The 269,347-nt window shown below is 38.9% G+C and overlaps 1 protein-coding gene and 1 long non-coding RNA gene across 3 annotated transcripts; both read right to left on the bottom strand.

The window, feature by feature from the left end:
* Window positions 1–41,201: 41,201 nt before the first annotated feature.
* Window positions 41,202–264,293, bottom strand: LOC135745137 (NLR family CARD domain-containing protein 3-like). 2 transcript variants are annotated; one of them, XM_065263505.2, is made up of 14 exons: window positions 263,917–264,293; window positions 261,916–261,997; window positions 238,364–238,495; window positions 141,972–142,067; window positions 141,693–141,750; window positions 141,347–141,554; window positions 137,394–139,167; window positions 78,499–78,672; window positions 75,437–75,610; window positions 56,824–56,997; window positions 55,762–55,935; window positions 52,912–53,085; window positions 42,877–43,050; window positions 41,202–42,569 (listed from the first exon to the last, which is right to left on the bottom strand). In XM_065263505.2, exons 2-14 carry the CDS (start codon window positions 261,972–261,974, stop codon window positions 42,548–42,550), a joined length of 3,393 nt encoding a protein of 1,130 aa, XP_065119577.2. In that variant the 5' UTR covers window positions 261,975–261,997; window positions 263,917–264,293; the 3' UTR covers window positions 41,202–42,547. The 2 variants fall into 2 exon arrangements, with proteins under 2 accessions (XP_065119577.2, XP_065119578.2); XM_065263506.2 differs by having other exon boundaries at window positions 238,364–238,432.
* On the bottom strand, window positions 178,027–191,024 carry LOC141282927 (uncharacterized). The gene is made up of 3 exons (XR_012337839.1): window positions 191,009–191,024; window positions 185,561–185,653; window positions 178,027–178,782 (listed from the first exon to the last, which is right to left on the bottom strand). It is a non-coding gene; the product is annotated as an uncharacterized lncRNA (long non-coding RNA).
* Window positions 264,294–269,347: the final 5,054 nt, after the last annotated feature.

The raw sequence follows: 269,347 nt of genomic DNA, 5'->3' as shown, positions 1-269,347 counted from the left end.
TGTTGGCAGTACACATTAAAACATGCCGAGGTAAATTGTCTTCAGATGAGGATCCTGGGTATGCTGATGATCCTGAGGATCAGGTGAGAACAATTAAAGTAACATCTGCACTTAATCTTGTGCCAGTGCAGAGTAACGGTGGTGCATCTTTGGCTCCATTTACACTTGGGCAGCTATTTTCATAAATGGACATTTCAAGCTCTCTGGTTTCAAAAATAATATTGTGCACACATGTCAGTTTTCAGAAAAGTGTTCATTTACACCTACCCGTGCATATGCCATCAAGAGAAGCTCAAGCCCACGTAAGCCAATCACCGGCGGCGCTGGTGGGGACGCGGACTGGTTCTTTGTGTTGGAGGGAGGAGTTGTTGCAATAGGTGTTCGATGACGTCAAAGTACAGCGAGAGCGATTCGAAATTAGACCTCTACGTGTGATTTCTCAACTCGCTCTCCCAGTACATTGACATCATCTGCCGGTCAGTTCTTGCAGCGCCGCATGAAGTCGAACACGCGTAAAATTGCTGACCTCCGAGCACTCGTCTTTGCTCCTTGACATAATGGAGCAGCTGTATTTGCAAATACAAACACACAAAACGAGTTTGCACGAACATAAATGTGATCATGGAAGAGTTCAGAGTAGCAGTCACATGTAAAGATAGGTCGCACTTTTGACGCAGGTGCGAGCTCTGGCGCTTGCTGTGACGTTGGTCGCCTTATCATCCGTTTGTCTCAGTTTACATGCAAGCGTGCCAACGAAGGTTTTGAAAATATCCACTTTGGCCGGAGTTTTTAGAAATAATTGGTTTCAGAGGCGAAATCCACGTTTACGTAGGGCGCAAACGAAGGTAAATGTCTCAGTTTTTCAAAATAACCATGTATGTGTAAACGTAGCCTTTGTTGCTATATATAATTTTATCAGCTATGTTCTCTCCTTTTTTTCAACTATTATTCTGTCAGTCATACTCCACCCACATATCACTTTATCCATCTGCCTTTCCCCATTTATTACTTTTTCAGTCAAACTATCATTTACACTTTGCATTAGAAATGGGCTTGGCACACAAAAATATGATTAGTTAAATGAATGTGAATGGAAGCAAAGGAGTTTTGACATGGTTACCACTACCTTTTTAGAACGCAGATACCCATCAAGTTATAAGTATTGTCTTTAAAGCAACACCAAAGAGTTTTGGCTCTTTGCTCCCCCTACAGGTTAGAAGCGTAATTGTCCATTACCCACTGTCATAAATACTGAGGCATAGCTGGCTCTGATTGGATTGTAGGTCTGCCGTAAAGCAAGTTTTTGTAGTATTCACTCGGACTACAGGACCACTACCCGACATTTGGAAACTTCTTTAGTGCGGTTTTGGCCGATAGAGGGCTGCAAAGCGAATTTGAAAGTGCTGTTCACCCTGTTTAGAGTGGATGAACGACTGAAACTGTTTTGGAAGCGTTATTTTAAGGTAAAAAAACTCTTTGGTGTTGCTTTAAACCCTAAAGACCTCTGAAGATGTATGGATAGTGGAGGACAAGGGTAATTTAAGCCTAGCACATTAATAATAATATCAAAGATGATGAAAGATTCTCTCTTTGGGCCACTGTTCAAGTTTGTTATTTTAAAATATTACTTTCTTATGGTGAAAAATGTAGGTGGCTTGTCCAATATGCTACAAAGAATTTTTAAAAGATAATATCACAATTCATGCCAGTGTCTGTGGAGACACGTAATTTGTATTATGTTTTTTTCTACATATGTCTTTTATTTAAATTTGTTTGCAATTGCATTCTTGTGTTTGAATCCATGTAATGCATGTGGAGTTGCAGCTTTATCAACTTGCAGTGATAAAGATTTTACTGCTTACAACCCTGCATGTACACCCAAAAGGTAAATGGTTTCAAAGTCTCCTTTAAACAAAATTGTTAGCTGCAAACCCAACCTCCAATGGCTCAGTGAGGAATGTTGGGACAGAAGAATGAATGTGGGAAGACTAAGAGAGAAAATATTTTGCTTATAGTTTAATAAAATAGTGTACAATAAAATGCAAAAGAATTAAGACTTTATTTTGTCAATGCTAAAAAAAATGAATGAACATACTGGACTACATAAAACACAGAGGTCAGTACTAAAAAGTGCATGTATGCAACCTAGTGCAAACAGTGCCAAACAGTTTCTGAATATACAAATGAACATCAGATGACTGGCATGTCCAAAGTCTTTATACAAGCAATGCTAAGAAACTTACATAAACGTAATGTGGTTAATGTTTCCATATAACGTTACATAATATAACGTTACATAAAGTGAAACGTTTATGTACACTGCAAAAAATGACTTTCTTACTTAGTATTTTTGTTTTGTTTTCAGTAAAAATATCTAAACATTTTTTTAATTAAGATGCTTTTTCTTGATGAGCAAAATGACCTAAGAAAATAAGTCTAGTTTTTAGAGAAAAAAAAAAAAAAAATTTTAATAAAATTGTTATTGTGAATGTACACAAATTAAAGAAGACCACAGTTTTGAATGATCTCGTGTTTTACTAGAGTAAACATTTCTCTGCTTATTTACTTACTTTTAGTTAAGTACCGAGTTGCTGTTAGGTAGGAAATGTGTATCACAATGCCCTACTGCTCATTATATTGTGATTAAACCAAAGATATGTGAAAAGCTTAATCACAAGTACAAACGTTGCAATTGATATCTTTCTTGATTTAATGTAAAGGTGAATATTGAGCTATAAAAAAATATTTCACGTAGTTTTACGGGACCCAACTATTTCCAATATGCAAGTCACAGACAAAATCAGGATCAGATGTTTTAATTTTTTCTCTCTTCTCATACAGGTGCACTGGATGGTGCTGCTGCAAGCATACAGTAATTGGAAGATGAAATCAAGAAGCTGACAACAGCTGTCACAGCTGAAAGTGGGTCAAGTGCATTTTCACTGATTTTGTCATCCTTTTGTACACACAATTCACGTCAAGAGATGTTTTTTGTGACTTCTGGGAGGCTATTCAACCATCTACCTCCATGTTGGTTTATTAGTCGAAAGCTCAGAAAAATGGACACACATTTGAACAAACATTTGAACCCATTTCTCCCAGTCCAACGCGTAGACTGCAATTGGTTGATAAGTTTCTTCTATTCTGCTATCAAGGTGCCACAGGCCTGTAAGAGAAGGTACTGGCTGACATGTTTCAGGTCAGTGTGTCCACTGTCTCCCTTGTTGTTATAATGTGGGCCAACTACCTTTAACTGATCCTTGGCTCCCTTCCCATCTGGATTAGGAAACAGCAAGTCAAGAACACCATGTCAAGCAAAATTGTGCATGAGTAATCATCGACTGCACCGAGGTGTTATAGTAAGAGGTTTTCTCATCATACAAAAACAAAACAAACTTTAAGGGATTAATTGGGATTGTCCCATGTAGTGCTGTGACTTTTGTTTCTTCACCGGCTCCATCTCTGACCAGAGCTGACTGAACGAAGTGGACTGTTTGACTTACTGGAGCCAGGAGATGGCTGCATGGCAGACAAGGGATTTACCATTGAGAAGCTGCTATCTGACTGTGGGGCAACACTGATCTTCAAGATGACAGGTAGGCATGAAAGGAATAAACATTTCAATATATTTATTTTACAAAATATTCCACTAAATTAATACAGCAACAGAACAATATTTTGTAGTTATTGTGAACGTAAATAAATTAAATTAGACCTAATACATTTTTAAATTAAGCCTTTGAGATCTGTAACTAGGGCTGCAGCTATCTATTCTTTTTGTAATCGAGTAATCTAGCACTGAATCGATCGAGTAATCGGATAAAAATTTTGTGTGTGTTTTTAAACAACCAAAACAAATAATGCATAAGGAAAATGACGTGGCTGTAAAATGTTCAAGCATTTGGCTTTTATTTCTAAAAAACAGAGTTATTGACATTTGGCTCCAAAAAATAAGCCTATTTATTTACATTTTTACCCATTTAGTGTTTATAAGTGCCAGTGCCAACAATTAAGCAGTGCACTTTAATTTATTAATATGCACAAAAGGTTTCATGCTGTAATCTAGCCCTGACAACAAAGTAAATATCTGGTTTATGAACATTTCTACACCTGCAGCATTTACCATTAGGCTACTAACAATTAATATATAATTTCTGGGGTGAGCCTATTTGCTATGGTAACAACCTGTGTGTGTGCGCGCACACATGCACCTGTGTTTATGTGTGCACATGCGTGCTGTGCGTGAGGAAGAGTGACACCCCAGTCATACGTTCAGTTGCTTCATTGCAGTTTGGTTTCAGCAGAAATACATACATTCATTTTCAAAAGAACGCTGCATTTGGTTTGCGTCACTTGCATTGCGGTGCATTTTAGGTTAAGAATCCGTTCGAAAAATCACAACATCACGTCCCGCTGTATACAGTGAATGTATGCGGCAGAAATTATTGTTGCGTGGCTACATAAAAGTTTAAGCATATGTGATGCATTGCACGTGCATGTGTGTGTGTAAAGGGGTTCTTTTTTAAGCTATTCTCTCTTGGAATTGAACGTGAATACGTTTACTACTTAAAAACATCAAAGCTAAACATCATATCTAGTCAAACCGCATAACGACATCGCTACAAATACAGTATGGAATTAAAATCAGCGAAACCTACGTTACCTTGTTTCATTGACGGTTGGTGAAACAGCAGTGGATCAGATGCTGAATGTAATGTAATGATAATGTAATGATCCCAAACTTTAGACATTCTCTCTCTGCCGTTTATGGACATATTCACTCTCCGCCATCGCGCCAACTAAATTTAAAATGTATCACGCTGAAATGTGAGGCAAAGCTGAGCGGTCAACACTGTTTGAGCACTTGAGTTAGGTTCCAGAAGATTATTTATATTTGAATAACTAATGGTCTGGTAACTTAATGATATTAGTGCAGTGATTACTAAAGCATGTCAATTCACGAGTTCACACTTACAAATAAGTTGGATAGATTAAATTAGTAAACGTTTTTAACGTGCTGTACGGGGAGAGGGCTCTGAGCTCGGAAATGGGCCCGAACGCAGAGTATTCCCCAAAAAAGCAAAATTAACTTGTTCGGACAGTAGCTGGGAACTGTACCCCCCAAAAATAAAAATGATGAGGCTGATGTTTGCTGTGTTTGCTATGCATCCGATGGGATTTCAATACTCGCTGCGATCAGAACCGTCTGACGGAAGTTCAATACTCACTGTGATTGGACAGGAAAGCCTCTGCTGAAAATTATGTGGACGGTTTATATTTGGAGGGCTTTTTGCGTCCTCCAACAGGAGTTCAATACTCTCTGAAATCGGAGCCGTCCGACGGGAGTTCAATACTCGCTGCGATCGGACGGGTAAGCCCCCGCTGATGATGGGGTGGATGAATTATATTGTGAGGGTCTTGCGGCATCCGACGGGAGTTCAATACTCACTGTGATAGGAACTGTCCGATGGGAGTTCAATACTTGGTGCGATCGGATGGGTAAGCCCGCGCTGATGATGGGGTTGGGGATTTATATCGGGAGGGCTTTGCGGCATCCGACTGAAGTTCAGTACTCGCTGTGATCAGAACCTAATACTACCACGGGAATTCAATACTAACTGGGATCGGATGGGTAAGCCCCCCCGTTGGCGGTGAGGTGGACAATTTATTTGGAAGGGGTTTGCGGCATCTGACAGAAATTAAATACTTGCTGTGATCGGATGGGTCAGCCTCTGCAGACGATTAGGTGGGCGTTTGGTTATTATTTGGGGGGGGTCCGACGGGGGTTCAATACTCATTGCAATCAGATGAGTAAGCCTAATGTAGCTTTTGAAAGCTTTGGATGACCAACGGCCAAGAGCTTGGATCTGTTGCTGGGAGAGTCCTTTTTGGGCGGCTGTGGTTGTGGTGCCTATGCGAAAAGAGTTTCCTTAAAAGTGTTCAGCTGGGATGTCTGATTGTGTCAGGGTTAATTTTAAATGTTTTTGAAACCAAAAATGCGAGACTGGTTGGTTTGCATTGTTTATAAAAAGTGGATCTGAAGGGTCTTTACTGGTTGATTTTCTGAAATGAAGGTAGGATGCAAGGGTTTAGCAAGGTTGGATAGGTGAATGAAGGAATGGCCTTTTTTGTATTGGTCTGTCTTACACTGTTTGATAAAGTAGGAGATAGTTTCGTCATCCAGTAAGGATAAGTCTGAAATTGTGGGATGAATTTTTGGGTTAAAATTTGAGGTAGTGGTGAGTTCGGAGGATCTAAGAAACCCGAAAAAAGCCAAAGTAAACATTGCGTCCAATGTGCCAACTGTGTTAATAGAATGGTAGCCTAGGCGGAGGGTGCGGATACATTTGGCGAGTAGGTATATCGTTATGGGTTGTCTAGAATCTGGGCAAGTGGGATAAGTTTTTTTGATTCCTTTAACTCTTTCCCCGCTATTGACGAGATATCTCGTCAATTAAGAGAAAACGCTTCCCCGCCAATGACGAGATTTTCCGTCTTTCCGCAATACCGCTATTATCCACCAGGTGGCGCCCTTCCGCAACTTTTTAAAACCGGAAGTATTGCCCTATGGCAAGCTGCTGCATGTCCGTGTCTGTTTTAAAGATTGCTCTGAATCGGATCTCTATGAAAAGTCCGTCATAAAAATGGAATTATCTCTGCTTTTTGCTCAAAATATGGTGTTTTTGCAAAAACCTACCCATATTCAAAAGCTGATTGCAAAAGAACCACTAAAGGTAGGATGAAACGGTTTTTTTTGTTTGAAAGCAGAGGGTCTGTTCTTTCATTTGGTATATTGTATGTTTATATATTTAAAGAAGAACATTTTCTGGAAGGCATTAAACTTTGGTGAAAATCATGAAAAACGCTGGCGCTGGCTGGCAACTTTTTTTAAAAACGCTGGCGGTAAAAGAGTTAATGAGCAGTGATGTCTGTGAGTTTGTTAAAGCCGAGGAGGGAGAGCCGAAAACTAATTTGTGAAAAAATTGGATTCCGCTTAAATAGCCTTTAATGGAATCTGCTTGGAGGTTTTTGGCTTTGTTGAGGTAGGAGACAAACAACGCAACTGTGAGCAGAGAAAAATCTGGGAAGGGTAGGTTATAATTTAAATGGAAGGTTTTGAAACATCTCCAAGCTGTTAAATATGATTGGAGAGTTCTGGGGGAAAAGGCTTGGAAAATTGTATCGAGAGAAGCGTCGAGGAATGGTCTCAAGGAGTGGTTTATGGGAAGATTAATTCTGAATAGTGAGGTACTGGCGTTGGGTTGGGGTCCGCTTCTGGAGCCAGCTGTCTGTATTTCTGAAAGGCAAATTTGAGAGTTTTGATCCTGGTACATGTTAAGCTGTTATAATGAATTGGTCGCAAGCTGCAATCTGAATAAGACATCTTAATCATTGCGGGTGCGTGAGAGCGGGTTTTATTAATACAATGCACGGTTGCTTCATTGTCGCAGTAAACGGATGATGTTATTTGTGGACCATTCATTACCCCAAAGAAATGCTGCTGCAATGAGAGGATAAGAGTTCAAACAATGCTGAAGAGGCTGAGAAATGGGTTTTGTCTAGAAGCTGTGGTGGCCAGGTGGATACGAACCAACGACCTTGGTAAAAAAACCCAAAGCCAATGCAGGGGGCAGCGTCAGTGTAGAGTTGGATATCAGTTGGAAGGGAAACTAAAGTTTTGTAAAAGAAAGATAATCCATTCCATTGTTTAAGGAAGGTTATCCATCATTTTAACTCCTCACAGCATTGATTAGTTAGAGATATTTGGTCTTCTAAACTGGGAACGGAGGAGGCGAGGGAGAGCAGATGTGAGATGAAAGGGCGGCCTTGCGGGATTATGCGCATTGCGAAGTTTAGATGGCCGAGCAGCAAAGGAAGTTCTCGCTTAGAGCAATTTGGGCTGTCTAAATGCGTTGATGAGACCAGAATTATTTGGTCGATTTTCTCTTTGGGTAAGGAAGCCTGGAATTTTATGGTGTCCAGATTGATGCCTTGGTATTCGATGGACGTGTCTGGGCTGCTGGTTTTTTCCTGTGTGACTGGAACACCTAGCGTCTAAAAAACTTTTTGGACTGTAATGAGATGCGCTGCTGGGATGGCATCAGGAGGCGAAATGATTAACAAATTATATAAGGAATTGTATAATTGTTGGGAAAAAACAGGAAATTGCTTCTGATAGCATGTCGAAAATCTTGGGGCTGCTTTTGTATCTGAAGGTTAAACGGACAGTGAAGTAATATTTTTTGTGCCGTCGGACGGCAAATAGATGGCACCAATCTGGATGCATGGGCATGACTTTGAAAGCCGAAGTAATGTCAACTGTGGCGAGCCATGTGCTGCGGCTACGGTTTTTTATTAATGAAATTGCTTGGTCAATGTCGTGGTAGTGAAGAGAAAATTCATCTAGCGGGATGAGGAATTATGCGGGGCAGAGAGGTCGATTATTAAGTGTTTTTTACAAAAAAAAATATTGTAGCCACTCCAATAGGGCTGATGCGAAAGTGTTCGAAAGGGGGGGTATTGAAAGGTCCGATCATGAAGCCTGAAATATCTCCTTTATTAATCAGGTTGTCTACTGCGTCTGGTGGATTGGAGATTATCACAAATCATATTTTGTGAGGGGATGCTTTCGAGACCTGGTTCAAAACCATGCTCAAGGCCAGACAGCAAATATTTAGTACATTCAGGATCTGGGTGCTGAGAAAATTCTATTGACCAATGATGTAAAATATTCACAGGGGTCGACAAGTTATTATTCTACAATTATTTGAATTTTTATTGTTACTTTTCTTTACAGGGCATATGGTGCGGGCGTGAGCACCGCTGCAGTAATTGCAAATATGGAGAAAATCGGCAGCGTTGTCTTGAGCATGTATTAAAGTGGTTGCAGACCTGATGACTTTGGAAAATGCTGAGGCTCTTCCGGTGGAGTTGAAGTTTGCGGAACTGAAATTGGTGGAATGGATGGATTTACCTGCGGGCATGATGTGGTGGAATGAGCGAGTGACCTACAAACTGCGCAAGAAATATTTCGAATGCCCAAGAAAATTCTGTTATGGAGATCTGTGTGTAGTGCTTCCGAATATGAGCATTGGTTCCACTGAGTTAATCGGGCAGCGCATTTAGCTGCGAACAGCTTGTGATAAGTGTAAAAATGCGATCCCCCATAGGATAAAGCGAGCTCAGCCACTATCGCAGGATTTTCATTGAGCTTGTGCCTCCCATGGGGAAAACAGGGCAGATTATTTCTGTGTATCTAGCGAATGCTATGCTAAATTCTGTGAATGACAGAATTCGGGATGATGGGGTGTTTTGGTTTTTTAAAGTGACTGAAAAATCGCCGCAATCGATCTGCCGATCCGAATCGGATGGGGGTAGAAGAGAAAGTAGAGATGATAAATAAATATCTTCACCTGATAACATCCGCGCTCTGGTATTGATGGCTACGGGGGGTGGTTCTGAAGCAATGGCGTTTGGAGGTTTGGGCATCTGGGTAGCTGTAAACGGGGGAGAAAGGAGATTTTGCCTTGGAAATCGTGTTTTGGGGAAGATAATCCAGTGTTGAAAACTGATGTGGTCTTGTGCCTGTTACAGCTTTTGGAACTTGGGAGGTGATCAGGAAGGAAAGAGAGTGCTGAGGTGAAAAATGGGTTGACTAGGTCGGCGCCGCTAGCGGAGGCGTCCTCGCGCTAGGGTTTGCTGAAGGCCATGGCTGAGGAGAAGGGTTAGAGAGAGGCTGAGGAGCAGGGTTCTAAATTAACACCCGCCAACCCGCCAAATGCGGGTTAAAATTCATTTTGGCGGGTGTTAATAAAAACTTACTAGCCAGTTTGGCCGGTGATGCATGAGGCATTGCATGCAAGATACATAAAGCTCCGTTCTCGGTCATTTATCCCTCTGGCAGTACTTCCTACATTTCCCATGAACACTGTGCCGTAATGCTACGTGATGATGTTTAATACACTAATTGGCTGCGCGCAGTTTGCAGCGAAACCAGCGCGAGAAACCATGGAAACGAACTGAGCGTGTCCACCAGAAAACTAATGGAAGAAGGAGAACGAACGGGCAGAGCAGGGAGGATAGACTAAAAGACAGCTAACGCCACACCCCTTTACTGGGGCATGTGCTCCAGTGTAAATCTTTCGTGCCCAGGTGTAAATCTCAAGTTTAAATTTTAGCAGTTAACTAGTGTGTTCCTTTACAAAGATAATAGCGGCAAAAACAGATATATATGCAATGTAGTTACCCAATTTATGCTTGTAAAGGGACGAAGCAGTCGCACTGACGCGTGCAAGCAGTGCCGGTCCTAGATGCTGGGGGGCCCTAAGCAAAGCTTTGTGAGGGGCCCTCTGTCAGTGCATTCAGACCCTTATAGCATAGCACACATACATCTCGGAGACGTCTATTTGATGTCTGCGTTTACATCTGCAAGATGTTTTATTTAAATTGTTTTCTCATCTGCAATACGTCTGTGAGACGTCTCCTAAAAGATGTCATATAGACATACTGTATTGAAGATGTCTGCAAGACGTTTTTGATTTAGAATGTATGTAAACCAGCTCTTTTCCTTTATAAGATGTTTTTACACACCAGATGTATTCCAGATCTCCAGATCTTTACCAGACATCTCACAGACGTACCTGTGCTATCTGGGTAAAACCCAGTCAATGTTGCTGTTAGTTAGTTGTTAACTAACCACATAGTGTATTATCTTATAGCTGTATAATATTCCCATATGCACATTACTTTGAAACCCTGACTGATAAACTTGCTGATTATAACATGAAACATGTATTTGCTGATAAGTTGTTTTGATTTAAAATGTGTTGTGAGAAGCACTAAAAAATTAACCTGATCTAAATGAATGTAATGAATCAAATTAAATTACATATAAATACATACTGTTAATACACAGGGGTTAAATTGGGATTTGTTATGTGGGGGGGGGGGGCTCTGTGGGGAGGGGTACTTCGAGGGGTAACATGTTTAATACTGATGACAGCAAAGCCACTGGTGTGTTTCAATGACATTCTGGACCTCTGATAGGATTTGATAAGTTTCAGCTTTAAAAGAGCATTTCACCCGTAGAAACATTAATCTTTATTGAAAGTGTTATATTTGTAGTCGAAATGTAACATACATTTAGAATTTGGTGCCTATTTTACAGAGAAAAGGGGTGTTTGTAGTCTCATTCCCTCAACAAAGACATTGCACTTCCTTCTTTCAATGATGCAAAATGATGATTTTTACATCATTGAAAGAAGGATGTGCAACACTGAAATCTGTATTTCTCCAGTCTCAGCGGCAACTGAGGAAATGATGCATGACCATTCAAAAACATGACTGGAGTTCTAACTATACAAAGCTTAATGCAAATGGGTGAAGTGTCCCTTTAAAGCTGTCACAGAGGTTGACCCCAAATATTTTAAAAATAGTGTCTGATTTTAAATATTGCAAATCTATGAGTTTGACACCCTATATCCATTTGTTGCACATGTCATTATGCACAACTGATCAAACTTTAAAGGAAGTTAAAAGAATCAATCTCCTTGAATAATTCTAGGCATAAGATGCCCAAAAAGACTCAATTAACAAGATAAGGTACAACACACAGTACTGTATCAGCAACATGTCTTAGAAATTAGCCATAGAGATTCCCTATGCTGGTCAGCAGCTACAATCATATAGTTAGGTTTGATTTGTGTAATCAAAATACATTATTTTATTATCTATACTACTAATGAGTTATATCCAGTGTTATCCAGTTACATACTGTAATTAAACGAGTGACATATACTTTAATCCTTTACAAATTTCAAGTCTTCTATTAAGTTTTCTCGACGTGGGCACCATTCTTACCTCTCTCTCTCTCTCTCTCTCTCTCTCTCTCTCTCTCGTCAAATTATCCTGCACGAGAGCGCGTTCTTGAAGTTCAAAGGAAAAAGCGCGTGTTTTCGCGGCAATTGCGTCACCCAATTCGCGTCATTTGAATCGCCCCATGCTAGGACGCGTGTCTTTACATTGACTTAATCTGCTCGCGCAAATCCTTTATCTTGTTCCCTTGCTTCACGTTTTTTTCCCTTTATTCTGCTCCAGACGGATAGCTTTGTCTTTGTTTTAAATCAATGGTGGGCATATAATATGCGCATCGTTACCAAATCACTCTTCTGCGTCATGCACGCGGCCGTTTCTAAATTTGAAGGCTGCAACCTCCGGATCATGTCGCATATGCGCGCTGCATACGTCATCAAGCCTGATTTATTTAAGTTAAATAAGCATTTCATTTGCAAGTCATAAGCATAATATAACAATTAACCATTAACTAAGAATAATAGTCAACATTATAATTGTTAATATTCTAAAATACGTTTTTGACGCATATGCAGCCTACAAATGTGACCTCTGAAGGCTGCAGCCTTCGGATTGAGAAACTGCCTGCATGTTGTCCGAGTACATATCAGTGATTTAAGAAATCATTAAGTATTTTTAAAAACCCGCACAAATTCGGAAGTTTGCAAATTATTTAAATTATAGCGTCTTGTTTTCATTAAACATAATAATAATTTTTCTTTGATATAATGGTTTTAAATAATTCTGAGATCAAGGGGGCCCTCTAGTGGTGCGGGGCCCTATGCAAATTGCGTACTTTGCGTATAGGAAAGACCGGCACTGCGTGCAAGCATATATCCATGTCCACGCGCGTCTTTGCCTTTATCCGCGCGCGCAACTGCATCCAAAAGGGGACGCAACGCGAATGAGTAATGATGAAAACATGACGAGAAGTAAGTTTCTAAATAATAATGCTAATCTTACTTTGACTATATCATTATTGGCTTCTGTAGATGGACATCAGAAATGTTTTGTGCAAAGCAGGGCAAGGGAAGCAGAAAGGAGAGATGATGAGTTTAAGGGAGTTAAGACATCCTCAGCCTGTCAGGTCTCAAACATTAGAGGAAAAATCTCAGGAAAACCTTTTGTCAAGTCTATAGGATTGCATTGTTGCTTAGAAAATCAACAGATGTATGTGTTATACTGTTCTGTATTTTCAGATATGAAATTAATATTTAGTTTACTACTATTTAACACTAGGACACTACATAAACAGTTAGCAGTAACTATGACTGAGATTATTTAGTATAGCAGTCATAAAATATTAAAATATTCTTGTAAAAATAAGTTATTAACAATTGCTATCATTGTATATTGTAGAAAATATTTCTCTGCTGTCATTATTACCAAACATTTTATGCTATGTGTGCCTCCAAACATGTTAATAATGTTAGGTATGATGAAGATTACATTTAAATATTTTTAAATACATATTTATTAGGGATGCACCGATACCACTTTTTTGGAATACGAGTACGAGTACGACTACTTGCATTTAAGTACTTGCCGATACGGATACAGAGTACTTAAAGTCGCAATGAAATTGAAATGAAAAACTATATATGTATTTTTAATAGTGTGGTATTATTAACAAATGACTTATCTGTGAGCTTCATTATTTTTTAAAAATTCGTGTGTGCTCATAATCTTTAATCAAAAATGCAAATCTCCTCCCCTCCTCAAAACGATCTCTCTTCACTTCCGGTCAAAAGTATGGCAGGTGGGCGGGGTCCGGGAGAAGATCGCAGTGATTAGCAATTAGCAACACGACCCAACTTCAAACGATCCAATCAGATCTCGATGGACAAATTCAAATCCAGCCCTGCCTTATTTCATCTCAAAAGCCGTTTCATTCGGATATACGTCACCACGGGGAAAATAAGGCAATCGCTACTTCCGTTTCATGGCGACTTTAATAAAAAAACATGATATAAATTTACAGGTAACATCTTTAGTCATATAATTTAACAAAAAAACAAAGGGCTATTTTTCCAGTTTGTTGTAAACTCTGCCTCTTTGGACAACACAAGAGGCATTAACCCCTTACACGCCGCTCAAACATAGACATTTCTCAGACCGTGGTATCGATTCCAGGTATCGGGGGACTTTTAACGAGTACGAGTACTTTAGAAAATGTGGTATCGAGGCCGATACCCGATACCAGTATCGGTATCGGTGCATCCCTAATATTTATCTTTCGCAGTACCTGTTGCACTGTAGAATAGTGGGTTAAGCAAAGGGCATTGTATAGAAGTGTTGCACACTTCTTGCACACAGCAGGCTTTCAAAAAATGGGGGGCCTGTGCCCCAGTAAAGCTTTATGTCTATCAACAGAGAAATTAAGAAAGCTTATGTTTCATCACAAAAATGTTGTCATGTTTTGTCAGGATTGTCGCATGCACGCGAAAGAAAAAACGAATCATTGTTGCATTCAGTGGCACTCATAATTTATCTTATTTTCACCAGAAAAAATTTGGCTAGTGGAAATGCTGTTTGGCTGGTAACTTTAGAAAGTTACCAGCCACTTTGGCTGGTGGTCAAAAAAGTTAATTTATAACCCTGCTGAGGAGAAAGACCAGGGAAAATTGTCTGGGCTCGCGGCTTTTGCGAAGGCAGCCTCACGTCAGGAGCCGCGGGACAGGAACCATGAATGTTAGCAACAGGTTGCGCCTCCCCTGCCAGCGGAGGCAGCCTCACGCTAGAGGGGAGATGGTCACCGTTGCTGGCTGATGGATCCGAAGGGGTAGCTTGGGTAGGAGGATTTAGGAAAAAAGTCCGGGCCCGCAGCTCAGGTGGAGGCAGCCTCCCGACAGGAGCTGCAGGCCACGAACGATGGGTATTATCAATGGGTTGTGTCTCCCCCGTTAGCGGAGGCAGCCTTACACTAGAGGGAAGACGGTTGCTGCTGTTGGCTGGTAGATCCGAGCGGGGGACAAAACTGGAAAACCATGCTGAATGATGCTGGGCAGGAGGTTGTGGTGTAGCGGCAATGACATCTGGAGACCGCCCCAGGCTTGCTGAAGGCGCATTGTCCTTACCACTTGGTCGACGAAGGGCTGGTCTTGCTGTGGATGGAACCTATATTATGGAGGTAGGTGTTTTTTTACCTTTATTGGTTTTGCTAGTTTTGAACTTTCGATGGAGATGGTGGTTTAAAGGGGGCGCATGTTGACTGAAGGTTTGTGTATAGGTCATATAGTTGTGCTTTGTTCATTCGTCTGTGGTAGTTGATGTCAGCGCTGGTTAATGCTTGTTTTAGACCTTGCACTGTCCATTTCTGTATTGCTGGAATGGTTGGCTGGGCCAGTGAGTAAGAAGATGATGATGATGATGAAGCAGACGGGGATGAAGATTTGCTTCTCGTTGGTGGGGGTGAGCACTGTCTTTTTTGTTTTTGAGTGAGGGTGCCGGATTGGATTGGCTGGCGACCGCATGCTGAAGACTCAGTGGCACTGCCTGCTGGTGTAACCGCACTCATTGGGGTGGCAGGCATAGATGAAGCATCCTGCGAGTAAAGAGATTCGACATGATGGCTTTCTATTAAACAAGACCTGGAAAGTTAAACTGTGACTTATATATGGCTTGCCTTTGTGCTGATTGGGTAGATATGATGATTACTGATTTTAGACAGCTGGTGGTACTGGAGTATTTGAAGAGCTCTTTTCCCAAACGCTATAAATCCATTTCAATAGTTTTCAGAAAAAGAACATTTGTGACAAGTCACGGAAAGTAGTGACACAAGTCGGATCTGGGGCATTTTGAGTTATTCACATATTCTGAAAGTGCAGTTTCTAAGCTTTCCAACGATGTGTAACACATGGAAATCTGATAAGATTTAGAGAAGTTGTGGCCATTTTAAAATTTGAGATAGAAGAATTAACACTTTTCCCTGGCTGGAGAGACAATATGGCTCATTTACATCTCATTTAGCTAAGCCATACCCCCTGTAAAGCCGTTTTGAGTTACAGATGTTCTAGCATCATATGTAGTATTTTAAAGGTGACATAGAATGATTGAACGGGGTATTTATCCTTGTTCTGTGATGTGACATGTAGACAAAAATGTTTTTGTTTGGGTCTGTAATGCCTTAGAAGCTTCCTAAAAACCTCTCTCAGATAGCTCTATTAGGGTGGGAGATTTTAAACAAGTGGTTTTGCACCTATTTGGCTCCCCCTACTGGCTTAACTTGAAATCTCATTACTGATTGGCTGACTTTGCTGCCACACTAAAAATGTAGCCAATTATTTTAAAGTGGATGGGGCAGTGAGATGCCTGTGATGTCATAAGCATCAGTTTTTCAGATTGGGACATTTCTAAAAGAGGAATTTCTATGAGACTGAGATGTTTAGCATGTTTAGGACTTTTTGTATGTTTGTGAATGCGGGTAGACTTCAATTATTCAACAAAGACAAGGTAAAAATGGTTTTTCATTCTCTGTCCCCTTTAATGCAGAAGTCCGGATGAAAAATAAACAGAACTTTTAACCTTTGTGGGGATCACAAGTCAAATCCAGTCTGTTTCAAATGTGTCAATAATCCAATGACAATTTTTGTCCACAAGTCGTATAATCCGTGAAATATAGATATATAATCTATTGTTTACATAGGATTTCGCATGACCGTATTTTTGGCCGAACTATCCTTATTTAGTAGTCACGCTGTTCCCTTTGGGGGCGAAAACACAAGCTTATAAAGTATGTAAATATACACACAGACAATGACGCCCCCCGCTGCACGCTTGAATCTCCGAAAAAAACAAGCCTATTTCAACCGCAAAATGTACGCTTTTAAATATACAAAAACTGCTATCTCAAACATGGAGAGGCTTCTTCGTGATCTCAATTAACAAATTCTGCAATAAAACGAAAATCACACATTTTGAAAAAAAAAACTTTGTTTCTCATGTTCTCAAAACTTGTGCTGCCGACTTGTGTCACTGGTTTCCGTGACGGGTTAAAATTTTTTACTGATGCTGCGTTTACATTAACCGCGGTAGAGGCATGAAGCATGAGTGATTTCAATGTTAAGTCACTGTGAAGACGCGTTGACGAGCGTCAGGAGGTCCCGCGGCACGGAAGAGGCGTTTGGCGCGGCGCGGAAGACGCATTTCCGCCTCTTTCGCGCGTGAAGGGCATCAACATCAGTCATTTTGCAAACAGACAACCGCATAGTACTTACCCCTCCCACAAGAAGCGGAGTTTGCCTCTGGCGCGTCAAATGTTTGCTTTTTCCGCGTGTCTACTCCGCTCTACACGAACGCGAATGCATCCAAATTGTTCAAGCGGCAAACCACGTGCGGTAGACGCGATTTTGACGCCCGAAACGCGGTTGGTGTAAACTCAGCATTAGACCCACACATTTTGTGAATATTCAATTTATTCTGTTAATTTTTTTTTGCTCAGTCTGAACATGTTGAATAATGATTATTAAGTCAACAACAATATTGTTGATTATAAGTTTTTTTTTTACGCTATAAATCCATCAATTTTTTCCATAAATTGATGTTTTTTCTTTAAAAAACAAAAAACACAAATAAGAGATCATGCAACATAAACTCAGTGACTCTTCATACTATAAATGAATGAATAAATTATTCAGATTGTGATATACATTGGAGCCAGTATGAAATAAACAGAATTACACATAACTAACTTGCTATTACTCCCTCCACCATTTCAGTTTTCTCCTTAGCAGGGCATTAGGAACCTCTTTTGCTTAACATATTTCACATCTCTCTCACTCTCTCGTCTACACACAGTTTGTATTAACCTTATACGCACACATAGCGAGCTCCCCTCGATCTGCTCTCAATGACATACCATGTAACAACGCGCTCATAATGTCCAATCCAAAAAGCACAACTTTACAGATTACGTTACTTTTCATGTTACGTTAGCATGCTTCTTCACAGGAAAAAAACTTTATCGCGAAGGAGAAACGTACAAAACGGTATTAACCGAGCCAGTTCTGAAACAAAAGTTGTACATACCAAACACTTTATTGAAGATCGCCTTGCAAACGGGTACCTTCTCCGGGTGATGTATTAACATGACATTAATCCTCATTTTGATGAATGAATGAACATAAACAATCATCTGTTCAGAGCGCTGCCGTTGGATTGCGTCAAACGCTCATCGAATTCTGATTGGTCAAGAGGATAAATTGGGTTTAGGCTAAAAATAGGCTGCGGCGCTTATCGCGTTTTGGAAAAGAACGGCATCTTGTACCTACATTTTAACAAAGAAATGTAGTGATTTGGCATGAAACGTTCATGGAGCAGTGAATAGGTTTAGTACACAGCCAAATGACATGACAAACTCATTTTTTTTAAATGCCGTTTATCGCGTTTTGGAAAAGAGCACCTCATTTATTGATTACTGATTATAGACAGCTGGAAGTCCTTAAGTGGTTTATTTGACGTGCTCCTCCTAAACTACGTTAACTCTTAAACAGGTAAGAGTGGAAAACGTTGAGCAAAAAATCATTTTATGACATTTTTTATATCACCTGGACTTGTGTTAAAGATAATCATTGGAATTTTAAAAATATTTGATATATTCAGGATTTTATAAGTTGTATCTCTAAGATACATTGCCCTATTAAGGTATAAAAAAAGGATTAAGTCATCAAAATAAATTTTTTATTTGCAGCAAAATTATGTTATTCTGACTTCCTCTCTTGCTCTAAAACATGCCATACATATTTTTTCATCCAGTTTAAAAAGTGTAAACAACAGGTTTACTATTAACAATGCATGTAAATAACACAACTGTCAGGGTTTTAGTTCTGTTTAGTTTGTTTTCATTGTTGTTCATCATTGCTCTTTGTGTTAGTTACCTTTAATTAGTCTCACCTGTGTTAGTTGCCGTATTTTCCGCACTATAAGGCGCACTGGATTATAAGGCGCACCTTCAATTAATTACCTATTTTAGAACTGTTTTCATATATAAGGCGCATCGGATTATAAGGCGCATAGAATAGAAGATACTGCAGTCAAACGTTTGACTGGGTTTGCGTTATGCAACCACTAGATGGAGCTGTGCTAAAGAGAATGTCACCAAAACAGTCAAATAAAGTCAAACTTTATTTAGCGCTCTGACAACTCCATTCACTCCCATGGTAACGTTGTTTAAACGTTGTTGTGCATATTAAAAATTCCTTAACTCAGTAAACACGTAGTAAACGTAACAGTCTGATACCACAAAATCAAACATTAGTGCAAATGCTCACTTTTCAGTTCATTTCGAATTCTTCTCCCAAATGCGGAGGGGAACTTTTTCCAAAATTCATTAAACATGTAGTAAAAGAAACAGTCTGATACCACAAAATCAAACATTAGTGCAAAACTCAACATTGTTCAGTTACGTAAAACACGTAAAACTCGCTGTTCAGTTCGTTGCTCATCTCCCAAACGTAAACATGTAGTAAAAGAAACAGTCTGATACCACAAAATCAAACATTAGTGCATAACTCAATATTGTTCAGTTACGTATAACACGTAAAGCTCACTTTTTCAATTCATTCCCCATTCACGAATCCCTCGAATTCTTCTTCTTCAGTGTCCGAATTAAACAGTTGGGCGATTACGGCATCCAAACTGCCCGGCTCCCTCTCGTCATCATCCGAGTCGGTGTCGCTGCTGTTGCCTGGCAGTTCAGCGATTATTCCTGCCTTCGTGAAAGCTCGGGTCACAGTTTGGGCTGATATATCAGCCCAGGCATCCACGATCCATTGGCAAATAGTAGCGTAAGTCGTCCGGCGCTGTCTCCCCGTCTTGGTAAACGTGTGTTCACCTTCTGTCATCCACTGCTCCCACGCAACTCACAGTTTAGCTTTGAACGCCCTGTTGACACCAATATCTAGCGGCTGGAGTTCTTTAGTTAATCCACCCGGAATGACGGCAAGCTCCGAATTAGTATGCTTCACTTGTTTTTTGATAGCATCGGTGATATGGGCGCGCATGGAGTCGTAGATCAATAGGGATGGAGCTGTGTGGAAAAAGCCATCCTGTCTCTTGACGTAAATTTCTCTCAGCCACTCACTCATCTTTTCCTCATCCATCCATCCCTTCGGGTTAGCTTTGATGACGACACCGGCCGGAAAGTTTTCTTTTGGCAAGGTCTTCCTCTTAAAAATAATCATGGGTGGAAGTTTCTGGCCATTAGCCTGGCAGGCGAGAACTACAGTGAAGGACGACTTCTCATTCCCTGTGGTGCGTACAGACACCGTACTGGTCCCTGTTTCTCCACAGTGCGGTTCACGGGAATATCAAAGGTGAGTGGAACCTCGTCCATGTTGATGATGTGCTCCCTTCTACTTGCCGCTCTCTGTTCAACAACCCACTGTTCGAGTTTGTCTTCTAACTTTGGCCATCTCGCTTTGTTCCCTCTGAAACTCTGTTTAGTCTTTTTTACTTGGCGCAGGTCATCTTCTTGCTTCCTCCACTTACGTACCATTAATTCATTAATGTTGAATTCTCTCGCTGCTGCTCTATTCCCATGTTCTACTGCGTAACAGACAGCCTTGAGCTTAAACTCTGCGTCGTAAGCGTGTCTCTTAAAAGGTGCCATTTTGTGGTCTTTATACACACACAAGTGAGAAAGCACAGTAGTGTTTACGGACTACGGTAGCCGTAATGCTGCACGCGCTGCATTTTTTCATACTACAAATTTCTGACAGCATGCCGTGATCCGTATATAAGGCGCTCCGAATTATAAGGCGCACTGTCATTTTTTGAGAAAATTAAAGGCTTTTAAGTGCGCCTTATAGTGCGGAAAATACGGTAATCACTCATCATTAGTTTCAGCTGTTTGTCATTATCACTCACACTTTATAGTTTGCCCTCCTGTTCCTGTCCATTGTCTGATCTCGTCTGAATGTACCGTTGTCATCATGTTTTGCTGTCTTACGTGATTAAAGTCCTGTTAGTTTTATATTCCTGCCTGTTTGTCATCTTTAAGTTAAGAGAACTGTGACAACAACTAAATGTAAGTAGGCCTAACTAAGAATGAGCAGTTTTTGAATGTCTTCATTGGCTTCATTGGTGCTTTTTCTGCTCCACCTACAAAATATATATTTTTTAGATAATAATAGTTTGGTAAATTTATTTAAGAATTGATTAATTTTGCATACTACCTGAACTACCCCTCAATGTTAACTATATGTGTCTATATGTGTTTCATGCAGAGGCCTCTTATTGGCTGTAATTTAGAGGAATGCATGCCTGGCATGAGGAAAATTACCTAAATTTCTTGGTTCTAATACACCACTGCACTGTCAAGGGTTAAAGGGGCGGTGAAAATTACCTAAATTTCTTGGTTCTAATACACCACTGCACTGTCAAGGGTTAAAGGGGCGGTGAATTTGTCGATTTTATTGTTTTATACTGTTGTCTGATGTCTACTTATGATGTTCACGTGGTTTTTACATTCAAAAACATCAAAAGCAATAAGTAATAGGCTATTTTGTAACATGGATGAGTGGCTCTCTGGAGAAAAGCTTTGTTTGAAGGGGCGGGCCGCATTGAAAACCTGGACGTAAATGCCAACTGCTATGATTGCATAGCTTCATTCCCCGTCATTACATGTGGGGAAATGTTTTAAAAACATTAATTAAAAATTGCAGCCTAACTGCAGCGAACTGGAACTTCTTCAAAAACAACCTTTAACCACGCATTCCTAATGTTGTGTTCTGAGCCTCCGTTATCCAGCGTCTGTGTTCTTCCCATAGACTGTTCTTCCACAACCAAAAACTGCGTTTCCATGGTTACTCTACCATAACAGATCAAAGCGTCAAAATAAAAGTCTCTCAGAAAAAAATTATTTAAAAGTCATTTTGGTTGCATTTGGCAATCTTAAAAGACATGTTTACTGATTGTTGAGACACGTGTCGCACGAAGCTGTGGGCGGGGATACAAAAGTGGTCGTTGTGTTTGGCTTTGGGGAGGTGCTTCAATTGTACTTTGACGTCATATTTCTCAGAATTCCTCACTCGGTCGTTAAACTGGCTTGGTGCCAAAAACTGTTATATTTCAGTAGCACAGACGTTTTCAGTTCTGAAACTTGCAGGATGTTCATTTAAGTATGATGACCTCTTATATAACAAATTATCAAGTTTAAATTGAGTTTTTGATTCACCGCTCTTTTAATAAAACATCATAAAACTCAAGTCATATGTTAAGTAAAAAAGTTTTTACTGTTTTTAAAATCATGTATGCTTCAGTGTTTTATATGTTGGGTAAGAGCAACACCTAGTGAATAATAGCGGAAATATGGATTGCCATAAAAACTTGTCATTGGCAGGAAAGTGCTTTCTCTTAATTGACGAGATAACTTGTCAATGGTGCAGAAAGAGTTAATAAAAACATGATGTGGTTTTTGGCAAATCTGTTTTCTGTTTTTGACCTGTATTTACCTGTTACATTAAGCCTGTTATAGGACTCTGAGGTGTGTTCAGGAATTATATGAATTACAGTAGAAAAATGTTCAGCTTGATGGGCAAACAGACAAACTGTTACCCCATCCTCACTGCAACAAGAAATGCAACAAGTGGTTGACTGTCTGCTGAGTTTTCAATTACACCCTTTCCTAAAGATCTTCAGGCTACACTGCAAAAAAATTATTTTATGATTTTGTGCATAGAACAAGCAAAAAAATCTTCCAATGGGGTAAGCAGATGAATTTTTCTTGAATTTAGTGTTTAAGAAAAATGTTCAAGATTTTTTTGCTTAACCCATTGGCAGATTATTTAGCTTGTTTTATGCACAAAATCACTTAAATTTTTGATCTAAAAACTAGACTTATTTTCTTCGTGTCGTTTTGCTCATCAAGAAAAAGCATTTTTATTTAAGAATTTTTAGATATTTTTACTGAAAACAAGACAAAAATACTAAGATTTTTTTCCTTGAAAAATACATCACTAACTTTTAAGACAAGTCGGTTATGTAGCCGACAACTAATCAATATACTTTTCCCCTCATGTGTTAGCACACTTGGCACCAGTCCCTCAAACGGAAATTAAAAGCTCAGTGTGCACCTCTGGTCCATAATGATTAGGTAAAAAAAAAAGTAAGGACAAGTTTGGGTGCAAAAGACTGAGGCCCAATCTTCACCAGCTTGTCACAGATCTAATTATGGGGTGAATTCACTTGTAGTTTAACAAGTTTATTAGTTAAGGGCCACAAATATTTGACATAGGCTATGGGTATATAAAAAACTAAAGACATTTTCACCTGATGACTTAAATAGCTAAATTAATCTTTCTAAATGTCATGAGATATAATTTTGTTTGGGATTGCATTTTCTTAACCATTTTCTTTTTGTTCATAAATATTTATAGATTGATGTGTTATAAATGTAAATTTGTATTACTGTTATATAATTATGTGCATTTTATTTGGTTTTATCAGGTGATTGTTGTCATTGGTGAGGATGCAATACAGTACATCAAGATGCAACCAGACACCTTTGTGAATGCAGCAACTTTTGCATGGCGAAGAAGGGAGATAAGAGATGGAATGACTGCCAAAAGTGCTACAGCCCTTCAAACAAAATGCTCCACTTGCCAAAATCTACAAAGAAGCAAGAGATGAGATGCTTGAAGAAGATCTACCAGGTACTGATATAAAACAAAGCAATTTTGTTAAAATTGTTTTTTACTGTCTAATGCTCATCAAGACCACATATCCTTTTTAAATAGGGTTGGAAATTACAAACAAATTTTGCAATTTGATACTTTTGTTTGTGATTTCGATTTAATGTCAATTCAGAGACAGGAGAGAGAGAGGCTGGCAAAGCCAGGTTAGCAAAAGACAGGTTACCCAAGACAGAGAGACAGGCAAACTCGGGTATGGCCATCTTGGGCCAGGCAGAGAGTTCATAGTTGGCCATCTTAGACAGGGCAAAGAGTCTGTGGAAGTCATGCAAGGGCAGAGCGTCTTTGGAGCTTGGGAGAGACCATGTTGGCTGAACTACATGACACAGGAAATTCAGAAACAGGCCTTATGGTCAGTACAGCAAATTCAGTAAACTTCGTTAACTTGGTCAAAACAGAAAGCATAGGTGACTCAATTTCAAACTTTCATCCAAAACAGAAAGTACAGAGGATCCAGGTTCAATCCTTCCAGCCGCAACAGAAAGTGCAGTGGACTCACTTGAGCCTGGTGACTCTGACTCTGGCAATTCACGTGACTCTGGCGATTCAGCCTTGACAGAAAGATCTGTCTGATCTCAATCTGAGTTGACATCATTCGCATGACATCATTTTCGTCATCTGGAGGGATAGAGGTCGTCCATGCGCACCATCTGCGTGCAGCCCAAAATTTAAGACCGCACGGACAGTACACGTACAACAGCGCATGTGCAATGGAGAGTGCAGACGACAAATACAAATAAGCCCATTGAAGGAACTGGAGATGTATGTACATTTACAAAAACATGGATGCAGCATTTGCACAAAGTCAAGCTGTGATTTCAGTTTTAATTGTACACTTTTTAATTCAGTTGCAATAAATAGAAGAAAAAAGTTGCACAATTTGTTTTTTTTATGAGAATTTACAAACATTATATTTACCTTTCATTTTATAGTTGCAGGTTACCAGGAAGACCACTGTCTGGAATGCTGAAGTCCCTATTCTTGATTTTGCTCTGAAATATGGCCCTAAAGTATTAGACATCTCATTCTGGCAAGACCAGGCCATGACAGAACTCCGCCTTAATAAGAGGATAAAGATCACTCACCTCTCTTGGGGGGATGGCTACTGTAAATTGAACTCAACTTCCCACACGACCATTGAGGTAAATAACATGCAAAATAATGAACCTAAATAAGGCCAAAACTTTAGGATGTACTTGGTGCAAAGTCTCACATTGTAAATTGTGCTCTATGTTCTTTTTAACTTTTTGTTGAAATTTAGGTCCTTGATCAAGGAAGGACCTCTAGTTGAGGACATCATGGTTATTGCAATCTTTGTGGTCAATGAAGAAGTGTTCATGCTGACAGAGGACTTAAGTAACTTTACTTAACCTGCTTCACTTCTTGCAAGGAGTGTGGAAGACCTTCAGTAACTTCTTATCAATTTTAGAATTGCACACAACAACAAAAATTTACAAGAACTGCATTACTTGGAAATGAATGAAATCTAATGTACACTGCCTACATGTGATTTTATTAATTTCCAAGTAATGCAGTAAGTATAATTGGTTTAGAGGTTTCAAAATTGTACACAGCAAACTGTTTTAGTGTTAAGTGTTTAATTTTCTTTAAAACTAAAAAAAAATGCAGAAATGTATGTGTGAAGGTTAAATTTAGGGTTAAATGATAAAATATATTGTTTGAACATTAAAAGTTATTATGTCTATATGGAAAGACCTCACAATGTATAGAAACCTAACGTGTGTGTGTGTGTGTGTGTGTGTGTGTGTGTGTGTGTGTGTGTGTGTGTGTGTGTGTGTGTGTGCGCGTGCGTGTCAGAGGTTGCTTTAACAAAAATAATTTGACAGAATATTTTTTTAACAGGAAAAAGAAGAAATGTGAATGCCATTTTGATATATTGCACTTACAACTTGATGTAATTTAATGTAAATAAGATTAGATTGCACTTTTTAAGTGTAAGTCATATGGAAAGTCTGACGCAGTATGTATTCTCCATTATACAAACGCAATCTGCGTAAGATCCACATTCACATATGACCACATTTATTTTAATTTTCCTTTAGAAAAACCAGCAATACTAGATGTGATTTACAATAAAAAATATTTCAAAAGTTTCTTTTGAATCAACTTATCTCTAATTTTATTTCTATCTTATGGTTATCAAGTACAATGTCATGCATGTAAGTTTTGCTTAGTAATTTGTATCTACTGTATTCTATCTTAAAACCTCTGTCACTGCATGAAAAGAGGTGTATCCGTACTAGGAAACTCCTGCAAACACCACTGATTTTCGGAAGTATCTACTAGTTCCAATGAGGGTAAACTTCTAATTCCACCAAGTTAGGAAATTCCCGTAATGATACCAATTCGGATGTATCTTGCTGAGGGGATATTCCTGTGGTATATGCAGCAATTTGTTGCCATAGCAAATAATCCCATTGAAGATTTTGGCTATGTTTACATTAATGCGTTTATGCTTTAAAACGCGTTACTTTTGCTACGTTTACGCCTTTCATCTACACTACATCACCGTTTTCGACCTTTTTGTCAATATCGCACACCCCTAGGCTGCATAAACGTGCAAAGGTAAGCTATTATTAGAGTCATAAGTTATTTTACACTTTTATGCGCATGCCCAGTTACGTGATTGGTCATGTTTCATGCGTTTATGGTGGTGTATAGTGTGGATGAAGATTCTTTTTAAAATGCCAGTATAAACGAGGATCGTTTTCATTTTAAAATGCCGTTTTAAAACGCAAATGCTCTAATGTAAACATGGCCTTTGTCAGGGGACATTTTCACACCTACAGAGGTACTGGGATTTCACACCTTTGCACAATTCTAGTGTCCCTATTGGTGTTTAATCTCAACACTGATTGGTTGCTTTTTAAACCCCTTCTCAAAACTCTGACAACAATTGGGACACTACTTTCCAGTTGAGATGATTTGATTGTCTGTAATGTAATCTAACCAATCGCTATCACTTTGTTTATGTAAATGAGGAAGAGTCATATCACTCCCTGGTTAAATACGGTGTACCGCAGGGATCAGTTTTAGGTCCTATCCTGTTCTCGTTATACATGTTACCCCTAGGAGACATTATCAGGAAACATAACATAAGTTTTCACTGCTATGCGGAGGATACCCAGCTTTACATCTCCTCGCATCCCAGCGAAACACACGTTTTCTAAGCTAAAAGACTGCATTAGCGATGTTAGTGACTGGATGGCACATAACTTTCTTAAGCTCAACTCCAATAAGACAGAGGTACTTATTATTGAACCAAATCGCTACAAACATAATATGTCAGATTACAAATTGCACATAGATGGCTGTACTGTGGTGCCATCTTCCACGGTTAGGAACTTAGGTGTAATGTTCGACAGCAACTTATCCTTTGATAGTCATATCGCCAACGTCTGCCGCACAGCATTCTTCCATCTTAGAAATATCTCAAAAATACGCCATATACTGTCTACATCTGACGCAGAGAAGCTTATTCATGCTTTTATGACCTCTAGAATAGACTATTGTAACTCGCTACTCGGGGGATGCCATTCAAATCAGATCAACAAGCTTCAGCTAGTTCAAAACGCTTCTGCAAGGGTACTTACTCGATCTAAGAAGTATGACCACATAAGCCCAATTCTGGCATCTTTACACTGGCTACCAGTTAAATATCGCATCCAATTTAAAATATCACTAATCACCTACAAAGCTTTAAATGGCTTAGCACCCTCATATCTTAGAGAATTACTATCAGAATACAATCCATCACGCACACTACGGTCGCAAAATTCTGGCCTATTGATTATCCCTAGACTATCAAAAGTGTCTAAAAGTGAAAGATCCTTTTCCTACTTAGCCCCTAAGCTCTGGAATGATTTACCAACCGATGTCCGAGAATCAGACACAGTCGATCATTTTAAATCTAGACTTAAAACTTTTCTCTTCAACAAAGCATTCGCATAATTTGTCTAGTAAAGGTTCTTAACTCGCAATAGTTATTTTCACGGAACAAAGCACTCACGGTCATAACACAGACCAACCAAATAAATAAATAAAAACCTTTTCTGCATGAACACTTAAAATGAATTGCATTAAATAGTTTGCCACCGTTTGCCACTGAACCTGCATTAACGACGACAGTGGGGCCTCCAGCCTTAGTCAAACGGGTTGGCACGTATGGTCGGGTTGCGATTTTGGCGCTATCGTAAGTCTTATGAATAGTATGCCATACAGACCCGTTTGCCACTGAACCTGCATTAACGACGACAGTGGGGCCTCCAGCCTTAGTCAAACGGGTTGGCACGTATGGTCGGGTTGCGATTTTGGCGCTATCGTAAGTCTTATGAATAGTATGCCATACAGACCCGTTTGCCACTGAACCTGCATTAACGACGACAGTGGGGCTTCCGGCCTTAGTCAAACGGGTTAACACGTATGGTCGGGTTGCGATGTTTTTTTGGCGTTTTCTCCTGGTCCTGTAAATGGTATACAATATAGACCTGTTTGCCACTGAACCTGCATTAACGACGACAGTGGGGCTTTAGGCCTTAGTCAAACGGGTCGTCAGGTTTCATTTTCTCTTAAAGATCGGAAGGTGACCCTTATTTACCATATATACCCTCGCATTGGGCCCCCAATTTGCTAAATCCTCAACTGTGGATAACATAATTATGCCACAATATTTAGTCTGTCTGGAACTAAGCTGAGTTAAACCACATCACTGTGTGACACCTCAATACATATGAACGGCCGCTACGCTAATACGATTTTGTTTTTCTCTCCCTGTCGAGGACGAGACAAACAGACCCAGTCCCGGTAGATGTGAAAGTCGGCACACCTCTGATCTACTGGCTGTCCTTCAACGTTATGCCCAGCTGATACCTGACCAACAATCACCGGCAGAACCGCTTAATCTCCGCTAAATCTCCATTTCCGTTCTCCCAAGGGTTTTTCCCTCCTAGGACTTATTTTTCCTCGGATAAAAGCCCGGGGGTTTTTTTTCTCCTAGGGGGTTTTTCACCCCGGGGAGGCAGCCTTTTTGGGCTTTACCTAGCTTCCACTTCTATACGTTGCTTTAGTAATACGTGCAATTATAATATTGAGTCATAGCCGCAGCAAATTTAACTGCTCATGCGATCATGTATTTTGTTGTGCTATCTGTCGTTTTCTGTGCTTTTCACTGCTTCTATTTATGTAAAGCTGCTTTGAAACAATTGACTTTTGTGAAAAGCGCTATATAAATAAAATTGAATTGAATTGATTGGTTACACTTTGTATTAAGCCCAACCCAAGCCCTCATAGCTTAGTGACTTGATTGGTTATTTGCCTGCTATGCAGATAGACTACAATCCCCCCCACACTATATATTACTATACACCCCTAAAAAAATAAAAACTTGAATTGAGTTTGAAATGTTTATTTAATAAAAAACTGAACAATCCACAATTGGCACAATCACAAAACAATATTATACACAAATATTAAAAGTTGCATACATAAACAATACTATTTAAACTCATAAATATACAGACAGAGAAAACAATATAAGAGGAAAATAAAACAAAATAAAAGCAACAATGAAAACTACATTCAAAGCAGTACAATGTAATGTAGCAGTGCCCCCCCCATGACTGCTCATCCAATGGGTGCAAATTCAAAATAAGTGTTCGGAGTGTCATGTGTATTGCTTTCGTTTTTCAAAATGTGTTTGTTGTGTCATGTAAACCATGTGCATCACGTGTTTTGTCATACACGCACTCGACATGCAGAACACATTTTTAAATAGGAAACCACACAAATGAAGTCACCAGCTGCCAATGTAATGTAGTACATGATCTAAATAAAATGAACAACAACTATATTGATATTGTTTAAGAAATCAGTCCTACACTGCAATAAATGACTTTCTTACTTAGGGCCCTATTTTAACGATCTGAAACGCAAGTGCGAAGCGCAACGCGCAAGTGAGTTTGTGGGCGGATCTTGGGCACTGTTGCTATTTTCCCGGCATGAGAAATAACTCATGCGCCGGGCGCAAATCAATAAGGGGTTGGTCTGAAGTAGGTTCCTTATTCATAGGTGGGGTTTGGGCGTAACGTCAAATAAACCAATCAGAACGCTATCCAACATTCCCTTTAAACGCAAGGGCGCAAGTTCCATGGCGGGTTGCTATTATTATAACGGATTTACCAGGCACACGCCAGGAGCGGTTCACAGCCGAGGAGACCGACGTTCTTGTAAATCCCAAGTTTGCCAGCATAAATCGGGCACGCCGTGTAACGGGAGGTGGATCTGCCTACACATGACCTGACGCCAGCAGAGGACATCGCTGCATCCACCCTCACCCCTGAAAGGGTTTGGGGGCTTTGAAATCGGACCCAAGAAACGCAAGCAAGGTCCAACCCCAAAGTACTCTTACAAATCAAGTTCATATACATTAAGGTTTCTTATGAAAACATTTTAACTATTATTTACCTAAAATAAACGTAATACAGCCACACAACAAAGTTATGAAAATATTTTTCTCGTTATTTGCATGAGAATAAATAAAAACTATCACCACAATGCTCACCACTATGATTCCCCTTATCTCGTGTATTAATATTTTTAAGTGTAGCAATTTATGATTTGCAAAAATAACTGTTGCATCTGTGTAGATTAGATAAGCAAAGTGTATGCGCGTTGTGCACGCTATACATTATGGTCAAGCATGCGCCCTTAAAATAGCATAATGAACCACGCGCAACGCGCCACTGACTTTAGACTAGTTTTTTTTGGTTAGTAGCGCAATTGTTTTTTGAAACTGCAAAATAGCATAAGAGATGGTTTGCGCCGCAACACGCCTCCTTTTTGCGCTGAACCGCCCAGGGAGCGCAAGTTCATTCCCTAGTTTGCTGACGTGCATCTGTGGAGGGAAAAACCCCGCTGTGCGCCGGCGCAAAATACGAATGATACATGCGTCACTGACAAAGTCAATTGCGCTGGGTGCAAGATAGAGCCCTTAGTGTTTTTGTCTTGTTTTAAAATTAAAATGCTTTTTCTTGATGGACAAAATGACCTAAGAAAATAAGTCTCGTTTTTAGACAAAGACATATAAAATTTAAGTGAATTTGTGCTTAAAAAAAGCTAGAATATCTGCCAATGGTGTGAGAAAAAATCTTAAAATAAATGTTCTTTTTTTCTTAAAAACTTAATTCAAGCTGAATTTTTTCACCCCATTGTCAAATACTTTTGCTTGTTTTAGGCACAAACTTACTTATATTGTATATTTTTGTCTATAAACTAGACATATTGTCTTAGGTAATTTTGCTCATTCAAGAAAATACATCTTGATTTAAGAATTTTTAGTTTTTCAACTGAAAACAAGATAAAAATAATAAGTTAAAAGGTGATTTTTTTGCAGTGTAGATTCAAATGCAGAGCTCTGTCCTGGTATAATTCAAACATTTCTAAAGCATATACTTGTCAGCAAATGTCACATTGATGCACCCTCATCTGGACAGACATCTCTTTGGAGCCCTTTGGAAATATAAAAAGTACATATAAGTATTTGGCATAATAGACACACGCACACACACACACGCACACAAACAACAAATCAAATGACATAATAATTTGATTATAAGTTGTACATTTTAGAAAATTTACATTAAACTGTACAGATACAAGAACATATGATCTTCTTACTTCATTTTCTGTGTTGATGTCCTCAGAGTCTCTGTGTCGTTCTGCAGCTTCATTACAGTAGGCTACTTCATTATAGTTGTCTATCAAACACAGAATAAAAATATATAATCACATACATCATAACACATCTATTTACTATTTAATCTGTTGGATTTAAAAATTGTATTATTAAACTAACATTAAATCCTATCAAATTTAAATGAATTTTTATGAATTTTTAAATGAAAAGGACTTACCATCTGTTGTCTTAAAATCTCAGGCTTCCCATGTTTTTAAAAAATTTAGAGTAAACATATTTAGAGTTGTGTAGATTGTGCCTTTTTTTCTTAGCTCATAAGCTCGTAATAGAGTTATCAATTCTGCAGCTTGTGCTGAGTTGTAATTAAGAGCAAAGGCTTCAATAACCTCACCAGTATCCGACACCACAGCATAACCACACAGGTAGACACTGTCCGATGGCTTTGCACATGAGCCATCCATATAGATCTGACCCCCCCATTAAAAAATTCAGTTATGTTTTAGATCGTGCTCAGTCATGTCTACCAGTCCCAAAAATTAATGTTAAAAGTGGGCTGGATCGTTACATTTTTGATTGCCAACAGTGTAGCCTCAATACCCAGATCGCCTCTGTGCCGTCCTGTGTTGTGTAAAAATGCACCTACTTGATATAATGTGTAGAGTCATTGACTGTGACTAGGGGTGTAACGATATTACGAACCGAACCGAACGATCGCGATACACCACCCACGATACGAATCGCAAACCTCCCGTGTCGTGTCGCGGTACTCTCACGCCTCCTGCTGCCCATTGTTGAGGTTAATGTCACTTATCTCTGACTAACTAATCTATTTATTAAAAAATATATTTGCATATATTTGATTAAAGTGTATTAGTAACGACTAATAAGAGCTTTTTAAATGCTGTTCTAAATAGTAAATTCCAAAGTTACTGTTTTCCAAGTGCATGTCATGTCATGTCACGTGACTTGGGAGTGAGCGCAGGTCACAGGATGGCTGCTCCGCCTGAGATTGCGGATCCCCCCGACACATTTAAGTCTCTTGTGTGGGAGCATTTTGGGTTTCCAGTGGAGTACAGGAATGGAATTCGTGTCGTAGACAAATCACACACAATTTGTCGTAACTGTGTGCGTGTGCTTGCGTTCGCGCGCGTGTGTGCTTGCGTGTCAGATCGGGTTAACCGAAGTGAAATAGAAGAGCGCGAGATCATTCTTCAGAACAAAAGTAAAATCTAACAAGACGTCGTCTGTCTGAGGTAAAAACACGGGGTTTACACGTTTGTTGCCATTTTAATCGCAACGGAGATTTGATTTGTTTATTTTTGCCTGTTCAGCACAAGTTCGCGTGTTTAATTGCCTCCGCTGTCACTGTGAGAAAAAAATCATTAATTCATCTGTTTCATGATGTTAAACATGTAAAGTGATACATGGTCTCTGTTCATCTGTTCTCTTCTTCACAAATAATTAAACACATTTTAACTTGAATGCTCGTTTTGTAAGTCCATGATTAAAAATGAACATGTAAACAAAAAAAGTATTATCATTAAAGCATGAAATGACGAATAATAAGTGATAGTGATGGCAGAATTTTTAAAAGTGAAAGTCTAACGCGACCTCTGGTGTGTGTGTGTGTGTGTGTGTGTGTGTGATGATTACCTTGATGAGTTCATTACTGATAATAAACCCACATTATACTCAGATTTACAGATTCATAGTACATTTATTTCATGCATTAGTTGACTTCAACAGTAACATTTTCAGCCTTTTAGCTAAGGAATGATATTCATCACCTGATAAACAGCTAATTACAGTCCTGCATTACTAAAGTTAAAGTTTGATTTTAAGTGAATAAAGAAAACATCAAGTTATTTTTGTTGTTGTTATTAAGTTAAGTTAATCTATTGTTCCTTAGCATTGCTGGTAAAATGACAGGAACCCTACACCCACAGCAAACCGAATCGGACCGAACCGTGGCTCCAAAACCGTAAACCGAGCCGAACCGTGCAATTGGTGTATCGTTACACCCCTAACTGTGACAGCCTCGTTCTCTCAGCCACCTGTACAGACAGAACATCAGCAGCCACTGCATAAAGACATTTCAGGCATACCTGTGACTACATTATCTAGTTTTCTAAACAGATATGCCACTGGCCTATAAGTGCAACCTTGTTGTTGCCAAAGGATACCCAGAGCCACACCCTTCGCCTCTCGCTTATGCAGGTGAAAGGTTCTTGCATAGTTCGGATGGCCCAGAGCTGGAGCCGTAGTAATGGCGTGTTTCAGTGCCATGAAATGAGTCTCTGCTTTATCAGTCCAGCATATCAGTGATGCAGGCGATGCCTTGTGATCAATCATACTCCGCAAATGTCTGTCATGGGCAGCACACTCAGGTTTCCTTGAGTGACAAAAGTTTATGAACCCCAGAAAACTTTGGAGCTGTTACACATTTTGTGGGAATTTCATCTTCCGGATCAGTTCAATCTGATCTGTGGAGATTTTTTTTTTTTCGAAGACCTGGCATTATGACGTGACCCAGGTACGAGAACTTTTGCTTGACCCACTGGAGCTTTTCTTTTGATGCTTTGAAACCAGCGTTCCCCAGAATATTGCAGACGATAATGGAGGCTTTCTCACAGTTCTTTTCAGTCAGAGCAGAGACCATGATGTCATCAGCAAGTCGATCTTTTTTTTCAATGTCTTTTTTCTCCGCAGCGGAGAGGACGGATGGTGATTTAGCACAGTGGTTTTCAAACTTTTTTAGGAGCGACCCTAATTTAAAAAAAATAAAAATTATGCGACCCACACTCTACCCCCCCTTAGTAGCATGAAGCAGGGCGGGGCCGAAAGCCGTCATAGTGGAGTGAGCCCGGTGAAACGTGCACGCGCGCATCTGTATGTATTACCTAATGAGCAGACCCGACGCCAGACACAAATTCACGGATGGGCATTTCATTTTTTCAGGGGGCACAAATGAGATGAACCTCACTGCAATTCATAATATCATTAATTATGAAAATGGGCAAAAAACGAGGAAGAACTGACATACGCAACACAACGGAGGAGTCTTAAAGATTGGACCTAGCTTATACTAAAGCAGTCTTAAAACACGTCGCAGGGCTCGACATCAATGCTTGTCCGCTTATCAGGGACAAGTAACGTTAGATTAAAACGCCAATAACAATCACCAAAACACGCTAATGATTCTGCATCCTTTAGTCTCAATGACAACCGAAAGTGCATAATGTAATAACGCTAAGTTAAACAAATAAGTGCATCAAACATAAAAGTGAGTAAACACTGACAAAGTGGGTTAAACATACTGCGGTAAAAATGTGAAGTTTTTAATAACATGATACAGTTAAGCAGCATCACATCACGGTTGAAAATGTGACAGATTTCATGACAGTTCACTAAACAAGTAATTAATATTAAGCCACTTACATTTTAGACGCAATGTTGACTGTTTTTGTGGTTTCAGCAGCGAAAATAGTTCAAAGATAACAGCAGAACCATAACGTGTCAGTCTTACTGCAAAACTCAACCGTGTCGTAACGGTGGCGCTTTGCTTAGCAAACAACTAAACATTTCCGCGCTCACTTTCGACAAACCAATCAAATACATTAAAAATATATATTTTGTTAAATCAGACCAAACACATTTTTATTTTTATTTAGGAGTTTTTATTTCCCCTTGCATCATTTAAAAAATGGCTGTGACCCCGTGCGCAATTTAATCTGCTGTCTATGAATTTAATACAGTAAGCTGCACGCACATGGGTCATGTGACACAGTGGTGGAGTATTTTTTTATTTAGTGTATTTAAAAGATATTTTACTGTGCTTTTATTCAAGTGTGTTATAATTATTATAGTTTTTATAATAAAATAAATAAATTATTTTAGTAACATTTTTTTGAAATCTTTCTGGCGAGTGGCGACCCAGTTTTTAATTTCCGCGACCCACCAGAGGGTCGCGACCCAGGGTTTGAAAACCACTGATTTAGCATACCCTTCTTAGTATTTGCGCCCCCTATCCTATAAGGCTAGCAGTGGCTGCGCGTCTGGATGCACTGGAACAGAGAGACAAGAGCAGCGCACAAATCAATGACAGAAATATGATGTGTGCATGGTATAAAATTTATGACAGTCGGCACATCTGGAACAATTGGAGACAGAGGAATTATCAGTTTATTGATTGCTCTTAATTCTTGTGTAAGACTTCATGTCTTTCCATCAGCATTCACCACCGGGTTAATCGGTGTGTTGTTTGGCGTGTAAGTATGAAGACACCCTGTTAAACAAAATTGTAAATAATAGGTTTTATGCCATCTTCCTTTTATTTTGACAAAGGATATTGTGTAATGGACACAAGTTTAAGTTTAACTTTGTATGGTTTCATATCAATGAAACCTGTATCATTGTTTGACTGAGACTATAGGCATGGGTTAATCAAAGTGTCTACATCCTGTGGTATGCGGGCGGTTACTGGGTCTTGGTCGGCCTTCTCACTTCCACCCCCCATAGGCAGAGGATCAATGTATGTCTGTAAACATGACATAAAAGAGTAAACAACATGAGAATCATGAAATTTGATGTTCCATATTTAAGTTATGCATTATGTCTCGCCCGAGCAAATTAAGACAACCATCTGGTATGATGTGAAATTTGTGAAAAAATGGCTTGACACCTGGAGCTCTTACCTCCAGAGGTGGTGTAATGGGACAGAACATTTCAGTTTCTGGACTACCCAAAGAGCAAATTTATCAGTAGTTGGTCCCTCATATTCAGGTGAACATTAATAATACTTCAACCCCAGTATCCAAAAGAAATATATGCTATTTACCATTAAATTTAAGTAAAGTTAACTTTCATTATTAATAGGGTTAGCATAGATAAATGTGGTCTTCTTCAGTATGTTTTGTTATGCCAGTTTGTCTGGTAATTACTGTCAGATATTTTCTGATGCACTTGCTGTGGCTGTTGCATTGACTGTCTATGTGATGGCGCTCTTGGATTAAAATTGCGCCCCCCCTTGGAACGACAGTCACATTGTATGTGGCCCCTTTGTCCACATACTAACACAGTATATCAAATCTCAGTTTCCTTTCCGGTGCTTGAGCAAGCTGTTTCCCGTTTGATGAGACATGCCCTGAAAACATAGCATGTTCAGTTTAAACAGAAAAAGTCACCGGATGCATCAGACTCACAAATCCGTCTACTCACATTTATATCCAACAGATTAGTGGTTGTAACCTTATGATTTACGCTTGCCTAGGATTCATGTTTTTCAACATATTTGTAACAAAGCACTCAGACTTTGGTAGTCTAGAACAGTGGTTCCCAACCTTTTTTGCCCCAAGTACCCCCACAGCCCTATCAGTAAGGCTCAAGTACCCCTTCATCGAAACTAAACCTAAGTTGTGTTTTAAAGATAAATAATTAGTAATATTTATTAATTTTAAACATTAAAGTAAAAAGCACTGACTGATGTAGCATGTTTATTTCAACAAACCACTATCATTGTGATCAGTGTTTGCATTTTATCAGCTCATTTGCATTTTAAAAGACACACCCAAAAACGGCACATTTTACTCAGCCCTACAAAATGGCAATTTTGACATGCTATAATTAATTATCTGTTGGGTGTTTTGAGATAAAACTTCACATATGGGTTCTGGGTACGCCAAAGACTTATTTTACAAATTAAAAAAATTTAATCATATGACCCCTTTAAGGGCCTTTTACAGCTTGCGCAAACCATCATTTTGGCGTTAAATAACGACTGAACTTACTAAAGACACGCAGTAGATATTTAGCTCTGAAAATGTGTTATTTTTGCGACCTTATTGCATTTGCATTTGTGGGAGTTTTCCTTTTAGAAGCAACATTAATGCGAGGAGAGTATTAAATTTTGCCAGAGGAACATACTTTAAAAAATATATAGTTTGCCAAGCCATGCTATGTTTAATTTGCTGAAGAAAAGAGGAGGAGAAGTCACGAGGAGAAGTCAAATCAGGTATTTCAAACTTCTTTTACCGTTCATCTTTCGTCCTCCGGTTCTTACTTTCACTTAGCTGGAATTTCACCGTCCGCAATCCGCATTTTCATTGCGATGTCCTGCCGAGGTCTCTTATTTGCGACCCTGTACTAATTTGCGCTGCTCTAATAGATTGCAATGGTCATTATAGAAATGTGCTTATGTCATTATTGTGCCTGTGTATTTTATTTGCGCCTTTGTAGTAAATCACACGCAAATTATCCACTCCGGCGCTTATTTGGAATTGAGCTCTAACATCCTTTTTAGTAAATGCCCTAAATTTACTACAATCTCAATTTAAGTTACTGATAATTAAAGTGTGCAAATAAGTTAAATTATTCAGTTAAATATTAAGAGAAACAAAATGTGTTAAGACATTCTATAAATACAAAAGACATCATCTGGGACAATATATGTTAGCCAAAAACAATGCAAAAGTTTTTTTTGCATAATTTGAAAATGTAATGGCAGCGGGAATGAATATTATAGCATTATTTGAACATTATTTATAGTTAATAAACTTTGTGTCTTTAGAAACTATTCAGGTTCATTGAAAATAGTCAGATCTTTCTTGAGTTGGACATCGCTATTGCGTTTTGGATCATGCAGCGCATTTACTCTTGACGCCTAATTATATTAATGATAAGATTAAAATTACAAAGTTGTCCTTTTTACAATGCTTTCCTCACAAATATCAATCTTAGGTAAATGACTGGACAAACGAAAGACATTTTTATTAAAAGTAAATGAGATCAAAGTAAAATGTAAATCTTTTCGCGTACCCCCTGGAAACTCTTCACGTACCCCCTGGGGTACGCGTACCCCCGGTTGGGAATCACTGGTCTAGAATAAACTCATACTGCTTCAAAACGTGTGCAAAATTTAGAGGCAGTTTCATTTGGTTTTATCTTTCTGTTTAATGCAAACGATAAATACTGGCAAATGCCAAACCGTTTATTTAGAAAAACGCGCAGCTGATCAAAAAGCATATCATGATATTCATGATCTTCCCATGTGAGTGGATGACGAGACGCTGCAGTCCCCTCGCTTCCAGTCACATGGTTTTCCCGAATCAGACAGCGGCACGTATCAATTATGTTTTTTGTTACATCGCTCTCCAATGTTTTCAACAAAATAGCACAAATCTGCCCCTGTGACGTGTGCATACCTCGTGTGAGATTTGTAAAACATTCAGGTATTTTACAGTGATTTGTGGCCACAGTAAACTTAGGCTGGTAGCCTAGTATTTGACATAAAATATGGCGGCGCATCTTGTGTTGGGTTTTTTTTGATGAAAAGTTATTAAATTACTAACCACTAACTTACTGACGTACAGTTCAATATAAAAACCTCTATTATTAGTATACATAAAATCATCAGGCTTTTGCCTGGCCGTGGCAGAATCCCCCATCTTCAACACAATGTAAACAAATAATAGCAGCAACAATATTAAACAAACAGCAATAAGCACAAAGCAATAGACAGACACCCGGGTTTTCTGTGCTCCTCCGCTCAGCCTTAATTAGTGTCCGTACCGTATTAGGAATAGAATTTGGACATTACTTTTGTAAACTATGTCAAATATGCAAAAATCCGATTTCAATATATTCAGTAAAATATTAATTAGGTTTTTATTCAATATTTTTATTCAAATAGACAATGATCGTTTGATGTTTAATTATTCAGTGTTTTTATCAATAATTATTCATTTATCAAATTGTTTTGCAAAATTTAGTCATACATTTAGCAATTTATTATTTCAAAATTGCAGTGTCAAGTTTCAACAAATTGTTTTGTTCAAAGTTTGTTTGTTCACAATTTTTTTCAATCAAATAGCTTTTTCCAATGTTATCTTATTTCAAATCAGCTTATTTAAAAAAAAATGGGCCACGCTCGATCAATATTTAATTAAATAATCATTTATCGACACCATGATCTCAAATATACAATGAGCTCAACCATGTATATTTGATTCGTTTCGTGGGCTGTAGCCTCAACTTCCAGGGCCATGAGAATTTAATCAAATTCCCCCTTTTCATGAAAACGACTTCACTACCTGCCCCAACTGGGCTGAGTGGATTAACCAGTTTTGACTCGAGTCAACAAGATACAGGTCCTTTAGGACTCCACAAGTCCTCTAGGACTCTACAGGGGTAAGCGCTGTATTTCAAATTTATTAGAAATAATCACAACACTTACCCCCTTTTTGTAGAGTCCTCCCCGATCTGCGGTGTTCGAAATTCGGTCTCCGGTTCGAGGATGTTCCCCTCTTTCGCCGGACGAGCGCCCAACTGTTAGAATCTAATTCTAAGCAGGTCTAGAGGTATGAGATTTTTCAGTAGTCTGGAGGTCTGAGCTGAGCAGCAGAGAGTTCTGATATATATCAGGGGCTATGAAAGACACTGACACCAAATGCCGTTCAAACATAGACCAAATTTTATTAGACATCCTTCACATTATATAGGATGCAAAAAGGAAACGTTAGTCACCTGGGTAATGTCTGGCACAATATGTGCTGCCTTGAGGAGACCGTTAATTCAACCCCCCCCCCCCCAGCTGAAAACAAAGCACCTCTACCTGTGGGTCATTAACATAAAAAAGCCCTTCACACCTCACACCCACCCCTCCTCACGACCAGCTGTAAGGATTCCTGGAAACTTCCACCAGTTCCTATATACATACACATACGTAAGGTTTCTGGATGTTTCACAAGTTTACTTCTGTGTATTACCTTTTCAAGCACTCTGCCTCATTTATCTGGAAAACCTAAAGTTTAGCAGGGATTTTCCATCCCGTATTTGTCTTTATACAGCTCTTTTCATGCAGTGTGTCTACAAAAATGTTACTCTGTCCCTTTTCTGTGACAAACTAATGCCAATAACCAAAAATGTTTTTGCCCTTATTGCCACATATCTTTATCTTCTTCTGTGCAGACTCAGCAGATGCAGGACTTTCAGTTAATGTGTACTACTGCTAATATTGTTGCAGTCAGAAATCAGTTATATACGAATAATGCAATTGAAGTAAACTTATTTAGATAGCCTACTTGCAGGTAGTTTTTCTGAAGGACAGTCATCTGAGAGGATTTCTTTACTGTCCTGTGCATTGCAATCAGAAACAGTTCCACTTTATAATCTTTGGATATTGAATAACATTACCATTCACTTACTGCACATCATACTTCATTTATTCATGGGAACTGCTGAAAGTGTTGGGGTATTATTTACAACTGCACAAAAGAGGGGGAAACACCATCTTCTAATAAACCACAAAAAAGAGAACTAATTTAATTTCAAGTTCATTTATCAGGAATGAAAGTGTTGCATTGGCTGTAGGTTTAAGAAAAAGCAGCTGTCCCCAGAGATGATCTGTACAATTAATCAGTTTAGAAACAACTTTTCTGTCAGGATATCACATGAAGATACACGACCACCACCCGTGTTTTTATTCTACTTTTAAAGTTGCTATTATAAAGAGAAAAAACAGCATTTAACAACATTTTTTTTAAAACAGTATACTTTAGGGGCATCAAAGTTTGATTATAATTAGGGCTGGGCATAGATTAATCTAGATTAATCTCATACAAAATCAAAGTAATTTTTTGCATAATATATGAGTTTGTGCTGTGTGTAAATATTATGTATATTTAAACATACATACATACATACATATATATGTATATATACATACATACACATTTAAGAAATGTTTTATTTATATATTGTTTTTTTATTGATATATAATATAGAATATATAAAAATATAAATAAATATATACATATATAAATGTTTCTTAAATACATACATGAATGTGTGTGCATTTACATATATATAATTATACACAACACAAACTCATATGTTATTCAAAAAATACTTTTATTTTGTATGAGATTAATCTATATTAATCTATGCCCAGCACTAATTATAATTATTAATTTCAAGCATATAAAAGATATCAAGATTATATTTTCACATAATATTTTACATTATGTAGGGTGATTTTATGTACAAAAAATAGCTTTAGCTGGGTTAACAAATACAGCATTATAAAAAAGATCACAATAACCTTCCATCAATAGCTTTCACACTGCAGGCGTTAAAATGGGCGTGTTCTTGACCAATGTAACAACTGGCCAATCACAGCGTTGTCAATCAGTGTTTCTACTATCGATATGTATTGCCTTTTCATGCAGTGCACGAACGCTCAATGCTCACAGATAATTCAATCCTGCCATACTTATCATCGACAGTAGGGGTGTTCAGAGAACCGAATAAGCAAGATCTTTTAGTGAGATCTGAACATCTTTAGATGTATCGTTTGATCTCGGATGTATTAAGTGACGTACGAAGAACGGACCCCAGAATAAAAGTAAAACAGCAACAAAACGTTGTTTCACAAAATCTAATGACAATAATGTCTGCATTAATCTGTCTTCATCCATTTATTACACAAGATGGTTTCAGATACACAGCGTCATTGAGTTTAGTTCATTTCAGATTTTTACACATTTGTTGATATTTTGCAATTGTATTTTGTGATTTGATCTGTTCAAATTTATCTGGTCTGCACAAAGTTTGCGTGTTTTATCCCCTATGTTATCACTGTGAGATAAAAGCATTAATTAATCTGCGTCATGTGATGTTAAACACGTAATGTGATGCACGTTCATTCAAACACATTTTAACTTGTATGCTCATCTTGTAAGGTCATGGTTAGAAATGAACATGTGAACGAAAACAATTATTGTCATTTAAACATTAAATGACGGATAATAATTGACTATGATGGAATCTTTAAAACGCTGTTCATCAAAAAACGATGGAGATTGAAAAAGTCTGTTTTTTCTGTGTGTTTTTGAATTATTACCTTGATTAGTTCATAACTGATAATAAACCCACATTATACTTAAATTTACAGATTCATAGTTCATTTTTTATGCTTTAGTTGACTTCAACAGTAACATTTTCAGCATTTTAGCTAAGCAGTAATGATACATTGTCACCTGATAAATGGTTTTTTACAGTCCTGCATTACTACAGTAAAAGTTTAATTTTGTTTTTGAACCCCCCAAAATTTTAGAACCAGCCACCACTGTTGGCACTGCTGAAAACTTGTCATATGACAACACCATAACAGACTTCTCTCATGTTGAGGTCTGATGTCTGGCTGCAGTTTGTCCAGTAGGAGGCAGTAAGTAGATCTTCTACTTTATGACTGAAATCTGTTGTTTGATCTGTCATATATGTATGCTCTGGTAGGAAACTAAAACAGTCGAGACTTAATACTGTAAAACATTAAAGAGAAAGATCAGACATTAATATACACTCATCACAGTCATTATCAACAGACGTTATGTAAGATGATAAATATAAACATGATTATGTCATGACTTTTATAATTATACATTTAGCAATCATTCATTTAACAGCTGCTAGTAAGTAGTGCTATCATACCACATTAAATACCAGAGTAAAACATCACTACAGCAGAAGTATGACAGTAAAACAATTACATGACAGTCACTTGTAATTAATAATGATTCATGAATTTAATAACAAAACTATAAATCAAAGAGTAAATTAATAACTCACTCTAGTTTGTGTAGTTTACAGTGTGGATCATTCAGTAGATCAAAGATCATCTTCACTCCTGAAGGTCCTGGATTATTAAACTTCAGATTGAGTTCAGTCAGGTGTGATGGGTTTGATCTCAGAGCTGAAGCCAAAGCAACAAAACCTTTATCTCCAATACTGCAGTGCTCCAGACTGAAGAGAAAAGAAAAACTCCCGACATTCACAAAAAATTATGTCATAAATAATATTATGAGTGAGACTATTATCAGAATATATACAGTAAAAGAAAATGAAACAGAGAGAGAGAGAAAGAAAGTGAGAGATTGCAAGCAGGGGCCCGTTCTTCATACAGTATGTGGATCAACTCTGTGTGATTGACGATTTGTCATGTATTCTCCATTATACGAGCGTAATCTGCGTAAGATAGACGATACATCTGAAGAGCTTTTTAAATTCAACATGTAATAAAAAAGGATAGATTAAATCCTTTAGCAATGTGCTTTTAATAAAATGTAATATAAATAATATATTTTTTCTGTACTGTGCAACTTGTTTTTGTGGAGCAAGTGTTTTGATTATTATTCTTAAACGAATGACAATACAAACATGCTTATGACCACATTTATTTGAAGCGTATTTGTTTATAAAAGACAGCAATCCGTCATCTTTACCCAGCAGTACTAGATGTGATGTACAATAAAACATATTACTCAGTGTGAAATAAGTTTCCTTTGAATCAACTCATCTCCAATTTTAGTTTTGTCTTTAGATTGTCAAATACAATGTCACGCATGAAATGTTTGCTCAGTAATTTGTATCTATTCTATTTTTAAAACTCTCTACAAAGATGTTACCATGTCCCTTTTCTGGATTAATAAATTCACAGTAGGCCTATGTGACAAAAAATGCCAATAACCAAAATGTTTTCGTATTTTCACATATCTTTATCTTCTTAACTACACTTTCTGTGCTGAGTCAGCAGATGTAGGGCTTTCAGTTTAAAGTGCTTTAAACGTTTTAGGCAATAAAAATGTTTTGTTTCATACAGTAAACATACATTTTTATAGCTGCCTGTCCCCTGAGTACACTGTAAAAAACGCTGTCTCTGTAGACAGCCCAGGCTCCACAAACTAATAAAAACAAAGTGGTCAAACCTACCACCAGGAAACATAACAAACGTGTTCCAGCCAATAAATGACAAGAAGGATTTGGGAGTGGGGGTTGGGCGTGTTCATGACTCTTTTACCCCATTCACACAGACCTTTGGTCCCAGAAAATACCTGTAAAATTGCCAGACAAGCGTTTGTGTGAATACAAACACGTCCCGTAAATCTTTTGGGATAGTTGACAGAAAGAGGACCTAGTAAGATACACGGTAAACCCTCTGTGTGAACAAAAAGCCGAAACAATGCCGTAATTGGCGTGTTGTAACAAAAGTTACATTATGGTTCAGCTCTTTAAAACGAGAGATCCACATTCATGACAAGAAATGTCGCAAACTAGATTGAAGCAGTTATCAAGAAATAATAAATGAGACGCATAAACAACGCACATGGCGTAGTGAGGACTTGCATGTCATGGCAACATGAAGTTCGTTCAAATCTTTAAAATGAGGGATTTACAACATTCACGACGAGAAATGTCAGCAAACTGGACTGAAGCAGATATCAGGTAAGTAAGCTCGTCACTTACCATAAACGAGCTGAGGCGGAGATCATTCAGCAGCATAAAAGGATATCGCGTCACGTGCTCATTTGAGCTTACAATAAACAAAAATGCCCGCGAGTCATCCCAACAAGATATATCGTTCAGCTCCTCAAAACGGGGACGTTTTAAATGCATATAAACAATCACGATGAGAAATGTCTGAAAACTGGATTAAAGCAGAGATCAGGGAGCTCGTCAAATATCCACTTTGAAGCGGAGATCATTCACCAGCATAGAACTGCGAATTCACGTGCTCCTTCAGGATTTCCCACAGCATATTTCAGTTAAGGCGGCCCGCCTAAGCTTGGAAAGCCTACTGCCTTAACTAACTTGTCCAAAAAAATAAATAAATTCGCTGCACAAAAGGCCGTAAAGTTCATCTCGGAGAATAGCGCGTACCGTAAAACTTCAAATAATAGCCCGGACTTTTATTTTCCCAAATCATCACACCAGGCGTCTAAAAGAGACAGGCGTCTATAAGAGACAGGCTTTTAATTTAATTGTTCCAGCATGACAGCAGGAGGTTTACCAGATATACCAGATATTACGTTTTATTTTTAATTTGAATGTGTTTAACAAATTAGTTTGTGTAATAACAACAGTCTTAAATTATTGGCAGTATAAATAAAGCAAACAAGGATATGTTTTTTTTATTGGTTGTTGCGTGAAATCTTACCCAGATACAACAGTGCTATTTTCTGATTGGCTATTGTGTAGCCTCTTTCTCTTTGTTTTGTATTGGCTCGCTCGACTAGAACTCTAGGGAAGATGGGCTTGATAGAGAGAGAGAGCAGTGCGGCCAGATACATTTTGGGCGCTGCAGCATATTAAATATAATAAATAGTGTTTCCGCGCGAGAAATACAATGTGTGGCGGGAGTGCATGCATGACAAAAGACTGAAAGCCCGGCTATTATCAGCGGCCTCAAAACACTACCGGCCCACCGGGAAAAGTCCCGACTCTCCCGATTGCCACTTTGCTACTGTCATCATCACCTCAATCCTGGCGACGAAGCTTGTTGTGTTGTTATAGTGATGAGTAACGGAAAGACTGCGTCTGTCACGTGACATCTAAAGGTAAGCAAAAAAAACTTTAGCGTGTTCAATCTGCACCATAGAACTGTCTTAAACAGACTATCTAACGGGTTTTAGAAGATTAAATACAACCCGAAACTAAAAAACAGACCAGGCCTTTATTTGAGACAGGCGTTTATTTACCCAAACCTGTCGTCACACCAGGCGTCTAAAAGAGACAGGCGTCTATTTGGGACTCGGCTATTATTTGAAGTTTTACGGTACGTGCATCACACCGCATGCGGGGACGCGCGCCCCACGGCCGAAATGAGAAAGACGTGGTCCATACCGTCACTGTCTGGAGGATAACTAGCCAGTTGATAAAACATCTCGGAGAATAGGACGGACGTGCTTCAGACTGCGAGCGTGCACGCGCACCACACGGCCGAAATGAGATAAGACTTGCTCCGTCATGTCTGGAGAATAGCCAGTTGATAAAACACGTGTCCGTGATAACTGTAAGTGGACTTATGTTTTGGGTTTATTTAAGCCTGTTATTGTATTAGTCTATAGTTCTTCTTATTTTAAAGTAAGTTAGCTGGTGATTTTGTTGTTTGAGCAACCTGCTAAGGTTTCACGTGCCTGTTGATTTGATATAATTGTTGAGCGCTCTTGCTCAACTTTATTCATGTGCATTATTTACATGCTACAGTTACACACCTTTAAGATAATGTAATTAATAGTGGGAAATTATCAGTTTTTACCATTTTTGCGCAATCTATCATCATTCGCGAGACGATCTACAACATCTGCTTTAGTTTGTGTTTATTAACCCTTTAGTTTCACTTCATAACGCAGCTATTCCCATTAGAGGTGTAGGAGCCATTTAGTTATGTTGGGCATGTAATTTTCTTTCACGCCAATAGAGGGCGCTTAATGTATATATGGTGTTGAGTTACCGCAGCCAGGTGTGCGAGAAGTAACTAGGTCAAACAAACTTTTTGACCGTCAGCGTCACAGTCATCAAATGTGGTATTTGAACTTGATTAATTATATTTTTATTTTATTTTTCTTTATTGTTTATTAATGAAAAAATTTTGGAGTGCAAAGGAAGACACACCAATAAAAGGATTGGAATATCCAAAAGTATATTTGAGTTTGCTGTTTTATCTAAGATCAAGTTTCAAACAACGCGTCAGAATCACAAAGACCTCATAATGGACAATCACGCACCTACAAGAGGTATCTGTTAAAAACATGAAAATTCATTAATAATCTAGTATGTGTTTATTTTTTGTCAGTGTTTTTTTCAAAATTAAGTTTTATTTGAGTGTTTTTAACATAAATATTTTATTTATTTATTTTATTAAAATATTTTAATTTTCATCATGACGCATAAGCCCTGCCCCTGTGATTGCCACGCCCTTGGCCCCGCCCGACTGTCCAACCCTACCACCTTGACTAACAAATTTTCTGTGGGAAACCCTGTCCTTTATAGTCTTATCATAAACAAAAATGCATGCGAGTGGTTTCTGGAGAGAGAAATAATAAATAAAATGCAAACTTCAGAAGCTGCGGAGAAGAGAGGGCAGGACTTTAAACAGATCACCTGTCTTTCTGGGACCTTGCAGATGCTGGCAAATCATGGCAGTGTGAATGAACAAAAAATCTAACGATCCCAGAAAATTTCAGGATGCATTTTCTGTGTATTTTCTGGATTGTCTGTGTGAAAAGAGCTTTTCAGAAAGCACAGAAGGGAGGGGAAGGGGTTAGCTACGCTCCATTTTGTTTGACAACACTTTGAACGCCAACAAGAAGTGACGCTAGACAGATTCCTTAGAGTGCCTACAATGTAGACTCCTGCTAATATTATTGCAGTCAGAAAAAAACAATTAAGTAAACTTTTTTTAGCCCATTCAGGTTGTCTCTCTAAAATACAGTCATTTGAGAGAAATTTGTATTGTCCTGTGCATCGCTATCAGAAACAGTTGCACTTTATAATCTTATGTAGAATAACATTCACATTCACTTACTGATCATCATACTTCGTTTACCACATTCTTGTGAACTGCTGAAAGTGTTGGTTTTATCTACAAATGCACAAAACGGGAAAACACCATCTTAAAATAAACTACAATTTAAACTTCATTTATCAGAAATAAAACTGTTTAATTGCTTAAGAAAAAGCAGCTGCCCCCAGAGATGATCTGTACAATCAATCAGTTTAGAGACTTCACTTCTGACATCACATCACATGAAGATACACAACCACCACCTGTGTTTTTTATTCTGCTTTTTTGGTTGCTGTTATGAACACAAAACAGCAATTAACTGTATGTAAAGGAGACTTCAAGTGCTTAAGGAGCATCAAAGTTTGATTACAATCATTAATCTCAATATTTGACATAATCTTACTTAGTAAATAGTAAAGATATTAAGATTTTATTTTTACAGAAAATTATGTGGGGTGATTTCATGTAGAACACAGTGAATCACAAAAACAGCTTTAGCTGGGTTTACAAGTTCAAAGCGTCATAAAAAGATTTAAGGGTTTAAAAAAAATTATTGTAACAACCAGCCAATCACAGCGATGCCGAGCAGTGTTTCTACTATCGATATGAGGTGCACGAACACTCAATGATCTCAGATAATTTAATCCTGCGATACTAATCATCAACAGCAGGGGTGTTCCAAGAACTGAGTTAGCAAGATTAGAATGATGAGATCTGAACATTTTGGATGTGTCACTTAGTGTCGAGAACAGAAATTTTAAACTGATTGAACCTTGGGGAAATAGGGTGGACCTCAATGCCTAAACCTAAATTATATAATTTTACAATTAAGTTGTTAAACGGTTTACATTAGGTTTTTTTTTTTAAATCAAGAAATTATAATTAAATGAAAATAGAAAAGAACAAAGTTACAAATTTAAGTTTTTGTGATTTCCACAAAAGATCAGATTCAGAACGATTATCAAAACATACACAGGTTTTAAAATTCATTAAAAAAAAGTATAAATTGGGTAAGTGCAGTATTACAGATTAACATAAATCCTCATTAGCAACAAGTTTTTTTATGCAAATGTTTTCTCTTAATTGACGAGATAACTCATCAATGGCGATATATTATAAAAATTTAAATAAATTTAATCTTTTAAAGCTACAGCAGTGATTTGTCTTTTGTTGTTTGATTAACACAATGACACAAACATAAGCAGATTTCTTGAAGGTTCTTTAAGACAGAAAAAGCACAAATACATATACTGATACACACATCTGATTTCTTTCCGAATTGTTTGCCTTAATTTTAAGACATAACTTACTGTTTTTGTGAGAATGCTTGTCAAGACGGCCCGTGTAACGCTTTGTAGTTCTTTTTCAATTTGCACCATCAAAATTAATCAAATGAAAATTTGGTTTCAAATTTCATTTTCAAATTTCATACTTCACAAACGGATAATAGCCTCTAAGTTTACTTTTAAATTCTATGTGTTTGGGTTGTTATTTCAAAATTACATTTTTAACATACTCAAAATATTTATTCTTTTAATTTTTAATTTCTTTGTTTTTTGCGCTTATGGTTGAATCGTACCATTATCGCTCGGGTCAGACCACAATATCTTTAACCTTTAGCCAAATTAGCCAAGATTGTCTGGACAGTGAGTGAGTGCAGTGCTTTGGTTCACATGAAAGTGTGATCGATTGGATCTAAGTCACAACCTGCCGGCTGTAAGACTCGAACAGGCAACTCTCGTGTTTGTTAATCTGGTTTGTGAACCTGGGAAAAAAAAATTCAAGGCCCTGGGAAGTTTTTGAAAATATACATACATAGATACAGGTCATTGAAAATGCTTGAATCTTTTTTATGCAATAAGTTTTCTGGAAAAAATCCATATTATTCCATGTGTAGTATCAGAATATCATAATAATTCTAGACTTTTTAAGCACACGTGCTAAACTGTTCGCTTTATATGCTTATATCTTCTGTATGTGAATGTTGATTCATACCAAAATGTTATTTTGCATAGTTGTGTTTGACAAATGAAAACGTCTCGGGTTAAGTATGTAACTGTTGTTCCCTGAGAAGGGAACAAGACGCTGCAACTCCCTTGCCATACTTCCTGCGTCCCTGTAACGCCATCTTTGGCAATCTTTCAGATGGCGATATACTTCCTGGCTCCCGTGTCACCCTGTCTTTGTCGTTAAGCCTCACCATTGGTTGAATTTGATATACACATATACACTCAGACACACTTACCCTTGTGACCGCAGTGATGCAGTGTGAGTTCCCTCAAAAGGGAACTGAAACAATTTATCTTTAAAGGTCTCACTTGAAATGTGTCCCCACATTTAGTTCTTGAATTTGAGGGTATTGGACTTGGAAAGTCCTTGAAAGGTCCTTGAATTTGAAGTTGACTAAGGTGTGGGAACCCTGTACATGCCCAACTCGCTTGTAATATCTCAGGCTCACATGATTAATCTTTTGAGCCATTATACAGGCTAAACTGCAACTGATAAAACTGCCCCTTCGCTAACCCCCGCCCTCCTTAGTTACTGTTGCTATGCATGTCAAGATTTCGCACCTGGCTATTTTTACGAAATATCTGAGAGATCAAGACAAAAGGGACTGCAGTATGCATATATCCACCTGGGGACAATTATTGATTTAAAGTTGTTTTGAAGAAACTGTGAAGCTGTGTGTAAAAAAGGGCATCAACGAATGTTCTTTTTGAGGAAATTGTAGAAATTTCATATTGATAAAACATTGTTGATTTTGTTTTATCCTGCCTACATTGTATCAGTACTTTCATTTACTTTGGTGTCCTGGTATGGAAATCTATCAGTGAAAAATCGAAACTCGATAAATCAGATTGTGAAATGGGCTAGTAAATTGATTGGGGAGCCTTTACTTACCCCTGCTTTACTGTATACCAGGCGGGTACAGCGGATGGGTGTTTCAATTTCATGAGACAGGCATCACCCCCTTTATAATGAGTTTCAATTTCTCCCATCAAATCAACGGTTTAGACCAGTGGTTCTCAAATGGGGGTACGCGTACCCCTAGGGGTACTTTGGGGTACTGCAGGGGGTACGTGAGAGAAAGTGGAAACTGACATTTAGGAATAAATTAATAAAATCATTAATTCATGATGATAGTATTTTTATATGACATTAGGACTACCCAAAGATGCATTAAAAAAAATCATAAATTTAAAGCACATTGTACAAAATGCATGTGCGAGTTCAACCTGTTGACCTTGTCTGGCGCATGCACAAGGTTTCAGTTCAGCAGCTTCAGCAACGGAGATACACGGAGTCTGCTCCTGTTATCATTTCATACTTAAAGTTTACTTTCTTTTGTGGTGTTGCTGTGCATTCAAGTAAGTGACATCTGTCAATGTTGTAAATATGTTTGAGTTTTATTTAAATGTACCTCATTAAATCTTCCATAATAACCTTGGGAAAGCAGCTGTATTCCACACGAATTCCTACAGGTAGCTCGCTCGTAGGTTTATTTTCTGTGGTTATGGCGCATTTGGATGTCTGGTTACAAGCGCCTGTGGTAAAGACTGGTACGTGTTTGACGTTGCGTTGAGCTGTGTAGACCGGTGTATCATATGACATCAGTAATTTAATTACCGCGGCGCGGCAACCGGACGATCCGCGCAACGCTGTGAAGCCCGCGGCGCGGCAACCGGACGATCCGCGCACATCTCGAGTCGAGGCACTATGGTTAAAATGGATGCCGTCATTTTCGGATTCATTTTTGATAAAACAAAAATACAGTCGTCACAAGTTCAATATCATCTCATATTTAAACATCAAATGTCAAGAGATACGTGACATACATGCACATCCCTATTATGAATCCAAAAGCAGTAAATACTCTATGTTTGGATCATCTTTCTAAATCTGATCTTTAATAATTTATTTTTTTATTCAAAATGTGGTGTTTTTGGACGAATCCTACCCATATAAGAGGTGATAAAAAAGTATAAATAAAGACAACATGAAAGTTTTTTTGTTGTTTAAAAGGATCTGTTCTTTCATTTTATGTATTGTATGTTTATGTTTAAAGAAAAGCATTTTCTGGAAGGTATTACAATTTTGTGAAAAATAAAAAAAAATGCTGGCACTGGCTGGCAACTTTTTTTTTAAATGCTGGCGGGGAAAGAGTTCAAATCACAGTGAGATAATAGACAGGTGTCTATGAACTCACTAATTTAGGTATAAGGTGACACAAGTAGCTCTCGACCACTTTTATTTTTTAGAAAGTAGCTCTCCAATAAAAAAAGGTTGGAGACCCCTGATATATGTTCAGTACTGAGATTATTAACAGTACTTATTGAGACCTAAATCCAAAATCAGGAGCAGGGTCTGCGCGAAATAATAAAAGTTATGAGAGGTGGCTTCTTAAAAGAGGATGCTAAAAAGAAAAAACAAACCAGAGCCTCAAAAATACCACCAGTTTTGTGATGAATACTAATAAGCAATAAACCTGCTCTGGGGCATCAGATATAATAACTGTCTCACTCTCATTTTGCTGTATCTCAAAATCAAATGTTGTTGACTGGTTAAGGGGTACTTGGCTTGAAAAAATCATAAAAAGGGGTACTTCAGCCAAAAAAGTTTGAGAACCACTGGTTTAGACAACTACAACATTGCACAAAAAAACGATTTAAGAACAGCTTTGTCCCAACTGTGATTAATCAAATTAATAATTTTAAGGCATAATAAAGGTTTTTTTATTTACTTTTTAATTGTTATTTATTTATATTTAACAATTACTTTTTGTTACTTTATGTTAATGTTCTTATGATGTCCTTTTAGCAAGCAGGTATTTCTGTGCTAAATAATAACGCGTAGTGTCTTCAAAATCATTAATTTCAGTGTTTTTCTTTTTATAAATTAACGTTTAATAAATTGTACATAAAGCTTAGTTTTATCATTTACAGTAACAAACACAAATTATTTGTCATTTCTCATTTGTCGTTTTTTTGTTGGTCATGACTGCTTTGACAAGCTAAATCTCCAAATTCAAAAACTGTGTTTTCTTTACGCGTGAAACATAAAAACATGTTATATTGCGAACTATAAACACAATCAAAGCTTCAAAAACACAGAAATATTGGGACCTTTAAAGAGATTATTATAATTTAACGGGTCCCAGGAGGTGTTGGATTTCTAACAGTTTTGTGACACAAATACATTGGATTATAAAAAAGAATTGTATGTTCTGTCTCTCATTAAGAAATAGATGAAGAATTAATTGACTTTTCTTCTAATTTATTGTTTCTCATTATTTAATCTTAATGGTTTAAGGATTTTCTTACTTTAATATCTTGAGTTTACAGTTTGTTTTCGTCAGTCCATCAGAGAGAAGCTTCACTCCTGAATCCTGCAGATAATTGTAACTCAGGTTCAGTTCTGTCAGACTTGAGGAATTTGAGCTGAGAACTGAACTCAGTGATGAACAACTTTTCTCTGTCAGATAACAGTCACTTAGACTGAGAGAGAAATCACAAGATAACAGTGTGTTAAACAACAATTTTTAGTATTACTCAGGGTCATACAGAAAGCAATAATAGTAAATAAATGTCACTGCGTTTGGATCCTGTTGCCTTTGCCTGCCTTATGCCACACATACAGAATGACTGACCAACATAGATTTAGCAGTAGCTCTCATCAGGAGGCACTAGGGTAAGTGATCCCGCAACTACCACACCAGAGACTTTGTGGACATTGCACAATATACCAACATACTGGATTTTCCTCTCATTTATTTATTTTCAAATGTCACCTTTTTCCGCTATGGCCCTTGAGGGTCACTTTTGGATTTTATGGACTATGCTTTGCTTGCAATCTTGTTTTTTTTTTTGAGGGGGGGCAGTTGGCAACAGGCTTCGTTTGCCGGAGAGCCAGACCATTCACTGAATTGTGTGCACCAGTCTAATAGCCCAAAACTCCTGGAGATAGTTCACGCCAGCCTCAACAGACAAGATTGCTGCCTTGTCAGTGTTTTGCCACCACGCAAGTGCCCAAAATGTCAGCCAGTTCCCAAGATGGCCACCATGCCAGCCTCAACAGACAAGATGGCTGCCTTGTCAGTGTCTTGCCATAATGCTAGAGCCAGTTTCCAAGATGCCCGCTTCACCAGCCTCAATAGACAATAGGGCCTCTTTCCCAGCCTCAGCAGACAAGATGGCTGCCTGGTCAGTTTCAGCAGACAAGATTCCGATTTCTAGACACAGTAGTGTGATGTCTAGTCTGGCAGATACTTAATTGGTGTCTGTAGGGCTTCTATGGTATGTTCCTTATCCAGTGTACTTCCTGTGAGGGCTATGGCCTGTGGTGTGTTTGGTCTACGCACTGTTCTTCAGTTTCCACAGAGGTTGCAGCAAGCTTTGAACCTGAACTTCCTGTTAGGGCAGAGGAGTCTGAACCTGAGTATCCTGAGCTTCCTGTCATGGCCGAAGAGGATGAACCTGAGTTTCCTGTCATGGCCGGATGAACCTGAGTTTCCTGTCATGGCTGAAGAGGATGAACCCGAGTCCCCTGAGTTTTCTGTCCCAAAAAAGTTGGCTGAACCTCTGTTACCCATGTTTCCTGTCATGAATGTGTGGGCTAAATCCTTGTTCCCTGGGTTTCCTGTCACCCCCATGATGGTCACTCCTGATTTCCCTGTATCCCATTGGCCAGTTCACAAGATGGCTGCCACTGCTGAGCAAGTTTACAAAATGGCTGCCATGGCCAAGCAAGTTCCCAAGATGGCTGCCATGCATGAGCCAGTTTACAAGATGGCTGGCACTCAAGGGCCTGTTCCCAAGATGGCCACTTCACTAGCCTTAATAGACAAGACCTCTGTTAACCTAGTTTCCTGTCATGACCATTTAGGCTGAATCCTTGTTCCCTGAGTTTTCTGTCATATACATGATGGTCCTCCTAGAACTCCCTAGTCTCTGTCCTCTCTAAGATGGCCATTCTCAAGCTCCATAAACTCTCTGCCCTGTTTAAGATGAATGTCCCTGAACTCAATAGACTCACTGACATGCCCAAGATGGCCAATCATGAGCTCTCTGTACTTTCAAGATGGCCATTTCAAAACTTTCAAGTGTCACTGGCCAGGTGCTACCGTGGTTTCTAGTTTCTCCCTGGTTTCTGTTGCCATCGCCATCTCCCTGGTTTTCAGTTCCTCCCTAGTTCCTGTCGCCACCTGTACCACCTTGGAATTTCTCTCTGCATGGGTTCCTGTTGTATTTGCTACCTCTCTTTTTTTTGTGTGTACCCATGTTTCTGTTACCATTGACACTGCTTTGGTTTCCAGTTCCTCTTTGTCTCTGGTCCTGCCGGCGCCTCTCTGGCCCCCTGGCCCGCCCGAGCTTCCCTGGTTTTCTGCTCCTCCATGGCTTTCTTATCTACGCTGGTCGCTAGGCCCTCTGCCACATCACAGGCCTGGTCCTCCATCCCTCCCCAGGGCCCGCTTCTGTTCATTCACCCACCTGGACTCTTGTGTCTTGTTTTTTCATGGGAGTGTCTGGATTCTGCTGTCACAGTTCTGTCCTTGTGTTCCCCAGTATGTGACTCTTATTTTGAAATTCTGTGTGCCATATCTGTAGTTCTGTGTATATCTTTTGTTTATTGGTTTGTGTGCCAATTGTTTCCCAGGTGTGTCTTGTTATCCCTGGTTACTCTGTGTATATAGCCCTAATGTTTCCATTTTCTTTCGTCAGTCATTGTATGTGGATTATATGGTTTGGATTTATGTTTGTTTCTGTTTTGCCTGTTTGCCTCCTGTTGCCTTTGCCTGGCATATGCCACACGTTACAATGTGAATGAAGATGATAAACATTAGATCAGTGGTCGAATTGTAAATATATTTTATGGGGGATGGTGTTGTAAAGTGTTTCATCCTAGTTAACCTTAATGTTAACCTAACCTATCAATGCTTTAAAGCTCTTATGCTCACCAAAGCTAGACTTATTTAATAAAATAAATAAATAAAAAGATATATTGCAAAGTCATGACAGACTGCTGCTGTCTAAATCCTTCATCATCTGAGAGTTACTGACTGACAGTCATTCTCATTCTCAGTCATTCTCATTCTCATCAACTTATTAACTTATAATAATTAACATGATACAAGCACACACAAGTTATCTTATTGGTTTAAGGGTTTTTCTTACTTTAATATCTTGAGTTTACAGATTGTATTCTTTAGTCCATCAGAGAGAAGCTTCACTCCTGAATCCTGCAGTTCATTGCGACTCAGGTTCAGTTCTGTCAGTGTTGAGGAGTTTGAGCTGAGAACTGAACTTAATGATGAACAACTTTTCTCTGACAAATTACAGAACCTCAGACTGAAAGATAAATAACAAGATAACAGTGTTTTTAACTACAACTTTTAGCATTACTCACAGTCAGATGTAAAGAAAACAAGTGTAAATTAATGTAGAATGAGAATCAGTTGTGTGTAAATTAAGATGAAAAACAGCAGTTCAGTCAGATGAAGACAAGTTGAGTTTTACATCAGCAGATCAACATACAACTTTATCAATTGACACTAACAGGCACGTGAGGGGGGGATGGCCAAAGTGCCCTTTTATCAGAGCATATTTATTTAATTAACTGCCCTCGTGAAGTCCTGCCTAATCTAGCTATTGGTAAACTTAATGAATATGATATAGCTGTAAATAAAATGAGTCACATGATGACCTATTGACCTTTCACCGGACAATCCCATCCTTAACAATCTTTCGATCACACAGATTAACAGGCTTCAAGGTTATATATTATTTAAATAAAACATAAAAAATATTCATACTTTGAATTAGTTATACTAATAACAGTTTTAATTTAAAATAGTAGAGTGATATAAAAATCGGTTTCAGAAAACTCATAAACAGGCTCAAACTAATTATCTAGTCCTCTGAATTATCCTCAATAATTGCTGTTATATTATTGATTATTATTAATAACTACACAATAACTATTGTTTTTATAGTTACTTAAATCATTTAAAAGAAACATTTCAGAACAGGATTAGAATAGAGTTATATTTTAAATATGAGCACACTAGTCTGTAAACGTAATAATGTTACCCTCACAACGCAATATGATATCATGATAAAAAAATACTCATATTGTGTAGAAAAAACATGTGTGTTATGTTCAGTAACTGCACAGCTAGAGTATGGAGTAGATCCATATCTGTCAAACACATTACAGATCCATATCACTTAACTTACTGTAATATCTTCAGTTTACGGTTTGTATTCTTCAGTCCATCAGAGAGAAGCTTCACTCCTGAATCCTGTAGTTTATTTTCACTCAGCTTTAGTTCTGTCAGACTTGAGGAGTTTGAGCTGAGAACTGAACTCAATGATGAACAACTTTTCTCTGTCAGATTACAGAACCTTAGGCTGGGGAGAAATAACAAGATAACAGTGTGTTAAACTACTTTAGTATCACTTACAGTCAGATATAAAGAAAACAGGTGTAAATGAAAAATATAGAATAATAAAATAATCATTTTGTAATTTTGCTGAGGAAAGGTTAAGATCTAAACAACAAGAGCGGCGCCACTGCGGACATTTTGTCATCTTACTTCCGGCCGCATTAAGATGAGGAGCACCCAAGGTAGTGGCTGAAGGCGTTAAACTTAAAAAGCTCACTTAAGTGCCCTTATGTTTGTTCGTATCAATTTTAATAGACGGGAAGCCGACTGACGAACACCCTTATCACCCTTATCACACCACGCCGGGTGTTGAAAAGGTGGTCAGTTTCAGGTAAGCTAACTTGGATATGCTTGTTAGCCTAATGCTAGATCTGTGAAGTCCGTTCTACGAATACACTTAAGATCAGTAACGTTAGTAAACAAAATACAATGAATCAGTTGGGGTCAGTTTCCCGGACAGGGCTTATCCTGGTCCCAGGCTAAAATGCATGTATGAGCTACTATAATGTAAAAACCCTTTGTACTGACATACCTCAACATATATAAGTGCCATTGTTTTGTCTCAAGACACACACCATGCTTGTTTTTTGTAGGGTTTGTTTGTAAAAACTAAATTGTCCTAATATAACTAACGCCTAGTCCTGTAAACCCTGTACAGGAAACTGCCCCAATGTGTTGAGCTGGCACCAATTTAAAAACTTTGTTGAGAAACAACCACTTTTGTCATCTTCACATAGGGTTGATATTAGATGCATTGCATTCAGTAGTGGAGCACGTTATCATACACCAACAGCTTCTAGATAAACACTTGGGATCAGCTCCTGATGACTCTGAGGAAGCTGCATCTTATTTTTTTGCAGGCTGATCTTGCTGAAATGTTTGCTGTTTCTTAGTCCACAGTTATTCTAATAAACCTTTACTATGTGATCAGATGTTACCTGTCATGCATATGTAACTGGAATAAGCATGCTATGCCTTTAAGGGGCAGGTGATGCGATTAAACAGGTGGCCTTTAAAGTCTTGTGGGATTTAATGAGATGACGTTTGTTCTCGTCTTTTGCTTGACGAACGAATGTGTGTGGTGTTATCTCTGGCACGTTGGAAGAACTGCTTATGTGATTGCTGCTCTCAACAGGTTTGTAAGTAAATTCGACTTCGTTCAGTAGATTTTGATGAGAGATGTTAGTTTAATAAACTCGTTATGTGTTTTTAGGATTGTTTTAGCGCTGACAACCTACTGATCTAAAAGCGCTGTGTGCATGCATTTCTGTGTTGGGGAAACGGCGTTCATTCTTGTTCTCCACTCTATGAATGAGTGTGTATGTGTGTGGCGTTTCTTTCGCATTGGAAGAACTGCTCATGTGATTGCTGCTTATAACAAGTTGGTGTGAGTAAACCCGACTCTCATTCATAGGAGATTTTTTATAAGAAGTGTTAGTTTAATATATTCGCTAATGTGTTTTTAGGATTGTTGTGCGGATGACCTGTGATGTGAAAGCGCTGTGTGTATGTAACTCTGCGTTAGGGTTCAGTCATCCGAGTGTGAGTGTATTGTTAAAATGACAAGTTGTAATCAATACAAAATGTGGCGTTATAAATTTAGAATATGTTATTTTAGGGTAAACTTGTGTCTACAGAGTTACGAGTACCAGCATTCATGGTGAATCAGCGGGAGTGATTGTGTTGTAACCCACTTCTGCCTTTAATGAGACTGTTACGTCTTGGTCAACAAAGTGAGCGATAGCGTATTATGAGACGGTATGTGAGAATTTTATGGTTATTTTAAGGTGTAATATGATTGTTTTGATAAATAAAAATGTGAACTGGTTTTAATTACAGGTTTCAAATTCTCCTTCAGTTATTGCTACTGTTTCCTTCCCTCTTAAATTTGAGGTTTATTTAGTTTAAAATTAGTTAATTGTGTTTCAATTTGATTATAATTTTCTTTTCTTTTTCTACTCATTTTTGTACTCAATCTAAAGTTAGTCAATTGGTTTATCACTACCTGGGAGGTCTTCTTTTGCTTTGTGTGATTTTGGTTTTTGTGTTCATGTGTGGTTTGAACGTTTTGATTCATTTTGGTTTTGTTTCCTCCCGTGTGGCGTTATCCAGTCTATGATTTAAGGTTGTTTTGTTTGTTTGTTTGGCTATTACATCTGTTGTTGTTGTTTTTTTCATTATTTGATTTACTTTTCCATCTAAAATTACTATTCTCTCTAATATTTGAAATTTTTGGTTATTAATTTAAATATTGAATCCAATGCTTGTTTATTTTATGATGTTTATTGGATTAAGTTTTTTGAATATTTGTTAATTGTTTTTTGTTTCTTTAAATGTTGAGTCTAACCATTACTTTGTTACATTTTTTTTAATTTAATACTTTTGCAAGATCAGATTACCTCAATGAGATTTCCTGTGGAGAAGGCATAAACCTGTTTTCTAATAAAGTGTTAACCCTTTTTGTACTCTGGCTTCTAGTTCATTTATTTGTACTACCTGTGCTTAAAATGATCATTAATAGGGTCCCCATCCCTGGAAAGTAGGCGTGGCATAGTCAATCTGGTCAACATTATTAACAGCTACTTAGGCTACGTTCATACTGCAGGGCTTAATGCTCAATTCCGATTTTGTTTTTAAATTTGATTTTTTGCAAGGCCGTTCACATTTCCAATTAAATGCGACCTTTTGTGATCTCCTGTGTGAACGTGAAATGACCCAGAAGTGACCCGCATGCGCATAAGAGTACTCAACGGTCAAGGACGTCACTTGTAAGCAAACGTTAAACATGGATGTCAACAACGGTGTAGTCAACAGTGGAGCTCTTTTTGCAATATTAAAGTTATTTTCCCAACGGAGCCAGCACAATTACAATCTTCTAGGGGTGTCCTCGACTAAGGATTTACATATTCAAATCAGAATTGTCGAATCTTTTCATAGTTGACCGATAGTAAAATCATATGGTTGTGTGCGTGGGTTGGGAGGGGGCCAGACCAGGTACAAATTGGCAACTTTTATTTTCTTTCACAAGCAGCACACAGAAACAACTTTCTGATAAAGTGACCAAAACTGTCTTTCAAGTGATTAACGAATTCAAAACTGACGATGCATTTATATTTATATATATTTTTTATAAGGTAAAATGTAAGGTAACATTTGTTTAATTATTCCTATAACATTTTAAAGCCACGATCTACAGAACATCACACAAAAAAACATTTTGATAACTAAACCTAAAAAAATAACAAACGTGATCCTGCCTTGGAAACTCCGGCTATAATTCAGTGTTTTTATTTAATTTGGAAATTTAGCGCGTCAAAGCAGTCATGACCAAAAAAAAATGAGAAATGACAAATAATTTGTGATTGTCACTGTAAATGATACAAACTAAGCTTTATATACAATTCATTAAACGTTAATTTATAACAAGAAAAACACTGAAATGAATGATTTTATAGACACTTCGCTTTATTATTTAGCACAGAAATACCTGCTTGCTTGCTTTGACTTTGATAATCTCTGTATTCACTTTAGATACAGAAAGACCTGATGATATTATTTATTTCAGGAATCTCTTTGCTATCATTTGAAAGTGAACACCGACCATAATATTAAATCACAAGAAAGACAGTCGTGTCAGGCATAAATATAGGTTTGGTGCAGATATTTTCTGTTTCAGCACCGATATTTAAAGAAATGGCTTACCTGTTTTATAGTTTAACTTTTGACAAGATAACCAGTCTGTTTTAAATACATTTTAAAAACGTATAAGACATCCGTTTTTGTATGTTTAGTTTGATGTAGTGATGAGCGAGTCACTCGAAACTCGGATCATTTAACCCGATCCCTAAAATGACTCGAGAACCATGAGTCCTAGTGACCATTAACCCGAGTCAGTTGAGTCCTCTCAGATTTTGCATTAAGAATGAGAAATTGTATAAAACACAAAGCTCTTCAAATGTTTACAACAGAATTACAACAAATAACTCTACATAAGCTGCCATAGGTTCTATAACTTGCAACAACAAGTTAATTTACATCTCCAAATGTCAACTGGGGGTACCGAGTGAGCAAAAAGCTGCTATTCCGGATCGTAATTTCCTGCAACTCCGAGTCCGAGTACAAAGGGATGCGTGCGCGCGACAATGAGTTGGTCGGCGGCTCGGGGATTCACACAGAGAGTGACTCAACTCATAGAGCTTGAATCCTGGACTAGGAAAAATGAGCCTTGCTCGTGTTATTAACCCACTGACTCATGTAGGCTAATCTGTTGCAATATTTGACTGGCACAATGTTTTGGGTAAAAGCTGCAAATGTTTAAACATTTTAAATCCGAGGACTACTGCAGCAGTGCTGCTGGAAAGATCCGCCACCGACTAACATACACAGCTCCTCTTGTTGACTGAGTCACTCAGAGTGACGCGAGTGGTTCACTCACAGGACCCGTGCAGGAGCGGGCGTCTCTGTCTGGGACTCAATCACAAGATCATGTTCTTGCGTGGATGAGTGACTGTTAACCGAAACCTATCGTGGATCTTTTAAGTCAATCTGAAACAGGACACGTTCCTCTCACATCCAAGTCAAAAAAGCCAGACATCTTCTAAACGTGGTGTTGATATATTTGTCATTATGAAATGAAACTAAACACATCGAACTTTTACAATTATGTTATTGATAATGTTACCACGGACATGCATGTTTTTTACGAGTTCCCCAGCCGTTTTTTGCGAGCAGAGGAGTCGTAGACTCGTAGCTGCATGCGTGATCTGAGTTGCTTGGTTGGCATTAGTATGATTTAGCGATTGGAATTGGAAGTGACTCAAGTGACTCGAGTGACTCGCACAACCCGGATCATATTAGTGAGTGACTCAGAATAACCCGAATCCTTAAAAAGATCCGGGTTGACCATCACTAGTTTGATGAACTTCTAAATATGAGACGCAGAGCACCTAGCCCGTTCGGCTAAATTGCATGCGCAAGCACGGCCAGCACGCAATAGCGCAACATCGAAACAACGAAAAGCTATCCAAAATTTACAGACTTAAATTAGATCAGAATTTACGTTTATAATAAATAAAAAAAATTTATAAAATAAGGTCAGAAGTAACAAAGTGCAGAAGAAATGTGCAAAATGCCTCAAGTGCACGGAAACAAAACACAAGCCAAATAGTTAAATCAGTTAACACAGAGTGATTTATAAATAAAATAAAGTAAAGAAATTATTAAAAGAACAAAAGTATAACCAGAATTGCCAGCTTTGTCTTTTAATGTAGAAACAAAGAGGCAATGGTTTATGAACATAGAAACCTCTTTCTAAGACACTTTTGCTTGGGAAAGGCTGTATGCATGGAGGCGGGAAAGCTCCTGAATAATCAGTGAGAGACAAAAGAGTTGAATAATGAGCCACATAATGAGCCTTGTGGATGTTCAACAAGAATGTAACATTCTCTGTAGCAAAACCACACACACACACACACACACACACACACACACACACACACACACACACACACACACACACACACATATATATTTTTATATATATTTCTATTGAAATATTTTCTATTAATTTCACAAGTATAAGTTACCTTTTAAAAACCATAGTAGCCTAATCATGGTAAAGGTACTGTTTGGCCATCGTAAAGTGAACACAGGGTTTGTGTTTGGTTGGCCAGCGAGAGGTTTACTTTTGTGCAGTAAAAAGCTCAAAAGAACGTCGGAGCCGATGGTGTAGTGGACAGTGCTCCGACACATGGTGCAGACGCACTTCTGGCGACCCGAGTTCGACTGGCGACCCGAGTTCGAATCCCGGCTCGAGGTCCTTTGCCAATCCCATACCCCTCTCTCCACCCTATACTTTCCTGTCGTCCCCTTAATCACTGTCTATCTAATAAAGGCAAAAATGGCCCAAAAATATAACTTAAAAAAAAAAAAAAAGCTCAAAAGAACAACTGCCTATCATTGTCTGGACTCTTATTTTTGTTTTTGTAATCATTATAGTAGAAACACAACAAAGGACACGCGTGATAAACCTATCAATGTTTGTTTACAGCCGCCGCCATTACCTCACGTGTTGATCATGAAAGCAGTGAATGTGTGCACATGCGAGTGATCCTGTGGTTAATAAACTTGCTGTGCGGAGATATGCGCTTAGACGCAACTAAATAAGGATTGTACTGTTTGTAATCGCGTATTTTATAAGAATACCAAAAAGCGCGTCGAGTTTCCTGACTCGCGTGTTTGTGTATGTGCGTTCCCGTCGCGTCAACTGTTTGACGTACAAGTATTCGTTAGCTCATTCAACGCCATTGACGAGTTATCGCGTCAATTATGAGTTAATATTTAACTAATAAATATGCCTTTCTGGACGAATTTCAAAGTGAAAGTGTAATACCGCTTTTATCCACTAGATGGCGCCAAACCGAATTTATCAAAAACGGAAGTTAAAAAGATTTAATGATTTATTTTAACTGCCTTTATGTTTGATAGTCATTCTGAGTCTGATCTCTAACATAAATTCCTTTACAAAAACGCAATTTTTTAAGCTTTTTGCTCAAAATGTTGTATTTTTGAAGAGAAATATCCACATTTCAATGGTTAAATTTAGTGGAAAAAGTAAATATATAATGAAACGTTTTTTCCCCATTTTGTTTGTTTGTTTGTTTGTTTATTGTTTGTTTGAAAGCAGAAGGTGTGTTCTTTATTTGGATATAATTTGTATGTTTATATATTTATAGAAGATAATTTTTCCTGCAAGGAATTTTGTGAAACTTTTGTTAAAATCACAAAAATGCAGGTGGGCAACTTTTCTCAAAAAGGCAGGCGGTGAATGAGTTAAGTTACAGTTTATTTTTCTGAAGCGTTTCTGAAAGGACATCACTGAGGGAGAGAGAACAAAACGCGCATCATGTTTATTTTCTTAATTTTGCGAAAAGCACAACATTCTGTTTTTATTGGGAGTGGACAGAAAAAAACTAGACACTTTAACGTTTTAAATGATGTATAAATCATATCTGTATGTCAAAAATCAGCAGAGTAATTTAAGTCTCTGCGGAGTGATTGAAAAATAAAGACTTTGCGGCGCCCGCAAACTGGTTAATTGGCCTGTTAATTGGTGAGTTATTGGACTGGCTGGGGTGCACATTTGCTTTTAAATTACGAAGTCATCCCCCTACTGTGTAACAGTACATGACCCACTATGTAAATATTGGTAGGCATCAGTACTTTTAAGAATTTGTAATGTAGCTTCATCAACTCCTTCTGACAGGACAAGGTGACCAACCAAACCATTTTTACGATGGCCAAACAGTACTTTAGTGTTCAATAACGCTTCACTACATAACTTACTAGTTACCATCAGGGTTCTAAATTAACTTTTTTGACCACCAGCCAATGTGGCTGGTAACTTTCTAAACTTTTCCGATCCAATACTTCTATAATACATAAAAAAAGAATAAAGAAGAGCGAAAAAACAGATCCAGGATGTTCCTTATGTCATGCCGCATGCATTGCTGTTTCTGTGTGGAGTCAAAAGGGTCTAACTCTATGCCAGCGCATAAATATTGATGTGTTAAAAAATTATGGGAATATAGTATATATGTTCAGGGGTTAAATTGGGGTTTGTTTTGTGGGGATGCTCTGTTAGGAGGGAGGGTTCGAGGGGTAACATGTTTTATCCTGATGACAGCAAAGCCACTGGTGTGTTTCAATGACATTTTGGATCTCTGATAGGATTTTAAAACTTTCAGCTTTAAAGCTGTGCGACAGGTTGACCCAAACTTTAAAACCTGAACTTTAAATTATGCAAATCTATGAGTCTGACACCCTATATGCATTTGTTGCACATGTCATTATGCACAATTGATCAAACTCTGAAGGAAGTTATAAGAATCAACCTCCTTGACTAATTCTAGGCATAAGGTAGGCTACCCAAAAAAGACTTAATTAACAAGAAAAACAACATATTGATTCAGCAATAGGCTATGTCTTATAAATTAGCCATAGAGATTCCCTAAGCTGGTCAGCAGTTAGTTAAACAATCACTATAGTTAGGTCGTAATTGATTTGTATAATCAAAATACATTATTGTATTAAACTATACATTAAGTTGTATCCAGTTATCTAGTTAACATATTGTAATAAGATGATTGACATGGCTATTTTAATACTTTGTTTCTAGACCTCAATTAAGTTTTTTCAACGTGTGCACCATTCTTACCTCTCTCTCTATCTCTCATCTCTACAATGTGTAATGTGATCCTCCTGCAAGAATGCGCATTCTTGAGGTTCTGAGTGAGACACGGAGCTGCGGACTGATGTAGATTAACTGAGCACATAGTTACAAAAATGATCGACGCGTCATTTAACTCATTTCACAAAAATGCAGGTGGGCAACTTTTCTCAAAAAGGCAGGCGGTGAATGAGTTAAATGAGCTGTAAAAACCTGGTTTTGTTGTGGGTGCACCGCATGCACGAGTGTGTGAAGCCTATGAATGAAAACACGTCATTATTCGCGTCAGTTCACACGCACCAGCGCAGCGCGGACACTGGCGTGGAGCAGAGCGAGACCTTCAGTATGTGTGCCGGGGCTTAGCCCCGGACGGTCCTGGCCCAATTTAAACCCTGCATATGTATCCGAGTCCTGATCGGAAGGTAACGTCCGATTCCGATCGAGTCTGAAACCACGTGATCGGGGCCGATTTCCGATCACGTGATTGGATCGGGACATCCCTAGATCAAACATAAGCTTTCTTCGTTTCTCTGTTGATATACATAAAGCTTTAATGGGGCACAGGCCCCCTATTTTTTGCTGACTTTTTTAAAGCCTGCTGTGTGCAAGAAGTGTGCAACACTTCTACTGTATGCAATGTTCTTTGCCTAACCCACTATTCCACAGTGCAACAGGTACTGCAAAATAAATATGTATTTAAAAATATTTAAGTATAATCTTCATCATAACTTACTTTATTAACATGTTTGGAGGCATAAATGGCATAAAATGTTTGGAAATAATGACAGCAGAGAAATATGTTCTACATTATACAATGATAGCAATGATTAATAACTTATTTTTAAAAGAATATATTAAGAAACCAGTCATTTTATGACTGCTATACTAAATAATCTCAGTCACAACTACCAGAGCTGCCAACTTCTGAGTTCAGCTTGGAGTGAGATTTTTTTTTGTGGGGGGGGGGTTGTGGTAATAATTTTTAAGTCCTTAACCAATTGATAATAGTGTGGATTTTAGCTATTTCTGTATAAAATAGTTGGAAAAACTGCATAAAAATGAATTACAATACAAATCTAATCATATTTTACAAATTAAATTGAAATAAAAGCTTTTACTGAGTTTAAATGACTGAAATTAGAGTCTTTATTATTATTTCATATACTTCTATTATGCTTTCCTTCTGATAAAAGTGCCAAAAAAGTTCTTAAAATCTAATGAATAGGCTACTGGTCTCTGTAAAATGTATAACTGCAGATAACAGCAGCTTTGATTCAGTTTATCCACTGAGAAAGAGAAGCATAAAGTGATGATTTGTGATTGATTGGTGATAGAGGGACTGTCACAATCAAATAAACCAAATGAGTACTTTTTATTAAACTAAACCAACAGATAATGTGCATGTCAAGACCATATAATTATATTTCGTATATATTATTGTTTATAGATGTCAAATATCAATTGACTTTTTTCTCTTTTATTAAAAACTGTCACAGCAAACATCACACAGGCTTGTACTGATTACAGACACACGCGGGTGAGGGTTGATTAAAATTGCTGTTTTCTGAGGGTATCTTTGTACGTGGAATCCGGGCAGGTCTCTGCTTCTCATCCAGACCTTGACGCTTTGTGTGTTCGACTGGTGCGCGCTGACTGATCGGCTTATGACATCAGAGTAACGCGAGAGCAAAGGTAAGGGAAGACTCTTTTGTAACATTTCGAATTGCTGTCGCGGTACTCTGATGTCCTCGCTGCCGAACTTCCTGCGCAGCGCCACATAAGTGAAATGCTCTTTGACTTTTTGCAGCAAAGTACCAGCAACATGAGAAGTGGTGGCACGCAAAAGACAGTGAAGGTACGCTTAAATATAAAAGTGTCAGTACTGCGAGCACTGGTTTAGCTACTTACATCGTGCGTTGCTCTTTCACCATCGCGCAGCCGCGCACTCGCTCTGTAGTTTGTAGCTGGCGCTCCGGTTGAGGAGATTCCCCCATTCATATGTAAAGCGCTTTGAGCACTGGAAAAGCGCTATATAAATGTAACTAATTATTATTAATTAATTATTATCTGTAAACAATAACTCCACCTTCTTTCATTTGATTGGCCTTCGCATCATTTTGACTTTGACGAGTGCTTTATGTTGATTGAGGCAGGCCAGATAGAGATAGCTAGGCGTTTTACAGTATGTACAATTAGGTATATTAAGTGTCAATGGTGGGCACGAGCCTGCGTGAGAAAATGGATGTGTGGCGTGAGAGCGTGAGAATGGGGTCAATTGCGGGTATCTCACGGTGAATGCGTGAGAGTTGGCAGCTATGCAACTACTGCTAACTGTTTATGTAGTGTCCTAGAGTTAAATATTAGTAACTAACTAAATTAATTTCATATCTGAAAATACAGAACAGTATAACACAAACATGTGTTGATTTTCTCAGCAACAATGCAATTCTATAGACTTGACAAGAGGTTTTCCTGAGATTTTTCCTCTAATGCTTGAGACCTGACAGGGTGAGGATGTACAGTAGTTTGTCTTACCTCCCTTAAACTCATCATCTCTCCTTTCTGCTTTCCTTTCCCTGCTTTGCACAACACATTTCTGATCTCCATCTACAGAAGCCAATAATGATCGAGTCAAAATAAGATTAGCATTTTTATTTAGAAACTTACTTCTCGTCATGTTTTTATAATTACTCACTCGCGTGGCGTCACCTTTTGAATATAGTTGTGTGCGCGGATAAACGCAAAGACGCGCGTGGACATGGATACATGCGTGCACGTGTCAGTGCGACTGCTTCGTCGCTTTTACAAGTGTAAATTGGGTAACTACATTGCATATCGATCTGTTTTTGACTCTATTATCTTTGTAAAGGAATACACTAGTTAACTGCTAAAAATTTATAACTTGAGGTTTATCTCTGGGCACAAAAGATTTACACTGGGGCCCTTCCCCCAGTAAAAGGGGTCTGGCGACACCCCTGTCTTTTAGTCTATCCTCACTGCTTTGCCTGTTCGTTCTCCTTCTTCCTTGTTATTCTGGTGGACGCACTCAGTTTGTTACCATGGTTTCTCGTGCTAGTTTCGCTGCAAACTGCGCGCAGCCAATTGGCGTATGAAACATCATCACGTAGCATTACAGCACAGTGTTCATTGAAAATGTAGGAAGTACTGCCAGAGGGAAAAATGACAGAGAATAGAGCTTTATGTATCATGCAATGCCTCATGCATCACTGGCCAAACTGGGTAGTGTTGGACTTTAAGGCGTCCATTTGCATGTTCATAATTTAGAGGAAAGGCACAAGATACGAATATCTAAGTTCAAATATTTATTGATCAGATATGAAAAAGTTTAACAGCGCTGGGTCCTCTCAAGTAGCGAACAACCAGCTCAGGAAGTAACATGCTTATTTATAAAATATGTGACATCGATCTTTCTTCAGAAAATCTCCACCCACAAAGGCCGTTCCCCTCGTCCATCTGACTCCATCACCACACCCAATTTTAGCCTGTAGGCAAAGATGGACACACATAGACAAAGAAAAACAAACTGTTCTCCTCTCATCCCTGGGAGCCCTGCAGTTCTTCTCCAGTACTCCTCCACTTTAAATAGCATGTTATAATGCTTTCTTAGAAACAAATCATTAATAAAACATTCATTTATAAAAAAACATAAGCTGTAAGATGAAAGTGATTATTATGTAAAACATATTTCAATATCATGACATCATTTCATTATTTGTAAAATTGGTTATATGAATAAGGCACACATTAACTTCTTTAGATAGATAAACACATATTAAATCTTTTACTGCAATACTACTTCTAAGCAAACACTTTAATCATTATTAAAAACCATCTGTTAGGAAAGAAAACACACACACACACATACCCACACACACACACACACACACACACACACACACACACACACACACACACACAGAGGAAATTCTGTTTCTTCAAGGTTGAGCTGCCCTGCCCCCATTAAGTTATTCTGTATGCAACCTTCATTTCATTGGTTAATACACATTTATCAAAGACAACATCTTATATTTACTACATCAATTATTCAATGATTAATACTGATTAAGTAAGAAATACATTGCATATTTTATCCTGTGAACATTAAGGCATTAGTTAATGACATAGTCGCCTGTTTGCTTTCCCCCTCAGGCCTCTCTCTTATCTTGATCAATGCCAGGCGTAAATTCCTAAATTCCTCCTTGCAGCACACACACAAAAACTGGTAACTCTCCACTCTCAAACATAAACACCTCATTTCTACATAATAGCTCAGTGCATATATGAAACACACAATGTTTATAGAATAAAATGATCAATTAAAGAAATATAAAAATGGAACAAAATCAATTTCCACAGTCCTTATTTGGACATCTTTGTAACTTTAACACTTTTAGCAATCAGCATGAAATGTAGGCAGTAAATATGTAAAACATAATTATTCAACAACACAACAGTACTCCATTGTTCATGAATTGGTTAAATGCATTCATTAGTTAAACATACTAATTTTCACTTTCTCTAAATATAACATAGTTATAAAGCAAACAACTTTTTTATTGAAACCATCTGTTCTGCGTGTTTTCTCTTCAGGGCTTTGTTATCAGCGTTTGCTGGTCTCTCCCCCAACCGAAACCACAGCCTCTCAACTTTACACACAGACATTTACTCACATATCTCAGCACAGAAAACCTAACGGCACATATGAATTATAACATAACATACTGATTAATAAAACAACATAAAAATCCCACACTAGTAAGTTTTTATTAATGCCCGCCAAAATGAATTTTAACCCGCATTTCGCGGGTGTTAATTTAGAACCCTGGTTACCATGATAACTATAGTAAAATATAGTAACATAAATATTTCAATAGAAAAAAATTATATAATGTGTGTGTGTGTGTATGCGCATGTGTGTGTGTTTACATTCTATTGAAAAATTTTGTTATAAATTCCCAAGTAACCCTCATCATGGTTTTACTACAGAGAAAGTTACATTCCTGTTACATTACTACAAGGCTAATTTTGCAGCTCATTATGCAAGTCTTTTGTTTCCACAGCTCTCACTTACAGATTATTCAGGAGCTTCCACGCCTCTTCGCATACAGCTTTCCCAGGAAATAGTGTCTTAGAAATTATAAATCAATATATTGTTTTATGTGAATGAGAAGGAAGAATGATTTTCACATGATTTTGAAGAAAAAACTCTAGACTACTCGATCCTATTTTGAAAAACTTGGGAAAACATGTTTAGAATGAGTTTTGTGGACTTAAATCAGTGACTTAAACATTTTGCATTTTCAAATAAACATTTTTCACTCAAATATACATACACGCACATACATGTTGCTCATATAATATTGTAGCCCAGTTTGTGCTGAACACAGTGTTATGAGACTTTTGCCATCATTATGTTTTTAAGCAACTGAAACTTCTCCAGGGCCCTGAAAACCACTTAGACCCCAGAGGGTTAATTCTAGGTGGCATTGAGTCAACAAGGTGCTGAAAGCATTCTTCCTAAATGTTGGCCCATATTGATAGGATACCATCTTGCACTTGATGGAGATTTGTGGGGATGCACATACAGGGCACGAAGCTTCACCACATCCCAAAGATGCTCTATTGGGTTGAGATCTGGTGACTGTGGAGGCCATTTTAGTACAATGAACTCTTTGTCATGTTCAAGAAACCAATTTTAAATAATTTGAGCTTTGTGACATGGTGCATTATCCTGCTGGAAGTAGCCATTAGAGGATGGGTACATGGTGGTCATAAAGGGATGGACATGGTCAGAAACAATGCTCAGGTAGGCCGTGGCATTTAAATGATGGCCAATTGGCACTAAAGGGCCTAAAGTGTGCCAAGAAAACATCCCCACACCATTACACCATCAGCCTGCACAGTGGTAACAAGGCATGATGGATCCATGTTCTCATTCTGTTTACACCAAATTCTGACTACCATCTGAATGTCTCAACAGAAATCAAGACTCAAGACCAGGCAACATTTTTCCAGTCTTCAACTGTCCAATTTTGGTGAGCCTGTGCAAATTGTTGTCTCTTTTTCCTATTAGTAGTGGAGATGAGTGGTACCCAGTGGGGTCTTCTGCAGTTGTAGCCCATCCGCCTCAAGGTTGTGCGTGTTGTGGCTTCACAAATGCTTTGCTGCATACCTCGGTTGTAACGAGTGGTTATTTTAGTCAAAGTTGCTCCTCTATCAGCTTGAATCAGTCGGCCGATTCTCCTCTGACCTCTAGCATAAAGGCATTTTCGCCCACAGGACTGACGGATACTGGATGTTTTTCCCTTTTAAAACCGTTCTTTGCAAACCCTAGAAATGGTTATGCGTGAAAATTCCAGTAACTGAGCAGATCGTGAAATACTCAGACCGCCCCGTCTGGCACCAACAACCATGCCACGCTTTCTGAGTACAGGAGATTGTCTTGACCAGGACCACACCCCTAAATGCAACTTGCAACAATTGAACAGGTGTTCCTAATAATTCTTAAGGTGAGTGTATGTCGGCGCACTAACCACATGGCTATCGGTGCTGACCCACCCATGGACTTTTTTTGATTATTATTTCTTATTTGATATTTTTGATTATTTGTTTGGGTGTCAGGAGCTGCCTTTTAGACGGGGGAGTTTCTGTTGTGGTTCTGGCATGTGTTCTTGTTTATTGTTTATGTCTTATTTTCATGTAATGTGAGAAAGGGACAGCACGCACAGTTCAAGCTTCAAAATAGCGTTGTGGGCTGGTTGTAACAAAATAACTGGTTGTGGGCGATTAAACGCTATTTTGAAGCTTGAACTGTGAGTGCTGTCCCTTTCTCACATTACATGACATTATTCACATTGAGGGATTCAGTTTAATTTACCCCATTATTAGTAAGTGTGAGCGTGTTGTTGCATAGAAGATTATGTCTTATTTTGAAAATCTGTTTTATTTTTGTATAATGATTAATTTGTATAATCCACGCCACTAGAGGGTGCTAGATCAAAACAATAACAAGTATGTAGATTAATGATGCTCTGAAGCAGTGTGGAATTGTGGGATTTGTTGTCTTCAACTCAAACGCTGATGTCCATCAATCAGATGAGAACGAGAAATCATATTAACACATGAGGCAAAGTTATGAAGTTTTATAAATGTTGCGTTTGATGACATTGTTTTTTTATTATGTAAGGTTTTATGTTATGTTCAAAACACAATTGTTTTTCATAAATGTTACAGTATTAGTCCAATACGATGGTGTGTTAACACAGCACAGAATTAAGTGTTTACAAACTTACCATAAACAAGCGAGTGGCCCGACAGACGCTATTACTTAAAGGCGGTAACAAAGGGTAATGTGGATATTATAGTAATTTACAGGAGACTGCACTGCCCCGTGTCACTGTTTAGAATGGCAATTTTCTCATAATTTACAAGTAGTTGAAAACATTAGAGATGTTAGTAATCAGATGGACAAAATATATAACACTGGACTAGTGGTTTTTGCATATTTTGCTGCAAATATCTTACAAATTGTACCTTTAATAGCTCTGTGAGGACCATGAGAGACTGATTGGATGCGTGAGTAAAATAAGCCCACCTCCATGTCTCTGACATTGTGCTGCAAGGATATCCATTGGCCTTGGCCTTTCATAATGGCAGTTTATGGGATCAGTTGCTAGGGTAGTGTCTTTGGTTGCTAGGAAGTGGCTTGGGATTCTATAGGCTGCTTGGGGGGACATATTGTGCCCCCTGCATATTCTAAACCTATGATTATACTCCAAACCACAAGTGAAACAATCCAATCCCTGTGTCACTATGATGTTCTGCTGAGAGATATATTTTAAATGGGTTGCTAGGGTCCTCTGTTTGGTAGCTAGGGAGTAAATTGGCATCAAACATTTGTGTACAACAGATTCCAGTTACACAGAATTAAGTATTATGGTGCATCAAAAAATGTGATGTCCATGTATGTGGATACACCAGAGCTGTGTCCCAATTCAGGGGCTGCAACCTTCTAAGGACGTATTTTAAGACCGATTGCGTCACAGCAGCGCGACTTCAGGCTGGTAAGGCCGTCCCAATTCGAAGGATGCTTAGAATGAAGCCTCAAAATGCGTCCTCATTTCTCCGCGCTGTTAGGATAGAACGAATGGATCCTTAACAGCCGAGGATATCCCAAGATTCATTGCGCGCCTGCAACGGCGGCTGGATATTCTAAAATAAACAATTAAAACCTCCATTAAATAAAAGTGTGTATTTATCAAAAAAAGTTTGTCACTGTTTTAGTATTATAAGTTATGTTTTGTGTTAATATTACTATTTTTATGATGCATATATTTCTAAGGTTGATTAATTTAATTTAATTTTAATAAGTCAGAAACGTTTCCGCTATGTCCTGCTGACAGGCGCAGCAGGTGACGCCAATTATGGGTCGTCCGAAGGTTAGACCGTCTCATTTCAGTTCTCTTCGCGGATTTCTGAGGCTGCCACCTTGAAAGACCGAGTGCTCATATTTAAGGTCGCATGCTTAGAAGGTCGCAGCCCCTGAATTGGGACACAGCTCAGGTCTTAGGAGGTATACGTATCCTGAAAGACTGATTGGATGCCCGGGTAAAATAAGCCCAGCCCTGTGTTTCAATGACATTGTGCTGCAAAGATATCCATCTGGGCATTTTATAATGACAGTCCATGGAATCAGTTTCTAGGTTGCAAAAAATGGTTGCTATAGGGCAAGGCTTGATGCCTTCATGAAGACCCTCAAAGACGGATTGGATGCCGGGGTAAACCACTTGTCTCTGTGACACTGTGATGCAAAAATTTTCATTAAAAAAGCCCTGTTCATCATAGATATCATAGCAGGAAAACCACATTGCCTTCCTTTCCTTCATTATGTATTTCTATTGCATCAATTCAGACAGCATTTTCTCCCTAGGGGTACACCCCATTTCGAGATATGGGGGCACTCATTTTTGGGCCTATTGAATTCAAATTTGAAACATAACTTCTTTAGACTTGTGGCTTTGGGATCATTGCATTTCTAGGTTTCACACACATATTTATCATTAAGCTTTTTAGTTATGTTAGGCAAAAAAAGTTTCATTCCAATGTATTTCAGCCACTCTAACTTTTTAAATGTTTAACTCAAAATAATTTTGAAAACTGGAAAATGAAGCTCAAAGTGTCTTCCCTCTAATGATACCATAGTTATGCTTATACTCTAAATCAGTGTTCTTCACTCCCAATCCTGGAGAGCCGGTGCCCTGCAGAATTTAGCTCCAACCTTAATCAAACACACCTGCAAGCTAATCAATGTCTTCATGATCACTAGAAAATCACAGGTTGGTGTGTTTGATTAAGGTTGGAGCTAAACTCTGCAGGGCACCGGCTCTCCAGGATTGGGAGTGAAGAACACTGCTCTAAATGGTAAAAACAACCATTTTAGTGAAAGAAGGTTTTTTTGATGGTTTGGGCTAGATCTTTAAAGGCATGTTTGCTGTTTAACACTGCATATGGTTTGCACGTCACATGTGTTACTTCCTTACAATTTCTACAACGTCACACATTGTCACATTCCTGCATCAGCCGTTTTCTGGGATTGGTGCCAAAAACTGTTATATTTCAGTAACAAGGTTATTTTCAGTTCTGAAACTTGCAGAATGTATGTTTAGGTATGATGACCTCTTATATAACAAAAATTAAGTTAAAATGTATTCTTTGATTCACGGCTCCTTTAATGCTAAGCATTCTTATAATTGGCTTATGCAGTGCCTCCTGAACCACTAGAGGGCCACCTTTCTCTTTATTACATTATTCAAATAAGGAGATACATTTGAATGACTCCATGTAACTTCATGTAATACATTCTAAACTATATTGAAAAACTTCCATGTCTTTGCTTTTCTGTGTTTTCTTTATTGCTATTTCATGTTAAGGCGCTTTGGCAAAATGAACGATTGTAAAAAGTGCTGTATAAATAAAACTGAATTGAATGTATAAATACCCCAGTGTTTCATGTGTATCTGATCAGTTACTGTTTGAATGTATTGTTCAACTGTGATTTCTGTTTCATGAATTATTTGTTCAGGTTTTGATTAAACATTTTATTTTTTCTTGCTTCTTTTAGACAGATCGCTACAAATATAATGACAGTAATACTCACTGAAGTTTGTGTAGTTTACAGTGTGGATCCTTCAGTAGATCAGAGATCAGCTTCACTCCTAAATCTCCTAGATTATTATAACTCAGATTGAGTTCAGTCAGGTGTGATGGATTTGATCTCAGAGCTGAGGCCAAAGCAGCAAAACCTTCATCTCCAATACTGCAGGACCACAGACTGAAGAGAGAAGAACAACTCCTGACACTTACAGTAAATGAAGTCATAAATTATAATTTTATGTGTGAGACTATTATGATCAGAACATATACAGTAAAAGAAAGAGAAACAGAGATAGTGGTTGTGGTTAAGGAGAATCCCCCTTTCATATGTAAAGCGCTTTGAGTGCTGCAGAAAAGCACTATATAAATGTAAAAAATTATTAAAAGACAGATAAAGAGAGAGAGAAAGTTTAAAAGCAGGAGTTCAGTGGATTATTTAATGTCATATCGGCTTTGTCTCTTCCTCACCAGCCGAGGACGCCGCCTTCTGAATTCTAACGTCTGCTGTTTTCACTTCTCTCTGCTCAGGGGCATCTCTAGACCACTTTTACTGGGGCACGTGCCCCAGTGTAAATTTAAGTTTTAATAACTTTATTTTTCATAGTTTTAATTTAAATTGACAAATCTATATGCTGCAACACAGTAATCCAATTCACGCTTGTAAAAGAGATCTTCTAGATAGGATCGCTTGGACCACGTCATGCTACCGATTAGGCAGAACAACAATTTCCACTACTAAAGATAGCTTTATTAGTGATTTCCTTAGACATGTCAAAAATAAAACATGTAGTAGATAACCATGAAGATCTGAATGCTGTAATAGAAAATTTGAACGTTTGTTCTAGCATGTTGAAAGCTTTTGCTCCCAATAGATCAAAGAGAATCAAGGAAAAAACAGCAGCACCATGGTATGACTATTATACCATCATGCAGTTCTTTAAAAGGCAGCTAGAAAAATGGAGCATAATTGGAGGAGCCCAGAGTTAGAGGTATGGCGTGCTGCATACCTCTCAACACTACAGATAGGCTCTAAAAACCACTAGATCTAGCAAGCTCATCGTAGGAAATCCTAATAACCCTCGTTTCCTCTTTAACACAGTTGCAACAACTGACTAAAAACAAAGAACAAACAAAAACAGACACTAAGCTTCAACACAGTAGTAACAACTTCATTAACTTCATTAACATTAATAACTTCATTAATTATTAGGGATAATATTGAAGCTATGCAAGCAGCCAACATTTTACCAAATAGTACACTGAACACTAGATTTCCACATGAACAACTTCAGCGTTTTAAAGCTACTACAATAGATGAGCTTTCAAAATGAATAAAATCATCCAATTAATCCTTTAACTCATCACTCAAACTAGTATACGTTCCAACAGCTTTCAAACTGGCAGTTATTAGACCGCTCATTAAGAAGCCGCACTTCGACCAGGGAGAGCTAAATAATTTTAGACCAATCTCAAACTCACTTTTCTTTCTTAAATATTAGAAAAAGTAGTGGCAAGCCTGCTTTGCAAATTCTTAGTGAATAATAGTAAATATGAAAAGTTCCAATCAGGATTCAGGCCCCACCATAGCACAGAAACAGCACTGCTTAGAGTTACAAATGAACCTGTACCTCAACTTCTTGTTGCGATAACACACGTGTGGTACTAGTTAAATGAAAGACAAGGAAACAGAAGACCCCCCAATTAAATTTTGAGTGTTTACTCTTGAGTGTTTACATAAAAATTCTTATTCAGGGACACCTTATCATTATAAAAGAGGTCTACAGAGCAGTGTGTTTGTGTTTAAAAAGGCGGTCTGCATCATACAGACAGCTAGGGGGAGCTCTCGCGAAGGTCTGCCTAGTGCTTTATATACATGAGTGAATGCACACAGCAGATAACAGTGACTTGAGATGCTCCGTGAGAAATTAATCAATCCTGTTCAATATTCTTTGCAGGTAAGGTTAATTTAAGTATATATATCCAGTTAAATGTGTTTTTGAACGATTATCACTAGTGGTTAATGTTTTGAGTGAGTTTGAATTACAAATCCTCACTTTGAGTACTCATGAGCAAAACGGTGTAACTGATGTAAGTGTATTGAAAGTTCTTTTAAAATCAAATATTACTATTATACACAGAGATGAAAAGCCATCACTTTGTTACTTGTATTTTGAGAGTGAAACAACTGTTTGAGTGTAACGTGAGTTTAGTGATGCACATGTAGTCACGAGTGTCCGCCATTTTGTGTAAAGCGGAGGTCGCCATGGTAATCGTGTGACCAATAGAAACGTAAATGAGATAATATGATTGCTATGAAGCAAGAGTAAAGAGATATGGCCTCATATGATGTGAAGCTGCTTTAGAGCATGTAATAAGTGCTTACATAGAGAATTTATGATTTCTAAGGGAATGTTTGAGAGATAAATGATAACCTGTATGTGAAATACATTGAATATAGTCTGAAGAAATGTTATGTTACTTTTGGGGTAATTGAGTAAATGTGTTCATATGACTGTTAATTTCTGTTAGTAAATGAATATGTTTATACTATATTGATGAACAGTGAAGTAGGTTATATCAGAGTGTTTGGGAAATAGTTCTAGTGCTTTATATACATGAGTGAATGCACACAGCAGATAACAGTGACTTGAGATGCTCCGTGAGAAATTAATCAATCCTGTTCAATATTCTTTGCAGATACATGCAAACCACCTTTCAATAAATGTGTTGTATCAAGAAGACACCTGCTTCCTTCTTTGACCTGTAACACACGCATCCACACTACGGCATTGTTTTTGCCTCTTGTTCAGACAGGATGCTTTCCATGAATGTTATGGCAATTTTAGTCCTCTTTACAAAGTGATCCCAGAAAATGTACGGGAGATGTTTGTGTTCACACAGAGCCCTGTCTGCTAATTTTACATAATTATTTGGGACCAAAAGTGCTGTGTGAATGGGGTATTTCATGAACAACACACAAAAGTTGATGACAATCATCTTCAAATAAAGAATTAAATTATACAAACACATACAACTTTAATTTGATTGGTTTAAGGATTTTCTTACTTTAATATCTTAAGTTTACAGTTTGTATTCTTCAGTCCATCAGAGAGAATCTTCACTCCTGAATCCTGCAGTTTATTTCCACTCAGGTTTAGTTCTGTCAGACTTGAGGAGTTTGAGATGAGAACTGAACTCAATGATGAACAACTTTTCTCTGTCAGATTACAGCTCATCAGACTGAGAGAGAAATAACAAAATAACAGTGTGTTAAACTACAACTTTTAGTATCACTCACAGTCAGATATAAAGAAGCAAGTGTAAATGGATGTAGAATCTGAATCAATTGAATGAGTGTGAATGAAGATGATAAACATCAGTTCAGTCAGATGAACACAAGATGAGTAAGTTGTATTGTTACAACCACAAGTTAACCAAGTTAACGCTAGCTAGGATCTTTTTGCTTTTTAATGATTGTTATAGTGAACAGAGAGCTTTATACCCAGCTTTTTAGGAACAGTGTTGCTCATGTTGTTATCCTCCATCTCAATGGTGAGGTGGTGCAGTAGTTCAGTTTGTTTTCATTTCTAGCTATGCTCACATCCTAAATATATCCCTCAAAGGCAAATCACAGACCTTTCTGTCTCCTTCTGTCTAGGGTTGGGTACCAAACCCCATGCAATTATGGCACCGTTGCCTATATGGCCGATACTTACCGGACCGAATCAGAACACAGATTTTGGTGCCTTTTAAATGCCTAAATGGGCGACTGAAATATTTTGCTCTCTGTGCCGCAAAAAGCACAATCACACCAGCACTGTATATGATTCTATTTAAATTGTACTGCTTTTAATGGTGTAAATAATTTCCTGACTTACACAATTCTTGTGAATGTGAAAGCCAGAAAGGTTTCATAATACATAGGATTCAAGTTTCATTTCTTTGCTTAACTTAAGTGAGTTTGTTTATATTTTATATTAATGTGTTTTAATATTGACAGGCTTTAACTTATGGAGCGAGAATTGTCTTTATTACATGTGAGAAATTAAATGTTCTGAGAGAAAAAAATTGTTGTAGAGAAAAAGTTTTCATACCAATAGCAAAAAATAATAATATTTGAGACTAATAAAAGTTTTGAGAGAAAGTATTTTCTCATGATAAAACAATAAAAAAAATCAAAATTATATTTTTTATATTTAAATCTCTCAAAATACTTGGAAAAAAACTCTCAAGTACATATTTTTTGTTATCAGTGTGAAAACATTTTCTCTAAATAAAAATGTTTCTCTCAAAAATGCTTTTCTTTGCTCTCAATGCAATTTATTGCTCTCTGGTCAGGATTTTGTTTTCGCTGTCACAATTGTGTCATGGGCGGGCCACATTCCTATTGGCCAGTCGGGTGAGCTTCGTCTTGTCTTGGGAATCGAACTGAATTATTACACCATTGTTCAGTTCACCTCGATAGATGCGCCTCTGCCTTGCTAATTAGCCATCATGCTAGGTAAACTTGCAAACTAACCTGGGTTATACTATTTTAAATCAAATTCATGTTTTGATTTAGGTAGTTTCACTCCTTATTTAGTGAGTCGTGAGCTAGTTTCTACCTTGGCACTTGCTAGCCTCAAAGCACCTGAAGAGTAACTGCTTGTTCATCATATTCATAAACATCCTCCTGTACCACTTTCAACCAATGTTAGTATGCAATGGGCATCCTGCGTCAATCCTGCAATTGGTACATTAACATCACATAACGTGTCATTTGAGAAAAAATCTCAAACACACACACAGATGTTTTCTGGCAGTATTTATTTTCTCAAACTGATCAGCATCTGCCTTTAAACATGCAAACATTAAACAAAAAAGAACGTGTGTGTCTGTGTGTTATCATGCTTTTATATGAATAGGTTATTTTCATTGCCATTAAAGTGCAATTACTGAACATAAACAGGAGCTAAATAAAAATTATCATTTTAGAATTTCATATGAAACTTATCTGTTTGTGCAAATCAACTCTACATTTATTATAATATACAACACATGTTTCTTTAAAATCAAACTTTATTCTTTTATTTTTACAGTGCATTGAAAATGCGCTGTACTGTTCTTACTGGGCTTTTTATTATTATTAGTGGTGCTTGCATTTATGCAAGGCATCACTATTACTATTGCTCAGGGATATTATTAGTGGTGCTTGCATTTAAGCAAAGCATCACTATTATTATTGCTCATATGTATTATGTTGGCTTTTTTTCATACTGTTCTTAATCTTATTAGTGGTGCTTGCATTTATGCAAAGCATCACTTTTATTATTGCTCAGGGATATTATTATTATTAGTGGTGCTTGCATTTATGCAAGGCATCACTATTATTATTGCTAAACACTTATAAGAATAAATAAATAAATAATATCTGGACACTTTTTCGGCGCGTAACTCATCCCACACGGTTTCTCGTAGACCCATGAAAGAGGGCTTAAATCGACCGGATCTGCTATGACTTTTATAAGCGATCGGGTGCAGGATTTCCGAAAGGGGGCAAAAAACTACCCAAAAAATCCCATTGACTTAACATTGCGCTGAACTTTGACGGGTTTTAGCTCGGCTCGAGGATTATGTAGAAAGATGTGGGTTACAACATTTGAAGAGCGTGGTAGGCTCTGTAAGAACATACATCACAATGGGGTGTAAGCTTTACCCCTGGGGTGTAAGAGGTACCCGAAAATTTCCCATTGACTTATAATGGGGCAGGGAACACGCCCATATAAGGGAATAAAAACATTCCAGACAGGATATCTTTGCTTTACAGTGACTTAGAGACAAGAGGGTGGGCTCATTTTACTCAGACATCCAATCAGTCTCTCAGGATCATACGAGAGCTATTAAGCCATGCCCCTAGCAACCATTTTGGCGACCCTAGCAACATATCCCAGAGACTGCAATTATAAAATGCCCAGATGGATATCTTCGTGCCATAGTGTCATAGAGACGTGGGGGTGGGCTCATTTTACTCAGGCATCCAATCAGTCTCTCAAGATCCTTACATAGGTATCAAGCCATGCCCCTAGCAACCAATTTTGAGAACCTTAGCAACACCAAATCAAACAGTTATATCTCCGCATCAGAACATTGTAGAAACATGGGGGTTGGACCGTTTTACTTGTGACTCGAAGTGTAATCACGGGCCACATCATTGGCCACGCCCCTAGCAACCAAATCTGAGCATCCTAGCAACCGAATAAACAAAGCCTTATATCTCCGCATCAGAACATCGTAGAGACACGGGGGTTGGACCGTTTTACTTGTGACTCGGAGTGTAATAACTGGCCACATCATTGGCAACTCCCAAGCCACGCCCCTAACAACCAAATAAGAACACCCTAGCAAACAAAGCTTTATATCTCCACATCAGAACATCGTAGAGACACGGGGGTTGGAGTGTTTTACTTGTGACTCGGAGTGTAATAACTGGCCACATCATTGGCCACTCCCAAGCCACGCCCCTAGCAACCAAATAAGAGCACCCTAGCAAACAAAGCCTTATATCTCCACATCACAACATCGTAGAGACATGGGGGTTGGACCGTTTGACTCGTGACTTGGAGTGTTATCACTAGTGGATGCCAATTTTCTCCCTAGCAACCAAATTCAATACCCTAGCAAAGAAATAAACAAAGCCTTATATCTCTGCATCAGAACATTGTAGAGACACGGGGGTTGGACGATTTGACATGTGACCCGGAGGGTAATTACTAGTGGATGCCAAGAGGTATTAAGCCACGCCCCTAGCAACCAAATATGAACACCCTAGCAACCAAATAAACAAAGCCTTATAGATCCGCATCACAACATCATAGAGCTACGCGGGTTAAACTGTTTTACTCGTGACCCGGAGTGTAATCACTAGTGGATGCAAATTTTCCCCCTAGCAACGAAAAACAGTACCCTAGCAACCAAATAAACAAAGCCTTATATCTCCGCATCAGAACATCGTAGAAACACGGGGGTTGGACCGTTTGACTTGTGACCCTGAGGGTAATTACTAGTGGATGCCAAGAGGTATTAAGCCACGCCCCTAGCAACCAAATATGAACACCCTAGCAACCAATTAAACAAAGCCTTATAGATCCGCATCAGAACATCATAGGGACGTGGGGTTAGAACGTTTTACTTGTGACTGGGAGTGTAATCACTATTGGATGCAAATTTTCTCCCTAGCAACCAAATACAGGACCCTAGCAACATAATAAACAAAGCCTTATATCTCAGCATCAGAAAATCGTAGAAACACGGGGGTTGGACGGTTTTACTTGTGGCTTGAAGTAAATCACTAGTGGATGCCAATGTTTCCCCTAGCAATCAAATAAAGTACCCTAGCAACTGAATACAAAGCCTTATATCTCCGCATCAGAATGTCATAGAGACAAGGGAGTTGGACCATTTTACTCGTGGCTTGAAGAATAATCACTAGTGGTTGCCATTTTTCCCTAGCAATCAACTACAGGACCCTAGCAACCGAATATACAAAGCCTTATATCTTCGGATCAGAATATCATAGAGACACAGGGTTGGACCGTTTGACTTGTAACTTGGAATTTAAGTACTATTGGATGCCAATTTTTTCCCCAGCAACCAAATACAGTATCCTAGCAATGGAATAAACAAAGCCTTATATCTCTGCATCAGAACATTGTATAGTCATTGGGGTTGAACCATTTTACTTTTGGCTTGTAGTTTAATCACTAAAGGATGCTAATTTTTACCTAACAACCAAATACAGTAGGCTACTCTATTAACCGAATAAACAAAGCTTTATATATCTGCATCAGAACATCAGAGAGACACAGGGTTTGGATCATTTTACTTGTGGGTTGGAGTATAATCACTGGTGGATGAAATTTACTTCCTAGCAACCAAATACAGTGCAACGGATGTAAAAGTGTAGTAACTATGTTTTTTTGGTGTGTTGATTACTATTAGCCAACCCATGGTTTTACTACAGTAACCATATTTTAATTATTTTGTGGTAACCATGGTTTTACTACAGTAACCATATTTTAATTATTTTGTGGTAACCATGGTTTTACTACAGTAACCATTTTTGTTTTAACTGTAATAAAAACATGGTTAATTTTCGTAAGGGTCTATAGTTGTTTTGAAGTCATTATTTTTATATTTTTTAAAATACAGTGTTATCTAAATACAATATGTGATGCTGTGTTATTTTTTTATTACAATTAGCTCCAGTTCATGTTCTCTGAACAATAAACACTCTTCAACACATGATTTTTAGTCTGATTATTTCCATTCAGGCATATCACAATATAGAGGTTAGGGGAACGTTATCAGAATGTTAAGGGATCGTTCCTTTTAACGTTTGCATGAGAGATGTTCCCTAAACCTGAAAGGAATTAAGTACATATTTATTTTTGTTTATTTTTAAATTGAATGCCACTATAATATAGTGCAAGTGATTAGATTAACGTGCAATAATTATTATAAATTAAAAAACACAGTAAACATGGGCTCATTATAGTGACAGTTAATGCTGGCTGCTGATTGGCTGTACACTATTGCTGTCTGGAAAGAGTTGCCAACCGGTTGCTGAGGAAAAGTTATTCTCCTCCTGAGATAAGTTGCAGATGGTTGTTTTCCAAATATGCTCTTTTATAAGTCCTTTTCATGTCAAATGTAGCTCTTTATCTTAGATAATATAATTGTTTTCGTCTGTTTAGGCTATATTATCTGTATTATAATTTGGTGTTTAGTTTTCTTTGATGAATTTAAAGCCGTATGTGTAATGATCATGTGTGATATAGGCATCTAACGTTAAGTTACTGCTTGCCACCATCTTTTTGGTAAAATCTGTTTGATTGAAATTATGTCAATGGTTTTACCATTGGCAGTGTTTCACTTATGTTATAACGTTATTTTGTAAGATTACAAGATACATCGAACATGTATTGATTTTGGTGCCCATTTTAGCCATCCACGAAGGTAACTTATGTGGTTATACTTAATGTTGGGTGAGTTAAAATAATAATTAAGGTTTATTCGCCGTTTTTGTATTATACGTTACACTGAGACTAAAGTGAAATGTGAAAGTTAGCGCAGATTGTGATGCATTGCATTAAGGTAACTTGTAGTTTCACGTTTCATCAAGGGTTAAGCTGGCTGCACGGTACAATCACACGTTTTCGTTGAGCATGCAATCAGATAAGTTATCGGTGAAGAATCCAATTAATTTATTTTTGCTAAGCGAAATATGCTCAACAGGCACACAGGCTGCAGGGTTGCCAACTCTCACACATCTGGCGTGACAGTCATGCATTCAGCCTCAATCTCACGCTCAAAAATGAAATCTCACGCTAAAATAGACATTCTTCTCTGCTGTATTTTTTCACTCATGTGCATGGCCGTACCCACCATTAAGGGCTTCTTGTTATTTAAAGGAGTAGTCCACTTTAACCTCTTGAAAAGCACCCCCATTCTGGCCCGAAACCATGAAAATACCTACTTTCACTAAAAGGGCTGTTTTTACTAAACCATTTATAGTATAAGCATAACTGTGGTATCAATAGATAGAAGACACTTTGAGCTTCGTTTTCCATGTTTCAAAATTATTTTAAGATTAAAAAAAAAAAGTTAGAGAGGCTGAAGTACATTGTAATAAAATTTTTTTTGCCAAAGCCACAAGTCTAAAGAAGTTATATTTCACGTTTGAAGTCAATAGACCCAAAAATGAGGTTCTTGCAAGAGTTTTTGTAAGACTAGTGCCTTTTCTAAGTGCCAGTCAGCCACAAAATAAAAGTCTTTTGTTTACATGCATACACGTTCGTTCTTTTTATTGTTCATCCTTATATAAGCGTATAAAATGCCGTATCCACACCAGGAAATAAAGCTTCACACAAAGATCGTTGAATTCGTGTTCTAATTGGCTACACGTTCTGTCTATCAATATTTTCCATGAAGTCATTGGAGGAACGCGCGAGTCAGATGACGTCACGATATTAGACAGCGCTGTTTGGATATTATGTATTATACTCCCGCCTACTTGTACAATCAAGTATGAGCGCTGGTTTTGAACACGAGTGTGCTCTCATATACAAGTGTTACGATGTAAATAGTCCTCAGATTGTATATTATAATCTATTACAAGACGTGCATCTGAAATCTGATGTAAACAATGGAAAATATATCCATATTTCACGGATTATTCGCATTTGTGGACAACAGTGGTCATTGGATGTACTTTGTTGGAGAGTTTTTATGGGTTATTCACACATCTGAAACAGACTGGATTCGATTCGCGTTCCTTATACCAGCACAAAGGTAAGGAGTCAGTTTATATTATGCATGTTGTTATCTGGACTTCTGTAATAAAATACTATATTTATGATACTAGAGCAATTTAATCTCAAAACGGACACCATACACTGATGCTAAACCCTTAGACCTTTTAAACGATGTATAGTAGTGTTATTATTATTGTTGTTTGTACACAGTAGGCTATATATATATTGTTAGCAGCATTAAAAAAAACTGACGTCCTTCCGTCCGCGAGCTAGTGCGCGTCGAGAGGTTAAAGTTGGGGCCCATTGACTTACCATAGTATTTTCTTTTCCTACTATGAAAAGTCAATGGACCCCATCTTTAAAGTGGACTACTCCTTTAACCCAACGGTCAACGCTCGTTTAGCTTCTTGCATTGCCGCGCAGACCGATCGGCATGAGACATCCTAGCACCGCGAGACCGATTCAACAGTAAATGACTCAGTATGCATCAGAGCCATAGAGAAACTCCGCGCTCAAAGTGAAATTAATTCCCAGATGACGAATCAAATCACAGACAAAAGTGCAACTCAAAGGGGGACAGCTGCGCGATTCCTCAGAAAGTGGAAGTGCAAGAAACATGTAAGTAATCAAACGCTGACTATTATACAGCTGTATAATGTTTAGATTCACAGCCTTCGAAAAAATCAGACGCATCGTGCGCGCACAACGCTTCATCCACCGGTAGCGCGCGTGCAGAGTTTAATAGGGCCCTGTTTGTTTTTTGTCTTAAACGATCAAATTCACATAACATTTGTGAATGTAGCTGTCTTAGTGTGTATCATGGTAAACAACTAATTATGTCTAAACCGAATGTAAACATTTTGCATTCTGTCTAAAGCCTGCCTAATAAACACTATCCATTTTGAAGTCATAAACAAAAGAAGAGAAAATCACTCACTGGTCTTGAACGTAACTTCTGTAACTTTGTAATAAAGGATTAATCCATATTTACTTTTAAATAAAGTACTATTTTTGCCAAAAATTCTTAGTGTTGAGCTCTTCTATTGAAGTAAGCTTAAGGTTTATTATGGAATTTTGATTTCCTGAACAACTTACTAAAATTACTTTTTCATTAACAGACAGTAAATCATATGTGAGAAGTTTAAAATTCAGCCTTGCATTATATCTTACAGCAGGTATGCTCAAATATGATTATTTGTTACACCTGACCTAGATAATAAACATGTGAATATTAGCCAAAGCAAAATTCTTATGACAGACAGGAGGCTAATGGACCATTCTAAGGGCCCAATATATAGTAATTTCCTGAATATAAGCACCATGCATTGTTTTATGCAAACAAAAAGCAAAACCATGTATTAACCTAATCTGTGTATTAACGTTAGTTTACGGTGCAGGTTTAGATGGTGAGAGGCCAAAATTTCCAGTAGGCCACTGCATGCACATGTTTGGGGAGAAATCTCACTCCAGACAAATCACCAAAGTTGGCAACCCTGCACAGAGACAGTGCAGCACATGATGCAGGTATTCTGAAGCGATTGTACGGTAATGCATCATAAAAATAAACTGAGCTTGTTCTGTGGATTAACATCATTCTAGAATAGATAGTTTGCCGGTTGATTCCGAGGTAGGGATGTCAAATTATAAATTTTCCCATATTCGATGATCATTTAAATTAACGATCAATCAATCGAATAATCGTTAACAGTAATAGTGCAATAAGCCATTACAGCAGTGGCATATAGCCAATGACATAAAAGTGTGAGTAAAAACGCCAGCTTCCTCACGCGAATTAAAATATTTTATTTTGTCTAAATAACATGCTAGTGGGATTGTTAAATGAGTCAATGTAGTTGGTGTTTTGATAAAAATCATCAATTAAATTTTGTAATGAAATATAATGACTAATAGACACAATAAACTCCGCCTCATAACGGGCACTCCGCACAGTCGGATAAAAGTCTGTGCGTTCATGACAAATTAAAAGTTTCTCATCAAGTGTTCTTTTTCTAGTTGTTCACCTCGCTTTTCAAGTCATTGATACACCGCTTGTTGTAATTATGTCCAAGAAGCACACAAAGGACACTTTTCCCGTCGTCACCTCAGCTTTAGACCTGCGGCATACTTTCAACAAAGATGCTTTTATTATGAAGATTTCAACCTTCCATTAGAAAACCCGCAACAGTGTTTAGCGTGTAACGCCTCAGCCAGTCAATTATGATCAATGATATGTTGCGGGCATTCAGAGTGTAACTACAGTCAGTTACAGTTTACATTTAACAGTTTCTTACCAGAATTAAGTTTTACATTTTAATCTATTTATTAAAAATGGCTTCTGGTCTCCTTCCCTGTGTAAAGCAGCGTTAGCAGCGTTGCTATGCTAATCTTGCAGGCTTCCCTGAAGAGGGTCTTTGCTTTCAGTATCCTAACTGTGTTTAGATTTTCGGCATCGGACCCTCTCAGATCCACTGCGGATGCCATTTCGTTGCGTTAGCCGCCAGCCTCGTCTCGAATGAGGTTAAAAAGCCCAAGTGTGTGTTTGGCATCGAGAACCGTTGTGATCATGGCTAGTTTAACTTCTTCGCGCTTGTTTAGTTTTTTCACCAGCTGTGTATGTGCTTTGCGCAGGCGCCAGACACACGTGCTTGCCTTTTCGACAATCGTTAAGTTTTATCATTTTAATTATTATCGACAATTAATCGAAGATCGATTAATTGTTAACATCCCTATTCCGAGGTTATAAATGCGTCACCGCTGTTGAGGCGTTGGCAATGCATCGACCGTGATGATGGCATCGCACCATGAGCTGAGTTGACTATCAGAATATAACGTTACAATTTGATAAAAAGTTTGTATTCAAAGTCATGAGCAAACAAACTGGAGTTTAATAAAAGCAGGCTATCAAAACTGTAGATCTGTGTCCTCTAGGTTCTGCTTTACTGTTGTCTGTTTTAAATAATGAACACTGTTATGTATATTTATTAAACAATATCCCTAAAGTTTGCTGAATAAAGGATGTTTTCTGTCGTTTTAGCAATTAGTACGGTTTACTTTTAGTAGCAGCTGATTTGTGTAGCCTATATATTGCATATCTACTGTATTGCAATACATAATATATCCATAGGCCACGGTGCAGATAATACTGTAAACTGGTTCAATGATGGGGAATTCTGATCATAACTAGCTTGACAAAAATAATAAATGAAACATGTTTATTTATAAGTAATAAAGGGGTGGTTTCAATTACAGCAGGGATGGGCAACTGGCGGCCCGAGGGCCGCACACGGCCCGGGGTAAATTTTAATATGGCCCGCTGGACCATATTATAATTAATCAAATACTTTTAAAATGATGATTTTTGTATTCGGACGTAAGACCTCCCAACCAGGAGGGGGCGCTAGGTCCCGCGGATCATCACAGTAAGCATAGTCCCGTGTTTGGGCTTATGTGAAGAAGATGTCTTCAAGTTCACGGGGTCCAAAACCCAAGGTCCGACCCGAGACCCGATCAAGTTCGGATCTAAATGTTTCACGCGTGCCTCAGACACAGGTCGGGTACAATAATCGGGTCTCGGGTTATTTCAAATGAATATGTTTTTCCCGAACGGACCCGAAAAGCCCTGAACTATGTGTGTTAATGTATGTGTTAATGTCCTTTTCAAACCTCTCCTATGTTTGCCAAGAGCGCCTAATTACGACATTTTGTGGCTGGCGATAGGTAAATTTTCGTTGAGACAGACATGTCAAATCATTTTAAATGTACATTTTAGGGGTTACCTTGGTGTCATCGTCATATAAACAAATGGAGCAGCTCGCCAAATTGGTTGCGAGCCCACCGGGGCTGCGACTCCACACTGCACACACGTCAGTTTACATTCGGGTCCAGTCAGGTTCAAAACAATGCCACTGGTTTGGGTGACGGATCGGACTCGAGACAGAATTACTCTTAGATTTGAAAGGTAAAATACTTTGTTATTAACATTTTTATATATTTTGTTTTGAATGTATGTATTATTTATTATTATTATTATGTATATTTATTTTAAATAATTTTGTTCTCTGATGGCAGGATGAGAAACTCCTCTATACTGATTTAAAACTGCCTTGTTTGTTACAGATGTTAAAGCAATGCAGTTAAGAAGTTTTATCTAAAAATGCTTTGTCCACTGAAAATAAAGTTATGATTTAGAATTAGCATAATTGCCAAGTTTAATAGTTAAAATCTTTAAAGACCGGTTCATTGTATATTGTGTTCCTTAATAAAGAAAATTAAGAATGATGTAAATTGTGCGTGTGGTTCTGGCCCCCTTGGTATAAAGGAGAAAAATGCTGGCCCTCGTCATTATCAAAGTTGCCCAACCCTGAATTACAGGAATTAAGTGTAGTCACAGATCAAATGCATGTTTGAATTGTGTGAACTACTGTATAAACAGCTTGCAGTGACTTATCTTATCAGATTCAATGCTACCATTTTGTCACAAGATGCAGAGAAGTAAGGTCTTAAAGGGGACAGAGAATGAAAAACCATTTTTACCTTGTCTTTGTTGAATAATGGTAGTCTACCCGCATTCACAAACATACAAAAAGTTCTAGACATGCTAAACATCTCAGTCTCATAGAAATTCCTCTTTTAGAAATGTCAGTCAGAAAACGGCCCAATCTGAAAAACTGATGCTTATGACATCACAGGCATCTCACTGCCCCTCCACTTTAACCCTCTGGGGTCCGACCCTTTTGGGACACTGTCAGAGGTTCTGACATGCTCTCACGTTTGGTCTTTTTTCAGTTGCTCTAAAACACATTAATGGCTAATATCACATAACACTGTATTCAACACAAACTGTGCTATAATAATATGTAAGATTAATGTATGTACATGTTTGAATTTTAAGTAAATTATGTTTATGCGTGGTTAGTAAAAAAAGAAAACAAAAAGTTGCTGAAATAAGGCCAAGGAACACATCCTAAACATTTGTAAACAAGCAAAAAAGTTATCTACTCTTGTAGAGAATTTGCTAGAAAAAGATGTAAAAACCATTTAACCCACTCACTCACATGAAACAATACATTGATTTAACTTTTGTAAGACACCTTTTGCTGTGTAAAGGCAATATGCAAGGGAGGGTCAATGGTCATGAATATTGATGTGTTTCATCATGTGAGACCCAACCCCCTAATAGCTCAGTGAGGAATGTTGGGACAAAAGAATGAATGCGGGGAGACTTAAAGAGAGAATATTTTGCTTGTAGTTTTAAAAAAATTGTTTACAATAAAGTACAAAAGACTTTATTTTTATCTGAAATTAGTAAAATAAAAGTCTTATAGGGTTGCAAAAAATGCTAAAAACATGAACAAAATAGAGTTAAAAAGCTTTATTGTAATTATCAATAAAGAACCATCATTGTAATTATAAATAATAAAGTAACAATACATGTAACAATATTCTATATGACCAGTACAATATTAGCCTGGTTAGCCAGACCTACATCAAGATGTAAGGTCTGGCAACTCTTCACACAAACGGCTCAATGCAAGGGGCAGGATATAAGGTTGTCCCTCAAAATGCCTCTGCACGCAATAGGATAGCGCTATGACCAATCAGAGCAACGAAGAAGGTGACGTAGTTACCGTAACCAGTCGGCAAAACTCCAAACACATCTTTCTTGCTTAAAAAGAACTTCAGTAGGGTTATTTGCTCTTCTCTCAAAGAAAAACATAAGTCTAAGTCCTCCAGAGTCGCGGCCAAAGCCGCTTCAAAAGAAAGCTGTTCGCCAGCAGCAGCAGCCATTCTTTGTTTTCAAGTAGGAACCGTTGCAGCTCTGTCGTCATCATGTTAAACCCGCCCCACAGACGCTACACACGATGTGATTGGCCTGACCAAATTTTGGTTTTTGGAGCTGTTAAGTGTATTGAGAGTGCCTAGACTAAACCCTGGCAGCAAATATATTTTGCGGCCGCTAGGGTGCGTCTAGATTTCTAGGCTAGTACAATATGGCTCTAATTAAAAGAAAATTATTCTAAATGTCAGCTATGAATGTACAGTTTGGTGTCCATCTAAAAATACTTCACAATATAAAAAATAAGGTATACATTTGTAAACCATCACACACTGTAACTCTTTGAGAATGGAGTTAAATGTTGTCGTGCCATTGTTCAAAACAGTTCCTATTTAACTGAACACACAATGGAACATTACATGTTTGTCGTCTTCTGGGTGACTCATGTGCACATTCCATGAAATAGTGCAGTATCTCTCTCTTGACATTACTCTGGCAGGAAAAGGCACGGAGAAAACATCGTCCTGTCTCCAGTAGTGCCTGATGGAGATCATCTTTACCATGGCCATATAAAATAGTAGTCCAATGTAGCGTTACCTCTCAGTGACTCTGACATCTTTCCATTTATACTTGCAACCATTTGCTGTTACCCTGGCAGCCTGAGCGTTGGTGTTATGGCTTAGATTTAAAACTGCATCCTCCGGAAAAAACATTTTGAAGAGATTCGGGTGTGTGCGTCTGCATGACTCAGCTGATGTCCAGGTTCCCGTGCAGAAAAAAGAAACGCAAAGTGTGTGGAACCACATCAATATCAGCCTCTGTTTTCCATGACAGAATGGACCTCCTGCTGCTTGCCTGGATGTTGGTCTTGACTCTTTTTGCAACAGGTGCCTTATCACTGTCAGTGGTAAATCTGTAAATAAATAAATAAATCGTTTCGGTAAATAAATGGTTTCGGACCAATTTTAACATCACAGTTGATGTTAAAGGTGGCTTCTCCACCTTTATATATAATAATTTAATTAAAAGAAACGTTGAGACATTGATAAATTATAAAAGAAAGACGTTTATCACACGAGTCCACCACGCACATTTACAATGCACCTGTTGCAACGGTGTTTAGCGTCTCCGCCAGCAGCAGGACCTTCAGCGCATCGGGGAATATGGAGAACTGAATAAAAACCTTAAATACTGTGCATAATCTATAAAAGACTTCTTTCGGTAGTCATGTAAAAAATGCGGTGTTAAGCCTTGAATTTTAATTGATGCATAGCGAATGTGTAAGGTAAGGCAACCTGCATGTTTATTTCGTTTCATGTTTATTTCGTTTTGTTTTGATTTATTATTTTTCTGCACCCCGCCGCAACTGCGAGCAACAGAGCAGCCCCCCTCCGCTTTTTAAAAAATAGTGTGTTGATAATAAACATTTAAACTAACATTGTTATATGCTGAAAATATATATATTATATATACGTTATTGTAGGCAAGTGAATTGTTGATTTGAGAGGCTCATTTGATCAAACAAGTCGTCAACATGACGTTTAGCTGTCTGCCGCTATCCGCTTGGTCATTATCAAAAACCTTAATTTAACAAACAAAAAAGGCTCTAAAATAAATAAAAGATATTTTATAATTTTGACAGTTAAAACTGAACTGCTTTAATTGCTGCAATAGTCATACAGCTGTTAGGAATCTGTGTAAGGAGTTATTTTTGTTATATCTGCGGATTTCTTTTGCAAAGTCTATGCGGAATTTTGCGGAATTATTTTAAATGTTTTAAAAAGATCTAAGAGAATGGGAGCTGTGGATATTACAAAACAATAAAATATTGTATAATATAGGCCTATAAAATTTATATAATATTATATAAATGGCTGTAAAGTGTAATAAAAATACTGAAGTAAATAGAAGTTCTTCACTAAAAGAATGATCGTATTTTTAATCGTGATCAAAAGTTTGAGCACAACAATCGTGATCATAATTTTTCCTGTAATCGTGCAGCCCTAATAGAACCTTTTAATTCCAAGGGGACGAAATGTAACTTACACTTTATGAATTTCGGGTTCGTTTCTGCATGCCCCCGTGCGTCTTGTATTTTCCAAATTACTAAGCAAAACATCAGTAATAGTCTACTAATAAAACAGAAAATCCCGCAAATGTGACTTACCCTGTATGAATGTCCGTCGCATTTCTGCAAATGCCCGCTGAAGAGGAGAGTGATGCTGCATTCCTACAAGTTTTTAATAATTAATAATGTATTCTCCACAGTACCAAACTTATAAAGCAATACTAAGGCGGTAAAGCATAGTTGAGATAAGATAATTGGGTACATAGATGCGCTGTATATCTTTGTTAACGGGCCATTACCGGACATATTTATGGCTAAACATTAACACATTACATATCTCCGGACACATTTACAGCACATCGATACTGCATCGATACATTTACACCCGAGCAGATAGTCGCGTAAACAAGACTTGTTGAGGCATAAACGCTAGTCAAAATATATTCTAAATAGTGATATTGTTTTATGACATATTGTATATTTACATTACACTATACAATCATACTGTTTAACGCATGACATATCTCCGGGCGCATTTACAGCACATCATTACACCCGAGCAAATAATCACGTAAAGAAGCCTTATTGATAAGTCGGCATGAACACTATAGTTATTAGTAGTGCTATTGCTTTATAACATATTCCCATTACACTAATCAGCATACGGTTTAATGTAAGAACTATCATTTTAATGTAAATAAAAGTTACGAGACGTTTATATAAAGTCATTATGAATATCTGCTTGCAAATAGTCAGTATACAGTATATAAAAGTTTACATCACACAACATTTCAACAAATGTAGGTAAAACTTACTCTTCAGAAATTATATCCTCAGCTGGATCAAGTCGCTCTTCAAAATACAAACGTTCATCGTCGGAGTCCTGCTCTTTGTCTGAAGAAACTGTGAACTCTTCCTCGCTGTCCAGGAGCATCTGTAGAGCTTCCTCACCTGTAAAGCGTGTCATTTTCCCAGCGCATCGATAAGTGAATGAAACTGTCAAAACTTGCTGCTTCTCAAAGCATTGTTTGGGGGCGTTGATCTTGTTTGCATAGCCCGCATCAGGTAATTTCCATATGAATGGCGCGCACGCGGGTAGGTGGGATCACATTAGTGCTAATGAGGTCGAGCAAGAAAAACTGTACCTCTCTTTACTTACATGTCGATTACACAAACAGACAATGAGTTCTTCAGATTTTAATTACATCATGTAAAAGTAGACATTTCAGACTTTCTTTAGACACATGTATCATGTTCGTGTGACAAGTATTGGCGGAGTTATCAGTTCATGTTTGTAACAGCCCAGTCTCACGAAATTTCGTTATATAGTCACGTATTTTTTTGATTCTTTTTTCGTGCTATTATCACGAATTTCGCGTTTTTTCGTAATCGTATCACGAATTCCTGTTTTCGTGTGATTATCACGTATTGGTTACTCAACTGTTTTGTCCTATTTTCTTACCATTGTCGCTTCGGTTTAGGGTTAGATTTACATAAAATGACATCCCTAACCAAACCCAACTCTAACCCTAACGCCAGGCGACATATAAAAAAATAAATCAGGAAAAATAGTATAAACCAATATATAAAGTGACATTCTAATGCAAGCACCAAATCTAACCCTAAACCGAAGCGACAATGGTTTAAAAATAGGAAAAAGCAGTTGAGTAACCAATACGTGATAATCACACGAAAACAGGAATTCGTGATACGATTACGAAAAAACGCGAAAATTCGTGATAATAGCACGAAAAAAGAATCAAAAAAATACGTGACTATATCACGAAACTTTGTGAGACTGGGTAGTTTGTAACGTGTTTGAGGAAGATGGTCAAGGAGACAGAGATGTCGAAATGCACTCCCTGTTTATTTTCTTTATTTGCCAAAAGCACACAGTTTTGTTGTTATTATGAAGGCACTCACATTAAAGTAGACACTTCACAGTTTCTAATGATGTATTTCATGTATGTGTATGATTATGAATGACGGAGTATTTTAAGTGGATGTCACAGGAAACAGGAAAAAATGCGTCAAAAGGCGGCCCCGCGTTTTTGGACCCCAGGGGGTTAAAATAATTGGCTACATTTTTTGAGTGGGAGCAAAGTCAGCCAATCAGTAATGAGATTGCCAGTTAAGCCAGTAGGGGGAGCCAAATAGGTGCAAAACCACTTGTTTAAAATCCCCCACCCTAATAGAGCTATCTGAGAGAGGTTTTTAGGAAGCTTCTAAGGCATTACAGACTCAAACAAAAAAACATTTGTCTACATGTCACATCACAGAACAAGGATAAATACCCCGTTCAATCACTCTATGTCACCTTTAACCCTGCCTGGGAAACTGGCCCATCATGTTTATCTGTAGTATTTTGTTTGCGGTGTAAAAAAGTGTTTGGGTTTGTTAAATGAATAACTGGAATATTACTTATAAGAATGTAAGTAAATCTTGTCAGCAATTTTAGTGTTTAAATGATTTCTTACAATGTAAGAAAAAACACTTGAGGTCTAATTTTTGCTTAGGGCCTCCAAATGTTTAGAACTAATTTATGACATGGCCAGAAATACAAGCAGTTTTGTATTTTGCTTGTTTAAAACAATAATAATGACAGTGATCAAGATTATAGAAACTATTCAAATAAAAACTGTTGTTTATACTACAAATAATAAATGCCACATTCTTCAACTGTCTTCAAACCAGTAGTACTATATAAGGGGATGCTGAATCTTCTCCCAGCTTTCTTGCTGTAGACCTGGATCAACAGGCAGTCCACCCAGTCCAAGACTGTATATTTGGCATTACTTGCCTTGTATTTATGACTGGTTATTCTAAGAAAGAGACATTTTCAAGATACATTCCAAGCAATTACATTTTTTACATATACATGAATTTTATAATTGATGTTTGACAACATGCATGTTATGCATAGTTGACTTGAGTTTTCATGATGTTATCATTGTTTGTTTTTCAGCTTCACTGATTGGAATACAATTGCTGCACCTTGTACCTTGGTCAGTGTTGGTGGATTTTTAAGCAGTATTATAGAATTTTCATGAGATGACCACCATAATTGTAGTTCCTGTGTCTTATTATGTCTGTTTCCTTTTCAGGTTCCTTGTGCTTTGGCTTTTTCTACAGAGAGCAGTTCATATAAATACTTATATTAAGACTTACATGCATTTTTTGTGTTCTGTCTTCTATTTAATAAGGCAATTTTTAGTTTATAGATTTGATTATAGATTAGATATAGATTAGTTTATAGATTAGATATAGATTAGTTTATAGATATCTTATACTTTTTTGTGCTCTTTGTTTTACTTCCTATAGAAAGCATTACATTTTTACTTTACTTTTATTGTTCTTAAAAACAAATAGTTTATTGTAGTTTACAATTGCATGTTACCATTAAATTTATAAATATTCTCTTGCATTGTTATTAAACTGTTTTCTCTTTTTTAGGCTACTCTACTCTACAGGTTTTATCTTTGCAGGCTCAACAGGGCACATACATCGGGAAAGTAGGTGCGTATTGGAGTGTCCTGTTGAAATTAGTTTGACTAATGAGGAATTAGATTTCTCTAAGGCTGCGTCCGAAAACTCTAAATTGCTGCCTTCTGAGGCAGCTTTACAAGACAGGAAGGCATCAAGGCGTACAATAAGAATGTGATTGGTCGAGCCTGGTCGAGTTCGAAAAAATAAAATGGTGGCCAAGGTAGCGACTGGAGCACAAATTTAGTGTAAATAAAGGTACATTTTCACTTTTTACACACTTGAATTGCAATTCTAGCGAGAAATTAGTATTGTAGTTTTCAAATATGTGATTAGTTATCACAAGGGCGCTCTCTGTTTATATTTTAAACAAACACGCTGCCTTTGAAGTGTGTCCGAAAGCTGCCTTCATGCCTCCGAAATCATTTCCTCATGAGGCAGCGAGGCAACGAGTCACTGCCTTGAGTTTTCGGATGCAGCCAATGTCTTTTAGCTGAGTTCATTTAGACCAGTGTTTCCCAATCCTGGTCCTTGAGTACCCCCTCCCAGAAAGATTTAGATGTCTGCTTATCTAACACACCTGATTTAAATAATCAGCTTGTTAGGGAGACATGTGAACCATTCTGGAAGAAGGCTGATGAGTTGAATCAGTTGTTTTAAATAAGGAGACATTTAAAACTTTCTGGAAAGGGGTACTTGAGCACCAGGATTGGGAAATACTGATTTAGACGATTAGAAAGAGATCCATGGCTTACGTTTAAGACTTAAGAGTAAAGTTTTACTTTTAGAAGTTACTTAGTTAAGTCAAATTGGTGATATATTTATAAAGGATTATTTTTCGTATATTTTGGTATTTTAAAGGATGCCACGGAAGGGAAAGCGATCTCAGGCTCAAAAGACGCGTTGGAGAAAGGTGGACCTAGAAAATGAACAGGCCAGACTTTCCAGGACTAACAAGGTACTATAAATCTCTTTGTTTGGGATAATAACATGCTGCTTTGGCTGGACAAAAATGATACTATACCACTGTATCCCATACATTTATTTATTTTTGGCGTGCCACCACAGAATTAACACTGGCCGCCACAAATTGATTTTTCATGATTACCATTTAAATTTTTATTTTACTGTTTAAAACAACTTCATTCAGTATTTCGAGAAATCAGCGGCATCTATTTTGTGTGTGCGTGCTTTCTCTCTGTGTGCGGCACCTTGACAGTGCCTCTATCACATGACAGTGAGTGAAAGAATTAACATACTGCTCCCAATAAGTGACAAAACAACGCAAACATTTTCCTATTTATATGTTGTGATTTGTATAGTCACACCGTGTACAAATAACAAGGTCATAAGAGACACAGACATTTTTTAACCGTTCGCAGCACCCGAGAAACTCAGTGGTGATAAGCAAAGTGTTCGCTCAGAGTCACTCCGCCCATGTAGCAGTGCTTCACCTTCTGAGAATATATTTCCCAGTATGTATACTTTTAAAAGATTGCTGTGTCTCTTATGTCCTTGTTATTTGTACACAATGTGAACAATTTAAATTTAATTTTTTTTTATTTAAGATAAACTGCAAAGTTTAATGCTTAAAAATTGTATAAATAAATTGATTTTCATTATTTATTTGTATTTAGCATTCATACAAAATTAAATGTAAACTCCTGTCAAATAAGCAGACTTTAGGGCTCCCTTTAATATTAATAAGTTTCATCTGAATGTCAGTCAGTGAAAAATGCTGTTATACAGGGGTCTCAAACTAATGGATCGTTTTAATAACAAATGCTTCAGTCATAGTATTAACTTTCATAGTTTCATAATTTTGATCAATTAACTATTGTAATAATATGTGGAAAAATATTATTAAATAGCCTAAGTGAAAGTGACCCTAAAACTTTTGAATGGTAGTAGGCATGATACATAAGATAGTTGGACAGAAACATTTATATTAAAGCTCTATTTGTAATTGAATAGCAAGCTACATAATCATATATTAGATACTACCATACTATCATATACACATACTCATAACGAGACCAATAGCTGCCTACATACTTTTATCTATTGCATGTTCTTTCCCCGTTTTTAACACGTGAACCTGATTTTTCTCATCCGAAGTTCATTTTGTGTTGCATTACATCTCCTGTTCTCCCTCCCTATATGGTGTCACCATTGGAAGCTGTGACTTGACACGAACTAACCCCGCACCTCCTTCTTGTATTTTGAGTGACAGCTCTTCTGTGGGCGAACACCAGATTCATTGCCCACATAATAACAATGATATGATTTGACGCAAGGCACAGATTAGCGATTTAAATCCGATCAGGCATTACGTTTTCCGGAATGCGCGGCACATGGTTGCTTAGCTGCGAAAGACGCCAGACGCTCTGAAGGAAGAAGCCAGTGACTGGCGTTTAACACATGTTTTTAGACGTGACATCCGAACGGCCACGGGACGCTATTGTATATCGAAATATCGGATATGTGCTTAGAAGCCATATCGACGTTATTGAAAAAATATATACCTCGGCATATATCGATATTGAATTATTGTCCAGCCCTTGACTATACAAATCAAAACATATATATAGAAAATGTGGGCGTTATTTTGTCACTTATAGGGAGCAGTATGCTAGCTGGAGCCCTTTAATTCCAGTCTTTGTGCTATGCTAAGCTAGCGGTGGGTATTTTGCCCTTCCACCATACAATATAGTTCTCATTTTTTATCCGCTTAAAAATCACCACATTTCATTTTGTGCCACCATACTTACTCGTGTAACTACTCATGTAAACGCCTTTAAATAGGGAAAACATGAAAGTGTTTGGTGGCTTCTAAATTCATCCCTGTTTGGATCCTAAGAAATTAATGGGGCTAGGCTAAATGCTAACACATTCACAATGCGTTGTGCAAAGATGAAGTCTTTTTATCTCATTTTTAAACACGAGGCATGTTTTGACACATCTAGCTTGTGTGGGATTTGATTTTGTTTAACTAATGAATGCATTTAACCAATTCATGAACAATGGAGTATTGTTGTGTTGTTGAATAATTATGTTTTACATATTTACTGCCTACATTTCATGCTGATTGCTAAAAGTGTTAAACTTACAAAGATGTCCAAATAAGGACTGTGGAAATTGAGTTCCATTTTATATTTCTTTAATTAATCATTTTATTCTATAAACATTGTGTGTTTCATATATGCACTGAGCTATTATGTAAAAATGAGGTGTTTGTGTTTGAGAGTGGAAAGTTACCAGCTTTTGTGTGTGTGTAAGAAGCTTCAAGGAGAAACAGCATGAGGAATTTACGTCTGGAAATTGTTAAGATAAGAGAGAGGCCTGAGTGGGAAAAGTATTTAATGATGTTATTAACCAATGCTTTAATATTCACAGGATAAAATATGCAATGTATTTCTTACTTAATCAGTATTAATCATTGAATAATTGATGTAATAAATATAAGATGTTGTCTTTGATAAATGTGTATTAACCAATGAAATTAAGGTTGCATACAGAATAACCTAATGGGGGCAGGGCAGCTCAACCTTGAAGAACAGAATCTCCTGTGCTTGTTGTGTGTGTTTTCTTTCCTAACAGATGGTTTTTAATAATGATTAAAGTGTTTGCTTAGAAGTAGTATTGCAGTAAAAGATTTAATATGTGTTTATCTATCTAAAGAAGTTAATGTGTGCCTTATTCATATAACCAATTTTACGAATAATGAAATGATGTCATGATATTGAAATATGTTTTACATAATAATCACTTTCATCTTACAGCTTATGTTTTTTATAAATGAATGTTTTATTAATGATTTGTTTTTAAGAAAGCATTATAACATGCTATGTCAAGTGGAGGAGTACTAGAGAAGAACTGCAGGGCTCTCAGGGATGAGAGGAGAACAGTTTGTTTCTTCTTTGTCTGTGTGTGTGATTGGCAACCCCCTCAGGAATGTGGTGATGGAATCTGATAAGGAGAATAGCCAGCTGGGGGAGGAGGATTCTGAAGAAAGAACAGCGATAAATACTCATGTTTTTGTTCTGAGCGGTGAGTTTGTCAAATCCTGCTGTAGGATTTGGGACACTCCGGCATGCTGTAACTTTTTCATATCTGATCAATAAATATTCAATTTAGATATTTGTGTCTTTCTCCATTGATGAACATGCTTTGGACGCCTTAAAGTCCAACACTTAAATACATATAACTTTACAAACATAAACAGGATTGCTACCTTGTGATCTGAATGCGACACACTAATTGAATTACCTCGATTAATTTGTTTTTGCAATTAAAATGTGGAGAAATTAAAATCGAAAAACGATTAATTGCACATCCCTAGGAATTAGCACCGGAGGCTTTAAATGAGACCACACACTTATTGGCCTATGCTTTGATTTAAAAAAAACTATATGTGTTCTAAATTTTTATGCACGTCACATATCAGTAAGATTTTAGTAAAATAATCTTAATTAAAGGGAAACCTACTTAAAAAGGTTGGTGTCAGGAACTAGACATGAACCCAGGTGCAGACATTTAAACAGAAACTTTTATTATAAAAGAAACAAGAAAACAAAACCCATGAGGGGGCAAAACACACTAGGCAAACAAAACACTAGACAAACTAGACTTAACACTAAACAGACTAGACTTAACAATAAACTTGACGAAAATACACTTGACTAAGACTTGGCAAGAGCATAAGCTTTAAACAGGACTTGTACAAAACGAACGAGCACAGGACAGCAAACACAAGGGCATTAAATAGGGGAATAAATCAAGAGGGGAACAGTTGACATGAATCGAACAATAATGAAGAGAGGATTACAAGGAAGCGGGGTAAAAGTGACAGCACATGAGAAACACGTGGTCTAATAAAACAATACAATGACCACGTGTTTCCATTTAAAACATGGATCTATCATGATTCTGCCTCAAGACTAGAGGACAAGAGGGCAGAATCATGACAGTTGGTCTACATTATTAAGTTGTATGTCACATACAATATGGGTATGAAAAAAACTTTCTTTAGAAAGAAAGTGTGCATTATCATAAAGTAATTTGTTTTCTATAATTTATATTTGGTGGAACTGAAATCATTTAATTATTATAAGATTTATGTGTTATTCACAGTTGAAAATGATTTGACTATATTAACTCTTTCACCGCCATTGACGAGATTTTCTGTCTTTCCGCAATACCGCTATTATCCACCAGGTGGCACCCTTCGGCAACTTTTTAAACCCGGAAGTATTGCCCTATGGCAAGCGGCTGCATGTCCGTGTCTGTTTTAAAGATCGCTCTGAATGGGATCTCTATAAAAAGTCTGTCACAAAAATGGAATTATCTCTGCTTTTTGCTCAAAATGTGGTGTTTTTGCAGAAACCTACCCATATTCAAAAGCTGATACAAAAGAACCACTGAAGGTAGGATGAAACGTTTTTTTTTTTTTTTTTTTGAAAGCAGAGGGTCTGTTCTTTCATTTGGTATATTGTATATTTATATATTTAAAGAAGAACATTTTCTAGAAGGCATTAAACTTTGGTGAAAATCATGAAAAACGTTGGCGCTGGCTGGCAACTTTTTTAAAAAACGCTGGCGGTGAAAGAGTTAAGGATTCCATCAATGATTATTTACAGGTTGAACAGGCAAGCATCCCTACTGCTGTAGCTCAGGTATCTGACAGACTACATGAAAAAGACTGTGATAGTGCACCCAGAGTTTTGTCTGTGCAGGCTTCCCATTGCCAGGGTGATATAAGGTATGATGTTTTCTCAAGGAATCATCAATGCACATGTGTAGCATTAATATTCTTAGCCAACCACAGTGAAGGGGTTCAGTTTGGGATGTCTGATCTTGATAGAGTTTTAGAAGAGGGGGATGCTTTGTATGTTGGTGTTAAAATGCAGCTTATGCATGAACAAAGATTTCTTCAGGACAATTTGGCTGTGGATGAGGTACCACTGAACGTTTCAACATTTACCCAAACATATCGTGTGCAGAAGTCTGACTTAAGATGGGATACCTCAGAGCCAGAGGGAACCCTTGCACAGAAGCATGGTTTATTCCCCTTACTGAAAGACTGCAGTGCCTATCAACTGATGTAAGCCACGCACTGCTCATTGTTTCTTTGGAGTGCATTGCTCTGTTCAGAGACAGATCTGGAAGATACAGATTCTTTGATTCACACTCAAGGACTGCTGAAGGTTTGAGACATCCTACTGGTGCTGGAACGGCTGTCATGTTAACTTTTACCCACCTAAGTGACATGATAGACAGAATTCTCAGGATCTTCCAGGATCACTCTGATAGGGCCAGCTATGAATTTTTGCCGGTGTCATTTAAAATGGAGCAGCAATCTGACAAACAGTCAGCACCATTAGCTTCTATACAAGTCTCACAAATTAATTCGGCTCTTTCAAAATCAGGAAACATTGTTGAACCCCAAACCCCAGAAATTATTGTTTTCAAAGAAGATGAAAACCAGCAGGTGATGAAAACAAATAAGCAGTGGAGAAGAAAAGTAAAGAGGAAAATAACTGGAAACCAAAAACAACAATTACAACCCAGGGACAAAATTCCATCTCAGGAAGTCAAAAAATTGAAAAAAAGGGAATATGAAAAAGAGCGATATGTAACCTGTTTAAAATATCGACTGAAAAGAAAGGAGGCTATGAAGGAGCGATATAATCGAGATCCCCAATTCAGAAAGAAAATTCAACACTATATGACAAGAAGGTATAACACATGTGCTGTTGCTCAGACAGAAAAGAAAGAGTACATAGTGAGGAGGTACAACACGGATACTGTCTTTCAGAGGAAGATGATAGAGAAGATGAAAGAGTACATAGTGAGGAGGTACAACACAGATCCTTTCTTTCAGAGGAAGATGAAAGAGAAGATGAAAGAGTACATGGTGAGGAGGTACAACAAGGATACTGCTTTTCAGAAGAAGATGAAAAAGTACATGGTCAAGGGATATGCAGATGACCCACAATTTAGAGCATATCACATATTACGATGTACTTTGTACAAAACACAGAAATGTCTCAGTGATGTTGCATTCCATGTTTATCATAAATCGCAATGTGCACTTCGAATCAAAAGGAAATATAAACTTCACATCAGTTCCAGACCGGAAAGACCTCAGCCTGTGGTCAGCAAAGTAATGCAAAGTGCCATAGATGCATTCAGATATAACATTCAGCAAGGCCCCACACATGTCTGCACAGTCTGTCACAGAGCTATGTTTCCAAATCAAGTCAGAGTCTGTAACAGAAGGAGTTACATTAAAGGGATAGTTCGGCCAAAAACGATATTAAACCCATGATTTACTCACCCCCAAGCTGTCCGAGTTGCATATGTCCATCGTTTTTCAGACAAACACATTTTCGGATATTTTAGAAAATATTTTAGATCTTTCTGTTCATTAAATGTAATGTTACGGGGTCCAGCAATAGTCCATGACCTTCAAGTCCAAAAAAGTGCGTCCATCCTTCACAAATTAAATCCAAACGGCTCCAGGATGATAAACAAAGGTCTTCTGTGGGTAATCCGTGCGGTGTTGTTGTAGAAATATCCATATTTAAAATGTTATTAACGTTATAAACTACCTTCCGGTAGCGCCGCCATCTTGGAGTGATCCGCATTCAGGATGAGAGCTTACGCAGCGTACAGAGTTTCTCTGCTGCTGCTCTGTGCCCCCGCCCTCCGAATTTGTCATACGTCACTAAGAAAAGTGCGTACACTACGCTAATACTCTCTCCTGAGTCTAAGATGGCGGCGCTACCGGAAGGTAGTTTATAACGTTAATAACATTTTAAATATGGATATTTCTACAACAACACCGCACGGATTACCCACAGAAGACCTTTGTTTATCATCCTGGAGCCGTTTGGATTTAATTTGTGAAGGATGGACGCACTTTTTTGGACTTGAAGGTCGTGGACTATTGCTGGACCCCGTGACATTACATTTAATGAACAGAAAGATCTAAAATATTTTCTAAAATATCCGAAAATGTGTTTGTCTGAAAAACGATGGACATATGCAACTCGGACAGCTTGGGGGTGAGTAAATCATGGGTTTAATATCGTTTTTGGTCGAACTATCCCTTTAAAAATCCACATATTGTGGCATCTTGCTTAACCAGGCAATATGTTCACATTTGTGACAGTAGCTGCAGAGATTCTTGTGTGGTTCCAGAACAAAGAAGAAAGGAATGGATTTGCCATACTTGTGATATCCGTCTGAAACAAACTTTAATTGGCACACATCCCTGCAGAATTAATGGAATTAAATGTGCTTGAACGTCAACTCATTGCCAAAATTGTACCGTTTGCAAAAATTGTTGCACTGCCTAAAGGACAACAAAGAGCAGTGCATGGGGCGGTTGTGTGTGTGCCGTCTGAGGTGGAAAAGACGGTAAATTGTCTACCAAGACATAGTAGTGAGTCGCAACTCCTACAGGTGAAGCTTAAAAGACACGTCCAAATTAAAGGATACCAGCATTTTCACACTGTGAATATGCACAACGTGGTTGCAGCTTTATTAAAGCTAAAAGCGATTCACTCCGAATACAAGGATATCTCTATTTGTGAAAATTCAATATTTGAAAGTCACCTTGATGAGGAAATTGACACAGAACAGCAACAAGACGACAGTGTTGCTGAAGAGGAGGAGCGACATGTGAGCGTAGAGGAACAGGATGAACTTAGACCTGGCCTCAATCCAGAGCCGGCGCCAGACCATAACTAACAGGGGGGCACTCGGCTTCCAAAGGGGGGCACGCAATAGCAACAATAACTTGCAAAAACAAGACATTAAAACAACAAATACAGCAAGCACACACTCATACAACTGGTACAGACTGTCAGCTCATTTCCCGTATAAAGTGCAAAAGACCACAAACTATGCGCAAAACTATTGAACTTCGACCGCGGCGCTCGCGCAAGCTGAGCTCCGCTGCGCTCGCGCTCACTCGACGCAACAACAAACCGCCCTCGCGCGGCGCAAGCCATTGAAATGAATGAGTTTCATAGTGCAGCGCGTCCTAGCTTTAAAAAAGCCGCTTTACCATAATCACGTCGTAATGCAGTTAACGGTCTATAGCCACACTTCACATTAAGCTTACGTAATTTAAAACAACGCTAACTTACCTTTGAAATAGCTGAAGACGGCGTGTAAGAACAATAGACTTCCTTAAAAAAGTGTCTTGTAGATTTGTAAATTCCACCTCAACCTCTAATCTCTGAGATTGAGCCAGTCTGTGTTTGCATGAAGATGGAGCAGGCGGTGCTGGTTCATTCTAAATGTTCTAATATCCATATTTTACACGATCCATAAAATGCCACGAAAAAACACGTTGCTAGTATCAAGTCACAAATGCTAAAGACGTAAGATGGGTGAGACGCCGCAATACATCTAATCAGAGAAACTGGTCTATTTTAATTAAAGAAAACATATAACAACTATCTTTTCCTCATTTGATTACATTACAAGTCATGAAACATTCAATGTTTAATTTATTTTAATTATTCTATATATATTTTAAAGTAATTAAAAACTTTGTAGGGGGGCACAACAACCTGTTCGGGGGGGCACTGCCCGCGAATGCCCCCCCATGACGCCGGCCCTGCCTCAATCTGAACACATGTATGCAGCCACCTGACATCGGCCAGGAAATCTTATCATATGGCGAGGGAATATTCAGCATTGCACCTGCTCAGGGAAAAAAACCTGTTGGATTTTTCAAAATCCCAAAGCTGGAAACCATGGCGTTCCCTGTTCAGTTCCCTACTGGACATAACACAATTGATGAGGCAAGAGAAATCGCATTGTCACCAAGTATGTATTTCATTGCGAGATTGTTCTCTGTGGATACACGTTTTGCAAGAGACCAGAGTTATCTTTTCTTTGCACAGTTTGCGACAGAAACACATCTGGCCAGGAACAGCATGACTGTCCAGTTGCGGAAAGGTAAACCTATCACAAGAGATGGTAGAAGAATTTCCAACAGGTTGCTTCAAGATAACCATGAGGTTGAAAGACTGGTGCACAACAAAGATGCCACATGGTTCATGCAACCCCTGAGAGGTTCGCCATCTTACTGGGAGAAAACACTGAGAGATCTACAAGCCATGATCAGGCAGTTGGGAACACCCACTTTCTTTTGCACATTCAGTGCGGTCGAAATGCGATGGCCTGAAGTAATTACGGCAATCAAAGCTCAGCAATGTGAAGACGTTGATTTTTCAGAGCTTGACTGGATGACACAATGTGAAATCCTTTGAAGTAACCCTGTTACTGTCATGCAGATGTTTGAGAAACGAGTGGATGGGCTAATGACTCACCTGCTTTTGTCACCTGCCCAACCCATTGGTAAGGTCGAGGATTTCTTTTACAGAGTTGAGTTTCAAGCAAGAGGTAGCCCACATATACATCTGCTTGCATGGGTAAAACATGCACCTGAGTTTGAAAGCGATTCTGATGAAGTTGTTTGTGGTTTTATTGACCGCTACATAACATGCAGCCTCCCTGATTCCACAGCTCATCCTGAGCTTCATCAGATTGTCACAGAGGTTCAACTTCACAGCAGGAAGCACTCCAAGTCATGCAAGAAAGGAAATGTGTTGCGTAGGTTTGGGTTCCCTAATCTACCAATGTCTGACACCACAATAACTCGTCCACGACCACAGTGACCTGAAGAAGAGGAAACCGAAGAGGATAACCATCAAGACAGAAGAAAGTCACGATCAGATGCTGTTCAAAAAGCAATGAGTGATGCTAGGACGAAACTCAAACCTTTGTGGGATTTGCTGAATGATCCCCAAGCCACCTTTGAAAACTTGCCTGAACTACTGTCAAAATGTAATTTGTCCATGGAGGATTACATGAAGTACGCCAGGGAGTTGTCCACTTCAAGTGTGATTTTGCTAAAGCGTGATACAAAGGAGGTTTGGGTGAATGGATACAATCCAGATTTGCTGAGGGCATGGAATGCTAACATGGACATTCAGTACATACTTGACCCTTACAGCTGCATCATGTATATGTTGTCCTATATTTCCAAACCAGAGCATGAACTGAACGAGATGCTGAAGAACGTAATCAAAGCAGTGCGTGAAACAGATGTGAACGAAGAGGATGAAATGAAGCACATTATGCAAGCCTATTCGAAACACAGACAAGTAAGCGCACAAGAGTCTGTTGCACGAACATGCAGCCTACCAATGAAGAAGTGTTCGCAAAGTGTTGTGTTCATACCAACCGACGATGATGCTCTGAAGATGAGTCTGCCCCTTAGTGTCCTAATGAACAAAAATCCAGATTCAGAGGATGTCTGGATGTCAGGAATAATATATAAGTACAGAGCAAGGCCTCAAACACCGGAGTTTGAAAAGATGTGTCTGGCGGACTTTGCTTCACATTACCGCATTGTATACGGTCGGCAAACTAAAGGAAAGAATGTGCAATGACTGCTCAACGATATGGGATTTCTTCAGCAAAGAACTGTCGGTAAGGCTGCCGTTATTCAATACGCACGGTTTTCAAAGGAAAAACAACAGAAAAGTTTTATGGAAGATTAGTGAAACTTTATGTGCCACATCGTATCAATGCACAGCTGAAACCTCCAACCTTTCCAACTTATGAGCAGTTTTACAAAAGTGCATTTGTAGAACTTCCCACCCTGGTCTCCGAATACCTGTATGCGCAATAGTGAAAGCACACCAGGAGAAATTCGAAAAACACAGTGAAGAAGTGGACAAAGCAATTCCAAGTCATTCCTCAGATAAAGGCACCACAGATGTTGATTTTGTCAGGAAGATGTTTCAAAGTCTAAATAAGATACAGGCTGCCATTTTTCTACACTGTCCGTCAGTGGTGTCAGAAGCGCGTCTGGGGTCATAATCTGGAACAGTTTTTTTACTTCGTGTCAGGTGGTGCTGGTTGTGGAAAATCACATGTCATTAAGTGCATATATACAGAAGCAACCAAGATTCTAAGACAACTGCCTTGACTTTAGGAGGAAGGGGATCTCTCTATGCCTACAGTGATTTTGAGTGCATTTAGTTTGCATTGAGTGCTCTTGGTAAAGCCAAACCGCTCTGTGTGATGTTCTGGACTTCTGGAAGGACAGTTTTCAATTAATAACCCTTACAGAGATCATGCGTCAAAAGGAGGACCTTGCCTTTGCTGAGCTTTTAAATTGACTGCGAGTGAGGCAGAAGACTGATGCTCTAAGAGAAGAAGACAGAGTTCTGTTACTCCAAGCTGTAAAGAACCCAGAAGACTGCCCTCATGATGCTCTGCACATATTTGCAACCAACAAGGAAGTTCACATGCACAATACTAAAACAATACAGGCTATTCACACTGACATCATAACCATTGATGCCGAAGACTACAGGAAAGACCCAAGAATAGGAGTGATGAAAAGACAAAAGAAACCTGTCACTGGAAAGAAGGATGACTTGCTGGATTCTATACAAGTTGCAGTGGGAGCTCGTATAATGGTGTCAAGGAGTCTGGATGTTGAAGATGGAATTGTAAATGGATGTTTTGGTCAGATTGTTAACATTGTCACTAAAATAAGAGATGGAATCGCCACTGTACACATGCTAGGACTTCAACTCGACAATCCAAATGCAGGTCTGAAACACCGCAGAAGAGTGCAAGGTGAAGACGACAACTCTGTATATATTGAGAGATCTGAAGAAAGTCTGAGGAAAGGAACAGTTCGTCGTCAATTTTCCATCAAGCTCGCTTATGCCTGCACAGCTCACAAAGTTCAAGGTATGACAAAGCAGTCTGCCGTAGTGTCACTGAAAAAGATTTTCGAACCTGGAATGGCCTACGTTGCCCTCAGCTGAACGACGTCGCTTTCTGGATTACATATTACAGACTTAATTGAAAAGAAGATTTATGCTGATCCTGAAATCACAGCATCATTGCAAAATATGAGAAAAGCGACATACGAAGGAATCATGCCGCTTTTGCAGCACATAAGGGAAATCAACCAGGACGAAACACTTAAAATCATTCATCACAACACGGAAGGACTATCATCCCACATCGAGGATATCAGATGCCATCATGAGCTCCAACTATCGGATATACTTTGCATAACAGAAAGTCACTTGTCTGTTTCATGTATTCCACCACATCTCCAGTTGGAAGGATACAAGATGTTTGCACGGAATAGACATGTCACCTACTCAACCCATGCAGAAATGGCAAAGAAAGACGGTGGTGGAGTTGCAATATTTTGCAAAGAAGATATTCAAGCTCAGTCCAGACAGTACATCCAAAGTGTCACAGACCTGGAGTTTGTTGTCATCAAAATCGACACCCCAATGTGTGCAACAATTACTGCAGTGTACAGGCCACCAAACTACATTCTTGAAAAATTCTTGCCAAATTTAAGGGGCCTACTTGATTATCTGGACATCGTAGACAAACATCCTGTAATCATCAGTGGAGACTTTAATGAGGACCTCTTACCTGCTGGAAGAAAGGCTATACTGGAGATGTTTCAATCCAAGGGATATACACAGCTAATCACATCAGCTACAACTGAGAAGCACACACTACTGGATCACATATACATCCGGACTTGTGTCTTCAGTCAGGTGTGTTACAGAGCTATTACAGTTACCACAATCCTGTGTACTGTATATTGCGAAAATGACATTCTGTGGTTGGCCAATATTGTCGTGTTTTATGCCATACGGAATCCTGGGCATCGACTACGCATTAACTTTCTTCAGGCTCTGTGGTGCTGGACGTGCATAATGTGGTGGTTATGATCGTGGTGTTTTGACAGACGGAATGATGGGCAATAAGTAAACCGTTGCAATAGGGCTCTGACAGCCAATGGGTTGACGACGACAGTGGGGGCTCACTGACAGCCTTAGCCAACGGGTTGGTGCGTATGGTCGTGTTGTTTTGTTTTCTTGCATTGTGTTGTCATGCCATACAAAACTGGGGGCCACTGAACCTGCATTAACAATGACAGTGAGAGCTCACTGACAGCCTTAGCCAACGGTTTGACTCGAATGGTTGTGCACTAATTGTTGTGTTGTTATGCCATACGAAACCGGGGGCCACTGAACCTGCATTAACGATGACAGTGGGGGCTCACAGACAGCCTTAGCCAACGGGTTGTTTTGTTGTCTTGCGTTGTGTTATCATGTCATACGAAACCGGGGGCCACTGAACCTGCATTAATGACGACAGTGGGGGCTCAATGACAGCCTTAGCCAACGGGTTGGTGTGTATGGTCGTGTTGTTTTGTTGTCTTGCATTGTGTTGTCATGCCATACAAAACCGGGGGCCACTGAACCTGCATTAACGACGACAGTGGGGGCTCGGTTACAGCCTTTGCCAACGGGTTGGTGCGTATGGTTGTGTTGTGTTATTATGCCATACAAAACCGGGAGCCACTGAACCTGCATTAACGACGACAGGGGGGGCACTGAAACCCTTAGCCAACGGTTGGTGCGTATGGCTGTGTTGCAAAAATATTGTGGCATCTATGGTCATATAACAGTGTTATGTCAGTGAGCTACAAAGCAAGTACAGCAGCAGGACGGATGAAGGAGGATTGTGGCAGATCGAGGGAGGACACTAGGAAGTAGAGGTCTTCACGGGTCCACTTAGATCCGAAAACCCGAGGTACGACCCAAGACCCGATCGGGTTCGTGTCTAAAAGTTTCACATGTGCCTCGGACACGAGTCGGGTACAATAATTGCGGCATCGGGTCTCGGGTAATTTAAAAATGAATGTGTTCTCTCGCCTGTGTGCGTCAATGTCCTTTTCAAACCTCTCATCTGTTTGCCAAGAGCGCTTGCGACATTGTGTGGTTGTCGGAAGGTTCATTTTCGTTGAGACAAACATGTCAGTCAATTATAAATGTACATTTTAGCGGTTACGTTGGTGTCATCGTCAGATAACAAAGTAAAACGAATGGAGCAGCTCGCCAAATTGGTTGCAAGGCCCCCAGAGTGTCTTTCTGTCTGACTGCTGTGCGTGGGTCTGCAGAATGCACACACGTCAGTGCCGTTTACATTCGGTTCCAGTCGGGTTAAAAAAAATGTCTCTAGTTCGGGTCGGATTCGGGTCTAATTTTCTTGGGTTTGTCTCGGGTCGGGTCTTTCTTTAAATTTTTTTTATTTATGCACGTCGGGTTCGGGTATGAAGTGATTCGGGTCATTTCGGGTCGGGTACATTTCTTTGGACCTGAGAAGACCTCTACTAGGAAGTAAAGGCGGCGGCAGCAGCATACAGGATGCAGTGAGGATTAAAGTGGCAACTCCAGGGAGGACACAGACAGTGAGAGCAACAGCAGCAGTAAGTCATAAATGACAGTAAGGTAAAGTTAGAAGTAGTAAGACACTGTTGTGATGTATTTGCTTTTTGTTCAATTTGTGACAATGTGTACTGGATTTTTTATTTGCAGTCCCCTGCTATTCTGTTATTATTAATATGTGCTCTTCTGTAAAGTTGCAGGAAGAATTTGAGACGATAGCAGTCCTGTCCAACAATGGAAATGAGTGTGCAATATACCATCTAAAGTGTTTTAAGAACTTGCTTCAGTCACTGTACTACTGCACATTGTAACTACTTTTGAAGAAATATTTTTATCTAATTCTGATTTTGATGTTGTTCAGGAACTGCCTGGTCAGAATGTCTGAGAAGATCAAGTGTGCTACAACACCGATTATGACAAGCTGGATACATTGGAAAGCTGGATTTCTTTTAGTAAGTTGTAACTTTTATTTATTTATTTTTTGTTTGTTTGTAAATATATGGGACCAGTCACGGAAAGTAGTGACACAAGTCGGATCTGGGGCATTTTGAGTTTTTCACAGATGCTGAAAGTGCAATTTCTAAGCTTTCCAACAATGTGTAACACATGGAAATCTGATAAGATTTGGAGAAGTTGTGGCCATTTGAATTTAACACATTCAAAAAAGAGAATGCTGAGAAAATTGAGAAAGAAGAGTTAGCACTTTTCCCTGCCTGAAGACACAATAGGGCTCATTTACATCTCATTTAGCTAAGTTATACCCCCTGTAAAGCCGTTTTGAGATACTTAACCTTTCTTTCTCATTTTTTCGAAAGTTGTGCTGCGGACTTGTGTCACTGGTTTCCGTGACGGGTCACATATGTGTATTTAGTAACCCCATTATTCATTTATTGGTTTCATGGCTAGATAATGTGACCAAACCCATTTGGCATTGAGGACAATACTGAAGACTAAAGAAGCAAAAGAAGAAGCACATTGAAGCAATAGAGGTAAGTGTCAATACTACTGGTAAAGTCTAGTGTTTCAGTGCATTTTATCATACAATGTGTTTGTTCAGAGGCATTTGCTTTGATGTGAAAACCAAATGTTAAAGTGTATCATGGTTCTCAGAAGAAAGAGTGGCTAAAAGTTTCTTGCAAGACATGTATCTGACCTGAACTTAATGCTCTGTCAGTTTTGCAGAATCAAAACAATTGAAATAAATTCACTAAATTATCCTCTCTGTTTTACCTCCTCTACCTCAGGGTGCCCAGCTGTATGCAATGTCAGATCCAGCGGCTAGATGTCGGGAGCTGCTTCACTACACCACTCATTGCATTAATTTATTTCATTTTATTTAAAATTTAGTTTTATCATATTAAATAATTTGTTTGTATATATAATAGATAGATAGATATATATATATATATATATATATATATATATATATATAGATATTAAAATATAAAATATTAGTTTAATATAATAATTTTATATATATATATATATATATAGATATATATATATATATATATATATATATATATATATATATATATATATATATATATATATATATATATATATATATATATATATATATTAGGGCTGCACGATTAATCGGTTTTGAACCGAAATCGCGATGTGAATGGATGCGATTTTTGAATCGCAAGAACTGCGATTATTTCGATTCAAAACTATCAAATATAACAATCACCTAGTACGCAGTTTTTGACAGTTCGCTTCATGCGCATTTTACGTTTGATGCAGTTTAAACCAATAGAGTGCATTAACACTGAGGTGCTGACTACACGTCAGATAACACCATTAGGAAAACATGAGCGAGCAGCAGTTCAACTCCTCAACAAAGTGTACGGCCATATGATTTCCGCGATGCGGAAAACATGGACAGAATCGCGAAATGCATACAAATGGAATAAACTGCACAACGCAGAATGTCATGAAGTTGGCAGGTTTTGGATTCAGTCATTTTTAAAACCCATTATAACACATTAACCGGCAAATGAAAGGACAGAAATGCGCGAAAACATTTCCCTTTTGTGTAATGTTGGACTTAAAGAAAGGTGTGTATATACGTCCGTTTCTCGTCATGCATCGCAAACAATGACAAGCGCCTCATCAGACTATAAGCAGGTTTCATTAAAGCCCGGAACACAGCAGACGAAAGAGGTACAGTATAGTTTCTTGCACGCGCACATCCGCACCGCTTTGAAAGTATATTTACAGGCACGAGGGTTCATGAAGCACGCACACAGAGAGCAGTCAGCACACGCGTGATCACTAAACTTAAGTTTTCTTTCTTGTCTAATTGAACATAAACAGCTGGATGTTTATCAGTACATTAAAGCAAAGCAGTTTTAAAGCTGCCTTGTGTCTTAAAGTGACAGACAGTAACCTGGTGCTTTCTGTGTCAGAAATGTTTATTACACACCAAAAATTAAAATCACTCCTTACTCTTAACTGAACAAGCTTCTGCAGCTCCACATTTAAAATCCTACAGTGAGGACTGTGCAGTGTTTTATTTGTATTTTTTGCTTATGTTAAATCATAGATTCTAATAACTAATATATTTACATTTATTACAGATGCCTGAAAAGTAAAACAAGATGAGTATAGTCTTATGATTAAAAGAAAAAACTAAACATTTGCTTGTCAGAAGCATTGTTGTAGTGACAGCCAAAATACATTGGCCTATATGTTATTTTAAATAAAACTTTCAATAAATTTTTGTTAAATTGTATTTTAATGTTCTAAGATTAAAAAGTTGTCTTTAGTTTGTCTGCAGAAGAGTAAAGTCCTGCAGACAACTTGGTACAATGTTTAAGAGGTTTTTAAATAAACAGTAGCACAGCATCTTTCTTTGGTGCTATTAAAACCACCACAACAAACCTGGATGTAGCTCTTTTATTATATACTAATGAATCGCACTTTAAATCGCGAATCGTAATTTTGATCAGAAAAATCGCAATTAGATTTTTTCTCTGAATCGTGCAGCCCTAATATATATATATATATAAAAAATATTAGTTAAAATAGGAATGTTATTAATAATGTGTACGCCATGCCAGAAGAGGATGGGCTCCCCCTGCTGAGTCTGGTTCCTCTCAAGGTTTTTTTTTATCTCCTTTTTGTTTTTTTTCCTTGCCACTGTCACCACAGGCTTGCTCACTGGGGGTGTTGTGCCAAATCCTGTGTCCCTCTCATGTCTCTGCCAACTAGGGTTTTCAAAACAACAGTTTGCAAGTCGATAAAAATATTTATTTATTATTTAAAATTATAAAAATATAAATAACCAGGCCCCCACAATTAATTAGAAATAAAAATGTAATCATGTTAAAAGCCCCTCTGGTTTTCTGAAATGACAGGACTTATTACTCTTATAAATACCTACGTTGTAATAAACCAAATACAGTAATGGAGTATTTTTAAATATTTTTGAAAACAACATGCAGAAGGTTAGCAATAATCCCAACAAATTTTTGCCGGTATTATCCCAAAATAAAAACTTATGTTAGAAATTTTGGAAGTGAAAAAATTTTATGTGTTGAAAAAAAGAATTTAAAGCAAATATTATTGTGTTAAACAAGTTAACAAATAAGGTGGTTACTACTAGGGGTGTAACGGTACGCAAAAATCACGGTTCGGTGCGAACCCCGGTTTTGAAGCCACGGTTCGGTTCATTTTCGGTACAGTAAGGGAGAAATGCAAACATTAAACTGCAGGTTGTTTATTACTTTAAACTTTTTTTTACAATTTGTTTACACTTTTTTAAACACTTTATTAAAGTATAAAATATATATAAAATGAAAAAATAATAAATAAAATACTACTGCAAAGTTAGTTTTTACATTATTTTATAACAGAAGGTAACTCTTATCTTAACCTTCTCTTAAACTTTTTCTACTAAAACCTTGAACTAACAAATTCAATTCCTGAATACATTTATGAACTATTAGCCTACATTTTTGCCACTAAAAATTTTCTGTTTTGATTTATTTTGGATTGTTTAACTCACAGAATTGAATTGGCTATGTACCATCTCTGTATAAAAATAATATTACTGCTCTATGTGTAACTGCATAGCAAGCAACATGATGATATACTTATTATACACTCATTTTGAGATTAGTGAGCTGCATACATAGCCATCTTTGATCTTTTGCACGTTTCTCCTAATCTTTGCTTGTGTCATCAATGTAAGCTGTGACTTTACTTACGAACCCCTCCGCAGCTGAGTAACAGCTGAGTAAGCCCGGGTTACAGCTCTTCTCTGTCCCGACCAGCTGATCGCATTGTGACAATGATATGATTGACGTGATATGCAGATGAAAAATCTGATCACGCATTCCTTATTCTTGCTGTCACAGAAAGCGCGTCTCATGAATGCGTAGCAACGAAAGACGTGCATCCTCTCACGCACTTTTGAAAGAACAAAGCAGCGCGTTGACACGCGTTTAACATGCGCTTTTAGATACGACACGTAAACATTTACATCAATAATCAAACGGATATACAACTAAGTAAATAAAAATCTTTCTGCGGGCCGAATTATGTTATATGTTTGACAGAAGACTTGCGCTGAACGCGGAGACTTCCGCCACTTAATATGTTCGTGCGGAAACGCACGTATTATGTTCCGCACAGTCGCACACAAAATACTTTCGGTGCACGTGCGCACCGTGCCGAAAGCCCTGAACCGAAACGGTCCGGTTCGAATACACGAACCGTTACACCCCTAGTTACTACACATATATAGGTATATCATTTTCTACTAGTAAAAGTATATTGTTGCAACTGTAAAGTAATTGTTCCTTTTTCACATTTAGTAAAAATTTGTAAAATGTATATTTAAATGTGAGCTATTACAACATTTTAGGATCTAGCTGTGCATTTGGGTGGGATTTGGCACAACAGGCGTTTTCTAAATCTTTTAATAAATTGGTTGAATTAGCACATCAAGTGTTTTTGTCTTTATTGAAACTTCTTCAATTGCACATTAAAAATGTGTTCTTGTGAACTTCACAGAAGGTCCAGGGGGTACTCCAGAAAGCAAGGTTAACTTACCCTCACATATATGTATGTGCATATTTTTCATTAAAATTTTAATGGCAGGAACTAATGATTGCAAAAAAAATAGTACAGGAGTTTAATTTATTGACAAAGAACTGCTGTTTAAAGCATCAGATCTACTGTAGTATGTTTATTAAGCTCAGGACTCTTTACGGCACTTAATACAAAAATTTACCACAAAAACCTGCATTCCCATATGGGCTGTGGGTAGCATGCAAGAGGTTCATTCGAAGTATAGTATGTTTTAGAGGCTGTTTACACTTGGCATTAACATGCGTTTTCGTCGATCGGATCACAAGTGGACGACGTTAATGCCAGGTGTAAACGGTGTTCAAAACGTTTTGAACGCGTCCACTTTCGACCACTTTCAACCACATTCAAAGGTAGTCGAAACCACTTTCGATCGGATCGCTTTGGAGTTGTGGAACGCAATGTGGTTGAATGTGTTCGAACCATAGATATGTATAAAGGCTAGATGGCTTACCGGCGCTGAGAGCCAATGGGACCCGACGACATCACACGGCGGCCATCTTAGGACAGGACAGCTCGTCCAGTTATAACATTAAAGTCTATTGTGCATGTAGTGCTGAAATAACTATATTTTGCTAAATTTTCAACCGATTTTCAAACGGCTTGGTGTGTCATAAACGTCAGGGATGCGGCTTTTTAACTGCATACTTGTGAAAAATTACAATTTAAACATCGGTATCAGCACAAATCATAGCCACGTTAATAAGGTTTGTAATACACCAAACCGTTTGTAAATCCGTCAAGAATTCAGCAAGTTACGAGCATTTTAGTTGGCGTATGTCACTCACCTTCCGTCCACAGCAGCAGGGAGCAGCACTATGGCAGCACTGACCTAAGATGGCCGCCAAGTGACGACACAGCTGACTCCGCCTTGAGCCATCTAGCCTTTATACATATCTATGGTTCGAACAGCCACACGCGACCGCCTTCTCTCCGCCCATTTATCTAATCTGAGGTATTAAACACTAATTTTACGTCTTTTTTTACTTCTGCCGTGAACATACGGTGAACAGCGCTATTTTTAGCCTTTCATTGATAAAACTACTGCGGGGTGTTCTCCGTAGTTTCGTTTTGAAAGCGTGAAAGTTGCGCCATCCTATTTCATCAATTGCGCTGAAAATTCAGAGAAAGCTCAAACAAATAAACCTACAAAACACTGTGCAGCATGTTTACTTACTAAACAAGCAGCGGGCTCCGACATAATATAAGTTTGCGTCCATATAAACTCCTAATTACTCCCGCTCGCGTTTGAATGACAGCAGAGAGACTCGCCCACCGTCTCACAGACTACCCCCTCACAGAATTCAGGACAGATGTGGTCGAAAGTGGACAAAAGAGACGGATTTAAATACCAGGTGTAAACGTAATGTGTCTCTCTCGTCCACTTGTGATCCGATCGATGAAAACACATATTAAAACCAAGTGTAAACAGCCCCTTAGTTTATAGTAGTTTATAGTAAGTTGGTGATTATATATCAACAGTAGGAACATGTTTGTGTGCATTTTATTTTGTGATTTCACCGAAACAAATGAGAGTGCTCAAGTGGCGTGTGTCATTGCTCAGCAACCACGAGCTGCGACCTTCTTGACGGAGCAAAAACTTCAAGAAAGGAAGACCCTGCAAGATTTCAGAAACACATTATTGCACCGGATGATCAACTGGAGAGGGGCTGGCATTTTTTTATTTTATTCATTTGTGCCACGAGATGTTTTAAAAAATTTGACCTTCCAAAAAAGTTAATAAACTGTTCAAGTGATCTTTACAATATAGTCAGTGTTTGCACTATTTTACAATAAAAAAGTTGTTCATTTTATCATCATCATTGCACGGTTTTCAATTTTTTTATATTACTTTGGCAAATGTATTAAAGATTAAAATATGGAAAAAGTCAGTTTAGGAGGCTAATAGGGCCTATCCCAGAGGTAAGTTAAGTGGAAAGTTGGTAATGCATTTTTTGGAGGGTTTATTGTGTAAAAAAATCAGTAATGACCAAAATCAGTAATGACCAGGTGAGAAATGAAACATATGCGTGGTTTTTAATTATAAACAAGACCAAAATACATGGGCAGTCTTATTTTGAAATTGAGCTGCTACTTCAATTTCAGATTAAGGAGATAAATTTAACTCCTACAACGGTATTAAATATATTACCATAAATACACTAAAAAGTAAATATTGTCATAAATTATAAACATAAGTTCATAAACAAATCTCTTGGCATAAATGTGCGATTTTCATTAGTTGCGATCTCTAGATTGCGCAACAGCACAGGTTGACAATGATATGCTGCGCTCATTCTTATTCACCGCTCCCTCAATCTACGTTGAGATGGTGTTCGAATTGAGGGGATCCCGGACCTCCCATAAGCCTTGAGGGACCCCTGTAACCACAAAAATATAAATAAGGGTGGTGGTCCCGTTTTTTATTAAAATTAAAATGCTACATGAATTTATAATTCTTGTCCTGCACCGCCACAGGGCGATACTGACTATTATTTGTCCCAATTTCGCAATAAACAAAACGATTTCTGTCTTAAATAAACATTAACTCTCAAATGCACCCCACGCTGCTTTCTAGAGAATTTGACAGACGAGTCAATGTCTCTGCGTGGATTATTTTCACCTCATAGATGGTAAAAATCTTTAGGAATCTTTAGGGTTAGTTTTTTTTTTTAAATGATTCTCAAACAATTATTTCACTCCACTGGTGAGGCTACACTCAGATTGACGGTGGGTCCGCACCCAGTCAGAAGAGAAAGAAGAAGAAATTACGCATAAATGATAATCTTTTTAATACTAATATTTTAATATTAAAGCTCAATTTTAAACAATTTGAGCGAAAGAAAATGTTAAAGTGAGCTGTTTTACACAGACACACATACATAACGCACGCACGGAGTAGTTACGGGACCCCTCCCCATAAACTTTGACATAATTCGAACAATGATGGCGAATGACAGTGTACCTCGTGTATGGATTGTTGGGAGCTCTATAATTAAAAGGTTGTATGCTCACATTTGTGAGGAGGGGCTCGACAGGAATCTCAGCTTTGCTGCAGGGTTACTTGGGAGGGCAGAGGAGGCAGACTCTGGGATCATTTGCTTCCAGTACTGCGCTCTCTCAAGGCCACAGCTCCAGCTCCTAATATCCTGGTTATCCACCTCGGTGGAAACAGTCTTTTTGGGAGGGCCGCAACCGCCTGGATTTCCTTAGGGAAATGAAGACTGACCTGGCCGAAGTCTTCAGTACCTTCCCCAGAACCAGGCTTCTGTTTTCATTTATTCTTCCCTGTCGGAACTGGCGAGGGCAGACTGCTAGGAGCGCATACGGCATCGAACGGAGCCGGCGGTGGATCAACAGTTCTATTGAAAGCTTCTTGGCAGAGAGACGTATGTGCTGCATTCGCCACTGCAATATCAACCTGTCTCATCTGACCAGGGACGGAACCCACCTGAGCCCAGGCGGCAATGAGCTTTTGCTGCGCAACCTCAGAGAAGCTCTGCAGGCAGAACTTCGAAGATGAAGCCATCAAATGTTCACCACACCAACGGCTCTTTTAAGAGCCACCCATTCATTCAAATGCAGCTCATTTTTCCAAGTGTAAAAATTGCGTGTTGTTGAAGTCTCCTCATGTTACATAATGTTTTTAGAACATATAACAAATTTATATAACAAAGAATTATAAGAAATCGTATTATTTTTATATAATATATTATATATATTGCAAGGCTCGCGATTCTTCACGTCAGTGAGTCATTAAATACATAAATCCGCCAATAGAAGTCATGTACTCACATGGGTGGGGGGTAACATTTTTGTTTAGCATGCAGGAGGGTAAGATTTCGAATCCACCCTTTTGTATAGAGTTTTTGGTAACACTTTAAAATGTTCATTGTATAACAATAGTTAACATGTACTAATAATAGACAACACTTATACAAGATTTTTGCAGACCTATGACTGAGGTGTCAATAAATGATAAGAAATCTTATTGCTTTTAATATATTATATATATTGTAAGGCTCGCGATTCTTCACGTCAGTCAGTCATTAAACACATAAATCCGCCAATAGAAGCCATGTGCCCATATGGGTGGAGGGTAACATTTTTGTTTAGCATGCAAGAGAGTAAGGGTTCGAATCCACTCTTGTATAGAGTTTTTGGTAACACTTTAAAAAGTTCAATGTATAACATGAGTTAACATTAACTAATAATACACAGCACTTATACAAGATTTGTTGCAGACCAAATATAAGTGCCCTAGCAACCGAATAAACAAAGCCTTATATCTCCGCATCAGAACATAATAGAGACACAGGGGTTGGACCTTTTGACTTGTGACTCGAAGGGTAATCACTAGTGGATGCCAATTGTTTCCCTAGCAACCAAATATGAGGACCCTAGCAACGGACTCAACAAGCCTTATATCTCCGCATCAGAACATTGTAGAGACACAGGGGTTGGACCATTTGACTCGTGACTCGTAGTGTAATCACTAGTGGATGCCAATTTTCTCCCTAGCAACCAAATACAAAGCCTTATATCTCTGCGTCAGAATATAGTATAGACATGTCGGTTGGATTGTTTAACTTGTGGTAGTGATGGGCGATACCAGTTATTTTCTTGTCGATCCGATACCAAGTACTTCTGAGACAAGTATCACCGATACCAATACCGATACTTCTATGAAATATTTTTATGTATGTATTACATTTTATTAAAGTGATTTCATGGGGTCTTTTGATAGCCATCATTATTAATATCAAATAAAATAAACATGACAACTTTTTGCACTGAACACTATTACAAGATTTCTTCCCTTTATACGTTTTGGAGATAAAACAAGTGAATGCTGACATTAACATTTTTTCTCTTGAGTCTATTTTATTTGACTGATAAACTTTACTGCTTTTGAAAATAAAATAAAACCCTTATAAAAGTCAGAATACTGGAATGCACTGAAAATCAAACCAGGGATGACTGTGAAGCTGCACTTCGTCATGCTCTGTATGGTATTTTGCTTTTAGATGTTTTGTCATATTTGTGGTATTACCACAGTGGCGTATTTTTGTTGATGTTGTTGACAAATGTTACACGAGGCTTCGCATTATTAACTGACCACAACAATGCACTTAAACCCCTTTTAAACCTGCCTGCGCTGACTGAGTGTGCTGGTAGTGACTGAGCGAATGAACACTGTAATACTAATAGAGCGGAAGGAGGTGGGACTGAATAAGAGAACGCGGTGATACAGCAGAAGAAGATATAGTTCCCACTGAAATTACAATTTAAGTGTATTTATATACAAAACGGCGTCCAGCTATTATTTAAAATTATAAAATCACTTGTTTAAAAAACAAACAAACAAATAGAATCGATACTTGTACTTGAGAATCGATCCTTTTGATACAAAGGCAGGATCGGAAATATCGATACTTTAGGATCGATCCGCCGATCACTAACTTGTGGCTTGGAGTATAATCATAAATTGTCCCACGAATTTTGCCACGGCAAGCACCACTTCACATTTTCTTCAGGAAATGTACCTATTTAGTTAGTGGTGCTTGCATTTATGCAAAGCATCACTATTACTATTCCGCAAAGATATTATTATTTTTACAAGTATACCGTTTTACTTGTGACTCAGAGTGTAATCACTGGCCACATCATTGGCCACTCCCAAGCCACGCCCCTAGCAACCAAATTTGACCAACCTAGCAACCGAATAAACAAAGCTTTATATCTCAGCATCAGAACATCGTACAGACACGGGGGTTGGACCGTTTTTCTCGTGACTCAGAGTGTAATCACTAATGGATGCCAATTTTTTCCCTAGCAACCAAATACAGTACCCTAGCAATGGAATAAACAAAGCCTTATATCTCTGCATCAGAACAGTGCAGAGACACGGGGGTTGGACCATTTGACTTGTGACTTGGAGTGTAATAGACCTTTCTCACAACTTCCGTATTTATGACCGGAAATACGCAATCGTCGCGGAAATTTACTTCCTCCGCAGTCAAGGCAATGTAAAAAGCCGTATCTGTTCCATCAATTCTCTGTTGATGGTGAAGTTAGACAGAAGTGGATTCAGGCTATTCGGCGAGACTTATAATGTGTCGTTTTAGTTAACAGTTCAGTAACAGTTAGACTCGCTCTCTACTTACCTAGAAATTTATGGACAAATTCTTCATGGAAAAAGTTTTCCTCCATTAGTCGTGTCACATCAGCAAATGTAATATTTGGCAAATCCGTTAACAAAGTTGTGTAGACTTTTTGATCCATTTTTCAACTTGCCCGGGTTTATGTTTTTCTAGTGTGTTGACGCTTGACAGGAACTCCGCTTACACGACGATTACGTATTTCCGGTTACTGTGAGAAAGGTCTATTACCAGTGGATGCCAATTTTCCACCTAACAACCAAATACAGCACCCTAGCAACAGAGTTAACAAAGCCTTATATCTCCGCATCAGAATATCGTAGAGACACGGGGGTTGGACCGTTTGACTCGTGACTCGGAGGGTAATCACCAGTGGATGCCAATTTTCCCCCTAACAACCAAATACAGTACCCTAGCAACAGAGTTAACAAAGCCTTATATATCCGCATCAGAATATCGTAGAGACACGGGGGTTGGACCGTTGTACTCGTGACTCGGAGGGTAATCACTAGTGGATGCCAATTTTTCCCTAGCAACCAAATACAGTACCCTAGCAACAGAGTAAACAAAGCCTTATATCTCTGCATCAGAACATCATATAGACACGGGGGTTGGATCGTTTGACTTGTGACTTGGAGTGTAATCACCAGTGGGTGCCAAATTTTTCCCTAGCAACCAAATACAGTACCCTAGCAACCGAATAAACAAAGCCTTTTATCTCTGCATCAAAACATCATAGAGACAAGGGGGTTGGACCGTTTTACTTTTGGGTTGGAGTATAATCGTATATTGTCCCGAGAAATTTTCCACGGCAAGCACCACTTCACATTTTCTTCAGGAAATGTACCTATCTAGTTATTATTATTCTTCCAACCAAATTTCCGAAATTAATACAGCTCGAACCGTTTAATTTAGAAACTTAATTCAAACTCTCAAACGTGCAGACTATTCAGGAATAGTGTGCTATGACTTCTATAAGCGATCAGGGGTACGGTGTCCGCCCCAGGGGCGAAAAAGAAGCCGAAAAATCCCATAGACTTTACATTGCGACAAATTTTGACGATTCGTAGCTCAGACCTAGGATTTCACAGAAACTTGTGACTTGCCACATTTGAAGTGGCTGGCAGGCTCTGTAAGAACATACCTCACAATGGGGTGTAAGTTGTACCCCTGGGGTGTAAGAGGCCCCCAAATTTCCCCATAGGTTTATAATGGGGCAGGAATCATGCCCATATAAGGAAATAAAAACGTCCCAGATGGGATCTTTGCAGCGCAATGTCATAGAGACATGGGGGTGGGCTCATTTTACTCAGGCATCCAATCAGTCCCCTAGGATCCTTATTGAGCTATTAACCTCTTGAAAAGCACCCCCATTCTGGCCTGAAACCATGAAAATACCTACTTTCACTAAAAGGGCTGTTTTTACTAAACCATTTATAGTATAAGCATAACTGTGGTATCATTAGATAGAAGACACTTTGAGCTTCGTTTTCCATGTTTCAAAATTATTTTAAGATTAAAAAAAAAAAAGTTAGAGAGGCTGAAGTACATTGTAATAAAATTTTTTTTTGCATAACATCTTTTTTAACACTAAAAATCTTAATGATAAATATATGTGTGAAACCTAGAAATGCAATGAGGCCAAAGCCACAAGTCTAAAGAAGTTATATTTCACGTTTGAAGTCATTAGACCCAAAAATGAGGTTCTTGCAAGAGTTTTTGTAAGACTAGTGCCTTTTCTAAGTGCCAGTCAGCCACAAAATAAAAGTCTTTTGTTTACATGCATACACGTTCATTCTTTTTATTGTTTATCCTTATATAAGCGTATAAAATGCCGTATCCACACCAGGAAATAAAGCTTCACACAAAGATCGTTGAATTCGTGTTCTAATTGGCTACACGTTCTGTCTATCAATATTTTCCATGAAGTCATTGGAGGAACGCGCGAGTCAGATGACGTCACGATATTAGACAGCGCTGTTTGGATATTATGTATTATACTCCCGCCTACTTGTACAATCAAGTTCGAGCGCTGGTTTTGAACGCGAGTGTGCTCTCATATACAAGTGTTACGATGTAAATAGTCCTCAGATTGTATAATCTATTACAAGACGTGCATCTGAAATCTGATGTAAACAATGGAAAATATATCCATATTTCACGGATTATACGCATTTGTGGACAAAACTGGTCATTGGATGTACTTTGTTGGAGAGTTTTTATGGGTTATTCACACATCTGAAACAGACTGGATTCGATTCGCGTTCCTTATACCAGCACAAAGGTAAGGAGTCAGTTTATATTATGCATGTTGTTATCTGGACTTCTGTAATAAAATACTATATTTATGATACTAGAGCAATTTAATCTCAAAACGGACACCATACACTGACGCTAAACCCTTAGACCTTTTAAACGATGTATAGTAGTGTTATTATTATTGTTGTTTGTACACAGTAGGCTATTTATATATTGTTAGCAGCATTAAAAAAAACTGACGTCCTTCCGTCCGCGAGCTAGTGCGCGTCGAGAGGTTAAGCCACGCCCCTAGCAACCATTTTGGGCACCCTAGCAACATTTCCCATACACTGCCATTATAAAATGCCCAGATGGATATCTTTGCAGCACAGTGTCATAGATACATGGGGGTGGGCTCATTTTACTCAGGCATCCAATCAGTCCCTTAGGATCCTTACTGAGGTATAAAGCCACGCCCCTAGCAACCAAATATTTACATTTTACATTTACATTTTGTCATTTAGCACGGCCATTCCCAAACTGTGGTCCGCGGACCACTAGTGGTCCGTGAGGGTACTGCAGGTGGTCCGTGTAAAGGCAAAATAAGAATATGTATATTTTGAGAATATGCTGTGTTGTGCTTGAACGAGTTAATTGAACAAAAGTTTAACGTGATCTGAACGTACTGTATTACAGCCTGATGAATGTTACTGTGAACTCGTTGATTCTGGTGCCTGTGAATGGCACGCTCTTTCAGTTTAACGTCGTTCAATAGGGTGCCAGATTTCTATATTCTTCCAGGCGAAAACCCGACTAAAACACACTGTAAACAGTCCTTAATGTGTAGCGGAAAAAACACCCAATCTGGCAACACCGCCACCAGTCAGTGTTCACCAGTCACGCTGCATGCGTAATCAAAACAACACAGACGCTGTTGATATTCCTGCTGTGCCACTCAAATAGTTTAACATTAAATAACATCATATTTGTCTTAAATTGTTAACGATTAACATAGGCTGCTAACGCATATTCTGGATCTTGAAATAGACTCTGACTAGCTCACGCTACTTAACGTGCACGTGCGGTTTGCGGTACCTGAGAGTTGTCATACACGCAATGCCTCGCAGCAGCCGGCTAGCCTTTCAAGGTATGTGCAAGCAAATACAAAAATTAAAAGACAGTCAATGCTAATGTTAACCCTGGTTGGATAAGGATTTAAAGTTGGACATGAAGATGGAATCTGACGCATTTAGCTTCAGTGTTAAAACTGATCAAATAATTGCTGTCTGTGGTTCTTTATGGGCTATAATGGCAATCTTTTTTTTATAATATGGGAAAAAAGAACTATAAATTTGTTCATTTTTGGAACTGTGAACTAGTTCAAAATTTTGTAATATGAATTGAACTAGTTCATTTAAAAATTTGTAAACTGTGAACTGAAGTAGTTCATGTAGAAAGTGAACTTTTCCAACACTGAGAATATGTATATAAATAATATTGATATAAGAATATTGATATACATTTTTAATTAAATTGTCAAGTTATTGTGCGATTACTAAAATAGACCGGTGGCGCTCGGCCGTGACATTCAAGTTCAGTACATACAAAATGGATTGCTGTATGAATATGTGGCAGCTGTTTTGTGCAGTAAACTTTCTTTTAAGAAACATGTTGTACTGATGTGATGACAAGTTAAAGTTTTAGTGCTAGTAAGACTATTTAGATGTGGAGATTAATTCAGGACTTTGTGTAGACATATTTTATAATGAGTATTATGAGGTGGTCCGCGAAAATTCTTGATTACAAATAGTGGTCCACACACACAAAAAGTTTGAAAACCCCTGATTTAGCAGACGCTTTTGTCCAAAGCGACTTACAAGTGAGGTAAACAATAGAAGCAATTATGGCAACATAAGAACAGCAATACATAAGTGCACTGGAAATAGTCTCATCAAGTCCAACACAATATACATAGCCAAGGGTATGTTAGTAATATATATATATATATATATATATATATATATATATATATATATATATATAATAAAGTTGAAGGTAAATAGAGAAAGAGATAAAGAGAAGGGTATCTAAATATGAGCAGCCTAGCAACTTAGTAAACAAAGCCTTATATCTCTGGATCCGAACATCATAGAGACATGGGGGTTGGGTCTTTGGGTCATATTAGCTTCATGCTAGCTTCATGCTAAGTCATACTAGCTTCGTGCTAGTTTCATGCTAGCTTTATGCTAATTTCATAATAAATCTTGCTAACTTAATGCTAAATCATGCTAGCTTCATGTTAAATCTTGTTAGCTTCACGCTAAATCATGCTAGCTTCATGCTAATCATGCTAGAATCATGTTAATCATGCTAGCATCATGCCAATAATGCTAGCATCATGCCAATAATGCTAGGATCATGCTAATTTCATGCTAACTTCATAGTAATCATGCTAGCATCATGCTAGCTTCATGCTAATATTTCATCATGATAACTTTTTTAAATCATGCTAGCTTCACACTAAAACATGTCAACAGCCAGGTAAACTAGTAGAGTAAATTTCTTTTACATTTCTGTTAATCAACTTTTTTGCATTTTCATGCACTGGTAATTCCTTGGGAATGGCATTTCTAGTTATTAATTCATTCTTTAGGAAGGATTTAAATAAAATACAATCCCGTTTTTATTTGAATGTATTTTCTACACATTAGTGAGGTGTCTGGATTTGTGTATAAATGCAAGACGTCCTTACATTATGCTGTTCAGTTTGTTTAGTTGTGGGGAAATGATATGGAAATGTGCATATGTGAACGTGCTGTTTGTTTAACTGAAAATAGGTTTTGTCATCGCTTGCACAAGAGTGCATATGGCAAAAAAAACTCGGACAGTGTGTGAAATGACCATTAATAGTGTTCAAATAGACATACTGTGACACTTACTTCAGGTTGGATCTTGATTCTATGAGGTTCCGGATGTGTCAAAATTATGTCGTCTGCTTTATACAATACATTTGTATATGTCCATTGAAATTGTCTGCCTCTGCTATGTATGTATGTGTCGTCTGTATATGTCATCTGTTTATGGACCTCGTCCTCCCTGTCGTCTGAATATGTCGTCCTCCGTGTCATATGAATATGTCATCCTCCGTGTCGTCTGTATATGTCATCCTCCGTGTCGTCTGTATACGTCGTTCTCCGTGTCATCTGTAAATGTCGTCTGTGTATGCCGTTCTCCCACCTTATCCAATCTGTGACACATTGCTTATGTCCCATGCTTGTGCTTCAGCATTGCTTTTAACAAAGTGTCTATTTAAAATAAGTGCAGATCACTGAACTTTATAAGAAATATGCGGGCATATTAACGCTTGTGGGGCATACATGTAGAATCGTTCCTTGCCCTCTAAATTATCACATTAACAACTAATTTATTTTCAGTTAAAAAGTGGACATAATGTGCCTAACAAGTGTTTATTAAGAATGAAAGTATTTAGTGGGTACAGTGGCGGAATCAGAAAATGTATGATGGCTGGGCCAGTTACATACCAACACCAACCGATTTAAACAAAAATTAAAAATAATTGCACAGATTTTGAAATAACCTGGCAGATAATAGGCTGCTACTGTATGAATAATTAAAACAATTCCAATGTCTCTTCCCTACAATTCCACAGAAAAAAAGAAATGACTCAATGTTAAACAGAGATCTCATAAATGAGTTCGTTCTATTAAAATTTTTTCTTTAGGCAACTCTATTACATTTATTTAAAAATCTGTAAAAGTAGGTAGAAAACTTAACAGTGCGGTTAGAATCCACGCATACCTCGCTTAGCAAACGATGCCTTTTATTTGTTTAAAGTAGATTTATAACTTTAACATATTGCAGTGACTTTATTTGGGACATTCACACAAAATGGGAATTCATAATAATTATTTGCTCGCCTGTATATTGTTTTAAAGCCTAACTATTTTTCTCGGAACACTAAATGAAAAGCTTGCTCAAATCTAGTTTTTAATCGTTTTTGTTAAGAGGATGCAGATGTATCATAAAATAATTCCATGCAAATCGTGCCATATAGGAAGTATTCCAGCTGTTGTGTTCTGAATGTACTGTGGTTTGGTGAAAAACCTTTTATTAAGCGAAAAGTAAAAATCTTGGCCTCGGTCGGCTGTTGCAAAGTGCGTCCAGGAAAAGTAATTTGGAGCAAATAATCCAAGACAGGATATTATTCTTTTCTTTTTGTACTAGTATTTATAGAGATTTAATTTACAACTTTTTTTATTCCGCTTTCAATGCTAACCTAACTGAGAAATTATAACAGCGCGCAAATTCCCTACTAATCTTCTGGTAGATTTTACCTTTAAACAACTTTACATTCCGTTAATGATGATACCAACAGGTTAGATAAAAACTTACTTGGCTCAACAAACCGCGGTTCTCCCGCTGCGCCGATGACATGGAAAATGGTGACTCCGAGTCGCGTGTGTGTGTGTGTATATAAAGATGCGTCTTTATTCACTTGCTGGTATTTGATCCGTTTGGTTTCATTTTTAAAGCATATAATTATTAAGAGAGATAAAGTTCGGGACTTGATTGATGTTAAAATAATTTTTAAGAGTGACAAGACACAAAAGTGATCTTCCTGACGCTGATGTCTGATTCTGAAGCGCATGCACACGAGTGCGCGACCCTGATACATATAGACATCTACACAAAATTACAGTTTAAAAAAATGTTTTGACAAGGATTCAGGCAAGTAGGACCTATAATCTGTTATATCTGAAGTAAATGTTTGGTTAACTCTTGTGGAAAAGTATCTGTTGTGTAACATTATATTAAACTCTTGCATTAGCCTACAGGTCTGTCTCAATGTCAAAATTAAACAATAAAAGACAAACATATATTTAACACATATTGATATTGTTTTTGCTTTGTGTAAACAGGTGTAGTTTGTCAGATTCCAACAAATCATGTGTTGTTTTGAAGTTTTTTAATAGAGAATGTTAAAATATAGATAACTAATTTGAAAATGTGCTCATCCCAACTCAATTTTCCAGCACAGGTCACAAATGATGCAGCAGCAAACAGTAATGGAGAAAGAACAAGGTCTTCCAAAGGGAAAATCATATATAAAACTATGGCTGATGCTTCTGTTGAAAATGTAAACAGGCTGTTGTAAACATACATTTTATAGCATATATATTTGTCCAAATCCATTTGTCCAAATCCATGTTTAGGTAAATTTATAACAGATAAAATTGTGAGATTAATTTGCGATTAATCGCGAGTTAATTCATGAAATCATGAGATTAATCTAGATTAAATATTTTAATATATTGGCAGCCCTAAAATATATATCCAAACATTGAATATGTAAGCTCATTTTAAAATAAAATTATGTTAACTTTACTGACGCATGCATTATTTGCTTGCTTAGCAGACGAAGGGCCCTATTTTAACCATCTAAGCGCATTGTCTAAAGCGCAAAGAGTAACGTCTAAATGGGTGTGTCCGAATCCACTTTTGCTAATTTAACGACGGGAAAAATGGTATGTGCACCGAGCGCATGGTCGAAAAGGGTTGGTCCTATTTTTTTAATGAGTAATGGGAGTATTTTGGGCATAACGTGCAATAAACCAATGAGAGTCTCAGCTCTCATCCCCTTTAAAAGCCAGCTGCACTGGCGCTATGTCTAATCCCTATTTCGATGATGAAACAGGAGATAAAGAATTTACAACGGCTCTCTGCACGTTTCAGCACTTGGACAGCGACATCAGTTTTTTTAAAGTGCCCGTATTATGAAAAACTCACTTTTTCTGGGTTTTGGGGTGTTATTTTGTGTCTCTGATGCTCCCACACGCATACAAACTTGGAAAAAAATCCATCCATGCTGTTTTGAGTGAGATACAGGTTTCTGAATGTCCTCTGCCTTGAGTCTCAGATTGCGCGAGTTAAAACTCAGCTCCGTTGTGACGTAACAAAAAATTTCGTCACATTCAGTTTGAATTTTCCCGCCCACCACCCCACTCGCAGGTCTCCACCCACCAGGTAGCTAGAGAGCATAGAGCAGTCACTTGAATGAGACCCTCTGTGGCTGTGCTGTTATCATGTCTCACGGAAATAACAGCGCTATTTGGATATTATGGATTATACTTCCACCTACTTTTAAAAACAAAGTTTTAACGCGTGGTTATTGGAACCCGGAGTATCTTATATACAGTGTGTTACGACGCAAACAGTCCTCAGCTTGTAGGCGATAAGACCTTCATGCGAAATCTGATGTAAACAACAGACTATGTATCTATATTTCACGGATTATAAGCATTTGTGGACAAATGGTAATTGGATGTATTTTATTGGACTTTCATGGATCATTCACACATCTGAAACAGACTGGATTCGATTCGCGATCGCGTTGTTTCATCGTTAAAGGTAAGAAGTCACGTTATATTTTGCATGTTGTCATCTTCTGTCACAAAATACTACATTTATGATGCTAGAGCTAAAAGCTTTTTGCCAAACTAACCGAGACCGTAACTGTTACGCCCCGGCTTTTCTGACGAGGTGAGCCTCTAATAACTTTACGGTCCGCATAGATATATACACGGTCCGGACCTCCCGCTAGCTTCTAGCAATTAGCATGCGGTCCACAAGCAGTATACATCCCCCGCCAGGTCTTAATTTCTGTAATTTGCGAAAATAATGCGTTTAAAAATGTTTATAACGGGAATATGTTAGTATTGTCCAGGGAAACGAGTGTATTGTTCAGACTGCTACATCACAATTTACGCTGGAATCTTTGTGTGTCATGATGAGTTTGACACACCGAGACCGGGCCTTACAGCCCCGGCTTTTCTGACGATGCTAACCCCCGAGCCTTATAACTTTACGGTCCGGACCTCCCGCTAGCTTCTAGCAATTAGCACGCGGTCCACAAGCAGTATACATCCCCCGCCGGGTCCTAATTTATGTAATTTGCGAAAATAATGTGTTTAAAAATGTTTTATAATGGGAATATGTTCGCATTGTTCAGGGAAAACGAGTTTGTTGTTGTGACTGCTAACGTAACATCACAATTTACTCAGGAATCATTGTGTGTCATGAGTTTCTTCTCCTGTAGTGTACTTATTAGTGATACTTTTCTGCATGAATTGTCTGTTGGCAACATAAACCGTTAATAATAATAATAATATATAAAATAATAACACAGTATGGTCTGTACTGCTCACGAGACCACTGAGCATGCGCACGATCACATGACGTTAGTAGTGGGGCGTGATCAAAGGAGCAGTAGCTCATAAATATGTAAGACTAGCTCAAAACGGCACAATCTGAACTGCCCTGAAACAGAGGCTACTAGAGATGGGTAACAATCTTTTCCTACAAGCTATTTCGAGCAAACAACTTTTGAAACATGCTTGATGGAACTCATACTCCTATATAACTTGTGGAAAAGCAGTCATAAGATGGGCACTTTAAGCATTACTTAAAAATGTTTCTCATCTCACCATATCCACAGGTACAGAGTCATCATATACAGTACAATAAATCCGTGAGGTAGCATTTAAAAAACATTTAAAAACAGATGCATTTGTTTAAAGCAAAGCATTTATTTACTTACCAGGCTACAGGTGAAGCAGCTCTTTGCGCTTTCTAACATCTCATAATTAATCCTCCTTTATGTCCAATAATAATCTTTTACATTCAATCCTTTAATCTTTCATATTTAAAAGCGTTTTTGTGCTGCTGCGCATTCATGTATGTGATAAGCAAACCCGCATTGTCGTCCAGTTTATAGGCGCATATTACTAATGCGCTCTTTAAATAACAAAAACATATTGCGCCATTGACTTTAGACTTTAGATCAGGTTTTTGTTGGTCAATGGCGTAGTCTATTTTAGTTGCCTCAAAATAGCAACGCGCCAACAATGCGCCTGCCCTGAACACACCTCGTTTTCAGACCAGAATGCCCCTGGGGGCAAAAGGGGGCGCAAATGCATTTGCTATTTAAACAACACGGCGCTAAACGTAAAAATAATTGCACATGGTGGAAACTAGCAAAAGACACTTGCGTTGTGCATTGCGCCAGGTGTAAGATAGAGCCCTAAATATTCAAAGCTCAGATTAATGTAATCTTGTGTAGGCTACGGCACTGCTTGCATTTCACAAGAAATCATTTAATACATACTCATGACATGATTGAACATTATTAGACCGCATGTAAATCAGGTGAAGATTATTAGCATGAAGTTAACATTTCAATCACTAACTACAGGGTTCCCGCGGGGTCTTAAAAAGCCTTAAAAGCATTGAATTTATGAATTTGGAAATAATACCTTAAAAAGACTTAAAAAAGTCTTAAATTTTGATGTCTTGGTCTTAAAAATTGTGCTGTATGTAACTTCTCCATATTGTATTTTTCCTTAAAAGTTTCTTTGTCAACCACATTTTGATTAAATCAGGGATGCAAACACATCGCTTTTCGGCGCCTGCGGCTTTTCATTATTAATGGCATTTTGGTTGCGAGCACATCGTGTCTCTCCCGATGAGTCTGCTGTTTCTCGATGAATTGGGTACGACATGAAGCGAGTTCAGCGTCACATGTTTCTGAACTTGAGCAGAGTTGTATGCATAGAGGTTTTCACGGAGGACCGGGTTCGATTAACATTATGTGTAAAACCCGAGGCGATCGGAAAACGGCCGTGATCAGAGTCAGTCAGCTCTAAAGTTCACGTGCAGTTTCAAGCTGCGTGCCTCCGTTTCTATTGCGATAACAACTGGCTTGGTTTGAAAGTCACGACCACGCGCTGCAGTTTCTTTCTCCGTCCCTTTGTTTAATAATATTATTATTAATGAACCATCTTTTTATATCTAAAAAGTTTGCTCAAAGATCACAGAGATAGTAGCAAAAAAGAAATGTGAATGTCAAGCCCATTGCACGAGCAAAGCTCAAGCTGACTCTAGATTTAAAAAAGGCAAAGCTCTAATATAAAGTCACCAAACACTGGGACAGCAAGTAGACTTTTGAATCTAAAATAATAAGTGGATAAAGCTCTTTTAATCTGCAAGAGAGGAATTAAAAGAGGCACTTTTACTGCTTCTGCTCTATCTAAAAAGGAAAGAAAACTACATAAACCATAACACACCAATTACATTTATAATCTCTAGACCTGCACTTTCTATCATTAATATACTATACATATTATTGTAGTCAAAAGAGTTTGATAAAAGGGGTCATCTACACAAGTATTGCTTGATATGTCAGTGCAAAAACAGTAAAGTGTTTTGTGATGCTTTGACAAACATTGTCAGCTTTGTTCATTTATGATTGGGTTTATTAAATATATTTATTATGGTTATAATGTGAAATTAATATAAATGAATGCAGCCAGATGGAAGGCCCTGGTTACGTTGCAGGAGGTGGCCAGGAAGAAGAGGAAGAAGGAGTAAAGCAAGAAGAAGTGCTAGATAGTTCAATAAGAGTTTTGGTTTAACATAAAAAATGAAGTTGAATATTCCAAATTAATGTCGGCATCTTTTGATTTTCGAATTTCATTTTACTCTATATACCTAGTTTGGTAGGGATGGCAGGGGTCGGTGGCAATGTAGCCTAAGTATCTGGATATTTGCCTGGGTGCGAGGGCTTAGATTACCTTTCTCTTTTTGAACATACATGTGTTTGCATCTCTGTTTGTTTAATAACGTAGTATAAATAAAGAGTAGCGGATCCAATAATTGAGAACCCAACACAGTCCCGGGTCACAGTACAAAGTATTGCGAACACGTGATGCCTTCAGTAAATGAAGATCACCACAACCATAGACTGCAACACAACACAGCAACAGGCAAAGGAGAAGCGGGAAAAATCAAAGAAAATCTTAGAAATTCCTTAACAACTTAACATTGTTTGGCAAACTTTCTTGTGGCCTACTGAAATTTTTTTTTCACACCTGCTTGGCTTATCATCTTTTTACCCATTTCACATCGGAAAAATAAATGAACACAAGTTCAAGGATTTTAGTTTTTCTTTGCTGGTAGGGACGTGAAATGGGTATTAATTTTTTTATATAAATGGTCTTAAAAAGGTCTTAAAAAGACTTGAATTTAACTTGAAGAAACCTGTAGGAACCCTGTAACTATTTTCCAGCTTTTTAAGTGCATTTTTGGGAAACGCAGGTGAAAAATAACAAACGTTGAATTCACTAGTAGTACATTAGTACTAGTACAAAACTTTTACTATGATCAACTGATTTTTTTTATGGGAAACATTTTTTACACTTAAAAATATTAAGTAAATGTAAGAGCTCTAAATCTAGTATATTGTATAAATATAATTTATCACAAATAAAATTGAGTATATGTAGGTCTACATTTTAAACAAGAGTTATGAGTTATTTTGGTTTGTCCAACTCAAAAAAAAAAAAAATCACTTAAGTCACATTTTATTAAGTTACTTTAATAACTATCTGAATATTTTTTTACATCCTAGAAAATACAACCCATTCTTCCATGAGGGTAAGCATTCCAGGCAGGGCCCGGCCCTGGGCATAGGCGGAATAGGCAAATGCTAAGGGCGCCGCACACCCCTTGGGGCGCCCGTGCGCCCAAATTATTATTTTGAATATTATTTATGCATATATACATTTAACTTAAAATATTTAATTTTGTACAAGAAAACAGCCCTTATTATGAATTATTAGGGCATATTATGATGTCTCGGGAGATTGTGCTGATTAGTTAAATAGCTCTGTGGCTATACTGCACTGAAGCGGCAGTTTAAAATATAAAACCAGAATTCAGTGAACGTCAAGAAAAAGAAAACGGAAACAACAATCAGACAGAGACGCGGGATTTAGGCTACATAACGTTACATAGACCATGTTTAAATTTCGATGTTTTTTTGAACAGAAATACCAACTTGTTCACTTTGTTTGGTATTAATAAGCTGCGCATTAGAGTGCTGCTGGCTGCTCGCCGCGGTGCTGAAGACCAAGACCCGCTCGGACAGAGTACTGGTGGCACATATGCACAGATATTCGGTATACTGTGAAAACGGTATACACAGATGACACGGATAACAACATATACAGACGACACGGATATCTCGCACAACGCACACGCGCCCTCATCTGCTTCTCCTATCTACGCGCTAAAGGGTGACGCAGCCTGTCTCGCGAAACTTTCGAACACGCCCTATAAACTTTTAAAAAAAATATATACATTAATTATTACCATTTGACAGTAGCGCAGTAACGGCGCAAAATGTAGCGAAGTAAAAGTACAGTTTTTTTCACTAGAAATTTACTTAAGTAAGAGTAAAAAGTATCCATCCTTAAATTTACTCTAAAAGTACTAGTTACCCAAAAAATGTACTCAAGTAAATGTAACAAAGTAAATGTAATTCGTTACTACCCACCTCTGCTCATTACAGTACACAAACTTACACCAACATAACAACACACTGTTTATCATCTACATACAAACACTCTTCATAAACTCATCTCTATTATTTAGTTTTAATATTAATTGACTCACTGAGCTTTTCTGGATGCTTTGATCACTGGCAGCAGCCTCTGAAGACATTCATCTGATCGATCATATTTATTCAGTTCAAACTTATCCAGCTTCTGATCTGAGTTCAGTAACACAAACACCACAGCCGACCACTGAGAGGGAGAGAGACTTACTCCAAAGAGACACCACAGCTGTCTTTTGCTAAGATATGTTTGTACCTCGTTCACTAGAGTTTGATCATTTAGTTCATTCAGACAGTGAAACAGATTGATGGATTTCTCTGGAGATTGATTCTCTCTGATCTTCATCTTAGTGTACTCAACTATTTCCTGTCTGTTGTTAGATCTTCTTCCTATCTCTGTCAGTAGATCTCGTAAGATCATCTGATTGGACTCCAGCGAGAGACCCAGAAGGAATCGAAGGTAAAGGTCCAGGTGTCCGTTCTCACTCTGTAAGGCTTTGTCCACTTCACTCTTCAGTAAATCACTCATAGTTGATCCTGATGTTTTTGGAGAAAATGTAAGAAAGACAAATAAAGCAGCGAGAAACTCCTGAATGCTCAGATGAACAAAGCTGTAAACCTTCACCAGGTTTAGTCCAAACTCCTCTCTGAAGATTTGAGTACAAACTCCTGAGTACACTGAAGCTTCTCTGATATCAATGTCACACTCTCTCAGATCCTCCTCATAGAAGATCAGATTCCCTTTCTCCAGCTGTTGAAAAGCAAGTTTTCCCAGTGACAGAAGACTCTTTCTAACCTGTTGAAGATCTACCTCACATTTCTCATCATACTTCTGACTCTTCAGTTTGGTCTGAAAGATCAGAAAGTGTGTAAACATTTGAGTGAGAGTCTTGGGGATCTCTGCTTTACTCTCTGAATCACTCTCTGCTTGACTCTCTGATTTACTCAACATTCTCTCTAGAACAGTGGCTGTAATCCAACAGAAGACTGGTATATGACACATGATGTACAAACTCCTGGATGATTTGATGTGTCTGATAATTCTGTTGGACAAACGTTTATCATTTATTCTCTTGATGAAATACTCATCTTTCTGAGGATCACTGAATCCTCGTATATCTGTGATCTGGTGGACACAGTCAGGAGGAATCTGATTGGCTGCTGCTGGTCGTGATGTTATCCAGATCAGAGCAGAAGGAAGCAGATTCCCCTTAATGAGGTTTGTCAACAGCACATCCACTGAAGCTATTTCTCTTACGTCAAACAAACTCTGATTGTTTGAGAAATCTAGAGGAAGTCGACACTCATCCAGACCATCGAAGATAAACACAACTTTATAGACATCAATGTCTCTTGATCTCAGTTCTTTTGTATCTATGAAGAACTGATGAAGAAGATCCATCAGACTGATATTTCTGTTCTTCATCAGATTCAATTCTCTGAAAGGAAGTGGTAATATGAAGTGAAGATCCTGATTTGCTTTTCCTTCACTCCAGTCCAGAATGAACTTCTGTACAGATACGGTTTTTCCAATTCCAGCAACTCCTTTAGTCAGCACAGTTCTGATGTGTTTGTCTTGTCCAGGTAAAGCTTTAAAGATGTCATTACATTTGATTGGTATTTCTTGTGTCTCTGATCTTCTGGATGTTGTCTCAATCTGTCTCACCTCGTGTTCATTATTAAGTTCTTCACTCCCTCCCTCTGTGATGTACAGCTCTGTGTAGATCTCATTTACAAGTCTAGAGTTTCCTTGACTTGACATTCCTTCATTTATTCTCTGGAATTTCTCCTTTAGTTTGGATTTGTGTTTTTTCACACACAAATGTGCAAGTTCTGTTGTGTAAATAATAAAGAGAAATGGATGTGAATGCATAAAATGAAGGTAATGTACAGGTAATGTGTTAGTTGGCTCTAGCTTTTTTATTCTTCGGTCTCATCCGAAAATTAAATAATGTCTACCCAAGCTTTCTTAGAAAACAGCTGTCAATGCCCTTATCATGTCGTGCTTAGACTACTGTAACTCCCTCTACTTTGGCATTTTGCAATCCCAAGCTGCTCGTCTACAGATCGCTCAAAATGCTGTGGCTAGATTACTGACAGGAAAGCGGAAATATGATAATGTCAGCCCTATTCTGAAATCTCTACATTGACTTTCTATAAATTTTAGGATTAAATTTAAAATTCTCCTACTGGTGTATAAATCTATATAACCTGGCAACTTCCTATTTGTCTGAGCTCTTACATATATGCTCTACTTTCAGAAGTCTCAAACCTAGAGATCGACCAATACTCATTTTTTAAAACCGATACCGATAACAAATATTTGGTTGGTTATGTGCCCGATAACCGATATGCTGAACCAATTTTTATTTACTGTTATACTTCTGTTTTTTATATATTTACTATAACACTACTGAACTGTACAAACCCTTATAATAATTATAATCATCATAATCACTCCCTCTTTGCATACAAAGTCATAAATAGAGGGGTCTGAAAGAGTGAAGAAAAATATTAATTTAATGAATAATGTAGAAACTATAATCCCAATACATGGACCATTCCAAACACCCCTATCATTTCGTCAGAAATGGACTGATCCAAAGTTCGCGCTGCGGTTTCCAGGTAACAGAGCGGGAGAGAGAGAAAAGTATAGCGGAGTTGGCTGCATATTCTACATAGTTTATAGAGTAAAACAGGTGGATTAAGTGCCTTTTTTGAGATAAAATATCATTGTCTTGACCAGCAACCTGTAGCCTTCAGCAATCCAACCAGTAGTTAGCAAAGAGATTTTACAAATATTACCACTGACTGGAATACTTCATTCAGGAAAGTAACAAACAAAACAGCTTATATATCTTTGAATTTCTTAACTGGTAATGTTATTTGATGTCAGAATAATTAATATTTTGTTGTTATAGCTTATGAAATGGCTGTTGACAGGGTTGTTTATCTATGCATTTTCTCACGCATTAACTGTATCAAACTGTGACCGCTTGCGGAGGTAATAATTAATTAATATCCACAGACATTTATTTAGATATTTTAGCAAAATAATGTTTATCTGGTAAATGTTAATATAACTTCGGGTACATGTGGTGGCTGTGCTTCAGCCTTCAACCCCGGTAAGTGAACAGCAATATGAACATGATTTTATGTAGCTAATGATAAGCATAAATAACAGAAAAACAAATTTAATTTAGCATTTTTAATTCCACAAAGCATTAATTCATGGCTATTTTATTCATGCAAAACTACGTCGTTATTGGGACCGGATTTTATGGATCAGCGTGACTCTTTGAGTTCGTCTCTATTTTTGGACAAGCTGCATTCATTGCTTTTAATAAATCAACTTATTTAACATAACATACATTAATGCACAAATAAGATGTGTTATAAATGCCTGCAAATATGCAAAGTAAGTATACTCAAAGACCTTTTAATAAAATCGCGTCACTCCGCCGTCATATTTGCTGTGCACGCTGCTGCTGCTGTGAGCTCCTCTCCTCAGATGCGTCCAGCGCGCAATTCTCAATTCTCTCGTTTATCGGTCAATCCGATATTACAAAACCGATATCCGATCATCGGAAAATGCTCAAAAATCGGGGAAAATAGCGGAAAACAGATATATCGGTCGATCTCTACTCAACATTTCTGAAAGATTCAAAACTCCTTCTTAAAGTTCCCTGTACTCAACTAAAAACTAGGGGGAATCGAGCATTTGAAGTGGCAGGTCATACATTATGGAACAGGCTCCCATTTCATATTAGATTGGCTTCCTCCTTGTCTGAAAATTATGTCTCAAAACACATCCGTTCTTTGCTGCTTTTGATTAGATTGACAATTATCATTTTTATCTTCTTAAAGGATATTCTTAAAAGACCTTTATGTTTCTCTCTCCTATATTTTTATTTTGTATTTATTTGTTTCTTATATCTGTGTAGCACTTTGGTTGGCCTGGGCCATGTTTAAATGTCCTGTAGAAATAAACTGAACGAGTTATGACTCTTACTGGTCTGTAGTTTATCAGCGAGGTTTGTTTGGTTCATCTTCTTTAGGACATGCAGTGTGATCTTCAGAAGCTCCTCTCTAACTCTGATCTGATCTTCATCCTCCTCCTCGTCCTCTCTCTCAGAGCATGCTGGGTAATCTGAGCTCAGTAGTCTTTTGAAGATCTTTAGCTCTTTCTTCATCAGAGAGATGACTTTGTGTTCAAGATCCTGAATTCATTGTTCAAACACAGAGTTTTATATAATTATCTGTGTGCAGAAAATGTTGTTGCTAAATGTTCAGCTGGATTCACAACAGGTGCACACACACAAACGCACGCGCACACACGTACACTCAAAGAATCCTACCTGGAAAACAGAATCAATGTGTTTCCCTTTGAATGTCTTTGTATCATCTGTTGCGTTACTGTAATTTAAAATACATTAATATGTACATGTAAGAAAATTCAAACATGTAATACCCAACAGTAAACAGAGATGAATGTGTGTATTTGTCAGTATTGTAAAGTTGAGCATACTCTTTTTATATATATTTACACATCTCCCCAGAATCACAGACTGATCCAGTTGAGAGAATACAGAGTGATGAAGTGATTTACTCCTCTAAACCATGAGACTGATCCTCACCTCACATTTGTACCAGAGTCTCCTGAACTGAAGTTAACTGGATGAACTATTGATCCATCACTCTTCATTGACACACAACTGGGTTCAGCAGATTCTCTAAAACACAACAGAAATTAAACATAAAATAAAAAATTATAGTAGACAAGTCTCTCTTGATTCAATAACATTTAAATTGAAGAGCTATGGCTTCACTCCTTCTGCTGTTGCACTTATGAAAAGTTATCTTTCCCACAGAGCTCAGTTTTTTTTAAATAATGGTTTTTATCTAATTATAAGTGTAGTATATGTGGTTTACCACAAGGAAGTTTTTTGAGTAATCTTTTGTTTTGTGTTTTTATTATTGACTTGCCCTTAACTAGCAAAAAAGCATCAATGACAATGTCTGCAGATGTCTCAACTGTTTACTATGCTTCAGACTCATGTGACAAAATTAACCATGTTATGTCTAGAGAATTAGATTCAGCATATGAATGGGTTAATGGAAACAAATTAGTCTTAAATATATCCAAACTAAAAGTATGATTATTGGATCAAAACATTGATTCTTGGATCGGAATTAAATACAGTATATAGCCAGGCAAAGAATACAACAAGTAGAAAATGCTAAACTGTTGGGTTTGGTTATTGACAATAGTCTTTCTTGGACAGAACACATAAATACTATTGTTAACAGAATGGGATGCAGCATTGCAGTAACTTAAAAATGTTGTCATTATGTTACAGAGTCATTAATATTATATCACTTGTCATACTGCACTGCGGTGTGGTCCTTTGAATCTAAAAAGGACTTGACAAAAATATGTCACAAAAAAGTTGTTGTGGGCTGCTTAATTAAAAAAGGAGAGATCAGATTTATTTTACTCTTTCATGGCTCACTTCAAACCAAAAAATAAGAGCTACTTTAAGTACCATGATATATAACACATTGACAATTAAAATGCCTCTATTTAATCGAATAGTGTACTGTAACTCCACAATCATAACACCAGAAAGGCAAATAATGGTCATTTAATGACCCCCTATCCAAAACAAACTTTATGAAGAAAACTGTCCTGTATAGAGCTAATGTCATCTGGACAGTGGTAGCTGGTCAATAGGGTAAGCTGGGGCGCCGCCCCCCACAGTTGGCCACAGAAGAAAGCTACTTTAACATGTTATCAAAAGGTTAAATATATAGTGCAAATTAATACAAAATTAATACTAAAAAGTAATTTAGTTGTACTTTGTCAGTTGTACTGTCATTTTTGTGTGTCTGGGGTTTCACTGATTTGAGGCTTACAAAATCAACCTTTACAAGGCTTTCAGTTGAAGAATAAATAAAGGATTAAGGAGCTTGGACCCAATTGAGCAGCAGGAAATGATCATGGTCGAGTTTACACTGTGTGCTTATGGACTTATGGCAAATGGAGTTGGCTAACATTAGCAGGATGCTACAGTAGGCTATGTAAGTCATCATGATATTCATTGTTTTCCCTGTTTGCTGTTTCAAAGTCTGCGTGATAAAGCGTATTTGAGCTTCCTTTGCGTGGACATGATGCTCAGATAATCTGGTATTTTACGTGGCTTGCTCAACTTTGTTGCAAAGAACTGCAAAGTCTGTGATTAGGCAACTTTACTGTGTGTTTGTGTGCTTGTTCGCGTAAATAAGGTCATGGCGATTTTAAATGGAATATACCACAAAAATGGCACGTTTTCTGTGCATCATCGAAATGGTAGATCTTACGGAATACCTCTTCTTAAATACACGGTGAGGGTTCTCAACAAACTGCCAAATATTCAAAAACCCCAACAGACAGAACACTGGAGGCCTTGACAGATTGGACAGAGAAGAAGTTGCGATTTACGCAAGGTCATTTAACCAGCGCTCAACAGAACAGTGAGGACGCAGCAGAAAAGGACCCCAGAAAGGTAAGCCGCGATCTCTGGAATAACAATAAGACTAAAGCTATAAGAGTCATCCTCAATAACAGTGTTTTTCCATAATCTCCACCAAATACAAATGATACAGAGCGAGTTTATAATTACTATTGCAATAAAAATCAAGAAGATGTCATCTGTGATCCAAATTCATGGAAAGGAGCCCTTATACATAGAAGATTGAAAAAAGACAATATACCTGAAGACCCAGCAACATAGATTTCATCACTCCCTACCATCTACAAAGTTTTTATGAATTGTATTTTAAATAGCATCTTGCCATGGCTCTGCAAACATAATATCATTATTATATTACTGCATTTAAGTGCATAAATTAATTTTATTCTCTGACCACTCGAGTGAAAGGGGCAGGAAAAATATAGAGATGGGTTCACTTTCACCGTTGTCTTACTTTGTGAAGCTCCTCAATAATAAGAGATTTCTTTTTAATTGTGAGGCTCCAGTCTGAAAGTTTCCTGTTAGTGTTAATATGTCTGGTCGGTATACTGAAAGATTTCGGAGTAGACGGATGTGTTAGAATTTGGATTATCTCTCCCTCTGTCCCAGCCGGGGTGGAGGCTTATTTTAGCTTTCTCTGCCGTCGTCTTTCTAGCTTTTGGCGTTTCTGATTCCCGTAAAGGAATTTACTGATTGCGATTTACTATCTAACGGGGAGGCCCCACCCACTCGTGAGGTAGATGCCACTTCGTTATCTAACGGACAAAGCGTGGGTGGTTTACCTGTGGGTACTGTTTTCATGGTACCCTTGGTTGTGTGACTGTCGGGAGGACCCAGCAGAGTCTCGCCTATTTATTATTGGGACTTTTAATGTTAAAGACCTACAGATAGACAGCTTTCCAGGAGCTAAGTTCCAACATGTGAATAATCGCCTGCAGAAGGCCACCATAGCCGTTAATCTGGAAAAACTCATTGTTGCATTTGGAATCAACAATAGACAACAGAGGTTGAGACTGGCAGTAATCCAGGAGATAGAGAATGTCATAAATACGGTAGAAAAACTGAACTTCCATATTAAAAAAGCAAGATTCATTCCTCCACTGTCGCATACACACTTCATAGTTGAGAGGGATTAAGTTCACTGGAAGCCGTCAACAGCCAGAGCAATGCTCAAACATTGGGCAAAGCATTTAAACTTGCTAGCATAGGAAACCGCATAATCGGCCAGCATAGCCTTATTGTTAATCTGTCCAATTGATTTACATCACACCGTAACAAAATTCTGTACTCTCTAAAGGCTTATCCTTCATGCCGACTCCTCAAAGCATGAAAACTCAGAAAATTGAATTACGAAAAAATGTACTAAATTATCATAGAAGATTAAAATTAGAGACCTTCTTTGAAGGAAAGAAAAGCTGCAAACAAAAGCTACCTTTCACCCACGGATCGGATTGGACACCGACGTTGTCAAGTCGACCTAAAAAAATTCCTCCATTATTAGAGCTGATTGATATGCATTTAAACATCTTAACTGGACTAGCACGCCAGGTCCAAACCTCTCCATGGGAAAATAATAAAAGCAATGAGTCGGGAAGAGGTTGGGTATTCTGTAAGAATTCCTTTATCAACAGTACCAATGTGGGTAATGCCCCGACCAGAAGTTGACCTTAGCTTATTAGATAGCCAAAGACAAAGGATGGAACACGTCAAAATAAGCTACTCAAGTGTCACCAGCTGTCTACAATCAGTAATCAATAAATACTCTAGTATCACTGACTGTCTACAATCCGTATACAACATATCTACCCAATCAGCATTAAGGCAAGCCCATATATAATCACAGTCAAACTCACAGACAGATCTACAGTCTTCAGAATCCCTCTACCACCCCATCTCCTGGGGGATACTCTGCGTTCGGCCAATTACCAAGCTCAGAGCCCTCTCCCCGGACAGCTGCCCAAATACACTTCTAAATTTAATCTATCTGACTGATTTGTAAGTGTGAACTCGTGAAACTGAGATATGTAGTATAAGTGAATATATGGGGTCATATATATGGAGAATTTATGCATATATTCACTGATGCTTCAAAATACCTAGAAATTGAGTGTGTGTGATCAGCTTTTGTAGTTCCTAAGATAAAAGTGAGAAAGAAAACAGAATACCATATTGTCTGTCAGTTTAAACAGGAGAAATGTTTGCGATAATCCACCTCATTGCCATAATAAGTGAAGTTAAAGTATCCAAGGCAATCGTATGATTCTAGTTCAGTTCTAATAGGTTTGAATGAGCAGAAGTCAGAAACAAGACAAGAAATGATAATAGAAATTAGGCAAGAACTATATTCATTAGAGCCAAATGGTATAATTGTTAATTTTTGTGGGTTCCAGCTCACATCGTGTTGAGTGGAAACGAAGAAGCAGATACGCTAGCAAAAAAGCGGTAGAACAAGAGAATGTTGGTATTCAGATTCCATTTAGTAGGTCTGAAATTAAATCTATTATTAAAAAGAAAATTTGGAAAGAATGGCAGAAGCATTGGGACACAGATTCCAAGGGAAGACTATTGGCTGTATCAAATACAGCCAATGGTGGGGAAAGGAAGAGAATCTTTTAGGAGCAGAGCAGAGGAGAACTTAATCACAAGGTACGACTGGGGCATACAAAATTAAACAGTACAATGCATCTAATAAAGAAACACCCAACAGGGCTATGCAAGGTATTTTGTTAAGGTAACAGTTGAACATGCTATAATGTACTGTAGGGAATATATAGTTGAAAAAAATGAATTGAAGAATGAAATGGAAAAAATGGGAGAGCAGTTTACAATTAAATATTTATTATATTCAGGTAGAATAATATTATATAAAAAGACATTAATGTTACAGTTCTTGACAAGCACCAATCTGAATAAGCTATTATAAGGTTTCCTTTTTTTTCCTTCTTTAAGAAGACTGAGGGTGAACAGAGGACCTGGAGAGTGATTTTAGTGATTAAGATTAGGTTAATCAAGTTAGAGTGTTAATGGTCTATTCGAGGGATAGTTGGCGGTAATGCACTTAAGTCTGTGATCCGCTGTAAAAGAAGAAGAAGGAGGAGGAAGCCCCTTGACACCAGTTGAGGGAGTGTTGACCCCTTTAGACACCAGTGTTGGGAACGTTACTTTAAAAAAGTAATTAGTTATAGTTACTAATTACTTCTCAAAAATAGTAACTGAGTTAGTAACTGCGTTACATTATTATAAAAGTAATTAATTACCAGGAAAAGTAATTACTGCGTTACTTAAAAAATCTAATATTTCAAATAACTTGAATACCCCTTACAAATTAAATATGTTAAATGACTAAACTGAATACTAAAGAGAAATCACAAATTTTTTGGCAGCATGTGACGATTTGAGGTGCTTTATTAGATCAGAATTACTTGCCACAGACGTGGAGAGACTTTTTCTTCATGGGCATAAGTTGCACATTACACAAACATTAATGCCTTTCACCTCAACAATGGAAAAGTAGTGCTTTATACTTCGTGTTTGCGATCGCTACCTTTGAGCTTGTTGTACTTGCCATCACCCTGTCGCCGGTGTTTTCGGAGTGATTGATGCGCGATGACCGGGCTGCCTGTCAGTGCTTTGAGATGGGGCACAGTCATCAGCAGCACCGCTGCTCGTTGAGAAGAGAAAACGACGCGTATTTTCATGTCAGTCTACAAATGTCTCCAACCACGTCAGAAAAGATAGCTAGATTTGTCCTATAAAGTCGCTAAAGTGATAGAAAGTTGCTAAATCTAGCGACAAAGTGACAAAGTTGCTCAGACTTTTTTACACTGCTCGCTCGCTCAGACTCAGTCGGACTGTGCGAGTGGGCGTGCCTGTTTGTGAACTCTGCCTTTGGTTGGATAACGTTGGAGACTAAGCCAATCACCATCAGCTATGTGGTTCTCCCACCCCCTCTAACACACAGACACACCAATCAGCATCAGTTATGTTTCTCCCAACACACACACACGAGAAAATCAGTGTTTGGCTGAGAGAGTGAGCATACTCGGGTGAAAATCACTACAGTTAGATCAATTTTAGTAACGCGCAGCATTTTAATGTCAGTAACGATAACGGCGTTATAACGGGGGAAACAGTAATTTATTTGATTACTCGTTACTGGAAAAAAATAACGCAGTTACTAACGCCAATTACTTATAACGCCGTTATTCCCATCACTGTAAGACACTTGTGAGCTGCTTTGATAGAACCACACAACATTGTCGTACTGTGCATCTATCATATGCTTTGGGGAGTTTGCAAACGTTTGGCCTGCCTGAGGAAGGTACAGTTAAGTACCGAAACATCGCAATTGACCAGACCGTTCATACCTTGATAGATAATTATTAACAACTGCACGATGGCAAAGTCATGCATGTGGTTCGGGCCGAGGTCGATGTCTTGTGTCCAACTCAGCAGGCCTTTCCAATCTTTAAAAACTTATAGTGTAACAATGTTTACAAGCAACAGATTTAGAGCTAATGATCCTGAATGCCGATATAACCGACTCAATTATCATGAAAACCGGACCTTGCATCCTCCACGTGCGCCCGGCCTTTTTAGCAAGGGATTCGGCGGGCATCGTACAGAGGTATTTCGGACTTGAGATTTGCAGGGCACGCTAACACTGGTTACCACGATAATGATGGAGATCGTCATATCATTCGACAGAGTAGGTTTCAAATGCACATTTAAGTGCACACTTCAAGGAGCCTGACTTTTCAGATGAAGAGAACGTAGAGAATCAACGTGGTCTGCCAAACAGAAGTAACAGGGATGACAAAAAACGGACATAGAAGAAAACCAAATCCATTTTTAAATGCACCTGGAGACGAACAGCATAACACACAAGATAAAGAGAAAGACAGTTGTTCATCACAATACTGATAAAAGCCAATCAAGAAGAAACCCAAATGTGTTTTTAAAACGCAGGAAGTACACTGCAAAAAATTACTTTCTTACTTAGTATTTTTGTCTTGTTTTCAGTAGAAATATCTCAAAATTCTTAAAATGAAGATGTTTTTTCTTGATGAACAAAATGACCTAAGAAAATAATACTAGTTTTAAGACAAATAATATACAATTTAAGTGAAATTGTCCGTAAAACAAGCAAAATTTTCTGCCAATTCACTTAAATTGCATATTTTTTGTCTAAAAACTAGTATTATTTTCTTAGGTAATTTTGCTCATCAAGAAAATACATGTTAATTTAAGAATTTTTAGATATTTTTACTGAAAACGAGACAAAAAATACTAAGTAAAAAAAGTCATTTTTTGCCGTGTAACACAAATGTGACCCGTCAGGGAAACCAGTGACACAAGTCGGCAGCACAAGTTTCGAGAAAATGAGAAACAAAGTTTTTGTATATTTAAAAGCGTACATTTTGCGTTAAAATAGGGTTGTTTTTCCGGAGATTCTAGCGTGCAGCGGGGGGCGTCATTGTATGTGTGTAGATTTTATTGTACTGTATAAGCTTGTGTTTTCGCCTCTGCCCCCAAAAGGAACAGCATGACTACTAAATAAGGATAGTTCGCCAAAAATTAAAATAATGTCATTAATGACTTACCCTTATGTTGTTCTAAACTCGGAAGACCTCCGTTCAACTTTGGAACACAGTTTAACTCTTTCCACACCATTGACGAGATATCTCGTCAATTAAGAGAAAACGCTTCCCCGCCAATGACGAGATTCTCCGTCTTTCCGCAATACCGCTATTATCCCTTCCGCAACTTTTTAAACCCAGAAGTATTGCCCTATGGCAAGCGGCTGCATGTCCGTGTCTGTTTTAAAGATCACTCTAAATGGGATCTCTATGAAAAGTCCGTCACAAAAATTGAATTATCTCTGCTTTTTGCTCAAAATGTGGTAGAAACCTACCCATATTCAAAAGCTGATTACAAAAGAACCACTGAAGGTAGGATGAAATGGGTTTTTTTGTTTGAAAGCAGAGGGTCTGTTCTTTCATTTGATATATTGTATGTTTATATATTTAAAGAAGAACATTTTCTGGAAGGCATTAAACTTTGGTGAAAATCATGAAAAACGTTGGCGCTGGCTGGCAACTTTTTTTAAAACGCTTGCGCTGAAAGAGTTAAGATGTTTTAACATTAGATTTAGTCCACGAGCTTTCTGTCCCCTTCATTGAAAATCTATGTACGGTTTCCATGTCCAGAAAGGTAATAAAAACATCATCAAAGTAGTCCATGTTTTTTTCAAACTTATAGCGTGCGTCTCCCCAGACTGTAAAGCTCGGGCGCACAAAACAAAGAGAAATAAAAGAAGCTGGGGCGGAACAAATAACAGTCAGCCACATCGTACGTCAGCCGCGTCACTGACTTTATGCGGCGCCGCAGTCGGATGACGTCAAAGTACTTTGTCGTCATGTCTTTGTCATTTCTTGCAGCGCAGCATGAGTCCAAACACACACAAGTTATACAGAGATCGTTGTATTCTTTATATAATTGGCTACATGTTTTGTCTATCAATATTTTCTATGAAGTCATTGGCTAATGGAGGAACGAGGGAGCGATTGGTAACATCTCTAAAGGAGGTCAAGTTTTCGACGGCGCTGTTTGGATGATCTATTATACAGGGATGTGATTTTTCCGGATTAATCCGGAATTCCGGATTTTCCAACCTGAAAATGTGACCTACGTGAATCATGCAGATATGTAAAAAAAAATAAGGGGGGAGGGGGGTATCTCACAGCCGTCGCCATGGTAACCCGGGACGGAACCACAATTGCCGTCCCCGCGCAACAGGGCCACACCGGTGGCAGATGACAAAGAGATGCATTTTCCTTCCTTTCCAAGTATCAACAAGGACGTGTTTCTGACCGTTCGCAAATGGCGGATGGCGAAGTATGATTGTATTCACCAATCAGACCCGATCGTTTCTCTCCTCTCTTCTCCTCATTTGCGACGTTTGGCTGTCACTCGCGTGACGCGAAACAAAGCGGCAAACTTATACACGTCGGTTTACTTGGTGGATTTGGAGCAGCAATTTTCACAGAAATGAGAGGAAAAATGAGCGCCATTGCAGAAAATCCTGGTGGCGACTGAGAGAGGGACGACGCAACAATATTGGTTCCGAAAAAAGGCAAGGAAATAAGTAACCTTATCGAGCCTGGTTTAACCTAACTGAGCATTACATTCGTGCATGAAACCTGATCGACGAACACGGAGGGGCGGGAATTGCGGGACGGAGTGGACTCTAGAGTGATGTTTCTTCAGGCTCCGGCGTGAATATAAATGACAGACATTTCAACCGCGTTTTCATCACTGCGTTTTCTCTTCTAAAGTTCGGTAAAAACACATAAATGGCTTAAAATCTTGTTTAAGAATCTGTTTTATAATGAGAATCTCTCTTTTAGCGCGCCTCTGTGTGTGTTTGCGCCGCGTGACAGCTGATTTTAATCTGACAGAGTTCGTCACTGTACATTAAAAATCCCACACGAACATTACAGCGTAAATGCAAGGATTAAGATTGATTTTATATATAACAGATAATCTAGATACATTTACCCTAATAAGTTTTTAAAAACATGGTAATGTTTTAATGTTGTGCTGTAGTGTTTTAATGTCAGACAATCATTGAAATGAGGGGAAAATGAAGAGAAAGGCAGCAGATATAGCATCCTTCTTCAGAAAGAGTAGCAAGAAGCAGCCAAACAAATCTTAGTAAAATACATTTCAGTGGCCTACAAAATTCACGTGATTTTCTGGTCTCTAGTTTTTTCAGCAATGGGAGATATAAATTCTGGTTTCAAAGTAAATTTCAAAAGTTTTATTTGATTAAATAGTTTAAAAAACATGGAGGTTGAATTATGACTATAAATTGTATGTTAATCTCAATTCATTTTAATAAAAATTTAATTATTGTAGCAATTGTATGTTATACATTATTCTGATTAACACACTATAATACTTAAAAGTATTTTAAGGTTGGATGATAGAGATTTTATATGCCACCCCAGAGTAACTGCTGGCCCCTGCCTGGCCACCCCTATGAAAAATCCCTTGCTCTGCCACTGATTAGCAAAACACAAAAAATACATTATATTATAAATCTTTACCCGGACAAGTGACTTTTGTGCATGGACAAGTGAAACAGAAATTTACTTGTCCAAAGGACAAGTTCCTCAAAAAGTTGATGTCAAGCCCTGATAAACATATTACAACAATTTACGATTAACTAAGAATAACAGTAAACTTCATTATTGTTAATATTGTGACTCTTGATGAGTCTTGATGACGTATGCAGCTTAGAAATGCGACCTCCGGAAGGCTGCAGACTTAGGATTGAGAAACGGCCTCTGTATCATCGTTTGTTTCAAAGGTTTCGTGTGTTTAAAGTTTTAAGGTTGACCAGTTTGATTAAAATAAATAGCACCTGCACTTTTTTGTACAATTACTTCTATTTATTAGTGTCAACCTTCTATTGTTCATGTTTAACAGCTAACAAAGTTACTCATCTACAGGGGTCTACAATTAGAAAAAGAGACCTTTAAGACACTTTATTATAACTAATGGTCCTGTGTAGCACATTTTACAGATATTTGTATTAAAAAAATACTCTGGTAAAAATATAAGTACTGATTTAACTTCTTTACTCAAGTAAAAGTATCAAAGTACAGGCTTGGAAATTTACTTAAAGTATAAAATTAAAAGTAGCCATGGCTTTAGTTCTTTATAAGCCATTGCCTACATTTTATTTGGATGTCGGCAAAATAGGCCTTCTTTTGACATGAACATTTGCATGTTGCACATTTAGCTGTTAAAGTTGTGTAAAAATGCAAAACAAAAATAAGTTAAAACATATTTTTTATCATGGTTGTTGATATAGAGAGAGGTGGTGATGGAGCAGTGGACAAGACACTTGCTTTTGATTCCCACTGTTACACATCCACCAAATAAGTTATGTGTCATACTGTACAAAAAAGTTGCATGTTGCACATCTAGCTGTAAAATAAATTAAAATTTTGTTCAAATAAGTTGTTATGGGTCCTACTTTACTATCCGTATAGATCCACCACCAGTTTGATTGGCGTGTGTGTGTGGGGGGGTCTCAATATATTTTCCTGTTTTATGTCCTTAGCCAATCACATGCCTGATAATACTACCTCCCTATTTTAAATACAAACTTTGAAGGCGGGTTTGTGTGTTTAACGGAGTGTAATCTCATATACCCTTACATGTTACGATGTAAATAGTCCTCAGACAGGGGCGCAATGAACAGTTTCAAGGGGGGTATGCAAGACAGAATTTTGGGCCCCTTTCTTTAGATGATAGTTTAATTTTCATACCATTATGTGTGGCTATTTAAAATTACTCAGTTGAGTGCGTTTATTTTATTTTACAGGTCGCATTTGCAACTAAAAATAAATGCATGAAGCAAAAAAAAAAAAAAAGATTTATTCGAAAAACTAATAGCCTATCATTTTAATCTGAAAGGCAGAAAACATTCACGTGATTTTAAATAGATCACTAAAAGAAGAATAATGCATGAAGATGCATTTGTGAATCTATGGAAATCTCTGGAAGGAGCTTTGAAAGTCGCGGCATTCGAGTGTTCTGCGCGGTTTTAGAAGCGAAATGTGTACAATTATGTTTAGCCTATAATAGTTCATTCTTCAGAGTTCATATTGATGATCTTATAGTCCATTTAAAGGCGGAGTCCATGATGTTTGAAAGCCAATGTTGATATTTGAAATCACCTAAACAAACACGCCCCTACCCCAATAGAATGTGGACCTTCTGTTGATAGACCCGCCCCGCACATACGCAACCAAAAAAATTTGATTTGATTTGATTGGCTATAAGTGTGTTTTGGTAGTCGGCCCGTCTCCTTTTCCAAACCGTTTTTCAAACATCGTGGACTCCGCCTTTAAAAATGTTCTTACGAACTGACTGTATTCGTCAGAAAAACACTAAATAACTTCTATTCTCTTTATGTTGCTGTTCTCTGCGTGTGGTATGTGTTCCGTCCTCCGCTCATGACAAAAAGGGTGGCCGGCAAAATTAAAATTAATATTACGTTGATCTTTAAGAGTGTGCGCTTCCCCGCGCACGCCCTTCGCCAGTGACACTAGTTGCAAAAAGAACAATCGGCTAAAGTTTTAAATATGATGTTGATTTTTAAAAGTCAAAAGCATGCCGCAATCAAATGTGCTGCTGATGGGCATACAAATTTAATTCTGTCCACTGAAGGCTGTTTTTTGAAAAGCGATTAAAGTGATATACCGGTACTCCATAATATGATTTTGCACATCTAACAACAACTATATCATTACAAAGATAATACTGCATGTTTTGGCATTCTGTAGTATAACGCAGTAGTTTATATTTGTTACGTAATGAGAGTGTTCTTTTTAATGTTCTTTTTCTTTAATATTCACAACACTTATCAACAAAACATTGATTAAAACTAAGAGACAAATTATATTAAACGAAATTCATTTGAAGCAAACATTTGAAGCAAACAAAACTTAATTTAAACTCGAAAATTATGTCACTTCATTTGTACCGTCATATTAGCCTTCAATCCATTACAACAACCAATATATTGCGTTTAAAATTAGAGTCTTAATAATCGGATTAAATTATAACAAAACATTACAACAATATTTTAACACAACAATACTCAAACATAAATATAAAATAGACGTTCTTTATTAGGATAATTTAAAAACAATCTAATATAGCGTTTATAATAGCTGCACTAAGTTTACTATTTTGGGCAAAACCTCCGTTGCAAACCTGAATATGCAATAGTTGTCAGCAGTCGCTATGCTAATATTTCCCAAAATAAAGCTCTTGTTGTCCTTTTGTATTAACACAAATATTTTTTATTTTTCATGAAAGATACAGTTTACGGATCAGCATGAACGCTTTTTAGTGGCATGTGAGATCTTACCTTGAAATGCCAAACAGTAGGTGTACTGTAAATCTGATGTAAACAATAGACTATATATCTATATTTCACGGATAATACGCATTTGTGGACAAAAAGATCATTGGATGATTCACACATCTGAAACAGACTGGATTTGACTGGTGATCCCCACAAAGGTAAAAAGTTCTGTTTATTTTTGCATTTTGTCATCTGGACTTCTGTCATGAAATACTACATGATGCTAGAACATCTGTATCTCAAAATGGCTTTACAGGGGGTATGGCTTAGCTAAATGAGATGTAAATGAGCCCTATTGTCTCCCCCAGTTGGAAAGAAAAGTCCCTTTTGTCTCGATTTTCTCAGTTTGAGTATTTCTGAGTTCCTATATTCAAATGGCAACAACTTCTCCAAATCTTATCAGATTTCCATGTGTTACACATCATTGGAAAGCTTAGAAACTGCACTTTCAGAATCTGTGAATAACTCAAAATGGCCCAGATCCGACGTGTGTCACTACTTTCCGTGACTGGTCACAAATGTGCTTTTCAGCACAGCTTTGGACCGTGAAGACAACCTCTTTGTGAACACCACAATGAGAGAAACTGACATGCAACCCAAAGAACACAAGACCGATATTTCTAGGATAACGACACTGTTTATCAACACAGCCGTAAATATAAGAAACAAAGACTTTCTTCAACACATAATTTCAAGACACCAAATCTCAAAAAAGACCCATCGCTTTTCACCGTGCACCTATCAACAACATACCAACGATGCACGAAGACCTCTACGAGGGTGAGGTATATGATCCTGTTACACATAACACCAGTTCATTAATAGTGGATATAAAAAAGTGACTTTTGGTCAACAACAGCCAATGAATTCAGGCATTCAGTTCATCTCTCAAATGCAAAGAAAAGAGAAAACACCTGACACCGGCTATGGAAAGAGAGACAGTGCCAGGAGAGAGATTTATTCATATCAATGAGTCTGTTGAGTATAGTAACAGCTTTGGTGAAAGGCCTATTCACGACATGGTCATACGGCAAAAAAAATACATTTCTTTGGCCAAAAATATATTTTAAATATATGCTAAATACATTTTGTAGAAAATAATGCTCAATTGAATATATTTTTAAATTTGGAAATACATTTTGAAATATATGTTGATAACTAAATATATTTCAAGGGCAAGCAAATACATTTTTAATTTCACACCCCATGTGGCAAAAATTTATTATTTACAAAAAATATTTTAAATATATGTTGTTAATCACAAGTTCATTTGATAAAGTATATTTCTGAAGTTGAAACTATAATTTATTTTAACCTTTTAAAAACATGTTATGTTTCAGGGAACTACACTAACATTTTCCACTGGTGGCACTTGCGCTACTAACTTTTTCCGATACTGGCGCAAAACATGATTTGGTCGCACAAATTAGTTATATTATGGATAATAATGAACAATAATGAAACTGTATTGCATACAGATGTGCTTTTAATTTTACTTGCCATCTTTTAAACCACATGCCAACTTATTTTTTTTAACGTTGCAGTGTTTCCCACAGATCTGAAATTTACTTGTGGTGGTAGCTGGTGAAAAGGGCAATCATTACCCACCGACAAAAAATGGTCTACTATACATGTGACAAAGAACTAATAATGTGTGACACAAAACTTTGATTTATTTAACATTAATATTAATTTCACATTATAGTTTGTTAATCTAACCACCCCAAACTTTCTTTGAACAAAGCTGACACTGTTTGTCAAAGCACCACGAAAACACTTACTGTTTTTGCACTGATTTATGAAGCAATTAGATGAGCCCTTAATATTCAAACTCAATACATACAGTACTATGTATACTATATTAATAGACAGTGCAGGTATATAGATTATAAATGTGATTGATGTTATGATGGTTATAATTTCTATTAGATAGGCACTTTTACTGTTTCTGCTCTGTCTTTCTATTTCTGTCTTACCGATTAAAAAAAGCTTAATTCACTCATTATTTCAGATTTAAAAGTCTACTTGCGGTCCCGTTGGCAGCTAGGTGACTTTACTTACAGCTTTGTATTTTTTATATCTTGAGTCAGCTTGAGCTTTGCTCGTTGCTTTTTTCTACCATATCTGTGCAAACTTTTTAGAAAAGATATGGTTTATTAATAATGAGATTATAAAAAATAGGGAAAAAAAAATGCAGCGCGTGGTCGTAACTAGAGCCAGTTGTGATTGCCATAGAAACCGGAGGCACTCTGAAACTGCCCTCAAACAAAATATTAATCACTTGGGACCCAAAGTAATTAAGCTTGGACCGACCCCAACGCGACCATTTTGAAATATAAACCCGGAACCGCACGGGTCTCGGGTATTCCGTGAAGACCTCTAATGGTAAAACTCTGCTCAAGTTCAGACACATGGAAGGATACAATGTGACACTTGCTTCGCGTCGCACCGACCCAATTAATTGAGAAACAGAAAGCACGCGAACACTCACCGTGTTGAAGGCTCAGAGCACGTTATAAAACGTATTCTTAAAATACACATTTCTGTTTTAATAAATGCTCATAGTAAATCATAGCATATTGCCTAAAACATAAGGTAGTTACAAAAATAATCAGTGATACATTTGCGACCCATTAAAAATTAGGGTCGCAACGGCATTTCAAAAGGTCGCATATGCGACCGAAATGGTCGCAGTGCGACGTGTGTTTACAGGTTCGTAACAAAAAAAAAGGTTTTTTCATTGCAACGCGAATATATTTCCTTGGATTGAAATCTATGGAGGGCTGATTATATTTTTTATGCTTTAAAATGTACAAAAAATGCCAAAAATATATTGTTAAAAATTCCAACTATATTTCAGCAAATATAATTTTTGGACATTTCTTGTATATTTTGAAATATATTTAATTTCAAATGGCGTGAAATGACATAATGACTTGTGACACAAAGAACTCAAAATTGTTTGGTTGAAGAAAGTCACATGAGGTGATTGTCTTGTCAATCTTAAAATGTTCCTATTCTCCCTCCAATCCCCTGTAAAGTGATACAAGACAGCGTTGTCCGGTCAATCCATGATTTATACTTGGATCCACAAAAGATGATTGGACTCGCTTCCGTGGACGATCTCTGCAGCATCGTGTAAAGTAAAATATGCTTTTTGCATATTTTGAATGTTTTTTTTTTGCTGCTGCTTGATAATCAACGAGGCACAAAGCTTCGTGGGCTCGTCGTTTATTAATTATGACCTGAAATGGTTGCACAGCGATTTTAGAAGAATAATTTATATGCGTATCTTAAAACAGCACAAAACTATATTGGTATAATGTGGGCATGTCAAATGATCAAATCTGCGCACATCAATCCGATCACATTATTAAGTGTTCATGTAAACGCTATGATAGTATTTATCAATCTGAAGGATTTAATGCCGATGGAGGCAAAATGTGTCCATGTAAACGTAGCTTATGACTGTAATAGGGATGTCCCGATCCCACTTTTTCATTTCCGATCCTATTCCAGAATTCCATATCAGCCGATACAGATATCTGCCGATACTACACTGCAAAAAATGACTTTCTTACTTAATATTTTTGGCTTGTTTTCAGTAGAAATATCAAAAAATTCTTAAATTAAGATGCTTTTTCTTGATGAGCAAATTGACCTTAGTAAATAAGTCTAGTTTTAAGACAAATAATATACAATTTAAGTGAAATTGTCCTTAAAACAAGCAAAATTATCTTGAAATCAGAAAAAATCCAAAGTGCTCAAAAATAGCTGAAAAAATTTTAGTTTGGGAAAAATTTGTTAGGTGCTCTTTGGTGTAGGGTATACAAAACGTGAAAAAAAACAGGAAATCCAAGGCACTCTTCATATATCAAAAAGGTAAAAAGCCTTTATTTAAATATGGCTATAACATTAAAACATATAACAGGGCAGTAACCCACGCGTAGCGGCACAGATAGCCTTCTTCAGGGTATACTGATCAAACAAACAATCTTCACTTAAAAAGTCAGCTAATCACAAACACCTGAATGACATCACAAAGGTAATGAATTCCCATATGTAAAACATTGCAAGAAAAGACCACTAGATGGCAATTACACTAGAGTAAAGACACCAATGAATAGAACTCTTTAAAAAAAATAAATAAATAAATAAATTTAATTAATTTAATAAATCAAGGGAACAATTACAAAAAGGGACTAAAGTCAATTTCATCATTGAGTCCTGGGTATGTCATAGCCTGCAAATTATATATGTATATAAGAAGTTTCTCTTTGTAGTAATACTCTTAATCTATCACCACCCCTAATGTTTTTTTTAATTGTCTCTAGACCTTCAACTATTAAACCATCTGGGTTACTATTATGTGCACTGTAAAAGTGTTTGGCCATTGGGTAATCAAAATTTGCCTTTTTGATAGCATTCTTATGTTCTGAAATTCTGTCTTTAAGACGCCTCTTTGTTCGGCCTATGTAAAAGCAACCACATGTACAAGATAAACGGTAGACTACAAAAGTGGTATTGCAATTAATGAATGATTGTATGTTATATGTCTTATTAGTTTTAAAATCAATAAACTGTTTACACTCTTTAATGTTTGAACAGTGGTTGCAAAATCCACATTTGTACGTACCCAATATCTGTCTGTGAAGCCAAGTGGTCTTTTTGCTCACGCTGAGATGACTAGATACTAGTTTGTCTCGAAGAGTATGGGCCCTCTTAAAACTAATTTTGGGGGGCACACGAAAAACTTCTCTAAGGATAGGGTCACTTTTCAATAGATTCCAGTTCGACAAAATTATACGTTTTATTGGATTGGCTAGACTGCTGTATTTAGTAACAAAATAAACTTGCTCTTGACTGGATGATTCTTTTTTCTAAACAGATCTGATCTTAAAGAAGAGTGAGCTTTTTTGTTAGCAGTCTGTACTACCTCTGTTTTGTAACCCCTCTGTGTAAAACGATTTGTCATAATTTTGGCCTGCTTTTCATACTCTTGATTTTCATCGCAGATACGTCTAAGACGTTGGAATTGGCCAAACGGTATGTTGTGTTTAAGCCAAACTGGATGGAAGCTATCCGCTCGTAAGATATTATTTCTATCTGTTTCTTTGCGAAACACTGTGGTATGGAGCTGGCCATCCTGACCTTTAGAGATGGTTAGGTCTAAGAAGTTGATCATGGTTTTCGAGTATTCCATAGAAAGTTTTACATTCCTATCATTATTATTCAAAAAATCATAGAACAATAACAATTCATCATAAGAACCAGTCCAAATCAGAAGTACATCGTCAATATATCTCCCCCACCATTTAATCTTATCACTGTAGATATTACCCTGGATAAAATCCTTCTCCCATAGACCTTAGAAAAGATTAGCATAATTGGGGGCAAAACATGCCCCCATAGCAGTACCACGTACCTGAATATATAAATGGTACTGGAACAGAAATATATTGTTTTTCAATGTCCATTCAGTGAGTTGGATAATAAAATCTGAAGGAGGTGAGGAATCTGTAGGTCTGTTTCTTAAGAAGTAACGTAAAGCTTTAAGTCCATCATCATGAGCAATGTTAGTATATAAAGACTCTACATCCATAGTGACTAAAAAAGAGTCATCAGAAACTATCATATCATTTAAGATCTTTAATACATGAGTGGTGTCCTGTATGTAAGAGGGGAGCTGTTGAGCAAGAGGTTTGATATGAAAGTCTATGAATTGAGAGGCTGGTTCTGTAAGTGACCCATTGGAGGATATAATAGGCCTCCCCAGAGGAGATTCAAGAGACTTATGCACTTTTGGAAGCGTGTAGAATGTAGGAATTCGAGGATAGCCAACCAATAGGAAATCATGTTCTTGTGTTGAAATCCATCCGGCCTCCTTGGCGGTGGACAACATTTCCTTTAATCTCTCTTTAGTGCTATCAATTGGATTGGAAGACAATTTTTCAAAAAACTCCAAGTTGTTCAATTGTCGTAAAGCTTCTACAATATATTGCTCTTTGTCCAGAACCACAACTGCTCCTCCTTTATCAGCTGGTTTAATAATTATAGACTCATTTTTAGCTAAATAGCAAAAATTATCTGCCAATGGGGTGAGGGGGTTCTTAGGTCATGTTGCTCATCAAGAAAATACGTCTTGATTTAAGAATTTTTAGATATTTCTACTGAAAACAAGACAAAAATACTAAGTAAGAAAGTCATTTTTTGCAGTGTATTGTAATTAAATGTGTATAGTGCTTTCTGCTACATCTAGTATCATTTTAAATGTTAAAATCAATAATTTAAAATGATTTACAAGTTAAAGGAAACATTAGTAAATATTAATCTAAATAAATCTGAATAATTATTTTACCATCCTGGGGATACTGGGCTGTGTCAGTAAAGTAAACATACAGTAATTGATTTATAATTAATTCACAATATGCACATACTATAAGGGGGTCCATATCCCATGAAAGAAAACGCTTAGGTTACTCACGTAATCCCGGTTCCCTGAAATAACGGGAACAAAGCATTGAGTCAGTTAGCTGACGCTATGGGGGAAACTCCTGTTTACTCCGTGACTGAAGCCTATTGGTTAACGTCTGTACAAAGTACAGACCAATGACATTTGAACCCGCGCGCGGGATGCACACGTCCTTATATAAGCGCGGTTCAATCGTCGGGAGCTCATTATTATTCGACTGAAGCGCGCAGCCGAATAACACTCGCTGCGTAGACGTTTGTAGCATGGCAAGAGACGCAATGCTTCGTTCCCGTTATTTCAGGGAACCGGGGTTACGTGAGTAACCTATGCGTTCCCTTTCAATACGGTTCACTTCGCATTGCGTCAGTTAGCTGACGCTATGGGGGAACGTAATCCCATCACGGCGTGCATACACAACGTACTGAAGTGCCTTACCGGAGAGACACTGCGTGTGGCCCTATACCCGGCATATTCACAGCTTTAAAGCAAATGTGTAAGCACCATATAAATTGTTGACGCGCACACAGTGGGGTTTTAAACGCACCGGGGGCACATAACATAGCACAAGACGGCGAGGTACCGAGCGCGCCGTGGCTGTGCGAGATAAGTAAATTCAGAGTCACGTTGGTGAGCTCGCTGAGCGCACCGTGGTGTACACATAAAACCCATGAGCGTGCATGATTGAGCCGAGAGAACCTGCGCTCGTAGGGCAGGGACGTCTAAGCTGTACAATCTGACAACGTAGACGGCGAAGACCAGCCGGCCGCGTAGCAGATATCAAATATAGATACCCCTGTAGACCAAGTTCATGAAGAAGCCAAACTCGCACAGAGTGGGCTCTGTATAGGACATAGCTCATAGAGGGGCGTGAGCCAGTGCGATGGTTTCAACGATCCATCTAAATAACCACTGTTAGCAACAGACATACGTGTAGTGAGTGATCTGCGAAGCACACTAACGGCCGATCTGATTATAATATGCGGCAGAACGGTTCGTATCGTGGGATTACACAGATACCACAATAGTGTGAACCCAGGTGCGCCCTCGAGCGCATCGGGATGCATATAGGTAGTATTATAGTGCACAGATCGGTGAGCTTTCCAAGCGCGCCGTAAATGTGTATTGACTATAAATTGCACGGGCACAGGTGAACAGTTGAATACATCATGAATGCATAGAGATGAATCAGAGTGTTATAATGCACAGGCCGGCAAGATTCTCGAGCGCGCCGTCAGGTGTTCTGATAATAAATTGTGCGCACACAGGTGAACCCTTCAGTGCACCGTGAATGCGTATAGATAAATCAGTGCACAGAACGCGCCGTGAATGTGTACAAATATGATTGATGAACGTAACGGTGGGCACCCAACGCACCGTGAACGTACACAGATGAACAACAATGTATGTGTCACAAAGCATAACACAGCTGTGTATACAGGTGAGCTTTTCCAAGCGCATCTTATTGTATACCAAAATGTTATAGCGTGTACATGTGAGCTTCTCTAAGCGCACGGTGGACGCATATAATTAAAAACCATATCGTGCATACAGGTGAGCTAATGGGCGCACCTTTAATGCAACAAACCTCAGTAGTGCGCGAAGCAGGGATGTCGAAGCTGTAAACTGACAACGTGGACGGCGGGGACCAGCCGGCCGTGTCACAATTGTCAAATGAGAAACCTCTAAGACCATGCCCATGCTCTAAGACAAGTGAGCATAATTGTCAAGGGAGGTGATAACGTCAACGATCCATAAATAACCTGTGTTGACAGGTGCTCTAGTGAGTGATCTGTGGCACAGATGAACAGCTGATCGTCTGATGTACGTCAGACGTATCTGTCATACAGGACCTTGGACAGTCTGAGAAATGACAGGCTTATGAATAAAGTGAATGGCCAGCCGTAAAAGCATGGTTCGCTGTTACCGCCGTCGTCCGCATCTCAGAGATGACAGGCTTGTGAATTAAATGAATGGTCGGTCGTAAAAGCGTGGTTCGCTGTTATCACGGCCACATAGATATAGGTAGAGGAGAGAGTCGCCGTGCCTCTGTAGTGAGGAGAAAAGGGTTCCACCCACGATTCGCAGGAGGTTTAGACTTTCAATGTCACTAGACAGAATGGATCATACTTTGCATAAGGACGCCTCGTGAAAGGGGTCCTAGCAGCTCGTGTCAATGTGTCATAAGGCACGTAATGTAGGTCGTGTCCCACGGATGCCATCTCCGCACGGCCATCGTAATGGGTTAATATTTTGAATCTTGATAGTTTAAGCATGAGATGCGTATCACTCTGATTGAACATAGCTTATAAAGCGATGCAATGAGTTTATAAAGGAGATGACTCGTCAGCTTGTTCAGGGGGCGAGATCTCAGTCTGGTTCGGTAAATAATGAAACCACCGTAGTTTGCCCGACCGCATTATCACAATAACATGGTCGAGAGTGCTGCAGTGCTAAACCATCCCCTTAATGTACCGTATTCGCAGTACAAGGTGATTGATATGAGACAAACGGTGTTTCACGCGCCGAAGGCTGATTGCCGTCGTAAAGCGTGTTCAACCCACAGCAGATGCTGGGCTAGCTCGTAACGACAGCACTTCATGCAGCCGTGTGTAACTTAAGCATAAGCGTCCCGGCCGTCAGCTCGGGGCGGGACCTTTGCTTAGTCAAACTGAAGTGGACTTATGAACAGAATGCCACGATATTCAGCTTTCTGAGGCTCGTTAGAGGGGTACGTGTGCCCGTCTTAAACGAGATGCCGCGCACGTCTGACTGTGCGAGCGCTTTGAGCTTTGAAACTTATTGTGGCGGGTAGCAAGCTCACTTGAGGTTGATATTACCCTTAATATCTCCGAGTATTGGAGCGGAGGTGTGAGCGTCTTCGGATCCGCTAATATAAATCAGCTATATGGCCGAAAAACGTCATTAACCGCTTGGCTGTAAGCCTTTGAGTGGCCGTCCGGAGAGGGCGCGATTCAAACGCTTGGAGCCATGCAAAAGTCTGAGGCTGTCGTCTCTCTAGGAAGAGAGAATAACAGCCGTAAGACCGTGCTCGTTTGCGCCATCAGCATCGTAGCGGAGAAACTGAGGTGGGCTGCGAGCGAATTTGGCAGAAAGGTGTTAGAGACACCGTACAGTCGTGGGGTGTCAATACACAGTATATGGCCAAACCGGGGTTTTTTCGGCAAGCGTCGATAGAATTATGGACAGCGGGCCGTGTGTGTGTATTACCGATTATTTGTCAGTAAGGCTATAAAGTGTTTAGAGACACCGTACAACCGTGGGTGTCAATACACAGTATAGTTAGGAGGAATTAAATACCGTTCGCCACTATAGTGAGGTCGCATAACCGACAGCATTACACAGTATGTTTGGATAAACAGCACACAGAAAACATTTCAGGGCAGTCTAGCCAAGGCGCTACTTAACCCCTTTTCTCCCAGACAGTTACGTTCTCTGTTGATGCAGCTGTGCTGCGGAGACTAGAGCTCAGCCTTTCAGGTGCACAAGCCTCAGTAGTGACGGTGACCGAACGGCTCACGGAGCAGAGCAGTATGTCTAGGTGGTTTAATGTCAGACTGAACCCATCGCAGAGAGGAAGTCTGCCGTGAGGCCCGCGGTTTTGCCGTTTATTAAAAGGGCAGGAAAAACCGGGTATATAAGAATGTACCAATATTCAGCACACTGATATGGGACGGGACTGAATAAAGGGAGGTATTCGGGAATCGGGCCTCAGTATATTATAAACAAATTCGTTCTGCCTCTGATTCCGTCTAAACCAGAGAGAAATGACCGGGCAGACGAATAGTCGGCTCTCCGAAGTGAGACAGGCTCAGGCCAGTAAAGCTCTATAATAAGTGTTTTAGCGCTCCAATAGAGGCGTGTCTGCCTTATCGAGCAGACGAATGAGATTGTGCCGCTCCAGGAGGGGAGGGGCATGAAGCTCTCTTATAATGAGTGTTCTTGGTGCTCCAATAGCGGCGAATCCGCCCTATCGAGCAGACGAATGAGATCGCACCGCTCCAGGAGGGGAGGGGCATGAAGCTCTGTAATCGTTGAACACTAGACAGCTGCATTTAGAGGCGGCGAGCCGTAATACCGCGTGCTAACTAAGCTGTTAAGAGACCTCACCACTGTGGGGAAAGGAGCGAGGGACTCCGCGAGAATGGAGTACGAGTGGCTGTGCTATGACAGAGAACAGGGGCAGACCCGCCCGTGTTTGCTTGTCGTATGCATCTATCCATTTCTACGGTTCCCCGCTTGTTCATCTCAACAAGAGAGGAACGGCAGAGGAGAGCAGCAACACAGACAGAACAGCCATGCGTCGTATGAACAGACGTTAACCAATAGGCTTCAGTCACGGAGTAAACAGGAGTTTCCCCCATAGCGTCAGCTAACTGATGCAATGCGAAGTGAACCGTATTGAAAGGGAACTGTAATTATTAAAAAATCATAAATGAATCTACGATTACTTCACATTACCCCACATTAGATATATATTCTTCTTGCCCTGCATGCATTATACTAACTGTAAGATGTAAACATAATGCAAGGTTGAATTTTAAACCTCTCACATCTGATTGACTGTCTGATGATGAAGCAAAAGGCTTCATCTTAACTGCAGTCATTTCAGTAAAAGTTGTTGAGGAAATCAAACTTCCATGATAAACCTTAAACTTACTTTAACCCTCTGGGGTCTAAGGGGTTTTTAGGGCCCTGGGGAAGTTTTGACATGCACTGACATTTGTGCTTTTTTCAGTTGCTTGAAAACATATTAATGGCAAAAGTCTCATAACACTGTGTTCATCACAAACTGGGCTTCAATATCATATAATCAACATGTATGTACATGTTTGTATTTTTGAGAGAAAAATGTTTATGCGTGGTTTTTGAAAAAGCAAATTTTTTAAGTCACTGATATAACACCACAAAACTCATTCTAAACATGTTTTCCCAAGACTTTTCAAAACGGCATCTAGTAGTCTAGAGTTTTTTTTTTTTCAAAATGATGTGAAAATCATATGGCCTACTTTTTCACATAAAGCAAGATATTGATTTACAATTTCTAAGACACTTTTGCTTGGGAAAGGCTGTATGCGTGGAGGCGGGAAAGCTCCTGAATAATCAGTGATTGACAGCTGAGAGACAAAAGAGTTGAATAATGAGCCTTGTGGGGATGTTCAACAGGAATGTAACCCTCAGTAAAACCATGATAAGGTTTACTTTTCAATACAATGTAAACACACACACACACATTATATATATATATTACCTCACGTGTTGATCATGAATGTAAACGTGTGCACATGCGAGTGATCCTGTGTTTAATAAACTTGCTGTGCGGACATATGCGCTAAGACGCAACTAAATAAGGATTGTACTGTCTGCAATCGCGTATTTTATAAGAATACCAAAAAGCGCGTCGAGTTTCCTGACTCGCGTGTTTGTGTATGTGTGTTCCGGTCGCGTCAACTGACGGAAGACAAAGAAAACACTCGCGTCTGGAGAAACTGACACACATCCGCAAGTAAATAAGGATTTAGATGTCGGACATCGATCCCGTCACACTGACGAAGCACACACACTCGCGTCTGTCTGGAGATTTAGGCGCGAGTAAACAAGTATGTGATGTGTGCAATCGCATCTTTTATGATGATACCACAAAGCGCTTCAAATATGAGGCATTGTGTGTTTGTGTGTGCGTTTGGACGTCGATCGAGTCACACTCGCGTCTGGAAATAACTTTAGTTACAGTCACGGGTAAACAAGTATATGTCATGTTTCCAGCACTCGGATTAAAACTCAACACAGCAGTGAATGGCTGCAGAGACGGAATGTCCATTGACTGTGGGGTTGACTAATGAATATGGATGATCTCTGCTCTTCTCTTCAATGGAGCGGGGCGTGGCTCATTATAGATAATGAAGCAACAGAAGAAAGACGGTACATCTCTCTCTTCTAATACAGTTAACAACGAATTACAATATTTGTTTTCGATTTCACTTACATCTTCCAAAAGCAGACATTCCAAGCGTCATGTAGACATTTATATTTTGTTTCTATGAAAAATATTCGTTAAGTTAGAGTTAATTTTTCTGACGTGTTTCTGAAAGGACTTTACTGAGGGAGAGAGAACAAAACGCGCATCATGTTTATTTTCTTAATTTTGCAAAAAGCACAACATGCTGTTTTTATTGGGAGTGGACAGAAAAAAACTAGACAATTTAACGTTTTAAATGATGTATAAATCATATCTGTATGTCCAAAATCAGCAGAGTTATCTAAGTCTCTTTGGGGAGTGATTGAAAAATAAAGAGTTTGCGGCGCCCGCGCCGCAGCCGACCCCAGAGTGTTAAATAGAAGAGCTCTATAGGAAGAAGTTACACTCAGGACCAGTGAGTGATTTTCTCTTCTTTTGTAATTTAAATAACTCTATACAGGAAGAATTAAAGGGTGGCGTTGAATTTTGTTAATAAACACGCTGAATAACGGGAAGTTAATTACTGGAGGATGTGAAAGCAGCGCATTAAAGTTGGAAAATCATGTGGCTCTGGTGCAGTAATGTGGGGAGGAATTTGTAGTACAGCTTGTATATAACCTCAGTAGTGATGAGCGAGTCACCCGAAACTCTGATCATTTAACCCGATCCCTAAAATGACTCGAGAACCATGAGTCCTTAGTGACCATTAACCCGAGTCAGTTGAGTCCTCTCAGATTTTGCATTAAAAATGAGAAATTGTATCAAACACAAAGCTCTTCAAATGTTTACAACAGAATTACAACAAATAACTCTACATAAGCTGCCATAGGTTCTATAACTTGCAACAACGAGTTAATTTACATCACCAAATGTCGACTGGGGGTACCGAGTGAACCAAAAGCTGCTATTCCGGATCATTATTTCTTGCAGCTCCGAGTCCGAGTACAAAGGGATGCGTGCGTGCGACAATGAGTTGGTCGGCAGCTCGGGGATTCACACAGAGAGTGACTCAAGTAACTCATGGAGCTTGAATCCTGGGCTAGGAGAAACAAGCCTTGCTCGTGTTGTTAACCCACTGACTCATGTAGGCTAATCTGTTGAAATATTTGACTGGCACAATGTTTTGGGTAGAAGCTGCAAATGTTTAACATTTTTAAATACGAGGACTGCTGCAGCAGTGCTGCTGGAAAGATCCGCCACCGACGGACGTACACGGCTCCTCTTGTTGACTGAGTCACTCAGAGTGACGTGAGTGGTTCACTCACAGGACCCGTGCAGGAGCGGGCGAGCGGCTCTGTCTGTCATAAACTCGTAGCTGTACGCGTGATCCGAGTTGCTTGGTTGGCATTAGTATGACTTAGCGATTGGAATTGGGAGATTTTGACCAAGTGACTCGAGTGACTCGCACAACCCGGATCATATTAGTGAGTGACTCAGAATAACCCGAATCCTTAAAAAGATCCGGGTTGACCATCACTAAACCTCAGGTGGTGTTGTTAACCCAAATTTGACCCTCAGGTTGAACTGGTTACAGACATGAAACTCTTTGTGCTCCTAATCTCTGCATCACAAAGGCTTTTGCACTGTTAGCCTTTAGGCTCACATCACTGAGTATCTGCTGAAATATATGATGTTATGTTTACATATAATGTGGTTCTAAGATTGTAATTTTATTCATATTCATGTGTAGTATTATTTTAAAGGTCATGGTGCGATAAGTAAAAAGGTCTCATTTCAATAAATCTCAGATAAGATGGTTCAAGGTTTTAGAACTTAGGATAGAAGATGCATTTCTTGTAGAGGTGGGGTTTTGCCAGGATTCTTCTGGCTAGTTTGACCAGGTATTCTTACACTGCAAAAAATGACTTTCTTACTTAGTATTTTTGTCTTGTTTTCAGTAGAAATATCTAAAAATTCTTAAATCAAGACGTATTTTCTTGATGAGCAACATGACCTAAGAAAATAATACTAGTTTTTAAACAAAAAATATACAATTTAAGTGAATTTGTGCTTAAACCAAGCAAAAATATCTGCCCTTGACCCATCCTTCGATGCTGCTGGGATGATCTGTAAGGAGCAGTGGGCGGTGAGATGTGGAGCCAGGCAGATGGTCAGAATCGCCTGGCTTGAGGATTCACCTATTGTACATGTTTTTAGTGGTAGGGGAACCCAGCAGTGTAACGAGCCAACACCGGGCCCCTAAGCAGGATTATCAAGGCGGGCCCTCTACTACAGCACGTGATGACAGGATAGGATTATAGAGACACAGCATAAGAGATGAGATGACTGACAAAATCAGAAATAGCCTACTCGCACCACAACAAAAACAAAACACTGGTGACGGCCCACCATAACATATGAAAAAACACTGCTGGTGACAGAACAGTAAATCACATTGTTACTCCTTGCTATGACTACACACACACGCCTAAGTCTAAATACATAAAAAAGAAGTTCACTTACATTATAGGCTATAGCATTACATTATAACCACATTATAATTTATAGCGGCTTTAGTTCTGCAAAGCCTGGGAAAAGCTGATAGTAATGAATATGTGATGGGGCCCCCGACTGTCAATCAAAATCTTCCTTTTGGCAGGCCCCTGATTGGTCCGTGCTCGTAAGCACCGCTTAACGATAGTTACGGCCCTGGGGAAACCAAAGGAAACCTACAAAGACACGTGGAGAACATGCAAACTCAACAGGAAAACCCCATCTAGGTGGGAATCGAACCCGGGACATTCTAGCTGTGAAGCACAAGCGCTAACGCTGCGCTACCATGCCTCCTAATTAGGTAAATTGAACACCACAAACTAGACCAAAATGTTTTAAGCATTTGCCTTTATATTTTTTGCTTAACAAAGCCAATTGAGGGCTTACAATAAGCAGCTGCTTTGATCATCAATAAAATACAAATATCAGCTTGCAAATAAAAGAAATAAAATTGGTCTTTAAAAGAACACGCCCACATTTTGCGAATTTAGCTTGTTCATCATATCCCTCAGGGTTAGATAAGTTTGTACATACCTTTCTCATCTCTGTGCGTGTTGTAACTCTGTCTGACGCAGCCCCCCGCTAGCTTAGCTTAGCACAAAGACTGGAAGTGAATGGCTCCAGCTCCAATAAGTAACAAAATAATGTAATAATAATAATAATAATAATAATTTTTATTTATAGTGCACTTTATACATGAAGGACATGTCTCAAAGTGCTACAGGTACACAGGTAAAAACAATACATCATAAAAACAATTAAGAGGCGCATAAGAACAAAATTATATTAAGAAAATGCAATAGAAAATAAATAGGTCTTTAATTTATTTTTAAAAACCTCTAAGGACTGTGGTGATCTCAGGTAGTTGGGGAGGGAATTCCACAGTCGAGGTGCAACCACCTGGAAGGCCCTATCTCCCATAGTGCGGAGTTTGGACTTAGGGACCTGGAGTTTGTGACTATCAGCAGAACGGAGATGTCGGATTGGATTATGACCAGTGATTAGTTCTTTTAGGTACAATGGTGCACTGCCGTAGACACTGATAGGTAAGGAGACAGATCTTGTACTCAATCCTAAACCTAACAGGAAGCCAGTGGAGTTTATGGAGGATGGGTGTGATGTGCTCAGTTTTACGCACCCTCATCACGACCCGGGCAGCACAATTCTGGATGTACTGCAGTCGCTGAATGCTACTGCCAGGGATCCCGATGAGGAGTGCGTTACAATAGTCGAGTCTTGAGGAGACAAGAGCATGAACCAGCTTCTCTGCATCAGAAAGAGAGAGAAAGGGGCGAAGTTTGGAGATGTTCCGGAGGTGAAAAAATGCATTTTTACAGATATATTGAATGTGGGTGTTAAACGATAGGTGGGGGTCGAATCGAACTCCCAAGTTTATTATAGAGGATGTAAGTGGAATATCGTGACCAGAGAATGAATAAACAGTCAGAGGGGAGGATCGCAGTTGGTGTGGGGTCCCTATGAGGATACCCTCAGTTTTAGAGCTGTTTAACTGAAGAAAATTGTCAGTCATCCATGCCCTTGTCTCCTCCAGACAAGCATTTAGAGGGGAAAGTGATGAAACGGGGGATGTGGGGTCCAGCCTGACATAGAGCTGGGTATCATCAGCATAGCAGTGGAAGGCAACTCCATGATGATGTGGCCCAGGGGGAGCATATAGATGGAGAAAAGAGAAGGGCCAAGGACTGAGCCCTGTGGCACTCCACATGTGAGTGTGTGTGGCCTCGAACTGGCTCCACCTAGGGTCACATAGGCAACTCTATCAGTCAGGTAGGAACGAAACCATTGAAGTGCTGTATGTGAAATACCAATATAGTGTTGTAGCCGATGGAGAAGGATGGCATGGTCAACAGTGTCAAAGGCAGCTGAGAGGTCCAGGAGCAGAAGAAGAGATGGAAAGCCCTGGTCAGCGGCCACAAGCAAATCGTTTGTGACCCTGACCAGAGCGGTCTCCGTACTATGGGCAGTACGGAAACCAGACTGGAATTTTTCATAGAGACTATGTGAACGAAGGTGATTATGAATTTGAGTGTCAACGACTTTTTCGATGACTTTTGAAAGAAATGGAAGGTTAGAGATGGGCCGGTAATTTTATAAAATATCAGGATCTAGAGAGGGTTTTTTGAGCCGAGGGTTGATAAGTGCAGTTTTCAGAGAGATCGGAAGATAGCCAGTTTGCAAGCAAGAGTTTATAATGGCGGTGATGAAAGAGCTTAAGAGGGTCGTATATGATTTGATAAGGGAAGTGGGAAATGGATCCAATCTGCACGTTGAGGATCTCATACTGTGTATGAGAGTCTCAACCTGTCTGTGTGTGGGGAGAATGAATTGAGAAAGTATTGGTGCAGGAGTTAGAGGGGTCGATGGGATGATCTTACCAGGTATTAGGTTAGAGCGGATGGTAGTTATTTTTGTGGTAAATGAATCAAGGAATTTATTACACTGATCATCAGTGTTATAATTATTTTGCATTGAATTTGGTGGGCTGAGAAGATAATTTATTGTTTTGAAAAGCTGTTTTGAGTTTCCTGGATTATTGTTAATGATGTTAGAATAATATTGAGAACGTGCCTGACTAAGTAATTTGGAATATGCTCTTTGATGTTCCCTATAGGCGATTTTATGGACAGTAAGCCCAGAGGCAACATAGCGCCTCTCAAGGACCCTCCCAGCTGCCTTCTGTCTACGCAGCGCACCAGTGTACCATGGAGCAGAACGTGTAAATGTAACAGTTCGTGTCTTAAGGGGCGCATGGACATCAAGTATATCTTTTAGTCCAGTATTGTATTGGTTGACAAGCGCATCGGGAGCAGAGTGATGGACGGACAGGGTCAGGTTTTGTAGGTCATAAGACAGGTGTTCAGGGTTAATTTCTTTTGTTTTGCGGAAGCAGATATTGTATTTGGGCTTAGTGAGTGAAGTCGGGACTGAAAAATCAAATGATATGGCATTGTGATCAGATATGCCTAAATCATGCACCTGAACATTATTGACAGAAAAATTTGTTATAATGAGGTCTAATGTATGTCCTTTTGTATGGGTAGGTACTGTCACGTTTTGTCTGAGATTGAGGGTGTCAAGAAGTTGTAATAGGTCAGCAGTATATAAACTTGTAGGAGAATCAACATGGATATTAAAATCTCCAAGAATTTCAACATTGTTTGATGTAGTACACACTGACAGAAGTAGTTCAGTTAATTCAGAAATAAAACATGGATGTGGTTTTGGTGGCCGGTATATGAGGATAGTTGTAAGAGGAATGGGTTTTTCACATGTAAATGCCAAGCATTCAAATGATGACAGCTTTTGCAAAGTTATTACAGACATGTGCAAATCAGAACGATAAATAACCGCCAAACCCCCTCCCCGTCCATTACCTCTAGCTTTTTTCAGATATGAGTAGCCAGGGGGACACGATTCATTTAGTGCAGAATATACTTCAGATTTATGCCATGTCTCCGTGAGGCACATAATGTCAAGGTTCTGAACAGATATATAGTTGTTAATAAAAGATGCCTTATTGGTAAGTGACTGACAGTTTAACAGATCAATTCTAAAAGTTGAAGATGGTGTCCACTTTAGCAACGAGCGCAGAACAGTAGAGTCCACTCCGCGTTTCCCAGGGCACGCAGTACCTTGTTCCTCCAGCAGGAGGCCTCGTTGTGGTTGGTCGCAGGTTTTTAGACCTGAGCCCAGAGCGCTCTGATGACGTGTCCGATGATGACGTTGGTGCGCGCCGGCGCTAGCAGCTGTCCAGAGGCTCGGGATTGAGCTCTCAGTAGTGGTCTCAGAATAAACAAGGCGTCGACGCGACCCTCTATGAACATAGCGGGGTCGGCGAAGGATGCCCAGTTGCTTCAGAGAGGAGAGGTTTGATGGGGCACAGCAAGTGTTAAATTCCAAGAGTTGGTTCGGCAGGTACCGGAGCATGGTGGATATGGAAACCGTTGTGATGCTACTGTTGACAGCTATCCATGGATCCGGCAAACGTGGATGAATGCTGGATATGTACACCAGGATAAATGGCAGTGCCCGTAGTAACAGAGAGGACAAATGTGGCATAAATTGGAGGTGAGGGGAGCCCATATGGACTGTAAAAGATTTTGTTCCAGGACAGTATCAGATGATAGCAACCGATTACGTTAGCCTAGGCGCAGACCAGCGCAGCTTCGGCAGCTACTATATTATGACTGTCCGAGGGGTTATACCAACAATATGTTCAATTTAATGAAGCCAGTCCAGATGACCAGGGGCGGGTCTAGAGAATTTTTCATGGGGGGGCCGGACTGGGGCACAGACTTAGAGAGGGGTGGCACATTTAAATACATATAAACAGTGAATTAGTGTAACTTGCCCTACATTGAAGGTAATAATACTGTATCCTGATACATTCAGTACATTTAAACCTCCTGATGTGTTTTTGTTTTAACCTCCCTCTGGTCTCTGCATATAATACACATACCTTGGTTTGCAGAAAAGTCAGTGGACTACTGCTGCGTCTTCCTCTCTTCCCTCTCCTCATGCCTTTCTGCTTCTATCTCTCTTTTTTCTTCAAAATGAAGAAATTCTGAATTTTTTGAGACCTTTTCATTGGTCCTATTGCCTGTATCTGACTGTCTGTCTGTCCCTAAAGAAATAATAATGCATTTTTCTCAGTTACTTTGTCAAGTCATAAACTAATTTATTTCCTAAAGTTGAATGTTGTCCGCATATCATCTTAATAAAGATATTACATTTGGTAGGGATGTTAACCGATGACCGTTTGACCGATGGTTGACCGTATCAATGTTAACCGGTCAAAGTTGTCGGTTGTCGGTTAAAAAAAGGGATCTGTAAATTAGGCTATTATAGACAGTGGACTAAACCCTACTACAGTTAGTCATCTCTTTCTTTCCAAGATCTTTTTGTGTGAAGTGAACAAATCCCTCACACTCAGTTTTTCATAACTGGTCTGTTTGTACTTTATAAACCAATAAAAAAACATTTGGTGCGAGGTCACTGCTTTTGGTTTTGCATGTTCACAAGGTTTGCGAAAAGTAAATGCTACAGGCTATTTTTTGATAAATTCCTTTATTCGAATAGTAAATAAAATACAGTAATACAATAATTAAAATTAAAGTCTCTCCTGGTTGTGTTCCAAATTATTAACATTTATGTCTTTTAGGCTAACAGTAAAGTGCAGAGTAAGTTTTGTTTCTGTAAATCCTTCCTCCGCCATGATTTTTACCACTTTATTAAGTTTTGCTTTGTAGAAAGCATTTCTTTGAAGTGAATTTCGTTTTGTATAAATTGTATCTTAATTTTAATAAATGTTTAATCAACCAAATGCATGTATTTATTAAATAAAAAGCAAATATAGCAGAGTATATAATTACCGGTCCGTGCATGAAGGCGCCGGCACTGCGCGTTCACTTGCATTGCATTGTTAATTAGAATGCACCTCATCATAAATAAATAAAACTCAGCGTAGGCCTATATGCCCCATACAAGCATTAAATATCTTTGCAGCATTTGTTCTAGAACAAAAACAGTGCGAGACCTGCTTTGGCCGGTGCTTTTACACATTCTGAAGGTGCCCGTTTAATCCATTGGTTTTATCGTGTTGCAGTCTATTAGGCAACATTCCGCATAAGATGGGTTTAGATTTGGAAATACATTACATCTATATTTCAGTGGTAACAGAAAAGGTGATGATGATCATCCTATGTCTTTAATATTACTACCCCAAACTAAAGCGCAGTCTCTTGCTGAGCTGTCATTTTATTAAATGAGCCGCGGCAATTTTCAAATGAGCTTCACAAACGCCTTTATTTTCAAGTTCAACGCGATCACCTAGTACCTAAACTATTTCGAAACTAAGCACGGCACCGTTTGCGGGACTCATGTTTCGCGCTGTAGGGGATTTAAAAAGTATTGTGAGGTCTGTGTGTGTGTGAGCCGGAGGCAGAGCGCAGAGAGATGCGAGTTGCGACATTGCAGGCGCGGCTCGAAATGGCTGTTTATTTTAAATAGCATAGCATATTTTAAACTAATAGGCCTATCAGTTAACCGGTTTCAACCGGCCAATGAGGCTCGGTGGCCGGTCAAGAAAATTTTTCGTTTTCGCCATCCCTAACATTTGGGTGTATTAAATGGCATATTGCACAGAGCCCCAGTGAGTTAATGTATAGAAAAAAATAATGTTTATGTTGTTTTCTTTAAATATGCTTCTGAGGCTGTGGTCTGTTGCATGAAGCTATTTGAACAACAAACTCTTAATTTTCAAAATTCAGAGTAAGTTTGGAGTCGACAAATCCAGATAAATCCAAACTGGTTTAGATCAGGATCCGATGTTGGACAATGCTTGGTTTAAACTTTGTGTTTTATCTAGAGTTTGCAAAGCCTGTGCACCTGAAAGTGAAACCTGCTTCATGCAACAGAAAATGTACTTAACAAAAGGAAAACAGTTAATAGCAATGAAAGTTTAGAGGCTGAGGAAATTCTAGACGTTTATTCATAGTCGTATGACATGTTAATGTTTTTGCATGCGCCGAATCAACGCAAAGCTCTCTCCGTGTGTCGACTATTGAGGGCACTTGTCGACTTAAATAAACCCATGCACACACAGACGGCGCAGCTTAAACAGTCACTCCACATAAAAAACGTTACGTTGTTTTTCATCGATCTATTCCATACACTATGAGATACAATAGCGCAACTCTCCTTAAAGTTTACACATCAATATTTGAAGGATATAGGGAGGATTACGTCTGATTGGAACGGGACCGGACACATTCAACCTGTCTTTGCATACAGCTACTCACTTAGTGCCTTTTTAGTGTTAAATTGCTTAAAAGCACTTGAAGGTTAACATTTTAAAACACGTGTAAATTATAAACTATCCCTGTTTAATCCGCGATCGAATCGCATGCGGGTTGAAACGTGGGTTCTGATCCGTATGGATAAACTGCGATCTAACACACCACTATTTATTACAAACGCAAAGGCAAACGTGACTTTATATATTCTTTTAATGTACCGTTAGGTTGTCTTCAACTTTAGTAATGAGCATTCTCGACAGTAACAGAGAGGAGCTAGCTCTAACTTACTAATCGCAGGTTTCCACATTTAAGGAAACATATCAAACTCAGCTCACTCACCTATGACTTTGTTGTCCTTTTTCACTATCTGCATAAAACTCCTTTCTCCGTCCTCTGTGTTTTTCCTTGTTTTTCCTTGCTTTTTATTGGTGCCACCACCGTTCGTTACTATAAGTGTGCGCCTACTAATTGACTCCGATAACAACATGTCACGGTAGAGTGGTTCCTCGGGTCTAGACACTTTTTCATAGGCGGAGCCTCCACAAAAATTTATATTTTAATATTTTAAGCTAATAAAAAAAATGTAATATAAATAAATCAAAGCCCTGTAAAATATGAAGTTTTATTTTAAGAAAAGCAAAACCACTAGTACATAATTAATACTGACGAGACTGATGGTGTGGGAGGGGGGGCACTTGGGGTGGCCAATCAAATTGTGGGGGTGGCCCGTGCCCCCCCCTGGCCCCGCCCCTGCAGATGACAACATCTCAAAACGATGAATAGCTCCAAATCGCTCAGCACTCCAATAGTCGCGGCAGCTTCAGGTAAGAAACATCCAGGTCTAGATGTTTTTTTTTTTTTTTAATATCCAGACAAATATGAGTAGGGCTTCATTTTGCTATCAGTAACAATCAGTAAAACAGCTAAAAAAAATAAGTAAAGTCAGTTTTTTAGTTTTAGTTTTCCAGCAGGATGAGAAGCGGCGAACACACAGCGCCTGCGTCCTCTCCCCCTGCCGTCGTTATGGGAGAATCTCTCAATGTAAACATTTATCTATTTATGTGTTGTGATTTGTTTAGTCACAGCATGTACAAATAACAAGGTCATAAGAGACACAGCCATCTTTTAGCAGTATACATACTGGGAACTATATATCACTCCACCCAGTAGCAGTGCTTCACCTTCTGAGAATAAAGTCCTTTACAGTGCAACATCGGAAATTCAAGAAAACATGTCCTTTACAGTGCAAAGTGTGCATTTTTAAATGCTACAACTGGTGCTGAACACTGACAGAAGTACAACAGAAAATCCTCTCTGAAGCCACGACACACTTTAGCAGCAACTATATTCTCAGAAGGCAAAGCACTGCAACTGGGTGGAGTGATAGATAGTTACCAGTATGTATACTGTAAAAAGATGGCTGTGTCCCATATGACCATGTAATTTGTACAATGTGTGACTATACAAATCACAACACATAAATAGGAAAATGTTGGCGTTATTTTGTCACTTATTGGGAGCAGTTTGCTAGCTGGAGCCATTTACTTCCAGTCTTTTTGCTAAGCTAAGCTAGCGGGGGCTGCGTCAGACAGAGTTACAGCACGCATGGAGATGAGAAAGGTATGTACGGACTTATCTTACTCTGGGGGATACGGTTAATAAGCTAAATTCCCAAAATGTGGGCATGTTCCTTTAACCAAGACAATAGGGCATTGTGTCTCAAGTGCTCGCGCACAGTCAGTTAAACTATTTTAAATAAACAGAAAAGTGCTTACCAGGCCTAAAACCTGACCAAGAAGGCCAACACAGGGAAATTCAAGGAAACATTCCTTTACTGTGCAACATGGGAAATTCAAGAAATTTAAGAAAACATGTCCAAATTGTGAATTGTGCAAATTTTGCATGGATAAATGAAAATATTTAAATGCTACAACTGGTGCTGAACACTGACATTACAACAATAGAATTTTTTTTGAAGCTGTGACACTCTTAACAGCATTCTTAAAGATTTTGAAACAGCCGTTTCTTGACTTTAACTATCTCATTGTAAACGTAATATTTGACATATTTCCAGGTACGGTTTTTCAGTGCTGGGGACTCCTGTGTGATGCACATCGTGCAGGCTTCTTTCCCAGGCACTCATCTCACAGCTATGAATTTGCCCATCCTTCTGTCCACTGAACTCTTTTCCTCCACACTCCACGGTCTCTTGGTCTGTTTTTGAGCATCTGAAAAAGAAGTGTTTAATTGAAGTTAAATGTCTTATTTGTACAAATCTCTTACTTTTAAGTGTCTCGCTGAGTGCGTTTACATGCACAGAATAAGCGGATAACTATTAAAAATCTACTTATTATAGAAACCTGTTTGTATTCGTTTACATGCAAATTATTAAACCTGCTATGCAGAAAACTGCCTTTACATTGGACTTGGAGAATTGTCAGATATCCCGCAGGAACTGCCGTCACTGCCTATAGTACATAATAGTCATTAAGTAAATATTAACTTAAGAACATTTTACATTTCTGTCTTAAGAATAAAATGACAAGCTTTGAAATAAATTATTCTACCCCGCTAATGAGGTTATATTCGTAATCTTTTTGCCACCTTGCAATAACGCAATACTACATAAATGAGTGATGTGTTAAGACTATAGAATATGCTATTTGCTGTTGTAACAGAAGCCAGCTATAATAAAGGCGGTGAGTAAATATCATTCCCTAATCTCCCAATCGGTCCGTCATGCGGGTTGAGCGCTCATTGTCTTCAGTCTATGCGACCGCCTCAGTCTCCATCGCACATGCGTCTGCACGACAGAAACGGACGCGGAGGGTGAAGTGTGCCCGGGCTTTCGGAGACCTCGACTCACATGACAGACCGACTGCTATCTTGAGTAGAGCGTCTTTGAGTAGAGTTGTTAGTAATTTCACAATGCATGTATTATTAGGGAAGTAAACTGTTAGCTAATATTATTATTTATTTGTTTAAACGGGACATATTACTGAAGTAAGCCCCATTAATCTTTGTAAAGTAAACTGTTTAATTTTGCTATTTCTGACTACACAATACATATCACATTTAAAACAATCAAATGAACATATAAAACATCTTAAACTTTTAAGACTACTGTAAGGTTATTCTAACTTTAAGATGTTTTTTAATGTTATTTTTCTAGAATTTGAATTCTTCTTAATTTTTTTCTTAAGAACATCCTTAAGGAAAAAATAACAACTTTCTTATGAAGCTTTTTTGAGGATACAAAATGTTCTTAACTTTATTATTAAGCTTGAATTTAAGATAAAAATGGCAGTGAAGAAGAATTTTCTTAAGAATGTTTTGTGAGTCCGGCCCCTGTGCCGATTGGTTTTTGCTTAAGGCGTTTATTGGCTTTCCCCAATAAAAGAAACCGTTTTATGGGTTTACATGACCCCAAGTGTTATCAGTTTATTAAGCATAATTGGCGTAAGATTCAATATTACCCAAATCTAAAAGCTTTTCGACTGGAGTTTACAGCCAGGGGCGCAAGCTTTTCAAAAGTGTGGGGGATGGATAACATTTTAAATTTGATATAAACACACGTTTGTGCATGGAATTAAGCACCACCCATGACACAAACACGCCCTCTCTTCCTTCATAGACCTCTTCCTTCTTAGCCGGTAACACTCAAAGCCGGCGTCATGTTTGAGAGGGAAGGGGAGAGGAGAGGAGGCAACGCAGCGCAGCGCAGCAGACACAGAGCGGCCAGAGAAACGGAGGAGTGACTTTAGTAAGGCATTCCTTCATTCCAGGTATGCAATGCTTTTGTTTGATTACATTTGGTTATTGACTTATGCTTCGTATTTAATTGGATTGTTAATTGGCTTTGAATTATTATTTCCCTACCTGGCTAATAAATAGTTATATTTGGATTAATTCTGCTTTACTCTAAATTAGGGTTGGGCGTTGTCCCCTAAATTGGCAGTTGACGATGGTTACATTAAACCATCACGATGGACGATGATATCGTTAGGCGGGGGTATTTTAATTTTTCGTTTTTATTTGTTATTATATAATAACATGGATTAAAGTTCTCCGTCATAGCGACGGATTTCCGTCGATTGCAGCGAGTCTACGACGGATTTCCGTCAGTTGCAAAATTATTAAATTAACTTTTCATAAAGACGCCGTGTATTCACCTTGTTAAGTGGATTGTGATCAAAGCCTGGAGTGGAGCGAAATCATGTTCCTCTCTCCACTGTATGCGTTCTGTAATCACTACGCACAAGATCCACTCCGGGTGTTCTGGCTGTATTTCACGTTAAGCTGAGGTAAAACTTTATTTCTGCTAGCATGGACATACTTGTAATGCAGGAACGATCCGATGTTTTGGACATCAATGGAGATTAACTTGGTTTAGCGAAATGAGGAAGATTGGCAAGCCTTTCAGTTCGTGGGCTAAGAAAATCTAACAGCCAGGTAATTTACGTGTCTTTGCACAGTAAGTCTAGGGTACTGTATTTTGGGGGTAATTGATTTGTCTCGTACATGATCGTTTTTGACTGCTACGCTGATCTAACCAGTGGCTGATACAACGAGTTTGTTTAACATTTGGGTAAACTTCACGTGGCACCAGAACAATCAAGAGGCAGTCAGATGACATCAAAATCCCGTGAGAGCGAACCGAGAACTCATTAGACGAGACTGCTTTCAAAATGCTCTCGCAGTACTTTGATGTCATCCTGTCAGTTCTTGCAGTTGCATGTGCGCGTGGTCAGGAAATCTTGACGTTTGTACATATATCTGCATTTAAAAACAAGTGATTTTAAATTAAAACAATAACAACACTGTTAAATGCACTGTTTCTGTATGAGGGGAATAAGCAAGTAGCGCATTCGCTTCTCTTTGAGCTTGTGAGTATTTTTGCCGCTTTGTTGCCCTTAAATACACATAGGTTATGCGTCAAAAATCCCGTCTTTGCAAGTATCCTTAAACACGACCATTTAGGGCTTAGGAGAAAGTAAACAGCAGAAAAAAGGGTAAGTTACCATTTTTGCTTATATCTGTCACTAATGTTAATCAAACAATTAATCTCTCACCGCTCTTGACTAAATCAATTTATACATTTACGAAGATATATACATTATTGTTTATTATCCTTATTTCATCACTGACTGTTTATCCTTAGTGAGCTTGAATTTTGTTCTTGTGTAATATACGCACGTTGCGCACAATGCGTTGTTTTAAGTGCATAACATTGCGCATAAAATAGCACCTCAGCTCTGCCTCTATTGTAAAATAATAATTTGTTGATAAAGGGTACAATCATTCAATGTACAACTGTCACTATGATTACAGGCATCCTGTGCGAATTGTACACGAGTTTTATTCGAGTTGCTCGTTCAGGGTTTATATTCATACATAACGTTACTGTATTGTGACTGTAAGCTGTTGTGTGAGCAGAACATTTTTCGTTTATGTGCACTGAATAATATGATATAAACATTTCTGTACCACTTTTAAAAAAAGTTGTATTTGTTCACATTTTTAAATGCATTATATAACATGAACAAACTATGGAAAATATAGAGTATATAAGCATTTATTAATTCATGTTTATGTCATTAAAGTAGTTGATGTTAGTTCATTGTACATTAACTAATGTTAACAGTTTCAACCTTGATTTAAAAAAAAATGTAAAAGTAAATGCCAAAATTAATAAGATTTACAATTAATAAATAATTAAGTTTTATTAAAGGTGGTGATATTCATATTTCTTTTTATATAGTGAGTTATTTAGCTGTTTCACCTTAATCTGATATGCCCTGCAAACTACATCTTACAGAATAAATTTGTTTAGTTTGTCACAAGTAGATTAACATGACGGGATAACGTTTTTAACCCTTAGTGCAGGAGTCACAAGTGTTTTGTTTTAGACAGATATTAAAGGTAATGGTTCAATTAAAGGGCTGTGTTAAAAGTAAAGCTGTAAATTAACAAACTATTAATAAACCTATCATATGTTGAAATTAAGTGTTAACACTGTTTATTCACAAAAACATACTCGCACTGCTGTTGTATTTCATAGTGACAGTGGGCAACCCTATAAATCCCACAGTAGACTTCAATATGGCAAATAATGGCAAAAACATCTCCCCTTAGAATGCTATTGGTCTCGCCTATTTACAAGGAATATGACTTGGCCTGAAAAAATTTCAGTCAGAAGAATTTTTTTCACTTTAATCCATGTAATAATTATTATTTGTTATTATACTTCATTACTTCCACTGAAGAAGAGTTGTGCACTTTTTATTTTAACCCTTGTGCATCAATTAAAAAAAGTTGCACATAGGTTCACAGGGGACAAAAATGTCCATGTCCAAAAAGTGTCATAAAAATATTATAGATTTTTTTTCCACTTTCACTGATGCCATTTTGTTTAACCAGCATCAGCTCTAATCACAATGACCAAACATTCATTAATTTTCAGAATTTTAACCCTTTAAATGCTGGTTTGTTTACACAGTGCCACTGCTGTTTTTTTATGAAAAAAAGAAAAACTTTAATTATTTTCAATTTACTAAATGCTAAGCAGATTTTTTTTTCTTTGAGTATTACAGCCTTGGATATGTCAATGATTAACAACAACATTCATTTTTATGCATTCATATTTTTTTATGCAGTATCAGATTTAAAAAAAGTTACCTCTCAGGTCCATAAAGGACAAAAATGTCCATGTCAAAAAAGTGTCATAAAAATATTATAGATTAATATTTTTTCCACTTTCACTGATGCCATTTTTTTTAACCAGCATCAGCTCTAATCACAATGACCAAACATTCATTAATTTTCAGAATTTGAACCCTTCAAATGCTGGTTTGTTTACACAATGCCACTGTTGTTTTTTTATGGAAAAAAAACGACACCTCCTTTGCAGCGGTTGTAGTCTTGTGATTTCCAGTACAATATATTTTTTCATTAAAACTGTTCACACACGCACACACGCACGCACGCACACACACACACACACACACACACACACACACACACACACACATAAAATGTTCAGTACACACATACAAACCACACTCTGACATCCATACCAACACACCCACACAATTATAGCTTCATAATATATCTAATTGGCTCTATAATATGCATAAGCAGAAAACAACAATAAAGCGATAATTTGCTTTATATGCCAAACCTAATAAAATGGCCCCATCTGGTAAAAAATAGTAAAAATTTAAATTCTGAAGCCTTGCCAACATAATAAAAGCCTGTTAACAAAGATTGCATCATTTTATAGTTGAATGGCACCGGGATTAAAAATTGCAGTTTTAATGGGTTTCAATGGGGACATTTTTGTCCAAAAGGTCCTGAGAGGAAGTATTTTGTGTACCTAGTAAAAAATAGATTTTTAAAGGAAATGAATGTTAAATATTAAAATTCCAATAAAAATGCACACCTGTGGCAAATTTTATGCAGTTAGCATTAACGCAGGCAAAGTTATCAAAAAAACAAAACAGAAAAAGACAAAAATGTCCTCAAGGATGCACAAGGGTTAATATAGATCTTTACATAAATACTTATTTGTACTTAAAAGCTATAATTTTGTTATTTTATTAACCCCACTAATGACTCTTTCCAATAGGATGCACATAAGGAAAAAAAGTAGATTTATTCCACTTAAGAAGAGTTGTGCACTTTTTTTAAATATCTCTTTATATAAATATTTTTTTCTTTTTTTAAAAATCTATAATTCATTAGTTTACTAACCAAATGACTCCTCTGCGCTTTCCAGTAGGTTGTATGTTAATATCTGTGCATATGTGCCATCAGTACTCCATCAGAGCGTGTCTTCAGCACCACAGGGAGCAGCTTATTAAAACTAGACAAAGCGAACAAGTTGGTATTTCTGGCCAGAAACATCTCAATTTAAACATGGTCTGTGTATGTAAATCCCGCGTTTCAGTCGGAGTGTTGTTCCCGTTTTCTTGTTCTTGGCGTTTATATCTTAAACTGCCGCTTAAGTGCAGTATAGCCACATAGCTATGTAAGTTAACTATGAGCACGATCTCCCTAGACACTACAATAAGCTACTAATAAATTATTAATATGGGCTGTTTTCTTGTACAAAATTAAATATTTAAAGTAAAATGTACAACATGTCAAAAGGCAAGATTCTAACAATGTCAAGATCAAATGCCTGTCACGTCTTAGGCATAGACTACAGTATTAAAAATAGCATATGCATTAGTTATATTTTCTTTTTTTTTTCTTTTTTTTTATTATTATGAAAAGCATCACAAGCACAGTACAAGTGTGAGAATATTGTAAAATGAGATGAAGGGGAAAAAACAAGAATTAAACACGCATAATAGATACTCGTATACAAATAAACATTAGTTATATTTTCAATACAATTTTTAGACCAACCCCCCCAAATATTTTAGGTTAACTATAGTCTATAGAAGAGAGTTAGTGTGTGTTGACTCGCAGCGGAGTGGGGGCGTGGCATCACGATGATGTCTCTCCATTGTGATGGATGATGAACATATCCAAATTTCTTAATTATATCTATTTCATGCATAAGTACAAACAACGAGATTTATCTTTTTGGAGTCATAAAAGATAAAACTACCTAAATTGCACCTACGAAAGCTACAACGTCATCGGTAAGTCCCTGAAGAGACAGAACACGAGAAAGACCTCTCCACCAGACAGGTTGTTTTTTGTTATTTGGGCCGACAGATGGTGTTCATCATATTTGCCCCCTTACAGTATTATTGTTGCTTTTACGACGTGTTTTTAATGCTACATTGCCACTTTTTTGTTTGTTTTCATCCTCTTTTTTTGTTGCTTTTAGACTTGGGTAAAGCCAAACTGGTGAAAATGTGCTCAGTTCAGGTGGGGGTTAAGAGGTTAAGAAACAAACAGGGAAATGCTTAGCTGTTTCAATCCCTTGTAGCCAGAACTAATCAAAGGTAAAGAAAAAAATAGACAACAGCAGCCCTAGTTTCAAGATCTTACCACAAGTGTCTTTGTTCATGCGTATCTTTTTGTGTGTTTTTTTCTTGGACGGCTGGTCTAGATTGCTTCCGTCTCCATCAGCTTCATCAAATTCTGAAGACAGACACAAACACATAATACACTTCATTAAAATGTTGAGTTCCAAATAAAAAGCTCTGGACAGGGGCAGAATAATAATAAAAAACATTTATAATAACATCTGAAAACTTTAATCACAAAGAGCAGTGAGTAGGACCAAGTCTAAACCCAGTATTGTTTAAGTACTGGTACTAATTAAAATGAATAGGGTTAAAAAACATTTATAATAACCAGAGGTGGAAAGCAACGAATTACATTTACTCAATGTAAATTACGTTACTGTAATTGAGTAGTTTTTTGTGTACTTTTACTTTTTTGAGTAGTTTAAAAATCTGTACTTTTACTTAAGTATCTTTTGTTTCAAGTATTGTACTTCGCTACATTTAAAATCACATTCGTTACTGAAAAAAAAGCAAGGTGATAAAGACGTGCCACGTATAACATACTGATTTATTGATGGGCAGGGAACGCGCTAAACTCACAAACCATGGATGTGGACGAGACAGGCGGCAGCTGATGCAGACACTCAATTCAATAGACCCCTTTATCACCCACGTCACTGTGACGTCACCGCTCTAGCTGGAGGCAAAAAATAAGTAGGAACTCATAGCCGACGCGCTAAAAGTTTGAGTTTTTGACTTTAAAATGTCATCTTATTGTGTTTTTGGCTGCCAGATTAGAAAGAACAGCACTTTTGGTTCAAAAATAAAGTTTTACCGGATCACGTCAGACATTTCTTCACAGAAATCAAGAAGACAATTGTGGTTGAATGCAATACGGCGTACAGACTAGACGGAGACGATCATGAATAATACTCGTGTTTGCAGTGCACACTTCATATCAGGTAAAATTATCTATGCATATGTACTGTTGTGTTGGTTTTATCTAGTACAAGCCAGCAAGTTTCTGTTTAATAGGTGAAAAGTCGCCAACCGCGCTATTGTTTAGCTTAAATGCTAAACAAACATACAGCGATAGATGTGTATGCCATCGTTTGAATAGTCTCTTAAAATAATCCACATTGCTAATCATAGTTAGCCCAGTGATAGGTTACATAAGACAGTAAGCCTAGACAAAATTACCCAAATCCACCTGAAAGTAATTCATATGTTGTCTAGGAAATATCTAAAACCTGGTTTAAATCGCAAGAGTTAATTTACAAAAATACCTGTCACGGTCCCGCAGAATCAGTGACTGTACATATTCGGACTGATCCGAAACTTATTCTGCATAAATGTTTAATAAATCCCTCCTAAAACATGCTAGTTTAAGCTTGTCAACATAGCCTCCGCGGCTCTTTCTGCCTCCAGCTAAGCCCCGCCCACACAAATACGTCACAATGTTTACCAACTGTAAAAGGGTCTATTCTTATGTAAGAAACCCTTAGCCATATTCAAGCGACCACTTTGGATCTTAAAAACTTGACATCAAACCGGCGCAAGAATGTTCAGGTAATTTAATAATATCAGGCAGGCACATAGACTAAAGGTCTCGCTCTATCCCGTGCCACTGTTCCTACTGGTGCGTGTGCACAGACGAAGCAAGTGTTTCATTTCTATGGAAGGCTGCTGAACACTCGTGAGTACGGAATTGCGGACCGGGTTTTTACCGTATGACGCATCAACCGCGTGCATTGTAAGGGGTCCAAATATGACCCAATCCATCCGTTTGGCCCAACGACTGAATCCAAACGGCATGGCCGGTTTATAGCGCATTCGGTCTTTTCCGGTGCTTGTGGATGATGTTTTAACATTACGCAACTTTACATCTGACTCCAAAGATATAAAACGTATTGTAATGAATCAAATTGATGTAATTTGGGAATTTGGATAAACGTTTGATCATTCCATTTACTCATGTTTTCATTTAACTCATTCATTCGATTACCAATGTCATATCAGTCCACACCGGCCGTTGTGTGGGTACTGAACACAAACTCGACCGTACTAGAGGTTGTAGCTAAAGCAATTTAACAAAGTCAATCTCTTGTTAAAAGGTCACCATATAGCTCTCAAAAATCGCCAATTAAATATAAAACATAAAACCATAATCCGAGGTTCAGTCTAGCTCCTTCTAGACGCATAATTACCAAATGCGATTACAAAACAACTTAGTTAAGGTTAAATAATTAATCTGACCATACAATAACTAGAGGTTATGGCTAAAGCAATTTAATGATACCGTTTCATGTTTACGTGCTCTCATTAAATAGTATCCATATAGCCCCCACAGTCGCTTACACCACTTAATGAATTATAACCAGAGGTTTAGCTTAGCTTCTTCTAGCTGCCTATAGTTAAATCATATGACTATATAACAACGTATAAAATAGATAATAAAACTATCACTCCGATAGTCCATGCGACTGCCCACCAACATAGTTAAGAGGCAGAATCTAATTAACATGAATTAACCCCGATCAAAGATTTGTGGTAACAAAGGATATCGTAATACTTTATAGTAACTTAGAAGAGTCAATGATACAGAGCAAATTAGAATGAATGCAAATGTAACAATTTATTAACCAGGTAGGAAAAACATAATTCAAAGCCAATTAATATATCCAATTCAAATACAAAAGAATAAAACGAAAAACCATTGCATACCTGGTAAGGAGATGAAGATCTGGTTACAGATTCCTTAAAATAAAATAAAAAGAAACATGATGCTGTATCAAAGATACAGCATCATGGGGGTGCATTTCTAGATATCGAAAGTCCCGCCTGAATCTTTTGACATTTTCCTTAAATATCCAGAGAACAAAGCATTGTGATATGATATACTGATTGGTTCTTGTAAGCCCAGGGGTGTTACCTAATATACATACAGTGGGTGATTGGTCAACATGTCTAAGGTAGGAGGTGTCTCCCAACATCAGGTTAAGTTTACTTATTTATTGTCACAGATTAACATTGAATCCTATTGTCATATTAATAAACCCAAATGTACCACTTGCTTTAAAACACTTCATATAACACCAAACAAGTAGCCTAGAAATCTAGACGCACCCTAGCGGCCGCAAAATATATTTGCTGCCAGGGTTTAGTCTAGGCACTCACAATACACTTAACAGCTCCAAAAACCAACATTTTGTCAGGCCAATCACATCGTGTGTAGCGTCTGTGGGGCGGGCTTAACATGATGACGACAGAGCTGCAACGGTTCCTACTTGAAAACAAAGAATGGCTGCTGCTGCTGGCGAACAGCTTTCTTCTGAAGCGGCTTTGGCTGCGACTCTGGAGGACTTAGACTTATGTTTTTCTTTGAGAGAAGAGCAAATAACCCTACTGAAGTCCTTTTTAAGCAAGAAAGATGTGTTTGGAGTTTTGCCGACTGGTAACGGTAACTACGTCACCTTCTTTGTTGCTCTGATTGGTCATAGCGCTATCCTATTGCGTGCAGAGGCATTTTGAGGGACAACCTTATATCCCGCCCCTTGCATTGAGCCGTTTGTGTGAAGAGTTGCCAGACCTTACATCTTGATGTAGGTCTGGCTAACCAGGCTACCAAACAAGACCAGTTTCAGATACATGTGTTTGCAGAATGTAGCATTTCATATACAGTTTGCTTTGAGAACATGAGGAGAGGGGGATTAGAACGTGTGGTAGGGTGTGTGACTCTTCTCTTTGAGAGAGGTTTCAATCTCACACCAATGAGTAGTGTTCTTGGGGGGGGGTAGATGTGAACTCTTTGAGAGAAGTTTCAGATGATAACTCAACAAGAATTAGGAAGCAGTTCCCTGTGGATTCAGCCATTTGCTGCTGGCTTTTGAAATGCCTTTTGTCAGGGTTTGGCACCACCTTACAGCATCATCTTCCGAGGTCAACCAACTTCGCGTGATATCAAACAACTTACGAATGTCAGAATGTGCAGGGCCATTAGACATTGCATAGAGCGAAAGTGAAAGAAGAATAAAGGTCTTAGTGTGTTTTCACACCTGTAGTTCGGTTTTTTGGTCCGGACCAAAAGCAAAAAAAAAAAAAAAGATACATTGTAGCATTTTTTCCAGTTTTGGTTCCTTTTCACACCACATTGATTGCTCTGGTCCACACCAGTTGAAACTAACCAAAATTCAATAATGTGATAAGATCCACAGCACTCATTGGCCGCATGTATTTGAACATATTTCCTAAACTGCTTCTCGATTGGTCAGAATCAACGTGCGTGAAATTCCAACAGAACCCCGGAAGTAAACAAAAAGAAGGAGAATACAGCAGACACCATGGACAGACGACTGCAAGCTGTAATTATGGCCGTGGTTGTTATATACTACAAGTTTGTATATAGCACTCTAGACAAACTGTTCATTTCCAGAATGAATCGAAGATGCAGCTTGAAAACAAAGTTTTAATGCACTACAAATGGCAAAGACATGAAATTTCGGAGGCTCTGCCCGCATCTCCTCGCAACTCCAGGTATGTCCACAATATGTCATTGTGCTAATATTGGTAATAGAAACTGTCAACAAACACTTCCTCATCTGATAATGCACTGCGCAGGTGACCAAAATGCGCAGTACTTTTGCAGTAAGGTCGGTTTGATCTCGGAGCGTGTTCTCACCACAAACAAACCACTTTCGTTTGAAAGCGTACCGAGACCACCTCTTTAAGGAGGTCTCGGTCCGCTTGTTTGGTCCGCTTTTGGTTTGCACCAGACTCTACCAACTCAACCGAACTAAAAAACGCAGGTGTGAAAATACCCTTAGACATCAAGTACCTAGGTCAGGGAACTATAGAAGACGATAAACGTGTAATGTGTAAAGGATAAATGTATATAGCCATGGCACTCATCTCATTATATACTCAATATGCCAATTATATATATATAATGTTGTATATTAGTAGCAGTAAATCAATTACAACCTAACTATAGCTGTTGTATTTACTAGCTGCTGACCTCATATTTTTGCCTCAAAAGTTCACAAAACAATAAATAGTCCTTAGTTATAAAAAGCTTTTTATTTTATTTACTTTTTGTTATTGTAGTGTAATTGTAAATATGTTCCTTCAATTAAAAACAACTAGTTTGTAATTTATATTCCCTTGTCCTTTTTTAGCTATACTAGAATCACCCACCTCACCCCGCTGTAAAAAAGTAACTTTTACTCTGAGTAAAGTTGAAATGACTTTTTACTTTTACTTGAGTAGATTTTTAGACCAGTAACTTTAATTAGATTTTACTTAAGTAAAATAAAGTAACTTTACTTTTACTTAAGTACAATATTTTATTACTCTCTCCACCTCTGATAATAACATCTGAAAACTAAGCGTTGAGCAGTGAGTAGGACCATGTCTTAACCAGGACTAAACCCAGTATTGTTTAAGTACTGGTACTAATTAAAATGAATAGAGTTAAGTAAAGTAATCGTACCATCAGTGTCTTTGTTCATGCATATCTTTTTGCTTCATCAAATTATGAAGACAGACACAAACACATAATAAACTTCAATAAAATGTTGAGTTCCAACTGAAAAGCTCTGGACAGGGGCAGATTAATAAAAAAACACATTTATAATAACATCTGAAAACTTAAATCACAAAGAGCAGTGAGTAGGACCAGTGGTGGACAGTAACAAAGTAAATGTAATTCGTTACTGTACTTAACCCACTATGGCAGGGGTTCTCAAAGTTTACATTCAAAGGTCCAAATCTGAATTCTCATAATTTTCATAGGTCCGGAAAAACTTTATGTAAATCATTTGTTTATATAACAAATTAACACAAATAGTTTGGGAAAAAATAAGTGTATTTTGCATTTAAAGTAAAAAAAAATGTTTTAACATAAACACAAGAAATATGCCAAAAGTAACCAGGTGCAAAATACAGAGCAACCTAATTAGAGAAATGGCACAGTTTGTTCTCCATCAGATGCATAAACCACGGCAAAAAAAGTGTGGTTGGTAAGCAGAGAAATTGACCTAAATTAGGGGTGCGCCTATAAATTGGCTTATGATTCTTGCTATGCTTCTCAATGAATTACTGTGAAATGCCGCTACATCCAAAAGCCAGGGGGCGCTCTCGGGCAGAAACTTAATATGCACTGCAGACGAAGAACTAGACACACGGATCCCCAGGAAATGTCTTAACGATATTTATACTCCTGTTCTTCAAACCTTTTCAGGTATTTTCATGATAATAAAGAATATGTATAAAGATTATGTTTGACGAGTGTTGCTTTTTCAAATGCATGTTTTAAATGACTCAAACCAACAGTGATTTCAGATTGATAAGGACTTACTGATCAAAAGCCGTAGTACATGAAGTAGCTGTGCATAATATCTGTGTGTGATGGCTACAGCGTCACACAGAAAAATGTTAAATAATTCGTTTTATTTTCGGACCAGGAATACTCTTAAATCTAAAAAGAAAAAAAAAACTAAACTAATAGTTTACAAGTTTAATGTGCATCTGTAAAGTAGCAAATGCACACATTTAATCAATCACATAGAAATTAATGCACTTGTAATATGAAGTGGACGCGGGTCCGGATCAAGTTCCCGTCGGGTCCGGATCCGGACCGGAGTCAGGACTTTGAGAAACCCTGCACTATGGCATGGTAGGCAACAAACCACCTTTTTGGACCTCACACTGCCCCTTTCATTTTTTTTTAATAAATATGTATAATATCACCTGACATGTCTGTCCAATCAAATGAGGGGCTAAAGTGGTTGTAGCCTTTTGTTTGGGGGTGGGGCAGTCCTTTCTGTAAGCAAAGTCGCATGGGACACAGTGCCACAAATTGGTAAGTTGAATTTCACTTTTTAACATGTTTAAATTTAAATAACTTTATATAAAAAATATATGTATGTGCATCAGTATGTAAAGCAGTATGTTTGATTGTTTAAAGACACATTTAGATTTGATTTATATACTAAAACTGTGTTTTTTTGTTTGTTGCCTCAGGGCAACACTGTTTGCAGTTTTTTTTGGCCAATATGCTAAATTGGGGAGATGTGATCGGATGCAAAATTAGGACCACATGGTGCATTCAAGTCCTTCTGGGAAGGTCTGTGAATGCATAATATATGTGCAATTTAATTATTATTATTATTATTATTATTATTATTATATGTTGCCAAAGAGATGATGATGCCTATCATCTCATAATCTGGCTAAATGAGTAGTGTTTTCTGGCAAACTTTATCTCTCTTCTTTATTAACAGTACACATAATGTGTACAAATTACACTGACCAGTCAGCATTAAGATATGCATTTTTCATGATCAATGTTTTTACTATCTACTGATACTTACAGGAAATAGACACAAGACAATTTTACGGGCGGAAGGAAAATGATCGAGCAGTTAGGGTCATTCCTTCTGACAGTGAGGACAGTGAGCTTGTGGAGAGTGAAAATGAGTACAGTGAGGTTGAGGAGAGTCATGAAGACTGGATCCCTGAATCAGGTTTGAGAGACAATTTGGAGGTCAGGGGTCAGTTAGGGGTCAGTCAGCAAAGTATCACGTGTGTGTGTGCGTCCATGTGTGCGTGTTTGTTTGCATGCATGTCATTCTATGATGAAGGGTATATGACAAACATGCTTCCTGCTGTCTTTTTTAGGAGAATGCCTGTCTGTTGACAATGACACAGAGTCTGAGGATGAAGATGTAGAAGAGGTTGATGTTCCACGCCTACCCCGATGGAGAACACCCCACAATGCACACTTCAATGCTTACCCAGAATGGCAGGACCTGCTTCCAAGATCTGATGATATCATGTCCCCTCTCCAGTACTTCAAGCAGTTTTTCTCTGAAGACATTCTGGAAGTTATTGTAGAGCAGTCAAATCTGTTTGCGATACAATGTGATGCAAACAAGCCACTTAACCTCACCATAAAAGAATTGGAGCAGTTCCTGGGGATTGTGGTGTACATGTCATTGTTTGGTTTACCAGGCACCCGCATGTTTTGGAACAAAGCCTGCAGAATGTCCCAGGTAGCTGACACCATGACACTGAATAGATGGGAGGCCATCAAAAAACACCTGCACTTCAATAACAATGAAGAGAGACAGGAGGATAATAATGATCCACTCCACAAGATCCGACCACTGGTTACTCATCTAACCTCAAAACTGACATCAATCCCAATGAGTGAGAGGCTGGCTGTTGATGAGCAGATGGTCCCATTCAAAGGAAGAAACAGACTGAAGCAATATCTGCCATCAAAACCAAAGAAATAAGGGCTACAGATGTGGCCTTTAAAAATGCGCGTCTCTGAGAACAGAATGCCGCGGAGACTTCCGAAATTCTGCGAGATCCCGCAGAAGGGGGGTTCGGTGGGGGACGCAGGAAATATAAAAACCTGTAGAGGGCAGGCGTGTTTCATGTAGGCCATACTGACGACAATGTGTGTGCTCGACTTCATGCTGAGCGTATACTGTATGATATTGAAGTAACAGATTATCGATGTTTAGGCGATAGACTTTGATGTCATACAAATGCATGCTTTTTGGCAAACATTTTGTTGGCAAAGTTTTCTTTTGCCAGTTACATAAACAGTCACATATTCTTCATAAAAATCCGACTCAAACGCGCATTATTTGTCTTATTTTTTCCGTGTACTTACAGTAGAAGAGACGTGATGTATGATAATCGAGTCTTATAACAAAATAATTCGCGAAGACCTTTTAAGAGACCGAGCGCATTTACGCAATATCATTAACTAGTTTATCTAATTTTACATTTAGTTCATTTTTGCATCTGAACGTTTTAATAGCTTGCATGGTTGTGTTGCGCTTTCCTGCATTACTGAACAGTAGGCTACTTTTTATATTATCATGTTTCCCTTTACATGGTATGAAACACGATAAAAAGTATGCAATGGTGTTTAATACATTTCACTAAGAATTTGTATAATATGTTATACTTTTGTACTAAGGAAATAAAATCATATTGTGAGTGTAAATATTCATAAATTCGAGGAGTTTCTGAGGTGTTTGTCATCGGCAAAATGCGCAGTTTCTTTGTTGCTGATTAAAAACCGTTGGCTATGTGATTGTTTAAAATTGACATTTTTTCTACTTATTATTAATTTATTTTTTGCCTACATTTACTCAAATAATATCAATTTGAAAATATAAGTAAATCATACTTCAAGTTAGGCGTAAAACTTACACATTTTTTATGTCAAATAGAAATAATAATAATTTGAAATATGCAATTATTACAGTTTTAAAAACCTTTTTAAATATATTGACTAAAATAATCTGTAAATGTTATACTTCTATTATTAAGGCGTATACATCAAATAATATATGTACATTTTACACAAAATATCTGTTCTATTTTTAGTAATTTATTTTCCAACTAAAAAAATCGCATAACTGCATTAAGGGATTTTATTAAGTTAGGCTACTTTAATCATTTATTTTAGAGATATTTACAAAGCCACTGAATAATTTTTAACAGTGTGTACATTATGACCTTACGGTAGACTATTATTAAATGCATATAAATAAAAATATGTAAAACTAAATAAAAAATATATCATACACGGACTGTATGTAAGCATACGTTTTCTTGTTCGGTGCACGTGGGTTTAAATGCCGTTTTTCTAAAGAAGAATTTTAAAACTTTATTGGTGGTAGTTGAGAAGAATTCCTTTTTCCATTTCTAAATAATTTTGAGCGCAATATAAATATATCATATTGTTATTCTTATTATATAAGAATACGCAATTTTTACAACATTTTTAACATATAGAAAATATACGTTAAGCATGTTGTGTGTATTTCCTAATTACAAGCTTTTGATGAAATTGCACCAAAACTAAACGTGCATAAAAACATAAAAAAGTCATCTAAATAAGCGAAAAATCTTTTTTATGAGCTCAAATTTTGGAATATAATGTGCTATTGCTGAAAATTGCCCATCTCTAAAGGAGAATATTCATCTTTAAAGTTTAAGAAACAAAAAAGTACTGATAAGCATTCTCAAATATATATATTCTGCAAGCACTCATTTATCCATAATGATGTAATTTATTTTTTAATAACATATTGTCGCTGTCGGGCAAAGATACTCTCTGGACACCAAGACCATGTCTATGGGTTCAAGAATAACAAAATATTGGCCATTTGAAACTCGAAAGTCATCACTTTATTTTGTCCCATTGTTTTCCATTTTGCGATAAAACTCCTGTGCGCGTCGTTCAAATTCATTGAAATTTCGTTCACTTTTAGTTTAGCAAGTATGTATAATACAATTTCAATAATGTTTTTACACTGCACATCGTCTGAGGAAATCCGAAGTTGCGTCGAGGGGAACCAAGCTGACAGCCGCGACAGCAGAGATTGTCAAGTACCTACAAAAGGGTATTGGAAAAAGCTTGCATCTGACCTGCAGCGATATCATTCTGGCTTGGTGGGATGTCAGCCAGCGAGAGTCCTCTGATTCTGACCTTGTTCTTTTACTCCTCAGAGTCTAAAACCAGGAGGGCAAATTAAGTATTCATTTTATTTTCATTTTAACAGAGCAGCTATGGTTGCGGGTTTCACACACCTCTCCAAACCACTTTGTTAACACTATGCTTGTTCGACTTCATGCGGCGCCGCAAGAACCGACAGCCGGATGACGTCAGAGTACCGCGAGAATGATTCAAGAAATCATATTTCGCCTCGCTCTCGCGATACTGTGACGTCTTCCGGCTGTCGATTCTCGGTGCGACGTATGAAGTTGAACTAGCCTATTGACAGCAGCAAAAGCTACGCATGCGCTTTTAACTTGTAAAACTCAAAGGTGTATGGGTAAGGTAGTCTCTGCTCTCGGTGGGACGAATTAGGTAGCTTGCATTGTGAAGGGCGCTTTGAAAAGCGGCAGCGCAGCCAAAGGATTAAATTAAGCCTCTGGTTTTAAAAGATGTGCAAATGAGCGTTCTGGTACGCTAGAAGTACGTTCTGGGCGCAGGGAGAGGTGGTGGTACGCTCAAGAGCTATATTTGGAAGTGGCGGTACTGAGTACTGGCGCCTACCGGCCCACATTAAAGCAATGGCGGTAGCAAAGGTAGACGGCCCTTTGAAAAGCAAAAGAAAGCTGATAAAAATGAGAAACCTACACTGAAATAAATTGGAGTAGGATTTAGGCTACTTAACAAAATCTAAACATTTTTCACTCAGAAAATGCTAGTAAATATAAACAAAATTATCAGCAGCTTTAACTTTATTACTTTTTTAATTTTAATTCACTCTTTGTTTCAGCGATGTTTATAAATATACTATATTTTTGCATTTTGATTACAAACTGTTCTACACCGAAAAGAAACTAATGTAATCTTCCTGATTTAATCACGTAAAACACAAGTCTAAACACAAGCACCACTTTTCTGAATGATGATAATCACAAACATCCCAGAGTTTGTAAAACATATTTAATGCTAACTTTACTTAAAAATTCAGAAAATACATTTTTACAGTGTATAAATAAAAAGACATGAAGGAAGTTAATTCCAAAATGTAATTAATTGTACATGGTTTAGCTGCTTGTTTTAGCAGCTACCAGTGACACAGAGTCAAGAAATTAAAAACCACCCACCCCCAGGTCTGCCAATTCTTTGCCAACCCCCAATGCTAATCGATCACCTCATCATCAGGGAATCAAAAGAAAACCGGTTAATCCAGTTTTCACCAGCGTGTTGGGTTTTAATTCCAACCCTTGCAGTTTCTTTGTTAAAATGCAATTTAAGCAAATAGGCCTAATACATACGCTGTATGTTATTTTAAATGAATGTTTATAACTTATAAAATTAAGTGGATATCAGGTAACTTAATTTGACATATGTTGATATAACCTAGTGTGGGATTTTGATGTTCTTTTGTTAATCATTATATTATGTTATGGTTCATGAGTGCCATTATGTTCTTTCTGATAAAATGTATGAGAAAATGTCTGTGTGCAAGTGGAAAATAGCAAAGAGGAAGTTACTAGGCTGTGAGAGCAAAGCTACAAGCTTTGTGGTTTCCTATTGAATGTTGAGATCTACAGAATGTGCAAACAGTATTGAAAACAGACTCTGGGAGAGAGAAAACACACAGACAAAGCATGCTGTTATTAATTGAAGTTTGAATCTTGCTTAAAAATATAACATTGCCTATATTAACCATTTTAATGGCATTTATCATTTACAGGCTTTAATCACCCCTATACAATAACATGATTTTAGAAAGTACGTTTTAAGTGTAATATGTTTTATGTTGACCCCAGTGAAGTCTGCCTAGCAACAAGATGATGTGACTTACAGGGGACAGAATGTTCTAGAACCGAACATTCTGTACGTATATAGGTGTATGTGTCATTTCCTCACAGGCTGTAGCAGTGATATGGTAATGGAGTCAGATGAACGAGGATAGCCAATGGGGAAAGTGAAATCTGAAGAGAGTTCGACGTCACATATCAAATAAATACTCATGTTATTTCCTGGAGCTGGGAGTCTGTTGTTGGCCTACTGTGAAGCCTTAAGACTACCAGCATGCTGTAACTTTTTCATATCTGATCAATAAATATTCAATTTAGATATTTGTGTCTTTCCTCTAATTGTGAACATGCTATGGACGCCTTAAAGTCCAACAATTGGTGACCCCGACTGGCTTGGAGGGAAAGAAGGGAAAGACAGTTTCGAATTATTGAAAACTGAGTAAGGGAGGACTCCGTTTCAACACAAGAGCCGGCTCATCTAAAATAAGGTATGCAGAAACCTGTTATATCAAATTCTGCTATTGGCAATACCAAATTAATTGTGTTGATGTGGAGATCCGAACTGAATTTAAATATTTGAATATAACGGATCAGATTGAAAAACTTAGAAATAAGAAGGAATAAAAATAGTAGTTAAAATTTAGGTTGGAGGCCTTTAACGTATTAGACGTTATAAAGTACCAGCAGGTGACAGTCCTTCGGATGCAAGCTCCGTAAAAATAGTAGTTAAAATTTAGGTTGGAGGCCTTTAACGTATTAGACGTTATAAAGTACCAGCAGGTGACGGTCCTTCGGATGCAAGCTCCGTAAAAATAGTAGTTAAAATTTAGGTTGGAGGCCTTTAACGTATTAGACGTTATAAAGTACCAGCAGGTGACGGTCCTTCGGATGCAAGCTCCGTAAAAATAGAGTTTTATTGAGAATTCCGGATATTGTGTGATATTGTGTATTGAACTTGCTATATTGTCTGTTCAAAGCTCCTTAAATACTGTGTTATTTCAGAAGATGAAGTTGTTATGTGCATTTCTGTCCTATGCTTAATTGTGTTGTGAATATTGGATATAGTTGTGCAAAGTAGGAGCGTGATTTTTTGCTGATTTGTCCTAATTGTGTGAATATTGTGAAAAAATGGCTGAATTTCAAAAGGAATGTGATGAATATGGGTGTCCCCCAGTGTATGTACAATGGCAAAAAAATCGTAAAAGTTATGATGGCACAAACAGACCCAAAAGATGTAAAGAAAAGACAGAAAGAGGGTGAGATAGGCTGGCAGAAATTGAGGGATGAAAATCGCTGGGAGGTAGAAGAAAAGAAAAAGATTGCTTTAGCCCCGATCATTTTGGCTATGGAACAGAAAGCCATGCACAAAGCAAAAAGAATTAGTGAAGAGGGAAAAGGAAAATGGTTTGGAAAAGGGCCCTAGTTTAAAAGAGTTAGAGAAATAATTGAGAATGTGGACGAGAATTGCATTAGTTGCAGCCTGACAGAGAAAAAAGAGGAAGTTGACAGTTGTGCTGTGAGCAAGCAAAAGGAAGTAAAACAAGGAAGCGCTGAGCCATTACCCTAAGCCCCACTCATGGCTGCTCCTCAAGTGACGTCACTATACCCCTCACTGCAAACACCTCCTCCTTATGAGGAAAAGTCTGTCTGAATCTCAAAGCAAGAGCCGGTGTTAACAGTACACAGTGGTGAAATAGATGTTGAATTTGTTGAAATACAGGCCCTAAAAAGAAAAATAGACAATTTAAATAAAGAACTTGCAGAAGTAGATAAGCTTAAGAATGGGCTGTTAAAGCTAGAGCTAGAACACGCCAAACAGGCCAACACAAAAAAAGAAACAAATGCCCCAGCAGGACCAACCAACAGCAGCACCTATGACAGCTAATGTCCAAGATAATGCCCAATATCCCAATCAGCCCGTAGACCCCTTCACAGGGCCGCCATATGCAGGCAACCCATGGGGAGGGTACAACCAACAAAGAAGGGGAGGGCCTAGGGGAAGAGGGGGAATGAATAGAGGAGGATTTGGAGGCCTTGGTAGAAATGTATGTTATGTGTGTGGACAGGATGGTCACTGGGCACGAGTTTGCCGGACATTGTGGTCACAGCCTCAAAATCCAGGTGCTAGCCCATACGACGGACCACCTGCGGGGGGATGGGGTCCCCAAAGGGGTGGGGCCGGGCGTGGGGCCGGTGGCTATGGCAGGGGGTCACCTAGACAGCACAACCTCCCGCAACCAAATTTAATGGCGCCCATGCACCCATCATGGGGCCAAGGGGGCGGGGCGGAGGAATGACGGGGCACACAGGAACCCACCATGAGAGGAATGGCTGGGCCTCTCATGGAAATAGTGGTGAACAACACCACTAAGAGCCCTAGTGGATAATGGGCCTAAATAGTCCACCAAAAAAAAAAAAAAAAAAAAAAAGAACACATTTTAACAACGGTGGGGATAATGGGTTTCTGGTAAAATTGAAAAGTGACTATTAACAGATCAACTACCCAATAAGGTAGAAAACCAGTCTAGTTCGCACGCATTTCTGTATTCCTCCAACGCACCAGTTAATATTGGATAGGGACCTAGAAATTGTAATGACCTGTCAATGTTGTCATGTGCTCCCCGACGGACGGGGCACAAATGCATGGATAGTTAAACTGTGGAGAGATAGAGCCTTATGTCTGACCCAGGACCAGAGACTGGGAACCACAAGTTATCATTTTTGGGCCTTATAGACTTCAGCAAACAATAGATAACAAGGTATGTACCAATATATATATACAACGGTGTCCTAAAGAAAGTCTACCAAAATCCTGGCCAGCCAAACCTAAAATTGTGTTCATGAGGGTGTAGACATGACTGACCTGATCACTGAGGGGATGCCATGTAATTGTATTAAAAAAAAAAAAAAAAAAAAATATAAAATGGGCCAACAAAATCAGACATAATTTGTTTACAGCGCCGCTGCCAACTCCCCCTCCAGCTATAACATTATTCACGGATGGTTGTTGTTTCAGGGCATCAGATGGCACGTTGAAGGCAGGCTTTGCTGTGGTTGAGCAAATGGAGGGTGGTCTTGTAACTAGAGTTAGTGGCAAGTTGGAGGGTAGGCAGTCAGCGCAAAGGGCAGAAATGGTAGCTGTAATCAAAGCCTTGCACTATGCTGGTGAACAAAGGGTGACCATTTATAGTGATTCTGCATATGTCATTGGGGCAGTGCATGTGGAGCTGCCAGTGTGGCAGAGATGTGGATTTGTAACAACAACAGGCCGGCCTATAACAAATGCTAGCGAAGCCTGACACATATTACAGGCTATGAAGGTACCTAATGCAGTGGCTGTTGTCAACTGCCTAATACACCACTTATATCCCCAACCATGGTTTCCCAAGACAGAGTTAGATCTGACGAAATTGACAAACACGCACTGAAATTGACATATAGTTTCGGGGCTGCTTGTCACCCCAATGCCAGAGTAAAGCTGAAATACTGAAACTGACTTTGACATTAAAACTTGACTTGCCAAAATCTGTGCACAGACAAAAATAACATGGCTTGACGCATTACCAATTTAATTGATGTCTATTCGCTCTTCTGTTAACAGGATTTCTGGTTTTACAACCTTTGAATTGCTTACAGGTCGACAGTTTCCAGGCCTACGGAACGCCTTGGTGTAGGATCCAATCCCGCCACTAACTCATGCTGTCTATTTTGACAAACTAACTGCTATGATCAAACATTTTTCCTGACAGGCTACCACACAACGACATTGTAACAGTGACCCAGCTGTTAAAAATGTTGATTGGGTCTATAACAGACACAGGTGTGGACCTGAGGACTCAGGTCCAAGAGAGGGAGGGTGGTGAACAGACAGAACCAGATACACCAACACTGCAACACCAACAGAACCAACAACCAGGTTGTAAGATTGTACATAAAAAAGGTGACATTTTTTTCCCAGCCCAGGAACAGAACCTTTAGCACACTGCATAAGTGCAGACTGTGCCTACGGAGCAGGTATAGCCGTACAATTCAAGGCCAAGTACGGAATACAAAAGGTTGTAAGTCAAAACAAACACACAGGTGAATGTGCAGTTACGACGGCAGACTGATTTTTCATTTAATAACAAAAAAAAAACTGTACTGATTTACCAACATATGGGAATTTTACCAACAGCCTCAGATGCATGAAAGATTGGTGTGAGAAAAAAGGAATAACAGGTGTATCCACTCCCTGGCTAGGGTGTGGTTTAGATAAATTGGATTTCCATAGGGTGGTGGAAATCCTGACAGAAGTGTTCAGGGACCTGAACATCACAATTACTGTTTATTCAATATAACTTGGGGAGTCACATACTATAGGGACTCCTTTAGCTTTTACCTTTAATATCTTCTCTTCATTTTATATAACCTTTAGAACTGGTGTTGAATTTTTGAAGGCTGAATTTTCAACTGTATAACGATTGTTTAACTGTTGGTTTAATATTTTTCGAATTTAAGACTGTTTTTGAATATAGCCAATAGGCATAAGTGTGCTTTTCCACAGAAATGAATTTGTATGGGAATTGGAAGGTTCTGTGGGCCCTAGGGTTTGCAACAGGTTGATAGTGTCTGCCATTGAGAAGAAAGAGAATAGTCCACCCCCATATAGTATGCCCCTATTAGGCCTACAGAACCTGTGTGAGGAGGAAGAAGAAAATGTGTGACCTCTTTCAGAGGTCAAGAGAGGGAATTGTGGGATTTTGATGTTCTTTTGTTAATCATTATATTATGTTATGGTTCATGAGTGCCATTATGTTCTTTCTGATAAAATGTATGAGAAAATGTCTGTGTGCAAGTGGAAAATAGCAAAGAGGAAGTTACTAGGCTGTGAGAGCAAAGCTACAAGCTTTGTGGTTTCCTATTGAATGTTGAGATCTACAGAATGTGCAAACAGTATTGAAAACAGACTCTGGGAGAGAGAAAACACACAGACAAAGCATGCTGTTATTAATTGAAGTTTGAATCTTGCTTAAAAATATAACATTGCCTATATTAACCATTTTAATGGCATTTATCATTTACAGGCTTTAATCACCCCTATACAATAACATGATTTTAGAAAGTACGTTTTAAGTGTAATATGTTTTATGTTGACCCCAGTGAAGTCTGCCTAGCAACAAGATGATGTGACTTACAGGGGACAGAATGTTCTAGAACCGAACATTCTGTACGTATATAGGTGTATGTGTCATTTCCTCACAGGCTGTAGCAGTGATATGGTAATGGAGTCAGATGAACGAGGATAGCCAATGGGGAAAGTGAAATCTGAAGAGAGTTCGACGTCACATATCAAATAAATACTCATGTTATTTCCTGGAGCTGGGAGTCTGTTGTTGGCCTACTGTGAAGCCTTAAGACTACCAGCATGCTGTAACTTTTTCATATCTGATCAATAAATATTCAATTTAGATATTTGTGTCTTTCCTCTAATTGTGAACATGCTATGGACGCCTTAAAGTCCAACAATTGGTGACCCCGACTGGCTTGGAGGGAAAGAAGGGAAAGACAGTTTCGAATTATTGAAAACTGAGTAAGGGAGGACTCCGTTTCAACACAAGAGCCGGCTCATCTAAAATAAGGTATGCAGAAACCTGTTATATCAAATTCTGCTATTGGCAATACCAAATTAATTGTGTTGATGTGGAGATCCGAACTGAATTTAAATATTTGAATATAACGGATCAGATTGAAAAACTTAGAAATAAGAAGGAATAAAAATAGTAGTTAAAATTTAGGTTGGAGGCCTTTAACGTATTAGACGTTATAAAGTACCAGCAGGTGACAGTCCTTCGGATGCAAGCTCCGTAAAAATAGTAGTTAAAATTTAGGTTGGAGGCCTTTAACGTATTAGACGTTATAAAGTACCAGCAGGTGACGGTCCTTCGGATGCAAGCTCCGTAAAAATAGTAGTTAAAATTTAGGTTGGAGGCCTTTAACGTATTAGACGTTATAAAGTACCAGCAGGTGACGGTCCTTCGGATGCAAGCTCCGTAAAAATAGAGTTTTATTGAGAATTCCGGATATTGTGTGATATTGTGTATTGAACTTGCTATATTGTCTGTTCAAAGCTCCTTAAATACTGTGTTATTTCAGAAGATGAAGTTGTTATGTGCATTTCTGTCCTATGCTTAATTGTGTTGTGAATATTGGATATAGTTGTGCAAAGTAGGAGCGTGATTTTTTGCTGATTTGTCCTAATTGTGTGAATATTGTGAAAAAATGGCTGAATTTCAAAAGGAATGTGATGAATATGGGTGTCCCCCAGTGTATGTACAATGGCAAAAAAATCGTAAAAGTTATGATGGCACAAACAGACCCAAAAGATGTAAAGAAAAGACAGAAAGAGGGTGAGATAGGCTGGCAGAAATTGAGGGATGAAAATCGCTGGGAGGTAGAAGAAAAGAAAAAGATTGCTTTAGCCCCGATCATTTTGGCTATGGAACAGAAAGCCATGCACAAAGCAAAAAGAATTAGTGAAGAGGGAAAAGGAAAATGGTTTGGAAAAGGGCCCTAGTTTAAAAGAGTTAGAGAAATAATTGAGAATGTGGACGAGAATTGCATTAGTTGCAGCCTGACAGAGAAAAAAGAGGAAGTTGACAGTTGTGCTGTGAGCAAGCAAAAGGAAGTAAAACAAGGAAGCGCTGAGCCATTACCCTAAGCCCCACTCATGGCTGCTCCTCAAGTGACGTCACTATACCCCTCACTGCAAACACCTCCTCCTTATGAGGAAAAGTCTGTCTGAATCTCAAAGCAAGAGCCGGTGTTAACAGTACACAGTGGTGAAATAGATGTTGAATTTGTTGAAATACAGGCCCTAAAAAGAAAAATAGACAATTTAAATAAAGAACTTGCAGAAGTAGATAAGCTTAAGAATGGGCTGTTAAAGCTAGAGCTAGAACACGCCAAACAGGCCAACACAAAAAAAGAAACAAATGCCCCAGCAGGACCAACCAACAGCAGCACCTATGACAGCTAATGTCCAAGATAATGCCCAATATCCCAATCAGCCCGTAGACCCCTTCACAGGGCCGCCATATGCAGGCAACCCATGGGGAGGGTACAACCAACAAAGAAGGGGAGGGCCTAGGGGAAGAGGGGGAATGAATAGAGGAGGATTTGGAGGCCTTGGTAGAAATGTATGTTATGTGTGTGGACAGGATGGTCACTGGGCACGAGTTTGCCGGACATTGTGGTCACAGCCTCAAAATCCAGGTGCTAGCCCATACGACGGACCACCTGCGGGGGGATGGGGTCCCCAAAGGGGTGGGGCCGGGCGTGGGGCCGGTGGCTATGGCAGGGGGTCACCTAGACAGCACAACCTCCCGCAACCAAATTTAATGGCGCCCATGCACCCATCATGGGGCCAAGGGGGCGGGGCGGAGGAATGACGGGGCACACAGGAACCCACCATGAGAGGAATGGCTGGGCCTCTCATGGAAATAGTGGTGAACAACACCACTAAGAGCCCTAGTGGATAATGGGCCTAAATAGTCCACCAAAAAAAAAAAAAAAAAAAAAAAAGAACACATTTTAACAACGGTGGGGATAATGGGTTTCTGGTAAAATTGAAAAGTGACTATTAACAGATCAACTACCCAATAAGGTAGAAAACCAGTCTAGTTCGCACGCATTTCTGTATTCCTCCAACGCACCAGTTAATATTGGATAGGGACCTAGAAATTGTAATGACCTGTCAATGTTGTCATGTGCTCCCCGACGGACGGGGCACAAATGCATGGATAGTTAAACTGTGGAGAGATAGAGCCTTATGTCTGACCCAGGACCAGAGACTGGGAACCACAAGTTATCATTTTTGGGCCTTATAGACTTCAGCAAACAATAGATAACAAGGTATGTACCAATATATATATACAACGGTGTCCTAAAGAAAGTCTACCAAAATCCTGGCCAGCCAAACCTAAAATTGTGTTCATGAGGGTGTAGACATGACTGACCTGATCACTGAGGGGATGCCATGTAATTGTATTAAAAAAAAAAAAAAAAAAAAATATAAAATGGGCCAACAAAATCAGACATAATTTGTTTACAGCGCCGCTGCCAACTCCCCCTCCAGCTATAACATTATTCACGGATGGTTGTTGTTTCAGGGCATCAGATGGCACGTTGAAGGCAGGCTTTGCTGTGGTTGAGCAAATGGAGGGTGGTCTTGTAACTAGAGTTAGTGGCAAGTTGGAGGGTAGGCAGTCAGCGCAAAGGGCAGAAATGGTAGCTGTAATCAAAGCCTTGCACTATGCTGGTGAACAAAGGGTGACCATTTATAGTGATTCTGCATATGTCATTGGGGCAGTGCATGTGGAGCTGCCAGTGTGGCAGAGATGTGGATTTGTAACAACAACAGGCCGGCCTATAACAAATGCTAGCGAAGCCTGACACATATTACAGGCTATGAAGGTACCTAATGCAGTGGCTGTTGTCAACTGCCTAATACACCACTTATATCCCCAACCATGGTTTCCCAAGACAGAGTTAGATCTGACGAAATTGACAAACACGCACTGAAATTGACATATAGTTTCGGGGCTGCTTGTCACCCCAATGCCAGAGTAAAGCTGAAATACTGAAACTGACTTTGACATTAAAACTTGACTTGCCAAAATCTGTGCACAGACAAAAATAACATGGCTTGACGCATTACCAATTTAATTGATGTCTATTCGCTCTTCTGTTAACAGGATTTCTGGTTTTACAACCTTTGAATTGCTTACAGGTCGACAGTTTCCAGGCCTACGGAACGCCTTGGTGTAGGATCCAATCCCGCCACTAACTCATGCTGTCTATTTTGACAAACTAACTGCTATGATCAAACATTTTTCCTGACAGGCTACCACACAACGACATTGTAACAGTGACCCAGCTGTTAAAAATGTTGATTGGGTCTATAACAGACACAGGTGTGGACCTGAGGACTCAGGTCCAAGAGAGGGAGGGTGGTGAACAGACAGAACCAGATACACCAACACTGCAACACCAACAGAACCAACAACCAGGTTGTAAGATTGTACATAAAAAAGGTGACATTTTTTTCCCAGCCCAGGAACAGAACCTTTAGCACACTGCATAAGTGCAGACTGTGCCTACGGAGCAGGTATAGCCGTACAATTCAAGGCCAAGTACGGAATACAAAAGGTTGTAAGTCAAAACAAACACACAGGTGAATGTGCAGTTACGACGGCAGACTGATTTTTCATTTAATAACAAAAAAAAAACTGTACTGATTTACCAACATATGGGAATTTTACCAACAGCCTCAGATGCATGAAAGATTGGTGTGAGAAAAAAGGAATAACAGGTGTATCCACTCCCTGGCTAGGGTGTGGTTTAGATAAATTGGATTTCCATAGGGTGGTGGAAATCCTGACAGAAGTGTTCAGGGACCTGAACATCACAATTACTGTTTATTCAATATAACTTGGGGAGTCACATACTATAGGGACTCCTTTAGCTTTTACCTTTAATATCTTCTCTTCATTTTATATAACCTTTAGAACTGGTGTTGAATTTTTGAAGGCTGAATTTTCAACTGTATAACGATTGTTTAACTGTTGGTTTAATATTTTTCGAATTTAAGACTGTTTTTGAATATAGCCAATAGGCATAAGTGTGCTTTTCCACAGAAATGAATTTGTATGGGAATTGGAAGGTTCTGTGGGCCCTAGGGTTTGCAACAGGTTGATAGTGTCTGCCATTGAGAAGAAAGAGAATAGTCCACCCCCATATAGTATGCCCCTATTAGGCCTACAGAACCTGTGTGAGGAGGAAGAAGAAAATGTGTGACCTCTTTCAGAGGTCAAGAGAGGGAATTGTGGGATTTTGATGTTCTTTTGTTAATCATTATATTATGTTATGGTTCATGAGTGCCATTATGTTCTTTCTGATAAAATGTATGAGAAAATGTCTGTGTGCAAGTGGAAAATAGCAAAGAGGAAGTTACTAGGCTGTGAGAGCAAAGCTACAAGCTTTGTGGTTTCCTATTGAATGTTGAGATCTACAGAATGTGCAAACAGTATTGAAAACAGACTCTGGGAGAGAGAAAACACACAGACAAAGCATGCTGTTATTAATTGAAGTTTGAATCTTGCTTAAAAATATAACATTGCCTATATTAACCATTTTAATGGCATTTATCATTTACAGGCTTTAATCACCCCTATACAATAACATGATTTTAGAAAGTACGTTTTAAGTGTAATATGTTTTATGTTGACCCCAGTGAAGTCTGCCTAGCAACAAGATGATGTGACTTACAGGGGACAGAATGTTCTAGAACCGAACATTCTGTACGTATATAGGTGTATGTGTCATTTCCTCACAGGCTGTAGCAGTGATATGGTAATGGAGTCAGATGAACGAGGATAGCCAATGGGGAAAGTGAAATCTGAAGAGAGTTCGACGTCACATATCAAATAAATACTCATGTTATTTCCTGGAGCTGGGAGTCTGTTGTTGGCCTACTGTGAAGCCTTAAGACTACCAGCATGCTGTAACTTTTTCATATCTGATCAATAAATATTCAATTTAGATATTTGTGTCTTTCCTCTAATTGTGAACATGCTATGGACGCCTTAAAGTCCAACACTAGGCTCTCAAGTCCCACCATGAGACACACGCATTTCTGTCAGTTCACACGCTCACACACCAAACCTTGTAAGCTATCACGCTGAGAAGTAAAATGGAACTTTTCCTGCTATACAATTAATATAGGAGGTGCTGGTATACAGAGCATTTCTGTCGAGTTTAGCAGTACATTTTTTAGGTGTGGTCAACTTTACGCAGCGGCAGCGCCACAAGAATCGACAAGCAGATGACATCAGAGTACCGCGAGAAATAAAGCGGAGGAGGTTGGCCGCGAGAAATAAAGCGGAGGAGGTTGGTTTTAAATCGCTCTCGCGGTACTCTGATGTCATCCACTCATGTTTGAGTCTGTATCAGATGAAAATACAGATTTTGAGGAACAACTTATCGTTTGGAGATTGTCAATGGACGTTTCTGAGTGGTATGTTTGTTTTTTCAGTGTGGACCTGCAAAACGCCAAATGCATAAAAATTAATTAATATTGTAATGTCTTAGCGTGATATGTTTTCTAAAATGTTTAAAAATGAACAAATCAGTTGTGCGAAACTACACAGAATTTTTTTTAATGAAACATATTCAATGGTTACAGTGCCTCATGGTGGGGTTGAACCCCTGGTTCAGTTTACCCCATCTGGTTCACTTTGCCCCACAGCCACTGTTCTGGGAAACTGCCTAGCTTAGTAATTCAGGCTAATCTTTAGCTAAATCATTCACATGGTTTTATACATTAGCCTATCACCAATATTTATGGTATGAATATTTAGACCTGGATAAATCTACTTTAACATAACAGCCTTTATACCTGGTATGTATAAATTTTACTTTGATAGGATAAAAACTGTTTTTTTGTTAAAAAAATCATACTTTAATCATAACTCTTTTTATTTGTCTTTCTCTTTAACATAGCCAAATATAAATTATGGTTGCTACCTGTATTTGTGGTCACACGGCTACAAATCTGTATGGTTGCCTAGATAAAGGGGGTGGGTCAACTTACCCACTGGCTCACTTTGCCCCACTCTCCCCTACTTGGTATTGAGAAACGGGCATTGTTTATTGAAGCCGGAGCGCGAGCTACAAACTACAGAGCGAGTGCGCGGGTGCACAATGGTGAAAGAGCAACACACGATGTAAATAACTATACCAGTGCTCGCAGTACAGACACTTTATATTTTAGCGTACTGCGTACCTTCACTTTCTTTTGCGTGCCACCACTTCTCATGTTGCTGGTACTTTGCCTTAAAGGAGCATTTCACCCGTAGAAACATTAATCTTTATTGAAAGTGCGTCATATTTGTAGTCGAAATGTAATATACATTTTGAATTTGGTGCCTATTTGACAGAGAAAAGGGGTGTTTGTAGTCTCACCCCCTCAACAAAGATATAGCACTTCCTTCTTTCAATGATGCAAAATGATGATTTTTACATCATTGAAAGAAGGAAGTGCAACACTGAAATCTGTATTTCTCCTGTCTCAGTGGCAACTGAGGAAATTATGCACGACCATTTAAAAACATGACTGGGGTTCTAACTATACAAAGATTAATGCAAATGGGTGAAGTGTCCCTTTAAAGAGTCAAAGGGCGTTTCTATGTGGCGCTGCGCAGACAGTTCGGCAACGAAGACATCAAAGTACCGCGAGAGCAAGTCGAAATGTTACAAATGGTCCGACTTTACCTTTGCTCTCGCGGTACTCTGATATCATACGCCGACCAGTCAGCGCCGCACCATTTAAAGTCGAACACATAAAGCGTCAAGGCAGGGCCGCTGGAAGTCATTTTGAACAGGGGATGCTGTGAATTTTTTTAACCAAAAAACCTATGAGCCTATAGGCCTATTTAAAATACATTTTAAAAATAAATACATTGAGATTTACTACTTTATTGTCATATACACTTCAGGGCACACAGCCAGGGTCTGAAACACACAGACATCATCAGTTCTCAGATGAATATGCGCTATTAATCAGAAGCAAAAATACTTATCCCAGGGAGAATTACTTTCGTTACAATTTACATACAACATATAATATTATAACAACATATAATATTAATTAAACTTCACAATTTTCAATGTCCATGCGGACGAACATATTTTACTTTCGTTTTTAAGTTAGGATCACACGTCGATTAACAGATGTAAAATATTCTCACATTAACATACCTAGTATATTTTTATATAGATCTTTTTTTACTAAATAGTACTATTACTGTCTTTTTTAAACTTATAAATAATTCATAATTTGAACAAAAATAATGATGGGTTTAGTTCTGATATTGTATACTTTTATAAAGAAATACATGGTGTATAATTACATTTTTAGAATAGACTTTATATAAGGTTTGTACTGTAAAAATACTTTATTTGTTACAAACAAAAGATAAAGAATTTACAAACGTGTGGAGAGCCATTTCAGCACTTGGACAGCGAAATGTTTTTTTTTTAAAGCATTACTTAAAATGTTTTCTCATCTCACCATATCTACAGGTGCAGAGTCATTATATACAATAAATCCGTTGGGTAGCATTTAAAAAAAAAACATTTAAAAGTAGATGCATTTGTTTAAAGCAAAGCATTTATTTACTTAGCTACAGATGAAGCAGCTCTTTAAGCCTTCTAACGTCTCATAATTGGTCATCATTTATGTCCAAGAGACTCAAAAATAATCTGTTACATTTTAATCCTTTAATTTTTCATATTAAAAAGCGTTTTTGTGCTGCTGCGCATCCATGTATGTAATAAACAAACCCGCGTTGTCATTCCGTTAATACGCATATTATCAACGCGCTCTTTACTCGAGCAGAAAAAACTAGCGTCGCGCATTGCGCCGGTTGTATAATATAGATTCCAAAGTCTCTCATGAGCTAGGGGACGAATGTCCAGGGAGTTCAGTATTTCTGTGTGGGCATGCATCAGGGAAAGGTGTGTGAGTCTTTTCTGGGTCATGGTGCTGCTTACCAATGTCTTCAAAAAACGCAAGGCAAAGAAAGTGCGCTCGGATGAGGCCACGGATAGGCACAGACAGTAATGAAATTAAAATCCAAAATACGCGTAATAACCTACGTGTGTCAAAAATAAATTCCTAAAATATTCATAAGTAATATATCAATTGTGCAAAATATTTTTACTTAAAAAAAATATATTTCTCGCCTTCCCGCGACCATGCGTCAAGGTCTGGAGGAAAAGGATACCTGCCCGGATCCCACGCACGCATCTGCAGTTATATACATTTTACAAAACCAGTATTCATTAGATTTTAAGAACTTTTTTGCCACTTTTAAAACTGTAAAACTAAATAAAAAAGATATCATATGCCGAATGAGCATGTAAGCATATGTTTTCTTGTTCGCTCCACGCAACACGGGTTTAAACGCCGTTTTTTTTTCTAAAGAATAATGTTTAAACTTTATTGGTGGTGGTTGAGAATAATTTATATTGCAGAATAATATATATTGCATTTTAGCGCAATATAAATGTATCATATTGTTATTCTTAATATAAAAGAATACTAATATATTTTTTACAACATTTTTAACTTTAAAACATACATATAAAGATGCTTTGTACAATAGCTTTGCTTCTGACAACAATTTTCTGTAATAAATCAGTTAATCAATCACAAAATGTGTTGAAAGTGGCGAATAAAATGCTTGTCAATTCAAACAAAGGTGTATAAAACCGCTTTAATTAACAATAACTAAACTGTGCTCTTTTGCATACCTCTACTTTTCTCATGTCTTTCTTTATACCACCTTTATTTTTTTTAAATCTTGCCACTTTTAGAAATAATTTGTTTGCATTTTTTTTATACTGCACACTTTATTTGCATCAACTATACCCATAATAACATTTTCTACGTTTTTCTTTCAATAAAAATAAACATATTTATTATTGTCTTAACTTAAAGGGATAGTTCGGCCAAAAACGATATTAAACCCATGATTTACTCACCCCCAAGCTGTCCGAGTTGCATATGTCCATCGTTTTTCAGACAAACACATTTTCGGATATTTTAGAAAATATTTTAGATCTTTCTGTTGATTAAATGTAATGTTACGGGGTCCAGCAATAGTCCACGACCTTCCAGTCCAAAAAAAGTGCGTCCATCCTTCACAAATTAAATCCAAACGGCTCCAGGATGATAAACAAAGGTCTTCTGTGGGTAATCCGTGCGGTGTTGTTGTAGAAATATCCATATTTAAAATGTTATTAACGTTATAAACTACCTTCCGGTAGCGCCGCCATCTTAGACTCAGGAGAGAGTATTAGCGTAGTGTACGCACTTTTCTTAGTGACGTATGACAAATTCGGAGGGCGGGGGCACAGAGCAGCAGCAGAGAAACTCAGTACGCTGCGTAAGCTCTCATCCTGAATGCGCATCACTCTAAGATGGCGGCGCTACCGGAAGGTAGTTTATAACGTTAATAACATTTTAAATATGGATATTTCTACAACAACACCGCACGGATTACCCACAGAAGACCTTTGTTTATCATCCTGGAGCCGTTTGGATTTAATTTGTGAAGGATGGACGCACTTTTTTGGACTTGAAGGTCGTGGACTATTGCTGGACCCCGTAACATTACATTTAATCAACAGAAAGATCTAAAATATTTTCTAAAATATCCGAAAATGTGTTTGTCTGAAAAACGATGGACATATGCAACTCGGACAGCTTGGGGGTGAGTAAATCATGGGTTTAATATCGTTTTTGGCCGAACTATCCCTTTAAAACTTTGTTTTTTAATTTATAAATTAGATTTTATATAAATAAGTTTTAAAAGTGTTGACTGCGAACGTCTGAGATAAGATATCTGGAAGGACCTATAATATACGCCTATAATATATGTACATTTTAAATTAAAATGTCTGTTCTATTTCTAGCCATTTATTTTGTTTTGACCAACTAAAAAATACATAAGTGACATTAAGAGATTTTATAAAGTTACTTTAATCCATTATTTTAGTAATATATTTACAAAGCCACTGAATATTTTTACTGTTATGAATAACGGCTGAAAGGATTAAAAAAAATCATAACACTGACTGCCTATATGCGCAAGAAAGGTATTATTAAAGTTTTAAATATGTAAAACTAAATAAAGATATCATATGCCCACTGTACAGTATGTAAGCATAGGCCCATGTTTTCTTGTTCGCTCTGCGTGGGTTTAAACGCCATTTTTCTAAAGAATATTTTTTTAACTTTATTGGTGGTGGTTGAGAAGAATTCCTCTTTCCATATGTAAAGCAATTTAGCGCAATATACATGTGTCATATTATGGTTCTTAATATATTAAGAACAATAATACTAATATATTTTTACAACATTTATAACTTTAAAACATGTATTTTTATACCACATGAATCTCTTTAAAATATTAATACTTTTAGAAAAACTGACATAATTATTAATATTATGAACAAACAATGAAACGGTGTCAAAATTCGACAACACAAATAATTAAGATATTCATTGTAAATAGAGTTAAGTGTATTAGGCTCACACTAAATTCTTTGTTGCACTTAGTATAAATGCCCATTGCACGCACAGTCATCTTAATATATGTATGCGCTGTTATGCTGACAAGAAGGGGTTGACGTCACTTTGCTGTTTTAATAGAAATGTTAAATATTCAGCAATGCCCTTATTAACTTCTGGAAACAACCGCAATGACAACGCATATAAAAATTTAGTTTTTTATGCGCCACCTGGTGGATTTTCTGTGAAGCGAAACACATTAAGGGAAAAGGCAAAGTAGCCCCCCCGAAAACACTTGCAGAATTCTGCGTGACTCCGCGAGACGATTTGGCGAATGCCGCGGGAGAAAACGCGCGTTTTTAAAGGCCACATCTGTACAAGATTCTGGTCTTGGCTGGCTCTGATGGTGTCCCGTACAACTTGGAAATCTACACAGGGAGAGTTGTACAACCCCCTGAGCTAGCAGATGTGGGAGCAAGTGGCAACGTTGTCCTCCGCCTGGCCCAGCCTATACCCAAGCATAAGAACTACAAGGTTTTCTTCGACAACTGGTTTATGAGTGTCCCTCTTGTGCTTACACTGGCTCAGCAGGGAATTCACTCCACTGGTACTGTTCGTGGCAACAGACTACCAGGTGTCAACTTGATGTGCGATGCTAAGCTGAAAAGAGCGGGACGTGGATCTTTTGAACAGAAGATGGCCATGGTGAGAGAAACCACCTTGTATGCTGTAAAGTGGTACGATAATCGCTCAGTGACCCTACTCAGTGACTACACTGGAGCCCACCCAGTCACCGAGGTTGACAGGTGGGATCGCAAGCAAAAGTTGATCACCAAAGTCCCCTGCCCTGCTGTGGTGAAAGAATACAACAAGAATATGGGTGGGGTGGATCTGCTTGACTCACTGCTTGCACTGTATCGGATCAAAATCAGAAGTGGTTTCACCGGCTGGTGTTCCACCTTCTGGATATGATCATCGTGACCACATGGCTGCTCTACCGAAGAGATTGTGAAGGTACTGGCATGAGAAGGAATGAACATATGAAGCTGTATACCTTCAAATCCTACATTGCTGAAGCCCTATGCAAAAGTGGAAAGAGCCTGGAGCGCAAGAAAGGTCGCCCCTGTTCCACAATTGCTGGCGAGTATGAGGGAAAGAGGAGAAAAGGACCCACTGCTCCAATTCCAGTCCCTGATGTGCACCTGGATTAGGGGTGTAACGATACACCAATTGCACGGTTCAGATCGGTTTACGGTTTTGGAGCCACGGTTCGGTCCGATTCGGTTCGGTTTGCTGTGGATGTAGGGTTCCTGTCATTTTACCAGCAATGCTAAGGAACAATAAATTAACTTAACTTAATAACAACAACAAAAATAACTTGACGTTTTCTTTATTAACTTTGGCAAACAAACTTAAAATCAATTAAACTTTAACTTTAGTAATGCAGGACTGTAATTAGCTGTTTATCAGGTGATGAATATCATTCCTTAGCTAAAATGCTGAAAATGTTACTGTTGAAGTCAACTAATGCATAAAATAAATGTACTATGAATCTGTAAATCTGAGTATAATGTGGGTTTATTATCAGTAATGAACTAATCAAGGTAATCATCACACACACGCATGCAGGCGCACACACACACACACACACACACACACACACACACACACACACCAGAGGTCGCGTTAGACTTTCACTTTTAAAAATTCTGCCATCACTTATTATTCGTCATTTCATACTTTAATTATAAAAACTGTTCTTGTTTACATGTTCATTTTTAATCATGGACTTACAAAAAAGGCATTGAAGTTAAAATGTGTTAAATTATTTGAGAAGAAGAGAACAGATAAACAGACACCATGCATCACTTTACATGTTTAACATCATGAAACAGATGAATTAATGTTTTTTTTCTCACAGTGACAGCGGAGGCGATCAAACACGCAAACTTGTGCAGAACAGGCAAAAATAAACAAATCAAATCTCCGTTGCGATTAAAATGGCAACAAACGTGTAAACCCCGTGTTTTTACCTCAGACAGACGACGTCTTGTTACATTTTTACTTTTGTTCTGGAGAATGATCTCGCACTCTTCTATTTCACTTCGGTTAACCCGATCTGACACGCAAGCACACACACATGCGAACGCAAGCACACGCACACAGTTACGACAGATTGTGTGTGATTTGTCTACGACACGAATTCCATTCCTGTACTCCACTAAATGTTCCCACACAAGAGACTTAAATGTGTCCGGGGGATCTGCAATCTCTGGTGGAGCAGCCATCCTGTGACCTGCGCTCACTCCCAAGTCACGTGACATGACATGACATGCACTTGGAAAACAGTAACTTTGGAATATACTATTTAGAACAGCATTTAAAAAGCTCTTATTCGTCGTTACTAATACAATTGAATCAAATATATGCAAATATTTTTTTTAATAAATAGATTAGTTAGTCAGAGATAAGTGACATTAACCTCAACAATGGGCAGCAGGAGGCGTGAGATTACCGCAACACGATAGGTGCCTGATTCGTATTGTGGGTGGTGTATCACGACCGGTCGGTTCGGTTCGTAATATTGTTACACCCCTAGCCTGGATGCCACAGCCCACTGGATGATTATGCCTGAAAAGAAGGGGAGATGCAAGGTACCAGGGTGCACAGGTACACCAAAAGCCAAGTGCCAGAAATGTGATGTTCACCTCTGTTTTACATCCACCAGCAACTGCTTTCTGAGGTTTCACACAGAATAGGAAATCAGAGTATGCTTTGTCAAAAAGAGAAGCTCTGATTCAAACAATCTCTAATAAACCACAGAAACACACATTCACACACACATACACATACACACACAGTCATTCAGATGTTGGTTAATAAGTGTTACAATATGTTTATATGAAATGTCAGAAACATTTGTTGTTGTAATTAGTAGTAGTTTGTTTATTTGATTGTTCATTGTTTTTTTTATTGGTTGGAACCATTTGTTATTGATGTTTGTCAAAATAAAACATGTTCTAATGATTATATTACATGTTTTCCTTATTCCACTTATATAGAAAACCTTGGTATTTTAGTACCCTCATAGCACATTGTTGTCCTGAGGCAACGAACCAATATTTTGTTCAGGGATGGGGAGGACACATTTTATAATGGATATATTATCAGGGACCCACAAGCTCCCAAAAAATGGGGTAACATATTTTTTCCCCTCCAAAATAAAAAGTCAGGCCATAAAGGGTTAAGTAGTTTTTTCGCATATCTGTACTTCACTCAAGTACTTTTATTTTGGTAGACCTTTACTTTACTACGTTTTAAAGTGAAATATTACTTTTTACTCTACTACATTTTGAAAAATCTGTCGTTCCTTTTTATTTATCAGTGGATAAAAAACGTAACTGGGCAAACTAAGAAGCACGCGTGACGTGTCAAACCACCATCAGCGTACAGCACGCGCTTTGTTTTGGACTTGTTTTGGTTGCCGCGGTGGTTCATTTAAGTGACGCCAGTGCAGCAGCCAGCATATCATTTGGAGAATAAAACTGCATTCATAAACAACGGAGGAAATAACTGACTTGCGAGAGTTAACTAAAGTAATCGTACCATCAGTGTCTTTGTTCATGGGTCTCTTTCTGTGTGTTTTTTTCTTGGACGGCTGGTCTAGGGTGCTTTCCTCTTCGTGGTCTTCTCTGTCAGAATGTTCAGACACTGAAGACAAATACATATTCATGTTACTTATGTGGAGTCCCCACTTTAAACATTATCTTACAGTTGTTGCACTTAATGGAAGAAGTAAATTAATCCACTTATAGTTTATACAGTGCCTATGTTGTGTTATGTGTTACAGTTAACTAGTATTGCAGACAGTTTTGTACAACATAGATGCTGTTACATACTGGAGTGGCGCTCCTCTTCACTCCTTCATTGAATCTCTGTTTGGGCTGTAAAAAAAAGAAAAATAAGTTTTAATAAGTTTTAAGATTTGTTTTTTGTTTTTAACAGTACACACCATAGACTGCTGAATACAAAGTCTGAAGATTGTTTCCTTAAAGTGCTTCGGCTCCACCTTCCATTGCAAATAGAAGCTTTCCGACTTTAGCTACTTGGAAGGTTTTATCAGTCTGCCTGTAGTAGTTACAGTGTACTCTGTTGTCATGACCAATAAACTTTGCTACCTGCGCAAGCTCTTGGTTGGAGAGGTCCAGCTGCTGGCACAATGTTGCAACATGCTTTCGCAAGTTGGTGGATCTGAGCAGTTTTGGATTATCCACTTTACACTCAATTGAACATTTTCTCAAGTCACCGCAACAAATATTTGTTTTGGTGCCAATGTTTGCAAACAAAATGGATTGTCCTTAAGAACCCCAACTTTGTCCATGAGCTCAATCATGACATCAATGGAAGCTTTAGTGTGGTCAAGAAACAGAAGAGGTACTTTCCGACCTCTTTTTCCTCTTGTTACCATCCTAGTTAGCCTGTGACTCAACATTTTCTCCACAGGAGACAGCATCTCATAAATGTCCTTGTTGACTTGGCCAGAGTCAGCTTTCAGGAACATATCTAGTGTTATCCTTGATGCTTCTCCCTCACGTTTCTTGTTGAATACTATGACTTGAGAGCCAGAAGACTTTCACTGAGTATTTGTATGCAGCCACTGTTATAGTCTGTTTAAGATCAGCCTTTGCTCAGATGATTCTGCAGCACAAGAATGTCTTTAGTTAAAGGAACACTTTCATCTTTGTTCCATTTGTTTTGTTCCATGGAACTGTGGGCATTTGTTGCTACATAGTTTGACCACATTTTGTCAAGAAGCTCCTTAAACTTCTTATACTTTTTTTCAGCAACAACAATTGACACCATCATACAATGACCAATCCAGGTCTTAGTTGCTGCTTTAAGTGAAAAGCCTATTTTCACTGCGCTTGAAGGTTTTTCATACTCTGTCTTGTCTAAGTTGAAGTGTGACACTTTTTTGGCTGCTGCTATTGCCAGGTTAAATTTGGTTGGATCACATAAGTCTTTGAGTCCTAAAATTTTTTGGTCAATTTGCTTAGCTGCCAAGACAAAATGACCCAGTTCCCTCAATTTCTGTGCAATAAGCAATGTTAAGATTGTTCACATCCTTTTCGAGCAAACAGTGAATCTCCATATTTACATATCATCTCATCCCCTCGAACGTGGGTTAGGGAGTGACATTGTCTTGTAACATGTTATGGATTACATTTTGGACTCCCTCTGATGATTTCTGTATTGGAAGAAGTTTGGAACAAACAGTTTGGATGGTTTTCTTTTTGTTCCTACGTCGGAGTTTTCCTTTTTATCCCTGCAAGTTTTGTCATGTCTCCATAGGTCTACTCTTTTAAACATAGCAAAGCAGTGCTGGCAGGGCAAATGGTCACTAACTGGTGAATTTTTAGAGGGCTGTTTCCATTTAATGATCTCCCCTTACCCTCCTTTAGGACTTCCTGATTATGTTGCCAGTCACCCTCAGAGTGACTCAAGACGTTTCTTTCTCTCTTTGGAGCCAAGTGGAAAGCTGAAAGCTTGGGCAACATCAGCTTCATCCATGTGCATCAACTGTAAATGGCGGGCCATTTTGTTTATTTTTTTCACAGTAAACACAGTAATGTGCTTTGTCCCACACTCTTTTAACATCATTTTTTTTGGCAAGTTCTAACTCTCAGTTCAACTGTCTCTTTGTTTTTCGTGCTTTTTTGAATATGTTTTTGATGGTTGACTGTTAGACTGTGTTGGTTTTGGTTTGGACTCACATGACAGGATGGAGCACATTGAGACTATGCTGCAGGATAGTGTTGGGCGATATGCCCCATTTTGAGATCGTCCTATCGTCAGCCTGTGAGATCGGCGATACACGATAGTATCGGGGGGCGGGGCAGTAGTTTACTCATTTATTTATTTGTTCATTTATGACAAGACTTGATTGGTGGAAAAAAGAACAAGAACAACACCGTCATGAATGCATCTTTCTTAAAACTAATGCCATTAATCTGAGTGCGTCATTAAAGCCCAGACGCTCTTTGCGTGCCAGAGAGCGAGAACAGGACACGCGCTGGTTTAACCCTCTGCGCGCTAACAACCTCTCTAGTGCAAGGAAATGTCAGAGATAGGGCTGCTCAATTATGGGAAAAATCATAATCCTGATTTTTAACACGATTACTTAATGACTGTAAAAACATGCACCTGCGCAGACACACATAAAAATAATTAAATGCATTTGTTTAGTGCTGTTGCAGAAGGTTACACGTGTCAAGCAGTGGTGCTCTCAGAGGTGCCTTTTTAAACACACTGGTCCAGCGGAACACAATCATATTTTAAACACGAGGGATGTATTGCTAAAACTCCTTGAAAAGCATATCATAAACAGGATTACTATCTGACTTCAAGTTCAGACAGCGCAGCTCTCTGCACGTACGCGAGAGTAGCGCCAATATGCAGCGGGTTATATTTTAAACAAAAGGAATAGTTTGCCTCAGCTCGCATGAAACGCATTAAACCGCACAAATACATAAGGATTACTACTTCAGTTTATGTTTAGACTTCGGACAGATGCGAGAGCGCGTGCATGTGAGACAGAGGGAAGCGTAGCTGCTCATCCACGCGCTGGATTTAGGTGCTAGAACGAGTCCAAGATGCGCGCATTAAGTGCATCTGCGTGCAAGAAGGAACTCTCTCTCTACAAGCTCTCCGCGTAAAGTGAAGCACAAACCCTCATGCGAGGAAAAACATGCAAAACTATGATGATGATGATAATAACAACCATTCGCCAACTATCGTCATGACTATCGCCATGAAAGCCTGCCATTGGCGATATGTCGGACGATCGTCGATACACGATACTATCGTCTATCGGCACAACACTACTGCAGGATGAAGAAGAGTCTGGACTCCCTGGAGGAGGCTTGTACTCATCACCATCACTATAACAACTTGACATTTCTGTAGTTTCATCTTCTTGACGAGGTGACCTCACTGTAGAATCAGGTATATCCTTCTCCGGGGTCTTTACCTGCAACATAATTTCAACATATTACCTGCCTGCATGAAGATTTGACCTAAATGAATGTCCAACATGTTTAAAACATTTACAAATGTACAAAACAGTACAAATCACTTTCAGTCAAGTTTGGTAAAAGTTCAATCATCTTTAAACAGCTGTTTTAGAGTAAAACTGCTCTTGTTCATTGAAATTATATAAAATGATAAAATAAAGTATAAAATGATAAAAGGTCTCATAAGCCACCCTCTTCCCTGCTTGTGTTTTTGCTCATTAAAAAAAATATTTGCCATTATCTGAAAACTAATAGTGCTATAGTGATATGTAAATGCTCTATCAACCTTCTAGTTTTCTAAAAACTAGTCCTTCACTAAACTGAAAGCTCCTGTTTTAACTGAAGCAAAATGGAATTTGTCTTTTAACATGCTAATCCTTATTACAGTTGCATAAACTGTTTGTGATCATGCATAATTGTAAAAGGGGGTATTATACTTAGACATTTATTTTGGCCATAACCAGGTTTACTGACAAGATGCGCATGACGATTGTATGCGATTAATCGTGCAGCCCTAACGCCGGTTTTATACGCACACGTGAGCTGCGCGTAAGCAGGAGCGGCATTGAAGCAGCAGTGCTGCGATCGTTTCACTTCAGAGAAACAGATTTGATACGTGCCATGTGCACTGATAGTCATAAAGCGTCTTTAAGAGGTTTTGCTCATAAATGTATGTCAAATAAAGTAATGTGAACTTGAGATTTTAATACTCTTAAGCTGCACATTGCCGATGTGAAAGCACTATGGCAACGCGGGGCAAACACTCCCCTACTAACACAGAACGTTTAGGGAACGTTAGCAAACGTTTGTTTTTGGTTCTCCAAAGGTTAGTTCGAACCAAACCAAAATCTAACGTTTAGGGAACGCTACGCATACGAGATGGTCACGTGTGCGGTGTGAAAATGGCGTAATGAAAATGAAACGTGCCTGAAAATTGCAATTGGGGAAATATTAAAAATGCTTTAAAGGTTCGAAACATAATTCCAGATATTATGTTAAAAGCTCTCCATAATTTTCCATAATGCCCACTTTGTTCACATGTTCACAACTAGTCAGTCACTGTTCACGGTCACACTCACAACAAGATTATATGATAGTAAAAAGTACTTACCACTGTTGATGCTCTTTCACATTTTTCGTGGTGACTTCGTAAAATGCGTAGTCTTAGTTGAAATCTCGCTAATCGACTATTTGTATCCATATTTTGTTTGTGCTCTTGAGCACAACTGCTTCTCATAATTCGGAAACTTTCTCGTCTAACAAACAGTGCGCTCTGATTGGATAATTACCATGCAGTACAAAAGTGTTGTGATTGGTTGAGTCCACCTGCATTGCAGTTTTTTCTTGTTTTTTTAATTGAGCTTCTTATATCAGTAAGATTAGATATACTGTAAGTGTTAAACCAATAGACTATACAACATACTATGTTTTACATTAAAGAGGTGACCGTATAAATATGTTACACTTTTTAAGATTTGATTAGTCAAAATACTAAAGAAATATGTTTTATATTATCCAGGACTAAATCCCCCTATATTTTTTGTTGTGATATTATGTGCACATTGACAAGTTTTCTGCATCCTGCTCATGGAGCGTTCTGATTGGCTGATCCTGAAAGTGGCCTCTCAAAATAAACTGGCCTGTTCATGTGCCGGCTGTAGTAAGCTCAGGATTAGCTGAAAATCCACTATCACAAACATCTCTGTATGTAGTGTTGGATTGAATTGAGTTGTTCACATAATTATAAATATAATTAAAACAACTTTTTAACAGACTATTTTTTTAAATAAACAGATATTAATTATTTACAATGTCTTACAATGTGTTTGATACTTTCATGTGAAATCCGATCAGGATTTAGGCCCCACCACAGCACTGAGACAGCTCTGACAACTGATATCTGCATGAACACCAACACAGGCAAAGGAAATTCAACTCTATAAGTCCAGTGCTTTGTAGTGATGGAAATTTTCGTTCATTTAGGTGACTCGTTCATTTTCAGTTCGTTCACCAAAATGATTCGTTCAGACTCGTTCACTGATTCGTTCAGTGACCATTTCTTAATTTTACAAAAATACGCCAATAGGTGGCGAAGATGTGTGTCATTATGTGTTATAAGACAATGAATGACTTTTTGCAAAAACTCATTAGTTTTTAATAAAGCTCAAATTGTGAAATACTAAGCATAATTTTATCAAGTTACCGAATATATTAAGACACACGTACATTCATAGTACATCTAATCTGGATTTGTTGTAAATAAAGACTCCCGTGCATGCCTCCTCTGGTTCAGTCAGTCATCAGATCCTCGTTCACGAATCATATAATTTCGCTCATGTCGTTCAAGACTTCGTTCAGACGCAGATGACTGATTTAAGTTCGGTGAAAGGGTGGATTAAACTATATAGACATATAAAACTATATTAAACAGAAATACCAATTTTTTCAACAGTAATTAACGTTACCTTGCTTATCATTTGTATTAAGGTAAATAGTCCGCCTAAACATGGTTACTATAACTTTATTAAAATAAAACCACATGATTCTTTCACAAGATTGTTTACGTTGCACTCGCTATCTATACGATCTCTCTCATTCATTAGGTTGTAACCTGTACCAGTCATTCAGTTTGTTTAAGAACGCGATCTCTCTCTCGTTCGTTCAGACTCAAAACAGCGGCTCGGTCAGTGAAGGGCGTATTCATTCAGTACGTTGAGCCAATCATATGCTCGGCCACAGCTTATACTCGATTGCCATTGGCTCGTAGTTTTGTCACTCTTTGAAGGCGGAAAGAAAGCCGCGCATCATTTGTCCGTGCTCCTCAAGAAGGGAGGGAAATTTCAGTGAACGAGAAATATGAGTCAATGGATGGCGTGAACGAGAACGATTCGTTCACATAAAAGATTCGTTCAAAAAGAACGATTCGTTCACGAACGTAACATCACTAGTGCTTTGGTCTCTTCGGCTTCCTGTCGCTCAGAGAATAAAATTTAAAACTTGTGTATAGCTTGTGTACAAGTCTTTTCATGGTTTAGCACCACAGTACATCTCTAAGATATGAGAGACATTTGAAACATTGAATGCCCTGAGAACTTCAGGGAGGGGTCTCTGGTGGTCCCGAGAGAAAGGAGTAAACACGCTGAGGCTGAAGCTAAAATCTGGAACAGTCTTCATGAGGATGTGAGACAGGCATCAAACTTTGACAATGTTCAAATCCAGGCTGAAAACAGTTATTTTCACTGACACACATTATTTTATCTGCTCTCTTGCTTTTTATAGTAATACATTTTTATGTTGATGTTTTATGGATTGATGTGATCTGCTTTAAAGGCGCTCTAAGCGAATTGAAGCGTTTTAGACCATAAAACATTTTTTGTTACATACCGGAAACATCTCCTCACTATCTGCTTGCTGCCTGTCCGCTGATCAAACTGTAAAAAAACGCGATCTCTGTAGACAGCCCAGGCTTCACAATCGGCAATATCAACAAGTGGCCAAACCTAGCATCACAAAACAAAACAAAGTATTCCAGACAATAAACGACAAAAAGGATTTGGGGTGGGGGTTGGGCGCGTTCATGAAAGCACGGAAGGGAGGGGGAGGAGTTAGCTACGCTCCATCTGTTTGAAAACAGTTTCAAACGTCAACAATAACTAACGTCTCGCAGATTCGCTTAGAGAGCCTTTAAGTGTGCTTGGTAAAGACGTTACCGGTGAGACAAATCAATGGGACTGGCATGTTTAAAGATCTGTCAGTGTAAGTTATTTTCAGGTGAGACGGCTCGAACATGTGTTTTAATCTAGGACTAACCTTAAGCCTTGTCAATGAAACCAGGGGATAATCTCCACATTTTTACGCCATTTTAGCTGGGGTTTCACAGGCGGGGTCACAATCAAGATTGTTACTGCTCAATACAACATCTGAAATCATGAATATAATTTAATGACAACACCACATAAGCAGGGCCGCATTAACAATAGGGCTAGGCGGGGCTAAAGCCCCGGGGCCCGTCCAAGGAGGGGGCCTGTGATTGGCTGTGGAGCAGATTGACTACTACTGATTGCCAAAGCCTTACCACGCACCTTACAAATTAGCCCTGTTATTAAGTGGCGTTTTGCCGTATATTTCATGCATTATCATGGAATCATTATCATTAATATTATAGTGATCGTTCACAAAGACCCGCCTCGTTTAATTACTGTGTGACAAGTCAGGCCGCTCTTTGTTGTCGGACAAAATTGCGTTTTCGGCGTTATAATTGGTCAGGGCGCTTGTCAATCAAACCCCCGTGGGCAGCAGGGCATGGTGGATTGAAACGTCACGTTTGAATTTGAAATACCAATCAAATGCATTTATTCCATATTTAACTTGCGAATGAACAACCTGCTGCTGCACGTAGGCCTATCAGGTGATGGGGCTGCCTGCGCCTTAGTAGACGCATCAACCAATCAATCGCCTCCACTCTTCACTTCATTCTAGACTAGTCTTCGATAGCTAAAAAGCTGCAATCAGCTTTTGAATATGGGTAGGTTTTTGCAAAAACACCATATTTTGCGGAAAGACGGAAAATCTCGTCATTGGCGGGGAAGCGTTTTCTCTTAATTGACAAGATATCTCGTCAATGGCGGGGAAAGAGTTAAGAGAAAACGCTTCCCCGCCAATGACGAGATTTTCCGTCTTTCCGCAATACCGCTATTATCCACCAGGTGGCGCCCTTCCGCAACTTTTTAAAACCGGAAGTATTGCCCTATGGCAAGCTGCTGCATGTCCGTGTATGTTTTAAAGATCGCTCTGAATGGGATCTCTATGAAAAGTCCGTCATAAAAATGGAATTATCTCTGCTTTTTGCTCAAAATATGGTGTTTTTGCAAAAACCTACCCATATTCAAAAGCTGATTGCAAAAGAACCACTAAAGGTAGGATGAAACGGTTTTTTTTTTATTGAAAGCAGAGGGTCTGTTCTTTCATTTGGTATATTGTATGTTTATATATTTAAAGAAGAACATTTTCTGGAAGGCATTAAACTTTGGTGAAAATCATGAAAAACGCTGGCGCTGGCTGGCAACTTTTTTTTAAAACGCTGGCGGTGAAAGAGTTAAATATAAGGTTAAGGTTACCCTTAATAAAAAATGGTCTGCAAGTAAACCCCTTAAGTGAACCACAAGGCTGTCAATAAGTAATTACCCTTAAATGCTAAAGTATTACCTTAAGTTCTGTTATGCGTTGCTAAAAGTCCTTAAGTCCCATTACCTTAAAAACTTAAGGGACCATAACAACTCCCTTAACGTCACATGCGATTGCTGATTTTATGGTTATTTAAGAAAATGAAGTACAAACGCGCATTTCTAATGATCTAAACCAGTAATTCTCAAAGTGTGGTCCGCGGACCACTAGTGGTCCACCAAACCCCCCCAGTGGTCCGCCAAAAGATGACCTAAACTAGGCAAGTGCTTATACAATCGTCACTTATTTAAGTAGATTTTGAATGCACTTGCGAAACTGTGATATCAGATTCCATAAAAAAAAAATTGTGTGTTCGTGTACATGTCGAAATTGCGTGAAAGTGACCTTGACGGTCGAAACCGCTGAGGCTATAAAGGAAAACAATGACACGGACCCATTATTCGTCCATTGGCAGACTATTTGCATTCACGTGTCAGGCCTCTATCTATGCACAGGAACGAGTTACGAGGTCGAGACCCGTGCACCCGTCTCAGTCTCGGCATGCTCGACGCGCGGTGCGAGTTTGGTGAAGATCGGGCGAGGTCGAAAATTTGGTCCCAAAAAGACGACAGGGGTACCCCTTACGTCGTTTTTTTGGACCAAATTTTAAACTTTGCCGGATTTTGCTCAAACCGCTCACACACGACGAGTGTCTCGGGGCGGTGACTCGTTGTGGGGCGGAGCTACGGCACTGACATGTTTCTTCGATTCCATTAAAAAAATATATAGTGTGTTTGTGTACATGTCGTAAATACCTGAAAGTTACCTTGACGCGATGCGGCCGTTGTCTGCGTTGCGGTCGAAATTGCTGAGGCTATAAAGGACAACAATGACACGGACCCATTATTCGTCCATTGGCAGACTATTTACATGCACGTGTCAGGCCTCTATTTCGGCACAGGAATGAGCTAGGAGGGTGGGATCTGCGCCCCTGTCTTTGTCTCTGCACGCTGGACACGCTATATGAATTTGGTGAAGATCGGGCGAGGTCGAAAATTTGGTCCAAATTATTTACTAAGTCCTGTCTGTGTTTCAGTATGGGGTCCGAAATTTTGTCACCAGGGAACAAGTTTTCTAGGCGTTTCGGACGACGCTGATTCTGGTAACATTTCTGTGAGAAGGATTTTTGAGTTTGGACTTTTTTTGTGAAAAATGGTGAGAAAAAGCCATATTTGGGGCTTTATTCCTCGGCCCGGCAAGGCCGTAGGGAGTCGAGTGAAAATTCGTTGGAAAGGCCCGGAGTAGACCTTTCCAACGAACCTGGGTTTGAGAGGGTATCACTCTGTAGGGCGGAGCTAGAAGCATTTAAATATAGAAATTGTGTGGCAAACGTTTAGGGCTTTATTCCTCGGCCCAGCAAGGTCGTAGAGGCTCGAGTCGGGGTTCATTGGAAAGGCCCCGACGAGACCTTGTGCCACTCTCGGGAGCGGAGATACGAGCATTTGAATGTAAAAGCTCATTTTCTATATCTCTGGACGTGGAGGTCCTAGAGACTCAGGGGTGGGGGCCTTTTGAAGGGCTCAGAGAGACCTTTCGATCAACACCAGCCTCGAGTCTCTACGACGTTCCGTCGCCGAGATATAGTTTTTCGTTTTTAAAAATGTACGAAAAAGGCTTATATTCATGGCTCTATTTCTCGACCGAGGAAGGTCTAAGACACTCGAGTGAGGGTTCGTCGGAAAGGCCTGCACTAGTACTTTCCAACGAGTGTAGCCCAATTGGGGGCGGAGCTACGGTCATTTGAACCGTTGAAAAAAAAAGGTTTTTTTTGTGTTTGAAAACATGTGAAATAGGCTAAAGTGTAGTGCTCTTTTTCTCAGCCGAGCAAGGTCCGAGACACTTGAGCTTGGGTTCGTTGGAAAGCCCTGGGCCGGATCTTTACGAGGAGTCCAGAGCTATGGGCATCTGAATACGAGGAAAAATTTGCTATATCTTTGGAAGGGGAGGTCCCAGAGACTTGGGGGTTGGGTCTATGTGAATGGGGCGACGACACCACCCCCACGTCTCTACGTCATTCCCGGTCCGAAATAGTATTTTTTTTTCTTTAAATGTCGCATATGGGCTCTTTAACGGTTTAGTCTCAAATGTTTTTGCCAGAGAAGGGGCCCAAAGTTTGGGGCTCTTTTTCTCGGCCTGTGAGAATCGGAGAAACTTGAGTGAGGGTTCGTCGGAAAGCCCCGAACCAGGGGGCGGAGCTAGGGGCATTTGAAGGAGATCGAATGTCATCAGATCCGGTGTCGTCGGAAAGGGGACGGCGAGACCTTTCGAACGGCGCCCGCATCGCCGACGTTCGGGGGTGGAGCTAGGGGCATTTAAACGTGAGCATAAATTTGTTTATATCTCCCGAACGCAAGGTCCTAGAGACTCGGGGCCGGTGTCGTCGGAAAGGTCTCTCCGCCCCCTTTACAAACAGCCCCGCGTCTCTACGACGTTCCTTGGCCGAGATAGAATTTTTTTGTTTTTTTCGAAATTTTCAACAAAGGCTCTTCTGGTGTTTGGCCTCAATATCTTTTGCGCGTGACAAGGTGTATAAAAAGGCTCATATTCACGGCTCTATAAACGGAAAAATCTAAATAGACTGAAAAGTGAAGCGCTTGACTTTCGGGTCTAAATAAGACTGGAAATTCAATTCGCTTCACTTTTATGTCTATTTATCGTTTTAGACCATAAAGTCAATCCGCTTCACTTTTCAGTCTATATCGGAAGCAGTGCTCCGCCCCTTTTGCCAGGACTATATAACCCCGTCCCTCTGGAGCTCCCTCATTCTTCAATTTATTATCAAAGCAAAGATGATGTCCGATTGCCCTATTTGCAAAAGAACCTATTCGCAGCTGAGTCAGCACCTCAAGGTGACTCATGCTGTGAGGAACCTACAAGAGAGACGACTCCTTCTCCTGCTCGAGTCTGGCAGGGTCAACGTCCGTAAAGGACGTTGCTCTGTCCCGGGGTGCGAGAAGGAGGTCATGCGCATGGACCGGCACCTCCACGGGCACTCCGAACTGACGCCAGATGTAAGAAAAGAGAAGATCGTCGCCCAGCTGGCCGCCCAACCTGCCGGTCAGAGCGACCAACCCGCCGGTGGCCATGGTCTCCACCCTCGACCTGCAGGTGGAAGGAAAGCAGGCCGAGGGCGAAGCACCAAAGCCCCACGGTGAGGAAGAGGAGCCGCAGGACTGCGGCTCTGAGGCGTGCCGGAGGCTCAGGGTGCGCCACAAGAGGCAGGTGGCCGACCTGAACACCCAGACGGAAGCCCAGGAGGAAGACATACAGATGCCCCACTTCCCGGACCACGTGACCGTTCTGAGTGGGTATCGGTCCTTCTTTCCAGCAGAATCCAGCCGTCGATTGTCTATAACGCTAACGTTTGTCTCGTTCTCTCTCTAACTCTCCAGACGATCTCCTGGAGGCGTACCGGAGGTACCAGGAGGGCTCCGAACCCTCCAGGAAGCTTAAGGAGAATGTGGGGGGAAGCTGTACAGGATCCGGTCCTTCCTGGCCTTCATGGCCGAGGGCAAGGGCCGGCTCACCACGAGCGTATCAGGAAGTGAGTTTCGCTCCATTTCTCCGCTGTCGTTTCGATGTCGGTGGCTCGTGATTAACTGGCTCTCGTTTCTCTTTCTTTGTGTGTGTCCGCAGGTGGGTGAGCAGCCTCAGGGCAACAAAGGTGGAGGAGACGACTGTTAACCACTATCTAAAAAACGTGGCGCAGTTCGTTGACTACGTGGCCGAGACCCCTCCGTCGACCTTGCTTGGCATCAGGCGGGAGGTGAGGGGTCTGCTAAAAGGGCTGAAGCGCGGTGTGACGATGCACCAAATTGGGGTTAAGCAGGCAAAGGAGGGTCGGCTTATCCCCAAGAAGGTGCTTCGGAAGTTCCGTGCTGAAAGCCGTAAGCTGATCCCGGGGATACTGGGTAGGTCGAAGTCGCTAGCCCCTTTGCCTTGCATCCTTTTCAACAGCTCGGTTTTACTGACGTGTGCTTTTATATCCACAGATCAACTGGAGGAGGACCTGAGCCAAAAGACTCAGTTTGTGCTGTACGGCCACTTGACGGCTTACTTCGCCTCGATTTATGGTCACCGACTAGGGGTTTTCCAAAACCTGACCATAAAAGAGGTGGAGAAGGCCGTCAAGTCCGACAGCACGGGCTCCTACCTCATAACAGTGAGCGTTTTCCTTAGCGCAGATCTGAAATGCTCACGCCTTTCGAACGTCTCGCTCACTAACTCTCTTCTCCGTGTTTTCACAGATCTCGCTCCACAAGACCAACCAGGCCTTTGGCCCGGCGCAGCTCTCCCTAACAAAGGAGGAGTATCACTGGTTCCGGAGGTTCCTGGCGCTGCGAGAAGACCTGGTGGGTGGGCCGGAGGCGGTCTACTTTTTCTACACCTCGACAACCAACCCCTGTAAGAACTTGAATAGTTACTTCCAGGGAGCTTGGGTGTCCATGGGACTCCCCGGCAAGCCCACCTTCACCGACATATGCACCTCCATCGCCACCCACGTAAGTGAGAACCCGTTTGTGTGTCTCATTCGTGTCAACGAGGTGTTTGTGTTGATGCTAACTTCTTTCTCTGTCTTGCATTTTAGAGCTTGGAAGAGTACCCCACCCACCTTGAGCCCGAGAGCTCAGTGGCAGCCTCCTCCTCCGAGCCGTCGGTCGTGCCGTCCTCTGCGGGGTCGCCTCCGAGCCAGACTCCTCCGAGCCCGCCGCCTCAGAGCCCGCCACGTCCGAGCCGACAGCCTCCGAGCCGACAGCCCCCGAGCCGGCAGCGCGGCCTAAAAGAGCTGTCAGGACCATCAGGAGGAAACCCATGGTGGTCCTGTCACCTCTGAAGGTGTCGCCGGTGAAGGGGTCGCCGGTGAGGAGACCTAGTCCATCTTATCAGCTGTCCGGCTTAGCCAAAGCAAGTCGTGCGCGGGCTAAGGTCCAGCGGGCACTCAGAGGCATGAGGAGATAATAGTGTCAAAATGTTCTATTAATTTGTTATATTTTTGTTAATCAGTTCTATTAATGTGTTTAAAATGATTGTAATGTTCATGTGTTGTTTTAATAAAGTTTTAAAATGTGTTTTAATCACTAGTTTGGTTGTTTCTTTATATTTTTAATTGCATGGTAAATAACATGCAATAACACTGTTTAACAACATGAACGGATGCATTTCTTATCTAAGTGTGTCACTGACAACTGGTACGTTTATTTTTGCATGGTATATAACATGCAATACCCCTGTTTAACAACACAGGTGGGAAAGATTTTGGAGTGAAAAAATGCAAAACTTTAGGGCTCTATATCTCAGCCTAGGAGGGTCACAGAGTCTTGCAAGCGGGTTCGTTGGAAAGCCTTTCCAACGAGTCCAAGGTCGAGGGTGTTGCCGCTCTCGGGGCGGAGCTACAGGCGTTTGAATATAAAAGCAATTTTTTATATCTCCGGAAGGGGAGGTCCTAGAGACTCGGGGGTGGGGGTGTTTTGTAGGTGGCGGAGAGAGCTCCAACCACGAGTCTCTACGACGTTCCTAGGCCGAGATAGTGTCTTACCCTTTAAAAAATTTGTGAAAAATGCTTGTATTTAGAGCTAAGTTTCTTGGCAGGAAAAGGTCATAGAGACTCGAGTGGAGATTCGTTGGAAAGGCCCGCACCAGGCCAATCAGGGGCGGAGATACGGTCATTTGAATATGTGTAAAAAAATACTTGGACTTAAAAGAGTTTTTTTTTTTTGAAAACATGTGAAATATGCTAAAGTGTAGTGCTCTTTTCTCAGCCGAGCAAGGTCCGAGACACTTGAGCTTGGGTTCCTTGGAAAGCCCTGGACCAGTACTTTCCAAGAGCGTCAAGGTCGAGGGCGTGGTCCTCTTTGAGGCGAAGCTACGTGCATTCAAATTGGGAGAAAAGACCTAAAATCAGTGCCGAGATTAAAAATTCCCAGATTTACTTAAAAGTGCTTGGGCGTGAAGAGGGAGTCGGGCCATGCGTGGAAACGTGAGTCTCGGGGCGGTGACTCGTTGTGGGGCGGAGCTACGGCTCTGACACGTGTCACCGATTCCATAAAAAAAAAAAGTGCGTTCGTGTACATGTCGTACGTGTGCGCAAGTGACCTTGAACCTATCTGAGCTTCGTCCGTGTTGTGGGAATGCGGTCTAAATCACTGAGACTATAAAGGAACAAATTGACACGGACCCATTATTCGTCCATTGGCAGACTATTTGCATGTACGTGTCAGGCCTCTATCTCGGCACAGGAACGAGCTAGGAGGGTGGGACCTGCGCACCCGTCTTAGTCTCGGCATGCTTGACGCGTGGAGCGAGTTTGGTGAAGATCGTAGGAGGTCGAAAATTTGGTCCAAAAAGACAACGTCGTTTTTTGGGGCAAAATTTTAAACGTTCGCGGATTTAGCTCAAACCGCTCACGCGTGAAGAGGGGGGTCGCGCTCTGCAGAGGAACACGCGTCTCGGGGTGGTGACTCGTTGTGGGGCAGAGCTACGGCACTGACACGTTTCATCGATTCCATTCAAAAAAATATAGTGTGTTCGTGTACATGTCGTGAATGCGCGAAAGTCACCTTGTCGTCCGCGTTGAAGCTTTGCGGTCGAAATCGCTGAGGCTATAAAGGACAACAATGACACGGACCCATTATACGTGTCAGGCCTCTATATTTCGGCACAGGAATGAGCTAGGAAGGTGGGACCAGCGCCACTGTCTTAGTTTCGGCACGCTGGACACGCTGTACGAATTCGGTGAAGATCGGGCGAGGTCGAAAATTTGGTCCAAATTATTTACTAAGTCCGGTCCGTGTTTCAGTATGGGGTCCAAAATTTTGTCACCAGGGACCAAGTTTTCTAGGCGTTTCAGACGTTTGATTCACCTGGTAATATTTCTGTGAGAATGATTTTTGAGTTTGGACTTAGTGTTTTTTGCGAAAAAGGGTGAAAAAGGCTCAAGTTTAGGGCTCTATTTCTCGGCCCAGGAAGGTCGTAGAGACTCGAGTGAGGGTTCGTTTAAAAACTAGTTTTTTTTTCCGGAAGGGGAGGTCCTAGAGACTTGGGTGTGGGGGCTTTTTGAAGGGTCCGGAGAGAGCTTCCGAAAGACACCGGCCACGAGTCTCTACGCGACTGCACTTTTGATCCTCTGGACTCTCGTCGATTTCTGACGCGTCGCCGTTCGGGAGTACTGGGCTGATAAAGGACCACAGTTTTGTCAAAATATGACTGATGATTTCTCTGCATCAGAACAACATTATAAAAATCAAAAGAGAAGATTTTCAAGAAGTCTTTTTAATCGCAGACTAGTGAATGGTGAAAATGTCAGACGAGATTGGCTGCTCTATTCCCCATTTAAAGGAGCCGTGTATTGTTTTGTGAGCCGACTGTTTTGTGTAAATGACAAGAACGCCCATTCAAAATTTGGATGTGCTGATGGCTTTAACGATTGGAAGCATGCAAATGAACGGATTGTCGAGCACGAGGGATCTGAGTTACATCGCAAATGCATGCTTGTGTGGATTTCAAGAACTGCAGAGCAGGGTAAAATTGACAATGAATTGAAACGGAAGTATGAAACAGAGAGCCAGTACTGGTCAGAGGTTCTTAAAAGAGTTGTTGCTGTTATTACATTTATATCTGAGCGAGGACTTGCTTTCAGAGGAAACAACCAACAATTTGGATCACCCCAGAATGGAAACTACTTGGGTTGCCTTGAACTAATCAGTCAATTTGATCCATTTCTTAGAGAGCATTTTGCACGATTTGGCAATGCAGGCAGGGGGACTCCTTCATATCTTTCTTCTACTATGTGTGAGGAGTTAATTGATTTGATGGATGACAAGCTGCTCTCTGTAATCCTGGATAAAATCATATTATTTTTCAATAATTGTTGACTCCACCCCAGACATTTCACATTCAGACCAGCTCACTTTTATTGTCCGATATGTATCAGAAGAAGGAAACACAGAGGAGCATTTTCTTAAGTTTCTACCCATAAGCAGTCACACTGGTGAGTCCCTATTCCCCAGAGAACTGCCGTGGACAGTGCTTTGACAACTCCAGTAATATGTCTGGTGCTTATAAAGGTGTGCAATCTCACATACGTGAAGTCAACCCGTTAGCCGAATGGGTTCCCTGTGCGGCACATACTATGACCTTAGTTGGGGTAAATGCTGTAAACTGTTGTCTTGAGACTGAGGAGTTTTTCTCATTTGTACAGTCTCTTTTTAACTTTTGCTCAAAATCCACCTGGAGGTGGCAGATTGTTACATCCAACCTAGAAAAAAATGAGAAGGGCCGTGTTCAAACTCTGAAATCCTTGTCAAACACAAGGTGGGGTGCACATGCACAAGCAACCAGCACCCTTTGTCAAAATTATGACAACATTTTCCAGTCCCTTCAAACAATAGCAGAAGATGATCATCAAAACCTGACAACTCGCAATGAGGCCACATCTCTCTCTAGGCAGATGGAGAAGCTTGAAGTCGCCATTCTGTGCAGTGTTTGGAACACAGTGCTGCAGCGTGTTCAAAAAACAAGCACACAACTTCAAATGGTTGCCCTTGACCTGTCTAATGCTGTTGCTCTGCTGGGTTCATTGAGAGATTTTATTGCAGATCTCCGTGATCAGTTTGAGAGGTTTGTGTCAACAGCCAAAAACATGTCGTCATGTGTATATCAGACATACAAAAGTGACATGCAAAGGGAGAGACAACATAAAAAGCAACCAGATGAGTCATCTGTGGCAGATTCACTCAGTACAATGTCAGAAAAACAAAAGTTTCAAGTTTGTGTGTTTAATGTCATAATTGACAAACTTGTGGCTGAGCTTGATCGGCGCTAAAAATCATACAAAGATCTTGATCAAAGTTTTGGATTTCTGAGCAACATGCATACCATCAACTCTGAAGACCTACATTCTAATGCTACGCATCTTCAGAAGAAATACCACATGGATTTGCAAGATGATTTCCCTGATGAAATTGCTCAATTCAAGGACTTTCCAAAAATGAGAAAAACAAAAGTCCCATAGCCTTGCTTCAGCTCCTGAGGAAGAAAAACCTGCAGTCTGTGTTCCCTAATACAGACATAGCTCTTCGTATTTTCTTGACTTTGCCTGTGACTAACGCCAGTGGAGAGCGTTCTTTTTCCAAACTCTCTTTGGTCAAAAACCGTCTTTGTTCATCCATGTTACAAGAAAGACTGAACCATCTTACTTTGATGTCCCTGGAAAATGCATTAACTCATAGCCCTGGGGCCCAGTGAGCTCTTAATGCGGCCCTGCACATAAGAGAAACATTAGCAAGTTATGTCACTAGAGATTTCTTTATTCATTTGGTTATTGAGACGTGAGGATGTCATGCTTGACAATGGTTGTCAGGGACGGGGCTGAAGTGAAGAAATACACCCATTATGGCTTAAGCTAATCCCTGTCTAGGAAACCGCCCCTAAATTCTCCAGTGAGACCAGGATGGACAGCTTCAGATCTTGCTGAAGCTTGTTCTAGCTGAGGGGACCTGAGGAGATAACCTTTTCCCCCAGTTCTGTGTGCACTGCAGGGACACTGAAGGACAAAAAGTCCTGGGAGTGGAGTCGGTGTTGGCAAATTTTGCAAGTAAAGTAACATGACAAGTACAATGGCACTAGGTGGAAAATAGATTTGAAAATAAACAGATACCAGTGCAAGAGTCTGCGCATGTATAATCAGGGCCTTTTCACCAGCGAGTAGAGGGCACAGTGGTGAGTCAAGTATTTAAAGAGATAGTTCACCCAAAAATGAAAATTCTGTCATTATTTACTTACCCTCATTTTGTTATAAACCTGTATAAATTTTGTTGTTCTGATGAACACAAATAAAGATATTTTGAGAAACATTTGTAACCAAACCGTTTGTGGACCCCATTTACTTCTATAGTATTATTTTTTCCTACTATGGAAGTGAATGAGGTCCATGAAAGGTTTGGTTCAACAACAAAATTTATACAGGTTTAAAAACTAAATGAGGGTAAGTAAATAATGACAAATTTTTCATTTTTGGGTGAACTATCCCTTTAACGTCTGTCATAAACCTTAGTGCTCCATGATACACTGCATCTTGCCCAAAAGAGCTGACAGAGGCATTCATGTAAACAATGTCTCCATAATCTAAGACACTCATAAAGGTGGCAGACACTAACTGTTTTCTGACTTGATAAGAGGAACATGACATATTTTGGCAAAAGAAACCAAGTTTAAGCTTGAATACCTTTGTTTATTACCAAATAACTCAAGAACCAACCTGTGGTCTTGCCTGTGACACAACTTCCACAGCATGGTATTCCTTTGCATCAAGAGCTTCATCACTGAGAACATTTAATGTGGCAGTAACTGAACCATGACCCTTTCTAAAGCCAGATTGATGAGGCGATAAGATGTTTTTGGAACATAAGTGATGCTTCACCTGCTTATTAACTATTTTTTTGAGAGTTTTTTCTAACACACACAATTTTCAAATAGGTCTGTAGTTATTTGGAGAAGTTGGGTACTCGCCTTTTAGCAGAGGTTAAACAAAAGCCTTTTTCCAAATGCCAGGAACAGAGTTTTGTTGTGTGGACAAATTTAAATGATGTGCGACTGGTTCAGCTATGATGTCAACAAACCTCATATTGTGCATGATAATTCTGGGGTGTGCCACTGCATAACTTAGGGTGATAGTAACAGAGCAACCCAGAACTTTAAAAAAAATTGTTAGGCCTAGTCCACACGGACACGGGTATTTTTATAACCGTGAGTTTTTTCACGCGGTTTGGCCGTTCGTCCACACGAAACCGCAGTATCAGGGCACTGAAACCGAGCATATTTGAAAACCCCGGCCAGGGGGAGCTTTTTAAGAAACCCCGGTTACAGTGGTGTCGTGTAGAGAGTAAAACCGGGGGTTTTGCCTTGCGATTTCAGAGTGTGCGCCGTTATCCACTGTGTTTGACGTCAAGATTGTGCGCCGCTGACTGCTTTGTTGATGATTCTGTGCAATGGCGTACGTATCTTGCTAATAATATCTGTGCTAACAGGGCTTCTAACATGTATACAGATAGATGCTCAGTTATCTCACTATAATGCGGAACACGATTTGGGTTATATCCCCGCCTGCTGGTGTGGCATGCTCTTGACAGCGCTTGATAGCGTGATTTGCTTTATCGTGTGGATGGATATTTACTTTAAACTGAGCATGTGTGGACGGGATTTTTTTTTAGGGAAAACTCCGGTTATAAATATACCCGTGTCCGTGTGGACTAAGCCTTAAGGCCGCGGTATACTTTTTTTCCGCGTCCGCGTCGCGCGCGCACGCGTCCGCGCAGCTTTTCGAGTATACTCCCCGCGGCTACACGCGGATGGCCGCGTTCGACACTATACGCAATACAAATGATTTCTTATTCAAATTATTAGTCTAACAGGCTGTCAGGGCAGCACTGATTTGGCGACATTTACAGTACATTAAAACATTAGGATAGGAGAAGAAAAGTAACTCATCCACAATTGCAAACACAGTTTAGAACAAACAACAAGACAACAAAGAACAGGAATCAAACAAACATGCTCCAGAGCTTTCTGTTCTTGGAAGAAGTAAAATTTAAAGAAGAAAAACGATAGTGTGTGTGCAAATGCTGTCTATGTCCTTTGTATAATTGTTTATAGTGGAGTGCACTGTCTAAATATTTTCACGCGCATGCGCTGTTGTACGCGGACTGTACGCGCACTGTCCGCGCGGTCTCAAATTTTGGGCTGCACGCGGACGGTCCGCGCGGCCGGCCGCGGACCCTCTTGATGACGAAAATGACGTCATGCGGACGGCGCGCATACGCGGACGTCCCTAGTATACTTTCGGCTTTAGTCTGTAGGAAGATTGTCATTCATCATTTGTGTGCCTTTTCCTGAATCCTGAGTTTTCAATTCTATTTTATTGAATTAATCCTATAAACTTTACCTGTTGTGGTGTAGTCATTGACTTACTAGCTCAGTCTAACCAAATAACGTATCAATAGCTTGTCTATTCTGTGAGCTTTGTGTTGGTATCATTAAAGAGTGCAATGTCTGCACTTACAGGCCGTATAGCTTTTGTATTACAGAGAATGTGATAGTAACTGCATTCAATTTGGGGAAAATAAATACTTACTTTTTTGGGGTATCATATGGGCGATACCTTTTCCTATGATGTGCTGCTCTTGGTTTGTTAGTGGCTGAACTGTGAGGATGAGAAATGTTTGCTCTGTGATATGTTGTTGTTGACGCCCAGAAATAATCTCTCCTGTTTGGGAACAATAAAGATTAGTCTAGTTCAGTGTTAGGAAACGTTGGTCCTGGAGTGCCAATGTCCTGCAGATTTTAGCTCCAACCCTGATAAACCTTGCCCTCCTGCAGTTTTCAGGTGACTTTTTAGACCTTGACTAGCTTGTTCAAGTGTGCTTGATTAGAGCTGGAGCTAAACTCTGTAGGACATCGGCACTCTAGGACCGACGTTGCCTACCCTTGGTAATCTAATGAGCCCAATCTAAACTTAGGTATCTGCCTACATCCACAGTTGAAAAATACTTGGCAAGTTCCATTGTATGGCTTTTTGTTGTTGTTAATTATGTTTTTATTTCACATAGTAAATTGCCAACAAACAACAACAAAAGATGTTTTCCCTCATGCCCCACTCATTTCCCTTTAAGGGAAAACAAACAAAAGAACAAAAAAAAAATGCATTGTTACACTTAATATATGAAAATAATTGTACAAATAACAGTAATAATAGTATTGATGTCATGATGTTTTTTTATTATCTATTTATTACTTGTATTGCTTTAAATCCGTTAATGAATAACTAGAATAAAACACATATACCACTTATTTTTCCTTCCATCATTAAACTGTGCCATATATACGCCTACACCTTTAGATATATTTTATTATGATTTTTTTGCATGACCATTCTGCTTTTGTCCATAAGGCAATCGGAAGAAATGCTTTAGATACAGCAGTTTATTTCAGATTATTTACAATATAATGGTTATAATTATTGATATTTCTGAAGAAATACTACTGTATATGACAATCATTATGACGTAGCAGACCCTTCAGCCAATCAGAGCCGCAGGCTCATCTGCCCAATCACCCTTTAGCTGATACACGTGTTTTCATTGGAAGGAGCGAGTGTCCGTCAAATCTATTTCAAAAACACGCGAGCTAAACACAGCTATAATGTTTTATTTATTTTTTTTATCCTTAACTCTTTCGCCGCCATTGACGAGATATCTCGCCAATCAAGAGAAAACGCTTCCCTGCCAATGACGAGTATTTCCGGCTTTCCGCAATACCGCTATTATCCACCAGGTGGATTCCGCAACTTTTTAAACCCGGAAGTATTGCCCTATGGCAAGCGGCTGCATGTCCGTGTCTGTTTTAAAGATCGCTCCGAATGGGATCTCTATGAAAAGTCCGTCACAAAAATGGAATTATCTCTGCTTTTTGCTCAAAATGTGGTGTTTTTGCAGAAACCTACCCATGGCAACTTTTAAAAAAAACGCTGGTGGCAAAGAGTTAATGACGATCCTGGGGGGAAATTAACTACTTCAATTTCATCACGGATATTTGGCACCACTTTCTCAAGAAGAACTCTGAAACTAACCCAGGACTTTGTAGAGTAGCGGGAACCAAGGCTGGACTTTGCGGGGATGACGAGAGGAGTTTCTCTGCATCACTGGAGCCCGGCGCGAGAACCAAGGCTCTCAGCGGTCACTTGACAATGGGACACAAGGGTGACACAGAGTCTGAAAACACTAGGACGGTTGAGGACAGCGATGAAAGTGGAGAGATGAGGTATGAAGTTAGCAATGGATGCGCCATGGAGTTGGCAATGGATGTGCCATGGAGGAGAAGGACTTATCGTGAAGACTCTATTGGTGAGTGTGCTTTGGTATTGCTGTTGTTGTGAGTAAAATGGCGATAACCTAGTATACCAATATAATGTAATATGAGAGTGGTGGTGAATTGTGACCGCTGCTGCTGGTTGGGGAGGTTATGTGTAATAGCTAATAAACTAATAAACTTTCTTCTGCCATTGGAGTCTATGGCAGCCCAATTAGAATAGAACTGTCTGGTAAAAAGTTGTGAAATTTGGCACATTGATCGGGGACTGTCCCATGATTAATTTGACCAAGTTAGCAACCAATCAGCAATTAGCGGACATGACGACAACTGTGTGTCAAAAAGACAGCTGTAGTCCAATTCAGAAAATATAAATTGAATATAAACGAACGAGAGTGCGGAAGCAAAATCCTTAACTCCTTTATCTATGATTAGTTTTTGCTAATAACTTCTGTGTGTGTGTCACTGTTGAAAGAACGACAACATAGCGGTGCAGCGAGCGACGTAACCTTGTCATTTCCCTGTGACAGTTGTGATTGGTTCGGGTAGGCCTCAGCCAATCAGTCACTCGTTTACCGTGTGTGCCCAGCAGTGTTGGGAAAGTTACTTCCAAAGTGTAATACATTACATATTACAAATTACTGTCATTTGAAAGTAATTAGTTACATTACAATATTACTGTCTCTGAACTGTAATGAGTTACACTACTTTTGCGTTACTTTTGAGTTACTTTCATCAAAATAACAGAAGTATGACTAGGCATTGTAAATGTTAAAATGTAGTTTATTGCTGCTTATAAATCTAGAAGTTATGTATTGGCCCTCGAGCTTTGAATAGGCACAGTGAAGACTTATGGCAAAATAGAGTAACAATCACTCTCAGAATAATCAATATAGACAAATGATCTGGTAAAAATCTGGTAAATTATGGTACACATACCAAACACAATAGAGCTAGAGCCCACTATAATGCAACCTATAGCCTAATAACATGGCAAGACACGCAACCTCTCTTCATTTCTATTCTTTAATTCACTTTTAATTCAGATTCACAGCACAAACCTGGCATGCACTGGGTTGACACAACTTATCAAAAAGTGCTATTGGAGGATCAGGCCTCTAGGAATACAGTTCATTTCAGTACAATATATGGATTACATGTAGGCTAACATATAATTGCTTAATAAAACACAGACAAACAGAGAAACAGTGCTTTTTGCCAAACAATGAAAATAGGCTCCCATACAAAGGCTGGTAAAAACTTTAAACAGTGATGTTTAAATGTACTATTTAGATAACCATGTTTAACCATGTTTAACCCTGTCCAGTCAGGAGCATAGAGACACATGGAGGAGAACTCAAACACTGTGTTAACTGAGCAGATCCTCTAGTGCCAAAGAAAAATGAAGTAGTCGCGCATGTGCGGGCCCCCGTGAAAAAACTACGGAATGCGTGATCCGGTTTTTACCGCAAATTTGCATGACGCGTAAAAGTTTTATGTCACCTTGTTCTCAGTTGAATCTACCGAGGAGTCTACGCAACCCGGGTAAAGTCAACACATACCTCAGAACCCCGAGAAGACGCGGGCAAGCAGGTTTAATGAGACATGGCAGATGAGAGAGAGAGAGAACGGGAGAACTTCTAGTCTACATTAACACCAGAAACATTATAGATGAGAGTAAAGGTCTTATAGCAGTGCCCAGTTGAGGAAAACTGAATAGAACAAAAGAAACATGTATGTATCTTATGGCTAGAATTAGTCATCTGGGTTGTATAAATCTTTGGTTCATAAGTTCCTATTCTGAAAGTTTAATCAATTGCATATGGTCAAGTCTATTTATTATTTTTCAGTAATGCAGTTATTTTGGGGGGAAATGGGAATAATTGCATTGCAGGCTGATTTAAAGTGTGTCCTAAATTTTCTGCTTCTGCTCCTAAAATTTTCAGTCAGGTAACAAAGATAACAACAAATGCCCTTTCAATAGAAAAATATATCCCATATTTAATATCTGAGCATATTTAAAATACAAACCTTGGCAGCAAACTATGAGGCAAAAAAAAAAAAAAAATAATTGTAACCAATCTCAAATGTTAAAAAAAACCCGAGGTTTTGATTTTGGGTCAAATCGTTCAACTTTACGTTGTAGTTTAGGTTGCTGTTTGTAATAAAACTGTAGATAGCATAGGAATAGCCTAGCAATCTATTATGTATATGGACTGTAACCATAGCAACGTTAGCTTACTTGTCATTTGCTGGTGTTCATATGGATTTTACTGACAAGTCTCTTTACTTCTGGGGTTTGTGGGATTTTTATGTTGTTTTATTAATCAGTATGTTATGTTATAATTCATATGTGCCATTAGGTTTTCTGTGCTGAGATAGGTGAGTAAATGTCTGTGTGTAAAGTTGAGAGGCTGTGGTTTCGGTTGGGGGAGAGACCAGCAAACGCTGATAACAAAGCCCTGAAGAGAAAACACGCAGAACAGATGGTTTCAATAAACAAGTTGTTTGCTTTATAACTATGTTATATTTAGAGAAAGTGAAAATTAGTATGTTTAACTAATGAATGCATTTAACCAATTCATGAACAATGGAGTACTGTTGTGTTGTTGAATAATTATGTTTTACATATTTACTGCCTACATTTCATGCTGATTGCTAAAAGTGTTAAAGTTACAAAGATGTCCAAATAAGGACTGTGGAAATTGATTTTGTTCCATGTTATATTTCTTTAATTAATCATTTTATTCTATAAACATTGTGTGTTTCATATATGCACTGAGCTATTATGTAGAAATGAGGTGTTTATGTTTGAGAGTGGAGAGTTACCAGTTTTTGTGTGTGTGCTGCAAGGAGGAATTTAGGAATTTACGCCTGGCATTGATCAAGATAAGAGAGAGGCCTGAGGGGGAAAGCAAACAGGCGACTATGTCATTAACTAATGCCTTAATGTTCACAGGATAAAATATGCAATGTATTTCTTACTTAATCAGTATTAATCATTGAATAATTGATGTAATAAATATAAGATGTTGTCTTTGATAAATTTGTATTAACCAATGAAATGAAGGTTGCATATAGAATAACTTAATGGGGGCAGGGCAGCTCAACCTTGAAGAACAGAATCTCCTGTGTGTGTGTGTGTGTTTTCTTTCCTAACAGATGGTTTTTAATAATGATTAAAGTGTTTCCTTAGAAGTAGTATTGCAGTAAAAGATTTAATATGTGTTTATCTATCTAAAGAAGTTAATGTGTGCCTTATTCATATAACCAATTTTACAAATAATGAAATTATGTCATGATATTGAAATATGTTTTACATAATAATCACTTTCATCTTACAGCTTATGTTTTTTATAAATGAATGTTTTGTTAATGATTTGTTTTTAAGAAAGCATTATAACATGCTATTCAAAGTGGAGGAGTACTAGGTAGGAACGGCAGGGCTCCCAGGGATGAGAGGAGAACAGTTTGTTTTTCTTTGTCTATGTGTGTCCATCTTTGCCTACAGGCTAAAATTGGGTGTGGTGATGGAGTCAGATGGACGAGGGGAACGGCCTTTGTGGGAGGAGGATTCTGAAGAAAGAACGGCGATATATACTCATGTTTTTGTTCTGAGCGGGAAGTTTGTCAAATCCTGCTGTAGGATTTGGGACACTCCGGCATGCTGTAACTTTTTCATATCTGATCAATAAATATTTGAACTTAGATATTTGTATCTTTTGCCTTTCCTCTAAATTATGAACATGCAAATGGACGCCTTAAAGTCCAACAATTGGTGACTCCCGACGTTGTTGGAGGGAAAAGGAGATTAAGAGAAGTTTTAAATTGCCTAAGATCGAGTAAGGGAGGGCTCCATTTCAACACAAAAGACCGGTCTTCTAAAACAAAGGTAAGCAGAAACCTGTTTTATCAAATTCTGCTATTGGACATATACCAAATTAATTGTGTTGATAAGGAGATCCAAACTGAAAGTAATAATTGAATAAAAGATCAGATTGAAAAACTTAAAATATATATATATATATAAGGTTAATAGAAAGAGAGAGACGGGTTGAATGGTCCCTCGGGTTTGAGTCCCGTAAAGGTAAATTGTGGTTGGAGTCCATTAATGTATTAGACATTATAAAGTACCAGCAGGGTTGAATGGTCCCTTGGGTGAAAACCCCATAAAGGTAAATTGTGGTTGGAGTCCATTAATGTATTAGACATTATAAAGTACCAGCAGGGTTGAATGGTCCCTTGGGTGAAAACCCCATAAAGGTAAATTGTGGTTGGAGTCCATTAATGTATTAGACATTATAAAGTACCGAGCGGGTTAAAGTCCCTCGGATGCAAATTCCGTAAATTCTAATTTTAATCCGGATATTATTTAATCGCTTTCAACTTTCGCTAAAAAGACGGGTCAGTAGTCGCGCGGGTGAAACCCCTGAAAACTACTGGTGTATATATTCTTTTGCTAGATAAGAGTGACGTTTTGTGCTTTTTTTGAAATTCTGAATGCTTGTAAATTGTGTGAAAATGGCTAAATTCCAGAAAGAATGTGATGAGTATGAGTGTCCACCAGTGTATGTGTACTTGCAAAAGATTGTGAGGCTTAGGATGGTCCGAACAGATCGAAATGATTTTGTATATAGAGAAAAGACAAAAAGAGGTTGCATTAGCGTGGAACACGTTGAGAGAAGAAAACTGTTGGGAGGCAGAGGAGAAAAAGAGAGTTCCTCTCACGCCTATTATTTTTGCCATGGAACATAGACTGGTAAACAAAATTAAGATTGTAAAAGCAGAAGGAAAAAGTGGTTTGGTAAAGGACCAAATGTGACAAGCTTAGAGAAAGAGTTGAGAATTCAGACGAGATTAGCTCTGGTTGCTGCTGTCATGCAGGCTATTAAATCAAATAGAAAAAGGGGAAGTTAGCAGTTGTGCAGCTGCAAAGCAAAAGGAAGTTAAACAAGGAAACAGTCAGCCAGACTCAAGTATGACACCTACGGCTCCTCCTCCAGCTCCACCCCCAGTGAAATCGATCTACCCCTCCTTGCACACACCTACTCCTTATGAGAAAGCCAAAGCCCCAATGAAACAGCCTGTTCCCTTTCAGTCGGTCACTACGACGTCACGTCGTGACCGACGAATTGGGAACTCGCTTAGAGAGACCAATCTGCTTCGTATACTACTAAAACGCCAATGAACTTGGCATTGAGATATTTGCATAATGCTGGCGCCGCCCCGCCAGGTGCCTTTATAAGCAGCAGGTGCAAATAGGGAAAATAGCTTTTTCGCTTCGAAAGCCGGCTTTATCTGCTACTGAGAAGCTACTTTACTCTGTTGGGATTTGATTGCTGAAGTTGGTTGAACTAGCAGTATCACAGCGGACGCTTCGCTTATTCCACGGCTCTACATCTGTTTATTGTTTTGAGTTTAGTGTGTGCGTTGCCTTCCTGTGCGCTCATCAACTAAGCATCTGAGTGAATTTCCCTAAAAGAGTGATACGAGAGAGCTTTGTGCCTTGTTAAAGGCAGCCACTCTCTCGTATATGCGGAGATCAGCGTCCTTTTCAGGATAGCTTTTCGCCGTGCGATCTTGGATGCGAGAAGTATAAGGGTTCCAGTGACGGTCACGAGCGCTGTCTTCGTGCTCAGGCATCGAGCTCTCCGGGGCTGCGTTCGTGGAGAGTTTCTGTTCTCTCTGTGAGAGCATAACCCTCTTGGATTGCGGAGACGACTGTCGTTTCTACGGGAACGCTGTCCGCGCCTTTGCAGTGCTGACGCCGCCATGGTGCGGCTGTCAAGCGCTCGCAGGGCGCCCTTCGCGTCACTACGCTGAGTAGGACGGAGGATGCGTCCTCCACCTACCGGCCTTCTCATCCTCAGCCGGTTGAGGCTCCGGTGGAGACTGCAGAGTCGTGTTCTACGATGTCTGCCGAATCCATTGGACCTCCTTCTGGTCCCGTCACTTCTGCAGCATCAGAGGGGTGTCCATTTTTCCTCCGAGGCAGAGTCGTTCCGGAGATGGCGGCCGTGCCCGCGAGCGGCGGAGACGGTAGAGTTGGAAAGGTTAACCCCTCTCCGCCCGAACCGTCCCGCCCACATGATTGGTACTTCGGAGCTGCTCGGGCCTCTCGGTCCTCTCCTCCTGTGCCTTTCTTTCCCGACGGCACGAAGAGCTGACGTGATTTGCGGCCGTCCGGCCGTTCAGCTTCACCCCTCACCTCCCTCACCAACGGAGCCGCTAAGGGCGGGGACCCCTTCAATGGAGCGGGATGCGTTCCTGGAGGGACCACCCAACCCTTCCCTCCCGTGTTTGTAGACAGTCGTCCGGTCACGGACGCTGCCCATCAGGCATGCCGGAGAGGCGGCTTCGGCCCTGCACGCAATAACGTTGCTGCAGGCTCACAAGGATTTACGAGGGAGCCCGCGACCTTCAGTCGTGCGATGTCCACCACAGTGGTTCAAGATCGCCACCTTTGGCTGTGTCTGGCTGACATGACGGACGCAGACGAGAACAACTTGAATGCTCCTGTCTCACAGACCGGCCTCTTCGGCGAGCCAGGGGAGTCGTACAGCTCCGCTGCGCAGACTGAGGCGATCTCCTAGGTCATGCCCCGGCGGAAGAGAGCTGCCCTTGGTCCACCACGCCGGCTCCTCAGTCTGCCTCTCGCCGTCGGCGTCCTGCGGCGACCACCTCCGTTCCCCTCCTCGGACCCCATCTCGGCAGCGCAGGGGAACCGGTCGTCAGCAGCTCGCCCCGCCCGCTTAGCCGCTTCCCGTGAAATTCGGGAGTTTAAGTGGCCAGTGAAGGGCGACCCGGATTGGCAGAGGATCACTCTTCAGGAGATGGAGCTCCTTCCCCCGATAGAGGGTCGGGTGGAAAATCCTTGGTTTACATATGTTCCACCGGCTGTTTCGCCGGTACCCACTTAACCACACATAAGAGTGCATTCCTCTTCCCTCTCTAGGTCTCCGGAGGATCGAGAGAGCCGTGAGCGGGTACACACCAGCTCCCCTACCTCTCCTCTATCGCCAGCGGGTGACCTGAGGAGTCCGAGCTCTCCGCTGAGGAGACCGGACCACCAGCACCCTCATCGGAGTCTGCGCTCTCCGTAGAGGAGACCAGATGACCGTTACCCTCAGCGGGCTCAGGTCAGTGTCACACACACATACTGTAGATGTTTATGCTGTCACAGCAGACGCACCGGCAGTCCCACCTGTCTCGCTTCGCTGCCCCACCGCGGGTACTTCGGTAGTGTCGTTATTTCTCCTCGTACGGTGCCTGGGTGCTTGGCTTCAGTTCCCAGCCCGTTTCGTTGGGTTTTACGCACGATCCGCCTCGGTTACGAATCCGGCACACCCCCAAAATTCGGGCTTTCGTTTCACTGTAGTGAAAGCGTCCGATGCACATGTACTGCGTGCAAAAATCGATATCCTGTTGGCGAAGGATGTTCGAGCCGGTCCCTCTTACCGAGATGATGATGATGATAGGGTTTTTCCAGCCTTTATCTCATAGTACCCAAAATACGCGGCGGGTTACGATCGATTTGATTTACGCACCGGCTCTACGAAGGTGTTCTTTTTGGATGATAACGCCGAGGCTCGTATTTCAATATTCAGATCGGTTTGCAGCCTTAGACCTGTAAGACATGTACTTATGTGTCCATCTCCCCTCGCTTTAGACCGTTTTTTCGCTCTGCGTCGTGGGGTGGGCATATTAATACTAAGTACACCATTCGAGCTGTCTCTCTCTCTCTCCGTGTCTCCATGTGTAGTCACGGCATTAAGATGTCAGAGAGAGAGCGTTGTTCGCATTCTGCTTTTTTCTACGTCGACTTATAATAGCCCGTTCTTGGCAGACGTGCGCGAACACAGAGAGTTAATGCTTCGGCATCTCGCTCGTTTAAGTCTTCAGGTCGTCTGGGAAAGAGCAACTTTGCCCCGTGCAGAGGATCCTTTTTCTCAGTATGGAAATAAGACTCGATCGACTAATTGGCGTGTTTAACAAGAGCGCGCAACCAGTCAGTTCTGACTTGCCTCGGTTTAATTCGAGGGAAGTACGCGGTCCCTCTGAAACAATTTCAGAAGCTCCTGGACATATGATAGCATGCTGCGGCTGTGACGCCGCCCGAGCTGCTTCATATGAGACCGCTTCAGCATTGGCTTACGATCGAGTCTCGAGGAGAGCGTGGCACACCGACATACACCGTGTAAACATTGCACCTGCGTGTCATTTAAATTTTTCCCTGTGGTAGACCCGGCATTTCCGATAGAAGATATGCCCCTGAGGGGTCTCCGGGCATTCTGTATATTGCAATGCCCTCAGCACGGGATGATCAGCCACGTATGACGGGCTTGCAGTCTCAGGGGTGTGCATAGCACCCCAACTGCCGCGAGCGGTGCGCTGTATATCTGGGACTTGTACGCTCCGCTATGGAGATGCGAGGGAAGGATGTATTAGCCGACACCAATAACATTGCGACTGTTGCGTTATTTACCGTTAAGGCGGTTTTGCGCTCTCGTCACCTGTCGCATCTCGCTCGTCATCTCCTCCTTTGGAGTCAGAAGCATCTGAGGTCCCTTCGTGCCATTTACATCCCGGGTTCGCTCAATACAGCGGACGCGCTTCCCGAGCTGCGCCCCCGGCGAATGGCGACTCCACCTCCAGACGGTCCAGCTAATTTGGAAGAAGTTCGGTTGTGCGTAGATAGATCTGTTTGCGTCGCCGGACGATACCCACTGTCGCCTATTTTATTCACTAACCGAGGGCAGCCTCGGCGTGGATGCGTTGGCACACAGCTGGCCGCGGGGGGTGCGTAAATACGCATTCCTTCCAGTGAGCTTTATTGCGCAGACACTGTGCAAAGTCAGGCAGGACGAGGAGAGCCTTTTATTAGTCGCCCCGTACTGGATTGGGTTTCAGAGTTAATGCTCCTCGCGACAGCCCCTCCCTGACGATTTCCCCTGAGGAAAGACTTTCTTTCTCAAGGAAGGGGCACATTATGGCACCCGCGCCCCGACCTGTGGGATTTCCATGTATGGTCGTTGAGCGCGCGCAAGGTTTAGGTGATTTATCGCAAACGGTATCTAACACCATCGACGCGGTTCGAGCACCGTCCACAAGACGGGCTTACGCGCTTAAAGAAACCTTTCTCGTCACCCGGTGCTCTTCGCAACGCGAGGACCCCAGAGAATGCCCATTAACATTGTGCTTTTATATCTTTAACATAGGTTAGATGGTAGGCTGTCCCTCCGCCATTAAAGTTGATATCGCCGCTATTTCTGCTCATCACTCTCTTATCAACGGCAGATCAGTTGGCCAGCACGATTTAATTATTACATTTAAGAGGCGCTCGCAGGCTAAACCCCTCGCGCCCTCCCTCTTTCCTCCTGAGACCTGTCCATGGTGCTGAAGCCTTCAGGTCTCCCTTTTGAGCCTTTGCAGTCTACGAGTCTGAGGTTTTTATCAATGAAAACTCTGACCCTGATAGCATTGGCCTCCATGAAGAAGAGTAGGGGATTTACATGCATTCTCTGTTGACGATTCGTGCTTTTAGCTTGGTCCTGCTGTCTCACTGAGACCCAGACCAGGCTACGTGCCCAAAGTTCCCACCACTCCCTTCAGAGATAAGGTGGTGAGCTTGCAAGCGCTGCCCCCCGGAGGACGCAGACCCAACCATGGCTTTGTTGTGCCCCGTACGCGCACTGCGACTCTACGTGGTTCGCACGCAAAGCCTCAGGACCTCAGACCAGCTCTTTGTTTGTTATGGTGGCCAGCAGAAAGGGAAAGCTGTCACTAAGCAGAGGATGTCTCATTGGATAATTGATACTATCGCCCTGGCTTATAATCTTCAGGGTATTCCTTGCCCCTTTAATTTGAGAGCGCACTCCACACGGAGCGTTGCCTCATCTTGGGCTCTAGCTCGTGGTTCCTCGCTAACAGACATCTGTAGAGCTGCTGGTTGGGCGACACCTAATACGTTCATTAGATTTTACAGTGTTCGTATTGAGCCTGTATCCTCTCGTGTTCTTTCCTCACCAGGGGGAGCACGGAGAACAGTCTCACAGGTCGGCTTGCAGCCTCCATCTGATGCTTCATAACTGTGTCAGTATGGAAGGCCTTCAGAACAAAAATGCGTAATGGTTTGAATTGTTCTTCCTCCGCTGCCTTGGCAGCCTTTGTTGCGGAGCATTGGCTGTCAGCCTTCACTAGCTGCATCCTCGCGAACCTACGTGTTGGCTCGGGCTCCACATTGTGTCCCACCGGGTTCCTTTGTGAGTATTTTTCCGTGGGGTTAATCCTACTAGCCCACGTTTCCCTTAGCAGAGCACTGCTTTGCTTACACAGCCACGGCTGTCATTTTTACCTCAACTACGGTTGACTTTCGCCCACCATTAACCCTTAAGACGGGTGGTGGCTTCCGCAGCGTTCCTATCCCGCTCAGGTAGGGCGCTTCCCAGTTGCTGGCACTTCTGTGGGGTTAAAGGAACATCTAGTGCCCGGCCTTCTGCCTTAAAACCTAATTCTCCTCCTCCTTAAGTGGAACCGGAGGGCTTTACGCAGACACTGGAAGAGGTCAGCCCCTAGTGGCGTTTTGATAGGGATTCCCAATTCGTCGGTCACGACGTGACGTCGTAGTGACCGACTGAAAGGGAACGTCTCGGTTACGGATGTAACCCTCGTTCCCTGAAGGAGGGAACGGAGACGTCACGTCCCGTCGCCACAGGTGCTGCCACCTGCTGTTAAGGCCGGTCACACTTCCGGCTTTCTCAGCGAAAAGAAGCTATTTTCCCTATTTGCACCTGCTGCTTATAAAGGCACCTGGCGGGGCGGCGCCAGCATTATGCAAATATCTCAATGCCAAGTTCATTGGCGTTTTAGTAGTATACGAAGCAGATTGGTCTCTCTAAGCGAGTTCCCAATTCGTCGGTCACGACGTGACGTCTCCGTTCCCTCCTTCAGGGAACGAGGGTTACATCCGTAACCGAGACGTTTTTCAAATCAATAGCGGTGAATTGAATGTAGATGTAGATTTTATTTGTGTGAAAATGTAGTGTGTCTGTGATATATTGAGTCTGTTAAAACCATAAATGGGATTAAGCAAAATCTAGCAGAAAGACAGAGGCGAAGCTTTGAAAGAAAAACAACAAATTACAGAAAAGAGTAGAGACCAAGTTATTAAATGTGGAAATGAAGATGAACAATTGAAAAAGGACAGAAAATTGTTAAAAGGTGAATGACACAGATAAATTGTATAAAGGACAAAAAGATTTAACAAAATGAAGAGGAGTCTTCATCTGATGATGGAAGGTGGTCACAAGATAAATTTTATTTTAAATTGAAAGGCAATATTTTGCAATGGGTTAAGTTAAACCTTGAAAGGCTGAAAGCTCTCATCCTTTGACATTCAAGAAAGTGACTAAAAAGCTGGCAAGAAACAGACAATGGAAAACTGTGTGTGACATCAAAGTGCTGGAGTTGCAAAGAGAGGAGTAACTCATAAACTGGACTGAAAGCACATTCTATTTGAATGGGACTATAATTGAACTCAAGCAGTGAAGGGGGCACTGCATATGGTCAGAGACATTTACAAGGATGAAACACCAAAAAGACTGAGTGGAATCCAGAAAGACTCACAAAGATAATAATGTTCTTGGAGGCAAGAGAAACTGGACAATATTTCACTGGACACTGAACTTTTTCATCTTCATACGAGCCTTTGAGTGAAAAAGGGGAAAGAGTAAACAGCCGTTCAATGTTTAGTAAAGACCTTGTTACTATAGGGACACAGACAATCTTTATGAGAAAATCAGCTAGACAAATTTAAAGGCTGATCAAGAACTTTGTTGTTAGGTGTGACTACCTGTTCTGAAATCAAATCAGACTCCTATTAATCTGACAGGAAGAAATGCATAATTGAATTTGGTATCTACAGAGGAAGTCAGAATTCCACTGATGGTATTAGGCTAAAAAGCAAATATATATGGCATAGAACAGCTATGGCAGAAAGGAAATTAAAATAGATATAAGAAATAAATTGAAAATGAAAAAAGAACACCATAGAACACTATAAAAGGTAAACAAGAAAAGCTGTTAGAATAGAAAATAACTGATTATTGTAACAAACTTTGTATTTAAGGAAATTGCCAGCCCAGACATCATATATGTGCATGAATGTGTTCACATGGCAGATCTAATCACTGAGGGTGAGCCAAAGGATTGTATACCATTGACTGATATACAAATTATTATTATTGTAATTAATTATAATTGTTATACCATTGACTGAAAAAGCAAATAAATTGAGAGATGGTTTGTTCGCGGTACCACTGACAACTACCCCACCGTTAATCACAATGTTTACAGATGGTTGTTGTTTCAGAGCAGCAGATGACACATTGAAGGCAGGCTTTGCTGTGGTTGAGTAAGTTGTGGGTGATTTTGTAACACGACTGAGTGGTAGATTGAAAGGTAAACGGTCAGCACAGAGAGCTGAAATGACAGCTGTTATCAAAGCCTTGCACTACACTGGTGAAGAGAGGGTGATTGTTTATAGTGAATCTGCATATGTGATTGGTGCAGTATATATGGAACTGCCATATGGCAGATAGGTGGGTTTGAAACCAGGAAAGGCCGGCCTATAGTAAATGCTAGCAAAGCCTGACACATACTACAGGCTGTGAAGGTACCTAATGAAGTGGCTGTTGTCAACTGCCTAATAAACCACTTATATCCCCAACCATGGTTTCCAAAGACAAAGTTAGATCTGACAAAATTGACAAACACGTACTGGAATTGACATATAGTTTCGGGGCTGCTTATCACCCCAATGTTAGAGCAATAATGAACCTGACTTTGACATTAAAACTTGACTTGACAAACTATGTGCACAGACAAAAATAACATGGCTTGAGGCATTATCAATTGCATTAATGTCTATTCGTTATTCTGTTAACAGGATTTCTGGTTTCACAGCCTTTGAATTGCTTACAGGTCGTCAGTTTCCAGGTCCGAGGAATGCCCTGGTGAAGGACCCTATCATGCCACTAACTAATGATGTTTATTTCTACAGACTAACTGCTATGATTAAACATTTTTCTTGCCAGGCTACCAAAAAAAACGACATTGTGAGAACGACCCAGATGTTAAAAATGATGGTTGGGTTTCTAACAGACATAGGTGTGGACCTGAGGACTCAGGTCCAAGAGAGGGAGAGTGTTGAAAGTGAAAGTGAATCAGCTGGAATACAGAGAGAACAAACAGGAAGTGAAACATCAGTGGTAACACTCACACAACACCAACAACAAAGTCAACAAACACTGTATAATTGTGCATAAAAGAGGTGACATTTTTTCCAGCCCAGTAACAGAACCCCTAGCACACTGTGTGAGCACAGATTGTGCCTACGGAGCAGGTATAGCCGTACAGTTCAAAGCAAAGTACGGTACACAAAAGGTTGTAAGTCAAAACAAACACACAGGTGAATGTGCAGTTACCCATGAGGACGACGGCAGATTGATTTTTCATTTAATAACAAAACAAAATTGTACTGATTTACCAACATATGAGAATTTTACCTACAGCCTCAGATGTATGAGAGAGTGGTGTGAGAAAGAAAACATAACAAGTGTATCCACTCCCCGGCTGGGGTGTGGCCTGGATAAATTGGATTTCCACAAAGTGCTGGAAATCCTGACAGAAGTGTTTAGAGACCTGAATATCACAATTACCATATATTCATTATAACCTGGGTAACTACATTCCGTATTGACCTTTGAATTTTGATCTTTGAATTTCTTAAGTTTCTTATACAATTCTACAGTATTAATTTCATATTTCATTTTTCTTTTCCTTTTTGAATTTACGATTGTTATTTGAGTATTAGCCAATAGGCATAAGTGTATTTTTTCCACAGAGATGAAGCTATATGCAAATTGGAAGGTTCTGTGGGCCGTAGGAGTTATAACTGCAATTATAGTCACCATAATATTTGGCATAAACAATGGAGATCCCTGTGTAACAGACTGATAGTGTCTGCAATAGAGAAAAAAGAAAATCCACCCAAATACAGCATGCCGCTATTAGGCCTACAGAACCTGGATGAGGAGGAGGAAGAAAATGTGTGACCTCTTTCAGAGGTCAAGAGAGGGAATTGTGGGATTTTTATGTTGTTTTATTAATCAGTATGTTATGTTATAATTCATATGTGCCATTAGGTTTTCTGTGCTGAGATAGGTGAGTAAATGTCTGTGTGTAAAGTTGAGAGGCTGTGGTTTCGGTTGGGGGAGAGACCAGCAAACGCTGATAACAAAGCCCTGAAGAGAAAACACGCAGAACAGATGGTTTCAATAAACAAGTTGTTTGCTTTATAACTATGTTATATTTAGAGAAAGTGAAAATTAGTATGTTTAACTAATGAATGCATTTAACCAATTCATGAACAATGGAGTACTGTTGTGTTGTTGAATAATTATGTTTTACATATTTACTGCCTACATTTCATGCTGATTGCTAAAAGTGTTAAAGTTACAAAGATGTCCAAATAAGGACTGTGGAAATTGATTTTGTTCCATGTTATATTTCTTTAATTAATCATTTTATTCTATAAACATTGTGTGTTTCATATATGCACTGAGCTATTATGTAGAAATGAGGTGTTTATGTTTGAGAGTGGAGAGTTACCAGTTTTTGTGTGTGTGCTGCAAGGAGGAATTTAGGAATTTACGCCTGGCATTGATCAAGATAAGAGAGAGGCCTGAGGGGGAAAGCAAACAGGCGACTATGTCATTAACTAATGCCTTAATGTTCACAGGATAAAATATGCAATGTATTTCTTACTTAATCAGTATTAATCATTGAATAATTGATGTAATAAATATAAGATGTTGTCTTTGATAAATTTGTATTAACCAATGAAATGAAGGTTGCATATAGAATAACTTAATGGGGGCAGGGCAGCTCAACCTTGAAGAACAGAATCTCCTGTGTGTGTGTGTGTGTTTTCTTTCCTAACAGATGGTTTTTAATAATGATTAAAGTGTTTCCTTAGAAGTAGTATTGCAGTAAAAGATTTAATATGTGTTTATCTATCTAAAGAAGTTAATGTGTGCCTTATTCATATAACCAATTTTACAAATAATGAAATTATGTCATGATATTGAAATATGTTTTACATAATAATCACTTTCATCTTACAGCTTATGTTTTTTATAAATGAATGTTTTGTTAATGATTTGTTTTTAAGAAAGCATTATAACATGCTATTCAAAGTGGAGGAGTACTAGGTAGGAACGGCAGGGCTCCCAGGGATGAGAGGAGAACAGTTTGTTTTTCTTTGTCTATGTGTGTCCATCTTTGCCTACAGGCTAAAATTGGGTGTGGTGATGGAGTCAGATGGACGAGGGGAACGGCCTTTGTGGGAGGAGGATTCTGAAGAAAGAACGGCGATATATACTCATGTTTTTGTTCTGAGCGGGAAGTTTGTCAAATCCTGCTGTAGGATTTGGGACACTCCGGCATGCTGTAACTTTTTCATATCTGATCAATAAATATTTGAACTTAGATATTTGTATCTTTTGCCTTTCCTCTAAATTATGAACATGCAAATGGACGCCTTAAAGTCCAACAGGTTCCAGCAGCATGGGAGACTGACAGAAACTTTCTGTTGCTTTGACTTAGTGCTCTCATTCGCAGAATTATACGTGTGCGGCGCTACCGGACCTGATTGCGACCACTTTAGTCAATGCTTATACAGCCGCTGACTTCCCAGATTTCGGCTCTTTAAGAAACGCATCTATATTTGACGCACACAGCGTCCAAATCACAGTTCAAATACACCCGGAAACAGACATACTATTTTAGCCGCAGCTTTTTCCTGTGTGGATGCTGGTCGCGCGTCATTGGTCTAATGCGCTTTACTAAGAATGTAATGAGTACAATATTACCAAAAATATTATTTCTAGGGCTGGTCAGAATACCAGTTAATGAGCTTTGAAGCTTTGGCAGTATCAACACCGAATATTTGATGCTTCATTTAGAGGGGACTGAACATATTCTCTAGCCTGACGTTGTCATACTCAAAATTGTAGTCAGAATTTGAGTCTGATACTGATTATTGGGCGTGTTTCAACCAAACCAGGAAAATGCCTCTGCACTCAAGTGGATAGACCTACAGCCAATCAGAGCCATCTTTGTGGTAAACGGAGTCAACACAAATGCTCTTTGGTGACGTGGATCGTTACGTAACTTTTGATCATCTGTTCATCATGGTATAAAGCCCGCCCTGACAATTTGATTGGTTCGGTCAACTCTTGTTCGGGCATAGTTGCGCTACAACGAAGCAATGCCAGACTGAACTTCCTGACATTAAATGTTGCTAAGTTCGGCTGGCACCCAGGCTACATATTCTGTCTAATAAAGGCAGGAATCTCTGTCTGTTTGCGTTTTTATTATGTTGAGAACTGTTCATCCTATCAACTTCAGGCATTGTGGGTGTGTTGCTGCGGAGCAACGGGAGTGCAGTTTCGCATTTTGGTGCAATATGGACACAGGACACGTTCAAAATAAACTTTTACGCTTACAGGGCTTATATGCTCAGAGATACTGCACTAGTAATTTAAAACACAGAGGGCTGTTAAGAGCAATACTTATAATAAGGTAGCCTTTCATTTTTTAACAAACAAATCACTTCCTAATCAGAAATTAGAAGCACAATAATGAGTTCAACGATCCATAATAAATAACCCACTTAACTAATATTCAAAAAATTGAATATTCTGACCAAGTCCTACTTCTTTTGCGCAGAAAAATGGTTGTGGTTTACCAGGCTATCATCGTGGCCATGTGAACTGAACTAGTCTGTTTCATATGAACTCTCGACTGTTGCGTATGAACTGTGAACTGTTTCACATTAACTGATCTCATCTACGAAATCATATGAATTATATACTCAAAAACTATCAAAGCCAGCACTGTTTGATTAACCTTTTCCCGTTGCATTTTCTATTTGAATGGCCATTCATATCCATATTTTTGTCTGTTTGTTGTATGTCCACTGTAAATATTTAATAACATTGGTACCACTTAAAAGCAATTACTGGCCTCTGTCCCATCTCTCAGAGGGTTCTGACTTCCCTGCTAAAAAAAACAGCATACCAGCAAGACCAGCATATGTTGGTTTTGGTCCTGGTTTGCTAGTGAACACCAGCTAAACCAGCACCAAACCAATCGAATCCCTGACCGTGAAAACCTGGGTATTGATGTGTGGTTATGATTTTAAGCATAGTCATCTGCCAAATAATTACTTAATTACTGTTTGGGGTGACACCATCACCGTGACGGTGTATGAATGAGAGTGTGAATGGGTGACTGGTTTCTTGATGTAAAGCGCTTTGAGTGCCTAAAGCAGGTTTAAAGGTGCTTTATAAATGTGACAACTTACCATTTAATTATGTGAAAGAAACTACATTTAAGCAAAAAAGGGTAAATTGACACAGCCAATAAGAAGTACAGGTTTCATTTATTAATTACAAATAAAAAATTAAAAAAGATTTCTTGATTGAGATAAAGTAATTGATAGCAGCAGCTCTACCCATGTAAAATATATAATGAGGATTGTAAAATATAGTCATCATTGTTTTTATAAAAGACCCTTATCTCTTAAAAAAACATACCAACTGCCTTTGTTGTCTTTTGTGTGACCTGCAATTTTACTGGGTGTTTAGATCAATCATATGTATATATTTTTTTCATTTGTGGCCCTATTTTCAAAATAGAATCACAATATTTGTTAGCACGAGAGGACATTATAAAATCCTAATTTATAGCAGTACTTGTATTGACAGCCCTATTTCACTCTCTTCAATTAAGAGAAAATATGTCTCAGCCAATGACAAGTTTTTCCAGCAATCCGTATTTCCACCAGGTGGTGCTCTTACCCGACTTATAAAAACCTGGAAGTATCCCCTTAGGGCAAACTCTGTGTATGTTTTGACCATCTCTCTGGATCTGATCTCTATCAAAAGTCTTTCACAAAACGCAATCATCTTAAAAATTATCTTAAATTTGGTATTTTTGAAGAAACCTAACCATATTTGAGAGGTGAGAACAAATAAAGGTAGGATGAAACTTTTTTGTTTGTTTGTTTGAAAGCAGAGGGAATGTATTTTATTTGATATATTGTATGTTTATAATCAGTGTTTCCCATACATAGGCTCTACTTGGGCGGTGCGCCCAGGTAAATTGCGACCCGCCCAGGTAAAAAAAATCACTTTACGAATTTCCTTATTTTCTGAACTCGACTGGATGACCCGTGTTTTGGAGAGAGAGAGAGAAAGCGCGAGAGAGAGCGCACAAGAGAGAGAGAGGTGGGGGCCGGGTGACCGTGAAGTTGATGCACGCATCATAAACTCATCATCCAGCGCGTCAAACTGGATCAACTGCAGCACATACGGAGCAGCCAGGGAACTACACTGCGACCAAAATGGTCGCATATGCTTATGTGCATATGTGTTTATAGCATCCAAGTTGGCTTCATTTTGCGTGCAAGCACGTTGTGTCTCTGCCGTTGAGTGTCCGTTCACGTGCTCTCTGTTTCTCAATGAATTGGGTGCGACGCGAAGCAACCTCAGTGTCACATTGTATCCTTTCATGTTTCTGAACTTGAGCAAAGTTTTGCCATTGCGGTACATTCACACGGGGTGTAAGCGTTAACGCTTAACGGAAGGCTTGTCTGAAGCGTGGCCAACAGCCAATCACTGTGGCCGCAACACAAGCTCCGGTCTTCCATATACGTAATTGGCTGGCTCTGCCTAGGTTATTTGCATAAGACGATATGATTGGCTGACGCATGCGTTGCCGCTTGAAAAGTTGAGAAATGTTCAACTTCTGCCACGAGCAACGGCACTGACGTGGCGTCGACGGATCCACAATTCAGTTCGCCAACGCTTGACGTCACCCATTAAAAGTGAAAGGGAAGCGTCAATGCTTACGCCCCGTGTGAATGTACCGTTAGAGGTCTTTCTTCACTGAGGACGCGGGACCCGTACGGTTCCGGGTTTATATTTTAAATGGTCAGTCGGTCCGGGTCGGTCCTAGTTCATTACTTCGGGTCCCAAGTCTGATTAATATTGTGTGTAAAACCTGAGTCGATCGGAGAACGGCTGCGAGCGCATAACAACTGGCTCTTGTCACGACCACGCGCCGCTTCATTTTCTTTATCCCATTTTTTTATAATCTTACTATTAATAGACCATATCTTTACTACAATCTAAACAGTTTGCACAGAGATTGTAGCAAAAAGCATTGCTAATACTGAACGAGCAAAGCTCTAGCTGACTCAGGATATAAAAAACGCAAAGCTGTAATGTAAAGTCTGTCATCGGGACAGCAAGTAGACTTTTAAATCTGAAATAATGAGTAGATTAAGCTTTTTTTAATCGGCAAAAGAGAAATAGATAGCAGAAGCAGTAAAAGGGCCTATCTAATAGAAATTATTAACATTATAACATCAGTCACATTTATAATCTATAGACCTGCACTGTCTATTAATATACTGTACATAGTCGGGCTGGAACGACGCGTCGACGTAGTCGATTATGCCGATTACGTAATTACGTCGATTTGCCCGAAATGCGTCGATGCGTTGCACTGTTTACATTTTGAAATGAAGGCGGCTTCAGCTCCGACCGGGTGATACAAGTGTTATACCAAACAGACAGAACGCGATCAAAAGTGTGGGAATACTTTAAGCAAAGACCAAATAAAACACATACTGTGTAAAACTGAAATGGCATACCACAGCAGCGCAACACCTGTGTATGATCATCTTAAAAGAAAACAACCTGGGGCTTTCCGACCTCAAAATGACGAGACGTCAGCGTAAGAATTTGAACTATTACAGTAAGTTTTTATACAACAATAGAATCAATAATATTGTGCTTAATACAGCTGCGTTTACATCTTTGTTTAATACGAGCTGCGAGACGCCTGACAGACGCGACATTGCATCGCTTCTGGGCAGTATGTTGAAACAGTAAATAAAGAGCAGGACATGTTTTTATATTAAGAAGTTATGAAATAATAAGTTACTATCACATTGAGAACTGATAGGCATGTGCCCGCGTGCACTGAAAGCCAGCTGGAAGTGCGAAGTTCCCAATTAAAGTCTTTTTTGCGAATATGTGCGCAGATATTACAGAAGCTCGTCTTGTAAGGTATTCCTGACATGCGTTTATTTAAAGTAACAGCAGCGTAAACGCTGTTTATAAAATATTAGAAGATCATACTAACTGAACTTAAATTTTAAATGTTAACTGAAGTTAAATGTTAAAAGTTAAATGACAATGCAGTACTACTAATAGTAATAATATTAACAGTAATAATATAACCACATTTTATATAAGGGTTCATGAATCACAATGAACTTATTTTTACTTCAGTCTGAACTAATGCTGAGTTAATGCATGTACTAATCATAAACTAATGTTTAAAATATTAATATATGCCTATTTTATTGTTTAAGGTGAATAATGCCTCTTTTAAAGTGGCACTGCCACTTTATTTTTCATGTTGAAAATTTTGGTTTGTGTTTTTTTTTTTTTAAGAAAATGCTTAAATAAAATGTTGGCGTTAATGGCAGATGTTACATTTATTATTTGTTGGGGAATTATATGTATAAAAAAAGACTATTCGATCAATCGAAAAAATAATCGATAGATTAATCGGTTGAAAAAATAGTCAATAGTTGCAGCTCTAGTACATAGTATTGTATTATATTGAGTTTGATAAAAGGGGTCATCAAATTGCTTCATATACCAGTGCAAAAACATAAAGTGTTTTCGTGGTGCTTTGACAAACAGTGTCAGCTTTGTTTATGGCAAAGAAAGTTTGGGGTGGTTAGATTAATGAACTATAATGTGAAATTAATATTAATGTTTAATAAATCAAAGTATTGTGTTGTGTCACACATTATTAGTTCTTTGTTACATGTATAGTAGACCATTTTTTGTCGGTGGATAATAATGATTGCCCTTTTCACCAGCTACCACCACAAGTAAATTTCAGATCTGTGGGAAACACTGTATATATTTAAAGAAGAACATTTCCTGGCAGGCATTAAACTTTTGTGAAATTAAAAAAAAAAAATGCTGGTGCTGGCTGGCAACTTTATTTAAAGCAACACTAAAGAGTCTTTGCTCTTTGCTCCGCCTACAGGTTAGAAGCGGAATTGTCCATTACCACTGTCGTAAACACTGCAGCATAACTGGCTCTGATTGGATTGTAGATCTGCTGTAAAGCAAGTTTTTGTAGTTTTCACTCCACTACAGGACTGCGACCCGACGGTTGGAAACTTCTTTAGTGCGGTTTTGGCCGATAGAGGTCTGCAAAGAGATCTGTTTCCAGTAGATGAACAACTGAAACTTTTTTGGAAACGTTATTTTAAGGTAAAAAATACTCTTTTTGTGTTGCTTTAAAAAATGATGGCAGGGAAAGAGTTAAAGATTACTATTTGTTATTGTATTTATTATAAATGAACTGTAATGCTAATACAATTCAAATATGGAAACATGCATATGTAGAAATGAGCATTGCTCTGATAACTGAAGCTGGTGTTTATTTCACAGTGATTTATATTTACTGTACACATTCGACTGATGCTGTAATCGTAAGTCAATAACTTTAGATTCAAGCTATAAAGTATATTTTATCAGTATGTGCTGCCTGGGGATCGTACAGATGACCTTCGAACTGCTAGCGCAACACTAACAACTGAGCTATAGAAATCAATCACTTTTGTTAAATCTAAAACAATGTCTTGAAAATTTCTCTCACCTGTTCATTGTGTTTGTGTCTGTTTCTCCAGAGAGACTTGTTGTGTTTTTGGAGCTCATGACAAAAGTTCAGATGTTACTATCTGTAAATAAACACAACATACACAAACTTAGTACACCTTAGACGGTTTTATATACCAACAACAAACAACTCTTCTGAGTAACACAAGATTTAAAATATGTCTGCAGAAAGGCTTTTTCTCAACAAATCACCCTTCTGTAAAACAAAATAATGAAGTGAACAAACTGGAATTACTGGTTATAAAATCTCCTGACTCTGACAAGAAGGAAACAATACAAATTCAGTTCAACACTGACTTAAAAGATCTATATCTGAAACAAAACTACTTCAATCAACTTCACATTTATTGTTTGATTTCTCAGTTATGCTTTAACATGGACTTTGTACAACTATTGTCTAGCGGTGGTCCATCAACATCGGTGTCTCTCAGGATCGATTGTGTTTGCTCAAGGAGGTAGGTCAGAAACGTATTGTTTGGGTGCAGATGGTCGTAACCGTACCAAACGCCACAAAGTTGGGAAAGATGAGCATGTTTTAATTAATTTCTTAAATAATCTCTTAAATAATCTCTTTTTTTTCACTACCGATTCTGATTTAAATGCAAATTAACTTTTAACAGGGATTGGTAATACATAAAGAATAAACTAAACCGTAATACCAGAATGTAACCACATTACAATGGAAACATTAACCCCATTCACACAGACCTTTGGTCCTAGAAAATACCCGTAAAATTGCCAGACAAGCATCTGTGTGAACACAAACACATCACGTATATCTTCTGGGATCGTTGCCGGAAAGAGGACCTAGTCAGAAACACAGAAAACCCTCTGTGTGAACAAAAAGCCGAAACAATGCCGTTATGGGCGTGTCTACAACAAAAGTTATGGTTCAGCTCCTTAAAGCGAGAGATAACATGCATATAAACATTCACCACAAGAAATGTTGCAAGGGTGGGGGATTTTAAACAAGTGGTTTTGCACCTATTTGGCTCCCCTACTGGCTTAACTTGCAATCTCATTACTGATTGGCTGACTTTGCTGCCACTCAAAAAATGTAGTCAATTATTTTAAAGTGGAGGGGCAGTGAGATGCCTGTGATGTCATAAGCATCAGTTTTTCAGATTGGGCCGTTTTCTGGCTGACATTTCTAAAAGAGGAATTTCTATGAGACTGAGATGTTTAGCATATCTAGCACGTTTTGTATGTTTGTGAATGCGGGTAGACTACCATTATTCAACAAAGACAAGGTAAAAATGGTTTTTCATTCTCTGTCCCCTTTAATTCACATATTTTGCTTGCTTTAGCCATTTCTTCTCTTTGGCCATGCATTCCTTTTTATGCATTACAAAATATGTTATAGCTGTAAAAACTAATTTTGTGAAGTGACACTGAAAGTGAAATTTTCTTATTATATCACTTTGTTATGAAAATGTGTGTTTATTTTGTTCTGCATCTGCTTGATAGCATTTTTTCATGGATTTTATAAGCTTTAATTGCCGATTAGAATAAATATTTTGACAAATGTATGTCATTTTACATAATTGTTATTCTTAGTATCTTAAAATTTTTCAGTAAAAGCAGGGAAGTTAGTATGGTAAAGATGTTCATTATGTTGTAATGAATATTAAATAAGAACTATTCTGGCCCTGTTTACTAGATGTAAAAAAGTCTTTGGTGTCCCCAGTGTGTGTGTGTGTGTGTGTGTGTGTGTGTGTGTGTGTGTGTGTGTGTGTGTGTGCGTGCATGCGTTTACAAAGAGTGTTACATATACATCTGAGATTACATGTTATGTCAGATCTTCTCATTAATGAGAAGATTCACAATAAATGCAAATGCGAAAGGGAGTCATTATTAGTAATCACAAATATGCAGGCTGAATATTTTGTGTTGCATTCATAACAAATTTTCCTTACATAACATTAACAAACCTGTATAATAAACTTGAAAAATAAAAGTCTAAGAAACTAAAAAAACATACCTTATTTATTGCGCTGGGCACTGCCAAATTGAAATCACTATCATCAACGTGCCTCGGCTTTTCACGTTGTGTTCTTTGCAGAATCTGTGAACACTCCTTGCAGAGCATTTTTGTACGCCCATATGGGATAGGTGCGCAGAAATATTTTCATTAGTCATATGATTATTAATTATGTTGAGGGTCACATCTGCGTGCCTTGCTTAAGATTTTACAGTTTTTTTCAAAATTTAATTTTAAGTAAAATCTAGAAAAAATTATTAATTCATTTTTTAATACATTTTTTATGATGGATATGTGTCATGATCCTATTTTTGTAGTCCTGAGAAGTTATTTTGTTCATTGGTCTGTGTGCTGATTGTTCCCCCAGGTGTTTCTTGTTCTCCCTGATTAGTCTGTGTATTTAACACCAGTGTTTGCTTAATCTGATGTTGGTCATTAAATGTAAATGTAATGTGTTGGTTCCTGTTCCCTTTCTGCTTGTTCCCTGTTCCGTTTCTGCCTAAAGCCGATTCTTCGGTTTTGAACTCATTGGTTTTGCTTAAACACCTTAAATATGATTTACATGCACAACAAATCATACTAAAATTATTTTTTTAAAGAAAAATTTTGCTTTTAATAAATATATATATGTTTAAATCATTGTGTGTGTGTGTGTGTGTGTGTGTTGCCTTCTTTGAAAAACAACATTAATATAAAGTGAAAGTTTTTTTAAAGTTTATTTTCATATTTTCCTGCAACACCTGTATTGATTAACTGTAGGCTATGTCAACCCACAGATTTCACAAAACAATAAGGTAATAAAGCTTTAATGTAGTCTAGATTTGTGGTAGTGAATTTTCTTTTATTCCACAGATGATGTTTGCAGTTTTTCTTTGCTATTTGCTTCAAAAGTTCTTTTGTTTGCAGTGTTTTCCTTTCAGGTTTACACAATTTAAGCTTTTCTTGGTTCATTCAATGTTTTAGGCAAACCTTAATCATGTTCATTTTGATTAGCACACTTGGTATTAAACTAATCTCGTTTATTTAATTTCAAGACCCCATTGTCCATGTGTTAGTAATCTAGTTAATCTGTTTCTGAAAGCCATATAAGCCATGATCAACTATTCTAGAGCAACTTTTCAGAAATGACCTCAAGAAAGAGAAGCAACATTTGAACCCACTTTAGGACCAAGCAAAGCAAAATGCAAACTGTGCAGTAATGTATTTTCAAGAGGATCCACATCAAATTTTAGACGGCATTTACAAACTACACACCTGACTGCCTTGTCTACACAAGTAAGGGAATCCAATCCAGGTGACTCTGCATCACTCCCAGGATGTGTTGACACTGCTGAAACTGTTCAACCTATAATCAGATTTGTAGCAGAGACAAATGTACAGAGAAGCCAACAACATTCAATTCAGCACAGTATGATACAACCAACTAACACTTTCAAACAGAGTAAAGTGGATAAAGAGCTTGTAAAAATGATTGCTCTTGATTTGCAACCCTTTTCCATTGTTACAGATAAAGGGTGTAGAGCACTTGATTTATCTTACATTCTTCCAAGCAGACAGACCATTTCAGCAACAACGTTTCCCCAAATGTACAACTCCGTCAGAGCAGAGCTGATGGCCAAAGTAAGAGATACCTCGGCTGTTTGTCTCACAACTGACAACTAGTTTTATGGCTGTGACCTGCCATTAATTGATCATGATTGTAAACTGTCATCCTCTCTACTGGATTGTTTTTCATTTACTGAAAGGCACACAAATGACAACCTAGCAGCAGAACTCCAGAAAATTTGTGGAGAATGGGACATTACGAATAAAATTGTGGCCTGTGTGTCTGATAATGCTAGCAACATCTGTTACGTTTACCCCATGGTCTAGGGGTTGGGGGAATAACAGTTTTTGGTGAAGAGAAAGAGAGACCTCTGGCTCTAGGTCCCAAGGCATAAACTCAGTTTTATAAAAAAAAGAAAAACACAAGTATTTTTAGGTATTCAGGGCTTAAAGCAAATTTTAGAGGATAGAGCCAAAATAATAAACAAAAATGAGTCTTCCTAATTTTAAACCTCTGCCTTCCCTTAGAGCAAAATAAATTGATACAAACAAAAAACATTGTATTTCCCTTACTCCCTCTCGAAAAAATAAACAGGAGAAAAATGATTAAAACAAAAAATTAATGGCTTCTCCCTCCTTAAACAGAGTCAAATATATGTTAAATAGTTACAAGGTATATATACTAAACAGAAAACAAACAAACAAAATGATAACTGTTCTAGATCACAACTGTTTTCGAGCTCACCAGCCCTTTTACACAACTTTTAACACTTTAGGGTAATGCTACACATGGTAAGCATCAAATTCACACAACTCTTTAAGTGCTGCTGCTGCTGCTGCTGCTGCTGCTGCTGCTGCTGCTGCTGCTGCTGCTGCTGCTGCTGCTGCTGCTGCTGCTGCTGGACCTCCGAGTGCAGACCAGGAACACCTCCAGCCTTTCTCTCTCACACTCTGGGCCTGGAGAACTCAGGATCAAATAGTCTCCTTAACGAGCACACTGATGATTTTCAGGTGGCACTGCTTACCTTGCAAGCAGACAGTGGGAAGAGTGGAAAACAAGCAGGAGAAAACAGCACATTATTAGGCCTAGTCCACAGGGACACGGGTATTTTTATAACCATGAGTTTTTTCACGCGGTTCGGCCGTTCGTCCACACGAAACCGCAGTATCAGGGCACTGAAACCGAGCATATTTGAAAACCCCGGCCAGGGTGAGCTTTTTAAGAAACCCCGGTTACAGTGGTGTCGTGTAGAGAGTAAAACCGGGAGTTTTGCCTTGCGACGTCAGAGTGTGCGCCGTTATCCACTGTGTTTGACGTCAAGATTGTGCGCCGCTGACTGCTTTGTTGATGATTCTGTGCAATGGCGGACGTATCTTGCTAATAATAACTGTGCTAACAAGGCTTCTCTGTAACATGTATACAGATAGATGCTCAGTTATCTCACTATAATGCAGAACACGATTTGGGTTATATCCCCGCCTGCTGGTGTGGCATGCTCTTGACAGCGCTTGATAGCGTGCTTTTGCTTTATCGTGTGGATGGATATTTAATTTAAACCGAGCATGTGTGGACGGGATTTTTTTTTAGGGAAAACTCCGGTTATAAATATACCCGTGTCCGTGTGGACTAGGCATTAAAGATAAAATAAAAACACCACCTTTAACAATATAATAAACATCTTCAAGGACGTAACACCTCAAAGCTGCAATTCTTGCCTTGTTTTGCCCAGACTATAAACCTGATTGTCAGGAAGAGTTTGAAACACGTCCACGGGGTTGGGACAAAAGTAAAAACTATTGTTGAGCACTTTCACAGGAGCACTACTGAATCAGAGTGCCTCAGGGCAACTCAGACAGGGGCGTAGCAAGGTTTTCAAGCGTGGGGGATGGATAAAATATTACATTTGATATAAACACACCAGAAACATGCGTACGTGCACCGGGGATGGAATTAAGCACCACCCATGACACAAACACACCCTCTCTTCCTTCATAGACCTCTTTCACAAACTGTAACATTCATTTTTCATTGCTCACCTGTGAACCTTCCTGTGCTCTCTCTTAAACTGATGCCTCCAGAAACCTCTCGTAAACAAGGGTGCAGTGATAAAGGAATAAGGCTGTGGTACTAGCAAACCTTAGTGAAAATTGAAAAGTAATATATTGAATTAATGCAACAATATATAATGTTAATAGGCTACTGTAGTGAACAGCGTACAACAATGCATTCCAGACCCCTTTCCTAATGGCTACATTTGGACCAGATTTTGGTGGGTTAACATAAAGTGTTCCGTCGATCAGATAAGATCTTTTATGGCCGACCTCCGTGCCAAAGCAGAGAAGGGGAGGACGTTTTGATTGGCCCACATCATTTCTGTTTCTCATTATTTCAAACCCCCCCCCCCCCCACCCTTACACAATCTCATGAAGGCAGGGTGGTCATAAAAATTCCTTAAGGAAAAACATTTTCCAAAGTATTGGCTAAACCAAAGGACAAATCTTTACATCCTTCCACCACCAAAATGGACTTAAAACCATCGCCTATTGACTTCATACTCGTTTAAAGACACTGCATTCTGAATCAAATCTTTTTGTTATGAAACTGTTCAAATAATCACAGTTATTAACATATAAATGAATGGATGTTTGATATGGTAACATTTTGCTGTCATGTTTATACTTTTTACACTCAGGACAATGCCAATGGTATTTTGGAAATGGTTTGGTAAGTGGAAAATGCATAAATGAAATTCTAAAGACAAAGTTAAACTCTACACTTTATGCAGTGCAAATGAGTTCCTCACTGTGAAGAGAGGTGGACCACCTTCTGTGGACTTCCTCTGACATCAACAGCCAATCACGGCTCTGCATCAGGAAAGCGCCAAAATGCAAACTCCTCCTTATCTAAAGTTATAAAAGTTCCTTTTTTCCAGACATTCCTCGTTCTGAGTCTCAGGCCCTGTGCCTGAGAGAGACAATAACATATCATTGAAAAACCAACCAAGTTTGTGAATCTCTCTTTGAGATTTTACAGCTCCTCATTCTGAGATCGACAACAGAGACTGAACGCACCACGTTTCGAGCCTCATGTCCAGAAAGGCAATAACCTATGTCTGCAAACAAGGTGAAGCTCAGAAGAGCAAACCTACGCTTCAAGGGGCCTTTAATCTGCGTGTTCCAGATTTGTTAAGGACCTTCTGCACCGTCTACCGGATCGCGTCTGCAAATTCCAGATCGCTACAATCCTCTCTGTGCTTCCCAGAGATCAACATTTTCACAGCACTTTGTGTTCAAGGCTGTTGAACTGAACCTGATTCTTTCCCCATTGCAGTACGAGAAAAGCCTGACACGTGGCCGACGGGCCACCAAAGGACAGCTCATTCGACCGCACAGAACGTAAATATAACACAACCAAATCTTTCCTGAAACCATGGCATTTGTGTATTCTATCAGTAACTGTTACCATATATGACTTTCAATGTTGCATAACTGATTTCTTTAACGTTTCAGACAATTCTTTGATTATTTGGGTTATTAGAAGTAGGATTTTTTATCTTATCAGAAACAAAAAAACATTATGCCATAAATTCAACTTCAATTTTCTATTCTTTGCATTTTAGTTTCTATCTTTTTCTATTTTTTAGTATTTTACTATCATTTAGTAGTGTTTTTAGTTTTCTTATTTATCTTTTGTTAATAAATTCCATTTTATTACCACTGTGTCTTCCTTGTGTTGATAATACAGTTTAAGGGTTCTACAAGCTGGTCCGAATCTTACAAAATCCTTTAGATAAATTAGATGACAAACTCCCACTAATTTACATATTTTCTTATTTGTTAAATCTGACAGGACTGTGACTGCTAAATTTTGGTTACTTGTGCCCTG

This window comes from Paramisgurnus dabryanus, chromosome 10 (genome assembly GCF_030506205.2).
Source record: "Paramisgurnus dabryanus chromosome 10, PD_genome_1.1, whole genome shotgun sequence".
Classification (NCBI taxonomy): domain Eukaryota; kingdom Metazoa; phylum Chordata; class Actinopteri; order Cypriniformes; family Cobitidae; genus Paramisgurnus; species Paramisgurnus dabryanus.
The sequence above is the reverse complement of the archived record's forward strand: the minus strand, read 5'-3'. Positions and strand labels throughout refer to the sequence as shown.

What these genes read in the sequence shown, in the direction of transcription:
- LOC135745137 (XM_065263505.2), bottom strand. Translation starts at nt 261,974, where the DNA reads ATGAGCTCCAAAAACACAACAAGTCTCTCTGGAGAAACAGACACAAAC. An exon ending in CCATATGATACCCCAAAAAA is followed by an intron (nt 142,068 to 238,363) that starts GTAAGTATTTAT and finishes GTTGTGTTTTAG; the next exon opens with AGAATCTGCTGAACCCAGTT. An exon ending in TGTAAACTACACAAACTTCA is followed by an intron (nt 56,998 to 75,436) that starts GTGAGTATTACT and finishes ATTTCTCCCCAG; the next exon opens with CCTAAGGTTCTGTAATCTGA.